The 242,734-nt window shown below is 47.8% G+C and overlaps 6 protein-coding genes, 2 long non-coding RNA genes and 1 pseudogene across 25 annotated transcripts; 3 read left to right on the top strand and 6 right to left on the bottom strand.

Annotated features, from left to right (window-relative positions):
- The first annotated feature begins 2,342 nt into the window (after nt 1–2,342).
- LOC121139797 lies at nt 2,343–4,651 on the top strand. Its single transcript, XR_005876679.1, has 2 exons — nt 2,343–2,554; nt 3,875–4,651. It is a non-coding gene; the product is annotated as an uncharacterized LOC121139797 (long non-coding RNA).
- Nucleotides 4,652–9,488: 4,837 nt separating this feature from the next.
- On the bottom strand, nt 9,489–17,922 carry Poll (DNA polymerase lambda). The gene is made up of 9 exons (XM_005063532.4): nt 17,849–17,922; nt 16,999–17,141; nt 15,381–15,675; nt 15,040–15,184; nt 14,454–14,771; nt 13,431–13,604; nt 12,672–12,800; nt 10,701–10,869; nt 9,489–10,354 (listed from the first exon to the last, which is right to left on the bottom strand). Exons 2-9 carry the CDS (start codon nt 17,108–17,110, stop codon nt 9,990–9,992), a joined length of 1,707 nt encoding a protein of 568 aa, XP_005063589.1. The 5' UTR covers nt 17,111–17,141; nt 17,849–17,922; the 3' UTR covers nt 9,489–9,989.
- Dpcd (deleted in primary ciliary dyskinesia homolog (mouse)) lies at nt 17,910–35,419 on the top strand. 3 transcript variants are annotated; one of them, XM_040743785.1, is made up of 8 exons: nt 17,934–18,058; nt 18,950–19,074; nt 22,051–22,131; nt 23,923–24,001; nt 28,959–29,083; nt 29,525–29,658; nt 34,328–34,430; nt 34,864–35,419. In XM_040743785.1, the coding sequence occupies exons 3-8, from the start codon at nt 22,105–22,107 to the stop codon at nt 34,966–34,968; spliced, it is 573 nt and encodes a 190-aa protein (XP_040599719.1). In that variant the 5' UTR covers nt 17,934–18,058; nt 18,950–19,074; nt 22,051–22,104; the 3' UTR covers nt 34,969–35,419. The 3 variants fall into 3 exon arrangements, with proteins under 3 accessions (XP_005063588.1, XP_040599722.1, XP_040599719.1); XM_005063531.4 differs by lacking the exons at nt 18,950–19,074; nt 23,923–24,001 and having other exon boundaries at nt 17,910–18,058; XM_040743788.1 differs by lacking the exons at nt 18,950–19,074; nt 22,051–22,131; nt 23,923–24,001 and having other exon boundaries at nt 17,925–18,058.
- Nucleotides 35,420–35,640: 221 nt separating this feature from the next.
- Fbxw4 (F-box and WD repeat domain containing 4) lies at nt 35,641–126,451 on the bottom strand. 10 transcript variants are annotated; one of them, XM_005063530.4, is made up of 9 exons: nt 125,414–126,130; nt 107,954–108,049; nt 101,342–101,527; nt 100,804–100,936; nt 95,393–95,487; nt 50,344–50,409; nt 37,087–37,227; nt 36,482–36,623; nt 35,641–36,329 (listed from the first exon to the last, which is right to left on the bottom strand). In XM_005063530.4, the coding sequence occupies exons 1-9, from the start codon at nt 126,127–126,129 to the stop codon at nt 36,210–36,212; spliced, it is 1,695 nt and encodes a 564-aa protein (XP_005063587.3). In that variant the 5' UTR covers nt 126,130; the 3' UTR covers nt 35,641–36,209. The 10 variants fall into 10 exon arrangements, 8 of the variants coding, with proteins under 8 accessions (XP_005063587.3, XP_021088653.1, XP_021088677.1 ...); XM_021232994.2 differs by lacking the exon at nt 125,414–126,130 and adding an exon at nt 114,146–116,121; XM_021233018.2 differs by lacking the exon at nt 125,414–126,130 and adding an exon at nt 109,597–109,842.
- LOC121139804 lies at nt 51,314–56,503 on the top strand. The gene is made up of 2 exons (XR_005876681.1): nt 51,314–52,329; nt 55,982–56,503. It is a non-coding gene; the product is annotated as an uncharacterized LOC121139804 (long non-coding RNA).
- On the bottom strand, nt 53,358–54,943 carry LOC101831262 (annotated as a pseudogene).
- A 64,330-nt stretch (nt 126,452–190,781) lies between the features above and the next one.
- Fgf8 (fibroblast growth factor 8) lies at nt 190,782–196,573 on the bottom strand. Of its 7 annotated transcripts, none has more exons than XM_040732218.1 (6): nt 196,542–196,573; nt 196,213–196,441; nt 195,784–195,870; nt 195,375–195,522; nt 192,048–192,154; nt 190,782–191,228 (listed from the first exon to the last, which is right to left on the bottom strand). In XM_040732218.1, the coding sequence occupies exons 1-6, from the start codon at nt 196,571–196,573 to the stop codon at nt 190,938–190,940; spliced, it is 894 nt and encodes a 297-aa protein (XP_040588152.1). In that variant the 3' UTR covers nt 190,782–190,937. The 7 variants fall into 7 exon arrangements, with proteins under 7 accessions (XP_040588152.1, XP_005063583.1, XP_005063584.1 ...); XM_005063526.3 differs by having other exon boundaries at nt 195,375–195,555; nt 196,405–196,441; XM_005063527.2 differs by having other exon boundaries at nt 196,405–196,441.
- A 4,952-nt stretch (nt 196,574–201,525) lies between these two features.
- Nucleotides 201,526–203,429, bottom strand: Npm3 (nucleophosmin/nucleoplasmin 3). Its single transcript, XM_005063524.4, has 6 exons — nt 203,274–203,429; nt 202,880–202,965; nt 202,589–202,708; nt 202,379–202,472; nt 201,990–202,108; nt 201,526–201,915 (listed from the first exon to the last, which is right to left on the bottom strand). The coding sequence occupies exons 1-5, from the start codon at nt 203,392–203,394 to the stop codon at nt 201,999–202,001; spliced, it is 531 nt and encodes a 176-aa protein (XP_005063581.1). The 5' UTR covers nt 203,395–203,429; the 3' UTR covers nt 201,526–201,915; nt 201,990–201,998.
- Nucleotides 203,430–204,200: 771 nt separating this feature from the next.
- Nucleotides 204,201–240,870, bottom strand: Oga (O-GlcNAcase). The gene is made up of 16 exons (XM_005063522.4): nt 240,251–240,870; nt 235,300–235,351; nt 234,729–234,826; nt 231,256–231,386; nt 229,232–229,403; nt 227,243–227,341; nt 225,266–225,550; nt 224,535–224,693; nt 222,540–223,153; nt 220,774–220,948; nt 217,563–217,648; nt 216,505–216,609; nt 213,646–213,731; nt 213,048–213,240; nt 209,623–209,782; nt 204,201–206,186 (listed from the first exon to the last, which is right to left on the bottom strand). The coding sequence occupies exons 1-16, from the start codon at nt 240,447–240,449 to the stop codon at nt 206,050–206,052; spliced, it is 2,751 nt and encodes a 916-aa protein (XP_005063579.1). The 5' UTR covers nt 240,450–240,870; the 3' UTR covers nt 204,201–206,049.
- Nucleotides 240,871–242,734: the final 1,864 nt, after the last annotated feature.

The following is a 242,734-nucleotide window of genomic DNA, read 5'->3' as shown; positions in this document are numbered from 1 at the left end:
ACCCTTCTAGGCTCTACAGCAAGAAGCAGGGAGCTGTAGGGGAGGTAGGGACAGTACAGGTGACAGACCCAGGGTGACAGAGATACACCATCAAGTCACTGGATGGGAAGAGAGCTTGCTGGTGGTGGCAGGGTAGGGCTGACTTCATTGATGTGTGACATGCGCTTTGCATTCCCAAGAACCCTGTGCTCGCTTTATTAGTTCCGCTGTTTCTGTCTCGAAACTCCTCATAACTTTTAAACGAAGAACCCCATGTTTTTATGGACCCTGAAAATTATGCAGCCAGACCCAGAGCTGGAACCCCTGGGGTTTTCAGGCTGAGGAGACAGGAGGGTTTGGAGGAGAAGTTGGTATCTGTGGCTTGGAACAGGGTATGCAAAAAGCTAGAGGCGGAGTAATCGGTGGGGGGAAATTTAGGGTCTGTACCCCCAAGCTTCTGACATTTCTACTCCACAAGAAGTCTCTCCCTTTACACACTTGTCCTATATGCTACCTAGTGTGGCTCCTCCCCCCGCCCCGCCCCAGCACATGGCATCCACATGGTCCTGGCCTACTGAATGCATCTGAGACTACACAGATAGGAGTCTACCTGTGTCACAGAGATTGTCTGGTACCCTCAGGCACCAGGCCACTCCCACTGCCCTATACTTCTTAGGCAGTTCTGTCCCTTGCGTTTAATCTAGAAGCAGAGTGTTCTTGCCTCTGTGGCCTTTATTGGGTGTCTTCTTTGGAGCTGACAATGGTTAAGGAGGAGCCAACAGAGGAAGGACCAGGACCCTGGGTGGTGGCTTGGAGAGACTAGTTTAAAGCATTAGATCAGGCTGCAGGTCTCAGAGCCTCCCTCTGCCGGACTGCTCAGCGAGGGCTCCATGAGCTTCAGCTTCCCCACACACAGAATGGGACAGAAGGTGGAAAAGCCCACACTGGTCCCCAGGTGCTGACCTGGCCTGCTGTCCAGGAGGCAGGAACTCAAGCCAGGTATCCTAGGCTGCTTACCTTTCCCGGGATTCTAACATAGCCCGGGAATCAGGATGTCTCAAACAGGAACCAGGAAGTTGGCAGACCCAAGAGGAGGAGGCAGCAGTGGGTTCTCAGGAGTCCCCAGATGACACAGGCAGGAGGGGGGATGTTCCCCACCCCAATTCGCATGCAAACGGGACACCTGGGTTAATGAAGTGTCTGGAAAACAGAAGCAAACATTGTCTTCCTGGTAGTTGGTTTTGAGACTCCGGAGAGGGAGGCCAAAGAAAAGAGACAGCCAGGGACGGCAGACTGGATTACTGCGCTAACCTTCCTCCCTATTGCTCTCTGAGGCTTCCTGCCTTGTGCCTGGTAGCAATTCCAAGCGCCAGCTTTACTTTCCCAGAGGCTTCCTCTTGCCTGTAGCATGGGACCCACAAAGACGGCCCACACTGCGGATGACCCACTTGGGGTCTCTGCAGTATGTTTAGGCCCTACACCAGCCCCATTTCAGCTGGTTTAACCACCAGATCTGTCGAGGAACCTTGGGGAGCCTCCCACCCGTGCAAGGAGACGTCAGTGATGTGCGCCAAGCCCTGTGTTGGTGGGAGGGGGACAGAAGCCGGGGATGGGCGGAAAGGGATGGGCCTCGGTCCTCACTTCACTTTTTCTGTAGCGTTATTGACCTGTCATTAGTTATCCGTCCAAGGTCGTCAGGCCTGGCCCAGCCATAAATCACCGCAGCTGGTAGAGAGCATCAGGGGAGTGAAGGAGTCAGTGCAGACCGCGGCCGGGGAAGGGTCGCAGCAGAGATCCGCCAGGCTCATGGGCACCGGCCCCAGCCCGTGTGACCACGTCCTTCTCGGCTCCTCCCCAGGCTTCCCTGCGTGCCTGTCCCGTGGCCACTCTCTCCAGTCTCCATCCATCTCTTTCACCTCCAAGCTGCGTCTAGACAGACTGGGCCAAGAAAAGGGTGACCAGGGCAGGCGATAGTCCTCGGTCATGTCACTCACAGCTCTTCCAGTTTATAACTTTCATCAACAGGAACAGAATTCCTGAAGGGGAAACTGAGGCACAGAGTCCTAGCCAGAGATGAGTCTGGGAAGGAGTCTCACTCGATTCACACCCCGGTAACCATCAGCATCAGATCTTCAGTTCCTCCCTACTCCGGGCGAGTGCTGCAACGCTCTCTCCTCCCTGAAAGAATGTGGGTCCGTATCCTCGTCACGTCGCGTGCCTCCTCTTGAGGAGCGGGGACCCTTTCTCCAGTGCCCAGGTCCTGGAAGGGGGTGGGGGGACGGCGGCGGCCCGCCTCTCCCGAGCTCGCCTGGCTTAGCAATCAACCTCTTTGCCGGTCCTCGCGCTCCCTCTGCCGGCGCCTCTCGGGAAGCACGCTCGCCGTCCCCGCCCTGCATGCACCTGCTGGTAGGACAGGCATGGAGCTCTGCATGACCCTGCTTTTGAAATACCCTCGCACCAAGATCCCAGAAAACTCGTTTGTTCACGAGTGGAGGGATTGAGGACAAGAAAACTGAACTTGAAGCAGGTCAGGTCATCCGTCGCCTGGCACCTCCCTGGAGGCGTTGGCAGGCAGGTAGGTCTTTGGGTGGGAAGGACCAGAGAGCTCCTAAGAAGGTAGGACCTTCATTTTCTTTCTGGAGCCAACCCCTGAGAGACCCAGCTTGAGAAGGGGAACAGGCCAGGGCTGATTCCTTCCCAGTTTGGTGTTTGACTGTCGGGCAGGGAGAGTGACCTGAGCATATTTAGATTTCCCAATCAAACTGAACTAAAAGTACAACCCACAGTGCTGAATCAAGGTCAAGGGACAGAATGCCTTAGAAGCCACAAGTTGCTGGGGGACAGAGTGTCTCAGGCTAGAACTCCGGGGGCCCTGTCACCGAGTCCAAGCCAGACAGAGCAGGCATGTATGGGACGGAGGGAGGAACTGGTACCTGCCAGATGAGCTATTCCCCGGCAGGGCCCAGAGCTGGTGCTGCCTCCTCCCTAACCCCTCGTGATGGTGGAGACAACTGGGCTTCCCCGCTCAGCCGAAAACCAATGACCCAAAAACCAGGTTTGAACCAGGCTTGTGGGTAGCCTGTACCCCACACTCAGGAGGCTGAGTCTGGAGACTCTTGAGTTCACACACTGCTGAACACTGTCTCAAAATGGAACTGAATCCTGGTCTCAGGGCTGTCGGCACCATGGACTCTCTCTGCAGAGGCTGAGGGAAGCAGGGAAGGGCTGAGACAGAGGGCCCACTTAGATCTGTGCAGAATGGAACCGAGAACTTAGTCACAGAGATCTGTGGGACGCCCATGTCTGACCCTCGTGTGCTGTGCGAGTTAGGACAAGGAAAGTTTCCTCTCTGAGAGTAGGGTTCTTTTTTTTCTTAATAGATTTATTTTATTTTTTGAATTCTCTGTGTGTGTGTGTGTGTGTATGTCTGTGTATGTGTGTTTGTGTGTGTATGTGTATGCACTTGAGAACTTGAGTGTCGGTGCCTGAGGAGGTCTGAGGCATTGGATCACTTGGACCCAGAATTCCAGACAATTGTGAGCTGCCCAGTGTGGGTGCTGGGAATTGAACTTAGGCCCAGGGACCTAAGGAGCAGAACATGCTCTTGACCCTTGAACTATCTTTCCATCCCATGACTCAGGTTTTTATCTATAAAATGGAGCTACGAATCCACCTGGAGACTACACAATCTCATGTAGGGTTGGGCTAAGTAGGGCTTGACAAAACTGCTCGATTAAACCACATGCATGATACAGGAGACTCAGGCCCTTCCCCAAGCCTCCTCCCATAATTTGCACAGTGGTAATTGGTCTTCCCAGCCTTCTAACACATCCTATGGGGCTCAAAGGTCTCTTTTCCCAGAATCTAACCACGTCTTGTGAATGAATGGTTTTAGAGCTGGATGCCCATGTGCTGGGAGCTTCTGCGGAGCTGACTGGATGCCCATGTGCTGGGAGCTTCTGCGGAGCTGACTGGATGCCCATGTGCTGGGAGCTTCTGCGGAGCTGACTGGATGCCCATGTGCTGGGAGCTTCTGCGGAGCTGACTGCCCAGCCCCATCTCTTGGCTAGTATCCACAATGAATCATAACCCAGGCTCCAGGCTCCACACGCACACAGGTCACACACTGAATACTTCAAGGATTCGGTCCCACGAAAAGCAACAGAGGAGGCGGAGGAGTCTGGAAACTGGGAGCAATTACTGCCTTGGGGAGTCTGGGAGAGGGGAGTGGTATAGCAGAGCCTCCAAACTCCCCCCAGTTCCGACTCTGGCCCACAGCAGAAGCGCCCTGAGACTCCTCTCCTTGGCTTTGTGCACCCCTCCACTGCTGCGGTACACTGTTACACACTTAGCACCCCCAAACAGCGGACATGGGTGCAGGGCCAGACCCGGGTCAGGTCAGCTGAGCTTGTTGCCTAGGGCCCCGCAGGCTGCATGAAGGCACTGGATAGCCTGGGGTCCCTGTGGGGCTCTAAAGAGAAGGTCCTTGTGTGCTCATTGTTACGGCTGGTGGTTACCTGCTTTCCAGCCGAGCATCAGTAGGCACTGCCCCTCCCCGGGTCTTCAGAACTCTTCCACCATCCTGCTACCACAGACGGCTCTGCTTTTAAAGGGATTGTGTGACGAGATAATGTCCCCTTTGTCACCTAATAAAACACATCCACAGAGCTCACACCCTACAGCAGACTGTTCTGCCCACTGTCAGCCTCTCAGGTGGGGGGGCGCCCCTCCTAGTTCCATCCCTCCTGATCTACGTGGGGCATCGGACCAATCATTGTTCGTGTGTGGTCTTCAGGTTCCGCCCTTGTAAAGGAGGCCAAAGGCTGGATGAAATGGAAAGACCCATGTGTCACAGAATCACGTGCAAGCAGACGAGGGAACTGTGACCCTTTAGACTGGAGCCCCGCCACAGAGGGAGGTGCAGGGCTGTGTACGGGGCCAGCAGCACTCCACCCAACCTCCACCCAAGCACTGACTGAAGTAGGAGCTGCCACAGCCAAGCAGAACAGCACAGGTGTCACACGCTGGGGCCAGCCACCTCTAGATGCGCTGAGAAAGGGTGGTCAGAAACCAATGGCGCCCAGGGAAACCCTCAGAGCACCATGCTTCATCCTGGCGAGGCGGCTCCTAACTAGCTGAGGGAGTGGAGTGAGACACTGCCGATCAGTGACCAACTCTTTGTTCCAGCCTCCCTTCCCAATCCTATCCCGCTTCCTTCCGGCCCCCTCCCCAGGGTTCCCTGTCAGGCTCAGCCTTCTTGGGTTCTCCTTGTCCTTCTAGCCCGGTCCTAGCTGGGCACGGTTGTTAACCGCAGCCGCCGAGCCCTCTGAGCTCAGAGTTTGCCTCCCAAAGAAACACAGCCCCTTCTTTCTCCCAGGCGCCCTCCTGCTCGCCCCAAGGACCAACCTCACCTCAGCACACAAGCTCCACTTTGGGGGTCATCTCCCACCAAGGCAGAGGGGCTGGAAGGAGACCTCCCGGCTCTATCCAAGCGCGGGAGCTGGGTAAGAGGTGGGGAAATGAATATTAATTTATCATGATTAGGCAAATCCGGCAGGGAGAGCCGATTCAGGCGGAGGAGGCTAAAAAGATGAATTTCAGCAATAAAATTAAATAAGGACGGACGGGCGGCCCCTCCTTCCTCCCGCTTTGCTGATCTCTCTCTTTCTTACAATTTATGAGGCCAATTATGAAGATGGGGTTGGAAGTTCCTGGAACTTCACTAAATGCAAACGGCGGTCCCTGCTGTTCCCATCAAATTAATTAAGCGCGCGCTATTGATGGCCGCTCAAGGCTGACGCAAGCGGTCCGCCCTGCGGCCTCCTCCATGGACACAAGGACCCAGAGCTCCACACCCAGCCAGGACTCTACTATCTTCCTGCTCCCTGACCAGCACCACCAGGGACCCCTTCCGGCCCACGCACCTACTTGAGCCCTTGGTGACATGGGGGCCTGTACCCAGAGGCTGGAGACGCTGGTATTCAAAGGTGTGAACACGCAGCCCTCAGGCACAGGGTCCAGAAACGTGTGGCAGACAAACAGGCAGCCACACACAGCTGACCCAACTCCAGCACATACGCAGGGTATGTATGAGCTGAAGCTCCCAGAAGAGGCAAGTACAGGCACAGCCAGGCCACAGGCTTGTTCAGTCGGAGCCAGGCCTGGGTCCAGCAGGTTCCACAGAGGATTCAGTTCATCTTCTGGTGGCTTTCTTAGGGTCCACCCAGCAGCCCATCAACCCCTCTTCTTGTCTTGAGGCCCAGGGCCTTCTTCAGGGATGCTCTCCCAAGTAGGCAGCCATGTCTTCCACAGGGGAGCAGGGCTGAGACCCCTGAGTCAGAAACCAGTTTTTCTTGGGGTCTCAGGTAGGAGAGCGCCCCCACCCCCCCAGTGACTCAGAGATTCTTGGAAACTGGCTGACTGAAGGGCAGACTGGAGCCCGCTCCACTGCAATCTCTCTGTAGACTGGAACCACAGCTCGCTCTCAGGGAACAGGAATGTGTCCCTCCCCTGCTGGGAGTGGAGAGGAGAAGAAGGCCCAGTGTTCAAGTTTGCCCCTTAGGTCTCATGTGTTAAAGGGGAAGGAATCCATGGCTCAGGCGAAGCAGGGCACAACCGTCTGCCTACCCTGCAGCGCCCATTGCAGACGTGATGCCTGCCTCTGCCTGTTCCTGTGCTACTTCGGCAGCCAGAACTGCAGATACAAGTTTGGTTCACAGCAAGGTCATGGCCATGACCCATGTTGTCACCCCAGGCCCCACGTAAACACAAGGTTACTGTCTGGCAGGGCTGGGTCATAGGCACCCTAAGAGGATTTGTGTCATGGGCACAAAGTGTCACAGGGCAGCTGAAATGAACAGAGGCCCATAATGGCTAAAAAGAGAACGGAGGCTTACAGTCAACTTGACCCTCCTCTTCCCATAGGGGCAAGTCACAGGTCTCCTGACATGTGGCAGCGTCCACTCACCCACTCAGGACAGTGAGAGGCCAAGACAGACACAGTACTGGCGCTCTGTTGTAGGAGGAAAATGGTAGACTTGGAGGCTTAAAAGAACACCAAGTCAAACTTGGCATAGTGGCGCACGCCTTTAATCCCAGCACTCGGGAGGCAGGGGCAGGTGGATCTCTGAGTTCAAAGCCAGTCTGGTCTACAAAGCAAGTTCCAGGACAGCTAGGGCTACACAGAGAAACCCTGTCTCAAAACAAAACAAACAAAAAAACCAACCCACAAAGTTGTCTGTCACCCTATGATTCAAAATCCAAGATGAACTTCCCTAGGCTGAGAACTGCTGGCAGGCCGCATCCCTTCTGGAGGCTCTGGAGTGGAATCCAGAAGCACTGTACCTGCCTGGCCTTTCTCCTACTGGCACCCTTCTCTCTGGGTACCGCCAGGAAAGGCTCTCTACTTCCTAGGCTCCTGGGCCACCCACTAGGAGTCACTGCACCACACATGCTCAGCCTTAGGTACATTTGCTGTCATGGAGGGACTGGGCAGGTTCTCCACCACTGAGGATGAGAGCCCCCATCCTCAGTCTCCAGCCAGGCACAGCGTCATAGTCATGGGACATGACATACTCTCTGGCCATTATGCCCCTACCTCACGTGGCCCTACCAGGGACAGCCCTGGTTCCCGAAGAGACTGAGCTGGAGCTGAAGGCAGGTTTGTAAAGCTCCTTCCCTCTTCCCGGGGATCAAGAGGGTTGTGGGGTGCTCAGCTACTAGACAGGACCCCAGTTTCCACCAGGGCTCTGAAATTCAGTCTCCCTTTATGGCAAGGTGAAGGCAGGGATGCCTGGAGGCGGATTTTGGCTCTCTGAAGTTGGGGAACCCTAACATCACGCTCCCTGATGAGCAGGACTCAAGCTGTACCCCGGCTCCTACTCAGAACACTGGCCTCAGCCTCTGTGGCCTCCTGCCTCAAGTCACACTGTAGTCAGGACACCAGTGTCCAGGGTCCCTGGAGGGTATGGGCATTTTCTCTCCAGCACAGGGCTTTCTGCTGCCCTGGTCAGGTGACACAAGAGCTTGTCTGAGGCATGGTGGATTCAGAGTCTACTGGGGCAAGAGCGTTAAGGCAGGTGAAGGGGCTGAGGTGAGGAACAGAGTGAACCCCTGAACTCCCAAGTGAAGGGGCTGAGGTGAGGAACAGAGTGAACCCCTGAACTCCCAAGTGAAGGGGCTGAGGTGAGGAACAGAGTGAACCCCTGAACTCCCAAGTGAAGGGGCTGAGGTGAGGAACAGAGTGAACCCCTGAACTCCCAAGTAGTCAGCTCTCTTCTCCCAATGTTTCTGGAAACGCCCTGTGTAGGACATGGGGCCCACGCTCCTGTAAGAGTCACTCTATGTGGAAAGGGAAGTCTGCAGAAAGACTGGGCCTCACAGGGGCTTTGGGTCCTTGGATGTGTCTACTTCACAGTTTGGTGGGGGCTGTGCAGTGGATTCCCTCTCTTCCCCAGAAGGACTCATGCAGGCCAAGCCCTCTGCTTTGGTGTCTGGGGTCTAGGCTTGAGCTAGAGGTCTGTTTTGTTCTCTTTGTGATGCCTTGAACTTCCCAGGTTGGCCTAGAACTTATGATTTTCCTGCCTCAGTCTTCTGAGTATCTGGAATTATAAAAATGTGCCACTGCCCAGATAGACACCAGGACTGAGACCAAGGAGGCAAAAGCCAACTCTGGGATTCTACAACAAACACACACACACACACACACACACATGCACACCACACACACATACCACACACATATACACCCTCACATACACACCACACAATACTCACACACCACACACACACACACACACACACACACCTCTCACACTTGACAGACTAAAGCTGGAACTTCTGGACTTAAGCTTGCCTCATGTTCCACCTCAAAAATCTCCCAATGGGGTCACAGGGTCTGTCCAGGAAGCCTTCTGACTTTTAAACCTCCTTCCAGACCCCTCCCCTTCCTTCCGTTTCCCTCCCCATTCTCCTGTCCTGCAAAGCCCAGCTGCAGACAGAGAGAGACAGAGAGAGGGGGGAGTCAGAATCCCCACTGTATCTGCAACTCACTCCCCTACCCCATCAAACTCTGTAGCTGGCTCTCCTGAATCCCAGCATCCTCTCCAAAGCTGGTCCATAACTGTCCTTACACAGAGTGCTGACCCCTCAGGCTGGCCATTTCCTTGCCATTCTGCCCTCTCCTCTTCCAGGTAACCCCAGATCTCCCCATTCCCATCCATGGTGTACAGATCATGTTCCTTATTGTTTCCTATAAGCACGGTCATATCCCACAATAGTCGCATCTGAGGGCCACAGGAGCTGCGAAGGGTGGACAGAGAGGGGCCCCTTGTGTCTAACTCTGATTCTCCACCTTACCATCTACCCTAGACCCCATTTGGGTTCAGGATGACTCAGCCAGGCCTGACTAGCAGGCAGTAATGTGGGTTTCTGATGTTAAGCTCCCATCTTTGTTCTGCTGGGGAGGAGGACAACAGGAGGGAACTGTAGCTCACAGACGCCAGGCAGGATGAATGTCAAAAGTCTTTAGTAGGCCCCAGGGCCTTCAGGAGCAGTCCTCACAGAGTGCAGGGCATCCCCAGCAGCTCCAGCTGCACAGGAAGTGCGTGGGTGAGGGAGTCCGCATGGCTTCCTCCTACTGTGAAGGGTCTAGAAAGATGCTAAACCCACAGCTGCTCCACCCCACCCCCCAGCCTCTCCCCAATTCCCAGCATCATGATCTGAAAGGGAAGCCTAGGCCCTCAGCACAGGAAACTGGCTTGAACCCAGCCACCCGTTCTGCTTAAGCGTTACTAGGAGCAGTGGTGAGGTAGAGGAGACTGCAGAGGAGGGGGCTTGCAGACTCTCACTGTCAGGCTGGCTCTTTCCCTCAGGCCCAAAGCCCCCAGCTCGGCTCACTAAAGACAGCGGGTGACTGAAGGAGCAGGGCTAAGCTAGGCGAAGCCGGAGCGGTGGTGGGTGTCTAGACGAGACGGCTCACCCAGCATGGCTTCCCTTGCCCAAGCCCTGGGTCACCAGTCCCGCTCAGCCGGCTCTCGGTAGGGCAGGCCTAAGAGCCTGAAGACGTCCTTCTCTGTGGGGGTGGGCAGCGCTCGGCCAGGCCCCACCTTGACACCGTGGCTGTTGCGGACCACCGCCTCGCTGAGGGCATGCTCCGACAGGCTCATGCCCTTGGTCTTGGCCAGAGCACGCATGGACCGGTTGAAGTGGGCAGAGCCGGTGAAGTACAGCAGGGCACAGGCAAACTCACTGTAGGGCACGACGATAATGTCCAGTCGCCGGTGCCGCTGCCCGGGCCCCGGAAGCCGGCACACACCCAAGTACTTCTGCTGCTGGCCATTCTCCTCGTGGCTCACCAAGTCATCCGTGAGGAACCCTGGCCCGATACAAGGGATGTCTAGTAGAGGCCAGGTCCTATCTGGACCCTCCCAAGATGCCCTAACTCCTGCATCCTCCATTCTCAGCTTACTCATTTCCATGTTGAGTGACCCTGCCCCTCTGGACCCAATTCCTCATCTATGGAACGTGGACATATCGCCGGGTGAGAACGTCCATCTGTAGGGTGTTGGGCGCTGTTTCTACAGTGTCTTTGGCCTCAAGAGAGGTGGGATTCTTGCAAAGCCCTTCCCACATAGCATGCCTCAAATTTAAGAATGTAGAGGTGACAATTCACACATGGCTGCCCCCTTCCAGCCTGCTCACCCAAAGACAAGAGTGGATACCTTGCTGCCGAAGGCTGTCAAGGAGGCGGCTGAAGATGCCTTGGTGGGACCGGCCGTCTGGGTGAGTGATGAGCACATCCACGTCCCCGCAGGTCGTCTTCCCCCTTCGGTAGGAGCCACAGGCCACACACAGCAGTCCAGGATTGAAGGCCTGGGCTGATTTCCGGACCTGGGGAAGAGTTGGGGGTGGGGATGAAGACCACTCCCATGACAGCGCAAGACCTTTGTACCATGTCCCAGGTCTATGCCAAGCTTTATGTTAAACTGAGGGGAGGCCCCTGGGGCCCCAGAGAGACAAGCCTGGAGAGGCTGAAGACTCTGGTTCTGCCTCGGCACAGGGGCTCTGTGTAAGACCAGAGAGTCACTCTTTGGGTTCTGGCCCCAACCCACACCCAGTGGCCAGGCCTGAGAAACTCCGCTGATAATAAAAGACCACGTCCTGCAGCTCATGCTGCCTATGGATTTGGACCTGATGGCAGTGGGGGGCGGGGACGGTTAGGGCTTAAGGCTTGAGCAGGTAGCTGGCATTCCAATCTGGCTGGGAAGCTGGAGCAAGAAATACTACTGCACCTTCTAGGAGGGGTGAGACTGGTCTGGCTGTGGAAGGTCTGAGGGGCCTAATTGAGGAGGAATAAACCCATTAGCCTCCAGCAAACACTGCGGAGGCCTTTTATATGTAGATGATCCCACCCCCACTGCAGGACTGAGCTTCCTGGATACCCACAGCCAGGACACCTCAATTCCCCTGACCTGGCAAGCAGCTCTGCTAATCCCTCCAATCCCTTCTTAGGCCTCCCTGGAGAGTGGGAAGAGGCGGCCTGGAAGAGTCATCCCATCAACCTTCCCTCCAGCTGGGGTCCTTCGGGTGGAAAGCCCGGCTCCCATGGGCTGCGGCTGGTGGCTGACCGGGGCGTTCTCTGCCTGGACACCGTAGCTGGGTGATGTGTCATCATTAGCGGCCCGCACAGCCCGGTGATGGGTGTACAATAGGGCCTGTCTATCCATCCAGCATCAGTGCAGTAGTGTCACCTATCACTCATCAGGACCCCAGGCCAAAGGGAAAGAACCGTCGCCCACACCAGCTGAACAAACAACTCAGGCAGCCGAGGATTCTCTGCCTCTCTTGACTCAATGCTATATACAAACTTACATAAACCAAACCTTTAACCTGGCCAAGTAAAACTCTTGTTTTCCTTCTGTGGTGCTGGGGATGGAAGCAGGGTCTTGGGCATACTCAGCAAACACTCTACCTCTGGACCACAGTCCAGCCTTGACAATTACAAATATTAACAGGAAAGAGAACAGACACCTGGGAGAAATCCCTAGCAGGACTTACCCTTACCTAAGTCCTGGCTGGCCATGCTCTCTTGAGCCCACCCCTAACCCTGAGTTTTCATTTGAACCCAACCAATCCTGAGCAAAGAGACACAGACCCCAGGGCCATTTGTGCAAGCCGAGGGGAGAAGTCCAGAGTTCCCTTTTTTTTGCCTTCTTTTTTTTTTTTTTTAAAGCAGGGTTTCTCTGTGTAGCCTTGGCGGTCCTGGGACTCAGTTTGTAGACTAGGCTGGCCTCGAACTCACAGATCCACCTGCCTCGGCCTCCAGGGTGCTGGGATTAAAGGTGTGAGCCACCACTCCTGGCCCCGTAGTTTCCATCAAGTTCTCAAAGACAATGAATCACCACCTCTGCCCTGACCCCTAATCTGGTCTGTTCAAACTGCACATCCCAGTCCTGGGACTGTCCGCTCCCCCCCCTCGCACAGGCCCAGTGCTCATTCTCTCTAGCCCTCACCACAGGGCTCATGTTGCAGTGACTTCCCGCTCCTGATGCCCTCTGGGCCTATGGTGCCAGTCACAATCTTCTCTTTGTCATCTCTGGCAACCCCTTGACTTCTTCTCCCTGTAGGGCTGCCCAGCTAGGAGTTCAGGAGCTCCTGACGTCAAGCCTTAGTGTTCTAGGAACCATGCTTACTGTCTGTTCGATGTCTGCGGCCTCCTCCCTGGGCATGCGCTCCAGGAAGTCATCATAGTGCTTCAAGCCAATGGCCTGCTGAGTGGTCAGTGAACCCAGGTTTCGGATGTCTTCTAGGTTCCGGAAACCCTGGAAAAAAACAGCCAGAGAGGAGACTATGAGGACCCAGGACTCATGAAGTGTTTGTATGGACCAGATGTCGGGTGGCTCTGTCACAGCAGCTACCATGGAAGACAGAAGGCAAGACGGACCATTTCCAGCCTCAGGGGGACACACCATAATCTGGGGATTCTGGTCCCTGATTCCTTGGTCTAAAATGACTCTGGGCTTCCCTGTTATCAGCTTCCAAGATCATTCTTGGCATGGCCAGATTTGGGAGTCACTGTTTTAGACATGGAGCCCAAAGCCTGGGCTCCTTAGGAAGTCCCTTGCCAGAGGCAGGTGTGTCTCTGGGAGCTCAAGGCCAGTCTGGTCTACATGGCAAGTTCTAGGCTAGCCAAGGCCATATAGTGAGACACTGTCTCAACAAAAAACTAACAAGCAGAAAGTCCCCTTGCTGGTCTGTGCAACAGAGTAATGTAGTTATTGCTCTGTCCACACTTCAAGGACAGGAGAGGGACCCATGCGAACGCTGGTGTCCTTGAAAAGTGGTCCCCCTGTAGTTGGATTCGTTCCCATGAGAACACAAGGTGGGAAAACCCAAGGACCCTGGCCCTGCAGGTGAAGAGGAAGGGTGTGGCCAAATGGGCAGGGTGAGACCTGATGATACCACATCTGGGCAGTCTTAGTCCCAGCTCCCCAGATGTTGGAGAAGAGCTCCAAGACAGGCACACTGTCACTGATGTAGTCTAGCTTCCGCAGATGCCCGCTCTCTAGGATCTCCACAATCTTCTCCGCCATCCGCTTGCCAATCCCTGGGATGCTGCAGGCCTCCTGGGAGGGAGTGGCACGGGGGGAGTAAGAAGTTAGAGGGGAAGAGCCAGTGGAAGGGGGTCTGGCTCCTTCAGCAGAATATCTGCCCAAAAGCCAGCCCAGCAACCATACAGGACTGTCCTTTGGTTTCCAGGGACCAGCAATAAGAAGTAGAGAAATGGCCAGCTGTGGTAGTGCATGCCTTCACCCCCAGAACTCCTGGAGGCAGAGGTGCACGCAGGCAGATCTCCGAGTTCCAGGCCAGTCGGGGCCGGAACACTGACTGGGGGGCTGCTGTAACACACAGACTGGGGGTTTACCGTACACCCTGCTGTGCTACAATGATCACCTTTCAACCTTACAAAAACATCATGAATGGGCTACTGTGTTTAATTTCTTCCAGGTGATTAGAGTAACTTGTCTATAGAGTCCATAACAAATGGACTTTAAACTTCTTTTTTTTTTATTTTTCCAGACAGGGTTTCACTTTGTAGCTCTGACTGTCTTGGAGCTTACTCTGTATTCAGAGATCCGCCTGCCTTAGCCTCCCGAATGGTGGGATTAAAGGTGTGCACCACCACCACCACCACCACCACCACCACCACCACCACCACCACCACCTGGCTAAACTTATTATATAAAAACACTTGGAAATAGAGGGAACAGTGTAATAAACCCCTAGGTACTCATTTCCCAGTCCTAACAATTTTGCTGGCCTGTTTTCAACTACCTCTTACTTTTTAAAAAATTTTATCAGTGTGTCTCTGTGCAAATCCCAGCTGTTATAAAATCTTAACCACTAGATTCAATGTCTATTGCCATTAACCACTAGCTAATAAAGAGGAGACCTCTTCCCCAACCTCCAAGTACCTGGTAGGAGCTGATAGGCTTGTGGAAGCTCTTGAGGGCATTGATGGCCTTGGCATAGCCCAGGGCCCTCCACTTGTCTCCCTGGACACTGTAGGCTTTAGCCAGTACTTCTAGCTTCTCTGTGATATGCTGGTTGTAATTAGTTGCCTTCTGGCTTGAGGGCTGTGCACAGACCCACTTCTCCAGGGCTTCTGGGGCTGGGTCAGGCCCACCATCTTCCTCAGGAGGAGTGGGGTAGTGCCCACTGACCAAGGCTTCCAGATCTGCTGAGCTAACCTGGGGCCCTTCCTCATCACTGGTTTCGTCATCGGAGCCGAGCTGGAAATAGGAGAAACAATGAGTCTGCGTCCTCTTCAAAAGTGAGGGCCGTGTTTGGTGGGCAGGCGTCTCCTACTTCCACTCAAGGATGAGGCTGCAACTAGTGTGCCGGCTTGTGCCGAACTTCAGTGTGGGGCCAGTGCCGCATGGCAGACACGGCTTGGCGGGTGCACCAGTGAGGGGCAGACGCACAGCCCGACCCTGAACTCCCCACAAGCACCAGCCTTTCCCCTTCTGCGGTCAGGGCCCTGAGCAGGGAACTTCTCACCTGGGCTGGACTTCTTGGTGCCTTTTCTGCCTTTGGGGGAGGAGATGCAGCTCTGGGGTGAGGCGGGGGATGAGAGAGGGTTGTCCTGGATACAGCCTCCTGGGTGCCTCCATCTGCCTTGCTGGGCTGTGGTTGGTCCAAGGAACTAGAGGGTAGGGGAGTTCACAGGCAGTTAGGGCACCAAAAGTTTCACCTGTCTCCGTTCCCAATCCTTTCCTCCACTGAAATCTCGGTTTCCAAGTGTGTGTGATTTTTAAAGTAGGAGTTGTTTTTTGAATAACTCAGGATGGACACTAAAGACAGTACCAGCAGGCCCGTGAGAAAGGCCAGGGCCAGCCCACCTCTTGGGGATGGAGAGACGGAATCCAGCTGTGTCCATGAGCCTTCCCTCCTGCAGGCACGAGCTCAGCCAGGCTGACTTCACCAGTTGAGCACTGGGAGGAAGCTGGGGCAGTCTGAGGAGCCGGAGAGCCCGCTCACAGTCCATATTTTCATCCACCACAATGTGCGTGACTCCTGGGGCCTGGGCAGAGCATATCTGGCCACCATGATGGATAATCTGCTTCTCAAAGAGCTCCGCCCGGGCTCGTCCAATGCCAGTGGGCATAATGTGAGCCCTCAGGGAACTCAGCCATTCTGTAGAGAGGATATCCAAATGCCTATTACCATAACACTTTTTATTATTATTTTATTACCATTACTACTATTTAAGACAGGGTCTCATGTAGCCCAGGCTGGCCTCAAACTCATTATGTACCAGAAGATAACCTTGAACTCCTGATTCTCCCGCCTCTACCTTCAAGCGCTGGGATTACAGATGTATGTATGTCACTGGGCTGGAAAACTTTTAGATATAGTCCCAATGAACTGTTTGAAATCACCTCCCTTCAAAGTAATAGTTTTCCTGCCACCCAGAGATTAAAATGCCTTCAAAGAATTCTACCACAAGCACAGCAAACCCTGTTCTTGGTGCAAACTAGAGCAGTGCCTGATATATCAGAGATCTTCTATTAGTATTTGTGGCTAAATAAATGTAGCCTTGCTTTTAACACATTTAAAAAAATCATTCACCTATTTTTTTCCAGCAAAGCACACATTTCTCTTTTTTTAATATTTTATTTATTATGTATACAGTCTTCTTCTGCCTGCAGGCCAGTGGAGGGCACCAGATGTCATTCAAGGTGGTTGTAAACCACCAAGTGGTTGCTGGGAATTGAACTCCGGATGTCTGGAAGAACAGTCAGTGCTCTTAACCACTGAGCCATCTCTCCAGGCCCATAAAACACACATTTCTTGCCATTACAAGTTCCTTGCCCTCAGTCTAGAGGACTTGACCCCAACCCCTTAAAATCTCTGCCATCTATTTAACAATTTTGGTGGCAAAACAATTTAGAACAAGCCTGGGGACTCAGGGGTTTTGTTTGCTCCTGGAACTGCCTATAGGACAACAAAGAATTCTAAGGGCCACTTCCTGAGGAATCAGGAAACATTTTTCACTGAGGTCTTGATAACACAGCAAATAGCCTAGAAAGACAAAGTACAGCTGTGGGGGCGCACGCCTTTAATCCCAGCACTCGGGAGGCAGAGGCAGGCGGATCTCCGAGTTCAAGGCCAGCCTGGTCTACAGAGTAAGTTCCAGGACAGCCAGGGCTACACAGAGACACCCTGTCTCGAAGAACAAACACACAAGGAGAAAGCACACTGTGTAGCTGTAAGCCCAGCACTGGGAGGTTGAGACAGGAGAATTGGGAGCTTAAGGTCATTCTCAGCTATAAGGCAAGATCAAAGTTACAATGAGACTCTCAACAAGAGAAAGGAACAGACACCAAAGCGACAGCAAGACAGGTAGAAAGAGCCCTGGCCCCTCCACAGGTAAGGACACTTCCCTTATCTGACTCCTGATGAAAACAACGGAGGCTGAGGGGTGATGTGCATAAGTTCTGAGGGTGGCCAGCTTACCTCCAGCTTCTCCCGCCTCCCGTTTGGGAATCTTTGCAAGTGCTTTTGATGGTGGATCTGCACGAATTTTCTTTCGCTTGGGAAATGCCTTCCAGATGCCCTGGGGGTCCATTGCCTAGATGCCTGGATGCCTGGGTCCTTGCCTTTGCGTTTAAGGATAGATGTCATGCAGAAATCCAAGACTGAGGACCACCCTAGACCCATTTGGCCCACAGAGGCAGGCTCTGGGAGCAAGAAGCCCCTTCTCCGAGGTCTCAGAAACCTCAGTAAAACACACCAGCTTTTCAGCGTTAAGAGTATTGGGGGGAAGTCAGGGAAAGGCTGGGACTATGGAAGTCAGGGGTGGTGGTGGCTTTTGACTCAAAGGAAACAACACTGCAGATCTAGCGCAGAGTTGGCCTCTGCTTCCGCTTCCAAGAGCCGTTTCCAAAATGATAACGGGCTAGGAAGCAGGACCTCATCTTTAGTAAAGTCTTCACCTCCCCAGAAAAGGAGTCTGAAGAACACGTACAGTGCGCACGAACCTCCCGTCATTTGCGGAGGAAAACGTCAGGGAAAGTTGCAGACACGCCGTGCACCTGCCCCTGTCGCAGCCTCATGGGGGGACGGGGGGGGGGGTGAGCCCCGTAGCTGAGCTGCAGGGAAGTGGGGTGCAGCTGCAGCAGGTGTAAGGCGCCCTCACAGCTGGGGTGCCACATGCACTGCAGCTGGCGCGAACCAGGGGCTCCCAGCTGGGGCAGAAGAGAGCTGGTGCTGGAACCCTAAAGGCCCTAGGAGCCTCCCCATCCGACCGAGCCCCGGGGCCGGTCCACGCCAGGCCAGAATCTCCCTCGAAGAGAAATACACTCACCATGGGAGCCAATGAAAACGAATGGGGGGGGGGAGGGGAGCTATTGAAAAGTAAGTTCCCAGAATACCTTCCGGGGCATCCGGAAGTGACCCTCGGCCCAGCAGTTGCCATGGAAGTGGCCGGGCGCGTTGCTGGGCGGAAGGAAGATGGCGGTGACTAGCTGGCTGGAGAGTTTGCGGGCTGCCGAGAAGACGGCGCTGCTGCAGGATGGTAACTCGAGCCCTCTCGTCCTCTCCCCCAGGGCGGGCTCTACGCGCCGGCTCCTCCAGGGCGGGCCTCAGCCTGGGTGGGCAGAGCTGGAATTGTCGCAGCCCTCAGCGACGCTAGCTTCCTGCTTTTGCAGAGGAGAAAACTGAGGCACAGGGAGAAGGCTGGAGTGGAACCCAAGTCTCTGGTCACCCACCTCTGTTTTCCTTACACCATCCCGCCCCGCTCAGAGTTTTGTTGGTGACTCCCAATAATTCATTTTACACTCATCATCGTTCCTCAAGGCTATACCAAGAGGCAAATTTCCCACCCCATTTTATTTATTTGTTTGTTTGCTTGTTTTACTGAAATCCAGGAAGGTTTTAGACCAGCGCAACGTTTTGCAGATAGTCAGATATAACTGCATCATGATGTGGGCTCCATGCACTTCAGTTTGGGAGTCCTGTTGATGATGGCAGCCTGGTGGCGTAGAATGGAGGGACACCAGGGTTTTAAGATCAACTCTGCCGTTGATACACCTATTAATTTGTTAGAACCCCATTTCCTTCAACTATAAATGAAGCGGGTGGGCTGCCAGTGTTATTTCAGAGGCCCTTTCCAACTGTGTTTTGTTTAGAGTGGATTTCTCAACGTTCTCTGATTGTTAGGGGAGACAGAAAAAGGACCAAAGTCTAAATGACAAGGAACAGGAATTTGAGATGTCAGCTTTCCCCATCCTACAATTGACCAAAGTCCCTCGACTTCAGAGGTCTTTCCTGCACTACTTAGCAGAGTTAGGTCTGAACTCCCTTTAAAGCTTAATAGCTGGGGACTTATATCCACAGGTAGCTACCAGTCAAAGAAGCCTGAAGTTTATGGAAATTAAAAACAGGTTTCATTTGTTCCTAACTGCAGCGCTTGGGGAGACCTTTACTGCGTGCCAAATTCTGTGTTAGAGCAGATAGAAAAACAAACACACAAACAAAGACCTATGGCCTGTGGTCTCCTAGGAGTTCACAAAATGAGGAAGAAAAAGGCATGTAAGTAAATAGTAGCTTGTGTTAAATAGAGGTTGGGATCTTAGCAGGAGCCAACAGGGGTCGGTCATCTCTGCACTGGGGTGGGGGTGGGGGGGCTAAGGCAGGAGACCCTGGGGGAGTGGGGGGAGGGCTGAGATACTGTGTGAAATGCTAAGAAAGCATGGAGGTGACAATAATTTTCTCTTTGGATAATCACCAAAGAGAAGAGGCCGTATTTCCAATCCCTGGAGCACCCTTAGCAGGGTTAGATAAGTACAATGAAGAGTGGCCATATGCAGAAGAGTGGGTCACACAGAGGCAAGGGAGTGTGGGAGTGTGCAGCTGGTTAGGTGTGAGGAAAACAGTCACCACTGAGCCATTCAGGCACTGCCTGCATTGCCAGGTGCCTGGAGACAGTAAATGAGTCACTTGTTGCAAAAGGCTGTGAGAGGTAGAAAATGAAGATAAGTTGGGGCATGCTGTGATCTCACAGTGTGCAGATTTTGGACATTACTTCACAGGACAGTGGTCTTCTTGTTTGTATTTTGAGACGGGGTCTCACTATGTAGTCCTGACTGGCCTAGAATGTGCTGTGTAGACCAGGCTGGTCTTGAAGGCATAGAGCTCCTCCTGCCTCTGTCCCCCTAGCTTTAGGATAAAGGGCGTGTACCGCTATGATTGACCTGGTTCTGATTGTGATTAAATCATAACCATTCTTAGGCGTCATTAATTTCACATTCACCTTGTTTTGCAACTGTCACCACCCTCCATCTCCAAACTTTTCATTCTCAAAACCAATACTCTCTTCTCTCCAGCCCCTAGCCGTCACCATTCTACTTTGGGTTTCAATTAATTTGACTAATCTAAGAGCCTCGTGTAAGTGGAATCAAATAACATTTGATTTAGTTATTTCACACAGCAGAAGGTTTTTCAGATTATCCATGTTATCACATGTGCAGAATTTCCTTTTTCTATTTTGTATGTGCTTGTGTGGAGGCCAAAGGTCAACCTTGGGTGTCGTTCTTCCTCACAATTGCCCACAATGATGGTGTGTGTGTGTGTGTGTGTGTGTGTGTGTGTGTGTGTGTGTGTACACTTGCCATAGCATGTATGTGAAGACCAGAGGACAAATTGTGGGAATTGGTTCTTTCCCTCCACCGTATGAGTACTGGGATCAGTCAGGTTGTCAGGGTCGGTGACAAGCACTTTCACCAGCTCAGCCGTCTTTCTGGTCTCCATCCCATTCTGAGAAAGGGTCTCTCACTGGGACCTAGGAGTTGCCGATTAGGCTGGGCTGGCTGTTCAGCGTGCCCCAGGATCCTTCTGTCTCCAACTCCCCAGTCACATCATGGGATTATATGCACATGTCACCGCCCCAGACTTTGTACGTGAATGATGGGGATCAAGTCCAGGTCCTCGTGCTTGAGACGTTAACTGACTGTACCTGCCCAATGCCAGCCTCCATTTTAAAGCTGTCCTACTGTGTGTGTGTACTCTCCACCAAGTGTTCATCTGTCTGCCGATGGGTACTTGGGTTGCTTCTGCCTTTTGATCGGTGTTAGCAAGACTGCCTTGAACATTCTAAAGTCTGCTTTTGTTGCTCTTGGTCATATTTGGGGGAGTATGGTATATTAGTGTGTGATATTTGCATGTAAGTGTGCAGGGGCATACACCCATGTGCATGTACACGGAGGCCATAGCAGGGTGTCAGGTGTGTGAAGGCCAGGTTTTCACTGCAATCCTGTTAGTCTCTGCCTCCCAGTGTTGGGGTTCAGGCATGCACAGCCACACCCAACTGTTTGTGTAGGGTACTAGGATTCAAACTCAGTCCCTTTCACCTGCAGCACAAGCAGTCTTACCTGTGAAGCATTCAGATTGTTAAGGGGGGTGATATTATTATTGTTGTTGATATTGTTGATTGATTGTTGAGGCCTTGTTGCAAGAGACCTTGCAAATTTTGGGGTAAGTTGCCCTGAAATCCAAATTAGGAATGACTCAAGAAACTGTCCTAGAGGAGTGAGTCAAACAGGAAAAAGCCACCTTAGGGCTCTTACTCTTGAAGTTGATGGAAGGTACATGTCCCCTGGGTATAAAGACCCTTTTATCAGGCTTCCTGAGCAGCTACTGGTATCTGCTTACCTGCCTGGAAGAAAAAGAAGACATTATACAGCCCTCCCCTTGAGCAAGTGCTTGTGGGCTTGGAGACTCCCAGGGCTCTTTATTCTTTTAAGGGATGGCACATCACAGTTTTTCATTCTTTCAGTCAGCATTTGAGTTCCTCTGCATACCAGGTACTGTGGCTGATCTCAGGGAATCCATGGACACCCCCTCCCCCATCCAATAGAAGAGGCAAGCAATAACCAAGACTCACATGAGAGATGTGAGAACCATATACCAAGCATGTGTCAGGAAGCCCCATGATGGCAGCATCCCTGGCTCTATGCTGGGCATGGCCTAGAGATGTGTAGATGAAGGCGGAGCGCCAGTGTGACTGGAAGGGCCCAGTCAGGAAACCCAGCTCACCTCAGCGCCTGTAGCCCTGGATGTAGGAAGCAGGGAGAGAAAGACTATGATGTCATTTATATCAGATGCTTTTAGCACTATCCTGGTATAGAGTAAATGCTGTGCTGTGGGGTAGACTCAAACACAGGTGACACAGGGAAGGAAGTGACTCATCTGCCACGGTAGCTGCCAGTGACAGGTAAGGGACACTTCCAGCAGAAGTGTCCTTTGAACTAGGTTTGAAGAGGGAGGGAAGTTCTGCAGTTGAGAAGAAACGTGGCTTTTTTAGTGGTGGAAGCGCATAGCAAACGTGTTCAGAGAAGGGAAGGGAGCCTGGGATGCATCTTATAAGCAATGGTGGCCTCTGGTTGGCAAGAAGCTGGGGAGGCTCTGGCCAGGTTCTCAGGCTGTTGTTTGGGGGATAGATGGGTCAGTCTGCAGGGGCAAGGCCCAGGGCAGCTCTGTAGTAAAGCGCTCTCTTTCCTTTGTGTGTAGGAAAGAGGATGGTGCACTATTTGTTCCCAGACGGGAAGGAAATGGCGGAAGAATATGATGAGAAGACCAGTGAGCTCCTGGGTAAGTGTGGGGCGCAGGAGGGTCCTCAGCAGCTCCTGGCTCTCATCGAGGCCCAGTTGAAAGCTCCTGGCCTTAGGCTTGAGCAGGGAGCTCAGCATGCAGTGTGCATGGTAGGGAGCTGGAGGTCCTTGTGGGCAAGACCATTCTGAGAACAGTGTCCATCCCCCGCCTCCAGATAAATGAGAGGGTGAGTGAGCCTCTCAGTCAGGAGTGGGGTTCTAGGAAGCAACTGGATAAACAGACCACAGAGGCGGCTGGGTAGGAGGGAGCGGTGGTAAAAGCAAGGCTTGCACTTGAAGGTGGTAAAAGCAAGGCTTGCACTTGAAGGTGGTAAAAGCAAGGCTTGCACTTGAAGGCTTTTGCTTGTTCTGTTGCTTCCTGAAGCCACACAAGGGCAAGCATCGGATGTGGCAGCTTCTGACCTTGCCTCCCAGACGGCACCATTAAAACGGCCCTCACCTCACCCTGAAGAATGGCGTGAACGGGGAGGATGGCGATTTCGCGGCACCGTTGCTTTTGTGCCCACAGGCTCCCCCTCCTCAAGAACAGGCTCATGAATAGGAGTTCCAGCTCGGATTTCTGGGGATTATTTGATTTGCCTGCTCTCTGTTCCCAGAATGCGCATTGGCATTAACTGACTTCCCAGAGTTGGGTGACTGGCCCTGTGACCCAGGGCTCAAAGCTGCCCGTCATGGGAGCTGGTCTCTTTATTAAGTTGCATCTGAAATGTTAAGACCAATGATGGAATCATGGGCTGAGTTATTTTCTTGTCTTTGTTCCTGACTTTCATTTCTTCCTGGGTCTGATCGACAGGTAGTATTGGTAAGGGAGTTTCTTTTCCCTTTTCCTGACAGCTCATAAATGTCTCGAACTGACAACATTGGTTATACTGGTTTGCATATCCTCTCAGTCTCCAGGCTTAAAATGTGTGTCCTGCGCATGCTCGGTTGCAGTGAAGTGTTGATCCCTTCTTATTATGAGCTGCTTGGGCTCCAGTCCCAATTGGTTTAGTCTGGCGCTATTAAAAATCTTGATGTGTTTAGCATATGACACTGATTCGCTGGAAACCAATACAGTAGTAATATCCTCACAATGCATTGTAATTTATAGTGCTCCCAGGGGGTGACAGCCTTGGAATGTCTAACAGGGGAGAACTTATAAAAGCAGAGGTCACGTGAGCTAACCACCACCATCACCCTGAGCCCAGCCACAGCTCCCGCCCAGACCCTGGTGTCACTTCTTTTCTCCACACAGCAAATAAAGCAGGTAGAGCTGTGGAGGCTATAAAAATAGACAGACAACCCAGTCCCTTTGCCATGCTTGCGTGTGATATTACAATTAAGAACAAGGCCAGGTTCCTTTCTGTAGTGCTCTGTGCTCTGCAATCCCATTCTGGTGGTAGCAGGTTGGGCTAGACCATGACCTCAAACTTCCTTTTGTTCAGCAGCAAGAATGGAGAAGTAACGTAGCTCACCATTTGGCTGCTTTACCTAATAATGACATTAACATACTAACTGGGCATGATTCCAGGACCTTTACTTGAATTACTTCATGTAAGCATCTTCATTAAAACCCCACGACATAGGCTCTGTTGTCCCCATTTTACAGTTGAAGGAGTAAGCTCAGAGACGTTAACACCATGTTGAAAATCACAAAGCCGTGAGGTATCTGAGCCAGACGGAAGCTTGGCTTCATCCCAGGAAGTGTTTGAACCTCGGTGTACAGTGGCATAGTGTTAGAGCTAAGAACATTTAAATCCTGTTCACCTTGTTTTGTTCTTGTTTTCTCAAGGCATGGTCCTCCTCCTACATAGCCTGGAACTCACTGTGTAGCCCAGGCTGGGTAAATCTCTGTAGAGCTGAGATTAAAGGTGTGTGCAACCAAGTTCTAAGATCCATTTCTTATTTTTATCTCCCCAACCTCCAAACCAACAGCCCTTGCAAAGTACTGTCCAAAAATTAGGCTTTTTTGTTTGTTTTTGAGATAGGATTCCCATACATTGCCTAGGCTGGCCTCAGACTTTTGAGGCTCATATAGTCCTCTGGCCTCAAGTTTCCTGAGTAGCTGGGACCGAGCACATGCCATCATGCCTGGTTATTAATGTAAATGTTGTAAAAATCATCTCAGGACCAGAACTGGCTTGTGCATACTATGAACTGGAATATGGATATGGTTTTTTGCAGCAGTAAGAGAAATGGTTTCCATTTTTTCCCTAGCTAATACACAAATTTGATAATTGGTCAAACAGGTTTTTTGCTAGAAAAAAAGCTCAGAAAGTAATTTACAGAGGAAGAATTGCCAGTAGGTGTGCATCTGTCTGGGACAAAGTTCCTCCAGTCGGTGTTAATAAGCATGTTAGTGTCATCTTTTTTTCCACCCTCTCGGGGCTATTCATTCCCACCCCCCACAACGAGCGCTGTATGTATTCATAGAGAAACGGCTGAAGGGCCTTGTAACAATGATCGGAACATCAAACCAACCCCCAGAAGAACACAGCGTGTCCAGGGGCCCGAGGCTGAAGGGCAGACCGTCCCCCAGCGATTACATTTGGATTACCTCTTAATCTGCTTTGGTATTTGACCGCCAGCCTAACCACCACAGGCCGCTTTGGAGGATATTGAGCACTTTCATCCCCAGGCCCTTCAGCGGCTTTATAAATGGTCCACTCGATTCCCTCAGCCTCCTCAGGGATGGGCCACGGCAGCTGTTTAATAGCCACATAGCAATGTTGCAGTGTTTTAGGGCAGAAAAGAAGAATCCTGCATCCAGTGTAAGCTGCAGGGAGTATTTAGGAAGGGGAATGTAATTATCCGTATTGGAAGTGGGCCAGGCCTTGGAGCTTTGGGGAAAGAGGCCTGTAGGACCTCTACTTTCCAGCCCACCTGAAAGATGGGGCTGCTTTCAGCCGTCTGGGGCATCAGCCTGCTTCCTGCTGACTTGGGAAAAGGCCCCCCAGGCACTGCCCCCTCCATACATCGGCCGTCAGACCCTTTCTAGGGTCACTGAAGGCTCCTTTCCAAAGACTGGCCCTGACTGCCGGGAAGAGTTGACGGGCGGCATCCCGGGGAGCTGCCTTGTGCACACCAGTTTGGGTTTAACACATAATCAAATCAGAGTGACAGCAGGTGGAAACTGTCCTCCAGTTGCTGCAGGAGCTGTCCTTGAGTACAGGAACAAAGGCGACACCAGAGAGCCATGCCTGCATTTCTGCATGTGCGTACTCACGGCCACACATGCATGGGGAGAGTAAGGACTCCAAATTCTTTCACAGACCTTGCCTCTTAAAGGCTGGAAAGGGAACTTCTGTGTTACACTCTAGAGTATACGTCCCCAAGGTGAGGCGGGAGGGAGGGAGGGAGAGAGTGGCAAGTTCTCGTGACCCTGAGTTGAGAAATAAGGAAACCAGAGTGTTGTGGCTTTTCCTTGTAGGACAGCTTTCTGTGGAAAACTGAGCTGGCATCTGGCAGTGCTCTTGCCCCAGGAACCATACTGGTGGTGTCCCTGGGTCAAGCAGTTTGACAGAGCCCATGATCACAGGGCCATCTTGCTTCGTCTGCCCAACTAGGCAGTATTTCATCATGTTTCCCCTTGAGATAACCAAACCCGGACTGTAAAGACTGCAGTGTGAAAACACAAGCTGGGCATGGTGGCGCACACTTTACTCCCAGCACGCAGAAGGCAGAGGCAGGCGGGTCTCTGTGAGCTTGCGGCCAGCCTGGTCTACAGAGTGTGACTGAATCAATTGGGACTACATAGAGAGACCTACCTCAAAACAAACGAAGGAAAAAAACAGCAAGGAAGTGCTGAAGAGAGCTTTTAGGCGATCCTGTCTGTCCACAACACCTGGAGACTAGAGTTCGCTTCTTTGTTGATGGTTGAATTCTGAGTTCTCGGTTGGGTTTTAGTATCTAGCCCAGGATAGCCTATCGCCTCCATCCTACCAGCCCTCTAAGTGTGTGGCACCTGAATTTTAACTGTCCCTTCTGCAAATGGATCCCATTGTTCCTCAGTAACTCTTTACACTCCGTCCCCCAGAAAATAAAGGCCAGGGTTAAAGGCGAGCAGATGAGGAAGAAATGCTTTCTCCTTGATAACCAGAGGGTAGACGAGATGTTTCCTAAGTGAACTCGCCCCTGACGCCTGTGATGATTGTGTTCTGCCATGGGAGCCCGGAAGTGCTGATTTGCTCCCAATACTAAGTGGTCTCAGCCAGGCACAGTGGCACACACCGTTAATCCCAGCACTTGCAGGGCAGAGACAGGCGGATCTCTGTGAGTTCACAGTCAGCCTGGTCTACAGAGCGAGTTCTAGGACTGTCAGAGCTGCACAGTAAGACCCTGTCTTGTCTCAGGGGCTTGTGTAGTTGTTACCCTGTTACTGTTGTTAGCATGCCTGGGGAAAAGTAATTTTCTGCCTTAACTTTCCTATAGATAGCTAGTGCTGGGTTTTCCCTCCCCCTTCTTCTCCCTAGTCCTGAGGAGCATACCCAGGGTCTTTTTTTTTTTTTTTTTTTTTTTTGGTTTTTTACGAGACAGGGTTTCTCTGTATTGTTTTGGAGGCTGTCGGTCCAGCCCAGCCTCGAACTCACAGAGATCCGCCTGCCTCTGCCTCCCGAGTGCTGGGATTAAAGGCGTGCGCCAGCACTGCCCGGCATACCCAGGGTCTTATACATGCTGGGCAAAGGCTCTACTACCAAGCTGCACGCCAGTCTGTGCATAGCATTTTGTACATTGTTTCAGGCCCCGGGGTGATCTTTGCTGTAGTAGGGAACAGGCTTTGTCATCTTGTCACAATAAGCTGCTGCTAGGAGGTATCTGTCACTTGTTTGCATCTGTGACAGAGGCCCCTGAGGCTGTCTTCCATGGTGTTCCAGTGGCTTGGTTGGCATATACTCCCATTCACAGTCCATTCACTTAAGGAGGTATTTGTGGGTGCAAGAAGTTGCCTAGAAAGCATATTTCCAAGTTTTACTCATCCTTATTAATTTTCATTATAAACTTGCAAATGTGTTTCTAGGGAGAATTTTGGGCTCTGAGATGTAATAAAACCACACTGCACAGTGCAGCAGACCTTATAAAAAGCCCATATTCCAGGGAAAGTTCTAATTCTACATCACGGATTTGTGTTTGGCTTTTGTGCTCACAGGAGTGTGCATGTGCAAGCCTGGCCCAGCTGCTCAGAAACTGCAGGCCTGATGCTGCCCCCCTTCCGCCCCACCCTGAAAAAGAGACCCGCCCCTGGCAGCAGCTGCGGTAGCCCACCAGGCCCTTTCCTGAAAAAGAGACCCGCCCCTGGCAGCAGCCGCGGTAGCCCACCAGGCCCTTTCCGAGGTGTTCAGCTCCTAGAGCAGCTGTAGGAGGCTGCAAGATTTTAGCAGTGACTGCTCAGCCCTTGCGGGAGGATGCCCCAACTCGGCAGCCCAGGCGTCTTACTACAGCAGGAAGGCAGGGATGGAGGGTGCGCCGCAGCCCAGCGTCTCTGGTGGACTGTACAGCAGCCCCCAGCACAGGACTGAGGCTGTTCAGCGAGATCCTGGCAGTTTTCCCAGTCCTGAACTCAGGTCTGGGTTTAGGGTTCCCATAATATATGTGCCTTACTTTAAAAGACAAAAACAAAACGAAAACCAGGCAGGGTGGCTCAGGTCTATAAGCCATGATGCTGAGCCAGAAAGCCACCCTGAGGTCAGTAGTAGCCTAGGCTACAGAATGAATTTTCATCTCAAAACAGACCTAAAGGAAGGAGGGGCGGGGCTTAAAACCCTTTCACCACCGTCTGAGTTGTAAAACATGGGAAAGTAACGATGGTTATCTGCATTGTCAAGTTATATATGTAAAGGTCCTTTTTACCAAAAACATCACATTTATAATTAGTGCATTTAAAATGTAGTGTATAACTGTAGGCCAAACACAGAAAACAGAAATAAGTCTTTTTTTTGTTTGTTTTTTGTTTTTTCCCCGAGACAGGGTTTTGTCTGTAGCTTTGGAACCTGTCCTAGAACTAGCTCTTTTTGTTTGTTTGTTTGTTTGTTTTTGTTTTTCAAGACAGGGTTTCTCTGTGGCTTTGGAGGCTGTCCTGGAACTAACTATTGTAGACCAGGCTGGCCTCGAACTCACAGAGACCGCCTGCCTCTGCCTCCCCAGTGCAGGGATTAAAGGCGTGCACCACCACTGCCCAGCTGAGGTTGATTCTTATACTTGGAAAAACTCTGAGTTACACCCTAGCTCAAGATTATTTAAAAACAACTTTTGGGCTGTGGGGTTTCTGTTTGTTGTTGTTAAACTAGGTGTTCCTGAAATAAATGAATGTCTTTGTGTGGACTTTCTGAACTGTGAGACAAACCTGGACAACAGCTTTCACTCAGTTCATTCTCCTTTGCATCGTTTTTTAGGGGGGCAGGGGATACATCAAAATTGGGCAAGCGGGCACACTCCTGCAATCCTTACACCTGACGCCAAGTCAGAAGGGATAGTGTGAAAACAGCCCAGGCTATCTAGTAAGACAGCAAACCACAGTTAAACTCCATTTAGAGACCCAGATTCCCATTCCCAAAAATGGCCTTTGTCGGCTCTCTGCGTCCTCCCTGGTGCCACAGACCATGGCGCCTCTCAGAGCTGTAGCCCAGTTCTGGCTGTCTGCCTGCCTCTGAAGTGGACTCTGCACCCCGCCGCTGAAGTGGCCTAGTTTGGTTTCACAGGTTGTGCGATTCCCGGTCAGATGCAAAGGCCCCGCATTGAGATGGGAGCGCCAGCTTGTCCTGTTCCAGTTATCCAATGTCCTGTCAGATATGGCGGGGAAAGCTTTCACCCTTTGTTTGTTTCTCTCCCCAGTGAGAAAATGGCGTGTGAAAAATGCCCTGGGAGCTTTGGGCCAGTGGCAGCTTGAAGTGGGAGAGCCAGTGCTCTCAGGAGCCGGGAGCCTGGGATCCGAGCTCATCAAGGAAAGTAATGCCAATGTATGTCTGTTTGTCCAGTGCCTCATGGGGACTGGGAGGAGACTTCCCTTCCGACCCCTCAGGGCAGGGACCATGATTTGTTCACCATCTTAGATCCACTATGCCCACCTAACCACACTAGGTGTGTGTGAACACCAAAAGGGTTTATCTTGGCCATTCCAGGGCAAGGCCTCCCTGCATGTCACAGCAACAGCAACAGCTTCAGGTGGGAGCCATGGAGCAGAGCAGAGGGCCTCCTGTCTGGCTCTGGCTAGCACCTGGGAAGGGTGAGGGGCCAACTCTTTGTACTTTTCCCCAAGAATGGTCCTTGATAACCTGGGCATCATAGACACGCCTGTAATGTCAGCGCTTGGGGAGATAGAGTCAGGAGAAGCAGAAATTCAAGGTCATTCTACTGTGTATCGACCCTGAGGCTGACCTGGGCTGATTGGCTTTTCACAGCCCATCTTCATGCGCAAGGACACCAAAACAAGTTTCCAGTGGCGCATTCGAAATCTCCCCTACCCAAAGGATGTCTATAGTGTCTCTGTGGCCCAGAAAGAGCGCTGTGTCATTGTTAGAACGACCAACAAAAAGTGAGTAGCGTGGTGGGCAGCTGTTACTTTACGTGAGCTGGGGTAGAGTGGCTGAAATCTCAGACTGAACTTAAACTTCAGGGGTGCTGAGAGTGGGCGGGGTAACTGCAGCAGCTCATCGAGCTAGAACTCGAGCCAGTGTCTAGTTTGGAACCCGGCATGTACTGAGGTTCATGTGACTGTCTGTTGAATGAATGAGTGCTTAAGGGAATCACATAACCTTTAACTCTGGCCTCTGTAGTTTTCCTCAAAGGTTGTTATGTCCTTGACCTGGTGAACTTGGCTTGATGACGTCACTGACTTAGCAGGTAGCCATGTCCTGGAAGACACAACCTGCCTGGGTGGCAGTTTGAGAGTAAAACATCAAACTGCAGTGACAGTCCTCGTCTCTCCCTGGGCTAAGGGGAAGTAGGCAGAAGTTTGGCTCTCGGAAACCTCTAGAATTCTGCTTCAGATTCCCTTTGTGATCTGCTGAGGGAGGCAGTGGGTGTTCAGGTTTAGAGTGGCCAGGGTATGCTCACATTTGGGTTTCTGGTGCTCTGACTGGTCACAGTTGAAGAGTTTGGAAGTAAATCAGTTTCAGCCTGAACTAGAGAGAATATGGGGCCAATTCTAAACTGGAACTTCATTTTGGGAGATTTTTTAAAATCTCCTTATCCACAAGCTGCCAAACTACCCAGCTTGCTGCTTGGGGTACAGAGCCTAACCCCATGGTGCCTGTATAGCATTTGCATTTCACGGGAGGCTCCCACCCGCTTCAGGTGGTGTGACCTAGTCTCCCTGAGCTAAGAGGCCTACCTACAGGGAGACAGGGGAACCCCAGTCACCCACAGTGCAGCCCTGGCCTCCTCTTAGCACCCCCACAGCCTGTCACTTTGGCAGGGTTAAGGGACAAGGGAAAGGGTAGAGATGAATGAATTAATTTCAGGGTTATTGCTGTACATGCAGCCAGCAGCCCCTGTAGTGGACCCTGTCTATAAATATAGAGTCATAATAATAAGGGTTTGCGTTTATAAAGCACGCTGAAGTCCTCAGATAAAAGGCAGTTTATTCCCGTTATTGTTCTCATCATTAACAGGAGTCAGTGCCTAAAGTGGAATTTAGCAATTTCAGACAACAGAGAAATTGCCTGTAGGAAAACAAACTCCGTGCTTCAGCAAGCATTCCCTGGCGTATGAAGCCTTGGGCCCAAACTGGGAACAAAAGTGCTTCTGATAGCATCTGAATCTGCAGCTTAGCACTTTGTGGACCTGGCTGCTGCCTCCTGTTTGTCCCCCAGAGGTCACTGTGGAATACAGATATCAGGCAGAAACGTGATTACAAGTGAGTGCTAGAAGAGAGACAGCTAACTCACCAAAAATTTCATCTGTGAGCCAGTCCTCTGGGTCCCATCGCCTGCAAAGCAAGCGGATACCATGTATGCCATAGGTGGCGCTGTTGGCCAGGGGCTCTGTAGCTAGTGGGGCATTCTAGCACCCAAGGGCAGGGGTTGGAGACATTTTTGAGATGCTATTAGAGGCAAGGTAGGATGGGAGTGGTACCCTAGGAGGAAGGCTTCCCACAAAGGGGAAAAATGACATTTTGGTGCCTACTCTGGAACTGAGTTTCTGAGTCCTAACTGGGCTCAGCCTGCCCCCTGCAGGTCCCTCTTGTAGGAAGGAGGCTGGAGAGGCCACCAGCCCTTTCCTGTGCCCAGTGGAATCCCTACCTTCTACCTGGAGAAATATAGTTGCTACCTGTACTTGCAGCCATCAAACAAAACACAACAAGGTTTTATATGAGCAGAATATAATTTCTTTTAGAATACTTTTTAAATCTCTCTCCTGATCATCACACCATCCAGAGGTGGGCATAAGCATATTTATTCTTACCTATATATGTGGTTATAGAAATACATATGAAAGTCATAAAGTGGCATATGCAGGATAGCGTGGCCTCCTCGCCTATCGCCTGGGCATTTGCAGTGTACCCCACCATGACACTTTTCTTAATATTCTGACCCGTGCTTCCTGACCAGAGCTACTCAGTTGCCGTGTTGGTGTCTCCCTGGTCCCTGCAGACCTGGGTTAGGCACTCTACTTGACGATGCCACTGTCTTGTGGTCCTTGGCCTCGGGTATTAATAGGATGGATTGGGAAGGTTGAAACCTTTCCTGTAGGAACCTGGTGTGGCACCGCCTGGTCCTGATAAGCATGTTTGTGTATAAAGAGGGTTCCACGACTCAGCCTGGAAGCTGGCAGCCGTAACTGGAAAGATGTGGTGTGCTGGACTAGGAAGACCCTAGCTTAGATCTAGCCCCTGCCAGGTGTCAGCAGTAGATTCCCTCCAAGTTCTCCTCACTTGTGAGAAACGTGCTTACAATACCTCACATTTGAGGAATCTGATGTTACGTACATGAACACACCCTGTATACCATGGCCAAGCTGCCAAAGCAAGGGATCTGAAGAGACCCTGGCTAACTTGGCATTGATGACACTGTAACTGCGGGTTTTACTAGTATTACTAGACGACCCAACCCCATGCTCGGATGACCTCGACAGTCAGACTCGGTGGAGCCTTGAGTCTGCTGGTTGTGACTCTACTACGGGCAGCAGGAAGTAGCGGTGTAGTTTGCCCAGTGCTCGAGGTGTAAGTTTCTTTAGCTGCTGCCACTCTCAGGGCAAGACTGGCTGGGGACTTCTGGATCCCTGCCACGCCAGTGTGCAGGCTAGAGGAGTGTAGGCCGGCGAGCAACTGTCCACAGCAGCCCTGCCCCTGCCTCTGCCTCAGCGCTCCTGCAGAGGCTTTCCCGAGCCTGATCTGTACCTCTTCTGTTCCGTGTGGGGGTGGCAGGGAACTGGGCAGGGGACCTAAGCAGAGTGGGACGAGAAGTTGCTCCGACTTTTCCAGAAGCACAGAGGGTGACATTCAGTTCAGTTTTGGTGGTGGCAAACCCTAGGAGGAGTAGGTGAGTGGGGGCGACTGTGCAGAGGGAAAGGCGAGTCTCCAGGGGGGTTGTTTGCCCTCACCCAGTAAACGAAATCCATCGTATTTCGGGCCTGTGCTTTCCCTGGACTGGAGGCAGGAACGGGGGAAGGGAAGGGGACAAGCCAGACCCCTTAAGTTCTCTGTGATTCTGACTTTGCCTTGGGGGGCGTGGGGGTGGGGACAAGCCCTGAGCTGCTGCTCCTCCATTGGCCCCGCCTGGGGTGGGAGGAGCTTCTCCTCAGGTTCTGCTTTCTGTGTGTATTTGCAGGGAAGATGTTAACACTTCCTAACAAGCCTTTGTGTTCACCTAATCTCTGCTGTTTAACCTTTGACCCCCTGCTATTATCAGTGTCTGCCACCTTTGCTAGCCAGACCAGGGCCCCAGGAAAAGCGCTCACTCAGCCTGTTGGCTAGGAAGAGGATGTAGCAAGCATTCCACCCATTGCGGCTGATGGATCGCCTTTCCCTGGGGCAGAGCTTTGGAAAAGAAAGCAGCGTGCAGAACCATTAGGATCCCAGCCCCCACTCCTTTTGAACTGTCAGTCTTTACACAAACATTCTTTTCCTTCCTTGGGTCCCAGCACCTTGGTGGGGAGAGGGGAACCTGGGAGAGAGGGGCCCAGAGCCTCTTCTGAACTGAGGGATTTGGGCAGGGAAGACAGGGCAGAGGCACTGCATTGATGTCAGCTCTCTGAGTCCCCAGGGCATCAGGGCTTTTGAAGTGGACTCAGTGTAGCTGTCACCACAAGGGCCAGGTCCCTCTGAAGTATTAAAAGCCCCTTCTCTCCAGGCCCTTCTCTTGAGTTTGTTTGTACCTGCCTGAGGCGTTTCCCTCCTCAGCCCACACAGCCGCTCTCTACAGAAAGGAACTTGTCCAGGTAGGGGCTCTAGGAGCCGCTGGCTAGTGCCCAGCCCACACGGCCACTAAGGGAGTTGAGAGGAAGGGCCTTTCTTTAGGCTCTGGCATGAGGAAATCTCTGACCCTGACTCCACTGCTGACAGCTGACCGGGAAAGCAGGCAGCCCCCACCTCCCTCAGCTGCATTCCCTCTTGGCAAAGCCTCAGAATCTGTGCTATCTGGTTGGTTTTGCGGTTACTGTACATGAAATGGAGAAAAAGGGTCCCGAGTCTGAGATCCAGTTCCACTAGTCTCTTGTCCTCCCAGGAAGATAGCCCCTTGAGGTGAACTTTACTTCCTGTCTGGTTTCAGTGGCCGGTCTAATAAGGCCTGGAAAGACACATCATTGTCATGGAAGGGACAAAAGTGGCCCAATCTTTCATCGAGGTCTCATGGAAGTAGTAACTGTACTACTTTAGGTAAACAGCCCTAGACATCCCGCTGATGCTTGCTGGGATAAATGCCCCATTTTCTGGAGTCCCCATGAGCCCTGGGATGCTCTTTGGATAGCTGGGCGTGCCAGCCCTCTTGGTGAGTCACTCCCTCCCCTGGGCTAATCTCAGAACTCCTTCTGGTTCTGCTCACCTTTGGTTGGCCTGGCCTACGGCTACCACCATCCTTTTGACTCCAGAACCACAAACTCAAACTAGGTTGTTCTTGTGGGTTCCCCCTTTCCTGTCTCGCCTATAGAAAGTCGGGGCGGGGGGGGGGAGAGCTGTATAGAAACCTGTGGCATAGGGCCTGGTACCTAACTGTGAGGGCTGCCATTGCTGGTTCCCCAGTAGCCTCTTGGTGTCCCCACAGGTACTACAAGAAGTTCTCCATTCCTGACCTAGACAGACACCAGCTTCCTCTGGATGATTCTGCACTGAGCTTTGCTCACGCCAACTGCACGCTGATCATCTCTGTAAGATTTGTCCAGACTTAGCATCAGGAAGAGGCTCCCCTTCCCCTACCCACTTCCCTGCCTCCAGGCATCCCAAGCCCTAAATGTGCTTATTGAAGAACAGGCATCTCCTACTCATCTGGAGGGCGGGGGGTGGAGACCAAGAAAGAGCCACACTACCAAGCTGAGAGTGGGGTGGGGCAGGGCGGGGTAGGGCAGGGAGGAGTGGGGTTGGGGGCATGACACGACAGGGTATGATGGAGAAGCAGTGAAAACTCACAGGACTTGGGTTCTTGTCGTGGGGCTGCTCCTCCCCAGCCCCAGAACCTGAGCAGGTCCTTCAGACCTGTACACCTACGTTTCCTCATGTATAAGAGGGCATGAAGAGCCAGGTGAGTGTGTGGATGGAGGGGCTAGTAACTGAGTTATGCTTTCTCCCTGGTCCCCTCCACAGTATCAGAAGCCAAAGGAGGTCATGGCAGCTGAGTCAGAGCTCCAGAAGGAGCTAAAGAAGGTAAAGACGGCCCACAGCAGTGATGGGGACTGTAAGACCCAGTAGCTCTCCTGAGCCTTGGACTTCCAGTGTGGAGCAAACTGTGAGACTTGTGGGCCTGGCTCTTCTGACATGGGCCACTTCTTCTTGTCTAAGAACTAGCTCTTGGGGCACAGCGTGCTTCTGCTCCTGAGTAAAGTCATTTGGAGGTGTTCTAAGAGGATTGCCCCTTTATCTACTTCTGTATGGTGCCTGTCTCCAGGCACCCTGGCCTTCCTAGGGAAGATGCTGGTGTGGTGACCCACCCCCCCTCCCATCCTGGAGACCTGCCACACAAGCCTTCCAGCTAAAGGAGGGAAGAGTAGAGATAAGGCTGTGTATCCTGTGAACTCCCCTGTGCTGGCTGGCCTTGCACAAGTGGCCTAGGAAAGACTCACCTGAGGCAGATGTGAGCACATCTGCGCTCTTGGAAAAAACAAATGTTAACACACCACGGTTATTAAAGCAAGCACAGTTACAGGTTGTCAAAGGTGTGTGTATGCTGGGTTAGAATGAGAGGTCACTTCAGGTGACAGCAGGTTGACAGCCTAGAGCCCTTCCAAGCCCCGTGTCCACACTCCTGTTCTTGGGGACAGAGAGCCATGGTTCTGTCCTTTCCCCTATACACATTTCTGAACTTAAATCTGATTTCTGCCTTCCCGGGGCCTCCTAGAATGACCTAACCACTAAAGAACCAGATTTGTGCACAACCAAATTTTATTTTTATAAAATTGAAAATCACAGCACATTTCCCAAGCTGGCCTGAGGAATGGCTAGCCCAGAACCCCAAAGTGACAGGTGTCCTTTTCCTTAGTTTCAAAGGAAACCTAGGCTAGTGCCTCAGAAGGGAGCCCCCAACTCCAAGAAGTTAACGCCTGCCTGAGGAGGTGGCGGCTGTACCAGCAGAAGTTCTAGCAACTGCGCCTCTCTAGCCGGGATGCTGGGAGTCCCTCCGCTCACTGTAGGCTGCTGTAGCTCTGTGCAGGATCTGGTGACAGGGTTGGCCTTGCCAGTCCAGGCCCTTCCTTTGGCCCGATTGTAAACATCTTGAGTTCAGGTCCATTCTCCTAAGACCACAGGTCCTGGCAGGGCCTGCATTAGTCAGCCCCAGCGTGTAAAAGGTAGCGTTTCAGGTGCTGGGGCATCGTGGCCACGGGTCTAGGAGCACAGCAGGGCTGGGAAGACAGTGAGGTATCAGTCACTTCACCTGCCAGGCAAGAGAGGTCCCTGAGTAGCGTACTCGCCCAGCTCAAAGGCAGGGTGGTTTGTCATGGGTTTTGAAAGTCTAGGATGTGGAGATTGTAAGAGAGCGCAGCGTAGAGATGCCTGGTGGTGAATCGCAGGCAGTACACAGGACTGCTGAGCGGGGTCGATGTCAGCGGGAAGGCCTGGAGGGAGGCACAGTGATGATTAGAGAGAGCGTCAACTCAGGAGCCCAGACCCAGGGAAACAGGGACATGTACCATAGGCACAACCTTGGCCATGTCAACCCACAATCATTCTCAACATCCCAGAGGCAGAGACTGGTTGAAACACTTACATGCAGGCAAGCCCTCTGGCGCCTGTCCCACAACCGCACAACACCATAGTAGGAGGAGCCTGTGGCCAGCAAGTGGTTGCCATCTGTCTGTAAGCAGTATAAGGTACTGTCATGGGGCTCCTCCCACTCCATGACACATTTCCTGTCCAGGAAGAGAAAGTGATACAAATGGGTTTGGGTGCCCGGCCTCCAGCCCAGCTTCCCCAGGGATGGGTCAAGTTAGGGAGTCTAATTGCTAGAGTAATGTGAAGCCTTCACATTACTTCTTCAACAACCGAAGCTAATGGAGAGGGGCTCTGCTGCAGAGGCCGCCTGTGACCCTTGGGCCACGGAGGCAACACATCCTCATCTACGCTCTCCTGGCAGACTACCTGACACAGGATCCATGACAGACGCACACGAGGATGCCAAGGAAGCATTTCCTGCTGACTTTTTGAGGCTCTGAGGAATGTCTGCCCTTCTCAGTCTCCCTGCCTAAGGGTAGGGAACCTGAACTTGATACGACCTTGCTGACAGTCTCTGTGTCCGCCTCAGGCCGACCCAGGACTACAAGTGCCTGCATTGGTACAGGGCTTCTGTGTGTTCTACCCACCCAGCAGACTCACCGGACACTTGTGCGGAGGTCCCAGTAGCGAACATATGTGTCATAACCACAGGACAGCAGTGTAGAGGGGGACTCATACATGACATCCAGGACTCCAGCTCCTGGGGGAAAATCACTGCCCAGATGTGTGATCAGCTGCCCACTGGGGGAGACAAGAAGGGCAGAAAGTGAAAGACTGTCCACCTTGGCCATGCAAATGACATCACCCTGCAAATGGCATCAGGTCTTGGGCACACATAGCTCTCCATCACCTGGGGGTGCTCCCCGAAAGAGGGTTGAGGGAGAAGACACCTAGCCACTGAACCTCCAAATAGGAAATTACCCAACCCCCTCCCCCCAGTACCCCAGCCCCTAGCTGAAGCCTCAGTAGGGCAAATGTAGCAGCCCTCCTCCATCACACCTGCATGCTGGCTGCCGGCTCCCTCTGTGGCAATGAATGGGTCTTGCTGAAGGAAGGGGTCGGCCCCCCTCCCAAGCACACACTTGGTTACTTTATACTCCTTGATCTGGCAGGTCAGGCAGCTCTGAGCTGCCAGAGTCCAGGGCCTTAATTCCTGCCTGTAATCTGGGGCTCAAACCTTATTGGGGATAAAGACCACACAAAGGGAGAAAGGGGAGTCCTAGGAGATGTTAAAACAAGTAAACACCTTTGTGTCCAGCGGCAGAAATAGCTGAGAAAGCAGCTTAGTGTGCTGGTCCCTGGTGTTCTCGGCCTCTGGCCCCCAGCCCAGGGCTAGCACGCCTCCGTGATCACAGCCCCCAGCCTGCTGGGCTCCAGCCTGCTCCCCCACCCGTACCCCACCCGGTGGCCGAGACCAGATTACTGAGAAGAACAATTTCTTTGTGACTGTGTAATTCCCTCCGTGACCGCGGCAGTGGGCAGACCTCTCGCCCCATGCCAGACCCCTAGCAACCACGTAGGGGGGCCCCTTGGCCCTAGCAACTGACCCTCAACATCAAGTGCACCAGCTAATCCTTGTGGCCAGGGAATGGTGGATGCATTGAACTTCTGCAGAATGTGGAGGGAATAAGGAGAAGACGCACCCTCTGGGCCCAATGCCTCAGCTTCCTTTCCACGGCCCTCACGGTCTGACAGGAAAGGACGAACCCCAGGGATGCTCAGGTCGGAGGCCTGGGCACAGGACAAGAGTGGATTTCATGGACTCAAGAGTACAACTTTGGCCTGATCAGTGTCCCGTCAGGGGCTTGGAGCAGGCTGGGCTGCCAGCCGTGTGTTTAAATGTAGACTTCAGGCCCAGGCTGTACCCATCACTCAGACTCTCACCCAGCCTGCTCCCCCAAAGGCATCCATCTTAAAAAGCACTGAAGGAGGAGGCTGGGGCTCTCTCTTTACCTACTTAGCTTTTCACCGTGAACACTGGGAAGGCCTCCAAGGAACACTATTGCTGTCCATTGAAGGGTTAAATCCCAAACTGGCACCTCTGTGCCAGCCACCTTCCCAGGGATAGCCCTGATATATACAATGGCCCAGTGTTGGCATCTTTCAGGGCTCCTGGGGGACCAGGAGACATCTCCCTGGGTCCGTGTCTGTAAGATCACTAGGCCTTGCTCCTAGAGAGGTCCTGCCTTTCTAGGGCAGCCACCAACCATGACAGCCATGGGGTGGGAGGTCCCATCTCAGAGGCCCACTTGCGTTTGTGAACACCAGGTGGGAGCTGTCTCACTCCACAGCCCTCCCTCCTTTCCGGATTTTGGGACCCTGCCCACTCCATTAGCGAGACTGTAAGGAGTGATTGAGGAGCCCTCTCTCCCCTTTAATCTATGGAAGTAATTTCATGTTTGTTTAAAATACAAGATGAAAGACTGGGTGTAGGGGTGGAGTCCAGGGAGCCCCATTTGCCTGCCCACCCTGTTGCTGGGATCCTGAGAGGCTCAGAGCTGGGTGCCCACTGCTGGTGGGTCGGAAGAGAGAGGCCACATCCACACCGAGCCACCAATCTGGGTCCTGTCCACTGCCCGAGTAGCCACGGATGCTGCACAGCCCGAGGAGTCTGGGGAGATGCAAAGGCCCAGCCCTTTATCTGCTAGCAGGCCTGAGCCGTTTCTGCTTTACTTTCTCTGGGACTCCCAAGTGGACACACACACTTTAAGCCACCAATAAAAGATGCGGTTTCTTTGGCCTGGAGCTCAGGTGCCTGGGCGCTGTCACGGCACTGCAAGGTAGAGCTGAGAGCATCAGCTGATGGGCCAGGCTCTGGGAAGTGGCTGTCTCTTCTCTTCTAACAGTGGCCGAGCAGTGCCACAGGAGCCCTGCTGGGGCTTTCATTTGGGAAAACAAACAGAAATGGCAACATGGGCCCTTTGGTCCCACCCCAGGCCCAATTGAAGCAGAAAACTGTAGCCTAACTTGTGATGGAGGGAGAGACTGTCCCAACAATAGCCCTACACACTCTGTCTGTTTCCTTGTCCCCTCCTGTGCTGTTTTTCTCACTGCAAGTGTGTTCTTGTAAAAACGATTAGATTGCAATTTGTATAACGTGGTGACCCCCAAATTCAGACATTTCACCCCTTTTCTCTGGAAAGAATGTTAAGAATGTTTCTCGGCCTCTCACTGTAGGGGGCAAGGAGGTGTGTGTGTGTGTGTGTGTGTGTGTGTGTGTGTGTGTGTGTGTGTGTGTGTGTGTGTGTGTGTGTGTGTAGCCTTGGCTGTCCCACAACTTGTGTGGGAACGGGGCTGTTGCTCAGAGCCCCAGGCCAAGACAGGAGCAACAACTGGGCTTGTCACTATGGAGAGCCACACAAAGAAGCCCCTTCCGTCCCAGCTCTTGTAGACAAAGCATGGCCTCCAGGAGCTGCCGAGGGCTGGAGACCTCCACACCCTAGGCTCCTGAGCCTGACTCCAGCAATTCTCTCTCCACCCAGGGAAAGATAAAGACAGATGGGGCAGCCTGCAGGGTGAGCCTGATGAATGAGACAGGCTAAGTAGGAATGCTGTTCCCATGGCACAGCCTCTGGTACCAGTGCAGGAGAAAGGGGAATGGGACCATTTCCTTGAAGAGTCTCTCCTGTTGACCAATAGGAAGAAAAAGTAAATAATGTACTGCCATCAGCCACAGTAACCCAGTTGGCACTGGCATTCCCCTGCCCCTCCATCCCGAACCCTGCCAAGTCTACACGCCAGGCCTGCCTCACTCTTAGCCCTGTCCTTGCCCTTCTCTGGCCAGCACCCAGCACAGGCCTCTTGCACTAGAGTATTCTGAGGCTCCCAGCCCACAGTGACACAAGCTGTGGCTCCCACACCAGTTACTTTTAGCACTGGTGTCTGGTGGTCCCTGGAGTCCTGTGCATGGACACGCTGCTTCCCTTCAGGTGTCAGGATGCCTCGTCTGGCATGTGCCACCCTGAACCTCAGAAGTAGTTTTTAAAGATTGAAGTATGGCAAGCAGTTTATCTCTTCTCTCCAAGGGCAAATGGCCTGTAAGTTAAATCAATCCCAGGGGTCACTAAAGAATGCGTAATTTTCCCTCTTTTCTCCTCCCTTAACCATTAATTGAGCAAGGTATTGTGCTTTCACAGAAACTGCAGGAGATGTGAGCTGCACCATGAAGGAGACACTGTGCAGTAAGGAGAGAAGTCTAAATTTATACCCCACCAACAATACAGAGAAAGATAGAACGTTCTATAAGGATGAATAGACGATATGGGGTGAGGGGAATGAGTGATTCTTTAGTTAATGACGGGATTGTGACAGACAACAGCAAAGGTGATGAGGCTGTGAGGGGTGCATGGCAGTCTCTGGCACCTGGTCCCCAGAGACCTGCAGGTACACACACATCCCTACCTGGCGAAAAGTGCTGTGTGGCTTTGGGGCAAAGTAGTAGTTCCAGTCAGACCTCTGATTGGTAATAAAAAGCCAAAGCTACAGTGGGAAATATCCTAAGTCTCATACCAAGAAGACAGAATCCAGGCTGAGCTGCAGACCCAGCCTGGAGGTACCCTGACAGGAATGGAGATGACTGTGTGGCAGAGAAAGGAGCTGCTACCTTGCGGCAGCTCAGGGTTGAGTCACTGACTGGCACTACACATGCTTCACACACACTGGCTCATGTGCTCCTGAGAATAGGCCCGAGGTCTCTCTCTCTGTTCTTTCCCACTTTGGTTTTTCAAGGCAGAGTTTCTCAGTGTAGCCTTTGCTGTCCTGAAACTCACTCTGTAGATCAGGCTAGCCCCAAACTCACAGAGATCCACCTGTCTCTGCCTCCTGAGTGCTGGGGCTAAAGCCATGCGCCACCAACACCTGGCTAACTTCGTGTTCTTTAAGCCTCCAAATCTACCACTTTTTCCTGCAACAATGGAGCACCAGTACCAGATGTGTCTTGGTCTCTCACTGTTCTGCCGTGGGTGAGTGGACCCTGCCACATGTCAGGAGTCCTGTGACTTGCCCCTATGGGAACAGGAGGGTCAAGTTGGCTGCAAGCCCCGGCCCTGCCCAGCAGATACAAGGTCCACCTTCAGGTCCTCACCTGTACTTCGCAGGCCTCTGTTACCTAAGGTGCCTAAGGGACTGATCCTCAATGGAAGTAAAAGAATCAAGGCAACATATCCCAAATTTTTAAAAAAAATTTTTTTTCGAACATTCCTTGGAAAGGTTGGGGTTGCCACAGTGTGCTTACGTAAGCTGGGGGACAATTTAAAGGAGTCCATTATCTCCTGCCATACATGGGGGTTTTGGGGATCAAACTCAAGTTGCCACATTGCCCCAGATCTGAATGTGGGGATGATGATGATGTAGGGAGGAGGGTGATGTGGGGAGGAGGCACACAGTGGCTGTCACATGCGTGTGTGTGAGCATGCATCCCCTCCAGCACCCACCAGAGCACACGTGTTCAGACACAATGGCTCAAAGGCCAGGCAGCCAGGCAGCCCACTTTGTACTGCTAACAAGGCGACGTAATTACAGGAAAGGGCAGCCGGGCAGATAAAAGGATACAAAATTTCAACATCTGTTGCCATAAAGGGATAAGGAGAAGTGAAACGCAAAGTATCAGTTTGGTGTCAGCAGGCAGAGAGCCAATTTCAAAGAGTTCAGGGGGACAGAGGGGACAAGAAAGCAAAAGCAGAGGGGGAGAAAGAATAAGAAATTACAGGGTTCCTTAAAGAAGTAAAGAAAAAAGAGAATGAAAAAGCTGTCAGTAATACTTTCAAAGGAGAAGGCAGGGACTTTCAAGAGGGGCAGTCCCCATAATCACCCTGACTGAGGGCCAGGCCCTGCACGGGGCGGGGAAGAGGAAGGCCAGGGGAGACAAAGCCACATTTGGGTGGAATGGGGCATACATGGTGTCCTCAGCACACCAGCCTGTGATGATCCCAATTTCCATCTCCATCCTTGTGCCCTGCCACTCTGTTGTTAGCAAATGCACTGTATCCATACCCTGTGCTAGTGCAAGACAAAGTTACAGTTCCACCATACCTGGAGCTGACCATGTAGCCCTTACAAGTGTGCTAACTCAGTACTCAATGGAAAAGGCCATGGGGACAGATCAGAGAGAGCTTTGTGAGGGGGCCCTGCTAGTGCTGACACAGGGGGTTTCCTTAGGCAGAGATTGGGTCCAGGCATGGGGTTGCCCCAAGCAAAGGCAAGCCTAAGCAGGTGGAAACACACTCTTCCCTTTCCCTGGTTAAGAAGAGATTCAGTAGCTTCAACATAGAGACGAAAGCATAACAGAAAGCAGGGATGACCCTGACCTCAGGGACATGTGAATGCATGCCTACAAGATGGCAGTACCCAAAAGGCTCAATGCCTTAGGAACAGTGAAGTCACCAAAAGCCCTCAACCTGCTTCCCCACTTCACAGCCCCGGGATGGCGGAGGGCCAATGGCTGGACCCCCTGTGACACCTTCAGGTCTGGAGTCGTGACAAGTTTCTCCACCCTGTAGTTTACCTGTCCCCAGCCACAGGGAGAGCCTGAGTATGCTGCTCTTAGTGACCAATGCTAGATCCAGCCAGCGCAATGCCCCTTGGTAGAAAAAGCAAATCCTACAGCAACAACAGGCTCATAGTGGTGGAAGGTGATGTTGGACCAGCTGGAAGGTGTGTGCCACACAGCCAACACCTGGCACTCCCTGGGCTCTAGCCAAGTCCCTTATTGAGATATAGATGTAAGACACGAAGTACACTTTGATTCCTCCAAGCTTCAAGCTAAGGAACAGGAGGGCTTTGGCAGAGTTCCTCAGAACCTGACAAGACTGCTTCCATGGTTGGCTGTCACTAGGGGGTTGTCGGCACTTGAGGACTGGGCACTGGGCCTGAAAGGCCATCAGCTATCAGGAACTGTCCTGTGCACCTTTCAGCTGAATGAGGGGTCCCAGCTTCCTCATCGGAAATCCCTCTCCTTGGGCTTAATCTACAGTGCTGTTCCAACAGAGGGAAAGGCTGAAAAGCAGATAGGACAGGCAAGCTCCAGCCAGCCCTTCCTCACCCTCTTCCCTGCTTAGCCTCTAGGTACCGTGAAGGGCCATGTGGGCAGTCTAAGCTTAGTACAGGCAGCTTGGGATGGGTCCCTGAGAAGTCAATGTGGCAATAGCTCCAAAGATGGCAGAACCTATGCCTAGTGGGGTAGCTGTACCTCCTGCGTGTCCCAGCCCCCACCGTCACCGAAGGGTAGCCCAGATACTGAGAGCCACCCCCAAGTCAGCACACACATAAAAGAAAATCCATTCCATGCTCAGGTTTCGGCAGTGACAGGTTAAAAGCAAAGCATCCAGCCAGTGCCGCATTCCACCCAGCCAGCGTCCTGCCGGAATACCACTCCACCTTGCAGACCGCCTGTCAGTCAGGCTTTGGTGTTATTGAAAGATCAAACTTGGTCCTGCCTGTTCATTACCTTAATCCTGTTTTCTACATGGCTTTATTATCTGCCGGGGCTTCTTTAGGAAAGACAGCTCCAGAATTGCCCTGGCCATCCATTTCCTCCCACCAGGGTACTGCCTCCCTCTGCCCTGCTAGGTTCTCCAAACTGTGCACAGCTATGGATACCGGGCAGATGTTTGCACAAGGTCTGGCTCTTCCCATGGCTGATGAGGACAGTCTAGGGCTAGAGAGGACACAATGCCACATAATATCTAGGGTGACCCTGTCACATGCAGAGCCCAGAAAGTGGCCAGAGAATACAGTGATAGTAACTCACTTGGTTCCAGTGCAACCCAAGGCCTTAGTTGTCTTGTGCCCATTTTTACTTGGGTTCATTTTGAGTTCAGTGAAGTGTCAGTGTTGGGCTGAGTTTCAAAGAGCCAGTCCTTTAGAACACCATCCTGATCCTTCCACGGCAACCACAGGCAGCTCAAAGATCATCCCTCCGCGTGTGAGTGCGTGCGTGCGTGCGTGCGTGCGTGCGTGCGTGCGTGTGTGTGTGTGTGTGTGTGTGTGTGTGTGTGTGTGTGTGTGTTTTGTTGACACAGGGACTCTGTATAGCTCTGGCTGTCTTGGAACTCACAATGGAGACCAGGCTGTCCTCAAACTCACGAGATCTACTTGCCTCAACCTCCCAAAAGCTGGGATTAAAAGGCATGCAGCCCAGACCCACAGATCATCCAGTCTTTGAGATTCTGCTAACCACCCTCCCTGAGCTGGGCCCAGGCAGAGGGGATGGCGCATGAGTCCCAACTGTATGACTAACTGAAACAGAAACTGCCGGCACAATGCTCATCCTTGGACCACAGCCGCACTAGCAAGACCCTTCTTTGCTGTGAGGTCAGCAGTCTCCTCTCCCTCTACTGGTGGCAGCACAGGTTTCAGATGTCAGGTCTCCACAAACTGTTCAGTACTGTGGGAGACAGCAAAGGATGTAGGTGCCAGCAGTGGGGGCATTTTTCATAGATATTAATATATAATATAGATTTAATCATAACTACTGGTAGTCGGGAACAACAGATTCCCATTTTTTAGTCCCCAATGTGGAAAGCAAAGTCTAGAGAGGCCCCGGATGAAGCTGATGTGATGCAATGTAGTTTTGGGGTGTGAACCTCTCAGGCCACACAGCCAGGGCTCCCTCAGCTCCCATGGCTTCCAACACATAGTCCCACAGTGAGGGCCCCTCCTGCCTCAGCCTCACTCTCAAGGGGGAAGGACTGGCGGCAGTTCTACAGAATAAACCCATGGGAACAAATTCCACAACATGCAAGATGCCAACAGCCTAAGGACATGAGACCACAGGAGCCCTAGAAGTTTTAGCTAAGCTGACAGTGGGTGATGTGACCACCAAATGCATTAATAAAAGCAAATATAGTTTATGTGTATTGGCATAGCTGGTGTCCTCAGAGGCCAGGATAAGCTGACAGATATACCTGGAACTGTAATAATATGGTTGGGAGCCACCACGTGGGTGCTGGGAATCAAACCTGGGTCCGCTGGGGAAACAGCCAGTGCTCTTAACCACTGAGTCATTGCTCCAGCCCCACAAAAGGAGATCTAAAGTGAGGAGGGCGAGAGCCATCTGACATGGGACCACACTTGGACTGGTCAGTGCTCAGAGGGATTGCTTCACACACTTGAAGGTAGAATGGTCCTGAGGTCAACTCTGTAGGGCACCGCTGACCCACTGCACATGTTCTTTCCTGTTAACCAGACCTGATTCTGCAGCACCTGCCTTTCTCTCTGCCAGGACCAATATGTCTGGAAGAGGCTGACTCTTCTCTCAAGACGTCTCCTTGTCCCTCGCCAGGTGTGGTTTAGGATCCTTGAACATAGTTTTGACAATTGGATGTGAGGAGAACTCTATTCAGCAGTTCTGAGGAAGCGGCCCTACACACAGACAAGCCTTCCTTCTTTTTGAATGCTGCCCTATGAGTGAGTGGCACTGTTCTAATTAAGCCTGAATGCAGGGCAAAAGACACCATGACTGAGATCCCAAAGAGAAAGCAGGTGAATGCGGCCCTTGTGGTATGGGCCACTAAACCCATCAACCCCACCCCCAACTTCTGGGCTCTTTGCCACCTCCGATCATAATTCCATTCTTAATAGAGTGGTTTGAATTAGATTTTCATTAACTGGAGCCCAAAGCTAGCTACTGTTAATTGATGACCTCTGTTTGTGAAGAACAACTAAGGAGCTAAAATGGTGGGCCTGGGAAAAAGAAGAGCGTAGAGGGACAGGCACCAGGTTTCCAGACACCCAGGGACCTGCTGTCCAGGAGAGGGATTCAGTTTGCTTCTTGTCCAGGCCTATGAATCCAAGAAGCAAATCCACCTCAAAGAGTGGGCATTCTGCCTCTCAGAACTGACCAGAAAGGCAATGTAACTTGAGGAGATCCTGAGCATCCTGTCCCTGTTCTCAGATAATCATGAGAATGTAGAAGAAAATCGTTCTACTAAGCACCTTGTGTTGGGAAATCACCTGGGGAGACTAGCTGTGGAGCATGTGATTCAGAAAATAGACATGCGGTGTCTCCCTTCTTCCCTAGAGAGGGGGAGGAGAGGAGACAGAGCTAGAGCAGCTGGGGAAGAGACAGCAAAAAGCAGACCCTCTTCCCATGCAGGCTGAAGAAGCAGCCCCCTCTTCCCATGCAGGCTGAAGAAGCAGACCCCTCATCCCATGCAGGCTGAAGAAGCAGCCCCCTCTTCCCATGCAGGCTGAAGAAGCAGACCCCTCTTCCCATGCAGGCTGAAGAAGCAGCCCCCTCTTCCAATGCAGGCTGAAGAAGCAGACCCCTCATCCCATGCAGGCTGAAGAAGCAGACCCCTCTTCCCATGCAGGCTGAAGAAGCAGACCCCTCTTCCCATGCAGGCTGAAGAAGCAGACCCCTCTTCCCATGCAGGATAGCTGAAGAGTTTCAGGTGTGGCACAGCTGATTAGAGGAAAAATCACAACTTAGAATGGATCAAAGTTTCAAGTTTGAGAGCTCAAGAGACAGCTCAATAATTAGGAACACTGGCTGCTCTTCCAAAGAACCCAGACTCTGTTCCTAGCATCCACATGGCCATTCACAACTGTCTGTAACTCCAGTTCCAGGAGATCCCACACCATCTTCTGGCCTCTCCAGCACCCAGCACACACATGGTGCCCAGACAGATATTTAGACAAAACATATACACATAAATATTTAAAATTTGTTCTGCAGAAGACAATTAAATTAAAAGGTCAAAAAGACAAGGTCCAGATTAGGGGAAGATACCTATATATTTGAAAATATTTTTAATATTTGACAAAGGGCGAATGTCTAGACTATATAAAGCTCAAAACTCAACAGTAGAAAAGCAATGTAATGGACATGGACATGAATTAGCATTTTGTAAACAGGACATTCAGATGGCAGATAAGCACATGAACGTATGTTCAACATCATTAGCTATCAGAGGAAACCAAGTTAAAATCATATTATAACATGTACTAAAACAGCTAAATAAAAAAACCGTGGCAATACAAAAACACTGGTCAAGACATAAGGAAACCCAGATACCTTGTGCCCTGCTGGTGGAAATGCAAAACGGCGAAGATGTGCTGAAAAAAGTTTGGTAAAAAATGAAAATGTAGGAGGGAGGGAGAACTGGGATTGGAATGTGAAAAATAAATTAATAAATTAAAAATCTTAAAAAAAAGAAATGAAAAAGTATGCCCACATATGCCGGGCGTTGGTGGCGCACGCCTTTAATCCCAGCACTCGGGAGGCAGAGGCAGGCGGATCTCTGTGAGTTCAAGGCCAGCCTGGTCTACAGAAAGAGTTCCAGGACAGCCTCCAAAGCCACAGAGAAACCCTGTCTCGAAAAACCAAAAAAAAAAAAAAAAAAAAAAAAAAAGTATGCCCACATAGACACTATGCATAAGTAGATATTTATTTGCAGTAGTCATACTTGAAAACAACTCACATGTCCCTAATGGGTAATGTTCTTCACCAGGGAAAGAAACTTTGGCGCCTCTGCACATGGACTACTATACTTCTCAGTAATAAAAAGGAATGAGATTCTGATATGTACAACATGTATGGCTGCTCTTCCCCTGGGGCTACCCCCACTCAGTCTTACCAGTGTAAGACCCGGTTACTACAGGGATGAGAAGCAGAAACTGGAAGGTTGACAGGCAGGGATCTCCTCCCGACCATCCAACTCATAACAGGCTTGGAGCCTCTAGCACCAACGGCTTGCTGCAGGTGAGGAGACGGCCCCAGGAGCCCTCTTCTCCCTCCCACTTGCATCTGATCTGTCTCCCAAAGACCAAAGGCGTGGCACCAAGGTTCTCTGTATAGGTGGTCAGACTCAAGGTTTTGGAAATTAGTGGATCACATCCAGATTGGAGACATAGAGCAACTGGTCCTGAAGTTGGAGTTCAGGGATGGTTTCCAGTTTAGCAGTCCCTCCTGCTCTCCCTGAACTTCAGATGACCAGCTTGTGTGAGCCTCGCCTGTCTGTGTCCTGAGCCTTCTCCCTTCCTAGGTACAGCTGGGGTTTCTTGCCCCCTTTGTGCCTTTGATGCTGACCTCACAGATGGTCCTTCTAAAGACCCCTCGTCCTTTCAAACCCCTTTCCTGGGCTCCCAGTGCAGCATGCTTCTCAGGTGACTCTGATCTGTAGGCACCTGTGGAACAGGTATGAATGCGGACTCCATGCCCTGTGGGTCTCTGAGCTACCAATGCTGGCTGGAAGTTGACCTGGTGCTGAGCAGAGGACTCTGTGCTCAGTGCTTGAAGGCACAATGGGATGTGCACAGGCACACAAACAGGCAAAACACCCTACACATAAGTAAAACTTAAAAACGGTAACATACAGCCGGGCGGTGGTGGCGCACACCTTTAATCCCAGCACTCGGGAGGCAGAGGCAAGTGGATCTCTGTGAGTTCGAGACCAACCTGGTCTACCAAAGTGAGTTCCAAGACAGCCTCCAAAGCCACAGAGAAACCCTGTCTCCAAAAACAAAACAAAAAAGGTCACATACTATACAATTCCATTTATATCCTATCTTCAAAATAACAAAATTAGAGGCAAGCATCTAAGTGGTTGTAGGGAGTTAGAACAGCAGGCATGAAGGGTGTATGAGGAGGAATGTATATCTTGACTATGGCTGGAGGCACTAATCAGAAGAAAGGCTTATGGGATGTACCAATGTCAATTTCCTGCTTTTGACACACTACATTTCATAAGATGTTATACAAGTTGGAAGGTTCAGGCATTACTCTGGCCTGCCCTGTTACCTGGCAGGATGCACTCAGGCAACACTCTGGCCAGCCCAGAGTTCTGTGAGAACCAGGCAGGTGCAAAGGACCCCTTTAAAGGACTGACCCCTGCCCGTTTACTCGCTCTTGCTCTTGCTCTTGCTCTTACTCTCTTTCCCTCTTACACTCTTACTCTCATCTTACTCTGTCTCTCTCTCTGCTCCACACGGGTTGGTTACCTCTCACCCCCCTTTTCCCTCCCCGTCCACCAATAAACTCCACGTGGGATTGTTGAGTCGAGGTTTGTGTCTCCTTACTGGATAAACCTAAACATTTTAACAACACAAGTACCCCTTGGTTCTAGTTTATAACTTGCTACGAATCTAGAATTAATTCAAAATAAAAGTTTTTGGCTAAGACAGGTGGTGGTGGTACACACTTTTAATCCCAGCACTCCGGAGTCAGAGGCAGGCAGATCTCTGTGAGTTTCAGGACAGCCTCCAAAGCCACAGAGAAACCCTGCCTCAAACTCCCCCCACCACCCCCAAAAAAGGTTTTTGGTTTAAAAAGTAACAAAACCAAGCTAGCAGTGGTGGCACACACCTTTAATCCCAGCACTTGGGAGGCAAAAGTAGGTGGATCTCTGTGAGTTGGGGCTAGCTTGGTCTACAGAGTAAGTTCCAGCACAGCCAGAGAAATCCTGTCTCAAAAAAACCAACCAAACAGACAAAAACAGAATGGCGGACAATCAGTAAGAGTGTGTTAATCTTGCCAATTGGAGAACTGTGAAGAGAACCTGGCTGTAGTTTAATTGCCCTACACAATTATTTTTATGAGTTCTGTAGGCCACCTTTGAAATATTTTATGTTATAAAAATCCCCTCTGAGGATAGATTACATTGCCAGGCACTCTTCAGAAGATATATTAAATCCAAGTGGCTACTATCAATCCTACATGAAATTACTCGCCTGTTACAGTGATCTCAACTGTCTCCCCAGAAAGGCAGTGCAGCTGCTGGTGGGAGGTGCTCTCTCCCCTGCCTCCTCTGGTGTGGGGGGGACAAACTGGCAGGGACTGGTAGCTAGCTCTTCCTTTGTCCCCCAGCTTTCCTAGCCCTGCCCCCACTGAATACCACTGTGGGTTTAGGAATCTCTTACCTGTTGAGGTCCCAGATTCTCAGAGGTGAGAAGTGCCCACAACAAGCTGTTCCTGTCACAAAAGAGCTGCCAAACAAAAGGAGAACAGAGTTGGAGCTGGCTGGCTTGTCAGAACTTGTGGCGGAAATGGCTAACATTAGAAATGCAGAGCTCTTTCCCCAGGGATCATGGGGTTAAGCCAGAAAAAGAAACATTGAGAGAATGAGGAAGTACCACAGAACCCTGGAAAAGACTGTAGCTTGGTGCCTTGGTGTATGGAGAGGGATTCAACCTCCCAAGATTGACTAGAGGCCTACAGGTTCAACCATAGATGACCCAGCTGTTTGGCTGGAACCACGTGACCTCCGACCAGTTCTGAGCCCAAGGAAGTGCAGTGAGTGAGCTTATTAAAGATATAGCTGTTAGAGACTTGAGGCTCAGTGCCATAGCCTTCTGGGGATATCCTCTGGGAACTGACAAGTGATACCCCAATCAGCTGGAAACATTCCTGAAGGAGTTTTCAGAGTTGGGAAACCAGGCATGGTGGCGCACACCTTTGATCCCAGCACACAGGGAGGCAGAAGCAGGTGGATCTCTGTGAATTTGAGGCCAGCCTGGTCTACAGGGCAAGTTCCAGGACAGCCAGGACTACACAGAGAAACCCTGTCTCAAAAAACAAAACAAAGAGAAAGAAAAGAAACCTCATCTCAGTCACTAAAGTTAAAAGCACTGGGGCAGGGATGGGCTGGGTCCCTAAATGTCCTGCACAAGGGAAAGAATTCTGGATACACTAATGACACGTAGTAAACCATGTAGGCAAGCAGGCCATTGGCCTGCACTGCCCAGCACCTGTGCTCTCTGTTCCCAACATGTCAGTGGGAGGCAGAGTTCTATGAGAAGGCTCTGAAAGGGACAGTGGCTTGGACAATACATCAGGTGAGCAGCCAGCTGCCAGTTGGTGATGAGGGATGTCTGCATTGGCACTGGCCAAGTGGCTGGTTTACTATCAAAACTGTAGACTAGTATCCACGTGTCATCCAAACAAGACATCCCGGGGCTCTCAAGCCTCAGGCTTGCAAGGCTTCCTCCAGGGAGATGATAGCATCCCAGTTTCCGCTTCTTGTACAGCACAGCCAGCAGCCATTCTACACGAAGTGGCAGTGACAAACAGCCTCTCTTGCCTGGCATGCCCCAAGTGATTCCTAGCCTGGGCAGCAGCCACTGGACACCAAGGAACCAAACTGCGGAGCCAGGAGGTGTTACCCTCGCCTTGCTCCTCCTGCATTTTCTCTTTAGAGCAACCCATTAATAACTGGTAAAGCCAATTACCGTGGCTTGGAAACATAATAGCTACTTGGAAATCATTGGAGCAGGCAATTGGGCTCTCCAGACTTGAGGAGTTAGGGCCAGGTGAAGGGCGCCAGCACAGACATAGACATCTCTTGAGGAAGCCTTTCTGGGCCCCTTGGCCACAGGCCTAAATTAGTCTCAAGGTAAATCAATAGAGAGAGGTGGGGGAGGAGCCTGGAAGTTAATCCCTGCCACTCCAGCAGTCCTGACCTCCCAGCCGTGGGGTAGGGATGGGGGATGCAAACCCTTCCCAAGGGACTCCTGTCCTCTGTTTGTCCCATTCACCCCTGGCCATCTGCTACCAAGAAGAGGGCCCCTCACCTCTTTTATAGCCTATAAAAGATACCTATAAATGTTTCCTTCTTTGCCTAGGTGTCCTTTCCCCTTTGTCTAGATGCTGTGAAGCCTAAGAGTTTAGTAACAGAAATGCCATGTGAGCTTCAGACCGAAGATAGATGGATCAGCTGGGGAGCATGACCAACTCAAGGGACTACCTGGTGTCCAGGAGTCGAGCTAGCTACAGACGCAGTCCCGTGCTCCTGGGACTTCTCCCACTGCTGCGGCTCTGCTTTCTGCCTGCTCTCTTCCCAATGCCTATGGTCATTAGGAAGAGTGTGGCAAAAGCAGGAGATGCCACATTTGAAGACATACTGAGAGGTGAGCATGGCCAGTCTGAAACAGGGCTCCCAGACAGGGCTGCCAACACTCAGCACCTTCCCAGTCCCATCTTGATAGAATGTTTGGAAGAGCAATTGGTGCTTGGAGGTGGTGGCACACACCTTTAATCCCAGCACTTGGGAGGCAGAGGCAGGAGATCTCTGTGAGTTCAAAGCCAGCCTGGTCTACAAGTTCCAGGACAGCCAGGGCTCTTACACAGAGAAACCCTGTCTTGAAAACCTAAAGGGGGGTGGGATGGGATGGGGGGGCTATGCCTACTGGCAAGTTTCACCTCCAGTTCTCTAAGCTCCACAGCCCTTGCTGTTGTTAAAATGTTTAGGTTTATCCAGTAATGAGACACAAACCGTAACTCAATGATCCCACGTGGAGTTTATTGGTAGACAGGGAGAGAAAGGGGGTGAGAGGTAACTAACCCGTACAGAGCAGAGAGAGAGATAAGATATGAGAGAGAGCGAGACAGAGACAGAGAGAGAGTAAGAGAGAGTAAAAGAGTAAGAGAGTGAGAGAGCGTAAGCCGGCAGGGGTCAGTCCTTTAAAGGGGTCCTTTGCACCTGCGTGGTTCTCACAGAACTCTGGGCTGGCCAGAGTGCTGCCTGAGTGCATCCTGCCAGGTAACAGGGCAGGCCAGCGTAATGCCTGAACCTTTCACTTGCTCCCTAATGTAAAACCTGTCCTGATCTTTTGCTTGCTAGAGGCCAGCCTGATGTCTGTGCTGGGTTTGTACCATACTTTTCACTATGCTGGGTGAAAGGATTCAGGCATTATGCTGGCTGCCCCTGTCACCTCGCAGAATGCACTCAGGCAGTACCCTGGTCAGCCCAGGGTTCCATGACTACTAGTCTGTACGCAGGTGCAAAGGACCCCTTTAAAAGAGAGACCCCACCCATTTACACTCTCCTCCATTGTTCCCCTGGGGCAGACTGGACTTTTCCTGTCTCCCCTTTCTCTTCTGTCTTCTCTCTGTGTCTCTTCACCTCCTTTCTCTTTCCTTCCCCCTCCCCCCCCCCCCTTTTTTTTCTTTTTTGGTGGCACATGACTTTAATCCCAGTCAGGGCTACACAGAGAAACCCTGTCTCAAAATAGCAACAACAAAAACCCCATTACACAGGTAAAATGCTCTTTACATGTACAGATCACAATCAAAGCATCACCTCTGGACACTGAGCAGCAAGCCCTGGCCTTTCTGAGCCCAAGAGAGCATAAGCCATGGCCTCTAAAGAGTTCCTTCTCCAGCTAGGTGTGGGGGCGCAACTTTCCCCTGAATCCCAGCACTCGGAGCAAAGGCAGGTGGATCTCTGGGTTTGAGGCCAGCCCAGCCTACAAAGCTGAGTTCCAGGTCATCTACTGCTATTAGAAAGACCCTCTTTCTCTAGAAAAAAAAAAAGTTTCTTCTCACGAGTGTGTGTGTGTAAGTGTGTAAAGTCTGATTCTATAGGACTTTACCAGCATCGTCTGAAACAATATACTCCTTGCTTTGGCTTCTTTGGTCCAGAGACCTAAGCATGGGGGTGCCCACCACTCAGTCAACCTCCATCTTCTTATTCTGCCAAGAACCGATGAAGGTTTGCCACTCTGTTGGGTAAAAGCTCTTATAGACATTGACCTTATTCCGAATCTGCTTTGGTGTATCTTGATAGTAATTCTTCTCATCCCGGGCCATAGCCTTATAGTCCTCCCCATGATTTGCCCCCATGTAATGAACATATTCAATGAGGTCCTGAGATAAGGTATTTCCTTTCTTCTCTGGGAGGCGGGCTTCTGGCTCCAGGTCATTCAGCACATAGGGCTTCAGTACAAGGTCCTTGGGTCTCCCCTCTGTGTCTACCTCCATGGCCTTTACCTTCCTCTTACGGAGGGGAACCACCTTGTTGGGGTCCACAGCCAACCCCATCTCGGCCAGGTTCTGCAACACGGATTTGGTGTGGTCCCAGGCATGTCGGATGTGGGAGCACTCGATCCGTGGCACAGCCTTCCAACGAGCATTCCGGTTCAGACTCTCTCGGTTGACATTGTAACCGAACTTCTGCCTCAAGTCTTTCCCTTGGCCTTGGGCATCGCATAGACAGCCGCATCAGCAGCTCAAACCCCGATCACACTCTCAGCACCACCTGTTAACAGGCTCGGCCCCCCCACCCTCAGTCACCCTCACCTGCCATGGAATCCACCATGGTCCCCACACGCTTTATCCTATGCCAAGCCTGTTAGAATTCTTATCAGTGAAATGAAACACATGCATTCCTTCCATGGCTCCTCCTAGGTTACTGCCCACATGTACTCCTGTGTCTAGTGCAGTGCCTAGCCCAAAGGGCACTCAATACAGAGCCATGAAACTGACCAGAAAGGGGCCTCCCAGAATTCAAAAACAACAGGGAGAAGCCAATCAAACAGCCAGTGAAACTGGTCCTTCTGCTTCTTAAAGGAGTACTCCCCAAATCATCAAAGACTCTCAAACCTGAGCAGTAACACACTGCAGTTACCCACGGATGAGGAGTGACAGTCCCTCAGACTCAATAAGCTATACTTTTTTTGTTTTTGTTTTTTTGTTTTTACGAGACAGGGTTTCTCTGTATTGTTTTGGAAGCTATTTGGAGGCTATCGGTCCAGCCGGGCCTCAAACTCACAGAGATCCGCCTGCCTCTGCTTCCCGAGTGCTGGGATTAAAGGCGTGCGCCACCACCGCCCGGCTTTTACTTTTTCTTTTTAATAACAAAGTTAGCCTAAAATTTCTCACCCGTTCTCAGCCCTTACCCAGACCCTCAACCTGCCACTTAGCCCTACCTCAGGCAGATGTGGCATCACATAAGCCATAAGGCCCTGAGTGGACGCAGAGTCCAATCAAGAAAGACACTAGGAAAATCGGGGGTCCTGTAGCAGGATGAAGAACAGAAGGTTAGGAAATTTCAGAAAATGGAGGGTAAGAAGGGACATCAACCCTGGAGCTGGGCTTACATGCAGTTGTGAGCTGCCCTTCATGGGGCTGAGAGTCAAACCCAGGGGCTATGCGAAGGCAGCAAGTGCTCTTAACCAATGAGCCATCTCTCCAGCCCCTTTACTTGGTTTGGCTGGTTTGGTTTGGTTTGGAGAGGAGAGCCCTGACTGACTGGGAACTCACTCTGAAGCTCAGGGTGGCATCAAACTTCAGTGGTCCTTCTGCTTCTCACTCCTAAGTGCTGGGATTACAGGAATACACCAGCTGCTGGCTGTGTGCATTTATTAAAGAAGAGACTTGCACATGTGAACGTTTTGTATTGACTAGGGGACAGTACTGGATCCAGTTCTCCAGACAGATGGTTGTCGTTTACTGTTTGTTTAGAGACGTGGCCCAGACTAACCTGGAACTCTCAGTCTTCCTCCCTCAGCCTCCAAGTATACTATTACAAGCATGCATCACCTTACCAAGCAACTGTAATTCATTGAGCCCCTACTCTGTGTAAGGTGTTAAGCAAGTATTTTACTAGCATTTCCCCACAGACTAGGAAGCTCGGGAGGTAGTAAAAGCCTCTTATTCACCTGAGCAGCAAGTAGTAGGGTTAGGGTTGGCCCTCTTAATTCCACACTCCATTATATCACCCCTCACCCCACCAACTTGCATGTGAGCTATTTATCAAGTTAATTTTGTTTGGGTTCCCAGAACATAGGACAATGTCTGCCTGAAGTCCCTGAAGTTCCTGAACGAGTGACTAAATGAATCAACAAGTTGAACAAATGATTCTACCTGGAGAAGAAGAAGAGCCTGGCCCTGAGACAGGCAGCAGAAGCGCTTTTTCTTAGCAGCTGTGCCCCGTGGACGGCCAGAGCCACCCAGCTGGCCTAGGCCCCTGCAGCCTGAGCCCAGGCTGACACACTTTGGCAAGGGAGGCCACCAGAGCTGTCACATCATTCACCAACATGCCCATCAAGTGTATTCAGTCCTCTTCAACCCGCATTGGCATTTTAATTACTGTTGGGTAAACTAATTTGTACAAATGAAGGCTGGGCTGCCTAATAGAATATGCAAGCTCCCTGACCTCTGGCGGGACTGACATAAGATACAAAGGAAGCGGGGAAGGCTTTTATCTGAGCCTTATTACTCTCTATTACTCCAATTAGTCAGGCTCCAGTGCTCCTAATTGGAGGAAAAATTGCAATTAAATCAATTTTTGATGGGCTGCAAGTGGGTTCCTGAACCGCCCTGCTTGTGAAACACTGATATTATAGCAGCAAAGGTCACAGGCTTCATCGGCACCTGGGCCCCACCCCTGATTCCCCTTGACCCCCTCCTTAAATACTTCAAGGAACCCCTGCCCTCCACTGGCTTGGCCAGTGAGAGTGGGAAGGAGGGAGTCATTAGAACATGTCAGGTCTCACTGTTTTGTTGCCATCTGCTAACCTCCACCCTGACATCACTATAGCATGTAAATCCCACAGCATGAATACAGTGCGAAGGTCACACAAACTCACTCAGCAAGGGGAAGCAGGAGCAGGAGCTGTGGTGACAGCAATGCATGGACAGCACCAGTGAAGGGGTCACAGGGGATCAGCAGAAGTCAAGAAGGGGAAAGATGGAGGCAGGCACTAGGTGACAGGGAGGAGCCTGGATGCACTCAACAGAGTACCCTGGGCAATAAAGAAAAGAACAGATGTGTGTGGGAAAGGCAGAGAGAGAAATTTTCTCTCCAGCGCACATGCCCGCCTTGCGGCTAGCGAAACACCCAGTGCTGGATATATGGCATGTCCACATGGGGGTTGGGAGCACAGTGACAGGGTTACTGTCCAAAGGAGCATCTCTAGGAGGAAGAGGAGGGCAGTGTTCAAAGAAGAAAATAAAACTTTGTTCATCAAACCAAAGGAAATAGAATGAACAGGCCTGTCTGAAGTTTCAGGAAAGTTTTAGGTAAATAAATGTAAGTTCAGATTCATATAGAAACTAGAATAACTACCTCAAAAAGAGGGTGAAGACAGAAAACATAAATTCACAAGTTCAGCCAATTTGAGCTAGCAAGATGATTGTGCACTCCTGACAACCTGAGTTCCATCCCTGGAACCTACTAAAAATCTGTGTGCAATGAATGGCACACATCTCTAATCCAGCACTCCAATGACAAAGTGGAGACAGCCAGGGTGTTGGTGACCAGCCATGTGAAGTCACAGAACACAAGAAATAGAGACCCGATTAACAAGGTGAGAGGAGAATCCTCAAAGGTGTCTCCCGTGTGTGTCATGACATTTACACACTTCTGCACGCACACACACGCGCACACCAATTTTTAAAAGGGGCTCTAAAGAAATCTATGGATTTCATTAAAGGAAATGTTTTGCCTTCAAGGGGTCAAGACCACAAATGTAAACTAAACATGATATTCCCAAAGAATACAGGTAGAAAAAAAAGGAAAAGCAGGGTACAGACAACATTATTATTAAAAAAATAATAATCTAAACATAAAGAAGGCAAGAGTAAAAGAAAACGCACTACAATGCTAACGGGACCGTGCTTGGGCAATACAGCAATAAGCAATTCTTCTTTCCTAAGTTTTCTTTATTTTTCAGATACTCCTTAACAAGTGTTACTTTTAAAAGGAGAAAACACTGTCGGTGGCCGCTCACACCTTTAATCCCAGCATTCAGGAGGCAGAGGCAAGAAGATCTCTGTGAGTTTGAGGTCAGCCTTGTCTAGGTAGTGAGTTCCAGGACAGCCAGGGCTACATGATGAGGCCCTGCCTCAAAAAATAACAAATGAATGAATGAATAAAATAAGGTAAGGGAAAAACTCATTAGCTTTTGTTAAGAAAACCTACATGCTCCTGTTCAAGCTTCATGGCAGAGAGTGGGTGGCCCTGGTATCGAGCTGCCTGCTAGAGCCAGTGTCTGCAACAGAAGCCTCCAGGCACCTCAGCTGAAGGGTCAGGCCTGGCCAATACCCAAGGTCAAGCAAGAAAGCCCTAGGGAGATGAGAGAATCCCAAGCCAGCCAGGGATACATAGCAAGACCCTGTCTCAAAACCAAAAGAAAAGAAGCCAGGTCTAGATAGAGTGGTTCCAGCAGCCTCTTCTCTCAACTTGCCCTGGCTAGCAGGAGGCAAGCCCGATGCCCACAGCTGCAGGGTCTGGAACAGCTGCCCAGCCATCCTTGCAGTGATACACACTTCTCTAGCCATGTGCATCAGGACAGGATGGTGTCCAGAACGCTAGGCCTTGATAAAGTCATCTTAGTTGTACCTATCCTCTTAGAAACCAATTCTAGAATGGTTTGACTGTCTCCACTGTGAAGTGTCAAGAGAGTAGAAACTTAACACAAATATAGCATTTAGAGGTGGAACCTTTGAAAAAAAGATTAGGATTAGGCCATTAATGTGGAACCCCCATGATGGAACTCTGAAGGATTCATATAGCAAGGAAAAAAAAAAAAAGAGGGAGAGAGAAGACAAGCAGGAAGGGGATGGGGGAAGAGAGGGAGGGACACAAACACATCTGGTCTCTTGCTGCCTGCTACATGCACCACCTCAGAACTCTGCCAACACCAAGGCCATCACCCTGGAGCTCCAGATCTGAATCAAAACGAACCTGTTTTCCTTATGGAGCATCACAGGTGACCCAGTCCATGACAAACATTGAAAAACAAACAAGCAAACCTAGTTTATTCATCCGTGAGATAGAGATAACAAGCAAACATGGGCTTGTTGGGATAAGCACCCACAGTGTTACTTACTGTTGTGCCCTAGCAGTGACCAATGGGAAATGTTACTAAATATGCGTTCACAGAAGAGTATGAAAAACTATGGGGTATCTAAGAACAAACCTAACAAAAAACCAACAGAAATAAACAGGAACAGAAACCCAGAAGAGGTACATACACAAACCAATGTGAAACTTTATTAAAGGATGCAGAAGAGTCAAGTAAGTAGAGAAATGGATCATGTTCCTGGACAGAAAATGTCAAATGTTTTAAAATGCCCACTAATGTATAAATGCAATATATATGTCTTCACCTGGAAGAGAAAATAAATGCCTAAGAGTAACAAAGCTATCTGAAAAAGGATAGGCTCAGAGCAAGGGCATGGAAACCTATGCACTGCAAAACTGATTTGCATGTGCACCAAATTATAGGATGCCTGCTGTTTGCTTCAATAGAACAAATACACACCAGGCTTATTTAGTACAAAAAAGGAGGAGGGGCCATAGTTGACTGACGGGACTTTTAAACAACCCACTTATTTTGAACTGTGTGTATGTACATATAGTTGTTTTTGTTTTCCTAGGCAAGGTTTCTCTATGCAGGCCTGGCTATCCTGGAACTCACAGAGATCCACCTGCCTCTGCCTCCGGAGTGCTGGGACTGAGGGTGTGCACCACTACTCTCAGTATATTTTTAAATTAAAACATATCCAAATATCACTTATATAAAAATTATAAATGTTGGAGGGTCTGGAGAGAAAGCTCTGTGGTTAAGAGAGCTCGCTGCTCTTCCCGAGGACCTGAGTTCAGTTCCCAGCACCTACTCCAGGCTCACAACCACCTATAACTCCATCTCTGGAGGGTGACATGTTATGGCTAGTTAAGCTAGGAGTTAAAAAACAGATTTCCAGCTCCCTTTATTCAGACCCACTTAGCATCATAGCAGTCCTCATCAAGTGTGCGTGTGAGGCTGCTAACATCCCTGGCACTGGTGGCCCACAGTTGCTGATATTTTGAGAACTGAGCACAGACAGGTTCTGGTATTTCCTCAGGCTTGTGGATAAACATACATGGCTGGCATTTAAAGGAAGCACGGGACGAGAGGGTCAGCTGTGGCTCTACAAACACGCAGAAAGGAAAGCAGAGCGTGACTGGAGAGTCACATAGATAAGACCAGATACACTCAAACAAGTTTACCTTAAAGTCGGATTCTTTCCAAACGAACATCCAACAAACCTTTGATTCTCAGGCCTGGGTTAGATTTGGTTAGGAGCACTAAGTGCCTACAAGGCCAAAAGTAAAAAGAAATGGGGACAAGTCAGGGCCAAGCCTAAGGTCCTCTATCTCTGACCTGTACCAGTTAGGCCCAGAGCCTATGAAGTCCCAAGAGATTTCTTATTTTGCATTTCATTAAATACCAACCTCAGGCAATAATTTTCACATACAACTATCAAAGCATAACAGAAAGAATTTCTTGGCAGGGACAAAGAATAAGACAGTCCATCAACACTGTACACTATATGACCATATACCTTCTTTATCCATGGCTTTTCAAAAACCTGTTTCAGGGCTTACGTAAGACAAGCCTCAACGGCCAGCCAGTGAAAGAGTCCCACAGTACCCTGAGCAAACTGAGGAAAGGCAGGCAGAGGGACTCATGGACTCACTACCATGGTCGGCACTCCTGAACCACTTTCTTTCCATCAAGCAGAGGATAGCTACAACTGATCCAGAAACTTCCTCCTTGATGGCTAGCTCTCATAGTGCTAAAAGTTCACTGGAGGAAAAAACAGTCATCTATGGACTTATCTAGTGATAGACCCTGCATGCTGTAATACTAACCTACTGAGCGAGCTGTCTCCAGGTGCAATAGAGGCATGACTGTTAAGGAATTAAAAACTGTTTTCTGATTGGATCTGAGGCCTGCTGTCCAGGCAAAAGCCCATGGCTGGGGAAGTCATAAGCCCTAGAAGGGAACCCATTGCTTACTATTGTTTGGCCAAACAGACATGTTGTCAATCTGCTTTCTAGATTTTTATGTTTATACTCATATTTAGTGCTGCTCTCAGTCAGTGAAACTCCTTTCTGAGGCAGGCAGTAGTTAACCGGTCAAAGAGCTAACAATAACTGACTGTTGAGTCAATTATTATTATTATTATTATTATTATTATTATTATTATTATTATTAGTGAGACCTCCACATGGCTCATGGAACACTAAAGAGGAGGGGCAAAAAGAATCTAAGAGCCAGAGGATTAGGAGGAATCGTATGAAGTGATGTCCTTTGGACATGACACAGCCAGTTGCACTCACAAACGCATAGCAGCTACAGTTACCTGAACAAAATCAAACTAGCATTAGTAGAGAGGGGCCCTGAGGTATTGCCCTTTGCTGAGGAACTGTTGGCAACTGATGGTGGTGGAGAAGGGGAGTCATTTTTCCTTGAAAGGTGTGTCCACAGGTAGGTTGCATGTGCATATTTGGATTTAGTGGGCTATCAGAAGAGCCAGGTGTGGTGGTGCACGCCTTTAGTCCCAGCACTCTGGAGGTAGAGGAATCTCTGTGAGCTCAAGACTAGCCTGGTCTATGTAGCAAGTTCCAGACCAGCCAGAGCTGTTTAGTGAGACCCTGTCTCCAGAAATGAGAAAGAAGAGACTTTGAAAGCAGGAGGAGCATGTTGGGGGATCTGGAGGGAAGTAGGATAGGAGATTAAGTGTGTATATGACAAGATATAATATATATATGTGTGTGTGTGTGTATATGTATGTGCATATGTGTATGACCAAAATAGTGTATACATGTATGTGTGTATGTGTATATAGCATATATGACCAAAATATATGTGTGTGTGTATATGTGTGTATATATGACCAAGATATAGTATATATGTGTGTGTATGAACAAGATATAGTGTATATATGTATGAAACTATAGAAGAATAAATTTAAATTTCTTTAAAAAGACAGAGTAGGCCGGGCATTGGTGGCGCATGCCTTTAATCCCAGCACTTGGGAGTCAGAGGCAGGCGGATCTCTGTGAGTTTGAGGCCAGCCTGGTCTACTAAGCGAGTTCCAGGACAGCCACCAAGACAATACAGAGAAACCAAAAAACCCAAAACAATAGCACTTGGGAGGCAGAGGCAGGCGGATCTCTGTGAGTTCGAGGCCAGCCTGGTCTACAAGAGCTAGTTCCAGGACAGCCTCCAAAGCCACAGAGAAACCCTGTCTCGAAAAACCAAAAAAAAAAAAAAAAAAAAAAAAAAAAAAAGATGGAGTAGAAGGGGAGGTCAAGCCCTACCCTTCCTTCCTTCCTTCCTTCCTTCCTTCCTTCCTTCCTTCCTTCCTTCCTTCCTTTTTGTTTTTTGAGACTGGGTCTCACTACGTAGCTCTAATTGGCCTGGAACATACTATGCAGAACAGGCTAGTCTCCCAAAAGTCTTCTGCTTTTTAACCTGGAGTGATCATGTACAACCCTTTCCCCCAGGCATGGAGGCAGATAGGCCTGGAGAGCCTGCCATGCATCATAAATTATATTCAGCAGATCTACAGAAATAGGATTCGTGAAAATACAACTATTATATATATGTACATGGTCAGTAAAGCCTATTCCTCAACAAAGAAGAACTCCACTTGTGGAGGAATGCTCCATTTGTAAGGAAATGCTCATTGGCAGACAGGAGTCTCCACTGGTAGGCAAGTGCTTTCTTGTTGGGGTGTTCACTTCTAGGACTGCCCATTTGTAGAGGCGTGCCCATTTGTAGAGGCATGCCCATTGGTGGGGAACTGTTCTTTTCCAGGAGTGTGCTCCTTTTGTAGAGAAGCACATGTTTGTAAAATGTCAAATGCAAAACCTGGTGTGCAAATCCAACCAGTATGCACATGTTACCTCCTCTGTGTTGAGTCCTTGCATTGTCCAAATCAACTGGGATTTGTATTTCAGAAAGCGGTAGGAGCTCATGAGGCTGAAGATAGAGAGGTCCTTTTCTATCAGACCCCGTTACATGAATTTTCAGGATAGTAAAGTTCCAAGGAACTTCCTTGTTTCCAGATCATACATGGTAATTTAGAACCAACGTCTTCCCCAAAATTCCCTCCTCTCTTGAATGCTGCTAAGGAGAGAAGCAGGAGTCCCTATCTTCTGCCTGTTCCAGAAGGTGAAGTGTATTCCTTGGCATCTAATTCCAAATCCTGCAGCTTTCTGGTCACCTTCTTTTGGTGCCTTGCCAGGATTTGGTTCTAGTCTCTGCCCCAAGTTGTGCTAGGTCACTAATTTTTCTGTCAACAATTATGTATCCGCAGCCAACTTCTTTCCCCTGTGCATGCAACATTAGGAAGATGGCAGGTTCTTTTGAGGGTCCATCAATGGCATACAGAGGAAGAAGTCTCTATTCACTATTTAAGTAGTAATGAAGAGGGAATGAGGGATTAAGAAATGTGACCATCCCTTCTAGTCTCTTAAGTTGTTTGAGAACTGGGAGCCACAGTCTGAGTTCAGGCATCCTTCACGGATACCATGGGACTAGATATCACAGGTTAATTTGATCTTACATAGCACATAGCTATTCTCCAAACGTGAGACTCCTGAATGATCTGCCATGCTTTGAGGTGACTCTCCCTCTTGACTGGGTAGCAAACTGGGTCAAGTTCTCGGGCCGGATTCTCTGCCTGTGAGTTTTGGAAGCCAGTTATTCTCTGCGACATCAGTTGTCAGACTCAAGAGTTCTTGGCAGCCTAATGGGATAAGCCAGTCAGCTTGGTAAAAGGGAGGAATCAAGATCCAAGAAGACACAAAGGCACTCAGAAGGACTAAGTGGCCGGGAGCGCTGTGGTCTCTGGGTCCGGTCGTTTCTGAGGTCTGCTGCCTTGGAGCACCTCTTAACTAAAACTCATGTCCGTTTGAATTTGCTTTGAATTCACCATTTACAATTCACCTTTCTGCTCAGTGGTTGCTGGACATTTGCCAAACTGAATGTCCCACCTGGAGATGAGCAATGCACTCTGACAGGCATCTACTGGGCACACCACAGGCCGCCCAATAGCAGAGACCTCAGCTATGAAATCTGTAGTTAGCAGTCTACTAGAAAAGCAGACAAAACTATCAACACAGACTAGCCTGCAACTTCAGAAAGGAGACAAAAGGTTCCCGCCCTCCCAGGCCCAAGAAGAGCTCTTCCCTTCCTGTGACTGGTTTTTTCTCTTCTCCTTAACTCAGGTACAAAACCAAGGGGAAAGTGAGCCTACATGAACAAATATAAATATTCTCATTAATATGAGAATATTCTCATTAATATAATCACTCTCTGTCTGTCTGTCTGTCTGTCTCTCTCTCTCTCACATGCACACACACACACAGAGTAAGAAGAATCAAAAGAGAATTCACATAACATACATAATTTTCTTTTTGTAAAATAACAAATAATCAAGTAGGGTATGACAGCTCCTACCCATAATTCCAGTATTTAAAAGGCCTGAGGCAGGGGGGGTTGCCATTTGGGGTCTGCTTTGTGCAGCATAGTGAATTGCAGGGCGGCTGGAGTACACAGTTCAATCCTGTCTCAAAGATCAAGGGGCAGAAAGGTAGAGGAGATGTCTCAGTGGTTAAGACTGCATACCACTCTTCCAGAGGACCCGAGTTCAGTTCCCAGCATCCATGCCAGGTGGCTCACAACCACCTATAATTCTAGCTTTAAGAGGGGGTCAAGTGCCTGTAGCCTCTACAGGTAGCTGTATGCATGTACAAATACATACATACATACATACAATTTAAAAACAGTAAATCTTGCCGGGCGTTGGTGGCGCACGCATTTGATCCCAGCACTCGGGAGGCAGAGGCAGGCGGATCTCTGTGAGTTCGAGACCAGCCTGGACTACCAAGCGAGTTCCAGGACAGCCTCCAAAGCCACAGAGAAACCCTGTCTCGAAAAACCAAAAAACAAAAACAAAAACAAAACAAAACAGTAAATCTTTTCAAAACCACACACACATCCATCCATACATCCATACATATGCCTACCTATAGTTGTTCTCTCAAATTTACTCTCTTTCAAGCTCAGGGTTTTGTCTAGAGCTTCTCTCCTACACTTCAAGGCTGTAGGTACCAAATTTCTACCACCCATGGCTCCCTTAATAGACAAATAGAATATCTGATTTCTGGGAAGCCTAACCCTTGACATTTAATTTGACCTCTTTGGAACACTGGAATGGAGGCTAAATATATCATGAGCCACAGGGAAGCGCTGGAGACAAGGCAGGGCCTGACTCAATGCCATGTCCACCGTCAGTTCCATCACCCTCAGTAAGAGTAGTAAGATATAAGGCCAGGTAGGGTGTGAGGCCTTCATCATTTGTGATCTGTGAAATAAACACACACATGCACTGGGAAATGAGTCTACTGACTTACAAGTCTACCTCACTCCCTGCGGTATTCCCTTCCCCAACCTGTACTTCTCAATTACTGGGGAGGGTAAGGCTCTGCAAACCAGTTTCCTATACATACCCTCTATCGGCAGATACTAGAAAGCATGCCCTAACCTCTCGTGTCTTCTCTGCTCAGTTATCTCTCACCTCATTTCTACCCAAGCAACAACGTAAGAACAATGCTAAGGACAGGAAGATGTCTATGCTTCAATCCCAGTAAACTGTTCCTAGCCCAGGGCCAGTAGGTGGTTGCTGGCATTCAGCCCTCTATTGCCAACTGCCTGAGGTGGATGGCTATGCTGTGGCTCAATTCCCAGGTGGATATTTGGCTCCTGGAAGGAGAGAAAACGTGAGCTCAGTCAGTCTTGGGAAGAGCTGTACAGCTATTTGGGTTGTCCTAGCCTCACCATCTTTCACTGAGGAGACACGTGCAAGTGCATAGCTTTACACACACACACACACACACACACACACACACACACACACACACACACACACACACACACACACAGAGTCCTGTTTGGTAAGGAGATGCCCTGGCTGCTGCGCACACACGCATGCAGTCCCTATCTTCTGTGGACACATGCATGTCCCCAACATGAGCAGACTCCACCCACACTGTGACCACAGGAGTCTCTATGGCCAAAGTCACCTCGCAGTTGTGACTTCTGCACTAGCCCAGGTGCTAGCCTGCTCCTCCTCCCCTTTGGTCTGTCTGTGTCCCTCCCTTTGCCCTCCCAGGGTTGGCGCTTTCAGGCCACACAATGAGCAGAAGGAGGAGAAACACTTCTATTGAGGAAGGCGTTTTGTTGTTTCATCCCTAAAGGGGACTGGAGTAGGAGGGGGGGCCACAAAATTTCTAATAAGCAGTTTCTGTCCTCAAAGCTAAAATGATTTTCTTTAATTGGTGGTGGGAACAGTTTATTGTGGGGGTCCCTGCCCTCCTCCCTCCCTGCCTAATTGACTTACTGAAGTTTAACAGGGGCTTTCACCTGGAGAGATTGCAATTATTCCCCCCTCCCACATTCGTACCTGGGCTCTCCCCACAGGAGGCCTTTGTTCCCCCTAAATGCAGCAGTGACACAAATGTCCTCAGCAGCAGGGGAACGCAGGGAAGTGGTAATTTTCAGCCCAGCGCAATTAGCTGAGGGCTTTTCAGCCTTGCCAGTGAATGGTGGGGAGACTGTGGCATGTGAGAACAGTGAGCGGGGCTGCTCTGAACAAGCCAAACAAAAGAGGTCTCTGAATTGGGCCCCGTGGTGAGCGGGCCAGGGCTGGAGGGGCCAGCTGGGCCTGGGGCCTGGACAAGGGGGAAAGGTGCTGTCCCACCCACTCTTCCATGGGTACCTGCACAGGCTGTCTGCAGTCAGGCTCAGAGCTCCAGGTGCTTTAAGAGGTTCTTACCTTAGCCACACACCTGCACAAGAAGCTAAGAGGACTGGCCCAGCCTGGGCAGAGGAGGAGGCAGTCGTAAAGCAGCAGTGTGGACAGTGAGCATCTGCTTAGCTCCCTCAGCCACCCAGGGCTGGGCTGAACATCGTGTTGGGGCTTTCAGTCAGGGAGATTTACAAAGAAACTGTGTGAGTTGAAAACCAGGGACACTGGGGTGGGGGTGGGGGCTCTGTGACCCTGAACTCTATCCTTGCCACCACAGTTGCTTCAAGCCAGGACTGAACATTGAAACAGCTGTCCGTTGGGCAGGGGTCTCAAGGCTCGGGAGACAAGGTAGAGCAGCACGGGGCTCAGATTCAGAGAGTGGAAAGACAGACAGACAGACAGGCTTCAGGAAGGGACACTGCTGCAGACTTGGTAGCATGCAGACTGCTGGCTCCTTACTCCAAGACCTCCTGAATGGGCCAGCCAGCACCAGTGCTGAGAGAGAGGAGTTCTTGGGAAAATGCAGAGTTTAAAGACAGAAGCAGATGAGCTGGGTGACAGAGTAACTAAGCATGGGGGGGGGGGGGAGAGACAGAGAGAGAGACAGAGACAGAGACAGAGACAGAGACAGAGAGAGACAGAGAGAGAGCCCAAGGCAAGCAGCACAGAAGAGAACCAGTATGAGTCCAAGCCACTGAGCAGCCAGCCGGCACACAGTGCCAGTTCAACAGTGTCCAAGCTGCCCAACTTTCAGCAAGCCTGTACCCTGCTGGGGCCTTAGGTTTCTTGTTTATAAAATAGAAACCAGCTGTACTAGAACAATGTTTTTTCAAGTTTAAAAGAAGTTAACAGGACACTTTTATGAGCAGCATCTACAACTGATTTTGTAAGACAGGAGCTCATTTCACAGAGCAGAAAGAAGTTGGGGGTGAGTGGGACAAGTGTCACTTGGGACCCCAATAGTGCTGCGTTGGATAGACTTTCCAAACCCCATCTGGAAACCCTAGAGACAGACTCCCTACGGTGTTCCACTAGTAACACTCTGATCTGGAACTAGTGCAGAGTATAGCTGAATTCCCATGGCACAGGTCACTGCTGCACAGCTGCCTCGAAGGCTGTCCTCTTGTCACTTCAACAAAATGGGATCAAGTTCCATTTGCCATGAAAATCTCAACATACACCATGCAGTTTCTGAGAGCCTAGGTGAGTGAATTCTGGTTAGGACAGCTACAGCCATGGGCAGCTGGCTTGATTAGGGACACAGTTCATTGTCAGTGGTCAGGTCTAATTGTTGTTGTTGCTGTGGGGTTTGTTTTTGTTTTGTCCTATGCTGTTCTATCCGGGTCATTCCCGAGCTCCTCCTCCAGCCTGGCCACTCGGAACTGCAGCTCTCCATTCACTCACCTCACGCACTGTGGATGACCTTCCCTGGAGGTGAACCCAGACTAGAGGGTGGCTAGCGCAGCATCCAGAGTCCAGACATGTGACAACAGCTCCTGCCTGCCTTCGTATAGCCGCCACTCCTTCACAGGGCAGCCCAGACTAACAACCTGCAGGGGACACGCAGCCTGGCCCATCCATGAAGCCTCATGACACAGGGCCCTCAGTCACATGTGACCTACCTCTCGCTCTTCCTGCTCAACCTGTAAAGGACACCCTCTCCTCCTCGGCTACACTGAACATCTGCCTGGGACAGCAGAAGACTGTTCTGGAACCCATTCTCCCATAGGCCTTGCCCACTTTCTAAGTAGGTACAGTCTCAGTTCACCAAGCCATGCTAGATATCCCAGAAAAATAAATTCCAATATGTTTACCTTCAAGCAGTGTATAGTACAGCCAAAGAAGCAAGCCAAGAATTCATTGCTTAAAATTAGAAATAATTTCAAGAAAACCCGCAAGTTCTATCCCAACTAAAAGTGTTCAGCATAGACAGGGCCATGACAATGGACAACAGCAGCTAACAACACAAGCTCTGGACTCAGTGTATCTGTGTACATGACTTTTGGAGCACGAACTGTTCTCAAGCCTCAGTTTCCTCCTTGTAAACTGAAAATGATGGCAGTATGATTCTGGAAGGGCTGAATAAGATACAGTGTTCAGGGCTGGAGAGACGGCTCAGAGGTTAAGAGCACTGGCTGCTCTTCCAGAGGTCCTGAGTTCAATTCCCAGCAACCATATGGTGGCTCACAACCATCCGTGATGAGATCTGGTGTCCTCTTCTGATGTGTAGACGTACCTGGAGGCAGGATGTTGTATTCATAATAAATAAATAAATCTTTAAAAAAAAATTCATTTAAAAAAAAAAAAAAGATACAGTGTTCAGCATGGTCCTTGTCATCTAGCTGGTCTCCATATGTGACAGTTACTCTCACCATCACCATGACTGAGTAGGCAACAAGTGTCACTTTGGATTTCTGATCTAGGGAGTGGCCTAGTAATGAGAACCTATATTGTTTACCTCTTGAAGCATCAAGAAATGGGATTAAAAAGTGAGAGCCTGGAACCAGGCAGTAGTTGCGCACACCTTTAATCCCAGCACTCGGGAGGCAGAGGTAGGTGGATCTCTGTGAGTTCAAGGCCAGCCTGGTCTACAGAGCTACACAGAGAAACCTGTCTGGAGTGGGGGAGGGGGGAGATGAGAGCCTATCCCTATTCTGAAGGTCACTTCAGAAAGCCACTGTCAATGCCAATGACAGATAGAACCAATTAAGCCTGGCCAGGGCCTCAGGAGATCTAAGCCAAGCAAAGGCCTTAAGGGACAAATTGAAATTTGAGTCCCCTCAAGCTGACCACAGCCCCCTTAACCGTCTCCCAGCCTACCTTCCCCACATAGCCTGCTGGCTAGAGGACAGGGCATTGGTGCCAGAGGGTGCCGTCAGGCAGGAGGCTGGGAGGCACAGGTGGCTCTGAGATGAGATCCCATCGCTCCAGAATACACTTCCCTTACACTCCAAACAAAGCTGGGCCTTGTTGCTGGTCAAGCAGCCTTTGCTTGCCTGGGCTGTAGCCCAGATGTGTGGTGGCTGCAGCAGCCAGCGGACAGGGATGCAAGGCTGGGAGGAGCCACAGGCAGCGCACTGGGGAGCAGCCTCCTTCTCCCCCGGCTTCTCACTACCCAGCATATAAAGTCACAGGGAAGGAGAGAAGGATGAAAGGTTTGGGGGTCTTAAGATTTGGCTTGGGGGTATTTTGTTGGTTTGAAAAAATAATAAAAGGAAGTTATTGCCAGGTGTGGTGGCACATGCCTTTAATCCCAGCACTCAAGGCAGTGGAATCGGAGAGAGTCCCAAGAAGTCCAGACACATGTTCTCTGACTTCTGGCAGGGGCAGACAAAGTGCTTCTTGGGACAGACTCCCTGTGGTTCCACCAGGACTACAGTTCTCCAGATACAGATACTAGGCATTAGAGTTGTGGGATCGACTTATGCTGTTTATGATCTGATACCAGGGTGTGGAGTTCACTGGATTGCAGAAACAACTTTGTTTTTTTTAGAGACAGGGTCTCTTTACATAGCCCTGGCTGTCCTGGAATTCACTGTGTAGACCAGGCTGGTTTGAACTCAAGAGATCTGCCTGCCTCTGCCTCCAAATGCTGGGACCCTACCACAAAACCCTGAGGCGAGCTCCCCAAGTCTACACATAACCCCCACATTGTTATGGATAGCTTTCCACACAGAATGCTTAACTCCCATTGGCCAGTGCTCACTTATTCCAAGTCCTATTCTCCTTTTGCCCCTCCACCCCAACCTGGGCAAAGACTCCTTCAGCATGAGGATATTCCAAGAGAGACCTTAATTCATCTGTTTCCCTGTTGTTTCTACCTCTGTTATCTCCTCTCCAGCATGCACCAGGGTACTCTTGCCATGCCCTCTTGAGTGACAACCCCTTAGAAGGGGAGGGAAGGCCTAGGGAAGGCCTCTCCTCCCTAGGTCCTGAATGACAACAAGCCCTCGAATGGTACCTTGAGGGTAGCTGAGCTTGGGAACCAAGCTGCTATGTGCCATCCCATCTGGTTCTAGTTCAGCCTACTCCACACCAACCCTTAAACTTAAGAACACATGGCCACTGCCCCCCCCCAGCATGCTTTTCATGCATTTCTAAAATTATAAACTCTCAAGCTATGGGTTTTGCTTGTTTGGTTTTGGTTTTGCAAAAGCAACAGGAAGTGTTCAAAAAGATCCACTGATTAGACACTTCCACTTTCCCACTAAGCCACTTGGGATGATGTCTCTACGGAAAAATGGCCCGACCGTCACAAACTAGCCAGCTGTCCGGGTGGGGCACGGACACCTGATTCACTAGCCTGTTGAGCCACCTCACTGATGCTTTCGTTTCTACTCAGCTGAAGAACAGGGCTGGCTGCCGGCTTGAAGAACTTCAAGTCTAAAGTTTCTAGAGAAAGCTAGCTTCCCATCACCTACCTCCTATCCTGACTCTTCCGTAGGAAAACTAAGGGGTTTAGATTCTATGTGGAATCCATGGGTCATCTGTGAGATAGAGATGGAGAAGTCCGCAGAACTGTGTCTGCAAATAAAGTGGCAGTGCTGACTGCCTAGCACTGGGCTAAGGTTCGTGAGGGGCCAGACGGTTACTCTGACCACCTCATCTCCTCGCTTTGGGGACGTAGGATTGGCAGAGGGCATACCTTTCCCTCTTTGTGGGAGAATGGGGAAAGAGGGAGGTGAAACGAGCTGACTCAGTTATGAAATGAGATATTTTAAAAATATTTAATCCCAGCACTCAGGAGGCAGAGGCAGGTGGATCTCTGTGGTTTGAGGCCAGCCTGGTCTACAGAGTGAGTTCAAGGACAGCCTCCAAAACAATACAGAGAAACCCTGTCTCGAAAAACAAAAAACAAACAAAAAAACAAAAAACAAACACTTATGAGTGTTTTGACTGTGTCTCTGATCTGAGTTCAGAAGAGGGCGTTGGATCCCTTGGAACTAGAGTTACAGGTGGTTGTGAGTCACCATGAGAGTCCTGGGAATTGAACCCAGGTCCTCCTGAGCCAGTTCCCCAGTCCCCTCAGTGAGCTCCTAAAGCCCACATTCACCCGATCAATGGAAGCTCCCTCAGGGATGAGGCCTTCTACCCACTGGTAGAGACTCTTGTATATTCCAACTGCTGAGAGGTCAGGGAAATTAAGTCTACTTGTGACAAAAATAAAGGCCATTGGGTAGGGAAATCTCTGAACCCTGAAGTCACAAGCAATGAGACGAACAACGAAATGTTGTGATGCTGCTCTTGAACACAAGTTCTCCATCAGCAACACCCTCGCTCATCTTTTCCTGAGAGCACTGAACACCAATAAGCAGAATAACTTGCAGAATTTCACCTCAGTGCACTTCGGACAGGAGTCTATGTGAGCTACAATGTAAAGCAAGTCGGTTATCTGCGTCAGATGCTCTCTGGATAAAGGAACTGTTCATTCCTGCAGGAACCCCTGGTCCTGCTCCTTCTCTAGCTCATGAGCAGAAGATCTTGTACATGCTGTGCAAGGACAGCTTTGTCAGACTGTCATGCTGCACCTGCTACCAATACTTGGTCCTGAATACGGAGTGAACACAGCTCAAAGTAGAGTGCCATGCCAAGCCATGGTGCAATGCTAACACTCCTCCCCTCAAAAGGACAAGTCTTGTGACGAACACTTCCTCTGACCTCAGATGTGAAGATGCCACCCACCAGAGCTCCCCCTCCTTTCTTTTGGGGGGGAGGGGAGGTTTCGAGACAGGTTTTCTCTGTGTAGCTCTGGCTGTCCTAGAACTCGTTCTGTAGACCTGGCTGGCCTCAGTCTGCCTGTCTCTGCTTCCCCAGTGCTTGGATTAAAGGAACATGCCACCACTGCCCAGCTCCTTCCTTTCTGTGGTCCTGAAGTAGAACTCTAAGCCCAAACCTTCTGAGAGAACCAACCCCCTCTCACCTGTACCTCACTCCAAACTATGTAACCCTAGAGTTACCAAGAGCAATCCCTGCCTCTTCCTTCACCCTGAATATAATTATATTTTTAAAAGGAAAAAAAATCAACCCAGGGAATTCCCAAAGAGACACACTGCACTCTTCTACTTGCAATGAAGCGTAATAATGAAATGTCCTGCACTCTGATTAGGGAGAAACGCTCGTTTTCTCCAGCTGAGCATGGCAATGGACCCATCTCATCTGCTTCCATGCTCGTCCCTCTCCTCCACCACTTTTGCATTTACAGGTCGGAATGTGTTAGTGACGTCTCAGCCAAACCCTGACGGGCACACACCGCTTGGAGAGTAACAGTCCAAGCCAACCATCTCTGACAATGTCACTCATCACACCATCTACAAATTAGCTCCATATCTTCTCTAGATGGGAGGAAAAGGGGGAAATTGCTCTTGGAAAGGCTAAGGAAAAAGAAGGGTAAGAGGGACTGAGCACTGCTGGGGGTACTTGTTTCCCAGAGAAAGACATATCCCCCAAAACAGTGACCCAAAGCAGGTGTGGCCTCTTCCTTTGGGACTTGGGCCTCCAAAAGCCTTGGAGGCCTACCTTCTTCTTTTTGGCAGGCCTGGCAGAGTGACTGGCACCAATGCCCAAGACAATCTACCGGCTGCCAGCGGCACCACAGAGGGACCACTGTGTTGGAGAACCCTGGCAGGGCACCTTCCCAGGGCTACCTCATCTCTGCCTTCTGATCCCTATGAAAAGGGAATCCATAACTCCAGCTGCAGAAAAAGGCCTCAGGTCCAGGGTCACAACCATGGCAGCCCGGCCATGTGAAAAGGGCAGGTCCCATCCCCTGACTCCCTGAGGCCCAGGTTCTCTTACAGGCAGAGCAGCCCATACCTGGGCCACAGGCCTTCCTGGAGTGCTGTCCTCCTCACCGCAGCAAACATTGCACCTTCTTTCCCAGCAAGCATCAGGGTTCACACAAGGTACAGACTGCTCCTGACAACCCCCAGTGCCTCCTACACAGTCCCTACCCCAGGGCTCTGTGGTCAAGGCAGGAGATAATCATTTGTGACTTCCAGAAGGGCTCCTGCCCCTTACCACAGTCCTTGCAGCTGACTAGAGCTCTCCCTGCATCCCTCCTGCCTGCTCCCACTCTCTGAGCCCTGCAAACAAGACCCTGCCCTCCCTCCCTGAGGCTCACAGTCTGCGCTCCTGCCAGACTCAGTCACCAGGAGAGTTTACTGCACTTGAAGCTGGCAGCCTACTCAACTGCCCCACCTCACGGGGTGTGTGGGAGGTGCTGGGCAAGCATGTTCTGGAGCATCCCAAGGTGCTCTTGTTTTCTAGGCACCCTGCAGTGGCCTGCGACAGACGCATAGCTGGGGGAATCCTTTGCCAGATAGAGTTGGCATCCCACCCTATTCCTCAAATCTGCTACTGGCCTCTAGGGCAGAAGACCCTCCAAGAAGAGGCCTACAAGACAAAGACCTGAGCACCCCCCCCCCAAGCCTGGCCTCCCAGCCTACACAGGCCCGCATTAAATCAACACTCCGTGAACACACCAAACCGACAGGGCAGAGGGGAGCACACACTGAATACAAACATCAGGAGACCAGGAGACCAGGCCTGTTGGTCTCCCATGGTAGCTCCAAGTGACTAAGCCCAGGGTGGAAAGCAATGCCACTGGCCACTGCGGTGGCCAGGGCTCCCACCTGGGCTTAGTTTGGCCACCTCTACCTGGGAAAAAAGCAAGCATTAATGCATGTGCCAGCGCACGTCCCTTGGAGAGGCACACCGCTCCTGAACCCTCACACTGTCCCCCGTCACTGCACATGCCTCCTGGTACTTCCCCAGACCCCTAGCTCTGTGAGCAGTGGGAAAGCCCCACAAACACCCCGGCTTCATTGTGCCCCAGAAAGAGGGGACTAATTATTTGCCTACACTCCAGAGTACTCAGGGGGAGAACAGAGGCCAGTGGGGTGGAGAGGGTGGGAAATGGGGGTCGGTAAAAGAAGGGAAAGAGAAAGCCACAGGATATATTTCAAAGTTTCTCTAGCAATTTGGAGGCGGAGCAAGAAAGCCCTGTCCTGACGTGAAATCATACAGGGGTCAGGACTGGGTCTCCCACCCTTGTGAGAGAGTGGTGAATCAGGACGGTTTATCAAACGATCATTTTTTTCTTTTGAAACTGGGAGGCAGCAGCTTGGACAATTCTGCAGATGTGCTTGATGAGTTAGGGACAAAAATGGCCCTTCTCTGCCCCCTCCCCTCCCTCTCTAAGGGCTCCCATCAGGGTTGCTTCTCCCTCCACTGCCTCTGGGGCCCTCCCCTCCCTTCTTCAGTGGTCAGCTGAGCCCCCCACCCACTGCTTGCTTTTGTACTCTTGGCCTTTGGACATACTGACAGGGGCCTTTATGAGACCCCAATCAAGACCCCCATGTCACAGGTACCTAGTAGAGACACCAGACCTTTTCAAACAAGGGACAACAAGGAAAATCGGCTGGCCCATTGTCTCTCTTCTGTGCTAAGTGAGATGAAAGGGGCCCGCGGCCCCTCCCCATAGCCCGCCTGCCAATCACCTCCAGTTATTAAGGTCACAATGTGTAAATTCTTTTGACCTGCACCTAATCAAAGATGCACCGGCCCTTTCAAATCCGAATGGGGAGGAGGGGAGAGATTCCCTCCCATAAACCCAGCAAATTCCCTCAATAAAATTTCTCTCTGATTCCCTCTTTGCTTCCCATCTCCACCCCTCACTTCTCTTCATCCCGCCCTCCTCACCACTAGCTTCAAACACAAATGACAAGCCCTGTGGAATTGCTACCCAAGGGAATCCAAAGAGGACTAGAATGTTTTTATTCAATTCTCTTTAAAGAAAAGGTTTCCAGACATAGTTGGCCAACAAGGCCAGAACCTAGGCAGCCCTGCGGTTCCCATGCCAAATCTTGCCAAATGCCAATGTGGTCCCTGGCTCTTTCCTAAGTCCTAAGCCAGCCTCTCTTTCTTGCACTGGATGCCAGGATAACCCCAACTCTGAGCCTCATGCATGCCCTCCCTCACCCTGTCACTGAGCATCTCCAGTCAGACCCTGACTCCAGACTCATGAGCGGCTTTGCAGGCTGGGGAAACTAAGCAACTGAGACTAGACTGGTAACGCACATTGCGTTAGTAAACTGCACTGTTTGAGCCCTTGGAGAAACCAACTCTGAAAGCGAGGTTGCTCCCTTGCTCCCGTATATTTTAGACAAAGCATGTTTGTCTCAAGATCCCTTGCCTGTGATAGGCTGACATCACTAACTCTGACAGGGAAGAAAGCCAACAGCAAAACAAGAGTAAAAATATTGTATCTTTGAGGAACATTTCCAAAGAGGTCACTATTGTCTATCCCATGACATAAAAATGCCTGCAGTGGGACTAGGAGCCACAAGTTCAGCCCTGAAAAGCTCATCCATGGAGCAAACTCTTACAGAAAACTCTAGCTGACTGCCTCAGAGGGGCTTATCCACTCCATTTCTGCTGGAGGTCTGGTCTGATGGTGTTAACGCACCTGGTCTGATGGTGTTAGCGCACCTGGTCTGATGGTGTTAACATTCTGCCTTTATTTGTTCCTTTACTTGAAAGCCCCCACCCAGCAATCAGGAGTTCCAGCTGCCTCAGGGGTTTGCTCCCCCAATAGGCTTCTTCTGGATTGATGATGCTCTGCTATCTGTCTGCTGCTTCTGTATATCTATGTTTATTTATAACTTATTCCTTCAATATTATACACACACACACTTATATATTGACCATGCAGAATAGCACTCATCAAGGGGGGGAAAAAAAAAAGAACCCCAGGGCAGACAGCAGAGATCAAAACAAGAGCCAGTGGGAACTTGGGAACAACCTTTCTACAGTTAGAAAAGAGAATGCAGCCAGGCAGAGGTGGTGTTAGACTTTAATCACAGCACTGGGGAAGCAGAGGCAGGTGGATCTCTTCGAGTGAGGCCAGTATGGTCTACAGAGCTGATTCCAGAGAAACCTGCCTCAGAGAGAGAGAGAAAGAGAGAGAGAAAGAGAGAGAGAGAGAGACAGAGAGAGAGACACAGAGAGAGAGACAGAGAGAGAGAGAGAGAATTCTGAAAGCAATGGCATTAAAAAAAGTGTGTGAAACTGCAGGCATCAGTCTGAAGGCCCGCATTCCACCATGACGGTGTGTGCTGCAGAGGGGGCAGGGCAGGGCGGCAGGCTTGTGAACGCTGCACAGAACGCACTCATTTCCGTACCCTCCACTCTGCCAGGTGCACCACTCTGCCCCAGCCTTCCTGTTGTGTCTCTTTGAAGTTCCTCGTCTTGCAGTCTTTATCTCTGTCCATTACCTTCTGTCAACTGTTTTCTTTAAGCCAAGGCCTTCCACATTTCAACCCCATCCTGAGTCCCAGGCCACCACTCCTGGCTAATTCTAGTCATTACCACCTGGAAAGCAGAACTGGGCCTGCTCAGATCAGAGCCCCATCCCTCCTCGGGCTCACAGGGGTCCCACTAGTCTCTCCTCCTTCACTCTTTGTGCAGTTGGGCCTGCACTCAGGGCTAGCAAAGTGTTCTCCTTGGAAAAGGGCCCAAACATCTCAGTCTCTCCGCTCTACCACTTCAATCTGCTGAAAATTATCTATAGTTCCTAAATTTCCTCATGCTAAAGTCAAACCAGCTCTTCAACTCACCCCCAAAACTTGGCCCTCAAATTCCCTTCCGGGGAGCCAAATTTGCCCAGCCTGAACCCCACACCTCCTTTGAGCATCTTCATCCCTTCTTATGTCTTTTCCCACACCAGCATCCTTGCCTGGAGTGCCCTTCTGCAGTACAAACCAGGTACCAGATTAGCCCCACATCATCCATGAGGCACCTCTTTAACAAGGCAACTGACTGCTCTCCTCCAGGATCTTGCAGATTACTCCAACTGCTGGTAACATTCACAGTGCACATATACCAGGCCATAGAGCTATGCAGTACACACAGTGTCCCCTCAACTCTGCTATAAAGTCTTGGAAGGTTAAAAACTGGCTCTTAAGTTTCATATACTCCATGTGACATGTGACCTCCAGAAAATTAACATTCAGTACTGTGGTGATATACTGTTTATGATCTAACAGATAAAACTTGCCTGAAGATCAGTGTGCAGAGCTAACCACACTAGTTAGCCATAGAGGCCAGGCAATGGTGGCACACACCTTTAATCCCAGCACTTGGGAGACAGAGGCAGATGGATATATGTGAGTTCAAGGTCACCCTGGGCTACACAAGATTGAATCTGTCTAAAAGAGAAACAGGACTCACACAAAGGTGATCATAAATGCTGGATTGCATGCCTTTAATCCCAGCACTGGGAGACAGGAGTGATATGGCTGAGTGGAGAGGGGAATATAAGGTGGGGGGAGATAAAAGCTCAGGAGCAGGCAGTCTGAGGATGCAGTCTGAGGACAGGATCGCCCCTTTGCTCTGAGCATTGGGAGAGGTGAGAACTCTAGTGGCTGGACGCTGCTTCTCTGATCCTTCAGCTTTCACCCCCTGATAGCTGACTCTGAGTTTTTATTATTAAGAACAATTAGAATCTGTGCTTCACAGTACTTCTATAAGATGGGCTCTCTCAGAGAGTCACATAACAGAGAAAAGTGTTCCAGAGTTTATACTTTTACCTTTTTAAAATTCAGTAATTTTACTTGCTTCTTTCTCCATAAAAAGTCCCAAGTGGAGGTTAAAGAAATAACTTGCTGTATAAAGTTTTGCTGGTCAAGCATGAGGGGCCTGTGTTCAGATCCCCAGTACCCATGTAAAATACAGGCACTGTATCACATATATACCCATGTAAAATACAGGCGGTGTATCACATATGTAACCCAACACTGAGAGGATGGAAACAGGTAGATCCTAAGGACTTGCATCAAAGCAGCAAGCTCTAGGTTCTCAGTAAGGTGAAAAGCAATAAAGGAAGACACCCAATATTGACCTTGATCCATGCATGCACAGGCATGTATGCATACACCTCTCTCTCTCTCTCTCTCTCTCTCTCTCTCTCTCTCTCTCTCTCTCTCTCTCTCTCTCTCTCTCTCTCTCTCTCTCTCTCTGTCACACACACACACACACACACACACACACACACACACACACAAAGAAGGAATCTTTGGGAAGAAATGAAAATGATCTGAAACTGAACTATGATGCACAACTCTAAAAAATGTGATAAAAAGCTGGGAACTGTACGTGGATAAATTTAGCCAGGCACAATGGCACATGCCCTTTTTTAGTCCCAGCTTTCAGGAGGCACAGGCTGGAGGATCTCTGTGAGTTTGAGCCAGCCTGGTCTACATAGCAAGTTCCAAGACAGCCAGGACTACATAGAAAGTCCCTGATCAACAAATTTATATATGTATATCATCCTTTTAAAGGCTACACAGTATTCAACTGAGTAAATGTACCGCAAAATATTTAATCAAAATTCTATTACTTGGTAGGCTGTACTCCTCATGTAAGTCTTTTACATGTCTCTTGTGTACTTGTCCAGTTACTACCTTAAGACAAAGTCCTAGAAGTAGAATTTGTAGCAAAAGGTTTTTAACTTTTTATTTTGATGCTTGCTGCCAACCTAATACAATTTTATGATTTGAAAATTCTGACTTTTTTTTTCTCATTACTCTTGAATCCAGCCTTAAACAGAAGGATTTTTCTGACACAGACTTCTACAAGTAGAAGAATTCTTTGGATAATCTATTTTTTTCCTATCATTATTGTTATTATTAGTTTTTAAGATTCTCTACCATAGCTTATTCTAGGCACTAAAAAGCACTAAACAAGCAGGAAAAGGAGAACATTTGTGATGCGTTAACTCCTAAGTCCTTCCCACTTTGCCAAATGTTACAGCTGACCTTCCTCTTGGAACCCAGTCACTGTTCTCCTTCCATTCAAGTGGAGGAAGAAGACCAGGCTAGACTAGGACAGCTAATGCTACAGCTCCAACAGGAGTAGCAGGAAGGAGAAACATCCTGTAAAAGCAGAGCCTCAGGGGGGCGAGTCCCATTAGTGGGACCAATAGCTGGGGGCAGGGTTGTAAAGCTTGCTACAAACGCCTGAGAACCCACACTGAAAAGTCAGAAAGAGACTGCTCAGTGGTTAAGAGCACTGGCTGCTCTTTCAGAAGACCTGGGGTCAATTCTCAGTACCTAAAAGGTGGCTCAAACTGTCTGCAACTCTAGTCCCATAGGATCCAACGCCCTCACCCAGAGATACATGCAAGTAAAACACCGATGTATATAAAAATAATAATAAAAATAAAGCAATTATTAAAGAAGAAAAAGGAAGGAAGGAAGGAGGAAAGGAAGGAAGGAGGGAAGGAAGGAAGGAGGGAAGGTCAGATGTGGTGGCACATCTGTAACCCAGCATTTCCATAGTAGTGGCAAGTGATATGGAAGGCAGAGCAGGTAGAATAATCTCCCAGACCAACTAAGTTGAAGGAAGCCACATAACAACACAAACAAGAGAGACTATGGCTCAACAAGGCGAAGTTGTCCTAGGACTTTGTACAAACATGCGCACTGGGTAGGGGGAGTTTCAGGGCCATGAACTCTGTGCTGGTTGCTTTGTGTGAACCTAACAAGTCTGGATAAACAGACTATGCCAGCAATGGACAATTAAATCCACAGCAGCCTATTAGAGGACTGTACTTCTGAGAGTCCAGAGTTTTGACTTGGCACTGAAAGCCTCACTCAAGGGCAAGACTTGAGCTAACCTCTTTTTTGAAATTTCTTACTGGAAAGAGCCATGTGTATTGTTCATTTGCTAAGCATGTATAAGGTCCTGGGTTTGATCTTCAGCACTGAAAACAACAAAACCATAGTCTCAAATGGTGGCTGTGGTGGTCTAAATGAAAATGGCCCTCACAGGCTCATAGGAAATGACATTATTTGGCAAGTGGCCTTGTTGAAGTAGGTGTGGTCTTGTTGGAGGAAGTATGTGTCACTGGGGGTGAACTCTTGAGGTTTCAAATGCTCAAGCCAGGCCCAGTGTCACTTTCTCTTCCTGCTGCCTGCTCATTCAGATGTAGACCTCTCAGCTCTGTCTCTAATACCATGTCTTCCTGCATGATACCATGATGATAATGGACTAAACCTCTGAACCTGTAAGCCAGCCCCTATTAAATGTTTTCCTTTATAAGAGTTCCCTTGGTCATGGTATCTCTTCATAGCAATAGAAACCCTAACTAAGACAGTGACACATGACTGCAATCCCAGCATTTAGAAGGCAGAGACAGGAGAACCAAGAGTTCAAGATCATCCTCAGCTACCCAGCAAGTTTAAGGACAGCCTGGAGTACATATCTTTAAAAAAATACTTTTTTTGAATTTGATATGTACGTCTGTGGTCAGGCACTGGTCTGGCATCTATCAGACCTGTATTTCATCCACAGCACTACAAAATGTATGTGTGTGTGTGTGTGTGTGTGTGTGTGTGTGTGTGTGTGTGTGTTTCAAGACAGGATTTCTCTGTGTAGTTTGGGCTGTCATGGAATTCACTCTGTAGACCAAGCTGGCCTCAAACTCGCAGAAATCTGCCTGCCTCTGCCTCCCCAGTGCTGGAATTAAAGGAGTGCACCACCACTACCTGGCCATAAAATTCTTAATCTATAAAGAAGGAAGGAAAGAAGGGAGGAAGGGAAGAAGAGAGGAAGGGAGGGAGGGGGAACACTTGTGATAACAACAGGTAGAAAGAGGTATAAATATCACTTGTAGTGGTTTGAGGCAGAAAGGGCCACATCTTAGCCTGTCCTTCAACTAATTTAATACAGATTTATACATGTAAATGCCCCACAAAGAAGGCAAAGAGAAGCCTATAGTTATGCAGTGTTTCTTCCACTGAGTACATGCATATTCATCACCTGCCCACCCCTCCCCCGCTCGGGGCTTCTCCCAGCTTTCATGTTTCTTGCCTGGCTCCCAGCTAGAAAAAGTAGGTTTCCACCTACTTTCCTACTGTCAGCATTCAGGTGGTGGCTACCACTGTCCACCCTGATGTCCAGCATCAACAAAGCATCGGAGGGCTGCACAGACTAATGTCACTAGCCTGAAAGCAGAATGCTGCAGGGCGCAAAAGCAATGACACAGAGGGGGGGGAGGGGGGGAAAGGCCTACTGGCATCGCTCACACTCAGGGTACCAAGCCTATGCACTCACCAGTGTCAGGAGGACTGCAGCACATGAGGCTCCTGCCCTCAGCTATTAGCCCCAGTTCCCAGGGGCTGCATGCACTTCAGAAAGTGTCCCGACTATAGACAATGCTACTGTTTCCATCCCACAGCCATATTCCAGAAGCTGGATCATGAGTTTGCCACAGTAAGGAACAAAGGAGAAAGCAAGACAAGCTAAACAGAGCCAGAGACAAGTCTGAATAAGAGAACATTGGAAACTATGATTTTAAATTAATTGTGTGTGCTCTTGAGTAGGGTGATGTAAGTATCTATATAATACCTTGGTTTTGCAATAGCCTAGATAGAGTTCACCAAGTGGTCCAGGCTAGCTAGCCCACTGGTGACACCTCAGTGCTGGTGTTACAAGAACGTGCTACGACACCCAATTCCCCCACCCCCTCTTCTAACATGGGTTCTGGATTTCAAACTCAGGTCCAAAACAACTGAGCTACGTCCCCAGCCCTGTGATTTTGTTTTTAACATTTTTATCCTGTGTGTATGTTTGTGTATAAGGGCATGATGTGTGTCCTGTGGAGGTCAGAGGACAACTTGTACTCTATGTGGGTTCTAGGAATTGGTCTCAGGTCACCTGGTTTGATGGCAAGCACCTTTACCGGTACCTTGTCATCTTGCTTGCCCCAGCCCCGAGATTTTTAACTCTTTCAGTCTCCTAAAAGATTCTCTCTTATTACTTGAGATCCCATGCTCGCATACTCCAACCGGCACCCGTGTATCTGCCCTAGATTTCTTGGTGCTCGTTCATGTTTTTTATTTGAACCAAAAATGATGAAAAAGGAAATCTGCAGAAAGCGATTTCCTGGGCCAGAAGCTCCTGGCCTTTACCTCCCCTCCTCCTTCCATTCCTCATCAGCACCTCCGGTGGCCTTCACTAAGTCTCTCTAACAGGGGACACAAATCGGGTTATACTGTAACCTATGGAAATGCCCTGGCTGAAAAGAGAAGCAAGAGCAAGCAGAGAAAAGTGCCAAGGATGGGCCAGTGGGATGTTCGGTGGGTACAGGGGCTTGCCATCACGCCTGATAATCTGAATTCCATCACCAGGACCCACATGTAGAAAGAGAGAACCAGCTTTCACAAGTTGTCCTATGACCCCTACACATGCACCACACACAAATTAATTGATTAATGAACTAATTCATTAAAAGGAAAGAAGAGAAGCAAGAATGTTGGATACTCTGTCTTAACAGGGTGCTCCAGAGGCAGCAGCAGGCATGCACTTCTTTTCTTTGTTTTGAGACACAGTTTCTCTATGTAGCCATCATTGTCCTGGAATTCACAGGGATCCACCTGCCTCTGCCTCCTGAGTGCTGGGATTAAAGGTGTATACCACCACACCCTCAGGCATGCATTTCTCACAGAAGACAGAAAGGAGAAGCCCTTTTTCCCAAAAGCTCAAAAATCTGAAATTTCTAGATAGAAATTTCTAGTAGTTCAAGAAAGTACAACAGAGGCACAGGTTAGCTGACATCCAATCAATCCATTTACAGACTGGATCTGAAAGAAGAGCCAACTAAATTGATCGGTTTGGTGTTACATAAATGCATTCTTTTTGTCATCTTGCATAGTAACTCTGGGTAGCACTGAAAAACTGAGGCTCAGCACAAATCTCTGTAATTCACAGAATCATTGCATGCAGCCAGCTCCCATCACCATGCCGGGACTAGGAAACACATGGATGCCATTTCTCCTTCATGGTATGAGAAGAATGTCCCAGGTCTTGGTCCTCAAACCACAACTGCCAAATATAACAACGTAATCATGAACCCCACTGATATTCACAGACACAGGGAAACTATGGTACCAGCTGAGTTCCTATTCTTGGACCCTAAGCTCATGACCAAGCAGAGCATATCTGTCTGTTCTGAACTTAGAGAAGGGAAGACAGACAACTGGCTCCATGACCCAGGGCCCAGCAAGATGGGAGGGCAAGGGTGATGGCGGTGGTAAGAAGAGGCCCTTAAAAAGAAACGTGAAGGCCGGGCGTTGGTGGCGCACGCCTTTAATCCCAGCAGAGGCAGGTGGATCTCTGTGAGTTCGAGACCAGCCTGGACTACCAAGCGAGTTCTAGGACAGCCTCCAAAGCCACAGAGAAACCCTGTCTCAAAAAACCAAAAAAAAAAAAAACAACAACAACAAAAAAGAAACCTGAAGTGAAATGGAGCACGAAGAACCTAAGACTTCTAAAGTGAAACACTAAATTTGCAGAATGGCCTGAGGACCACCTCATGCAGAAGGATGGGGTGGCCCCTCCACCCCACCATGACCCCCTCAAACAGACTCTGCCCCTGACCCAGCCATAGCCCCACTGTTGCCCCTTTGCTCATTCCCAGTCCCCACTCCGCTCAAAGCTCCATTGGCTCTGGAAATACCATTCGTGAGGATCCTATGTTGACGGGTCTGAGTGTTAGAGCTAACAGGTGGAGGAATCTTCTTAAATATATGAGTATTATCGTGACAAGGCCACTGGAACGGATCAGTGCCATAAGTCAGGCAGGGCTAGAAGCTTCCGCTCCACCATCAGGTTCCCCTTTAGCCTTGACAGATCAAACCCAAGCCGAAGCAAGTTACAGAGATCAATTCTGTCTCTAAGCCAAAGGTCTTCACAGTGAGGGACCAAAGCTGCCCTGCCCGAGCCTCTGCTGGCTGAGTCTCAGATTAATCACCACCAGGCAAGAGCTGAGCACCAGCCTGCAATCCGAGCCTGGGCAACACCTGCTCAGGGGTCATCTCAGCACCTCCCTCACTCCCTTCGGGCAGGACCCCAGGGCATGAGGGTGTCCACCTGTTGGCAAGGCTACCTACCTGGGACAGGAGTAGGTGACCTTCAGTTGTCTTCTGCCTAACAGAGAAGTCATGGTGGTTTCAGCTTAGTGAGGTAGGAAGAACTATTGAGTCTCACACAGTGAATCAATGCCCAAGAAAAAGAAAACCACAGCTTCTCAACAGGAAGTCCAGGTCTCTCATGCAGGAAGGGAAGGATGCCTTAGAAGTGTGAACTCACTGGATGCCTTGTGCAGGGGCACACACTCCTGCTGTTTACATCGAAAACAAGACTGACGGTAAAGAAAAAGACAGACGGGGATGTCTTCAAAACCCCTCTGCTGTCAGGTGTTCTGGTGAAGGAAGCGTCAACACAATGTACTCCCTTAAAGGTAAGGAGAACTTGCCCTGAGTACCAATATCTGTAAGAAGAGTTTCCTCAATGATCTTACAAAGCTTTTCCAGTACAGACGTATGGAGAACCAGTGACTGAGTGTGGCGGGCACACATCTGTCTGTCTATGCAGGCACGTGTTTTTTAGGGTCAAAAGACCCTATTACATTCTAACTCTTTTGCAGATGGTAACCCCTGAGTACAAGCATCACGATGCTATAGGGGCTAAAGAAGGGAAAAGACAGTCATGGAGAGTCACATCTTTACAAAGACTGCTTCCAGGCCCAAAGGAAAAAGGTGTACTTCCCACCTGCCCGTGGCCCAAGGGAACAAAGTGTGGCAGAGGTCAGACTCAGACAAAGTATGCACCTTCAAGGAAGGGCAAAGAAAAGTACAGGTCAGGAAAAGGAGCTGGAGCCCGTGAGCACCTTCATGTGACAATCACACCCCAGCCTGGCTGTCACAGCTTGTACTGCCACAGCTTCACCCCCAGAACTCCCTTTGAACCTCCGGCCACAACCCAGAGCTAGGATGGAGCCGTGGCTACAATTACACACTTGCTTGGGGAAGGGGGTGGGTGCTGCATGTGACAGGCCATGAAAGGTCCCAGCCTATAAAACAGCCTGGAAAACAAACCCTTAATTTAAATGTTAATGAAAGTGCTGTGGCAACTTCAGAGGCTTCCTGGCTGCTCAGAGAACAGCTACACCAGTCTCAGAATTTATGACTCCCCTTTACCCTCCCACCTCCCTCTCTCACCAACTGAAGTTTAAAGAGGAAAAGGAAAAAGAGAGAGAGAAAAAACACCCTAATTTTAACATTAACACCATGCTTCCACCTTGGGATGTGACTGCTAAATTATCTGTCAGCAGAACAATGATCAAAGAAAGGTAAGCACAGGCGCACTGCACACAGCAGCCAGGGCACAGATGAGCAGAGCGCAGAAGAGGTGGTCCAGGTGGGACTTGAGAGAGCAGGTGGTGCAGACAGCAGGAGGGAAGACACTAACGGCTCCACAGCTCTCTTTTCATGTTACTTTTTAACTGACACATCAGGGTTGCATAGATCTATAGGGGACAGTATAAAAATAATCTGATATGTTTATGCAAGTATAGTAATCAAACACATAGAAGATCATTTCTCTGTGTCAGAAACCCTCTAATGCCAAAGCATACTGGCGCACCCCTTTACTCCCAAGCAGGAGAGGCAGATCTCTGTGAGTTTGAAGCCTGTCTGGTCTACATAGGGAGTTCCAAGACAGCCAGTATATACTGTGAGATCCTATCTCAAAAAAAAAAAAAAAAAAAAGAAAACTTCTGATACTTTTTTTTTTGGTGTTTTTCGAGACAGGGTTTCTCTGTAGCTTTGGAGGCTGTCCTGGAACTCACTTTGTAGACCAGGCTGGCCTCCAACTCACAGAGATCCGCCTGCCTCTGCCTCCCGAGTGCTGGGATTAAAGGTGTGCGCCACCAACGCCCGGCCTGATACTTATTTTGATATGTATCATAAATCATTGTAGACTAATGCTGCTTCACTGTAACAATAGTAACAGCAGAACCCATTCTTCTTAGCCATTTGTTTCTCAGGTCTTCTTGAGCCTCCACAGAGAACTAATCACCACCCCATCTGATCCTCCCATCTAGTTCATGGTGTTTTCTCTAGTGACAGTAAGATAATAGCTTTTGTTTGTTTAGTTTTTGTGGGACAGGGTCTCCCTGAGCAGCTCTGGCTGTCCTATGCAGACCAGGCTGGCCTTAACTCTTAAGAGATCTGCCTGCCTCTGCACATAGAAAACAGCAACTCTTGAGCAGGAAAAAGAATGAAAGAGAAGGAGAAAGGAACTGAGGTTGGAGGGGAAGGAAGATATCAGAGACAGAGACCGACTACCAGGGGGCTGGAGAAGTTGCTTGGCAGATGAGAAGAGCACATACTCCCCTTCTGAGGCTCACTCCCAGCACCCACGGCAGGACTCCAGGGGATCCAGTGTGCCTGGCCTCCTCAGGCACCCTACCCACAGCAGGCTCTCTCTCTCTCTCTCTCTCTCTCTCTCTCTCTCTCTCTCTCTCTCTCTCTCTCTCTCTCTCTCTCTCTCTCTCTCACACACACACACACACACCTGATTAAAAATAAAAACAAATCTAAAAGAAAAAATGCCAGCAGACAGCCATCTCCATTCCCCAGGGACGCAGACTCAATACATCAACTCAGTGCACATATTATCTAACCTTCTGTAGTAGCCCATTGCTATTTGCAGTGTTTTTATTTAAGTCAGTTCTTGACAAGTGAGCCAACCACACTTACCAGGCAAGAAGCTGCTCCTAAATGGGGGTTCTGAGCCAGCCAGGCATGGGGGGAGGGTGCCTCCCTGTGCCATTCTGCCCTGAGTGATGGCTGAAATCCAGTCCCAAGGAACTGAAACCAACCCCAGTATCTGGTCCTTGCCCCTAATGAATGTGACCTCCCAGAAGGCTTGAATTTGCATGGGCAGTGAACACAGCGCAAAGAACGTAAGGACGCAATGCCTACCACACGTCATGATGCCTGACAGAATCAATGCATTTCAAGCTGAACCCGTGGTCACCTCATACAACGCCACACCAGCCCCTCCAGTGTCTCTGTGTAAACTCTGACTCTCACCTTCAAGTGATACTCCTTGTCCGTCAAGGGACACATTTGCCTAGCTCAGCAAGCCTTCTTTCCTCAGGCCCCAAAGAAGGCTTCCCCTCAAGTCTAGGATGGGAGAAGAAAGAAAGAGAGAAAGATCCTTAAGCCGCCATGGCCACCTGAGCCACCAGGAGGAGGTAGGAGATGAAATACCACAGCCACTTTGTTCCCCTTTCTCCAGCTTATCGAGGCTGGAAACCCCACGTATACAGCAGAGCATCACCAACCAGAAGGAAAGCTACAGACAAACTCTCATATTTGCCTCCTCCTCCTCCTCCCTCAAAGCACTGAGGGGGTGATGATGCCCAGGAACAGAAGACAGCAGCAGCAGAGGAGAGAACCAGCGGGACCCACACTGAAACTGGCTCTCCCCAACCCTCAGCCGTCAGAGCACTCGCCAATGCAATCACCCTCCAGTAAAGAAGAGGGACGTCAGCGGGCTAGTGGATGGCGTCCACCACTCACAGCACACAGTCAAGTCTGTAGCTGCTGGAACAAACACCCTGCTCTCCCAGTACCCTCACCCGCTGCCAAACAGTGCACAGTGCTGGCTTGCCTCCCAGACCCACCCTCACCTCGGGGAGAAGTGAAGCAAGAAGGAGCTGCTTCGCCATCAAAACCCCCCGAGGCCACAACTCACTTTACAAATTTGAATCGGTACATTTCATGCAGACTTGGACTAATACCCCCAAAACAAACAGGCCACCACAGCACACAAAATTACATTGTATATTTAATAACATGGCTAAGTCAAGTTTCTCCACCTATACCACTCATATATTTCCCTGATGACAGAAGCCGGAGAGAAGGGATTAAGGCCCAAGAGTGTGGGGAAGCCTTCCTGACCACACTCGCCCACATGACACCAGAGGTGCTCATGGAGACACAAGGGCTCCACCAAGTACTGTTTTTATTTTGCTCCTTTCAAGAAAATGGATATGATGTCTGCAGAGAGAGGGAGAGCTACATTTTCATCTCTCTTCTCTTTCCAGGCAAACATAGATTTATTTTACCACAGGCCCCAACTGTAGGATGGAGGGGTCCAGAAAACCAAAGCATGTGTGCTCCTGGAATGGCAGAAGCATTTGCCTGAGTAAGCCCCGGCCTCTCTCATATGTGGCCTTCCCCTACCATGCCCTATGTCAGGAGTGCTGAGTTCCCACAGAGGCTTTCAAGGGGCCTGGGGCTGGAGTTACAGATGGTGGTGAACTACCATGTAGGTGCTAGGATCAGATCTGGATCCTCTGGAAGAGCAGCCAGTGCTCTTATCACTAAGCTATCTTTCCACCCCATTTTTAATGAGGAATGAAGTCTTATAAATAGTCTTGTAGGGCTGGGTGTAGTGTACACTCCTTTAATCCCAGCACTTGGGAGACAAAAGCAGATGGATCTCTGTGAGTTTGAAGTTAGCTGGAACTACATAGTGAGACCCTGTTTTGAAAACACAAAAAAGGGGGGCTGGAGATGTAACGTGTAGTCTTCCCTGCCAGCCACCTGGGCCCTGTCACAGCTTCAGTCCCCAAATAACACACAAGACACTGTATTATTTATGAAGCTGTTGGCTGTTTGCTTGGTTTCTTACTGGCTAATTCTGACTTAAGTATTTAACCCATAATTGTAAATCTAAGTATTTCTCTTACTGGAGAAAAGGGTCCGGACCTCTTACTCCTCTGGTGGCTACATCATGACTGCCCGTGTCTCTCTTTCTCAGAATCCTCCTCAACTCCTAGTGCCACCTATTGTGCTTCCATATTGGCCAACAGTGCTTTATTCAACAACCAATAAGAGACAGATTTACAGAATGACATCTCCCATCATAGAGAGATGGCTCAGCAGTTAAGAGCACTGGCTGGTATTCCAGAGGACTCGGGTTCAATACCCAGCACCCACATGGCAGCTCACACCTGTCTGTAACTTAGTTCCAGGGAATGTGACATCATCATACCAATGCACACAAAATAAAATTAAATAAATGATTAAAGAGAAAACAAAAAAAATTAAGTGTTTTATATTGTTCTTGAGTATTTACTAACTTCATTCAGGTAGAAATAATTTTTAAGTAGCAATAAAATATATTAATCTGTATTAACTCATAGAAAAGTATTCAGGGAGGCAGGAGAAATGGCTCAGCGGTTAAGGGCATCAATTCTCTTCCAAAGGACCCGGGGTTCAATTCCTAGCAACCACATGGCAGCTCACAACTGTCTGTAACTCCAAGATCTGACAGCCTCACACAGACAAGCATGCAGGTCAAACACCAGTACACATGAAATTAAAAAAAAAATCAATAAATTACTAAAAAGAAACATTTAAAAAAAGTACTCAGAGCCTCTTGCCGACATCTTCCGCGCAGCCACCATGATGCACACGAATGTCCTGGCTGATGCTCTCGTGGGCATCAACAATGCTGAGAAGAGGGGCAAACACAAGGTCCTCATCAGGCCCTCCCCAAAGCCTAACCATGATGATGAAGCATGATTACATCGGTAAGTTTGAAATCACTGATGACCAGGGAACTGGGAAAGTCATCATGAACCTCACAGGTAGTGAACAAGTGTGGCGTGATCAGCCCGATAGTTGACGTGCAACTCAGAGACCTAGGAAAACAACACAACAATCTGCTCCCATTCCGTACGTTTTGCTTCGTTGTTCTGACAGCCTCAGCAGGCATCATGGACCACGAAGAGGCAAGATGAAAACACACAGGAGGGAAAATCCTGGGATTGTTTTTCTGGAGATATAAAATACATAAATAAAAGGCCTCTATGGTCTGTGAAAAAAAAATTAAAAACACTCAGAATTCACAGTGACCTTAGGAGCTATATCTGAGACTACGTATAATGCATTTCTGCCACCCAGCTATGGAAGACACAGAGCATTCTGTTCTAGAACAGTGTGTGCCTTCTTTACCTCCTCTTGTTCACCCAATGGATACAGGCAGGAACCTGCTCTATGGAGCAGAGCCTCAATCCATAAGACCTCAATCTTGACAACAGGAGAAGAAAGGTGGGTGGGACTCAAAGGAAAACATCCCTGCCTGCCGCCATCCTTTGAAGCCTACTATTTCTGTTAGTATTTTTCTTTTGAGTAAACATAGCTTTGAGCTGGGTGGTGGTAACCTATGCCTTTAATCCTAGCACTCCAGAGGCAGACGCAAGCAAATCTCTGAGTTCAAGGTCATCCTGGTCTACAGAGCAAGTTCCAGGACACCCAGGGCTACACAGAGAAACCGAGTCTCCAAAATAAATAAATAAATAAGCATAGATTTGAGTACACAACTGGTATTACATATCACTTTCTACCACTGTTTACAGATTAAAAATTCAAAGTCACAAAAAGAAGGAAAAGTGATACCTAGACACAGGTCAGAATTCCTGCTTTCTCTTGGTCAAAAGTACCTCATGCTAAGCCTCGAATTTGAGGTCCATGTTTCATGCTGAAAGTGCCTGAGTACAAACATGTGAAAAGAAGAGGGAAAGACAAATAACACCAACAATAAAGTGCACAGGACTAATTATTTTAGCAGGAAAAAGACAGTAATTGAGAAAAGACCAGTGCAAGATCTCTTCACTGTCCAGATTCCTTCCAACTTTGCAAGGAAGCAGCAGGGAAACTGGAATACTTGTCCTTAGAGGACAGTGGCTACTCAGCCCTTAATGCTGTTCCTAAGGGGTACAGGGCCAAGTCACTCGGTGATTGACAAACACATTCAACAGGAATAGTAGCAGGGAGGTGACAGAAGGCAGCCATTGAGGATCACTTCAAAGAAAAAGAAAAAAGAAGAGAGATTCCCATGGAGAATCTACCTCAGGAAGACTACAAAAGAGCAGTGTGACTCCTAGGAGGCAGAAGCCCAGAGAAGCCTAGGAAATAGGCTTGAAAACAACTAAGTACTAAGCAAACGCTACATTAGATAAGATGGTGAGGGAGCTGACATACTATTATAGGACTTCAGTCTTTATACATTCTTCTTTCTTTAAACAGAGTTTCTCTATGTAACATCTCTGGCTGTCCTAGAATTTGCTTTATAGATCAGGCTAGCCTTGATCTCACAAAGATCTGCCTGCCTCTGCCTCCCAAGTGCTGGGATTAAAGGTGTTCGCCACCACAGCCCAGATTATATATAGTCTTTCTGGTCATTTTCCCTATAATCTAGTCATGTCTGTAAAGAGAGTACAGAAAGGGGGAATGATTTGCCTACAGCACTCACTAGTATCTCTAAAGACCAGACCCTGAAGTCGGTGCTTTCCTGGGTTAAAAGGATAGATGAGTTGTTTGTTTTGTTTTGTTTTGAGACAGGGTATTACTATGTAGTGCTGGCTGGCCTAGAATTCACAGAAATCCACCTGCCTCTGCCTCCAGAGTGCTGGGAATAAAGGTGGTGGTGGCAGCACGCACCTTTAGTCCCTTCACTTGGGAGGCAGAGACAGGGGGATCTCACTGAGTTCGAGGTCAGTCTGGTCTACAAAGGGAGTTCCAGGACAGCCCAGTATATTCTTTGAATATAATAAAAAAGGGGCACAATAAAATACCAGCATGTGTTCTGGATGTCTAGTATAAAGTCAGAATATCCAACACAAGTTCTTAAGAGAGTCCAACCTGAGTTCTATCCCTAGGACCTACATGGTGGAAGGGCAGAAAAAATTGCTAAAGTTATCCTCTGACTTTCACACATGCACCATGGCACAAATACACTGGAACGCATACAAATGCGTACATACGCATACACTGATGCACTCACAAAAATAAATAAATGAAATATATATGCATATATATACACATATACATATATATTAAAACAAAAGTCTGCCAGACCTGGGGAGGCACATGTAGGCAGAGCTCTATGAGCTCCAGGCCAGACAGGGCTATATAGTAGGACCTTGTCATAAAAAACAAAACAAACATAAACAGAGCTCAAGATATCATCTGTGAAATTAAGAAAAAAGCCATATCAAATAACTTTACAGTCAACAGTAAACAGCAAGTCAATGATGGGCAAAAGAATCATCCAGAACTAAAAAAATTGAAGAAGACTATGAAAAAAAAAACCACAAAGGGACCCAAAAGAGACTTAGCAGAGGGTTTGTACAGGGAGAACATCCAGGTAGCAGTGACTACCTGGATGGTATTCATGGTCAATCTCCAAGTTATGTCCAAAATACTCAAACTCAGTTTACTATGATCTCAAATGCCTCTTCATGAGGAAGGTAAATTCCATTCTCGACTTCTTGTATCGACACCATCTGCAATAGGTGTTATGTGGTCTTTTTTGTTGTTTTTGATAAGTAGCCCAACATTCTCTAGATGATGTAGCTAGAGTAGATGACTATAAGGTTGAGGTGTAGGGGGATAGTCCATCCATACTCTTTGACCTCAACAAACATGTAGCAGGTACACGGACATCTCTAGTCAGAGTCCCTTCTACCAACAAGCCTACTCCAGCCTCCTGAAGCCAGCCAAAGACCACAAGCAGTCACTAAGACAAAGTCACCAGCACACCTGTCACCTCCCACTTGCCTTCCTTCAGTCCCCACACACATCCACCCCACAGACCCAGGATTCCGGCTGACAAGCTTCCAGAAGTGTGCATTAGGAGAGACCGTAGAGGAGACTAAGCTGGTCAGCTCCATTCTTCCACACTTAGCTTCCCCACTCCCCTTTCCTAAGATGCTGGAATGATTTGTTCTGAAAAGCGACAGGTTTATAGGTTAGCCGACACCTCTGCTCTGTGGAATTTTAATTAACTTCTCCCATCGTCAATATGTTAAGGAATGGGGTCTCCATTCTCTGGGGTCAGCAATGTGTTTCAGGTCCTGCTATATCAGCCGTCAAATTGAAGAATTAATGACGTGGCTAATCGGTTCTGATTCTTAGGAAGGAAAAAACTGAAAGGGAGTTGTGGAAGGGAGCAAGAGGAGGGGTACAGGCTTCATGAGATGAGGAGAACGAGGCCGAAGGGGGCTGGGCAAAAGGGCACAAACTTGCTTATAAAAACAAGTGATTGACTTAATCAGGTAGTGAAGGTGGGCAGCCCTACAGCTTTCCCAAGTCCGTTCAGGTAGGATGAGAGGCATCAAAGAAATACAGACAGATTCTACTAACTTCTATTATAGTTCAAGCACAGGAAAGTGTCTAAACCCCACTGGAGAGGAGAGAGGTCCAGCCTTGTTTCAAGATAGCCTAGAAAGTAGCTAGCACAATGGCTCATCAGCGAAGAGCCCCAGCTGCTCTTCCAGAGGACCTAGGTTTGATCCTCAGCACCCACATGGCAGCTCACAGTCATCTGTAACTGCAGTTCCGGGGATCCAACACCCTCTTCTCACTTCTGGGAGCACTGTACATATGTGATGCACAAAGATATGCACAAGCAAAACACACATAAAAAGTAATAAAATATTTTTAAAAAGCCTACATAAAAGCACATGATATATCTAAAAGAAATTGTCTACATGAAGCTCAGTATTATGTATAATGATCGTAAACCAATAAAATGTTTTTAATAATAATAGTCAAAAAACAGAAGTCAGGGTGTAAAGCTCACTTGCTTACATTTCTCCAGTTTTAGTTTTTTATTTTGCTTTCGGTTTTTTTTTTTTTGTGTTGTTTTTATTTTGTTTTTGAGACAGGGTCTCAGTCTGTGGCCTAGGCTGGTCTGAAACTCCCCTTATAGCCCAAGCTGGCCTCAAGCTCATGCGCGGTATTCCTGCCTCAGCTCCCTAAATGCTGGGATTACAGGCATGAGCCAACACTGGCGAGTTAAAGCTGAAGAAACAGCTGCATTTAGTGTCTGCACTTGTAATCCCAGCCATTGAGAAAGGCTGAAGCAGGAAGATCACTAACTAACTCTTGGCCAGTCTGAGCTACGTAGTGAGTTCTAAAACAGCCTCAGCTATACAGCAAGACTTAGTGTTTTTTGTTTTGGTTCGTTTGTTTGTTTGTTTTATGAGCTGCCGGATGGAGAGATGGCTCAGCAGTTAAGAGCTCTGGCTGCTTGTCCAGAGGTCCTGTGTTTGATTCCTAGCACCCACATGGGGGCTCACAGTCCCAGATGCAGCACCCTCTTCTCCATGGGCACCAGACAAACAAGTGGTACACAGGCCAAAACACCATACACATAAAGCAATAAAACAGCTGCCCTCCCACTACAATTGCCACGCCCCTGCTCCTCTACACACATAGATGAGGGCCCAGTTGACAGGCCCCCAACCTCTCCTCCTCTCCTGATACCCAGAGCCTGTAAGGGATACTCCAGAAGACACTGTCAGGGAACAAAGCAGAGAGGGGTCCCGACAGCAGGCTAGCTGCTGCCATTAGAGCTCAGGTATACTGAGAAGCCTTTGCTTTGGAGCAACTCCAAAGGACATCTGCTCCAGAAAGGGAACACTGACCCTCAGTTACATTCCAGGATGGTATCTTTGCCTTAACATTTCCCATCAGATGCTTAGGAAAGGTTATCTCAATTCCACAAGTATGTGAAAAGACCCAAAGCCCTCAAGTCTAGGTAATGTTTAAATCTCCAGGAAAGAGGTTCATAGCAACCTAGAGTATACGAGCGAAATTTCTCTAGCTTATCTGACCTAATAAAATGAAAACATTCTTCTGTGAGACAAAAACCCAAACACGTCTCCCTTACCTGAGTAGCGGGCTGATGGCAATGGACCAGACTCGGTCTTCAGTCTGGATGGTGTGTAAGCACTGCCCCAGCCGGCCCGAGGCCAAAGGCCACACCTGGAAAAAGGAGAGGAAATGCTCCTGTTGGCACTGCCTGCGACCAGGAGAAAGAGGTGCACGCCAGGCGGAGTGAGTGTGGTTTGGGAGGCGAGGGATGGGGAATCCACAGAGAAGCTGCTCCAGCTTCCAGTTCGCCTGCCATGGACAGCCCTAACCACCCACCTTTACTTCCACCTGGGAGCCCTGAATTGCTAGTCAACTTCCTACCAGACAAGGAGAAGCTTCACCTAGCCTGTGTGAGCTCTAACTACGGAAGGGTAGATGGGAGTAGCCTGTCTCGCTCAGAAACTTCCTTGTGTTTGCGGACCGTCCTTCCCCCTATCTTTCCCCAAAGCTTTACTTCAGGCAGAGAGGGAGAGACAGGAAGATCAAGGCACAATCCGGGGAGACATGTATACATACTATCAGCGAAGTAAAAAGAAAGTTGCAAAACAAGGAAAGAATGGAAAAAGACTTCAAAGTGAGATGGTGGTGTGTTGTTTGTTTGTTCATAATGCCCAGGACCCAAAGCTATTCATGTCAGCAGGGAATTTAGCACCTAGTGTCACCAAAAGTAGCAGAAAAGCTTAACTCCTTTAAGCTTCCATATCTCCACAGGTTAAAAATATTGCTTGGAGCACACTATCTGGTCCCTATCAGTCAGGAATGTACATTAGCAGCCACTCGGGGCTTAACTCTAATCAACACTCCCAGAGCCTCTCAGCAGTCTGTGCATTTAGAAATCTCCCATTAAGCACAAGGCTCCCCTCACCTCGCCCTACCCCAGATGACACATGCAGGGACATAAGCCGCTAACCAAACAGAAAGGAACCCTCAAATGTACAGGGCTCTCCCCAGAGCGGCCACAGAGGGATCCTAGGGCAGCTAGATGGATCAATGACCTCTCAAGGTCCCCGCAGAGCTATAAGGGGAACACACCAAACTCAGGCAAGACCTTAGATGGAAAAACTTAAGAAAACATTCCTTCAGTGTAAGGGGCAGGTGATGGGATGGGGGTTGTCTTGCTTTCTTAGGGTCACATGGTATCTCTTCCCTATAAAAGGAGAAAGTGTTTCTTAGAGTTTCTGGGTATGATGGGGTGGGGGATGGGATGATAGTAGGAGCAACTTTTCCCAGAACTAAGAAGAAAAGAAATTTAACAAGAATATTCTGGATGAGGAGGGGACACAAAACACAACAAAGGCAAACCCTCAATATTCCCTGTAAAGCTGGTATTCTGGCCTCTCCTTTGTACTTGACAGTCAAAGCCTTTGGTAATAACTAGATGCCCTTCTGGTCTCTTCCTTTAGACTGCCCAGCTTGGAAGAGACCTTCAGCTTTTCTTATCTGAACTCCCTTGGAGGCAGGTTCTTGCCTACAGGGTGAAGTGGGGACTCTTGATTTACAAAAATCTGTGGGGACAGACTAAACCTGAGTTTAGTACTACCTTCCACAGAGCCAGCTGGTAGACTCTGAGAGTCCCCAAACCAAGGGACAAGGCTACAGCTCTGTAGCAATGACCAGGGAAATGCATGGCCAATCCAAGCGTCATTCAGGAAAGTGGCCAGCCTGTCCCACAGCACAGCAGCCTCTGGCAACAAGAGTATCCTGGCACCTGAGAGACAGGAGTTGACACAATAAAGATCTGGTCAGATCTTTGCTATCAACACAAAACAGACCCACCCTGGAAAATACTCAGTGGAAGTATACATTTATACAGTCCTTTAAGAAGGCGGACTGGAGGCAGCAAAGTTCCTACAATGATCTCTGTTTGATTCAGGAACTCTAAAGCTGAGAATTCATCCTAAAAACAAAACAAAACAAAACAAAAAAACTCTAAAACAAAAAAAAACCTAAAATGGTAAATAAACTATTTCCTGTAGCCTATTATTACAGGATAAACATATAGTCTTTGGAGTCTGACCAGGTGTAAACCCTACCTGTGATTTATTATCTTAGCTCTTAGAGATGTTTCCTAACCTCTTGGTCTCATTTTCATCTCATCAAACGGGGGAAATGCCTATGCCTCAGGAGCATGCTGTAGAAAAGGGAAGTACATAGAGTACTAGAACGAACAACATGGTGTACAGAATTAGCAGGAATCAGGTCCTTTAGGAAGAGCTCTTATGTCCAGGTTCTTGTACCCAGGAAGAAAGCAGACAGAATCATCCACCTACTAGAGAAGATTTGAAGTAAATAATGGTCTACTCATTTGGAAGTCACTGAAGGTAATATGAGGGCTAGAGACATAGCTCAATTGATATAGTGTTTGCCTAGCATGCACAAAGCCTGGGTTTGATCTCTAGCACTACACAGACTGGATATGGTAGCGTACCTGGAATCCCAGCATTCAACAGGTGGAGGCAAGATCAGAAGTTTAAGGTCATACTTGGCTACATAGAAACTTCAAGGACACCTATCTCAAAAAAATTATATATATATGTTTATATACAATAGAAAGTTTATATGTAAACATATATATAGTATACACACACATATATATATTTGTATAGAGTAGATACCACGGGGTATACTGTATATCTAAAATACATTACAATTATGCAGGGGAAGATAAATTAATGAGGTGCTTAGCACAGTGCCTGGTACAGTCTTCATTGTTAGAAGTTAATTCCAGCAGGCATGCGGTAGCATATACCTATAACTTCAAGAGGCAGTAAAATTGCAAGTTCAAGGTTAGCCTGTGCCACATAGCCAGACACTATCTCAAAAGAGAAAGAAAGATGGATTTGAGGTTTTAGAGAAGAATCTAAGCTACAGCTTAGCTGAATCAACACAGCACAAAACCACCTTGAGAATACCGTCTTACACCCACAGACAAAGGCTACTCTCAGCTGTCAAAACAGAAGCCTCCCCTTGCAACGAACAGAAGTAAATACAAGGACCCAAGGCTTCACAGATGCTGATTACAGGACTGTTGGGGGGAACTCAGCCCTAACCAAGGCCTTAACTACCCTCCTCAGACTTGGGGAACAGTCTTCAAAATGCTATCTTCTAAGCACAACATGCCATGGCAGTCATGATCTCACAGTAACTATGGCTACTGACACTAAGACCCCCTCACAGTCAGCTATGAAGGAAAGGGGTTTATGGGCATTTAGTGCTACATCTATTGACAAGAGATTCTGGGAGAGGAAAAGGCATAGAACATGTTATATACCTGCTCATAAAGATAGCCCTAGTTAAACTCTGTAGAATGCGAATAAAATCAAAAGCTATTAAATATAGTTAAGATATTTGTAAGGGGGCTGGAAAGATGACTTAGTGGTTAAGAACACTGATTGCTCTTTCAGAGGTCCTGAGTTCAGTTCCCAGCACCCACATGGTGGCTCACAACAATTACATGGGATCTGATGCCCTCTTCTGTCATGCAGATGTATAGGAAGACAGAGCACTCATATACATAAATAAGTAAATCTATAAAAAACAAAAAAGAGCCTGGTCTACCGAGCGAGTTCCAGGACAGCCTCCAAAGCCACAGGGAAACCCTGTCTCAAAAAAAACAAAAACAAAAAAAGAAGGTATTTGTAAGGAAGACGGGGGGGGGGGGATGCATTACAAATGTATGAAATTAACAAAGAACAAATGTTATTTTTAAAGTTCTAGGGATTCACCTGTCTGTGCCTCCCCACTGTCCCCAGATGTAAGTATTGACTACCTAAACCCAGATCTTCATGTGTGACTAGTAAGCACTTGACTGAGCCACATCTCTAGCCCCAGATTTACTTCTGAGCAATTTGGCAAGTTAAAGTCAGAATCTTTGCAAGGAATGCTACAAAGTCATTGACTAAGCAAAACTTTGAAGTAAATATGAGGTGGGGAAGAGGAAGAAACAGATGATAGGAAATGTGGTTTCCATGAAGATTAAAAATATTCAATAAAACCTGGTGGTGTGGTGCATGCCATTAATCCCAGCACTTGGAAGGTAGAAGCAGATGGAACTCTGTGCCAACCTGGTCTACAAAGTGAGTTCCAGAACAGCCAGGGCTATGCAGAGAAAGTCTATCCCAACCCTCCTCCCCCCAAAAAAACTCCATTAAAGTCAAGTGTGGCAGCATATGCCTATAATCTCAGCACTCTCAAATGAGCCAGGCATTGGTGGTGCACGCCTTTAATCCCAGCACTCGGGAGGCAGAGGCAGGTGGATCTCTGTGAGTTCGAGACCAGCATGGTCTACAGGGCTAGTTCCAGGACAGTCTCCAAAGCCACAGAGAAATGCTGTCTCACAAAAACAAAAACAAAACAAAAAAAAAAAACAAAAAAGAAAAGAAAATGAAGGCACAAGGATCATCTCTGGCTACATGACACCCTGTCTCAAAAAAAAATAAAAGCAAAGACAAATTGCTGATCTTTCTCAGGGTTCTTACACTGGCATGCATTCTCTCTAAATACAAAATATAAGGCAGACAATTTCAAAAGGAAAAATGTTCACAAATAGGAGGTAACTATGTAACCCCTGTCTTTAAATGAAGCAGCAACGTGAAAAAGCAATCACTAGAGAGTGCACAGATTCAGAAGATGGATCAAAGCTGCAACTTCCCTCTCCATGTGGCTTAGAGGCCCTTTTGCTGATTTCAATAAGCATTTTGCCACAATGGAGCCTCTAGATTCTGGAAAACAGGTAATCAAGACCTCTGGGGTCTTCTGCATCACCAAGTAAACTGTCAGCAGAGCTCCCACTGTAGCCAAAGCCTGTATCCCAGCCAGGACTGCTGCACCCAAGACTCACAAAGCAAGGAGGACAACTCTATCAGTTCCATTGCTTCTGTGTCTTGGTGGATGTCTCTGAACCAAGCAATCTGTCAATGATGCAGCCATCAACAGCCTTCCTGTCGTCTCCACTGCCTACTGACCACATCACTCTCCACAGGATCAGTAAAAACACGTTTTAATTATCAACCTGATTGCTTGTAAACAAGGTGGTGAAAAATTAACTTCTCTAAATAGAGAGCAAGCAAAAGGAGGGAGATTTTAAAATAAAATACTGGGGTTAGAAGTCAACCCACAAACTTGAGGAAACTCGGCTCAGGGAGGAAAAGCTGACCAGGCCCTCTGTTTTTGCCTTCACACCACATTTCAAGTGATGGCAAGCATCCCAGCCACTGTCCACTCCTCTCCCAGTCCAGCTGGCAGGAACACAGCCTGGCAGAGCAAGCTGCATGCCAAAGGCACATAAGTAAGTTCTTTATTGTGCCACTTCTCCCCTGCCCTCACCCAACGCTCTCAGCTAATCCTGGGACTCAAGGCTCTATCCACCCTCCCCACCCCAGCCCTATAGACAGGAAGAAATAACAGTATGTAAGGGGAGAACCTCACCTTGGCTGTCCTGTCCCTGGAGCCACTCACAATGATGCCCCCTTTGCAGTCCACACAGTTCACCTCCTGCTCATGAGCTGAGTACTTGATAGTGAAGGTGCTGTGAAGCTTATGAACACCAATCTTCCCATCTCTACAAGAGAACGGAGCCCCCCCAGGAGTTAACTACTCTCTGTAGCAAGAGGACCAGTCCACTGAAGCGGCCCAAGTGTCCAGCAACACCCAGATGTACCAAGCATTCTGCAGTTTGGCCCACAAGGTGCTGAGTGTTATATACTTTTACTTCTTCAGCACACTTGGGGCTAAACATAGCTGAGAGAAGAACTAAACCTCCCCTAGGAGAGTATCAAACCTGATCCACTTTGCAGTGAAGGCTCTTCCTGATTTCCTCTCTGCCTAACCCTATTAGCAGCTTTTGGTAAATCTCTGCTTTAAGGGTTTTATTTTTTTAAGCTTACCTTTTAAAAAATCTCCTTCCTTATCCCTTTGTTGTTGAGCCAGAAAAGTTAGAGGCAGACACAGGAAGACCAGCACTTACCCTCCTGCACTGACGATATGTGAGTCCGCCAGCACAAAGTGACAAACGTCCTCATCATGCCCAGCGAAGACTCTGAAGGGCCGACGGTTCAAGCTGGCACCATCTGGACGGAACTGGTAGGCCAGGATGGAATTAGCCTGAGATATGTACAGGGAAGCATCCTTCAGCTGCATCCAGGGCATCTGACTACAGAGAGGTACCAAGGGGAAAAAAAAAAAGTAAAAGTGCTGCCTGTGATTCTTTAGATAAACAGGACCTTAAAAAATTAAGTTGAAGCCGGGCGGTGGTGCGCACGCCTTTAATCCCAGCACTCGGGAGGCAGAGGCAGGTGGATCTCTGTGAGTTCGAGACCAGCCTGGACTACCAAGCAAGTTCCAGGACAGCCTCCAAAGCCACAGAGAAACCCTGTCTCGAAAAACCAAAAAAAAAAAAAAAAAAAAAAAAATTAAGTTGAGGGAGGAGTAGGGGAAGTCAAAAGGACATTTCCAGCCAGGTAAAGTGACCTCTGAATTCTAAGTCCCACAGATAAGTTTCAGGGTTCCAAGACTCTGACATATATATACTCCTTGCTTAACAGATCAGTTAAGGTGTGAGAGAAAAAAGGTAAGTTTTTTTTTTTTTTTTTTTTTTTTGGTTTTTCGAGACAGGGTTTCTCTGTGGCTTTGGAGGCTGTCCTGGAACTCACTTTGTAGACCAGGCTGGCCTCGAACTCACAGAGATCCGCCTGCCTCTGCCTCCTGAGTGCTGGGATTAAAGGCGTGTGCCACCAACGCCCGGCGAAAAAAGGTAAGTTTTAAGAAACCTCATTCCCTGGTTATTGGAGCAAAGAGACATTTATAAGTAAGCAAACTTGCTCAAGAGATGCCTTGATCTTCCCAGGGATGTTGACTTTTCTTTAGTGGAGGGGATGTGTGGTGATATAATTCCAAAGCAGCGTGCTGAAGTTCAGGGGCTACAAAGAACTCAGCCCTCATAACAACTGATAAGAGACATCCAGAGAAGGTTCAAGAGTCTCTCTCCAATCTCCAAAAGAAAGAAAGCTTAAAAGCCACCTGCTAATCCCATATCATGGAACTAAAGCCTTAAGAAAAAAAACTTGGGGGCAAATAGTGGCATACAGCTGTAATTCCAGCACTCTCCTGAGCAGTAAAGCAGGAGGCCATCTTTAGATGCATATGGAGGTCAAGGCCATCAGAGGCTATCTCAATAAACAAGGGGGATGCGACAACAGTCGACAGGGGAGAAGAAGGAAGAGAGGAGGAAAGGGACGGGCACTCTACTAGACATCGAAGACCCTTCTCCAGACAGACATCACACCTGTACCTATCCTACGGAACAGTCCTGGAGCTACCCGGTCTCAAGAAATCAAAGGGAAAGCTGACTCATCCCCATGGACAGACACCATCTCCCACAGCCAAGTCTGTCTGAGCAAACTGGGCTGTTTCTTCCCCAGCCTCCTTAAAACAAGTGTCATGGGAATGTGGTAAAGTTCTGCAAATTGACTTGCTGGGCCATTAAATGCAGCTTGGACTGTGTAGTAACTGAGTTTCTGCTCATATAGTTTTTACAAGTGTTATGTATATGTTATATAGAACATGTGTAAAGCATGTGTATATATGTCTGTATTCTTCATCTTTTTCACAATTATGTAGGACATTCAAATGGGCAACAAACAGAGTGAGCTGGAATTCATGTACTTACAACCATGTGGTAAACAGACATTTAGCTAGGATAAGAAACCAGGTTCATGCCAGGTGAACAGTGACAAATCCTGGGGCAACCTGGTAATTGTTCTGTGTTTATTTGCCAGACTGCCTTAAATGAAAGCCCTAAAAGACAATACCAGAAGCAAAAACTTGATAGAGAAATTACTCTTTGATGTTAAAAGGCACAAATGACGGGGTATGATGGCACTGTAATCCTAGCACTAAGGAGTCTGAGTACAAGGTTGGCAAGTTTGAGGTCAACCTGGGCTACAAAGGAGATCCTGCTTTTTAAGAAAACCACAACCAGGTAAAAATGGAAATCGGAAGGTAAATCCATCTTTCTCTTTCATACCTTCTTTAATATACCACCATATAATTCACAGAAACCGACATCAGCCAAACCAGTAGAAACAGCACAAGCAAGATAAAGGGTCATTGTGGTGGTTTGAATGAGAATGGTCCCCCTAGGCTCATACATTAGAATGTTTAGTCATCAGGGAGTGGAACTGTTTGAGAAGGATAGAAAGATTAGGAGGTGTGGCATTTTGGAGTAGGTATGGCCTTGCTGAAAGAAGTGTGTCATTGAAAATGGGCTCTGAGGTTTCAAAAGCCTAGCCCTGGCCCAGTCTCTCTCTGTCTCTCTCTCTCTGCCTGTGGGTCAGGATGTAGAAGCTCTCAGCTACTGATCCAGCACCATGCCTATATGCTTCCTGCCATGATGATCATAGACTAACCCTCTGAAACCGTAAGTAACCCCTGTTTAAATGCTGGCTTCTATAAGAGTTGCCTTAGTCATGGTGTCTCTTCACAGCAGAAGAACAGCCACTATGACAGTCACCAAAGGCAGAAGTATGCCTTATCTATCAGCGGAGGGATGGTCAGCCAGAATGAAAAGTCACAAAGCTCACAATCCACTGAAATCAACCAACAAGAAACACTTTTTGGGTAAGGTGCCAAATAATAATCATGACAGGCTTTGATGCTGATAAGGCATAAGTGTGCTACAACAATCATCAAAAATGTACAGCACTTGACCAAGGCGATAGCTCAGTGGGGAAAGTGCTTGCTGTTCAAGAATGAAGGACGGATTTCGAATTCCCAGCACCTGTGTAGCGAGTGCCTATAACCACAGCACTGATGGGTGAAGAGTAGAGAGGCAGGAGGGTCACTGAGACCTGATGGGTGAAGAGTAGAGAGGCAGGAGGGTCACTGAGACCTGATGGGTGAAGAGTAGAGAGACAGGAGGGTCACTGAGACCTGATGGGTGAAGAGTAGAGAGACAGGAGGATCACTGAGACCTGATGGGTGATGAGTAGAGAGACAGGAGGGTCACTGAGACCTGATGGGTGAAGAGTAGAGAGACAGGAGGATCACTGAGACCTGATGGGTGATGAGTAGAGAGACAGGGGGATCACTGAGACCTGATGGGTGAAGAGTAGAGACAGGGGGATCACTGAGACCTGATGGGTGAAGAGTAGAGAGGCAGGAGGATCACTGAGACCTGACGGGTGAAGAGTAGAGAGGCAGGAGGATCACTGAGACCTGATGGGTGAAGAGTAGAGAGACAGGAGGATCACTGAGACCTGACGGGTGAAGAGTAGAGAGACAGGAGGGTCACTGAGACCTGATGGGTGAAGAGTAGAGAGACAGGGGGATCACTGAGACCTGATGGGTGAAGAGTAGAGAGGCAGGGGGATCACTGAGACCTGATGGGTGAAGAGTAGAGAGACAGGAGGATCACTGAGACCTGACGGGTGAAGAGTAGAGAGACAGGAGGGTCACTGAGACCTGACGGGTGAAGAGTAGAGAGAGCAGGAGGATCACTGAGACCTGACGGGTGATGAGTAGAGAGACAGGAGGGTCACTGAGACCTGATGGGTGAAGAGTAGAGAGACAGGGGGATCACTGAGACCTGATGGGTGAAGAGTAGAGAGGCAGGGGGATCACTGAGACCTCTGGTGAGGTAGGAGAAGAGCCCTAGGGGAAGACAGAGCAGGAGGATCACTGAGACCTGTGGGTGAAAGTAGAGAGACAGGAGGGTCACTGAGACCTGATGGGTGAAGAGTGAAGTAGAGGCAGGGGATCACTGAGACCTGACCAGCGGTGAAGAGTAGAGAGACAGGAGGGTCACTGAGACCTGACGGGTGAAGAGTAGAGAGACAGGAGGGTCACTGAGACCTGACGGGTGAAGAGTAGAGAGAGGCAGGAGGATCACTGAGACCTGACGGGTGAAGAGTAGAGAGACAGGAGGGTCACTGAGACCTGATGGGTGAAGAGTAGAGAGACAGGGGGATCACTGAGACCTGATGGGTGAAGAGTAGAGAGGCAGGGGGATCACTGAGACCTGATGGGTGAAGAGTAGAGAGACAGGAGGGTCACTGAGACCTGACGGGTGAAGAGTAGAGAGGCAGGAGGGTCACTGAGACCTGATGGGTGAAGAGTAGAGAGACAGGAGGATCACTGAGACCTGATGGGTGATGAGTAGAGAGACAGGAGGGTCACTGAGACCTGATGGGTGAAGAGTAGAGAGACAGGAGGATCACTGAGACCTGACGGGTGAAGAGTAGAGAGAGCAGGAGGATCACTGAGACCTGACGGGTGAAGAGCAGAGGCAGGAGGGATCACTGAGACCTGATGGGTGAAGAGTAGGGAGACAGGGGGATCACTGAGACCTGACGGGTGAAGAGTAGAGAGGGCAGGAGGATCACTGAGACCTGACGGTGAAGAGCAGAGAGGCAGGGGATCACTGAGACCTGATGGGTGAAGAGTAGAGAGACAGGGGATCACTGAGACCTGACGGGTGAAGAGTAGAGAGGCAGGAGGTCACTGAGACCTGACGGGTGAAGAGTAGAGAGACAGGGGGATCACTGAGACCTGACGGGTGAAGAGTAGAGAGACAGGGGGATCACTGAGACCTGACGGGTGAAGAGTAGAGAGGCAGGAGGGTCACTGAGACCTGATGGGTGAAGAGTAGAGAGACAGGGGGATCACTGAGACCTGATGGGTGAAGAGTAGAGAGGCAGGGGGATCACTGAGACCTGATGGGTGAAGAGTAGAGAGACAGGAGGATCACTGAGACCTGACGGGTGAAGAGTAGAGAGAGGCAGGAGGATCACTGAGACCTGACGGGTGAAGAGTAGAGAGAGGCAGGAGGATCACTGAGACCTGACGGGTGAAGAGTAGAGAGATAGGAGGGTCACTGAGACCTGATGGGTGAAGAGTAGAGAGACAGGGGGATCACTGAGACCTGATGGGTGAAGAGTAGAGAGACAGGGGGATCACTGAGACCTGATGGGTGAAGAGTAGAGAGGCAGGGGGATCACTGAGACCTGATGGGTGAAGAGTAGAGAGACAGGAGGGTCACTGAGACCTGACGGGTGAAGAGTAGAGAGGCAGGAGGGTCACTGAGACCTGACGGGTGATGAGTAGAGAGGCAGGAGGATCACTGAGACCTGATGGATGAACACTGGAGACCTGAGGATCACGGGATGAAGAGTGAGAGTAGAGGCAGGAGGGTCACTGAGACCTGACGGGTGAAGAGTAGAGAGACAGGAGGGTCACTGAGACCTGATAGCTGCTAGCCTAGCTCCAGATTCAGAGGCCCTATCTCAAGGGAATATGACGGAGAGTAATAGAGCAGGTCACTCAAAGTCCTCTCTTGGCCTCCAAGCACTGCTTTGAATACCCACACACGTGAACATACACCACACACACACTGGCACTCTAAGGCCTACTTCACATATCTCTAATATTCCATTTTGCCTTTAAAAAAATTATATTTTCACCTGGGTGGTGGTATTGCTTGCTTTTACTCCCAGCACTCAGGAGACAGAAGCAGGTGGATCTCTTGTGAGTTCAAGGCCAGACTGGTCTACAAAGAGTTCCAGGACAGCCAGAGCTACACAAAGAAATTCTGTCTCGGGCTGGAGAGATGGCTCAGGGGTTAAGAGCATTAACTGTTCCTTCAGAGGACCTGAGTTCAATTCCCAGTAACCACGTGGTGGCTCACAACCACCTGTAATGAGATCTGGTGCCCTTTTCTGGTATGCACTGTATACATGATACACAGAGAATACATGATACACAGAGAATACATGATACACAGAGAATACATGATACACAGAGAATACATGATACACAGAGAATACATGATACACAGAGGTCTTGATTTCAAAGCTTGTCTGGGCTAAAGAGTCAGCCTGAGTAACTTAGGTGGATCCTATCCCAATTTTCTTTTTCTTTTTTCCTTATTTTTCTTCTGGTTTTTCGAGACAGCGTTTCTCTGTATTGTTTTGGAGGCTGCTGCAGAACTTGCTCTGTAGACCAGGCTGGCCTCGAACTCACAGAGATCCTCCTGCCTCTGACTCCCAAGTGCTGAGATGAAAGGAGTTCACCCCACTGCCTGGCTTTAATTCATATTTTCTATTATGCTCTTCCATCTTGGAAAGCCTTAAAAACAATCAAGAAGGCTAGCAGGTGGCTTAGAAGTTAAGAGCACTGGCTGCTCTTTGAAAGGATCCAGGTTTGAATCTCAGCAGCCACATGATGGCTCACAACCATCTGTAGTTCCAGCTCCAGGGGATCTGAAGTCCTTTTGGAACTTCCTCAAATAGCAGACATACACAAGCAGACAAAATAATTATACACAAGTCAGGCGTAGTGGTGCATTGCTTTTAATCCCAGACTTTACGGAGGTAGAGGCAGACAGATCTCTGTAGGTTTGAGGATGGCCCGGTCTACACAATAAGTTCAAGACAGCCACAGCTACATAGATCCCATCTCAAAACAAAATAGAAAGCAAAAAGCATATGCACAAGTCAGTGGGGCAGGGACATGACAAACGAAATACTTACACACATAAAATAAAAACAAGCAAATATTTTTAAAAAATCAAGAAGCTACTTACCCACATCTCCACTTGAGCAGAGTCCCCTGTCGGCAGCGCCCCAGTCTCCAGTTCTGAGACACCCTCACTCGGTCCTTTACTGGGATGCTGGTCATCCTAGGTCCAAACACAACAAAGAACTCAGTCACTACAACTCACTGCCAATAAGAGAAGATTCTATGACTTACTGGGTCAGGACTTGGTAACATCCAGAATAGAACCAAATACAGCCTAAAGGGACTATGGGGTCAGAAGTAATAACTTCCATTTCCGTACTTGCTGGTCAAGAAACCCACAGCAGGAAAGTCAATCCTTTAAACTACTACAAGTGTCTATAGTGATGTCAAAACAATCTAGTGAAAAACACGCAAAAAAAAAACAAAAAACAAAAAAAAAACAGTGCTAGAGCCAGTGAGACTGACAGCTCCATGGGTAAAAACCACTTGCCACAAAAACCTTACAAAGGAGTTTGATCCCCGTGGTAGAGAAAGAGAACTAACTCCCAAAGTTGTCCTCTGATCTCCACACATCATGCATGCACCTGCCCACATTCACACTGTGAGCACGCACGCATGCACGCGTGGCGCGCGCACACACACACACACACACACACATGCGCGCGCGCACACACTAGTACATGAGTCTGATATACTGCCTACTGCGCTAAGAAGGTGACATAATAAGCGAGGCGTTGGTGGCGCACACCTTTAATCCCAGCACTCGGGAGGTAGAGGCAGGCGGATCTCTGTGAGTTCGAGACCAGCCTGGACTACCAACTGAGTTCCAGGACAGCCTCCAAAGCCACAGAGAAACCCTGTCTTGAAAAACCAAAAAAAAAAAAAAAAAAAAGTGACATAAAAAAAATATTTTTTTCGTTAAATTTCAAGTACTGAAACTCCTGGGTACCCATATTGAAAAAGATGAACCCTGACTGATGCCTACCTCACGACAGGAAAAATTTATATATTATAAATCAAAACATAAAATCTAAAATGTAAAGCTATTAGAAGAAAACTATATAAACCCATCTATGGGGGGGAAAAGGCGCATGTCTATCTGGTGGGGGTGGGGGGAGCGTGTTAGGCAGTTTTCTTAGGACACAGAAAACAAAAACATAAAAGAAAAATACTAATGAATTAGACTATCAAAATTAAAACTATGCCATCAAAATGAGCATAACAAGCAAGACTCTGGAAAAATATTCATAATACATATATATCTGGCAAAGGACGTGTACTCAAATGAAGAAATGGCCTGTCGTTGGTGGCCCACGCCTTTAATCCCAGCACTTGGGAGGCAGAGAAGCAGGTGGATCTCTGTGAGTTCGAGGCCAACCTGGTCTACAGAGCCAGTTCCAGGACAGCCTCCAAAACAATACAGAGAAACCCTGTCTCGAAAAACAAAAAAAAAAGAAGAAGAAATGTTTCTCCCTATGCTTAGGCTAGCCTTGATTCAGTCTGCCTCACACCCAAGTGATGTGATTAGGCACGGACTACCATTCTTAGCGTTTATGTTCACACATTCTAAAAGACCAATAAGGAAGTTTTCTATTTGATGATGGCAGAGAAAGAAATGGCACAGCCATTCTAGCAAAAGGTCCAGCAGGGGGTTATTTTATGTTTTTACGGGGATGAGTGGTTTTTCCTGAATGCATATATGTGTACCATGTTCATGTCTTGTGCCTGAAAAAGCCAAAGGGAACATGAGAGTCCCTGGAACTGGAGTTATGGATAGATGTAAGTCATCAAGTGGGTGCTGGGAACCAAACCCAGGTCCTCAAGTGCTGTAAACATCTGAACCATTTCTCTGCCTACTTAAGAAACAAACAAACAAACAAACAAAAATCAGATTATACTGAATGAAGGCAATATTACACAAACTGTAGCTCCTTTGCATGAACTTAAGAAAAGGGCTAATTAACCTAAAAATGAATAAAACTCATAATTATATAATGATGGCTAACCAACAAGGTGGCGATGGGAAGCATTGGGAAGGGAGCCTGTAGAAACTTCCTAAGGATTTTTGTCCTATATCTAAGACTGAAGGGCTTTGGGTCTATCTATCAAAAATGCATCATCTGGGCCGGGTGTGATGCTACAGGCCTGCATCTTAGTGCTCAGGAGCTCAGGGAGGAGGGTCCTGAGTTTGAGGCCACCTGGTCTATGTGGCAGCTTCCAGGCTAGCCTGAAGCAAGTCACTATCTTAAGAAAACAAAGGCCGGGCGGTGGTGGCCCACGCCTTTAATCCCAGCACTCGGGAGGCAGAGGCAGGCGGATCTCTGTGAGTTCAAGGCCAGCCTGGTCTACAGAAAGAGTTCCAGGACAGCCTCCAAGACAATACAGAGAAACCCTGTCTCGAAAAACCAAAAAAAAAAAAAAAAAAAAAAAAAAAGAAAAGAAAGAAAACAAAAGTGGGGCCATCAAGGAGGCTCACAAATAAAATAAAATATAGACACTTGGCGGCAGTGTGTGACGGAGGCAGGGGTGGCTCAGTAGTAAAATACATGTGCATTTGTAAGGCTCTAGGGTCAACCCTTTGCATAAATAAAAAATGAGAGTAAACGATGCTGTTGACAAAACTGAACATACACCGATAAAGGAAAAAACAGGTTGGACAGCTATCTCATACTACAATATAGCAAAATAAAAAAGGGGGAGGTGAGTTGAACATAACACAAGCCTATGATCTTAATACTCAAAAGGCTGAGGCAGAAGAGTTTATTGTGAGTTCAAAGCTAGCCTGGGTCAGTAGTGAGTTCCAGGACAATCTCACCTATATACAAGATCTTGTCTTATAACAATAAAAAAAGGCAAAAATAAAACAAAACAAACATCAATTTAAGATAGTTTAGGTAGAAGAAACTGAAATATATACACACACGCCAAAGAAAAGCAGAAACAAAATGCATGAATTGTAAAGTGTGTAAATTGTTTGGATTAAATTTGAAGTGTTCACAAAGGCGGGAAAAAAATTCAAAGGAAAGCAACAGAGTTAGGGAAATTAACATTGTAAATACAAGTTTCATCTCTACAACTTTTAGGGAGCTGATAAAAATCTATCAAAACAACACTAGTCTCTAGTATCCAGCCATACATGCCCAACAGAGCCTATGAACAGTATGAAACATACCTTAAAACAATTATTAAAATGCTGCCTTACATCTATTAAGTGGGAAACCCTGACAAGCCTTTGACTTTATAAGCACTTTGGTTTGGTTACATTGCTGGTTCTGTGTTCTGATCTCAAATTTCCATAATGAGCACTGTATTACAAATAAATAAGTCAAACGAAAAATACATTATATAATGTATGAACTGGAAACAGCCCAAATGTTTTCCTGTGGAGGGAAGAACACACTAACACACTGAATATACCATGTACAACCACTTGAATGAAAATATGAGGACTCAAAACATGGAAATAGCTGTTGTACAGTAAATAATAATTGTAAGACTAAGTAAAAATTACCATATAAAATTGTTTCTATAGCTAACAAATCAGAAGATGTATATTAATGGTGTTTGAGATGTGAACAATTTTATTTTGTTTGATTTAATTTGGTTTTTTGTTTTTGTTTTGTTTTTTTAATTTTTCAGGACAGGATTTCTCTGTATAGATTTGTAGACCAGGTTGGCCTCGAACTCACAGAGATCCACCTATTTCTATCTCCCAAGTGCTGGAATTAAAGGCATGTGCCACCACACCCAGCAATGAACAAGTTTTTAAATATACCACATAACTGATAATGTGTCTACTTTCCTTTAACTAAATAGATTAAATAAAGTTCTGAGAAGCATAGAAAGCAGACTCAGGACACTGGAGTCACCTCCAGTGTGTATTATATAACTGCGGGCACCTTATATCTATTCCTACACCTACAAAATGAGGGTAATATTTCACACAGGGTCAGAGATGGCTCAAGTAAAAGTGCCTGCCACACAAGCCTGATGCCTGAATTTGATCCTCAGAATCCACAATGGAGGGAGAGCACCAGCCCCCAAAAGCTATCCCCTGACCTTTGCAAGAACACAGTGGCACATACTTCAGTACTTACACACGTATCAAACATACACATCCACAAACAATTTTACAATAGTAAAATGCCTTTAAATATAATTCACACAAGTGTAGTATTTTAAAGATAACACCTAGGCCGGGCTTTGGTGGCACACGCCTTTAATCCCAGCACTCGGGAGGCAGAGGCAGGCGGATCTCTGTGAGTTCGAGACCAGCCTGGACTACCAAGCGAGTTCCAGGACAGCCTCCAAAGCCACAGAGAAACCCTGTCTCGAAAAACCAAAAAATAAAAATAAAAATAAAAATAAAACCAATTTTATAATTTGTAAAGTGATCATTTATCATCACAGATCATTATTTTCTTGTAAACACAAATACATCTACTAGGCTGGTACTAAGTATCAGGGACATCACTGCTAAATCTAAATTCATATTTTTCTCCTAATCAATTTAGTTATAACTTTTAAAAGTTATTCCTCTGGTAGCAAATATTCCATCTTTTAGGCTGCAGGCTGTTAGACAGGCATGGGTATTTTAACCCTGAAGTCCTTTCCTGGATTCTCCTACCAGGTGGATGTGGTCCCTGGTTTCACCTTACAGGGAGAGAGCCAAGGGCTGGAGAAGAGCTGCCTGACTGAAAAAGCAGACACTGTTGTGCCAACACTCCCCGCAAGTGTCTTTCCCCACGCCAGGACAGAGACAGTCTGCAGTTCACCTCTCCTCCTTAAATGAGGTCCAAATTAACAGACACAGGTAAGCCAAAAATGGCACATTCTGGGTCACAGAAGGCAGACATGGAGAGGAAGGGGCCCACAGAGTTTAGGATAAGGATGTCTCTCCCATCTCCCTGGTCACTTAGCAACTTGGTGACTGACACTTCCTATGGAGTCTGAGACTTCCCTGAGGGGTCTCAGGGAGAGAAACTTTCGAAGTTGAACTTTAGAAACCGTGACCAGACAGTAGAAGATGCAGGCGTCTTCTCCTCAGGTGAACGCCATAACCAAGTACTTGGCTGTGGTCCCTCAAATCAACTTCAGCTTTTTAGAGCATCCCATGTGGCTCAACTTTGTTAAAAACAACTTAATGGCTTTTTCATCACCTTCATCAATCCTCTGAGAGTTCCCTAGCTGGTAGCCAAACTGTATCTAAGTTTTATGAGCCTCTACCTGAAAAATCAGTCCCCGCCCTCCCCCCCCAAAAAAATCTACTTCCCCTGAGTCTCCATCCACTCAATGGAAAAGGGTAGAACCAGGCAGAAGAAAAGAGCCTGGGAGGATAGAGGCTGATGGGCCTTGGAAATCAATAAAGGCCTTACCCTCAGCCTTGAAATGGCCACTGGCTAACCAGTTACTGATATAAGTGAGGGTGCTCCCCTCAACATGATCAGTGCACTATAAAGAATTCTCCCCATGGCTGTTAATGCAAGGAAAAACCTCTACGTTGGCCCACAGCCTGGCTGGACTGCCATTTTCCCAGCCATCCTCTTGCCCCGGGCTCATTTTTCCACCTAGGCTTTCAGGCACTTAGTCACCACTAGAGTTTCACTGCACTCCCCGTGCTCGAACTATTCTAAACAAAAGCATACAATAAGCACCCACCGTAGCTACCTGGCCCCTTAAAGTCTTAGCAAGTGAGTCCAGAGGAGCAGAAATGATCTAGGACATTATCCGGAATGACCTTTCATTTCCCGTCTCCAATCTCACACCCCCAAAACAAAAAGCAAATACAAAAACCTGGTCAAAAGAATAATGCCTGGAGGGAGGGATGTGTGTGAGTATGTATGTGTATGTGTACCTGTGTGTGTGTACCTGTGTGTGTATGTACCTATGTGGGGGGGGATGTGTGGGTGCATGTGCATGAATGTGTGTGTATGTGTAAGACTGTAAGTCTACAGAATCTCCAGGATCAGAAAACTTCCAGAACACACTATCTTTCCTCCCCATCCCATCTTCTTTTTTTTTTTTTTTTTTCGACAGGGTTTCTCTGTATTGTTATGGAGGCTATCCTGGAACTCGCTCTGTAGACCAGGCTGGCCTCGAACTCACAGAGATCCGCCTGCCTCTGCCTCCAGAGTGCTGGGATTAAAGGCGTGCGCCACCAACGCCCGGCCCCATCCCATCTTCAGGCAAGACTTCTCTTTTGGAACAAGGCCACCCGTGGGCTCTCAGACAATGACGTTTAGGGCTGGGGTTTTACCTTAGCACCACCTCTTCTTTTCTTTGCTTTTCTTCCTCTCCAGAAAGCAGGTCTTCCCTCTAGTGCCCGTGCCCACCAGTTAGTTCTAACCCATTCTAAGAGTGCAAGCAGCTCAGTGAGACTTGCAATCTTCCTCTGTACTTGCATCCGACCAGATGGCTATAAGTATGCTCTGTGAAATAAGCTCAATGAAATACCATTAAATCATATTATGTTTACTTCACCCAAAATCTAGGGTGAGGTAAATGGCAGGAGACATGTCACCATGAGGACAAGACCACGCACAGGACAGAGTGGGGATGACAGGAATGCTCGATATCTTCCTCAGAGGCCCCTAACATCAACCCCCTTAACCCATCTCACACCCACGATCTACACTATGCCACTACAGCAAGCTGCCCTTCCACACTTAACCCTGTGCCCACGCCTGGCACCACAGCTTCTTAAATTGTGTGCTGAAACCCAGTGTGCAAATACATGAAAAGTTCATAATGGCAAAAGGTTTCTAAATGCGAAACAAAAATTAATCCAAAATCAAATGCATCATGAGTCAGAAGTAGTTCTGACAGTTCGTCCATGTTGCATTGTGTGACTTCCCTGCAGCCTGGTCTGAAACACAACATGTGCTGTCTGTACTGCGCATGCTTTCATGCCCCAACAGCAACAGCAACATGGCTGCCTGAAGTATGTGAGTACATCTTTGGATTGCATTGTGTTAGAATGCTTGACTTCAAAATAAATCTGCTGTTTGATTTGCCAACTTGAGTTTTTTTCAAGGTTTCTGTGTAGCCCTGGCTGTCCTGAAACTCATTATACAGACCAGACTGGCCTTGAACTCAGAGATCCACCTGCTTCTACCTCCTGAGTGATGGGATTAAAGGCGTGTGCCACAACTGCCTGGCAGGTTTCATTAATTGGGCTAGGGAGATGATGGCTTAGTTGGCAAAATTCTTGACACACAAGCATGAGGACCTGAGTTCAGATCTCCAGACCTATGTAAAAGCCAGGCATAGCATTAAATATCCAGAATGCCAGCACAAAGTGGGGGATGCCTCAGCAAATAAATTACTTGCTGTGCAAGCTCTGGAATCTATGTTCAGGCTCCCTAGAACCCACATAAAACCCTGGCACTGGTTATGTAGAGACAGGTGGATTCCAGGGGCTTAAGTTCAGCTCCAACACTAGGTTCAGTGAAAGACCCTCTGTCAACAACAAGGTGAAGAGAAATAACAGAAGGTATCCAATGTCAACCTCTGGCCTCCATATGCACACCTGAGTTTACCCACATACTCACATACATATCCACATATCCACAAAAATGCCCTCACACATGCATGTATATACATCCACACAAATACATACACACAATCATTAAGTGAATTTTAACTTGGGATTATGGCAGACTATCCAACAATTCCTAAAATAGTCCTGAACATTCTTTTCCATTTTGTATTACAAACTTATGCAAAGCAGGGTCTCAGCATGACACTCAGCTCAGAAAACACTAAAGATGTTCTCTACATGCCGTAGCATCAGATAGTCAGCCACCACGTGATTCCTTCTGCAAAAGTTCACTCATTATTATGTATTTCATCTTCAAAAGATTGTTTAGCGTCCATTTCACTATGACTTAACATCAGTGAACTTTTTATTTATATACCTATTTGATATAATTTTATACCCAGGGTTATATTTTATCAGACAAAAGGGGATCATGAGTAGAAAAGAACGTAAGAAGCCCCACCCTATCTATATCATCAGCACCAGCAGTACTAGCCTACCTCTGTCCTTGCTTCTCTTCAAGAGACTAGTCAAATTCACCACTACCTTCTGCACCAGGCTGGTAGGTAGACCAAGCTAGCCTCACTTCCAACAATATGTGTAAGTCCAAAAGCTCTTCCTGGGACTAAGAAGACAGCAGCAATTAAGAGCACTTGTTCTTGCAGAGGACACAAGTTCAGTTCCCAACACCCACATAGTTACTCACAACTGTCCATAACTCGAATTCCAGGGGATATGACGCCCTCTTCTGCTCTCTGCAGGCACCAGGCATGCATACATGCACATTCTTAGACATAAAGAATAAATCTAAAAAAATTTAAAGCTCTTCCTAGCAATACATATGTAATATACCACATCTTTAAGAAGTCAATATAGCCAGGCATCAGTGGCGCACGCCTTAAATCCCAGCACTTGGGAGGCAGAGGCAGGCAGTCTCTGTGTATTCGAGGCCAGCCTGGTCTACAGAGTAAGTTCCAGGACAGCCTCCAAAACAATACAGAGAAACCCTGTCTTGAAAAACCAAAAAAAAAAAAAAAGAAAAAGAATTCAATATAAGGCCTGGCAGTGGTGGCACACACCTTTAATCCCAGAACTCAGGAGTTAGAGGCAGGCAATCTCTGTGAGTTTGAGGCCAAAATGGTCTACAGAGTGAGTTCTAGGGCAGCCAGGGCTCCACAGAGAAACCCTATCTAAAAAAAAAAAAAAAAAGAAAGAAAAAGAAAAACAAATTCAACGTAAGTATCCAAATTCTATGCTAAAGTCAAGACCATCAGCAACAGTTTCAGGAGCACTGGGTCTGACCTCTGACCTTCATTGTGTGAGCTTAGGATGGGAGCCATGCTCCTAGCTGTCTCTCCTGTCACTCACCAGGCTCTGTAACTTGCAAAGCACCTGTCCAGAGTGTGCTCAACAAAATGTGAACTGACATTAAGCAGGAAAAAGGTTTTATGTTCAAATATTTTGGGCAATGAAGGATAAAACAAAATTAAACAGGTTCCTCTGTTATAGGAGTTCTCGGTGCCTTTAATTTACCAATGGGCATTGTGATCCCCAAGAGGGAACGTGGTGCACACCGTTTCCCACACTCATTTGATCACAGAATTAGTTTTCCATGGCTCCTACAATGCAACTTTCAAAAAAGCTGATCTCGCACTTTCTAAGAATAAACAACAGTAAAAAAAAGAAACCACCATTTGTGTGCAATTGTGAATGGACAGACCTCCCCTCTGAGTCATGAATTAGGCACAGGCTGACGTAGAGTTATACTTTGTTCTCGTGCCTTCTTTTCCCTGGACTCCCCATCTGAAATGTGAGGGATAATCACACCATTCTGCTTCCCAGGGTTACTTTTTTATTGTTTTTAATCTTAAAACTGTGTTCCATATTAATCATTCAAAGTACCCAGACTTTAAAATCCCTAGTGTCGCACTAGCCTGGACAAAGGGATGGAGAGAGTGTGAACCACACACCACAGCTAGTCTTCACATCTCCAGTTTCTGGGCTGCTATGGCGACAGTCATACTGCAGGCAAGACCAGGGATGGGTGAAAGGCTCTCTCTACAGCACGGGCGAAAGGCTCTCCCTACAGCACGGGCGAAAGGCTCTCCCTACAGCAACCTGGGCAGGGTGTCCCGTCTTGAGCACATATCACTCACGTATGAATCTTGATGCATCTTTTCAGTATGGACTTTCTAAAGGAAATCCACAGAAAAAGGAGGTCAAAGCTAGAACTATGAGAAAGAAAAGTACTAAAACTATTTCCTTTTTTCTAAAGAAAGGAACTCATTAAGTTTGTGAACAGGGGAAATATACTGTTCCTTTCAGTAAAACGCTCTCCAGGAAAAGTATCTCCACATATTTACTATAAAACAATTTAATTTCCCTGTCCCATCACCTGCCACCCTATCCCCACCCCACCCCCCAAACCCCACAGATTGTGGATTTCCTCTCATTCTTGGCAGAGTTACCAGAAGAAACATAATACCCCCTTCGGACTGCTCCCAACAGCTGCTGGAACAAGAAGGGGGAGTTAGGGATAGCCCTCCAACGCGCCTCTAAAAATGACTCTTCCCTTCCCAAGCCCTGGAGCCAATGAGCATATGACTTCTCTTTCTCTGATCCCTTAAAGCAAAGGGAAGGGCTGGCAAAGTGGCTCAGCAAATAAGGGCGCTTGCCACCAAACCTGACAACCTTAGTGCAATCCTTCAACACTCCAGGCAGAGGGAGAAACCCAATTCCCACAGGTTGTCTTCTGAACTCCACACGTGCCCATGGCATGCACACCCACACACATACACAACTAAGTAAATGCTAAAACCTGTTCAAGTAAAGGAACCAAAGGCAACAGGGTTTCCTTCCCAAGATGTCTACCCTCAATTCATCTGCTCTCCATTTAGCTGAACGCTGAAGCTTTGCTTCAGCAAGGCAACGTTCCTTCTTCCCTAGCCTGCACGTCCCCAAACAGTGACTGACTACTTGGCAGGTCCAGTACTCTTTTATGTTCATTCAACCTCCCCCAAAAATTGTAATTGCATTTAGTAGGGGGAGGGAGGGCGCACGGGGAAGAGAGGGGAGAGAGAAGGTGTGTGGCTGCACATGTGTCCTGGTATACATGTAAAGGTCAGAAAACAACTCGTGTAAGTGAGTTGGCTCTCCTTCATCTACGCGAGTTCCAGAGAAGCAAACTCAGGTCCTCTGGTTTGGCAGCAAGCTCCCTTACCCACAGAGTCATCTCACTGGCCCCAACCCACCAGGTTTTTTTTTGTTGTTGTTTTGTTTTTTTGTTTTTTTTGCTTTTTGAGACAAGATCTCTGTCCTGGAATTCACTATGTAAACCAGGTTGGCCTCAAACTCACCAAGATACACCTGTCTCTGTCTCCCAACTGCTGGGATTAAAGGCATGAAACACAGTGCCTGGCAAATCCACCAATTTCTATGTTGAATTTCTTTTCAAACTCCATTTAATATACTTCCATTATTATTGGCCATCTGTCCCCAGTCCATATATCTAATTCCCTTCAGGTCAAGAGATTTAAAAAGCAAAAATCTCAGACTTAATTCGGCAGTGACCCCTCTTTGCTGGTGGCATCACACACTGATGCTCTTCAGACTCTATCAGGAGAAGCCCCATTACCAAGCAACAGAGAGCCATCCAGTGAGCCTTCAGCCTTTCAGCCCAGACCACCAACAAAGTTCACGAGTGTCAACTGAGGGCAGAAGCGATGTCTCTTTTCACCAAGGAGAAGCTGAACAGAACCTCCCACATGACTCCCCGAAGGTGATGGCTGGGGCTGAGTGAAGACCGTGGAAACTGTACAAGGGCTGTGGGAGGAAATATAATGTACAGAATGATTTCAAGTAAGGGGTAGGAGAAGGCGGAGGAATGAACTAGCTGACCCCAAATGTCTTTTCCATCTCTAACTCCTATGATTCTTTGACCTCCAATTTTGTGCTGTGAACAAGGAATGGAAAGTCAACAGACATGGTAATGTTTTGAAAGAGCCTAGCAGTCTGCTCTTGTCATTTAATGGCCTTTACATGTATTTTTTAAGGTGTCTCCAAGCCCTGTCTTCATTTCACAGTTGTCACCTTTCTCAGCAATTTGAGCTCATGTCAAATACCAAAAAAGAAAGAATGTGCTGGCAATTAATTGTAGGCTAAAGAGGGCGGCAGAGGGCCCATTGGGTGGCCCATTCTTCCAGGGAGGGCAGTGTGAGCAGTGTGAAGAAAATGAAGAACTGACCCAGAGTGAGGCGAGGCGGCCAACCCTCTAACAAGGGGTCAAGTCTTTTTCCAGACAGCCTCACTCTCGGTTTAGACGAGTTCCCAGGAGCCAGGATTCATATATACATTCTTAACTAGTATAACCATCTCGCTTCAATGGCGGTCCACTAACAGCCACTGCAGAACAAAAGTCTGACTCAAAAGTGAACCAAGTCTTCCCTTGCTCCGCCTCACCTGACAGGATACACCAGAGAGATTTCCTGAACAATCGGTTTCTATAGAGAAGGGTAGGGAGTCAATTTTTCCCTGAAACTCATAATCCATTTTTCCCTTTATTCCTTCTCACGTTAATTTTCAAAATTTACCAGAACCTGACCTCAAAGAAAGTCAACTTGAAGCCGGGCGTTGGTGGCGCATGCCTTTAATCCCAGCACTCCAGAGGCAGAGTTAGGTGGATCTCTGTGAGTTTGAGGCCAGCCTGGTCTACAGAGCAAGTTCCAGGACAGCCTCCAAAGCAATACAGAGAAACCCTGTCTTGAAAAACCAAAGAAAAAAACAAGCAAACAAAAAAACAAAGTCAACTTGAATTTCTCCCTGTTCATGGTTAGGAGTCAGGACCAGAGATTAATCCAATGCCAAGGTCAACCCAGAGTTAAGGGTAGAGTCATACAAAGGAGATTCTTTTCTGTCAAGAACTCAAAGATAATTATTTAAAAGCCTGTATTTCAGAAGCTCAACCCAAATTTTACTTGGAGGAAGGATCTAGATTTCCAAATGAATTCCAATTGCAGTCTGTGGAGTCTAGTTTTTCTCTGTGATTCTGACTTGAAAGCGAGAGAAGCCACCCCTGTGGTGCAAAAGGCTAGGTGACCAGGAGAGGCAAGGACTACTTCATCCCAGCAGCCTTAGAGCAGGCTCTCCTTTCTTCCAATCTGCATCTGAAGGTATGGCCTCCACCAGACCATTTCCTGCTTCTGCAGGTGTATTTACTGTGAACATGTAAACTGAACCCTCCTTTTATTAACTCAGAAACCATTTAAAAAAAAAATAGGCCTGGGACTGGAGAGATGGCTCAGTGGTTAAGAGCACATATAGCTCTTGCAGAGGACCTGACTTTAGTCTCAGCACCCTCTGGCACCAGGGATCCAATGTCTCTGACCTCCCCAGGCACCTACATTCATGGGCACACACCCCTATACACAATATTTTAAAATAAAAGCAATATTTTTTTTAAAAAAGGCCTTTCAAAAGCAACTAAGATATCCCTACAGGAAACCTCTGAACATGAAAGAGCAAGAAAAAGCCTAGGATACTTTAGAGTTGCTATTTCCTAAAAAAAAAAAAAAAAAAAAAAATCACAGTTTAGACCTTAAAGAAACCAGTCAGCAATGCCCTCTCCATTCAGTTATGAAGGAAACGCCATGCTTTTTCCCTGGGGGTGGGCACTCTTAGGTGCAATCATTTTAAAACAAACAAGCACACTGTTATCTGCATCTATCTCACCACTCTGGATGTTAATCATCACTGAAATGGATACCCTCATCCTCCAGCCTCAAAGAGCTGCAGGGCTGCAGGACCTGCACAGGAATGAGTCTGCATGCCAGGGCAAACACCTCACTCAGCTCTACTCCTGGAACCCTACTGTTAACACCAGGGAAGTCGATCTCAGGCTGATGTGAGAGTACCCAAGTACTGTCCATAGGACATTTAAAGGAAATTCCCACTTGAAAATCATTATGTAGCGCTGAAATAAAGAAGGGGAAAAGGAAGCTTTCCTCAACACAGAAATTGCAAGTGTTATTTAAACAGGTTTCTATGCAGATTTCCCCTCCTTCGCTCTCACTAATTATCTGCATCAGAGTTTACAGACTGTACCTCTGTTCTCCTCCATCAGGCATCCTATGTGGACAGCGGAGTCTACTGCTTTGTTCTTACACACTGAACTGGGTTAGTGCCCACCCATTCTTTCCTCAAAAGATTTCTGTATCAAACACTGCCTTGATGTTTACTATTGTAACCAATATAGTTCCATTTCCCTAGGATTCATAAAGCTTTCAAATAAAACTAATTTGAAATCAGATGACTAATTCAAACTACTCTTTGTTATCCAAAAAAAAAAAAAAAAAAAAAAAGGCAGGGAGAGGGAAAAAAAAAACCACTTAGGATACTTCTTAGTGTTCACTGGGCAAGAGGCCTAAAGGGAAGCAAATTATTTGTTTGTGGTTTTTAAGTGGCTCAAATGCCTTCAAGCACAAGAATAAGACCATTAACAAATGACAAGGGACCCAAGCAGTCCATCTTACTCAACAAAGCTATGATCAGTTAGGAACAGCTAAACTGAACAGGGCCTGCCCCAGGCCGGAAGGTCAGCAAACCTTAGCAGTTAGTGTTTTTGGAAATCAGAGGGCCCTTAAGCAGCAAGTGCAGTCCCCGAGCCCACAGGTTCTGCTGTTGTGTTTGTGAAAACATTCAGGACAGGTGAGAGAAGCTGGATGTTATGTGTGTGTTTGTGTGTGTTCCTTATCATTAGGCAGCATTTCCAAGTCAAACCATGTCCACTTCTGACATATGCAGAATGAAGAGGAAGACAAGCAATTGAAAAAGTTCTTTTAAAACAACATAGGGAAGACTTTCCAGTATTGAACACAGTCACGGCTGGTTAGGCCCCATTTTACTAAGCAGGATTATTTCTAGTCTTTAAGGAGATAAAACTCAAAGGCAGTGAGGTCATGTGCCTTCTGAGAAAGTCAAGTTTTGTACTGTGCTCACAAAAACACACTTGCTTATCCAGTCTGCAGTGAATTAGTTCCAGGCATGAGTAGCAACAGCCCACGTTATGCAAGGAGCTATGTTCTGCACTTCCGGAGTAGGAACCCTGATGCTCTGAGTGAATCGGGGTACATGCCTTATCTCTTCAGTGACTACAACTACCTCTCTTGGTGGCTTATTAAGTGTCTGCAGCTGTCCAGAAACAGGTCACACTGGTAAATGCTCTCCACCTCTATAACAGGCATCACTTCTCCTCTCAACCCAAAGCACAGAGCAGCAACCCTGCTCTTTATCAAGAGCCACAGTAAAACAACCTCTCTGGAAGGACACACACACACAAAATTAAAATGCACATGTGATAATAGTAAAGTCATAATAAATACCATTTGGCAGACCCCAAGCACTTTTATAAAAAGACATTTTTATAAATGTCCTTTTAGAACATCAGAAAGGAAAACAAAAACAAACACTGACTCGTTCATTGTCCACAGTAAGCAAACACCAAACTTTGCTTGGGTCAGCTTGAATGCTAGTCACTCTGGACAACTTCTATTACAGGTCAATTTTCCTTCAGCAAGTTACTCTGTCAGAGTACAAGATATACCCGAAAGAAAATGTCTCTCTGAAATCCAGAACTATATACAATGAATATATGCCAATAAGAAAAGAGAGAAAGGGAAAAGGAGAAACACATAAAATGTTTACAAGTAAACTTTACTACAGATTACTGGAGATTGAAATATATGTAATTCTGATTCTTTTCCCTTTAGCTTAAACAGTTATTAAGATTAAAAAAAAGGAGGGGGAAATACTCATGTTCACAGGTGATAAGACTATACACATCATCAGCAACAAATTGTACTGGAATAGAATGGGTTAAACAAGACAATCGGGTGAAAACTTAAACTCTAATACTACATTAGAAGCATGGAGAAAAAGAGTGCTTTTGCAATAAACACAAAACACATGAACTACAAATACACAGGAACAAATCAGTACTAAATGATAAATAAAAACTATATGTCAGAGCTTCAGAGTGAGAAGCACAAGAATTTTGAAAAGGCATAGAATGTTTTTAGTCATGACATTTCAACACAGCAAGTATAATATATTACACTCTGCCATGGAGCAATGTATTTAAAATGTTATGGAAATGGAAAGATATACAAGTAGAAAAAAGTGAGAGTTCAGATGTAAATTGAATATACAGACTTGTGTGTGTATGTATGCACACTTAATATACAGCAGTGTAAGCTTCCCAAACAAAGTGAAAGAGAAGCTTAACAAAAGGTGTAACAATAACTGAGCAGCTATTTAAAGAAAAATACAATAGAACTCCTCTCCTTGAACCAAAACAAGTGAATGACAAAAATGTCATTTTAAAAAATCAAGTTATTGGGGAGGGCAGGGGAGGAGAGGAGGGAGAGGGAGCTGGGATTGACATGTGAAACAAGATTGTTTCTAACCTAAATTTAAAAAATGAAGTTTTCAGAAAAATCAGTTGGCAATCAAATTTGGCAGGTCTGTGGAAGTATTAGGAATTTCTCAGGTTAAGAGGAAGGAGAAAAAAAACTACAAGACTGGCAGATTCTAATAAAAACAATAGAATAAAAAATTGACTGGAAAATATATCTCTATCAGGATGATAGACGAGAGTCAAACATTTATGACCCAGAAAATTCCAAATTTATAACAAAAACACCAAGACCCCAGTAACAAAGAGTAGAAAGAGGCAATCTCACAGGTGAAGCAGACACATGGCAAAATATTTATCCTGGCCAGGGATGAGAGATACAAACTAACACAACTTTGGCATACTCTCACTCACCCACTAAGGTAGCAAAGGTTTTTTTGTTTTTAATTCTCATATCAAATTGGTTCACTCCTTTGCTGGTATTCTGTGACTTGGTCGCATACCTTTGCATATCAAAACCTTTGTCCAATAAAACCTACCCTGAGATTTTTATTCTGAGGAACTAATTCAACAGGAAGGTAAGGCGCGGCACGTGACATACCTCGAAATCCATGATATTACTCACTAAGCACTCTTCTGGTGGGATGGCTAAGGGATCAAGGGCAGGTTGGGAAATTAAGGGGATGTGCAACTGAAAAACTTTTCAAATGGAAATTGTGTAGAAACGATTTTTTTTCTATGTTAAAAAAAAAACTTTTGTTATTCTCCTGTATCACATACAGTTGAGCAAGGGCAGGCTGCAATCCGAAAGCCTTTATCGTCAACAGGTGTGCACACGTTCTCGCTCCCCTTCCGGTCTAACAACCTAAGTGTTTCGGGAATGTTTTGCATACGCAGGTCTCAGGCCACTAGGTCAAACTGCAGTATCTTGGATACAGCCTACACCAAGTCCAACGTGTTGCCTCAAGCGGGCATCTTTTGTGGGTCCTACTGCCTGAATCAAGTCCTAAAATATGTTGACAAAGGGACTAAAAGCTTTTTTTTTTAAGGATCTGAACCCTTCTCCGCACTTTATCTGAGCCCTGGAGCCTAACAACCCCTGAGAGAGTGGGCAGGGTGAAAGGCCACAAAACCACACTGAAAGACCACCTAGTGGGCCTGGGTCCTAGAACCAGCAGGCGTCGTCCTTCAAGGCCTGACGCGGGACACAGACCAACCTAGTTGTTCTGGGCTGAGGAACCCAGAGGCTCAAAAATTTAGGAAAATTGAGAGCCACAACTCACAAGAGCTGAAGAGTATTTTAGGATGGCTAATTGTGAGTAGCCGCCCACGGGGGAGGGCGCTGACTGAGGGATGCTCTCCAGAAGCTTCCTCGGGGGCGGAGGGGGGGTAATCCTGAAGAGGGGACACCGGGACTCCCCGAGGGTGCTGGGGAGGGAGCCGGGGGTGTGGGGAGTGAATCTGGGCTTCGGTATTCCGGGTGCCACTCGGCCCCGAGCCGACCAGGCCTCGGCGCCCCGCCCTTTCCCAGGGCGCTGGCCGGCCCGGAGCGGGGAGCAGGTGGGCGAGCGGGCGCTTACAGGTCGGTGCCGAGCCGCGTGAAGCCGGAGTTGAGCGAGGCCCGGGCTATCCGGCGCCAGAGCAGGTCGCAGCTGGTGAAGCGCCGCAGCCAGCGGCACACCTGGGCCAGGCGGCCGAGGGCCCGTATGTCGAGGTAGGAGCAGATGAGCAGCAGCAGCTCCTCCGGCAGGCTCCAGAGCGCCGGGCCCGCGGCCGGACGGGTGGCCGGCTCCGCGGCCGCCGCCGCCGCCTCCTCGGCGGCCGCCGCCATGGCCGTCCGGGTCCCCGGGACGCCGCCCCACGCCTGCCACCCACGCTCCCGAGCTCTCTCCAGGCTGCCGTCCTCCCGCCGCCCGGCCCCGGGCCCTGCGCTCCCCTCATCCCGCTGCCCGGAGCTTCTCGGCCCTTCCTCCACGCCTCCTCCTTCCTCTCCTTCCCGCCCCGGGCCCGCCTCGGCCGCCGGCCCCGCTGCCTTCCTGGCCGGCCGCAGGCCCGGCTTCCCTTCCGCCCCGCTTCCTCTTCCGCCGCGCCCGGTGCCCGCTTTCCCCTTCCCTCGCTTTCCCCGCGCGACCCTCGCCTCCTGCAGCTGCCTCGCCTCCCCGCCCTCGCCTTCCCTGGGCCCGCGGTTCCCGGGGGAACCCGAGCGGCCCTGGCTGCCCATGAGCGGCCGCGGGGCCGGCTCGACGCGCAGCGGAGCCGCAGACGCCGCCGCCTCCTCGAGAGGAGGCGACACCATGTCGGACCGGGTCACATGGGGCGGCGCGGGACCAGGCCGGGACCCGCCCCTCGCGCCTGCATTTCGGGGTGCGAACCCCAACTTGGCTGCTGACTCTCCCATCGTCTGGAGCACCGGGAACATCTGGTTGAAGCCCATGCCGTCAAGACTCGAACTGTAATCCCGGTGTGAAACCGAGGCAGGAGGATGGCCATGAGTTCAAGGCCCACAAGAAAAATCCGGTCCAAATTTTTTAAAAAAAAGAAAAAAGTTGTTGAAAAGTTCGCAGAAAGTCCCACCCTAGACCACAGGAGGAGCCTGTGGCTTCGGGAACCATCAGGGAAGGATGGAAGGTCCCTCTGCCCTCAAGAGAGGCCTGCTTGCTTGGCCTCTGGTTCTGGGAGTGTTCCTCTTCCCAGGTGATGCCTTCTTCCCACAAGCCACAAACCAGATTCTTACAAAACTGCAACCCAAAAGTTGGAGAGCCCCGTTGTACTTGGTCTCACAAAGTATATGAACCAAGATCCTGTCAGTGTCCCCGTGTAGTCAGACAATATCTGGGGAGGTAAAAACATACTAGATCCTGAGTCCATAGCTCCCAAACCAAGCAGCACATCAGAGCACGGCTGATCTGGGGCTCTTTAGTAGTCATTGATGCGGCAAGTAGATTCTCCATTTCCCGTACCACTACAGGATTCACCTGAACCAGTCTTAAAAGTATGGACCGAAGCTGTCCAGCATGGTCTGGGCTGGCCCACTGTAATCTCAGGTGGCATCTGCCTGTGAAAGGCACTTTCTCCAGATTCAAGTATGCTATAAACACATGTCAAATACACAGCTGGTTTTGAAAAGCTAGACAAGAAAAGGAATGAAATACCTCACATAGAATTGTTACTAATATGGACATGAATTCAGTATATTTAGTGTAACTGTTAGAAAACTCAAAATTATATGCGTGACTTATATTTGTGATTCATGTTATTTCTCTGCTAGGCAGAACTGGGCTACATAGTGAGAGTCGGAAGAACCAGGCTTGGTGGAGTACACTTACAATCACAGCACTGGGGAGCCAGAGGCAGGCCGATCTCTGTGAGCTCAGGCCAGCCAGGACTACATTGAGACAAAAAAAAAAAAAAAAAAAAAACGATGAGCAAAGGAAGATGAGTGTCTCTTCCTGAAATCTGTGTAAGAGACAAGGTGTGATGACATACACCTGTAATGCCAGCACTTTGGGCGACAGTGAGATTACCACACTGTTAAGGCCAGCCTGGTCTACACAGTAAATTCCACAACAGCCAAGGGTCCACAGTAAGACTCAGTCTTGAAAACAACCCAAACATCCATAAAAGAATGATTGGAGAATTTTCTTTTGTGCTGACATCTTAACAGCCTTTCTTAAGGAGCAGGAATGGATGAGACGTTAATTCTGAAAATCATTCAAAGCCTAGCATAGCCAAGGGGAAAACAAGGAAAGCCCTGCAGGAGCTCCAAGGCTGCAGCAGCATCATGTAACAAGGTCAGACCCCGAATCTGGCTTTGCCCTAGAATTACTTTTTGATCTTAACAAAACAACAACAAAAGCCCCACCTATCCTGGCCTTTTAGTGTTCTCGGTCTGTAGCAGAGATAAATGCCTCTGCTTTCCTTTCGAAGGATAAATGAGATGATCCCTGTAAAATGCTTTGAACTCCTCTAAGAAAATTCTCAGTGATAGTTACAGGTCAAATCCTGTTACAAAAAAAACACACATGCACACATCCCCTTAAAAATACAACAAAGGCTTTGTGCAGAAGACAGTTTCCAAACTTGAGGCCACAGTTAAAAAGGAGATTTGGGCATGTTAATATCTGGTATGTAAATGAAATGGTAAAGGACACATTTCAATGCAACCAAAGAATTTAGACTGTCTCTTTAGAGATCATTTTACTCAATTGGTTTAGTCTCAGGTATGACACTGTTGGAAGACCGTTGAGGTAGAGGGATTGCAAATAGAAGTGATGGTATCATTAGGTCAACATTTGCCGCATTTGTGTGCTGTGAGCCACTCTGGCAAGAAGAGAGATGAATGTAATGTATGGTTTCAGGACCCTATTTAAATTTAAGTAAATTTAACCTGTTATTCACAGGTAGAGTTCATCCATGTTGATTGTCCCTAGTATTTAGTGGAAGACTTAGAGGGATTTTTTTTTTTATCTAACCCAGGAAAACAGCAGGATTAAGATACAGTTAAATGAGTACATCTTACCCATAATGCCTTCATTTTTGAACAAACTAAACTATCATTTAAAAAATATCAAGTTTCAGAGGCTGGGGAGATGGCTCAGTCACTAAAGTGTAGACCTGAGTTTGACTCTCCAACCCCTATAATCCCAACACTAGTCGGCAGAAACGTGGGGATATCTGGGACTCTGTGACCAGCCAAATCTGCAAGAGTTAGATTCAGTAAGAGAGCCTGTCTCAAAAGTGAAGTAGAGGGCAGTTGAGGAAGCCATGTAACATTGACCTCTAACCTCCACACCTGTGTGCGCACACACACACACACACACACACACATAAATCAAGTTGCCAGCCAGGTGTACTACACACCTATAATCACAGGACTCTAGGGGTGGAGGCAGAAGAGTTGGAGAGTTTGAATCCAGCGTGGGCTACCTTTTCAGTACATAAATAAAAGGGCTTAGCTTTGTTTTAGTACTGGGCATTGAGCCCAGGGCCTCACACACAATAAGTAGGTATTCTGCTACTGTGCTATATCCTAAGCCTTTAATTAGCTAATTAACCAAAATACTATATGCAAATCAGACGAACTGCTTCACTTAGGATTGATGTCTAGTACTGACAAGGTAGCTCTGTGGGTAGAGGTGCTTGCCTCTAAGCCTGTCAACCTGAGTTCCACCCCAAGGACCCACATGGAGAAAACCGACTCCCCCGGGGTGTTCTCTGACCTCCACACATGTACTTATTCCTCTATAGTAATAATAACTTACATGTACTGAACACTTGGTCAGCCACCGTCACAATAACTTTCTATATATTGATATATTGTCCTGCATAGCCCTCTCCCCTCCCTGCCCTAGTTTTTTGAACAGAGTTTCTCTGTGTAACCCTAGCTGTCCTGGATTTCACAGAAATCTGCCTGCCTCTGCCTATGTGCTGGGATTAAGGGTTTCTGTCGTCACTACCGGCTATATTCCTCTCAATGACTTTTTTTTTCAGAAGAGAAACTGGGGGCTTAATTGAGTATTCCTAGGCATTCTAGGAATAAGGTTTCAGATCCAGGCAATCTGTTCTCAAAGTTTTTATTCTAATGAGAACCTTCCCATACCCAGCAGGAAAAAAATCCAGGGTCCTTTGAAACCTCTTGCAATTAATAAAGTAACACAAATATTGTAGTTTGCTTCTGACTATGAAGCTGTTCTAGTATTTAAATAAAAGCTGCTTGCAGGCAGTGAAAGCTGCCTCTATTCTTGTCTTGATTACTATGCAGGGTTGCTTATTGTACAGGACTACACACGGCCATTTTCTGGGAAATACATATTCTCCCCACCCCACACTTTTTCCACTTTTCTTTCCTTCCCTCCGCTTTTTGTTCCCCCACATGTCTCTGTAGCCCTGGTTGGCCTGGAACTCACAATGTAGACCTATCTGGCTTCAAACTCAAACAACTGCCTGCCTTTGCTTCCCAAGTGCTAGGATTAAGGGCAGGTGCTATCTTGACTTTTAAAGAGCTAATTGTGAAGGCAGACCCTTACCCTAATGCTTTTTCATAATCTCTGTGCAACACTTTAAAGGAGTCTATAGGAACTAATATGTTCTTGCCAAAGAACGTTTAACTCAAGCTTGGCAACTCCTTCATTGTGTGTCCACTTCATTGTCTTCCTTAAAATTAGTAACAATATAGGCTTAGTGGATAAAGAAGCCTACCTCCTACCTCCAACCCCGATGACCTGACTTGGATCCCAGAGACCCACATAGTAGCAAGAGATAATTGATCCTGTAGGTTGTCCTCTGATCTCCACACACAAGCCATGTCACATGTACCCACACACAGACACAAATGACCTTAAACATTAATAAAATTAGTATGTATTACATAAACTTTTTACTTACTTGACATGTCAGGAGTCACGAATGGCATAGTACATATGTGAAGGTCAGAGGACAATTTGCAGGAGTCCGCTCTTCCTACCGTGGGTCCAGGGATTGAACTTGGGTTCATGCTTGGAGGTAGGCACCTTTACCCACTGAGTCACAGCAAGGCTCTATATGAACTTTTAAGATAAATGCATCCCTCTGTATATATGCAAAAGGGGGTATTTGAGAAAAATGCTAATTATGGTTATTTCCTGGTGATAGGAATTTTGAATTTTCTTTTAGAGTTTTCTATATTACTTGAGGTTGTTTTTTTTTCCTGTAAGCATGTATCAACTTTAAGAAAATCAATAAACCCTTTTAAAGAGAAAAACATGAGCACCTTGTCGGAGTTTGAAAAGTTGAAAGCTGGGTCGGTGCCAGAATGGTTTCTTTGCTTACTTGGGTTTGTTTGTCATCGTCGTTGTTTTTATTTGTTTTGTTCTGAGGCAGCGTGTCATGGTGCTTCACTGGCTGGCCAGGAATTTGCTGTATACAGCTGTCCACCTCTACATCCTTAGCGCTCAGTTTAAAGGTTATGCCACCATAGCCAGCCTGCTCCTTGGTTTTGTTTTAGTGTTCTCGTGTGTGTGTGTGTGTGTGTGTGTGTGTGTGTGTGTGTGTGTGTGTGTGTCTAAGTGTTTCTTTGTGTGCACGGTCATGTGTGTGTGTGTGTAGACAGAGATAGACAGCAGGTATTTTCGCAGTGTCTCTCCACTTTGCTTTTTTGAGACAAAATCTCGGAGTAAACCTGGAGTTCACCAATTGGCAAGATTTGCTGGTCAGTGAACTCCAGGGATCCACCTGTCTCTGCTTACAAATGCACACCATCACACCCAACTTTTATATGGGTGCTGGGCACTAAACTCAGGTCCTCATGCTAACCTGGCAAACATTTTACACGAAGAGATATCTTCCAGGCTTCTAGGATTTTTGTTTTTGAGACAGGACTTCATCATATAACTCAGACTTGAAGTCCTCTGGCTCAGTCTCCCTGCTCAACTATTGACAGAATTTTTAACTAGCCACCCAAATTTCCTCAAACCTTATTTATGTTGTATAATTCCAGCACCAGGAAGGTAGAAACAGGAGGATCAGAAGTTCAAGGTCATCCTTGACTACAGGGTCAATTTGAGACCAGCCTGGGATACACGAGAGACTTCATTTCAGATACATAAGTAAATAAATATATCATGCAAAAATTAAATAACACATTTGAAGACTGGAAAGGAAAGGGACTGGAATGGTGGTTTAGTGGTTCTTGTTGCTCTGGCAAAGGACCCAGGTTAAGTCCACAGCACCCACACGGCGATCTACAACTGTCTGTAACTCCGTTTCCAGAAAACGCATCGCCCTCATCTGACCTCCATGGCACCAGGCACACGTGTGCTACACAAACGTACATGCAGGAAAACACTCGTACACATAAAGTTAAAAGTTCAAATAAAAACAAGGAAGAAGGAAGAGAAACGAGGCCTCACAGTGAATGTTTCTGTAAACAAGCTTCTCGTAAATAGAGGAAATGTTTACAACGTGTTTTCAGAAATCATGAGTGGTAGCCTATATTCAGAACTCTACTTAGGAAAGACATTGCTATCTATATGAATCCACCATCTTTGCCATATTCAAAGAAAAGATATTTTTCTTTCATATGAAGCAATTTCAAGCAAGTGTTGATTTGGTTTGTTTTTTGTTTGTTTGGCTGGCTGGTTGGTTTGTTTTCTTTTTTTTTTTTTTTTTTTTTTTTTGGTTTTTCGAGACAGGGTTTCTCTGTGGCTTTGGAGGCTGTCCTGGAACTCGCTCTGTAGACCAGGCTGGCCTCGAACTCACAAAGATCCTCCTACCTCTGCCTCCCGAGTGCTGGGATTAAAGGCGTGCGCCACCAACGCCCGGCTGGTTTGTTTTCTTAAGAACAACCCTGGCTGTCCTGGAACTCCATTTGTAGATCAGATAGGACTTGAATTTACAGAGATCTGCCTGGGTCCACTTCCTAAGTGCAGGGACTAAAGGCGTGCACCACCACACCCAGCTCACAAGTGCTGACTTGAAACTGTTAGCTCCATCCAACAAGGACTGCAGGAGACTGTAACAAATGCTAGCAACGGCCGGGCAGAGGTGGCGCATGCCTTTAAGCCAGCACTTGGGAGGCAGAGGCAGGTGGGTCTCTGTGAGTTCGAAGCTGGGCTAGACCGACAGCCTCCAAAACAATACAGAGAAACCCTGTCTCGAAAAACAAAAAAAAAAAAAAAAAAATGCTAGAAATGACTGCCTGCGAGATGTGGACTTGTGTCTCGTTCTGCTCATCTCTGCTTTGCACTGCGCTGTGTTTTCTGAGCTTTCTGCAGTGAGCATGTGCTACATTGATAGTCATGTCTTAAGGGAAAAGGCTCAAGAGGTACTTACACCTAAATGTAAAATAATAATTACATTTATTTTTGTTTGTCCGTACTGGAGATTGAATTCTGAGCTCATTGTAATGTTTAGAAGTTTATTTTACTGCTCTCCCATGCAGAGGAATTCTAAATGACTTTACAGATCCTCAGCCCTCTAAGAAATCGAGCACACCTCTCCACTCCTGTGCTAATCTACATGCTGGCTTCCCTCCAGGGAATACCGTATGGGAAGGACAGGAGCAGCTGTACTGTGGAGAAGCCCAACAAGCGCTGCTTCAGCCAGGAGGTGAAGGTCAAGTCAACAAGTCAGATTACCAGTGGGCAGTGTCAGGCAGGCAGCGGTGCCGTGTAGCTCAATGGTAGAGTGTTTGCCTAAACATCAGGCCCGGACTCAATTGTCAGTGCTGCAGAAATAAAGGGAAAACAGACCGTAAGTGCCTCTGTAGCCTTCCTCTCTAACATTCATATCTAATAAAGATGAAACATCGTACAGCTACAAAATACCTAAGCAGTATCCCCTCAGAATGTTAAGATTATAAAAAGATAAGGCAAGTCTCAGAGACTGTCCCAGGCAACAGGGACCAAAAGACATGTGCTACAATAAATAAATACAGTATGATATTCCAGATAGAATTCTGACGGAGGAAAGAACAAAGACATGTGGCTAAAAACTAAAGAAATTTGGCCAGCCATGGTGGGGCATGCCAATAATCCCAGCACTCAGGAAACTGAAGCAAGAGAACCACAGGTGTAAGTAAACCTCTATTTAAGATTTCTAGTCAGTTAGAACTGAGTGTGTCACACAGTGTGAGAACACTTGTTTAACATGTAAGAGGCCCTGGGTTCAGTCGGTAGCATTGATGGGAAAATGAAGGGATAAAAAAAGAAATCTCATGGTCTGGATTAACAGTTGGATTACAGGCATGGCTGTTACTCAGAGAAACCCTGTGTCAGAAAACAAACAAAAACCAGTTGGATTACAACAAACATTTGCTTTCCAAGGATCTGAAAACACCATTCCAAGGTTAGGAATGTACATCAGTTGGTAGACTACTTGCCCAGTATACTCAAAGCCTGGTGTTCCATCCCCAAGCTCACATAAACCAAACATCTTGATGTAACACCTGTAATTGCATGCAGCACTGGGAAAGTAGAGGCAGGTAGATCGGGAGCTCAAGGTCATCCCCAGATACATAGTGAGTTTGAAGCCAACCTGAACTGAGAGCTCGTCTGGAGAAGTCAAGCAAGAGTCCTCAGTGGTGACGCACCCCTTTAAACCCAGCACTCTGAAGGCAGAGGCAGGAAGATCTCTTTGAGTTTGAGAACAGCCTGGTCTACTGATTGAGTTCCAGGACACATAGGCTATACAGAGAGACCCTGTCTCAAAAAACAACCCCCCCCAAAAAAAAAAACGAGTGGAGGGAGGAAGGAAAGAAAGGTAGGCACTATTTCAAGATATATTTCTGACTTTGCAGCTGTGAGAAAACATTTTCAATCACTAATTTTTATATAAGTTGCATATATATCTATTTAAATGTGTATGTAAATGCACAGTATCTGTAAATGGCAGAAGAGGGACAACAGGGAAAATGCAATTTTATGAGGAAGGAAAGAAAGCTTCAGCATTTTCAGGAAATTTGCCAGCTAAGTAACCCTGATGAATCAGTTTGTGGTGGCCTCTTTTTTTGTCACCAGGTAATGCCAGCATAGTACAGGGTCATGTTTAAGGGGAGAAAACTTACAGAAATAAATATGGAACCATCAAAATGAGACTGTAAGTAAATTCCTACACTACCATGTAGCATTGGATTTTGTGGATTTTCTAATCTTTACCAGTCAGAATGCCAATTTACTTGACAACAATGGGAGACATAAACCCTGGAGAGACAGAAGGCTGTACAGCCTTGTGGAAGGGCCATGGCTTCTGGGGATTTCTTACCACGCTTCTAGATTTCGTTGTATTTGAAAAGACCTCATGAGCTCTTTCCCAAGAAATGAGTAGGAATTAAGGTCCAGGAAAAGTTTTCTCTTTAAGTATCTTGAACTGTTCTAGAAGAAAAAGCTAGGTCAAATAGAAAATTCTTAACTGGGCATGGTGGCTGAGTTCTGTTATCCCAGCACTTGGGAAGCCAAGGCAAGAAGAATGCTGCAAGCTTCAGGCCAGCCTGGGCCATAGTGTGAGGCTCTGTCTCAATAAATACATAATCCAGGCATGTGGAGCATACCTTTCATCCTAGCACTCGGGAGGCAGAGGCAGATGTATGTCTTGGATTACATGCTAGCCTGGTCTATATAAAGAGTTCCATACCAGCCAGGGTTACATAGTGAGACCCCCATATCAAAATAAAACAAATTTTTAAAAAACATAAAGATACAATTCTTATTCTAGTTCTACAATTATTATGAATACCATTTAATAATGCCTAATTTAAGACATTCATAACACTGAACTAAGCCTCCGGTTGTCATTTATTTGTCATCTGTTAGTTTCAGTTCCTGTTTAAAATATGGGAAAAATGCAACAGGCTGTTTTGTTTTCTTTATTTTTATTTATTCACCTTTGGGGGGAGGTGTCACAGATGCCATGGCACATATATGGAGGTCAAGGACAACTTACAGATGTTGATTCTCCTCCAAGTGGATTCCAGGAATAGCACTCAAGACATCAGGTCTGGCAGTCGGCCCCGTCACCCACTGAGACATCTCACTAGCCCCCGGTGTTATCTTACTAAAACATGCTCACATGCACACACACACTAAATAAAGAGCAACTACGGCCTTGGAACCAAAATGTAATGTTATGTTTTTGAGTAGCTGGAGGGAAAATAGTCAAGGAATCCAAGGTAGCCCAGGGTGTGTTCCCAGCGATAGTAGACTGACCTGGCCAGGAAGAGCCCCCTTAAGCACCTTTTCCTTTAGTCACCTGAGCAGTTTCCAGGCACAGGAAGCCTAGCAGGGCCACTGGCTCCCCCGCGAAGTGCAACAGCCATTGACAATCAACTCTTGCTTCCTGCAGCCTGGGCTCTCCTGCCCAGCCAAGAACATGCTTTCTGCTAGAAGAGCCTTGCAGCTGGAGTGACCCAAGAATGTTGGACTCCTCGCCTGCAAAAGGAGCCCATACACACAAGCAGAATGGACCAGCGAAAGGCTGATCGGAATCTGCTAATAAAATCAAACCGTGACCACACAGCGCTGGCTCAGGGAGGAATGAGCCACCACATGCTCAGAATCTCTAGGAGAGGCAGGGAACACTGACCCTGGTGTTCATGTACTCAGGTAAACATGGTGGATGTATGGCACCACTCAGGAGATTTCTTTTACCCATATCTGTCAAAATCTCCCCCCAGCTCACTTGTCATCCAGCAGTAGGAAAACAACCAGGAAAATACAGCCTCACACTTGCCTAACTCATTGAAAACAATAGGCAGTCAGGCAGTGGTAGCCTTTGATCCCAGCATTGGAGAGGCAGAGACAGGTGAATCTCTGTGAGTTCGAAGCCCACCTGATCTACAGAGTGAGTTCCAGGACAGTCAGGATTATTACAGAGAAACCTGATTAGGTAGAAGTCCTACCCCCACTCTCCCCAGACTATGCTCCCCTCAGAAATCCTGCCAAAAGTTAAGTTCCTCCCCAGGGCTTCTCAAGATCACGTCTATAGGTTACTTAAGATCCGGCCACCATATTTGCCACGTGACTAGCACCCAGGAGTGTTTTGCTCTGTTCATTAAACCTGGATTTGTTAATTCAGTTTGATTGGTTTATTACATCAGCATTGGTGGATATTCAGTAACAGGGAGTTCAAAACTTATCAGAAGTAGCTTGGAATCATAGAACTTCCATAAAACTTATTTAAAGTCAGACAGTGGTGATGCATGCCTTTAATCCCGCTTGGGAGGCAGAAGCAGAGGCAGGTGGATCTCTGTGAGTTCGAGGCCAGCCTGGTCTACAGAGTGAATTCCAGGACATCTTTGTGTGTGTGTGTGTGTGTGTGTGTGTGTGTGTGTGTGTGTGTGTGTGTGTGTGTAATGCTCATACTATGGTACATACATACAGGTTAGAGGACAACTTGGAGGACTTCGTTCTCTCCTTCCGCTATATGGGTCTTAGGGATTGAACTCAGGAAATCAGGTTTGGTGACAAGCACCTTAGCTCAAAGAGCCATCTCACTGTCCCATTTGATAGCTTTTGAATTTTTACCTATTAACCATTTATATTTATTAGTCAGTCATCAAAACTAATTTTTAACACCACACATCCTGGCTCAAGTCTTTACTCTCAACACGGAGGAAGCAGAGGCAGACAGATCTCCGTAAGTTCAAGGCCATGGTCTTGAACTATGGAGAGTTTGAGTCTATTGAGACCCTGTCTCAAAACAAAACAACAAAATTCTCTAGGGGAGAATTCTAAATTGTGAAGGGGCAATTTCTGAGCACATTTGAGTAAGTGGAAGAAGCCATAATGAGGGAAATTGTTACTTTGCAGCAGTAAGCAAAGGGGCGTGCAGTGCTTTAACTGAACTATCTGAAGGTAGATCAAAACCATAGATGGTGAAGATAGCATACCTGGATAGAAGAGGAGCGAATAGAATCTCCCCACTGGGTTTAAATGAGCAATAATGCATGAGTGCATGAGGAAAAACCAATAAGGGGAAACTACTGACCTCAACTGAAAGTTATAGAGGAGAGTTGTTTTGCTGCAAAGCTTCAGAACACTAGAGCATCCCAGTGAAGCACCATCTCATGTTCAAATAAAATGCATCCCGAGGAGAAGCCAATCTCAATGTTTTTCAAGTGTTGGCACAGACTAACCCTTCCAAACACACAGCCGCACCCATCCCATTAGAAGTCTAGAGACCGATAGCTGGGAACCCTAGGCTTCCTTTTTCAGGGGCCAACCTTCACGTTTTTACTGCTCTAAATTTACCTCCTTACGTCACAGCAATGCCAGCTGAGTTTCTTTTTCTTTTTTAGCTTTCTTTACAACTAAATCTTTTGTACATTTCTGGAATTTAAGCCACCTCAGTTACTGCTGCTTCTCTGTAACAGCCCAGCTTTGAGGGATTAAGACTGGGGTTTTGTTTTGTTTTTTGTAGTAGATCAAGAGCTATCTGAGTTGAGAAGAATATCCTGTTTGAGTTGGGGTTGGGGCATCTCTCTCTCTCTCTCTCTCTCTCTCTCTCTCTCTCTCTTTTTCCTTGGGCTATCTCGAGCAATAATCTTCACAAGTGTTTTTGTTTTTGTTTTGTTTTGTTTTTTGTTTTTTAAGAAGCCCCAAACACACCACCAAACATTTCAAGTGATTTTAACTCCTGAATGACGAACAGCCGTTGGACTACCTGAGTGATTCTCTTCTTTGGCAGAGAGGATTAGGAACCTCCAGAGAACTTGCTCTCTATTAAAGTCGAGTGCTGTGCATTCATTGGCAAGAGGTGAATTGTTTTCAGATTACATGCGAAAGAGTGTGTGTGTGTGTTTCTTTCCCACATCAAAGACTTGGATCTAGAGGCAGTTCTGAGTATTGCCAGGGATGCAAGAATTGGTGCTAAAGTGATTAACAAAATTGCTTTTCTGCAAAAGAAGCACAAAACATTACCTAAGGATTAGAGGAGGAGAGGGCAAGATTAAAGGTGATGTTGAATTTTGGGTAGAATATCTTATCCATCTTTTTCAAATCATGCTTCAAGGATTCTGTGGCCCCTCCCTGAGGAAACCTGAACAAATCAAAGCCCTGCATTCAAAAGTTTTGTTCACAGGAGCCCTGACATGGTAACATTGAAACTGTTGCAAGCAGCATTTGTTAAGTGACCACCACAGTTTTACCTTGCCCTGCAGATCCATGCTGGGAATATTTGATTCTGCACACATCAACAACTCCTCCAAACAAAGCCTCTTTCATTTGCTTTGCACATCTGTCTGTCGGGTTTAAATGGTAAGGTACTTAATAGATTCCAGGGAAATTATGTTTTAGTAAATCTTGCCTCAATTAGTATAGCATCCCTTTTTTGTTTTTGTTTTTTGTTGTTGTTGTTTTTTGTTTTATTTTGATTTTGAGACAAGGTTTCTCTGTGTAACAGCTCTGACCGTCTCTGGCTTTGTAGACCAGGCTAACCCGGAACTCACAGAGATCCGACTGCCTCTGCCTCGCAAGTGCTGGAATTGAAGGAGTGCACCACCTTCACCCTGCTAGACCAAATATTAAAAGCCATGGGGAGAGGACTGAGCATACAGCACAGCAGTCGACAGCTTGCCTATGAAGCGCAAGGTCTCAGGTGCAATGCCCAGCTTACCCTTGCAATTCCCAGTTATTTTAAGGGTTATCCCTGTGCCATTCTTTGTCACTCCAAGAGTGTTTTGTCAATCTTTTTGAGAATCGAAATCAGCTGCTTGCTTCTCCAATGAAGAGTTCCCAATCGGACATGCAGAAACATGAAAATAAGTATACATATGCCTTTTCCTGTGAATAAACACTGTCCAGAAAACAAATAAATAATACATACATTCACATATATGGAGTGAAAGAATAGGTTTGGAGCAGTGTATGCATGATGCCATTTATGAGAGCCACCACAAAGCTATCATAGTTCTTAAAGGACCATACATGCAAATAAAAGTAGAAAAAATATAGACTAGGGCTATAAGTACACCACACTCATGGTAGCAGCTAGTCCTGGGAAAGAGATGTGATCCCCGGCAGGGATAAAAGGGACTTTTAGTCCTTCCTCTAATGTTTCTTTTCTCTTAAGGAGGGGGAGCCATTAAGCTAAGATGGTTCACTTAAGGAAGTTAGAGGACATGAAGTGTCATTGAAATTCTTGTCTAAAATACAGACAGAGGTTCAAGAGCTCATCTTTGTTCTCCTAAATTGTCCTCTATTGTTCTTTCACTTAGCTATAGACTTTTGTTTTTGCTCAAACTCTAGCCTGTCTCGTTTTCTCTCAACATCAGGAAAAGCTGTTTCAAACTGATAAAATATTTCAGAATAGTTGTTACCTCCTTTTTCTTCCCCCACAATAAACTTTTCCTCCCAAGTTCCCAGACTGTTGGGATGGAACTTGATCTCTGTGTGCATTAGATAAAGAAGGGGCCACACGGCCAGCCCTGTGCAGAGCAGGTGAATGGATGGATGAAATAAACAAACAAACAAACAAACAAATAAGCGGGCGAGTGAGTGTGCAAGCAGGTTCTGACTGCCCTGGGCATGGCGCGCAATAACAACAGTTTTATGAGCGTTTTTTGTTTTTTTGTTTTCATTCGGCAGACGTCGTTTCTGAAGGTTTGCCTATTTGACTTCTTCGCTTTGAGGAACTTGTTGAGAACAATCATTTTCGATCTGTCTTTCCCTCGGGGTCCCGTAAGGTCACTGGACATAAGATAGCTGTGAAATTTGACATTGTTCCCATTTAAATGCTTTCCCCAGCAAGTGCAAGAGAGCGGCCGCTCGGCTGTGGGGCTCGCGGCCGGGCGGGCGCTCTGAGCCTCGCCGGCCCTCCAGGCTTCAAAGCCTGCCATCCTTGATCTCCCCAAAGAATGTTTTTGAATTCTACGTCCATCTAGTGGTCGCCGGCAAAGATCTACTTGGCTTTTTCTTTCTTCCTTTTCTTTCACACTTGAGCAGTGAGATTCTGTTTGTGATGGGGGTTTTGCCCCCCTCGGTCTTTAATTCGTTCACAGGTGGTTTCAAAGTGTCTGTCCTCGGCCACTGCCTTCTATAAACAAGCAGGAATTCGCAGGCTGCCGTGGGCCCAGGGCGCCCCTCTCCTCCCAGCGCCCTCCTGCTCTCACTTTGAAAACAGACTGTTTTGTGGACAGTAAAGTACAGTTCCTTTTCAGAGATGAGATTAGAGACTTGAGCGGAGTCTGGAGGGAGGGGAGTGTTTTTCTTTCTCTTCTGCTTTTTGCTTTTCTTCTCACCGGAGAGCCTTTGTGCGGGGAGACGTTTTAGCGAGCGCAAGACCTTTACTTATTTTACACTCAGTTGCGCCTTTGGTTGAGGATGACACGGCCTGAGCGCAAGGTGCTGGGAATTTGCTGATTTACCCCCTTCCCTAGATTCCGTCTCTGGCATCCTAAGCTCGTGGGTAAAAGCTGAAGATCGGGTGGTGACAGGAGCTAACAGCGGCCACAGGTCCAAAGGATCAAATTCTCTACGTTTTAGGGAAGGGATGAAGGACTTGGATGTATTAGGTCTCATCACTCAGGGTGAGGGTCTCCCCAGGTCCCATATCCTTTATGTGAGGTTTAAGAGGGAGTGCCCTGCAGCAGCTGTTGGTCCTGGGCGCTGAGGAGTTCATATGTACACACTGTTCTGAATTCTGTTAGGGAAAGCAAACAAACAGAAAAGTATGTGGAGCCCGGCTGTCTCTCTGTTCCCACTGCCTCAGTAGCTCTGAGACAGCCTGTTCTGGACCGCCTTAGGCTGGAGGAATATAGACAGGCACGGAGTTTAATGTCTACAAGTCTGCTATTGTTCTAACTCAGTTAAAACAAATCCTTTCTCTCCCGGACCTGGAAAGGAGGCTCAGCGGTGAAAGACACTTTAAGAGAACCAGAGTTCAGATTCAAACCCCCATCCATCTACCCAGCCGCCACCCACCTATCACACCCATGTAGGGCTGCTCACAACCACCTGTAAGCCCAGCACCAAGGGAACCAGGTGCCTTTGGCTCCCTGGGGCACCTGCATTCATGTACACAGACCCATGATTTTTTTTAAATAAAAATAAGAAAAATCTGAAACATTTTATACATACACACACACATATATATATTTGGTTTTTCGAGGCAGGGTTTCTCTATATTGTTTTGGAGGCTGTCCTGGAACTCTCTCTGTAGACCAGGCTGGCCTTGAACTCATAGAGATCCGCCTGCCTCCGCCTCCCGAATACTGGGATCAAAGGCGAGCCCCACCAACGCCGGGCTAACATTATATATTTTTAATTAATCTATTTGTTTTATGTACATTGGTGTTTTTCCTGCATGTGTGTCTGTGTAAGGGTGTCAGATTTCCTGGAACTGGTGTTACAGACAGTTATGAGCTGTTATGTGCGTGCTGGAAATTGAATCCTGTCCCCTGGAAGAGCAGCCAGTGCTCTTAACCACTGAGCCACCTCTCCATCCCTCTATATTATATACTATATATTATATCTTATATATTATATAAAAACATAGATCACAGGTGTGAATGTGGCAGTACACCATTACCTATAAAATAAAACAAACAAATAAGCAAACAAAAAACTGTACACAACCAACCATCAGTGGGGATTTAGCTAGATAAATAGTGAGCTATATCTGTGTAATAATATGTAATGATTTCAAAAGTAATAAAAACAGGACTTCAATCAAGAACAATGTAACTCGAATTAATAAAAGACCCAGAGACTGACATTGGGGTTCAAGCTTCAAGCTGAAGATCAGAAAATCAAAGCAGCTCAGGCTGAAAGGGCTGATCCATGCATAAACTCTTCAAGTCTCAAACTGCTGCCTCTCCTCAGTGTGGCTGGAGAACCAATGCCTCTCTGAGACCTTGCTTCTGTCTTACATACTTCGTTAGTGTTAGGATTAAAGAGCTATAATTCTCTTTTAGATTTATCCATTCTTACGTAGATCTGGGTGGCCTTGGACTCACAGAGATCTGCCTACCTCTTAATCCTGAGTCCTAGGATGAAACGTGAGTACCACCACCTCCTAGCTTCTGGCTGCTGGGATTAAAGGTGTGTGCCTGGCTTTGCCTTCTGAATCCTCAGTCAAGCGGTAATAAATCATAAATAATATATCACTACCAATAGGGTGACATGAGAACATGTTTAAGAAATAATGTTGAGCCAAACAGGAAGTTGAAAATAGAGCACACACACACACATACACACACACACACACACACACACACACACACACAAATTGTTCTGTATAAAACAATCCTGGCTGGGGATGAAATCTAGTGGACTTCAGTAACATAATGCTATGTAATTTTAGTAGCTTTAGATCTAAACAAATAATGTACAGGGACATACAGGCTTATAGGAGACCATGTCAGGGACTTACACTTTATCTATAATATCTTACTTTTACAAGGAGAACATGCATAAAGGTCCTATGCTCTACCCAATGGGCTGCCAGGCTGGCTAAGACAGCTCATTGTATAGCCGAAAACTGTAATGAGTCTTTCTTTGTCCTGACAGCCAGATCCCAAATATTTACACGGAGACTTCTTACTAATTATGAAAGCTTGACCTTAGTTTAGGCTTGTTCCTAGCTATCCCCTATAACTTAAGTTAACGCAGTTCTATTAATCTACACTCTATCACACGGCTTTACCTCTCCTCCATCTCATGCCTGTGTCCTCTTCATGTCTCCAGGCTCCTCCCTTGAGCTAGACTCCTCCTCTTCCTCTCTCCTCCCAGAAATCCTGCCTAGTTATTGGTTGTTCGTCTTCTTATTAAACCAATCACAACAAATACACCCTCACACAGTGTACAAATATCCCACAACTGAAAACACCAGATTGTTTAGGGTTAGGATTTTTCTAAGTGCCCCCAACTGGTTTCAAACTTAAAATTCTGACTGAGTTGCTGAAGTCCTGGGATCATAGGCATGTACCACCACACCTGGGTGCTAATAACTTTTTTTTTTTTTTTTTCCGAGACAGGGTTTCTCTGTGGCTTTGGAGGCTGTCCTGGAACTCGCTTGGTAGTCCAGGCTGGTCTCGAACTTACAGAGACCCGCCTGCCTCTGCCTCCCGAGTGCTGGGATTAAAGGCGTGCGCCACCAACGCCCAGCTAACTTTTCAGTGATGTTTTTAAAAAGCAAACAAATGGGTTAGGGGTGTCATTAGGTAGTGCAATGCTTGCTTAGTATGCTCAAAGTTCTGGGGTCAGTCCCCAGCTGGGTTCAATCCTCAGGACCACAAGACAGTGCATGCCTATGATCCCAACACTAAGGAGGCAGAAGCAGATGTTAAAAGTCCTCCTTAAGCCGAAACCCTGTCTCGAAAAACCAAAAAAAAAAAAAAAAAAAAAAAAAAAAAGTCCTCCTTAGTTACATAAAGTTTGAGGCCAGCCTGAACCACATGAGTCTGTGTCTCAGATACACACCACAGACTATGGGGTTTCTAATTTTTTCCTCTTTGGTCTTTTTTGAGACAGGGTTTCTCTGTGTAGCCCTAACTGTCATAGAACTTTTTCTATAGACCAGGTTGACCTTGAACTCAGAGATCTGCCAGAGTGTTGGGATTAAAGGTGTGCATTACCACTGCCTGGTCCCAATTTTTTCTTTTAATGGATGAATAGTGTTTCAGTGTGTGTGTGTGTGTGTGTGTGTGTGTGTGTGTGTGTGTTAGTATATATGCACGGGTGTTTCATATTTTCTTTATCTAGTCATCCTCTGATGGGCATTTATGTTGACTCCACATCTGAGTTATTGGGAATGAGTGATAAAACGACTGTGGGGGGCAGATATCTCTTAACATACTGATTTCATATCTTTTGAATACAGGCCCAGCAGTTGGCTTTCTAAATCACATGGCAGTTCTATTTTTAAGTTTTTGCAAGTTTACAAGCCTTATCCAAGTCTTGTCTGTTTGATAATGGTCAGTCTGATAAGTATGAATTTGCATCTCCTTGTGGTTTAGTTTGTATTTCTTTGGTCCTCAGTGTCTAGATGCTGCTGGCTGATTTGAGAAATGTATACCCCGTTTCTTCTGCCTACGTTTTAACCAGACTATCTGTTTCCTGGATGTCTGTGTAAATGAATGTGTATGTGAGTATATGTGTGTGTATGTGAAATTATGTATGTGTGTGGGACACAATGAGTTTAATTATAGCTACTTTTTTATTTGATTGACTTTGTTTGCTAATTATGGTTACCTACAGGAACATGGGTGAGGGATTATTTATAGGCTACACCAATGAAGAAACTGTCCTTCCCATGTTTACCTTTTTGTTTTTAAGTTGGTCCAAGTTAGACGCATACTCATTATATAGCTGGGGATGACCTTGAACTCCTGGTCCTCTTGCTTCCATCTTCAAATTCTGAGATTACAGATAAACACCACCACGCTTTTTTAAGTTTTAGTTTTGTTTCTAGGGGTTCTGGTTTTGGTCAGCTTACAAAGGAATGTATTTTACTGTGACTTTTTCATACACAATACCTTACACTCTGTTGCTCCCCCACCTTCTCTCGCTGTCCCTCTTCCCCTGGCTATCCCTTTGCTTCTGTGACACCCCACCCCTTTTTGCTTTCGTGCTGTATCTTCCATACTCTGAAGCCCTTTATTTTGATGTAAGCCATCTGTCTATTTCACTGTCGGGCCTATGATTTTCAAATTATATAAAAGCCATCGTTGCCCAGACCAGTGTCCTGGAGTTTCTGGCCTGCCATCACTAACAGCACTTCCAGAGTTCCGAGTCTTAAGTCTTGAATGGATTTTGGTTTGATTTTTGTATATAGTGTAAGATGAGGGTCTAACTTCATTCTTCTGCGTGTGTATCCAGTCGCCTCAGTGTCGTTTATTGAAGAGACCGTCTTTTCTCCATCGTGTGTTCTAACTATCGTTGTCAAAAGTTAACTCTCTGCAGATTTACTTTTGGGCTCCTCCCCTGTTCCATCGATCTGTTTGTATGCGGTTAGATGCTGTTTGATTGCTATGACTCTGTGGTAGACTTTTGAAACCTTGTAGAACAAGGCGCCCACTTTTGTTCTTTTTGTCCAATGCTTGCCTTGAACATGCACAGCCCCGGAGTGGAACTCCCAGCACCAAAAAATAAAAATGAAATAGAAAATTAAAAAAGAACAGGAAAAATACTTATACTAGTTCTTCATGATCTTTATAGTCTTTGTAGTTTCACTTAATATTTAGGGCATTTTTTTCCTATTTTAATGAAGTTTTATGAAGATTGCTTTGTAAAATACAGTACCAGTACAAACTCTTCTTCTTTTTTTTTTTCCGAGACAGGGTTTCTTCTCTGTGGCTTTGGAGGCTGTCCTGGAACTCGCTTGGTAGTCCAGGCTGGTCTCGAACTTACAGAGACCCACCTGCCTCTGCCTCCCGAGTGCTGGGATCAAAGGCGTGCGCCACCAATGCCCGGCTCAGTACAAACTCTTCTAAACCAGACCCTGAATCTCTTTATCCATTATGTCTTTTCTTCCTTCCTTTCCTTTTTGCTTATATGTCTGTTTCTGAGTCAGGTAGCCAGTCTGCAGCCTGCTTTGGCTTTGAACTCACTCTACAGCTCTGGTCTCAAGCTCATGGTGACCCTCCTGCTGTAGCCTCCAAAGGGCTAGGGTCAAAGGCCTGAGCCTCCTGTATCTTCTACAATTTTTTTCATCATGTTGTCAATGCTTTATAGTTCTCAATGTTCTACTCATGCTTAAATTATCTTTATTATGGCAAAGTATTATTATATAAAATGTATCATTCTAACAGCTTTAAGGACAATTCAGCAGAACTGAGTGCACATTGTTACACAGCTGGGATTACTAACCATCTCCAGGACTTTTCCATTTTTATACACCCCTGAAACAGTAGCTCATTGCTCCTCCTGACTCCTCAGGCCCTGTGAGGAGTGTTCCTCTCTGTATCCACGTACTTCATTTGAGGGGAGTCACTCAATACTTCTTCTGTCATCCCCAGTTTGTTTCACACAGCAGCATGTCTTCAAGGTTTATCCATGTCGTAGCCGTGTCTAAATTTCATTCTTTTAAGTATGACTCCTACTCCGCTGTGCATATAGAATATTTTGCTCACCCATTGTCTCTCAGTGGACTTTTGGGGAGCCCCTCCCCCTCGGCTTTTGTGAAGGACGCCAGAGAGCGACGCAAGTGTCTACGTTCTGTCCTGTGTGAGTACAAAGAGGAGGAGCTGGGCCCCCTGATATGTTTAACGTTCTAAGGAGCTGCCAGGCCGTCTCCACCATTTGATGTCACCTCAACAACTGCCTGAGTGCTAGACTTGTGCTGAGTGTGCACCTAGGATCCCAGTACTCCAGAGGCAGAGGCAGACAGTCTAAGGGTTCAAGGGCATCCTCAGTTATATAAAGGTTGAAAAAAGCCTGGGCTACTTGAGACCCTGTTTTAAAAAAAAAGGTGGTGGGGGTGGGGACAAGATTTCTGATTTCTCTATACCCAAGCCAATATTTACTTTCTAGAAATATATGTGTGCATATGCAGGCAGAGTTTTTCATCAGGTCCACTAGCCAGCTCACAAATAACCACACAGAGAGTTAATATTAATTGTAAATGATCTGCTGGTAACTTAGGCTTGTTACTAGCTAGCTCTTACATTTTAAATTAACCCATATTTCTTATCTACACTTTACCATGTCAAGTTCATTTTGCTTCTCTGAGTCTAACTGGTGACTCCACCCTCTTCTACCCGCACTTTTTGTCCACAAGGCCCACCCAGCCTTTTCCTGTCTAGCTATTGGCCAGTCAGCTTTTTATTAACCAATGAGAGTAATACATATTCACAGTGTACAAAAAGATTATTCCACAGCATGCATATGCACACATGTATGTGGATAGATAGATATAGATAGATAGATAGATAGATAGATAGATAGATAGATAGAAAGAAAGAATAACCATCCTGAAGGATATGAAATGATTAGGGTGTTTTGTTTTGATTTCCTGCAGTGCTGGAACTCTACCACTGAGACATATTTCCAGCCTAATTAGGTAGGTTTTGTTTTATTTGCTTGTTTAATAATTTGTTTAACTTTATTTTATGTGCATTGCTGTGAGGGTACGAGATCCCCTGGAACTGCAGTTACAGACAGTTGAGAGCTGTCATGTGGGTGCTAGGGATTGAACCTGGGTCCTTTGGAAGAATATCCGTCCCACCCCCAACAAGCTGCTGTCTAATCTGCCAAGAAATCCCTGCTCCTAGTGGTTGTCTGTTAGTCCTCTATCGTTTTGTCTTTTACCATTGATTACCTGTGCCCACCACAAAGCCTTAGACCTGAGAATTCAGGACAGACTGGAGTATTTCTTCATTCTCAGAGACTTTTAATCTCCTGGTCAGTCTAGACTCTTTGCCTCAAAATTCCAATGTCCCTTCACTCCATCCCTATTGCTCTGGCGGGAAAGTCACCATTCCATTCAAACTATATTCTCCTGTTTCCTAAACAAGCAAGGCATTGTGGAAAGACCTCAGAACTTAGAGCTAGACAGCATGCATTTGTGATCACTTTATTAGGTGTCTGTGGATGAATGGTTAACCTTTCTGAGTGTGGGTTTTCTCTTCTGTAAAATAGGACAAGCATAGTCTTTACAGAGAGAGAGGGGGGGGGAGGGAGACAGAGAGAGACAGAGACAGAGAGAGAGAGACAGAGAGAGGGAGAGGGAGAGAGAGAGAGAGAGAGAGAGAGAGAGAGAGAGGGAGAGAGAGAGGGAGAGAGAGAGAGAGAGACAGAGAGGGAGAGAGAGAGAGAGGGAGGGAGAGAGAGGGAGAGAGAGACTGAGAGAGGGAAAGAGAGAGAGAGAGAGAGAGGGAGAGACAGAGAGAGAGAGGGAGAGGGGGGGAGGAGATTTTATTGAACTGAAGAGAAATATACACAGTATGTCACTTTTCCAAGTGAGAATAATGTCCAGGTGAGAAACTGGGGCCCAGACAGAAACCTAACCTTTGGTGGAATGGTGTCATTTCCTTTTTTTTTTCTCTCCTGAGACAGGGTTTCTCTGTGTATCTTTGGAGGCTGTCCTGGAACTCACGTTGTAGACCAGACTGGCCTTGAATTCACAGAGGTCTCAAGTGCCAGGACTAACGGTGCACGCCACCACACTCCGCGTTTCCTTTATCCATTAGCCGATTGCCCCTCCTGCTACTGTGTCCTCACTTCTGTATTTGTCACCTGTGGGTAGCTTCTGTCGTTTTTCAAGGCTCAGAGACTTTTGCCCCATCTAAGGCCCTGGCTCTGGCTTCCCAGGGTACTCCCCGCAGCCACCCTCCAGTGCTTCCAGCAAAGGACACAACTCTCACCGTAGCTCATGGGCATCTTGGAGTGCATAGTGCAAAAGAAGGCAGTAGGACCAGATCCCAGGCCGAATCCTGCCACTGCTCAGGTCCCCAGCACACCCACCAGCTCAGCAGCAGGAGTGAGCCCACATCCAAGCTGATCCGCGTCTTCCAGACATCTCGGCCACTGAACCTATGTGTCCAAAGTGTAGGCTTCCCTGCCCTCCCGGGGAGTTCTCCGGCACTTGGGCACTGAGAACGGACCTTGTGAAATAGCTTGCGGAGCACTGTTTCCCAGGAAACCTGCCAGGCACTGTGGAGTCAAGGGTTGAGCACAGAATCTGCCCCTTTCCCTTCCAAATCAGCAAGCACGAGCAGCCAAGCCCGTGTTTCACAAACACGTTTACAGCCCCGTTGTTCTTATGTTAGAATGACCGTGGGACAGCAGGGATTGAATTCTGGGCTCAAAAGGAAGTTGATGTTGATTTTAGTTATTCTGGCAGATGGCTATGTGTAACCCCACAGAATATGCCATGCTCTTCTCAGGAATTCTTACTTAACCACCTGCCTGAAGCTTCTCCTCCCGTGTTGCTAACTTCTGCACGCACCGCATCTCAAACAAGTGTCCACCCTCCAAAGATCTTAGCCTTGGGATTTCAACATCCCCTTATCTCGCCATAGCTCCCTCTCTCCTGCAACTCTTCTTCAGCATAACACCAGTCAGTCCTGTCAAATGAAACAAACATTTACAGAGGGAGGAAGAAAATGGGGGAGGAGACATGGGGGGATGGGGAGGAGACATGGGGGGATGGGGAGGAGACAGTGAGGGGATGGGGAGGAGACATGGGGGGATGGGGAGGAGACATGGGGGGACGGGGAGGAGACATTGAGGGGATGGGGAGGAGACATGGGGGGACGGGGAGGAGACAGTGAGGGGATGGGGAGGAGACATGGGGAGATGGGGAGGAGACAGTGAGGGATGGGGAGGAGACATGGGGGGACGGGGAGGAGACAGTGAGGGGATGGGGAGGAGACATGGGGAGATGGGGAGGAGACAGTGAGGGGACGGGGAGGAGACATGGGGGGGATGGGGAGGAGACATGGGGGGACGGGGAGGAGACATGGGGGGATGGGGAGGAGACAGTGAGGGATGGGGAGGAGACAGCTGTGACCACTGACTCATCCTGCCCTAGGTTGCAGTTTGACTAGGATAAGCTCATAGTGTGCATCTAAGAAAATTCCTTTCTTTCTCTTATTCTTTCCTAAAACTGAAACGAGCAAGTGGAATTTCATTTTTTTATTACAATTTTCAACAGCACCAAAAAAGAAAAGAAAATTTCTTAGGCATAAATCTAACAAAGTACACACACAGTATTTTTTAAATGTATAACAAATGTGAAAGAAAGAAAAAGAAATGGAAACAAGGCCTAGTGTGGAGATGAAATCCTGTAATCTTTTTATTTATTTATTTATTTATTTATTTATTTATTTATTGACACAGGATTTCTCTGTGTATCCTTGACTGTCCTGGAACTCGCTCTGTAGACCAGGCTGGGCTTGAGCTCACAGAAATTCATCAGCTTCTGCCTCCCAAGTGCTGGGATTAATGGTGTGCACCACTAATGCCTGGCTAATCCTGTAATCTTAAATAGTGGATGGTAGAGGCAGGAAGATTGTAACTTCAAGGCCTGCCTGGTCTACATAGTCATATCCCAGCCAGGGATATGAGACACAATGAGCCTCTGTCTCAAAAAGCAACAACAGAAACAAACAAATGAAAGAAAGAGGAAAAGAAACTCAATGGAGAGGGATTCCATTCCACAAGGTCAGTACTCAAGGGTCAATCAGTCGCTTTCCTGCGCTGCAGTAATGAACAATAGGAACTTGAGGTGGATGGACCTTGTAGACTCTTCCACTCCCCACCCCACCACCCCTACCCCATCCCCCCACCCTCATTCCCCCACCCTACCCCACCCCCCACCCCCATGCAAGCCACATCCCAGCACTCTGCCTCAGATCCCAGAGTAGAACTCCTCAGCTTGCTGGTTAGCAACTTCAACTCAACTCTGTCCCTTAGTCAGAAGCCCTTCCCAGACCGTAGCTCGGATCTGAGCCACAACTTTGGGTCAAAACCATGCTTTGTGTGATGGCTCAACGGGTAAGCCTGGCAACCTGAATTCCTGCCTGGTGCCATCGGAGAGAAGAGCTCCCACAAGTAGGCTTCTGATTGCCACATGTGTGCCATGGTATGTGCAGGCATGAGTTTGTGTGTGAATGTGCCATGCATACACAAATAATTGCAACGAAAATAAAAGCGCTACAGGAGGCTCTTGTCCCTCGATTCTTCTTCGTGCTTTTTGCTCCTGGTGTCTTCTGTTTGGCAGGGGTGTTTCTCTCGGGGTCTTTGTTATCTTATTTTATTTTATTTTGGTTTGGTTTGGTTTGGTTTTTTAAGACAGGGTAGCCCTGCATGTCCTGAAACTCAGAGATCTACCTGGCTCTGCCTCCCCAGTCCTAGGATTAAAGGCTGGTCACAAGGCTTTTGCATCTCAATTCCAAAGCACCTCCATCTTCCAGCAGCTTCTGAGGCCTCTGCCACCTGGCGGGGTCCATTTGGCCTGTTTCCAGCTGCTCTACTCCCTTTTCCCTTCTCAGTTCCTTGCTCTTCCCAGCCCACAGGCCGGCCTTCTAAGCTATGCTTTCCACGGGCGACTCGTGTTCAGAGCGTTTTCTCGGATGCAAATATTCGTGAGCCCCACATTCGCCATATGGCTTCCCCTCCATCCCAGTCAGAGGAACTCTCAAATTCATATGTGTTTTGAGAAATGAAGTTTTTCCCAAAAGTCTCTCCAGAGCACGGGAGTAAGGTCAAGGTCACGCTTTCCTTCAGAGGCTCCGGTCAGACGTTGGACTTCCTCGAGTTTTCTTGTTCCCATCATCATTTCACCTGGTGAAGGGACACAGCCCGCCTTAGCTAAAAACACTCCAGAGGGGGAGGGAGATGTTGGGCCATAAACCAGCATCCCTAGGGAAGAGAGAGAAACCTGCCCCAGCGCTCAAATAATGCAAGCCAAAGCCACTAAGAAGGCTTCCAGAGGGAGAGAAGGAGGAGGGATGTTAGAGAAAGGATGAGGCAGGTGTGCCAGAATGTCTCCTTAGCCGTCCTGAGCTCTGGAAGGGGATGGAGGCAGCCCCCCATCTCTACTGGGAACCGTATTTCCCTTTTTAAATCAGGAAAGAAAAGAAAGAAGAAGAAGAAAAAAAACCACGGTCCCAAATAGAGACTGTTTTCCTTTGTAACTGGAAGCAAACATCACTGATGGCTTTAGCAGCTGCCTGCCAACAGGGCCAGAGAAGGCAAGCGCAACATTTTCTGAGATCAACACATGTACAGACATGCAGCATATTAGGTCAGATTATAAACCCAGGAATAAAAGAACAAATAAACAAGCTTCAACTTTTTCTAGGCTTCTGTGTCCAACACCAGCTAAATTAGAGTCTGAAGCAGAGAAATATGGATTCCAAGAAGGCGGGCCTCCTGGGAGTTCAAGTCAAAACCTCCCTCTGGTAGGAAAAGAAGGTGTCATTGTAGATTAACTGGCTGATGCTGACCAGGCACAGGCTGCTGGGCCCAGTTTAGCCAAAGCTACCTGCATCTTGGCTGTGTAGACTCTGAGGACCAGTGTTGGACTCAGAGAAGGTCTGCCATTGATCTTTGACCCCAGTAAATCATTTAATATGCCATGTGCTTTTGTCCATATGTTAAATTTGATGCCACACGGATGAGGATTCCAGCAGGCCTAATTGTGCCACCCGTTAGGGCTCAGCCCTTCCCTTTGGAGCCTCTAGGAAGAACCTTCTGGACTGCTGTATTACAGAGCTGATGTGTGCTGGTGAACGGGAAGAAATTCCTGCAAATGATAATGGCATCCTCGCCCTGGACTGTGGCACTTAAGGCTACAGATACATTTATTTCCAGTTACCAAAATTGCCAGCAAACTCTGGCAATAGTTTTGCCTTTGGGCTTCTTAAGAAGTTCTCTGTGGGGCTAGAGAGATGGCTCAGGGATTAAGAGCACTGGCTGCTCTTCCAGAGGTCCTGAGTTCAATTCCCAGCAACCACATGGTGGCTCACAACCATCTGTAATGATATCCAGTGCCCTCTTCTGACCTGCAGGGATACATGCAGACAGAACACTGTATACATAATAAATAAATCTTTAAAAAAAGAGTTAAAAAAAAAGAAGTTCTCTGTGGGAGTAACCAACCTTTTGACATCATTGCCATTTATAAGTGTTATGGGCTATATTCACAGCTATCCTGGGATGCATGTGGTCTGTAGCCCATGTGGCAGATTGGGCACACTCGGTCGACAGAAGGCCAAGACTTCCATAAACTGAGTGGAACAGAAAATATCAGTGCTTAATCCAAAACTAGAGCAAGTCTGCACATATGCGTCTGTATAGATCATGCTGACATAGCAGAGGCACAGACAGGTGGACACAAACAAGAGCAGGACTCCTTCCACACCTAAGGACAAGTGTGAGAAGATCCCAGGGAAAGAGGAAGCCATGCCAGACCTCCCTCATGAGGACCAAACGACATGCCAGGGCAAACAGTGACATGTGTGCTTAAACATGAGCACGCCTGAACGACGAATCCAGTGTCCTTTCAGTGACTGTGGTCACTAAACACTGACACCGTTCTAGGTTCTGGGGACACAAGTGTCAACAGGACAGGGCTGCAATGACAATGTGCAGCTTCAGGGACCGGGAGGCCACCAGAGAAACATGCAAGAGAGAGGAGGCAGAGCTGACCGTGGTGGCGCACACCTTTGATCCCAGTGCTCAGGAGGCAGAGGGAAGCAGATCTCTGTGAGTTTAAGGTCTCCTAAGTCAGAATTTCTTTTTATATTGGATGTGATGGACACAAGTCTGTAATTGCAGTACTTGGGAGGCAGAAGCCGGCCCAAGGCTGGCTTTGGATTAGCATTGCTGTGAGCGGAAGTCAGAGGTCCGTTCTCTCCCACCACCACATGGCCCCTGGGGATTGAAGTCCGGCCATCGGGTTTGGTGGCCAGCACCTTTACCCACTGGGCTATCTTGCCAGCCCCTTATCCATGACTTTGGTAAATGTGGGAAGCTCAGGCTATGGAGCGTGGCTTTAAACCCTAGCCCACTTGCTAATCTAGAGCAAAAAAATGGTCAATCATACAAAATTTGGGATCTGCCATCCAAAAAGACTAGAGCCATGTAGGCGCCCAGCGTGACTTTAGCTGTGGGAGTTAAGCAAGCACTCAACACACCTGTAACACAGTCCTAAACATCAAGTGGAGGGGAGGAGGGCCCTGATGGAGCTTCTCGAAGCTTTCCAGTCAAGATCATCAATGTCAAGTCACAGGAGAGACAGCATTTCATCCGGCACTGTCTGTGCCAAGGCTACACCAAGCCCTTTACATGTGTCTCATCCCATTCATTTAGTCCCAAGTATCTCCTAAAAATCCAAACTAGACAACTAAGCTAAAAGACAACACAAAGAAAGGGCTGGTGAGACGGCTCCATTGTGGAGTGCCCGTCATACAAGCATGGGGACCTGAGTTCGAATCCATAGCACCCAGGCAAAAGCCAGGCATGGCGTGCCTGTGTGTGTAACTCCAACACTTTAGATGGTAGAGACAGCCGGACCTCTGGGTCCTAGCTCCAGGTTAGTGAGAGAGTCTCAAGGACTAAGATAGTTCTAGAGCAGGACATCTGATGTCCTCCTCCAATCTCACCTTGCACACCCTGTCCCACACACATGCACATACAAAACACACATCACACACAAACACACACACACACACACACAGAGACAGAGAGACAGAGAGAGAGGCAGGCAGCAGGCAGAGTGTAAAACAAAGCACTGATGTTGGGTTTGGTTTTTTTTTGTTGTTTTTTTTTTGGGGGGGGGCGGTTTCAAGACAGGGTTTCTCGGTGGCTTTGGAGGCTGTCCTAGAACTAGCTCTTGTAGACCAGGCTGGTCTTGAACTCACAGAGATGTGCCTGCTTGTGCCTCCCATGCGCTGGGATTAAAGGTGTGCGCCACCACTGGCCGGCAGCAAAGCACTAATGTTGAATGCACACTCAAGAAGTCTATAATAGACTTGGTCAAAGATTCAATACCTGATGACACACACCCTAGGGAAACTGGCAGAGAGGCTCCTGTGAGGAAATGGAGCTCACCCTGAGGCAAGAAAGGTCAGGAGTGAGAGATAATGTTCCAATCACATCAGCCCGTGATTAGGTGAGCGGAGAGACCCTGTCTGCTTGTTTAGCGACAGATCAGTATCTCCTGAAGCAATGCTGGGCAGGAGCAGTTCTCCATAAATGTCAGTTTGGTGGGTAACTCTCACCTAGGAGATCAGGCCTCAGAGAGGCTGAGGAAGTCGGGCTCCATTTCAGGACCATCGCTGTGCTTTCCTCCATCCTCCAGACCTCTAAAAACAACCGTCTCTTCTTCCGACTTGATCGCTCTCAAGCATTTGTTTCTATCTTTGGGCTCTTTATTTCATCATTCTTCTTTAGACAGAATCTTGGCAATAGCCCTGGCTGGCCTCCAATGTGCAATCCTCCTGCATCAGCTTCTTGATATTAGGACCAAGGTGTCCACATCATGCTCAATTACTTAAACTTCCTAAACCTTAACCTTTCTTTTTTTTTTTTTTTTTTTTGGTTTTTCGACACAGGGTTTCTCTGTGGCTTTGGAGGCTGTCCTGGAACTCGCTCTGTAAACCAGGCTGGTCTCGAACTCACAGAGATCCGCCTGCCTCTGCCTCCCAAGTGCTGGGATTAAAGGCATGCGCCACCAACCCCCCGGCCGCAACCTTAACCTTTCTTAACCTTTTTTTTTTTTTTAGGTTCTTGAGGCAGGGTTTCTCTGTGTAACAAACAGTCCTGGCTGTCCTGGAACTCTCTCTGTAGACCAGGCTGGCCTCAAACTCAGAAATCCACCTGCCTCTGCCTTCCACGTGCTGGGATTAAAGGAATGCACCACCACTGCCTGGCTGGCTGTTTTCCCTTAGATTTACTTTATTTTTATTCATAAGTGTGCTGTGTGCATGTGTGTCTTCAGAAACCAAGAGAGGATGTCAGATATCTTGGAGTGGAATTACAGATACTGTAAGTTAAAGACATGGGTGCTGGGAACTGAACTCTAGTCCCCTGGAAGGGAAGTAAGAGCTCTTAGCTGCTAAGTCCTCTTTCCAGCCCCAAGTCTTGACTTGTTTATCTGTAAAATGGGAAAATAATAGAACTTATACCTCACAGAGTCTTTGGGGTTAAATCAAGTGATAGAGCATGTAAACCTTGGACAATATCTGACATCAAGAAATGTTTTTTAAAAGCTGACAAATACTTTGCAGTGGGAAAAATAAAGTCAATGTAAACTGTCACCCAGTCCAATGAGTTAAAAAAAAAAAACTATATGGTGCTTTTTCTCCTAGTGTAGGCATGGGCAGGCTCCAGTGACTATCTTTGTACTGCTGTAGCCGATGCCTGTCAACCCTTCTACTCTGAAAGCTAAGGGGGAGACTAGCAGCATCACCCCTTTCGGAAGGAGGGCACTGCCTAGTAAGAGGGTGACCGAGAAGCTCTCAGAACTGTCAAGCAACTCTCCCCTCCCCAAACCCATAGGCTCTGACCATGCTGCTTCTGCCCAGGCCATGCCCGTTGTCTTCTTCCTGTTTCCTCCCCAGCCCTCCCTCCCCACTTCAAACCCTGGGGAGAGAAATGAAGAGCAGCACTCCGACCAAGAAGGCTTTTCACTCCATTGTGTTTTCCAGCTAGACCTGAACAGACGGCCAGCCCTCTCTCACCCCGCCCCCTCTCTTTTCCTTTTCAGTCCTCTTTGTGGTTTCCTTGTGGCTTTTTTCTTTTCTTTTTCTTCTTTCTTTTCTTTTTCTTGCTCTCTGACTACTGTGTCAAGGCAGTTACTTGTCAGCAGCCTGAAGACATGAGAAGTTGCAGCCCTGTGTTTGGAAGCCAACATGACTACAGTAGGCCCTTGCCGGTCTGTGGTGGCGTGGCTGTTGACCCTGGGAAGGGCTGGGCAGCCTGGTTCCTTCTCCACTTCTCTGAGAAACTTCTCAGCTTGACTGCCAGCATCCCAACACAGGCCGCTCTGGGACAAGTTGCACAGAAACGTCACCTCTGGGTTTTTACGGCTAGGAAATTTCTGGAGTCCTCTTCATCCCCAGACCAGGGACTTTCTTTCCAAGTTTGTGTGAATCCAGCCAGTCGGGCTGGAAGTCAGTGAGGGTGACGGAGGAGTACACTTTCTATCTTCAAAGCAGCCGAGTGGGATTTTGGGTTTTTCCACAAATTGGCAGGGCTTTCACGGCTACAAACTTCCATGTCCCCGGTGCTCACTGAAGAAAAATTTCCTGGTGAGGTTGGCATGTGTGGGATTTGAGGTGCACAAGTAAGATGTTTAACAAGTAGCTAAATTGAGCCAGGAGGAATCAGACTCATCTAAACAAGTCCTCCCCCATTGCATGCCTGGCAAGCCGGCCTCCTCCGTTCTCACCCCAAACATAGATTCAAAAATAACTCCTATTTATCGAGTGCCCAGTGAGTACCAGGAACTGAACTGTGCTTCTTGTTTTCTCTCATAGGCTCTTTTTTTTTATCTTCTTAACTGTGAATTATGCAAGGTAGAAATCATTTGTTTTATCTCTCTGAGAAAGGAAGGTGAGTTTTCCAAAGTCACCCAGTTAATATGAGGCTGAATGTGACTTCCAGTGTTACCCTCAACACAGTAACACATATGAATATCAAAATTATTATGGAGACCCGGCAGACAGAGAAAACCCACCATGCCTTACCCCATGTATATAAAATTATAGACAGTGCCAATTAGTGTCTCGGTGGTTGCAGGGGATGAAGTAGTGGGTAGGTTTATGAAGAGATTTATAACTGATCAAATTGAATGCTTGAAACTATGTACAAGGTAGTGCACTTCAAATAAATGCCAATAAAGTTGAGAATAAAGAGAGTTAAAAATCACGCCAGCAAGCCGGGCGTTGGTGGCACACTCGGGAGGCAGAGGCAGGCAGATCTCTGTGAGTTTGAGGCCAGCCTGGTCTACAAGAGCTAGTTCCAGGACAGCCTCCAAAGCCTCGGAGAAACCCTGCCTCGAAAAAAAAATCACGCCAGCACAGCTCATCAGGCATTACCACTAAAACCCGATGATCTGAGATGGGCTCCTAGAGCCCACATGGTAGAAGGAGAGACCCTATCCCCTGCCTAGTTGCCCATGTGGCATGAGGGAACACACAGACACATGCGTGTAACTGAGAAACAAAACTCCAGCAGGTGGTGACGGCACACGCCTTTAATCTCAGCATTTGTTTGGCAGAGGCAGGTTTCTCTCTGTGAGTTCAAGAGCAGCCTGGTCTACAGAGAAAGTTCCAGACCAGCCATGGATGCATAAATAACCATTGCCTAAAATAAATAAATGAACAAGAAGAAAGAAAACCCTCTATTTAGGGCTGGCAAGATGGATCATCACATAAGGGCACTTGTTGCCAAATTTGATGACCTGAGTTTGAGCCCCAAACTCACATGGTGGAAGGACAGACTCCCACGGTTGTCCTCTGACCGCCACATTCATGCCGTGACACTCATGTGCGCATGCACAGACACAAAACAAATACACGCTTAAAGAAAGAAGGAAAAAGAACAAAATTTTAAAGGAAGGCTGAGATTCCCACCCCCAACGATTTCCCGAAGGCAGTTCCTCTGCTCTGTTGGTACTCTGGGGCCATCAGGACTCAGCTTTCAGGCTGTTGCCTCTGGGTCCTGGGGAAGAGCTAGTGCTACTGTGTCTTCTCACTGGAAACTCCGTTAGTCAGGCCTGTGGTTCTAGACATTCTTTTGTACAGCTGGAAGGCTTGCTACAGTGTCAACGCGGTATGAGTCATGATACAAAGCAGTAGTTCTCTGTGGGGCTTTGTGGGGTGCTGCGGATTAAACCCAGGACCTCACAAATGCTAAACATGTGCTCTACGGCTGAACTCCATCCCCCGGCCCCAGGTCTCAACTCTTAGGTCTCAGGGCCTCTTTCATCCTTTTGAAAAGCCTGTTTGGGTAATATCCATCGATATTCACAAAATTAGGAAGGAAAACTGAGAACTTTTACAGACAGTCAATTTGTTTTCAAAATAGCAACCTGCTACACGACATCAATAACCTGACTGATTTTTGTTGTTTGTTTTGAGCCTGGGTCCTACTGTGTCCAGACTAGCCTGGAACTTGCTGTGGTAGCCCAGCCTGGCACTGAAGTTAAAAATCTCCCTGTCTCAGCCTCCTGAACGCTGTGATAACAAGCATGTCCAGCATATCTGGATACATAACATTTTTATTAAGCGTGAACTTTCTCCCAAAAAGTGAGAAGAGTACCATTGGTGTGCACTCACTTCTGCATCTGTGAAATTTATGACTCGCTATACACAATTCTCATATTTGATGTTTTGTCCCATCTGCTGCAAGATCACTCATTCTATAGTTTCTGAAAAATTGCACCATGTGCTTTTGAGAGAACAGGTGAGAGCAAGCAGGGCAAGTAATGCCTTAGTTTTCTTTGGCAGCTGTTCGTTTGGCTTGGTTTGCTTTGAGACAGGGTCTCACCTCTTGCCTAGCCTGGTCTGAAATTCACTATGTAGCCCAGGCTTGTTTGGTAGTCACAATGACCCCTCTGCCACTGCCTTCCAAGAAGAAGGTTTAAAGGCATGGAGTACCGTGTCCAGCTTATGTTAGTACTATTATGAAGATTTTTATTTTATGTATGTAGGTGTTTTGTCTGCATGTATGTCTGGGCACCACATCAGTACCTATAATCTGAAGAGGCCAGAAGGAGTAGGATCCCTTGGAACTGGAGTTACAGATGTTTGTGCGCCACTGTGTGAGTGTTGGGACTTGAACCTGGATCCTTTGGAAGAGCAGCCAGTGCTCTAAACCCTGGAGCCATCTCTCCAGCCCACATTATGAAGATATTTTTAACTTTGTAGACTCTAGACTACAGGGGTTCATGGACCACACTTTAGAAATAACAAAACAGGGTAGTGGTGGTGGCGGCAGAGGTACTTGCCTTTAATTTGGAAGGCAGAGACAGGCAGATGTCCCTGAGCCGGAGGCCAGCCCTGTCTACAGAGTGAGTTCCAGGACAGCCAAGGCTACACAGAGAAACCCTGTGTGGCGCACAAAACCAGTGAGATAGAGTGTGTTTGTGGAGCCCAGCAGCATGCCAGGCCCACAGCAACAGTCTCACTCTCCGTAATATTACATTTTTACAGAAAAGCCAAGGGCAAAATGGAAACACTAACACCTACGGCATCACACAGGGTGAACTTGACCTGTTCTGGCTTTGGGCATATCCCATCACCCGTCTTGTACAGTTATTGTGAGAACTGATTGAAGTAAGAGCTCCCCATTGCCTGGCGTCTAGCCTACGCCCTATGGATGGTCAGTCTCAGCATTGGTGGCTGCAGAGGCAGGATTGCCAGTTCCCAGGGAAGCTCTTCTCTCCAGGGACACTTTCTAGACGGTCTGGCCCTTGGTGTCCCTGGAGACAAGATTATAATGAGTCTTTTTCTGTCCCACCAGCCAGCTCCCTAATAATGCCATGGAGACTTATTAATTATGAAAGCCGGGCCTATAGCTTAGGCTTGATCCTAACTTAACCCACTTATATTAATCTGTGGAGGAAACTCTCTTCCATTTTGCACCTCCTGTTTCCGCTTCCTTGTGGTTGTCGACTCCATCCTTCTTCCCAGAGTCCTCTCCCCAGAGCCCCCACCTATGTCTCCTGCCTAGCTACTGGCCATTCAGCCTTTTATTACGCCAATCACAGCAACGAGTCCTCACACAGTGTGCAATTCTCCCACAACACGGCACAGGGTAGCTAGCTCCCAGGTAGGCTCCTTCCTCTCTCGCTGGAGTCCCAAGTCTTCCAAACATCCACCAGGAGAGGAGGCGGCACAGGGGCTGTAAATGACAGGAGAGTTGAAGTCGGGAGGGGCGTGGGAGTCTCCTACCAAGGGTAGCTACATGTGAGAACCACTCCATGCAATGAGGGGGCTGTACCCCAGCTCTGAGGTCATTGGAAGTCATGTTCAAATCCTGACTCATAGCCAAGCACACTAGCTCACAGCTATAATTCCAGCAGTTGGGAGGCAGGAGAAACATCACAAGTTCAAGGCCAGCCGGGTCTGCATACCAGGTTCCAGGCCAGCTGGAGCTACCTGGTCTTAAAATCAAAAGCAAATCCTTGCACACCCAGTAACTGTAAGACTTGGGACAGATAACTATTGCAGACTCACTAAGGACACTTGCCACATGGAAAATGCCAATACTTCTACCTGTTCCTGCCACTACTTCCTACCCCAGTATCTTGTTCATATGTGAGAGCTCACTGTCCTACCGAGCACAGAGGCACAGTGTTGCTCTTGAAAAGATAGGCTGTGTCTGAGTCTGTACTTCTTCGCTTCTTCAGAAAGGACTAGTGAACCTATGGGAAGCTTGGGAGTGTTTCGTGAGACGACTAAGAGCATCAAAGTGCTTGCCACGAAAGCCAGACAACCCGAATTTAATCCCTGAAACCCATGTTTAAAAAAGAAGAAAAGATGCGGCTGGCAAGATGGCTCAGTGGTCGAGAGCACTGGCTGCAAGCTTGACGGCTGAGCCTGTACCCTGAGAGCGTGGCAGCAGGACGTGAGAACTCACTCCTAGAATTCTTCTGACCTTCACTCCACACACACACACCATGACACTCACACCATCTTATGCACGTGTGAGCACACGCACACACACACACACACCATGACAATCACACCATCTTATGCACGTGAGAACTCACTCCTAGAATTCTTCTGACCTTCACTCCACACACACACACCATGACACTCACACCATCTTATGTACATGTGAGCACACGCACACACACACACACCATGACACTCACACCATCTTATGCACGTGTGAGCACACGCACATACACACACACCATGACACTCACACCATCTTATGCACGTGAGAACTCATTCCTAGAATTCTTCTGACCTTCACTCCACACACACACACCATGACACTCACACCATCTTATGCACGTGTGAGCACACGCACACGCACGCACACACACGCGCGCGCGCGCACGCGCGTACACACACGCGTGCACACACACCATGACACTCACACCATCTTATACATGTGTGAGCACACACACACACACACACACGCACGCACACACACACACAGGCAAAGGAGGAAGAGGAAGGTAGAGACAGATCTCTGAGAGTTCAAGGCCAGCCTGGTCTACAAAGTGAGTTCCCTGTCTCGAAAAAAAACTACAAGAAAAACCTCTACAAAAGAGACAGAGGTGAAGTGGCATGGAAGGATAGGGGAGAAATAAAAAGCTAGCAAAGAAACAAAAAAGGAGGGATTTCTAACCAAAGTTTTTTTTATTTATTTTTTACATTCCAATTCCAGTTCCCCCTCCCTCCTCTCCTCCTGCTCCCCCCAACCCCCCACCATCACCTCCCATCTGTTCCTGGGAGAGGGTAAGGCCTCCTCTAGGAAGTCTACTAAGTCTGTCCCATCATCTTGTTGAGGCAGGACCAAGGCACCTCTCTACCCCCACACCCCTGTGTCTAGGCTGGACAAGGTATCTCCATATAGAATGGGCTCCACTAAGTCAGTTTGAGCATTAGAGTTAGATGTTGGACCCACTGCCAGTGACCTCATATATTGTCCCAGTCACACCACTGTCACCTGTATTAAGGAAGTCTAGTTCAGTCTTATGCAGGATCCCCATTTGTCAGACCTGAGTCAGTGATCTCTCACTAGCTCAGGTCAGCTCATCTGTGGGTTTCCCCATCAAGGTCTTGACTCCTTTATTCACGTTATCGCTCCTCCCTCACTTTGATTGTACTCCAGGAGCTTGGTCCATTGGTTAGTTGAGGATTTCTGCATCTGCTTCCACCTGTTTCTGGAAGAGTCTAACCCAAACTTTCAAGTCCAGGTCCCAGGTTCTTGCACCATGTGACAGTGTGCTCGCACCCTAGGAAACAGCAAGCACACAGAACTCTTACATGAGGGAACCAGCTGACTGGAAAGCGCTTGGGTGTGTTACTCTGTTGCTGGCAAGGCCCTATGAGACTTGAAAGACTTTGGTGCTGAATGCCACTAGTGGTGGCCCAGTAAGGCTCTAGGTTGGGGAGAGGCCCTTAAAAGATGGGGAACAGGAAGCAGAGCAGAGCTGTGGAAAGCAGAGGAGAACAAAGATGGGAATGGCGTTTCAGATGCTTGGTCACATTGCCTTGGGAGAGTAAGTATAAGGCATGTAAGGCGGCCTCCAGAAGCCGGAAGAATGCCGGTGGGCAGGAGACAGTGCCCAGAAGAGAAGTGGTCCAGGAAGGAGCATGGGCATGACTGGCAGCTCCAGGGCCAGTGGAAGCTGCTCCAAACCTCTGCTGTGTGTGCTTACGTGTTCAGGCACACCAGTACTCGTGTGCACATGAATGGCGCGCTCTTGGTCAACACCAACTGCCTTCCAAAACTGGCCTTCATCTTATTTTCTGAGACAGGGTCTGTCACGAACCTGGAGCTCACTGATTCAGCTTGACTGGTCACTCAGGGAGCCTCCTGTCTCCACCTCCTCAGAGTTGGGATTACAAGCCAGCCGCTCTAGAAGATCAAACCCTGGTCTTCAAGCATGCATTGCAAGCTCTTCACCAATGAGCCAGCTCCCCGGCCTTCCCAACCCTGTTCTTGACAAGTGCCACCTTGAGAAAGACAAGGGATGGCGTGGGGGGGGGGTGTTCCCAGCCTTGGTTGTCTCCCACGAGGCAGGGCTCCCTGGCTCCCTCACGCACGTATGGAAACGTACATGGGGCCTCCTGAGATGGAAGATGGCAGCAGCGGTGGCGGAGGGAACGAGTGAGGGAAGGAGAGAGAAGGGAACAAAGCCCAGGGAGGGGAGGAGTTTGACGATGGGGAGAGAGAAGGGAAATCAAGACTGAGGAAGGATGGAGAGTGAGGAGGGAGAGGACAAGCCGAGGAGGAGTGGAGGAATCGGTTAGCAGAAAAGATGGAACCGGGGCAAGGCATGCCGGCGCAGGTACAAAATCACGCACGAAAGTAAACACAATGAAATACAACGAAGTCACATTGCAGCTGGGAGTATAGCTTCCCTTCAGAGTACTTGCCTGGCTTCAGTCCCCAACATGACAAATAAATGAAGAAAGTGTCCAACGGTAAATACTTCAGGGTCAAGAGCCAAATTATCTCTGTTGGGAGGATACGACTCTGCTGTTGTGTCAAATAAGCAGAAATAGAGAACACACAGTGAGCACTACTTCATGACGGCACTAGAATTTGAAACACGTGCACACATACACACAAGGCCCTCTGGGACAGGGTCTCATGCAGCCAGACGAGCCTCTCACTTATTATGTAGCTGAAGATGATCTTGAACACTCTGCTCGCCTGCCTCTAGTGCTGGGATCGCGGGCTTGTGTATCCACGCTTGTTCATGGGGTAGTAGGAATCAAACCTAGGCCCTGGTGCACGCCATGTGAGCACTCTCCTGACCGAGCTACATCCTCAACCCACGCACATTTCTTTTTATACCATGAAGCATTCTTCTTAATCATCTAAGATGGCTGTGCCCTTCCTAGCTGTGGTCTGCACAAAAAGCAAGTGGCAGGTAGAATTGGGCTCTCTGGCCACAGTCTGCCAAACTCCAAGGGAAATAAGTGGGGGTCTCTGAAGGCACCTTTCAATGCCAGCACCACTGATGTGGTCTCCAACAGAAGCACAAAGTGCCTGGAAAATTCCTTCACCTTTGCAGACAGCGCGAGTTCATGTATCATTTGATCTAGAAGGGATCGGGTGCTCCTGTGCTCTCACGTTACGCTGGAGGAGACTGAGTCTCATCACAGAGCTCCCAAATAATGGAGCAATTACAAGACTACCAAGCAGCAGCTGGCGAAAAAGGAAGGCCACGAGGTTAGGCAGAGTAGGAGGCCCGCTCAGGGGCTCCGGATTCTAGCTCGTCCATCTATTATTTGACACCCCCCCAACTCCTTTCTGACACAGGGTCTCAGATATACAGGCTGGTCTCTTGTCCCCACCCCCAGTCGCCAGGCACACTTGGGAGGTGTGGTGCATAAGCCACACCCAATTTGTCAGGTTCTGAAGATGGAAGCCAGCACTTCACCCATGCTGGACGGTCAGCAGGATCCAGAGCACGGAGACCTTCTGTTTGAAGTTAAGAAACTCTGCCTTGCTCACATTAGATGATGAGGAAACACAGAGAGATGTAAACCGCAAAGCCACAGTCAGGTTGAGTTTGAGGGAAATTACATTGGCAGCTTGCCAGGAGAGAGAAAGGTGTGTGCGTTGGGGGGGAGCTCCCATAGGGAGAGAGTAACTTACACAAGGCCTGAAGGATGAGAGGACCAGTGACAGGGAGAGACATGCTGTGACTCAGACCTGGGGAGGAGCAGGAGAGGAGTAACTTGGGGAGACACCCTGGACAGAGGGCACGGTGCCTTCGAGTCTAGGCTGAGGACTTTGGATCCATCACTTCGGACAGTTACTCATCGGGGTTCCTCCGATGAGTAGGAGTGCAGGGAGAGCCCAGGCCTCGGATCTAGATTACCTGCTTACTATTTAGTCATTTCTGTGTTTGTTTATTGGTTTTTTTGTTTGTCTGTTTGTTTGTTTTTTGAGACAGAATTTCTCTGTGTAGCCCTGGATGTCCTGGAACTCTTGCTATAGACCAGGTTGGCCTTGAACTCACAAAGATCTGCCTGCCTTTGCCTCCTGAGTGCTGGGATTAAGAACATGGGTCACCACAGCCTGGTTTACCTGGTTATTTAAGGCTCAGTCTCCTCAGAGACCCAGGGAAGGTACCAGCCATGAGGATCTGGGGAAGTCATACAGAAAAGCAGTCAGCATGATTTGAGATATACAACACAACAAGCATTGAAATGACAACTTTGAAGCCCACACCGGGGTGCCCACCTGAACAGATATCCAAAGGCTCTTAGGTCTCACAGGCCATCATCCTCAAGAGACAGACTCTGGTCTGAGATATCCAGCTTCTCCTTCAGTGTGTGTGTGTGTTTGGCTTTTATGAGACAGGGTCTGATATAGCATAGGCTAGCCTCAAACTCAATTTGATCAACGATGGCCTTGAATTCCTGATCCTCCTGTCTCTACCTCCTGAATGCTAGAATTACAGACATGTGCCATCACACTCAGTAATCTCTGTATTTTTTCTTGTTAATGTTTTTGTTTTGTTTTGCTTTTCAAGATAGAATTTCTCCATGTAACAGCCCTGACTGACCTGGACTCCTTTTGTAGACCAGGCTGACCTTGAACTCACAGAGACCCTCTCCTGGAGTGCTGGGATTAAAGGCATGGTCCAATCTCTTTGAATTTTGACAGAAATTCTTGCTCTGTGGTCCAGGCTAGCATGAAACTTGCTATGCAATGCAGGTTGGCCTCAAACTCCTCATATTCCCACCAATGCCTCGTGAGTTCTGGGATCACAGGCCTACACCATGCACTCAACCTCCTACATTTATTAAGTTGACAATGACTGTAAGGGGGCTGGAAAGTTGCCTCAGCATTTAAGAGTGAATACTGATTTCATGCCGGGCGGTGGTGGCGCAAGCCTTTAATCCCAGCACTCGGGAGGCAGAGGCAGGCGGATCTCTGTGAGTTCGAGGTGGGCTGGACCAACAGCCTCCAAAACAATACAGAGAAACCCTGTCTTGTAAAAACCAAAAAAAAAAAAAAAATAGTGAATACTGATTTTGTAATTCAGTTCCAAACACCCACATTGGGTGTCATACTATTGCCCATAACTCCAGCTCCTGGGTGTCTGATACCCATTTCTGATTTCCACAGGCACCTGTTTGTATGTGCACATACCCACATGCAAATAACTAAATCTTTTTAGAAAGAAAAGTAGCTGTCAGTCCACAAGCCCCTTCATTTGGAGGTGGTTCTCTGTGGAAGTTTCCACACCATGTCCCAGGTGTCAAGCACACTTTTCTCCACAGCTCCACATAGAAAGCCAACAGTTGAGGCTAGATACTGCGGGACAGGACTGTAATCCTAACACTTGGAAACAGTCACAAGTCAGAAAACAACCTGGGCTGAAGAGTGAAACACTGCCTCTAAACGAGCAAACACAAAAGTTAGAAGCTCACTTGGGCCAGGGGTCTTGGCTCATTCCCCAGTACCGGTGGCTCCGGAGGGCTGTCCCAACCCTGAGTTCTCATTCACTACGTATTCATCTTTTTAAATCGTCTGTATGTGCAGAAAATACAGAACATGTGTCTGTATCTTATATGTAAGCAGCAGGAATATTACATGCTTGTGTTTGTAAATATACAGGCAAGCTTTTAAGATCTGATTACCGGTTTTCTCTGGGGTATGGAATGGTATGTGTAGGGACAGGTGTTGAGAGAAAACTTGTCCTGTGTCCTTCCAGTTTGTTTGTTTATCTGTTTGTTTGACAAGGTCTCTCTGTGTAATCCTGGCAGTTTGGAACTGCTATGTAGACCAGACCAGGCTGGCCTGGAATTCACAGAAATTCACCTACCTCTGCCTCCCAAGTGCTGAGACTAAAGGTGTATGCCACCACACCCGCAGTTCTTTCTGTCTTTTGAAAAGCATTTTGAAGGTACTTTATTTTCAGTATGTCATATTTAATGAGCACATGGTGCTTTTACTTGGCATGGTTTTGAAACAATTCCTTAACTATGATACCAGCTGGCATGACCATCAGACTCTGGCTTCCTCTGGAGTGGTTCTGCCAACAGGGTCCAGGTTCTGTTCTATCGCAGCTTGTGTTACCGTGTGTGTCCATACAGCAATACGGAAAATTCTTCCACTTTCTAACGCCATACTTGTCCTGGAAATTGAGTATCCGTTTCTAGTGGTTCTGCCTTACCATCGCTTACTGAATGTGTCAACCTTGGGGCTGGCTCCATGCATCTTGGTCAAGGAAAACACGGCAGAACTGAGAACTGAAGTGCCACACGGCTGCTGCTGCTTTGTACAGATGTGCTCCAGCTGCCCTTGCGACAGGCCTTAAAGAAAAGCACCAACCAGGCTTTTCTCTTTGAGACAGGGCTTATGGAGCCCAGACTGGATTCAAACTCATGACTCTACTGCCTCGGTCTTCTGGGTGCTGTGATTACTGTCATGTACCACCATGCCCGACTCTTTTATTGAGTGTGTGTGTGTGTGTGTGTGTCCATGTGTACTGGTGTACGTGTGTGTGTCAAGGCCAGAAATCAATATCAAGTGTCCTCCTCAGTCTCTCTCCACCTCTTGTTTTGAGGCGGTCCCTTGGTGAATAGGAACTGAGCAGTTTGGCTGACCAGAAAGCCTCAGGCATCCTCCTAGCTGTCCCTCCCCAGCACTGGGACTACAGAGCACACTATTGCACTTAGCACTCATCTGTGAGCTTGTGGTTTTCTGTATCTGTTTTTTTAATGTTTTTTATTTCATGTGCATTGGTGTTTTTTTGCCTGTGTATATGTCTGTATGGGGTTGTCAGATCCCCTAATGCTAGAGCTATAGACAGTTATGGGCTGCCATGTGGGTACTGGGAATTGAACCCTGGTCCTCTAGAAGAGCAGCCAGTGCTCTTAACCACTGAGCCATCTCCCTAGCCCTCATATTTTTTTGTTTTTTTGTTTTTTTTTTTTTGAGACAGGGTTTCTCTGTATTATTTTGGAGGCTGTCCTGTAGACCAGGCTGACCTCAAACTCACAGAGATCCACCTGCCTCTGCTTCCTGAGTGCTGGGATTAAAGGCGTGCGCCATCAATGCCCAGCCATATTTATCTTTATAGTGTGTGTGTGTGTGTATGTGTGTGTGTGTGTGTGTGTGTGTGTGTGTGTGTTACTCATGGAGGCCAGAAGAGGGCATTAGAGACCCTAGCACTGGAACTACAGACTGATATTAGCTGCCGTGTGAGTGCTAGAAAGCAATTTTGGTCCTAGTCTGTGCCCTTCACTGCTGAGCCATCACTCCAGGCTCCTAAGGGATAGGGTTTATTACTCAGTGACAGAGCACATGCTTAGCATACATGAGGCCCTGTGGGTTCCATTCCCAGAACAAAGGAGGTGTGGGGGGAGGGGTGCCACATACATTATCTATTAAGACAGGTGAGATGGCACAGTAGAGGAATTTGCTGTCAAACCTGATGACCCAAGTTTGATCCCTGTGGTCCCCGTGGTCCCCGTGGCCCCTGTGGCCCCCGTGGCAGAAGGGGAGAACTGGGACTGGAGAGAAGGCTCAGCAGTTAGACCACTTGTTTTTGCAGAGGACCTGGGTTCAGTTCCCAGAACCCTCAAGGTAGCTCACAACTGTCTGCCACCGCACCTCCCTCCAGGGGATCTGATGCCTTCTCATCTATACAGATACCAGGCACACACATGGCACACATAATACATGCAGGCAAAACACTCATACATATAAAATAAAAGGAAATAAATATGTAAAGAAAAAAACCGGGCATGGTGGCATACACCTTTAATCCCAGCACTCAGGAGGCAGAGGCAGGCGGACCTGGTCTACATAGTAACTTCCGGGACAACCAGAGCTACATAAAGACACCCTGTCCCAGAGAGTGACAGAGACAGGGACAGGGAGAGGGAGAGAACTGACTCCACACTGTGTCCTGGCCCTCACATGTCCATGCACATAAACAAACAAATAAACAAACAAGCAAATGTAACAAAGTAGTAAAATATGAGATGCTAGGGACTCACTCTGTGTTCGGATACTGTAGTAAGCCAGGGCGACCATAGGGGTCGATTCTCCAATGGTGCCTTCCAGAATGTTGTTCTTTAGTTTCAAGGCCAGAATAGTAAAGAGCAAGGTGACAGTCTTGATCTCCACCCCCACTGCAGGGTTTAGGACCCTTCTGTGGTTCAGGCCTCCCAGCTGGGGCAGGGTAGGGGCAGAGGCACTTGTCATGTCCCCCACAGGAGCAGCACTGAGAGCTGCCTGTCCCCTGGTAAAGGATTTCAGGGTCTGAGGATGAAAGAGAATATATTAACACAAAATACCCCCACTTTTTAACCCCACATAGTTCTAGGGAAATGCAATACAAAGACCTCAGATCCACTTACAGTGGCGGCACTGAAGGTGAATGTCAATTAGTGACTAACGATTGTCATTTTCTTTGTAACCCTGCTTGATGGCTGGGGGCTGCAGGAATCTGGCTATATGAGCTTGCTTTCTTTGAACAGTGGAGTCTCCATCTGACTTGCCTGAAACAGAAAAAGAATCCTCCCACCTGGATGAAGGGACTCAGCTATGAGGGGGCCCGGGGTCACGTGGCCTGGCTGGACATTGTTTCCCTATCTGGGTCCAGTGACTGTGTCTCTTAGAGCAGCTGTGCTCCGCTCTGACAGTCATTCCCCAGGGAGGGACCCACTGAAGGTATTTTAAAGCTTGTGGCTGGCTGGCTGTCCTAAGGATGGTGCTTCCCAACCCACTTTAGGGGAGGGGAAAGAACAGCTCATAGAAGGAGTCCCCGAGTCAGGCAGGTGCCAGCTGCAGCTCTAAAGATCTTTTCTCTTCTGAACAGGCTGCTTGCGGAGTACCACAGCTCCAGCTTTAAAGGGAGAGAAGCAGTCGTTAACACGACTTGAGTCAATAAAACCAGCAGACCATCAAACCACTGTTCTGCACCAGCCTTCAGCATCTCCATCCATTAAAAACAATGGCTTGGGTGGGCCTAGTGGTACCTACCACTTGCAAAATCTCAGTGCTTGGGAACCACAGAGGGGAGGGTTACCACAAATTCCAGGCCAGCCTGGTTTTCATAGTAAGTTCCCTGACCACCAAGACCCTGTCTCAGAAGAAAAGAAACAGGAGGGGAAGGAAAGGGAGGAGGAGGAGGACAAGGAGGAGGAGGAGGACCAGCACTGCAGCTTGGGGAGCACGATCTCTCAGATCCCTTCTTTCCCTCAGGGCAGTGTAGACAACCGGCAGCCCACTCAGGCCATCGTTGCCTGCAATTTGCCTTTCTTTAAAGCCAAGCTTCCAAGGGGGCGCTGTGCAGCCACGGGCTCTCCTCCATGCGCAGCCCGGTGGCTGGGCCTCTCTGCGGTAACCAGGCCCCGGCAGCCTTTCCAGCATCCAGCATTGTTGCTGTTTCCATTTGCTCCTTTTATTCTCCAGGTTTTCCTTGACTCTGATGTTTTTTCCCCCTGCTGCACAACAAGCCCTTCTGATCTCTGTGAAAGGCAAACCCATGTCATTCTTCCAAATCATCATTGTATGACATGTTTTTATATGGGCCGGACAAAGGAGCTATTTGATCAGGGGGTATGGTGTGTGATTGTAAGAAATTCAGCTAGTCGGTGGTAACCATTGTTCCCCAAGCGGCTCCCTGACCCCATTCTGTTCCTGGAAAAACTCCCTGAGAGTGGCCTCTATTCATGGAGTAACCCCAGTCCCCAGCCGCTGCTGGAGCATGCTCAGTGTGGGGCCGTGTCACTGATAGCTGCCACCCTTTAACTCCTTCATCAGGGTTAGGTTTCCAACCCCACAGCTGTTATCACGGCCCCGAGCTCAGGGGGTTAGAGATAGAGGCTGCTCTCTGCTCTCCCGCTTATCTTGGAGAAATTGAACCTTCCTTTGAAATGGTCATCTGGAAATTACCCGTCTGCGGCTTCCAGCCAGCCCATGGCCTGTCCTCCTCACTTTCCCCTTGAGGCTCCCCGGTTCTGCCAACCCACACGCCCCGCTGCTGGCACTATTCTGGTCCAACCGCTTAGCACACTAACTACCCAGTTCACTGAGTGCTTAAACCACACACAGTGGTGAACCATTTTCCTTTCACGAGGTCCAACCTGCCCTGAGTGGAAGCATTAAGATTCTTCAGTAGAACAATCCAGAGGATACTGGGAGACTCTTTGAAGTGTGTTAAAATCAAATAGCTTTGGGATTCCTCATTGTCACTGTGCTTATTTTGTAGACACGGGAGAAAAATTCAAGACCTCTCAGAGCCAGGGGCTGGGCAGAGCTCACATTTAGAGCATTCAGGTCACATTTCCCCTGGTCCATTCCAGAATTAAGTACTCTGTTTCTAAGACGCCAGCGTTAGATAGACTATTGGCATCCATCTATAAATATTATCCAGAAGCCAAGGCCTCAAAGCCAACAAAAGTGACAACTAGAAAGCCCAGAGTCAAACACAGAACCTTCTCTGCCTCAGTCCCCAGCCTCCTTTTTCCCCTGAAGCACAGAATGACCTTTCCAGTTAGAGCAGTTGTTTGTGGTCTTCCTCTTACTGTGTCCTTGGCCCCATGATACAACAGCTAAGATACAAAGGTTAGATGGAGGGGGACCAAAAACATTAGCATCTGAAGTACTGACGCCTACAGCAGTGCAGGTAACCCTCAGAAACCTGCTAATGGTGGTTCCACGCACAGATCTGGGGTGGGTAGGTGCGTGCTGGCGGTAGATTGGCAGTTTCTGGGGACTAAGGAAGGGAGATTGGGGAAGGGACTGCTCATGGGTAGGGAGAGCTTTTAAGGGGGATGAAAAATGTTACAGGATCAGGTAGTGATGATGGTTTTAGGGCTCTGTCAATAGACTAAAAAGCACATATATACTTACTTGAAAGGGATAAAATTTAGTGGTGTTTGAATTCTGTGTCAACAGCAAAAACAGAAATTCAGAAGTGAGACAGTTTTGAGGCACTAGTAATCAGCCTGGGGAAGATGTCATCACAAAAGCAGACTGTGCTGGATGGTGGTGGCGCACTCGTTTAATCCCAGCACTGGGGAGGCAGAGATAGGCGGATCTCTGTGAGTTCGAGGCCGGGCTGGACTGACAGCTTCCAAAACAATACAGAGAAACCCTGTCTCGTACAACCAAGAAAAAAAAAAAAGCAGACTGTGTGGCTACTGCAGCTAAAGATGGTGAACTTGTACAGGTGCATGTGTGTTCACATGTTCTTAGGGCATGGGATAACCTTGGGTGTCATCCTCATCAACACCACCTACCTCCTTTGAGACAGGGTCTCTTTTTTTGTTTATTTGTTTTATTTTTCGAGACAGGGTTTCTCTATAGCTTTGGAGTCTGTCCTGGAACTCCCTCAGTAGACCGGGCTGGCCTTGAACTCACAGAGCTTTGCCTGCCTCTGCCTCCTGAGTGCTGGGACTAAAGGCGAGCGCCACCACCAAATTTTTATGTAGGATCTTGAGACTAGACTCAGGTCCTTGTGCTTGCAGAACAAGTGCTCGGCCACCTGCACAACCCTTTCCCACATCCCCACACCTCAGCCTGGGGCTCTGCTTGTTAACGTACCTCTTCTTTTGTGATGAGTTTCTGAAGTTGCCTAATCACCCTGGAGTCCCCTACACACCCCTTATTGTTTTGCTGTGTTTCGTTTTTTGAGACAGGAACTCAAGCAACCTTGAGCATCTGGTGTTCTCGCCTCTACCTCTTGAGCTGGGATTTTATGTGCTTGCTGTCATACCGGTTTTGTGCTGTGCTGGGAATTGGACCCAAGGCTTCATGCATGTTGGGCAAGAACTTTACCAGCTAAGCTGCACCCCTGGACCTTACTATAGCTTTACTTATCTGTCCGTTCTTTCATTCATTTACCAGAGACAAGGTCTCCCCTGGTGCTCAGTAGGCAGGAGAACAGCAGTGTGCACCAAGAGGTTAAGTTGATGATACTGTCTTTCTTCCCATTTCTCAAGAAGACAATTTTCAGCCAGGTCTGATGGCTCCCACCTATAATCCTAGCCCCTGGAAGGCTGAAGCAAGGCAATTGCTGTGAGTTCAAGGCCAAGCTACTTACTAAGTTCCAGAACTGCCTGAGATACAGTATGAGACCTCATCTCAAGTGGAAGAGGATACGCTGATTTTTGACTAATAAGTTTGCATTTAAGCATGAGGTAGCGAAGCCACGCCTAATACAGAAGTGTGCACTGGACCCAAGGAGGCCTGTACTCACCAAAAAATAATAATTTTCCAGGCTTTTCCAGACAGGGTTTTTCTGTGTAACCATCCTGACTGTCCTGGAACTCTCTCTGTAGACCAGGCTAGCCTCAAACTCACAGAGATCCACCTGCCTCTGCCTCCCAAGTGCTGGGATTAAAGGTGTATGCTACCACCTCCTATCACATGAAAAATAAAAGACCCACAGACAGATATTGGGGTTCAAGCTTCAGGCTGAAGATCAGAAAAGCAAAGAAGCCAAGCCAGGAGATTTTACCTCTTCCCAGCTGAAATGGCAATCCTGTCCCCACAAACCCTCAGAGGTAACAGGCTCTGAATTCCTGTCGCCTCCTCCTTATATTCCTTTCTCTGCCCAGCCATATTCTCCTCTCTCCACCTCCCTAGTGCTGGGATCAAAGGCATGAGCTCTTTTACTCTTCACTCTTGTATAGGCCAGAGTGGCCTCGAACTCAGAGAGATCCATCTTGCTGTGTCCCGAGTCCTGGGCTTAAAGGTGTGTACCACCACTGCCTGAGTAGCCAGTATGGCTGCTTGTATTAAAGGTGTGTATCACTGCTGACCTGGCTTTCTGAATCCTTAGACAAGCTTTAACAAATCATAAATGATATGTCACTGCCCAGCCTACACTTTGTATTTTAAAGAGGGAAATGGCAGCTCTTGTTGCCATCCTCTCTAAAACTGCCTGGAAATCCAAGACCGAAGACTGCAAGCAAGTCTCTGCAGATCGCGCTTGCCACCCTCTTATGGGCCCACAATGCTGAGACCAAGCACTGAGATCCCCAGACTGGACTGTATTCATTCATGAAAATGTAGGAGCAGCTACTAAACTCCAAGGCTGCCTGAAGAATTGTGGTCTAGGTGAAGAATTACACGTGGATGTTAGGAGGGAATGTCCCAGAGCACACAAGACCGTCCCAGAGCACCCAGAGTGCACGCTGAGGCCCTGCAGTGTGCGCAGGAATTCTCAAGAAGAGGCAAGCACATGGGAAAAGCATGGAGAGTTTGGAAGACGGGGAGAAATATCTGAAGTGCTAGAAGCTTCCACAGAAATGGAAGGAGGTCAGAGCAGTGAAGCAGGTAAAGACATCACTGCTGACCCCGACAAGCTGTGGTCAATCCTGGATCCCACTTGGTAGGAGATAAGCAACTCTGCAAGTTGGCCTGCATGTACACACACACAGACACACATGCACACAGACACACAGACACACAAACACACACTAAATAAAGGTTTTTAAAAATATTCTTATTTATTCACATGTACATGTGTATGTATCTGTGCTTGTACCTGAGGTTAAGGCCATCCCTGGGAGCAGTTGAGAGCTGCCTGATGTGAGTGCTGGGAACTGAACTCAGGTCCTCTGCATAGACAATACGTGTTCTTAACCAGTGAGCCATCTCTCCAGACCCTTCTCTTTTTTCTTCTTCAAGTGGAAGGAGGTCAGTCTGGAAGATTGTTACAGTGCCTGCTGAGGGATTTGACATTTATCTGGGGGCCAGAGTGACCAGTGCAGAGCATTGAGCTGCAGGTGGCTCCAAGGTGTTTGGTTTTGTTTGGAAGTTTTGGTTCCAGCAGTTTGGAGGAGGAGGATTACAGCATGAGCCCAACTTTTGGGACAGAGAACACTGTCCTGGCCACCGGAGACCCAGCCCAAAAAGAAATCAGTTTCCTGTCCTCTTTTTTTTTTTTTTTTTTTTTTTTTTTTTTGATTTTTCGAGACAGGGTTTCTCTGTGGCTTTGGAGGCTGTCCTGGAACTAGCTCTTGTAGACCAGGCTGGCCTCGAACTCACAGAGATCCGCCTGCCTCTGCCTTCCAAGTGCTGGGATTAAAGGCGTGTGCCACCAACACCCGGCCTCCTGTCCTCTTTTTGAGAAAGCTTTAAAAATTTTTTTTTACTTTTATTTCATATGTATGGGTACTTTGCCTGCATGTGTGCTGAGTCACCACCTTCAAGCCTAGACTTCTAAGAGGCCAGAAGAGGGTGTCAGATCCAAGGAACCAGAGTTGCAGGCAATTGTGAGCTGCCATGTTACTCTGGGAATTGAACCCAGCTCTTCCGGCAGAGTGGGCAGGGCTCTTAACTGCTGAGTGATCTCTCCAGCCCCAGCATATGCTTTTAATTTCCCCAATTTTCACAGAGGTTCCAGGGGGGACTCCCCAAAACATTTGAATTTCTGCTTTAACAAAACAGCTGAGGTGAGGTCTGCTGGGGTCGTTTCAGTCATTCTCGGAACTCATGTTGATCTTAGAGTAAAAACCTGAGCGTCACCTCGAATTCCCGATTAACACTCTGCAGGACTTTGAACAGAGAAGGTGCTGTTCATTCGGGTTTCTTTTCTCTGACCAGGTGGAATACTCTCATGGTGGCCCTGTCACAGGTCACTTTCCTGTTAGGTTTTGCTCGGCATTATTAGCTACTGTGAGCTTTGCAGAGTGGAATGAGATTGAAGTCAATGGATTTGGCTTCAGATTCTGATGTGACCACTTAATTAATCCTGCTGAGCTCTGATTTCCTCTTCTGTAAATGGAATGTCCATATGTCTGAGTCACAGACAGGCAGACAGGCAAGTGACTTTTTCGAATGCAATGTTTATTGTTCACAACTCACAGCAAACAAGTCTCAATGGCCTGACACCCTGTCTGTGATGCTATCGATGTCCACCATGTGGGTGGGTCCCAAGGACGGAGCTCAGGTTGGCAAGCTTGAGGAAGCTTAGGTTTTCCTTCCTTCATAATTTCATGCATAGACAATTGCTCTTTCCCTAGGTCTTAGCAACCATAGCATAAAATTTCCTCCTGCGTTTATTAAGCCATGGACTTCTATCCTTTGCACGCACAGAGTTTCTTCAACCTAAAGAAACTTCCAGCATCATCCTCTTTGTGTGATAGCCCATTAGTGTGCAAAACGAGAGCCACTTGGACACAGACATTGTGATACCACAACAGTAGATATGGTAACTGAGACAGCTAGATAACTAACGGGCAGGTAGTCTATACAGTGTGGATACTCTGGACAAAGACATGATTCATGTTCTGTGCGGGACTGAGTAGGATGGCATGAGGCTTTGTTATGCGACTCAGAACAGTATATAATTTAAATTTAGGAACTGGAGGGGTGGCTCAGTGTTTAAGACCCAGGTTTGATTCCCAGCATCTACATGGAGGCTCACAGCCATCCGTAACTCCAGTTCTAGGAGATCTGATACACTTTGGCCTCCACAGGCACTCCATGTATGTAGTACACAGACATACATGCAGGCAAACACATGCACACGTAGAATAATAAAAGAATTTAACAATAAATATAACCTGGGAATTGTCTGTTTCTGAAATGTCCCCACTGGCACTTCTGGACTGCAGGGCAGAATGTGGAACTGTGGCTGAGGAGAGACGGTACCCAGTGTCTCGTCCTCGCCAACAAGATCCCTGGGTTCAAGAACAAACCATTGGCTTCCACATGGTGAAAAGCTGAGTGGAACCTAGGGTGTGACGCCTGTGGTGGCATCAGTCCTCACAAGCCCCACACTCTGTCAGCTATGTCCAATCTGTGGCTTGTGGGCCACACGAGCCAGGGAGAGCTAGCTGTGAATGCTGCCCAACACAAAACCCCAAACTTACTTCAATGAGTATGTGTGTAGTATGTGTTCCTCAAAACATAGTCAGTGTAGATGACAATGTCTTATTGGGACATTAAAAGTTTGACCACCTGTCGAGCCGGTACCCAAACTGGCAGTTATCCTGCTGCTCTGTCCTCTATTCTGTCACTTGACATCTTCAACTGACGACACCAGTCAATATGTTGTGGTAAACGTTTCCTGCAGGTATCTCTCTCTCTCTCTCTCTCTCTCTCTCTCTCTCTCTCTCTCTCTCTCTCTCTCTCTCTCTCTCTCTCTCTCTCTCTCTCTCTCCTCTCTGTCTGTCTCTCTCTCTAAGCCAGGCTGGCCTCAAACTCACAGAGATCCACCTGCTTCTGCCTCCCAAGTGCTGAGATTAAAGACGTGTGCCGCCCACCACCACCGCTACACCTGGCTTATCTTGCGCTCTTTAACCCAAGCCCCAAGTCACTGATGGCAGCAGCCACACTACTGTCCTTAAGAAAAGGAGGAAATGGTACTGGGTGTGGTGGCACATACCTTTAATTCCGGCACTCAGGAGGCAAAGGCAAATGTGTCTCTGAGTGATGATCATCCTGTACTATAGTGAGTTCAAGACCAGCTGTAAGACCCTGTTTAAAAAAAAAAAAAGGAGCGGGAAGAGGCTGGAGAAGAACTTTGAGATATTGGGGAAACAAGCAAAGACCAACAGCATTTTTCCTCTTGCTGGGCAGAGGTAGGCTTCTGTCATCCCAGGCTTCCTGAGCTTGGATAGGTGCTGGAGAGAGGCTAGAGAGCCCACAGCATCAGAAGTTCCTGGCCAACTCCTTGTTAAGAGTCCAAAGTTGCTGGGTGGTGGTGGCACACGCCTTTAGTCCCAGCACTCGAGAGGCAGAGGTAGGCAGATCTCTGAGTTGAAGACCATTCTGGTCTACAGAGCAAGTTCCAGGACAGCAAGGGCTATAGAGAGAAATCAAACCAAAGCAAGAAACAAAAGGCATCCAAAGTTATCAGCCACTCTGCAAGAGCCTGAATCTCCTTTGTCCCATCCATACTTGGCTTAATTCTAAGGATCCTCCCACAGGGACTGGGAAGCCCATTCAGCCTTTGGAGACAAGCCAGGGCAACCCAATGCCCAGCTCAGCACATTATTTATATGGCAAGATTCAGTGGCTCAACCATGGGAAGTGTCGCTGCTGGCCTCCAGACCCACCTCTGCTGTCTTTGCAGGCAACGTGGAGGGGGCTGAGCCTGATCCACTCAGCCCACTGAAGGACTCCCCTAGGAAAAGGGCAAGAGGAATTCTTCACACCTCACATAGGCATCTGCAGAGTATGGACTCTGCTGAGCCCTGTTCTACACATTTCAACATGATATGTTCTCCTTCCGGCACCCCACCTGTGGGTAGATGGTGAACCCCGCTTTACACATGGAAAGACTGAGCCCCAGCAGGTAAAACAAAGCCATTGGATCCAAGGAAGGGGTCCCATTGTCTGTCACCACAGTTTCAAAGGAAAGAAGGCCCTTACTTTGCTGTTAACCAGGGCTCTAGAGCAGGAGGGCAGCGTGACTGAGGAGACATTACACCTCCATGCTGAAAAAGCCCTGTGCTAAGCCGCCAGGTCAGCGCCCGGCCAGCAGTTCCCCAGCTAGCTCTACCACTTGAGGCCAACTGTCTCACGCCTCTGAGACTTAGTTTCCCCATCAGAAAATGAGGTGGGACTGTTGTAAGGACCACAGACACAAGGCTTGGGCCCAGCATTTGCTGGGCGCCTGGAAAACAGAGGCCTGGATACTGCTCTTCCCTCCCTTCCCTGCTACCCTACCACAGGACCCTGAGTTCCCGGCAGGCCCTTCCCTGCTGGCTACAGCAGCCCATTATAGTAAGTGGAAGCAGCTGGGAAGGAGAGGGGTGAGGATGGGGAGGGGAGGGGACAGCTTGAGTGACTGCAGGCCAACCCTGAAGGCCTCCTGGGGGATATTGGCCATGGCCACAGGTGCACCAATTACTCTCCCCTAGAAGCCAGTCTTATTCCCCACTGCCTCAGCCCCAGCCTTGGTTCTGCAGGAGGCAGGGGCGGCACGGCTGTCTGGTCGTTTGTCTTCAGGGTTTCATGGCCTCCCTGGGGGCTTCCAGGGTTTTTGCAAGATTTCTCTCCCTTTCCAGCCACTTCCCAGTTAAGGAGCCTCTTCTTGGCAGCTCAGGTTTCATTCCTGAGAGCTTTGTTCCAAGTGGAAGTTTCTGGTTGGGATAATACCTAGGTGTGAGCGGTCAGTGCAGGAGGCAGAGGCTGCTCTGAAACTGTGGGAACATTTCCACTGCCCCAGGTGCTCTGAGGAAAGCTGGGGGCTTGGCTTCTCATCTTGGAGGCACCTTCTCCTTTGGGAGCTAAGAAAGCCCCTGGATGGCAAGCCCAGAGCCCACCCACCTCCATCTCGCTGGAAGGTCCTCACCATCATTTTGAGGATGTCCAGGAGAACACTACAGGTCTGTCAGGTCTTCTTTTGCCACAGCTATAACCAAGAGTTCACCATCAAGGCAGCCATTCAGGACTAGTTTACAAGATACTTTTCCCATTTAGGTTTGCCTCAGGGAAAAGTTTCTATTGCTGGGGAAAAAAAAGAAATCTAATTTAATATTTTCAATTACAGTTATTTATTTTGTGTGTGTACAGGTGCAAATGGCACATGTGCAGAACTCCGAGGACAACTTGAAGGAGTTGGTCCTCGCTTCCACCACTTGGGGCCTGGAAGTGAACCCTGGTTCCCAGGCTTGGTGACAAGCACCTTTACCTGCTGAGCCATCTCACCCGGCCCTTCTCTTCCTAAGTCTGGCTTGCTGGCAGAGGGTGGTCTCGGAGTCACTAGCTAGCCTAGGATAGTCTTGCAGTTATGAGCCTCCCTCCCCCATCTCCCAGTTGCTGGGATTAATAGCTTTATGCCAGCCGGGCATAAAGGAGGCAGCATTTGGGAGGCAGAGGCAGGCGGATCTCCGTGAGTTTGAGGCCAGCCTGCTCTACAGAGCAAGCGCCCGGGCTCCAAAGCTACACAAAGAAACCCTGTCTCAGCCCCTCCCCCCATGCTGAGTGCCACCATGCTTCGTTGTATGCGATGCTGGGAATCAGTCCCCGGGCTTCACGTACGCTAGGCAGGCATGCTACTGACTTGGCATCCATCCTGTCCAAACCATTCTCTTTCTAGACTAGAAAACTAAGGTGTGGAGAAGATGAGAGCCGTCAGGCGTGATAAGGCACACTCACAACTCCAGGGTCTGGGTGGCTGAGTCAGTAGGATCTCAAGTTGGAGGCCATTCCCAAGTAAGACCCTGACTTGACAAAACAAAACAGAAATGGGAAAAGGAAATAAGAAAAGATGAGTGTCTCTGAGACTCCCATAGCTCTTCATTCTGAGCTCCGGTGTCCTCTGTGACCCCTTTGGTGATTCAGACACACAGACACACAGACACACAGACGGAGTAAGCGCCTGGTGCTGACGCAGAGCTGACCAGACCATGCTACACGACAACCACAGGTCACTAGTTTGGGAGCTCGGTGTGTGGCAACAGAAGGCAGAGACCTCGCCTCACCCACCCTTTCCTCTCTGGCAGTTTGACACTCATTGAGTTTGGAACTGAATTTGAGCTGAGCTGCACTGCCTCAGGCACAGCCAACCCTGGGGGGCTCCGTTCTTCCTCTGGGTTCTGCTGAGTACCATTCTCCCTAAGGCGTCCTTCCTCATCCAGCACTCCCACCCCCGACTCCACCCCCACCCCTACCCGCATCCCAACCTGTACGGCAGCAGCCAGAAGATGGCCTACCTGCCTGGCCACGGGCAGGGCAGGCATCAAGGTCTCTCCTCCCTGTTCTCCAGGGCCCCCTGACACTCCGCCCTTCGGTGCCTCAGTATTCTTCCACCGATGCAAGGCACTGGGGAAAGGAGCAGGTGAGCATTGTCTTTAGGGAAGATAAGAAACCCTGGGTGCCAATCCCTGTCCTTGCTGTTCCCAGTCTTTCCAACTCCAGGCAACTCAGACTTGACCTCTCCCTCTGGCCTGGGCTTATTTGAGAGTCGGAGGGAGTGACTGTAAGGTTGGCTTAGAGGACCACAGTGTAAGGACTTGTTCATCGGTCCCTAAGACAAGCAGGTAGAGCGACTCCCATGCAGAACCACGGAGTAAGGACTTGTTCATTGGTCCCTAAGACAAGCAGGTAGAGCGACTCCCATGCAGAACACCACACCTGCCCCTTTCAGTCCTGCTGGGTCCTTAGAGTCCAGGCCTTAGGCAGCCACATACCTGCTTGAGCAAATGAGGCTGAGCGAGAGGCTAGGCATCATAGGCACACAGAAACTTGTCCTTGATCTTTGTCAGCTTCTGGGTGACCTCAGGCCCTCGGCTACTGACTCTTTTGCAAGAAAGCAGCCTCTTCGGATACTCCGATGCATGTTCTTTTTTTTTTTTTTTTTTGGTTTTTCGAGACAGGGTTTCTCTGTATTGTTTTGGAGGCTGTCGGTCCAGCCCGGCCTCGAACTCACAGAGATCGGCCTGCCTCTGCCTCCCGAGTGCTGGGATTAAAGGCGTTCGCCACCACCGCCCGGCCCGATGCATGTTCTTACGCACCATTGAGTAGTGTCTATTTGCAAACCTGAACTCACAGAGTTCTAACTTAAGTGGCCTAACTCCTCCCCCAGGACCCCTCCCCTAAGAAACCACTGTTCCAAGGGCTAGAGTACCCTCTGGTCTTTCCCTATGCATGCAAATGTTGATCCAAACAACTCTATAAGGCAGGGTATGGCCCCCAATTCACAGATACGAATGTTGGGGCTTAGAGAAGTACAGCGACCTTACCTTCCAGGTGACCCAGGTAGGAAGTGGCTGGGCTAACCCTAACCTGACATCACCCTAAGCCTCTTGATTTAGTTCTGGGCTGTATTCTTCTGAATCCCCAGCTGTGACAGGGGGTCTGTGAGTTGCAGCAGACCCTGCCCACTCACTGCCTTGATGAAAGGCCCCGGTCACTGACCTCTTCCCCAGGTCATTGTCCTGCTTTGAGCAGTAGGCCTGTCTCCAACCCCATTTCCTCCCACCCGGGCTGCCTGCTCACACACCTTTCTCTCAGCCGAAGTTAACCAGAAATCTCAGATACCACAAACTTAGACTCTGCCCCTCCTCACACTCAGCACAAACCCCGGGGTCTTCAGTCACTTGGGTCATTTTGTCTCCTGCCTTTTAGGTAAACCCTCAACTACCAATCACTTCTCCCCCACTGCGGGCTGCCTTCTCAGGAACCTCCTCTTTGGAGCTGAACCTCCAGTGCCCCCCCCCAGTGCCACCTTCCCCCCCCCGCCCGCCCCCCCTCCCCAGGAGGATGAGGACTGGCTTCGGGGAGGGGAAGTGGCTGGAACCTGAGCTCAAGACCAGCCTGCACTGACCTGCCCCTTCTAACAGAACAACCATCGCAGGTCCTACACTGGATTACCCGCCACGAATGCTTCACAGGCTGGTTCTTCAGCCTGTGCAGGGGGCGAGGACTCCGGGGAAGGCTGTAGAAGAGACCCAAGAAGGCAGATGGGAGGGCGCAGGGCTGCTTAGGCATTTGTCAGGATGGGACACAGGATCCCCCTGTGAAGAAAGGTTTTTTAGGATTTGATGGTGTTCGACCGATGGGAATTGTTGAAGCTGGTGATGAGAACCTTCAGCTAGCACACTCAAGACCAAGGGATCCATTCCAGAATTGGGAGAGGGAGAGGAAAGGGAGAGGGAGGAGAGGGAGGGGGAGGGGGAGGTTGGATGCGGTGGTACACGCCTTTAAACCCAGCACTCAGGAAGCAAAGGCAGGTGGATCTCTCTGAGTTTGAAGCCAGTGTGGTATACACAGAGAGAATTCTAGACCAGCTGGGGCTGCATAGTGAGACCCTTTCTAAAAAATAAAATTGTAGTAATTACATTCAAGACTGGACACAGGTAGGATCCATGATAGTGGAGGTATTTGAGGGCCATGGGTACTCAGGGAACTACTCCATCTTGGGTTCAGGTTCTAGCCACTTCCCTGAAGTGTACATGTGGGCCGAGGGACACATGTAATTTGGTGGTGACCCACCCCTCACCTTGAAAGTTGCTGCCTGTTCTCTAAGAGTGGCCCTGGGTCTCAGGATAAGGTGTCAAGCTGTTGACAGCCCGAGCTGCCCAGGCTCCTTGTAGGCTGCCTGCCCCGCCACTCTCCGGCCTCAGGCTGCAGTTAATTCCCAGTCCCTGGACTCCAGGGAGGGGTAGGCTGCCTCTCCAGGACAGCCTCCTTCAGCTTCTCCCCTCTCAGAGCAGAACCCGGGCCTCCTCTTTTGAGCATTCCCAGTCAGGTCCCTCACTTGACCTGTCTGATCTTTAAATGCTGGGAGCCTGGCCATGATCCCCACAAGTTAGTGCAAAGGACCATGCTCATCGGGGAGAGTGCCCTGGCTGTCCTTCAGCTGGAAGGGGAAACAAGTGTTTCCTGAGTCAGCTCAGGGTTCCCTCTTGCTTCTTGCCAGGGATGGAGCCCAGGCCCTGTCAGAATCTGCTGCCCAGATGGACAGTAACTTCTTAGGGTTCAGCAAGGGATCCAGATGGGGGGAGAATAACCGAAAGGCCTTCTTGGCACAACCTCCCAGAATAACGCGGGACTTGGGGTCCCCCTGGAGCTCCTGCCAGCTCCCCATCTGCCTCACTACTCCTCCTCTCTCCTCTGCTCTCTCTGGCTTCTAATTCCCCACCCACCATCTTCATTGAAGCCCCTTGGTTGCTATGGAAACCCAAAGCAGCCAAGGAAGTAGAATTTGAAGGGGTTCTGAGATTTCCAGGCCAGCAGGTCCTGCTTTTGACCTCCATTTGTCCAGGTCTGGCTAGCATTTATCAAAGCTTCAGAAAATGGGTTTGGGGTCTCCTTCAGCTAAACAGTACAGGGGTGAGCTGGCTGTGGTGAGCTGGCTGTGGTGGCTTCCACCTAGAATATCAACCCTCTGCAAACCGATAGATAGTCAAGAGTTCAGCTGGCCTGGGCTACATTGCGAAGTACGGTTCAGCCCAATCTGGTCTAGCAGAAGTGACCTAGGCGAGGGCATCCTACGTCTGCTTGGATACAAAGCCCTCTCTGCTCAGCAGTCTCAGAGGCTGTACCTGCTTTATCTAGTGAAAGCAGGGGCCAGTATTCACCGTCAGCCATGCGGCACCTTAGGCGATGAGCAAGTTAGACCAAAGTTCTTTCTCTTTTGGAGGTTATAGATAGACAGACCAGAATCTAACAAACAAGCAGAAACCAAGAGGATACCAGTACACAGACAGACCTTGGCAGTGCCAGGCCTGTTGCTGGTTAGTTTTCATCAACTTGACAGAAACTAGAGTCACCTGAGAAGAACAGTTGAGGGACTGTCTCCATCAGACTGCCCATGGCTGCTGGTCTGGTGGACGCTTTCCTGATTGCAGTGCAAGCTCTCTGAGGGCAGTGCTGCCCTTAGGCAGGTGGTATAAGAAGCAGTTTGAGCAAGCCATTGTGAGCAAGCCAGGAAGCAGCATTCTTCCGTGGTCTCTGCTTCCCTTCCTGCCTCTAGGTTACCGACTTAAGCCTTTGCCTTGACTTCCCTTAATGATTGATTGTAAACTGTAAGCCAAATAAACACTCTGGCCCCCGAGTTACTTTTAATTGGTGTTTTTTCAGAGCAATGGAGGAGCAAACTCAGACAATTGTAAACCTCACTGCTTGAGAGGTGGAGGCAGGAAGATTGCAAACTCAAGGCCTTTCTAGGCTACAGAGTGAGTTCAAGACCAGCCCAGGCATCTTAGCAAGCCCTTTTCTCCCAAATAAAAAACAAGGCTGGTGATATAACTTAGTTGATAGCATGTTTATTGAGCATGCTCGAAGCCCTGGGTTCGATCTCCAGTACCATATAGGCCAGGCATGGTGCCAAATGCATGCCATTGCAGCACGAGGGAGGTAGAAGCAGGAGGATCAGGAGTTCAAGACCAGCCTGGGCGATATGAGACTGTCTGAAACATAAAATAAGGGGCCAATGAGATGGCTCAGTGGGTAGAGGCACTTGCCACCAAGACTGATGACCTGAGTTCAGTCCCTAAAAGAAAGTCACATGGTAGAAAGAGAAAATCGAGTCCAATATCTGTCCTCTGACCTCATAGGCCTGCCACAGTATGTTAACTCCCCTTCTCAAAAAAAGTGTAAAAATCAAAATCAAAAGGAGGCTTTGCCCAGCATATGTGTGACCCTAGGCTCTATCTTCAGTACTGCACAAGAGAAGAAATAAAGCAGAAGGTTCTCTACCACAGGCCAGCCATCCACTCTGTGAGCCCAGGGGAAAAGCCCAGGGAGGGTGGGGGCAAGTACGGAGGCCCTGAGGCACACACCGGCAGACAGCTACTGGAGGCAGGATGGGAATGCAGCAGGCGATGGGAAGGTGGACTGCCAGCAGGGATTAGAGAGGCAGACCAGGGACAAGTGCCTAGGAGAGTATGCAGGCTGGAATTCCAGGGTAGGTAGGGTGGGAGTACCACAGTCAGATCCAGTTTTGAAAGCTCCAGTGCCTGAGTGCAGAGGAGATGGTAGGGGGCGAGGGGGAGACAAGGGGAACCAGAGAGCCCAGAGAGAGCGGCTGTGTGCAGAGGATGTGTCCGCGAGGATGGAGGCCCCAGGGGCGGTTCAGGGAGTAAAGTACTTGCTGTTCAGATCCCCAGCACCCATGTGAAAGCCAGGCACAGTGGTGCAAGCCTGGCACCCAGGACCGAGAGTGGTGGCAGGGACACGTAGATCCTGGGAGCTAGGTGGCGAACTAGTCTATTTAAAACAGCAAGCCCAGGTTCAGTCAGAGGCCCTGTCTCAAAACAAATAAATAAGGTGGCCGTCAGATATGGTGGCATTTGCCATTAATCCCAGCACTTGGGAGGCAGAGACAGTGACAGGAGCGTCTCCGTGAGTTCAAGGTCAACTTGGTCTATGTGGTGAGTCACCACCTTACATGGTGAGACAAAAAGAAAGGTAGAGAGTGGCGGTTTGGAGCCGGGTCGCAGCAACCGATCAGTAGGGCGTTGTTTGGACTGTCTCAGAAGATGTTCTGGAAGTGAAGCCCGAAGGACTCAAGTGAGGCAGAACTCAGTTTGTTGAAAGAATCCAGATGAAGTAGTTCCTGTTTCGGGCCTCACATCCTGGCTCTGGGTTTGGTAAGGGTAGAGGAGGCAGACAGACAATAGAACTCCTAACCTCACTAACAGCTGCAGACTCCGATGCTGCTCTTTCTCCTGCTTCATCTGGAGATGCAGTCTTCTGGGGTTCCTACCAGCCCTCGGGCCACGCCCTTCCTCCATCTTTGTCCATGTCCCCTCTCCCCTGAAGAAGCACTGCGGCTTGAGACTCCTTACTCCTTCAGCGCCCACTCCCTCAGATTCCATTCTGTCTACCAGCTTTGCACATCGTCCGTGTCGTCTGTTACGTCCCGAGAACGAGACCTCATCCAGGAATTCCAGTCTCAAGCAGCTGCCCACTCACTGCTTCTTCTGGAAAACTGAATCAGCTCAAACTTCCCGTGCTGAAACTCAGACTCCCAATCCTTCCGTTAAAGTGGCCCCACGTGGAATCCTCCATCTCTCAGTTGCTCAAGCCTTCAGGCGCACTCAGCCAGCCACCTTGCCTTCCTACCCTAACCATATCCAAATCCACCTGCACATCCTGCCATCTCTACCTGCCCCTCTCCAAACAAAAAAACAACAAAAAACCCCACCAAATTCCAATGGCTTCTCGCCTCTCCCAATCCACGATTATCAATCACTTGGCTTCTCCCTGCCGCTTTGTAGCTCTGTCTCCCTTGCCCCCCACTGTCTACTCTTAACACAGCAGCCGAAGCAATCTTGTTAAAACCTGCCCTCACATCCCGTCACTCCACTGCTCTAACCTCACCACGGGGTACCTTCCTATCAAACCCTGCGTGACCCCCCGCCCTCCACCGATGCCTCGCCGGCTCTCTGGTCTCAACTCAGCGTTCTAGCCTCCTCCAACGCCCTCACCCGCACACCCCTCTGTCTTCCCTAGCCCGTGTTCTAGACACACTGCTGTCTTTCCTGGGTCCTCTATTTTTTCAGCTAGCTCTTCTCCTACCTGGGTGCCCCTCCCCCACCCGACAGCCTCGCCCCAACAGGTGTCTGTTCAAACACGAAGTCATCAGCCAGAGCCCTTTGATCATGCTGTTTATGCCAGTCACCCTCCTCACACTCATTCCCTGCCCTGAAATTGTGTCTGATACTCTGTCCTGTTAGTGGAGCCCCTCCTGCCTCCCTCTAGAAGTTGAGCACTAAACAATGGGGATTTTTCAGGTTTTTTTTTTATTTGTTTTTTTTTGGTTTTTTTTTATTTCCTGCTCTATCCCCTTTGCCCAGAATAGAGTTGGGCATATAATAGGCATGCAGTAAATATTTAGTGACTGAATATATGGCATTAGGGTGAGATCTACAAGTCCTCAAGAGGCAGGCTGTCCCTGGAAATGTTCTAGCACACTCTGTGTGTCCTGCCGAGCCTCAGGTTGTCCATCTGGAGAGAGTGGAGAAGCCCTGAGGTCCTTTGCCAGAGCAGCATTCTAGAATGTGTGGTGTTCATGTTGCTGTGGGAGGAGAGAGAGCCCATTCATTCCTTCCAGCCAAGACCTGGGTTGGGTCTTCGGTGACTTTGACTGAAAGGCAAGTATCTGAGTTAGACTTGGCATGGCTCTGGGAACCCCAGGTGAGGGGTCCAGCCCTACCTGCTGGTCACTAAGCTGGGCTTCTCCCCGTGAGGGCCTCATGGGAGCACACGGTGCTTGAGAGGCACATCAGGAGCTGCTCCATGAGGCCCATGCCAGCCCGGGTTACATGAAACCCCATTAAAAAAGTGGACCTGTGAAAAAAGGAAGAATCGAGGCAGGACCTGGAATGGAGCAGCCATAGACAATCCTCAGGCAGCGATGGTGGTTAGCCTCCACACAGACCTCAGGCAGCGATGGTGGTTAGCCTCCACACAGACCTCAGGCAGCGATGGTGGTTAGCCTCCACACAGACCTCAGGCAGCGATGGTGGTTAGCCTCCACACAGACCTCAGGCAGCGATGGTGGTTAGCCTCCACACAGACCTCAGGCAGCGATGGTGGTTAGCCTCCACACAGACCTCAGGCAGCGATGGTGGTTAGCCTCCACACAGACCTCAGGCCTTGCTAGCGCTGACCCAGGGACACAGTGATCTGTCTTCTCCCTTTTCTGGGCCTTGCTGTGGTGTCCTGCTTGTTTTCCCCAAAATAAATGGCTGAGCATATTGGGCCGGCAATAACCCCTTGAAACCAGTTGCTATCACAGTTAACAACCAGTTTGGCTTCAGTTCAGGCTGTTAACTATCAAACCACTAAGTGTGGTAATGATTGATTCTTGGCCAGTTGTAGCTTGAGTGGGCTGTAAAACCCCATTAGCGAGGGCTCTGTGGCGGCAGCGACTCAAAGATAAACAAATTGGTGGGTGCTCCAGCCCGGCTTCATCCTACTGCTCTGTGCTCAGCTCCCATGGGTCCCTGGCCTGGGGGAAAGTGGCAGGCAGGCAGCCTCAGCAGATTCCCACCCTCCTGCCCACCCCTCTGCAGAAGGCAGGTCTCACCCTCTGCGTGTTCACCTCTTCTACCTAGATGCAAACACAGTTCATTTCCAGCGGTGCGGCTGAAGACTCAGGTGCTCCCCAGCCCAGAGGCTTGAGGCTTAGCTTTGGCCTAGCCACCGACCACCCTTGGCCCAGCCAGGCCTCACTTTGTAGCTGGGATCACAGGCGGAGAGCCTGACATTCCATCACCCTCTAGACTCCCTCCCACTCCGTGGTTTTCCCCAGGAATTGCTCTCAAACAAATGAAATGTGGGTAATTACTGGGCTGGGGGCTGGACAGGCGACCGTGCAGATGAAAGCGTTTCCTGGACGGTCTCTTCATTTGCATGGCATCAGAAGCTGCTCAGAAGGTGTGACTTTTCCCACAGTGAGACCCCAGCTCCTCGCACAATAAAGCCAGGCTGCTCACCCAGAATTAATTAAAGGGGGAGGGGAGCAAAGGACCGGGCACTAGGAGCTGGGGGAGCTGGAAGAGAACTAGCTGGAGCCCCTTCCCCACACCCCGAGTGTCTATGCACATTCTACCCAGAGGCCCTCACTCTTTCCTGAGGCCCTGGATAAGATACACAGGAACCAAGACCCCCAACCTCTGTTTCAGGCAACCCTGATCCACCTGGAAAAGCTGCGCTTGGGACTTGGGCTATAACTCTGGAATGTCCCAACCCATGCCAAGTAAGGTGCCAAAATGAGACCCACAGGGAAGTTTCCAGACTGTCCTAGTAGCTGGGCTATAGGAACAGCCAGGATGGAAGGCCTGAGTTGTGAAGAGTGGGCCACCTGTGGGCACAGGCGTCCTGCTTGGCATGCCATGATGTACATCCCAGAGACCCCTCCTACTCTTGCCCATGCCAGGCTCGTCTTCCCGAAGACCCATAAGCCCAGATTGGCCTCTTCCTGAACAACTGTGCCCTAGGCTTTCCAGCACCTGAACCTGGCACTTTCTGTGCACAGCTCTGGACTGGATCTCCCAAGTTAACTTCATTCCATATTACAATAGTCAACACCAGCCTTGGCAGCCCCCAGACACACCAGGACATTGGGTGTCCCCCCCACTTCAGACATTGGGCAGTCCCCCAACACACCTCAGACATTGGACAACCCCCAACACACCTCAGACATTGGACAGCCCCCCAACACAGTCAGACATTGGACAGCCCGCCAATACACCTCGGACATTGGATAATCCCCCAATACACCTTGGACACTGGGAAGCCCCCCAACACATCTTGGACATTGGGCAGCTGGTATTTCAGTTTGGGGAGTCAGATTCTATAAACTATGGCCAGTTCTATGGTCTGACTAGATCTACAGTCAAAGGGGTTTTCAACTACAGAGGGCTTCAGCTTGTTCTTTTTGGCCCTGGGCTTGGAGAGTGTTAGTAGAGCAAGGTGGTCCCCATCTGAGAGCTCCAAGGCCCCCTAAGAATCTTTCCATTTTTCCTCCCTGTTCTGTTTTCCCCACGAAAGCAGTGGAGTTAAGGAGAAGCTGGCTCACAGGAAGTCCTTAGACGGCGGGTGGCCTTGGACCCGCCCTTGGGACAGCACCATGGGAAGGGGCTATCCCTGGCAGGACTCACTGTCCACACCCATTTCTAATGTGCAAGTGAAATAAACACCTCAGTCATTTAATAGTGACTAGTACACGGCCACCCCCTTGACACCCATCCCTAAGGGACTGACCTAGGCCCAATCCTTTGCTCCCTGAACCTGCCCGGGGCTCAGAGTGGCCCTGGCTGACCTGGCCAGGTGCCCTGTCATTGCTGAGACCTCAGGACAACGTCTGCCAGACTAGAGAGCCCTCCACCCACCCTAGGGAGCCCCACGGGAACCCTGTCTCAGGTCACCAAGGGGCTTTCCTGAGAGTTAAGAAAACAGACACCACAGCAAGTGGAATACAAAAATAGAACCTCTCTTTTGTTAAAAAACAAAAACAAAAAACAAAACCCAACAGCAAACAATATCCACAACTAGAAGACAGCTCCCCAGCTCCTCCCCTTCGCAGAGCCCATTGGCCCATTGATCTCTCTCTGGAGTCCGCAGCCGGCGGTGCAGGGAGGGGCCGGGAGGGCGCCTATCGGGGCTCCGGGGCCCAAGTCCTCTGGCTGCCCCGCAGGCTGCGCGTGAAGGGCGGGTAGTTGAGGAACTCGAAGCGCAGACTCTGCTCGGTGGTGTGGTGGCCCCGGGGAAGCCGCTTCATGAAGTGCACCTCGCGCTGGTGCTGGCGCGTCTTGGAGCCCTTGCGGGGCCGGCCCTTGCGGGTAAAGGCCATGTACCAGCCCTCGTACTTGGCGTTCTGCAGGGCCGTGTAGTTGTTCTCCAGCACGATCTCGGTGAACACGCAGTCCTTGCCTTTGCCGTTGCTCTGCAGGTAGTTGTGGGGGACAGACGTGGTGTTATGGAGCCTCCCTCCGTGTGAGACAGAGGGGCAGCGGCCCCAGACAGCAGGTGGGCACCCCAGCAGATGGCGAGGGGAGCCCGAGCCGGCCCCACCCCCTACCCGGGCACCCGCTCTCTAATCCCTCACAACCCGCAGCCCACCCGGCAACTTCCTGTCCTCCTGGGCAGCAGTGACACATGGTTGTCCACGGAGGGGCTGGGCCCGAGGCAGAGGGGCCCAAAGCCTGCCCGTTCTGGCCTACTGCCCACCAGTCTGGCCTGGCCTGCTCGCGTTTCTCCACCTGCCCCCCTCAGCATCTCGGGACTCAGGATCAGCCTCCAGGACAGCCACCCTATGCGGGGGAGGGGAGGCCTGGGAGGGACTTGGAGGCCCAGGCCATGAAGCCTAGGAGAGGGGAGCTTGAGGCTGGAGAGGAGCCGTGACTAATGGGGCCATTTCAGAGCTAGGCCGAGGGGCTGGGCCTGCGGCTTACTGAACATTCCAAATGCTGGTACCATGTAATTGGACATAATAGCAAAGCAATTTGGCGATTTGTTAAAAAGATATATGGAATTTGCCATCACCACCCCCAACACTTTTCCTAGCCTTCCTCCTTCACGTTCATAGCTTTTCCTCTCTCTGGCTTTTTACTTCTCTCTTACTCCTCCATCTAATCGTTAGACAAACCCTAAGGTAACCAAGGTACCATGCCTCTCCACCCACCTTGTAGAGATTAAAGTGCACTACAGAGGCTCAGTCAGTCCAGTCCCGCTCCTGAGCCTCACTTCCCTTCTGGAACCTCACCTTGGCAATTAGCTTCCCCTTCTTGTTCATGCAGATGTAGAGCCCTGTCTCTGCTCCACGGACTCGAACTCTGCTTCCGAAAGTGTCCGTCTCCACAATGAGCTTTGCTGTCGGGGAAGTTATGAGATGGTCACTAAATCTGTAACCCCTGTGTTCCAAAGCTTCACCCCAGACGGCTGGCCCAGGGCTGTGTCCTATCCCTGGAACAACGGCTCCAAGGGCCAGGAACAGAAAACACAGGCTCTGGCCCCAGTCCACAGATGCCCTGGGCAGCCCCCAAGGAAGATGAAGTCTCTTTTCAGGACCTTAGACTTCACCTCTGGACTCACGAAAGACCTAGGACAGATCACAGCTTGCAAGCACCTGTTCGGATGCGGCAAATTGAGAAGCCCAAATCTCCGTTCCTTTAGCTCTCTTTCATGCTAGAAGTCATATTATTAGGTTGAGGTACCAAGTAAAACTTCATTTGTGTAGATCCATAGCTAACTTAAGAGATCTCTGAGTATCTTTCCAACTTAGACCATCATGAGCTCAAGCCCCACAGATCATTAAGAACATCTGGGGACAGTGGTGACCTCCCACCATGAGGCCAAAGGTAAGAAGCCATCTTGTTCTGTTCCTGCCCCTTCAGTTCTAGTGGCCCTGGCCATCCGTCCACCCCTTGGGCAGCCGTGCTCTTCAAGCTGTAACAGAGCAGTTGGGGAACCGGTTCAGTCTTCTGCTTTTGTAGAGGACAGGAGTTCACTTCTGAAGACTCACAACTCACAACTGCCTGCAACTCCAGCTCCAGGGATCCACCACCCTCTTCTGACCTCTGCGGACACTTGCATGCGTGTGCACACACACACACACACACACACACACACACACACACACACACACACACGGTTTAGAATGAGTGTTAGAAGAGGAGGAGGTGTTTCTTCCAGCACTGTTTTAGAAAACAGCTTTCTGGAGCCAGACACCAGCCAGGAGAATCCTGCCCCTTTCCCGGAGCTTCCCGGTCCTCAGAGCCCAGCTCCAACATGTAGGCACCACCAACTCTTTTCTCTCCAACACAGCCGGGCTTCTTAGGCACTGGCCAAATGCCTTCAGAGGTGACAGAAGCCTGGGGCCAAATTCTGTGCCCTTCCCTACTTCCCACTCATGGAGTCGGCCAACTTGCCTGAGAGGCTGGTCCTGACCATCCCTTTATGTAATTGTTCTCTTAGAGACTGTTCCCAAGAAGAGAGGAAGGACTGAATGAGAAGATAGGGCAGAGGACTGGAACGCCCTGCTACAGAGCCCAGCCCTTTTCCTCCCTGAGAAAGCAATTCCGTCTTGACATGTCTCTCTCTCTCCCCAAAACCAATACCAGGGATGGGAGCATCGAGATTATCAATGAAGTCCTCATACAGCCTAGCCTCTAACTCCCCCTCTCTTCACATAGGCACGAGAGTGGGACCAGGAAGTCCCCAGTCTGCCCCCAAGTCAGCTGGGAAATGCAACCTTTCACCTCTCCTCAGACCCAGGCAATCTGTTCGTTATATCGTGCCTACTTGGTAGAGCAAGAAGCAGTTGCTTCATGACCAGGGAAGGATGCGCTCGGGCTAGGGAAGGGGTGAGAGGACCCTGCTCTGAAGATTCCAGCCCAGCATCATATGACAGAGTGGGGTACCTCCCTCCCTTTCTTAGGGCTCTCCAGCGCTCTCTCCAGTCTGTATACCTAATGCCTGTTTTTGGAGCCCCAGACCCAAACTACTGCCCTGCAGGCAGAGACCAAGGAACCCTGGGAGCCTCCTCTGGGTCTTGAGGGAAGAGAGTGGGCATCAACCCTCTTCTGATGCCTGAAGACCAATTCCATCACTGCCAGCAAGGTTCCCCCTTCCCACCCCAAAAACCCAAGGATGCTGGGCCATTTGCTCCAGTAGAGTAAACTCAGGGCAACCATTCTTTCCTTTTTCTTGTTGGGAAGCTGAGAAGGGCAGCAAGCAGCCAATTTGGAGGGACAAAGGGCCTGAAGGCTGGCTCTGCCAGCCCAGCGGGGGAGCTCGGCCACCAGGCAGGCTGCCCCCCCCCCCCGCCGCCCAAAGAGCCCCCACTCTCCTCGGACAGATCTGGGGAGTCTAGCCACGCAGCTTACAGCGGGTCTCCCAACCAGGCTTTTGGAAAGCTGAACATTTTCAAACCCATTCTCCCACCCCAGTGACAGATTTATCCCAGGAAAATTATGTCTCCTCCTCCAGCTTTGAAGGCAAGTCAGCTACGTCGAAGCTGAAAAAATGCAGCAAGACATGCTCGATCCCCCAAACTGGCTCGAGAAGAGGAGAAAGTATTCAGGAAATGTTAAAAAAGGTGAAAGCAAGAAGAGTTTTAATCGCTCTGCCAGACGCAGGGGTCTCTCTCGAGATTCCTAGAGAACAATCTTTAGCCTTTTTTTTTTTTTTAACATTTACAGACTTGCAACTCCTTTTAAACTCTACGTCTAAAAAAAAGGAGGGGGCCTGGCTCTTTTTCTGTTTTATATCATTCTTCATTTTTCTTAGCTCTTAAAATGCCTCACCTTTTTATTACACATTAATAGTGTCTTCCTTTCTCCTTTCAAGCTTGTTTAAGTTGGTCATTATTTAAAGGTTTTTAAACTCACAATAACCACTCTCTAAAAACAACACGAGCCACCCAGAGGGTTTGCCTTCCTCGTGGTCCATCCAGGACTCTGGAAACTGGCCCCATCTCAAGACAGGAATATTGAATGTTCTGGAAATCAGTCAGTCCTCAGTCCCTGCCCCAGTAGCTCCCTGTACTCAGCAACCCTACAGGGAGCTGCCAGCCAACTCAGGCCCCCGGGGTATCCACAGGCGGAGCTGGGAGTCTAACTTCCAGGCCTCGCCTCCCGTGTAACTGACCCCACTGATCAGTGTGCAGCAGCCCCCTTTCCAAGCTGGGCAAACCCGGGCTTTCTGGACCTTCCTTCTCCCACTCTCCTTTTGTGGGCCCTGGCGACATATCCTCTTTCAAGAACTTCCCTTAAATCTGGGCCCCCTCCCCTGACCCTCTGCCTCCACCTGCAGCTGGAAAGAGGTGTATGGGAGGGGGGCGGTTGTAAGGGAGACTCCTGGGTTCGTTCATTTGCGGAGTAGGGAAGAGAGGGTACCTGTGGGCCACATCCTCCCCAGGGTCCCTTCCCTACAATTCCCTCCAGCTGACCCTCAAGGCACCTTTTAGCCTTAACTCCTTCCCTTCGCAGCTGGGGAGCTCGCAGGCCTCCCTGGCCACGGCAGCCGGGGCTGGCGGGGAGCAGCGAGGTCCACTACCTTTCCTCCCCAGGCTCCGGGGAATGCGCCTTACCGAAGGGGTCTCCGTCTTCTGCCATGGCGTTGATGCGCTTGTTGGCCAGGACCTGCACGTGCTTCCCGCTGGTGCGGCTGTAGAGCTGGTAGGTCCGGATGAGGCGGCGGCTGAGCTGATCGGTCACCAGGCTCTGCTCCCTCACATGCTGTGTAAAATTAGGTGAGGACTGAACAGTTACCTTTAGGAAATTGAAAAATACACAGCACGCCATTATAATGCTACTCCGCCCAGGGGTCCCGAGTGGTCCCCACTGCCCTTGTGCCCACCTCCCGCCGCGCCAGGCAGCCAGCAGGGATTGGGGGCATTCCCCCCAACATGCTGGCTCAGGCCACCAACCCCCGCGGGGAAGTCGCGCAGACCCAGCCCAGGATGGATGAACCCGGGATGAGGGAGAATCTGGACCCACCTGTTGGGAAACACCCTGGGGCTCCCGGCCAGCTCGGAGCAGGGAAGCGGGCTCCCTGCCCAGCGCAGGCCCCCCGCCCGGGCCTTCCTAGAGGAGCAGGGTGCTTTTAAGTAGCGAGGCAACGCTACCCGACCCGTGACATTTATAAAGACAAATTTACGGAGCAAATGTTGAGAGTGCAAAGCTCCTAGACTGACACGATCGCTGGCCGAAACCGGCCACCAGTCTCCCCAGGGAGCAGCGGAGAAGATCTTTGCTGCAACTTCGTCCCAACTTCCCCTGACAAGGAACACCCGCTGGCTCCAGCTCCCGCCTTCCTAGGAGGCCAGGTGTGGCTACAGGTAAAGTTCCCATCCACCCGACCTGGCTGGCACGCGTTTGAGACTCGCTGGGCTCAAGACCCTGGGGTTCTAAAGTCTCTCCACTCACTCGCTGTGTGACTTTAGGCAGGACACTGTCTCTCTGTTCCTTAGATCCCTCCTCGGGGTAGTTTGGGGCTGGATTTGTAAGGTTCTTTCCAGCCCTGCTGCGCTGGCCGAAGGGTCGGTCCTCGTGTCCCTGCCCGACAGTGTCAGCTGGGTCCCCCGCGCCCGGCCCCCGCCTCTGCGCAGCGCTCCTTACCTGGGCTTGGAGGCAGAGAACCAGCAAGTGCAACAGCCTGTGGGAGACAAAAGCGGGCAGGAGAGAGGCGCGGGGTGAGCGGAGAGGGCGCGGCGGGCGCCGGCCGACGGGGACGCGGGGACGACCGCGGTACTCACAGGCAGCTCAGCGCGGAGCGGGGGCTGCCCATGGCGCGCGGCCCCGGGAGCACCGAGAGCCCGGGCGGGGTCACGCCGTCCCACAGGAGGCCGCGGGGGGACGAGCCGAAGGGGCGGAGGCCGAGGAAGGTCGGGGTGCTGGAGCCCGGCGAAGATGCCGACGCGACTCGGCGGGTCCCGTGGAATGTCGTGCTCGCCGCGCGCGCTGATCCGCTCTGCGCCGCTGCCGGAGCCGGTGGCCGCTGGCTGCTCAGGAGCCGGAGCAGGCGGGAGGGTAACGGGCCTGCGGGGTGGGTGGGGAGGTGGGGAGGGAGGGGGAGGGCAGGGGCGGGGGGCGCCGCACCGGCCGCGAGGGGGGAGTGCGGGGCGGGCGGCCGGAGCCCGCACCCCCGGCTGGGCGCTGGGGCCGGGTCGCCGCCCGGGGCGGGGGCGGGGCGGCCCGGGGCGGGGCGGCGGGCAGGGCTGGGATTGGGGGTCTGGCCCAGGGGAGGGGTCTGGGGACCCGCGGGAGGGGCGGGGGCGGCCGGTGTGGGCGCCTCCCACTACCCTTGCCTGTCTCCTCCAGCGTTCCTGGGGCGGGGTGGCCCAGGAATGGGGGGCGCCTGGGACAGCATTTTTGGTGGGGGTCCGGTGCGCTTGAGGCCGACAAGGTTATTTCTCCGCGTGGGGCCGGGTCTACTTATGTATCTGGCCTCCTCGCCGGTTTTTGAGTCGCCTACTGTGTGCTTCGGCCGCACTTGCCCCCTTATGGAAGCGGCAGCTAACAGTGGAATGAATAGTTGTGCAGAGCGTCACAGGAACCCGCTCCTCCACCTTTCTAAGAACTAGCCTGCTGACTTAGTGTCTCACAGTCTCCAAGGAGGCCCTGGGAGGGAGAAATGCCTCCTGTCACCCCATTATCACCATCAACCTTGCCCCCGTCCATCCCGACCCCACCCCCACTAGCCTGAAGGGTGAAAGGAACCTCCAGGCATCTATGTGGTAGGAGCCCAGAGGTCCCGGCAGCACCCGCAGTCACTGTCCCCCTTCTAAAACTGAGCAATTAACAAGGGCCAAAATAGCTACATTCGGCGACTCTACTTGAGGAACGAGGACTTGGACCCAAGCTCCCTAGCCTTTCCCCTCTGAGTTCCATGACGTTTTCCTTGAGCAGGTATCTGGGGTCTTGTGCCGGCTGCGGGAAGGCAGAGGGGTGCTGGGGAGAAGGTAGACTCTTGTAAGCCTTTCCCAGCCCCTCACCTCACTGCTTTCTTCATGGGGTTTCTGGGAACCCCGAGTCACTGCCTAGTTTCTGTAGGCACAACCTGGAGAGGCAGAGGAACCACCCGTTCCATTGATGGCCACCCAGCTGCTGCCTTCACCCACAGCCTACTCTCTTCTGATCCTGTGTCTCTCTAGGGTAGAGCTAGAGGTTCTGGTGGCCCTAGGAAGCCTCCAGAGGCCAGAGGGAAGCAAGCAGGTCCTTGTCAATCAACACACTCCAGTTCTGCCCGCCTCTCCCTTTTCTGTATCCCATCTTTCCCCATAGAAGGGCGACTCCCCGGGAGTCTGGCTAGCCCTGCAAGCACTCAGCGATATATAGTATGGGGTGCCGGGGGTCCCTCTCAGCCTCCTCAGAAAAGTAGACTTCCCGAGCTCATTTGTGATTGCCTTCAGGAATTCTGATCCCCACAGACCTGAAGGCAAGGGACTCCCTAGGACTTGCAGCTCATGGCAGAGCTGTCTGAGTCACTCTGCAGGTAGTGAGCATTTGTTGGGTGGATGGATGGGGAAACCTTGCTGAGCATTTAGACTGCATTTCATCCATGGTGACTTTCCCAAGGAGACTTGGCTTCACTTGCCAACAGATGATAGCCGAGCGGACTAGTTATTGCACACTGGTGTCTAGTAATAATTTGGTAGGCGATAGCTCCTTTCAACCCCGCTGGGATGTTAAGTCCACAAAGGGGAAAATAGGTCTGAGGGACTCCAGTGACCGCAATAAAGGCCAGACCTTTCCTTTCGCTGTGTGCTTTGCCAAGGGGCCTTGGGGCGACTTGTCTGCCCCATTTTGTGGTGCTCCAAGCTGGCAAAGGTGATGTCCGTTTGCCCACCGACTTTACTTCATGTGCTTGGGATAAGAGGCCCTCAAGAGTGTTTATTTTTTAATGTGCTAATGAGTGACTGCCTAAACAAATGGATAGATTCCTGAGAAGGAAGGGCCCTCTCCCCACTATGAACACAGCACTCCGAAAACACGAGTGAGGGACAGGTAGGAATCAGGGGAACCAGGCTGCCAGCAGAGCCTGGGTCCCAGCTCCCAGTGTGTATGTACAGGTGGAGCGTCTGACTGGCACCATGTTTGCGTAGCCTCCACAGCTGAACCTTAGTGATCCACCATCACCAGTGTCACTTCCCCCGCCCTCAGCAGACACCAGAACCCCTCCCCCAGACAAGGGTCCCAGAGAAGGGTTTTACTCCTACTTTCTATCTCTGTCTCCCACCTCTGAGAAGACCAAATTCTTTTACATGTGGAAAGTCCTAGGAACTGGATGGAGCATCGCCCAGATCGTCAGGCTTCTTTTAGTGTCCCCAAATTTCCGTGTCTTTGGGGGGCAAGGATAGATGGGTCCCCCCCACAGTCAGCACCCAGAGCAGGCAGTGACTGACAGATGCAAATGTTTCACAGGGCTCCCGCAGGCCATTCTCCCCCCCCTCCCTTGCTAGCCTGCCTCCCGGCCAGCTCCCTCCTTCCTTTATCTTATCAAAGCCCCGTAATTACAATTGCTATTTTGTTTCCTTGAATCTGCAATCAGAGCTCCCGCGCCTAGATGAGGGAGCGCCTGTCATCCTGATCTCTGAGTGACAGCCTGGCCACCTTTCCCGGCCGCCCCCACACTCCACAAACACAAACACACACATGCACACACTCCCTCCTGCAAACACAAACACACACTCTTTGCCAACACAAACGGCCCTCTCTGCAAACATGCGCTCGCCAGGACCCAGCCTCAACCCTGGCCTGGCCACAGGCTCCTCAAATCCACACCCAGGCCACCACGCCTGCAGGTTGAAGCGACTCCTGTGCTCAGCCTTCAAATCTATTCGGGTGGTTCAGATGCAAATCCCCGCTACTGCGTTAGCCACTTTGCTCCAAGACCGAGAGCCACCGTTCTTCATACCCTCTCCCAATACCGTGTAGCCCCTTTCACGTTTTCTTCATCCTATGCCTACATCCTGCAAGCTGTCTGAGGCCAGAGAATTGGCAAGCACTCCTGTTGTGTGCTTAGAGTGCAGAAAAGGGATACCCTGAAAAGGTGTGATCTGGAAGGAGGGAAAAACAATTCCCAAGTCTGTCTGCGCCGCGCCACAAGGGGCCGGGAGACTCCTGAACTAGAAGGCAAATGTGGATTGGGCTCCCACTGCGGGCAGAACCCTGCTCGTAGTTCACCCACCGGGAGATCCACTGGGAAAACAGGCGAGAAATACAATGGGCGATCAGCGGAGTCACAGGGGGTAGACACTGATGGGGGGGGTATGAGTAAGGCGTAGCTGAGTGGAGGCTAGTGTCTGCACTTATGCACGTACCCACGGGTTGGAAGGAGCCGAAAGGAAGCAGAAGAGAATACCACCAACTAACTCCTCTCTTCTAGTATTTCGTGTAAATGAAAGCGTATACGCATTCAAAATTTAGTGACTTACTCCCGCCTAGTCTGCCTTAAACTTATCGGGCGTTAGCCCCTAGGGAGCGTGCCACAAGCAATTTTAAGCAAGCCCACCAGAGGGCGCTAGTTCTGCCTTCCGCTCCAGTTCGAGACTCTCCACGAATGACTCCTAGCAGGGTCGGTGGTGGAAACACCTGGAGGTTAGGTCCTGGGCTGGAGACCCTGATCCTGGAAGCACAGAAGAGCGTCTTTTGTCTTCCACTTGAGAAAGGGAGGTTGAAAACTTACACCTAACTCTTCACATAGCCAAGGAAAAAGTTGTAGGACCAGGAGGTACCTCTTCCCTCTCCTCCTAATGCCTACACCCCTGGAGCCCAGGCTGGCCTGTTTTACTGTTTGGTCTTCCCAAGTTTTGCATGTGCTACCACACCTGGGTTAGGCACTGCTTTCTATACTGTGGGGACACTCTTGAAGTGGACCACCTGGCCCCAGCCAGCCTCTCGGTATTATCGGGAGGCCTCCTACTTGTTGGACAGCTGGTGTGAATTGGCCTGATTCTCTCGTGTCCTGTTCTCTGTCCATCTTCAGCCTGTCTGGGGAAGTAACCTTTTTGTTTGTTTGTAGGGCATTGACCCCCCCCCCCAACATAGCTGAACTGCTGACCCCAGAGCTGGGTGCACACAGTCCTCACGCAAGCAACCCCTTTTCTCTTCCTGGCATACAAACACTCGACTCTAGGGGCGAGACAGTGTGGAGCGCTGGGAGGTAATAACCCCTCAGCCCAGGGGTCTGATTCCCAGGAGCTCCCTTCTGCCCCCATATGCCAGGCCACCCGGATTCTGGTTTCCCTGTCACCCAATCTGGCTAGTTCCCTCCATCTGGCCCTGGGAATCAGGTTTCTAAGGACCCTGCTCTACTCAACCTGCCTCAAAGACCAAAGAGCCAAGACGGGTCCCAACCCCACCCCTCACAGGCCCTCTCCCTGGGCCGAGTCCCTCATGGGGCTAGGGATGCACATTCCTCAGGTTTCTTAAGCCCACTTATCTGTCCCTCTCTGCCCATCAGCCTGAGTGCTGACAGAGGCCCAGACCCCTTGTTTGGAAGCTGATAACCTCCTGCGATGGCCCTCCCCCACCTGCAGGGACACCGAGTAGGCTGGAACGGGAGGTCCCTCTGCTGCAAGGACAAGGGACTTTGGGCCCACTTTTGGCCCAAGGCCCTGGGGACTAGGAGGTCACGTTTTCTCACCAGCCCTAGAACAGGGACCACGCTTCGTGCTGCCACAGTGCCACCTTGTGGTCCCTTGGGAAACCTCATGGTCGGAAAAAGCCACACAAGAATTGCAAAACAACCACACACCACTTTATTTAGATCTTTATCTAAAAATGTAAAAAGTGTTAAAAACGTGTTATTCTGAACTTCATTTTTTTTTTTTTGCAGTGCTGAGAACTGAACCTGGGGGTTCACAAAACTTTCAATCTGGGCAGGTGGGGGGGTCAGGAGAGATGTTCAAAGGTCATCCCACCCCAATAGAAAAGGCTAAGCTTCGGGCAACCTGCAGGAGCAAACACAGGGCCTATGGAGAATGCCAGTTCTCTTGGCACCAGTCCAAGTCCCTCCCACCGGCCCCTTCCCAACTCTCCTCTTCAACAAGAACGTTTACAAGTCTTGAAACTCGTCCAGGAACACACAGTGCGGTGCGTGTCGCCTCTAGCAAGCAGCAGCCTAACCTGGGGAAAGAAGTAAGAAGTCAGTGCCTGAGCCTCCGCTGGCTGCCCCCTTAACTCCAGTTCCCCTGACTCACCAAGGCGGGCTAGGGCCTGCCCCTGTGCTTCTTGGCAGGAAGGATGCCACACAGCTTAACTTCCCCCTCCTCGCTCTCATCGTCCTCGCTTTCTTCGGAAAGATCATTGTTTACACAAACTGGTGGGGAGACACAGCACGGGCGGGAGGTCAGGGCCAACCGTCCCCACGCCACTTATTCAATTCCCTGCAGTGCTAGGCTGACAGCGACTCCTTCTTCCAGAGTCCGTCAGCCTAGAAGGGAAGAACGCCAGATACTAAGCCGGAGACGAAGAAAACAAACAACAAACAAACAAGGAGCCTGCCCACATCGCTGGGACAGTGAAAGGCTCTGAGTCCTGGAACCACCATCTGGGATGCAGGATGGGAGGGCCCGCTCGCTCTTCTCACCAATCCGATGCCGGCCAGTGATGCGCACAGGCCCAGAGCCCGACTTCAGGCGGAAGGTTACAGGTGGTTGGAGCTGGAAATCATCCAGACTGAGCTGGAAGACAAGGATGAAAGCCTGATCCACTCTGACCCACTCACCCATCTTGGATTCACACTGAAGTTCTCAATTGTGTCCCACCGTACTCCAATGCATGGACGGCTGCAACTCACCATGGGCTGGCAAGATAACCTGAGATTGGCCACAGGGACTGCAATCTCCTGGTTGTCGTGATCCCGGGCCACAACTTCCACCACATTACACTCGTCCTTGGCCCCCTCGGTAAGGCACAGCTGGAAGTGCGTACAGAACCTCAGAGTCTCAAATGACATGCTACCCTAAAACCTACCCAGACTCGGAGGCACGCAGAGAGAGGGGGAACCATAGGTGACTCCCAACCCAGGGGTGGGGGGGCGGGGAGACAGGTAGATGTCCCCTAGCTCCCTGCATCTCCAGCCCCTTACCATGTTCAATGCCAGCATGTGTTCCGTATCCTCCTCTTCCTCAACCTTGAAAGTGAAGGAGCGGGTGTGGCCGGAGAGCTCACAACCTGCAAGAGCCAGGGCGTTGGCGTGAGCCGTTCGCGCGTGGAGGACAGCGCGTGAGAGAGCGTTTCTCCAACCCCGCCGAACCCGCCCACCCGGCCACGTGCCGCCGCGGGCTGACCGGCCTTTCATTCGCTGAACATTTCTTCCTTAAAACACCTGGGTGGGCGTCCTCCTTGGGCCGTGCAGGCCGCGGAGGGCAGGGTTAGGGAAGCGAGGAACCCTCGGCCCACACCCACGTCGCCCAGCCGCGATCCTCAGCCCAGCATCTCACTCGCCCCGTACCACCCTCTGCCACTCCAGTCTTCAGTACCGAAGAAGAAACTATCCATCGTGACCGGAGCCGGGACTCGCAGGCCTCCCACACCCCCCGCCCGGGCTCGGCTCTCTTGATTCAAGAACGCTAGAGCAGCAGCGGCAGCGCCGGCGGCCATGCTGAAACGGCCTGAGAAGCCCCGCCCCCACACGCACCGAACGCGGCACCTCGGCCAGTTCCGGCCCCGCCCATTAAAGGAGCTGCGCGCAGCGAGGCGTCGGGCACCCGAACTGCCGCACGGGAGAGAGCAGCCGTCACCGCAGCCGCAGCAGGTAGCAAGGCCTCAGAACTCTTCGGGAAGCACAGAATGCGTCCACTCGTTCCCACAGTCCTGAGGACTCTCGTTTCCTCTAGCTCATCACGTGCGGAGACCCTCCCTATCACCCCGGAGTTGCTATGTAGCGACGTCAGTGTAATACACCTTTCGTGGCAAGTCTTCCAGAAAAGTTGTTCAGAGCAGCCATGGTTCCCTTCTCAGGAATTCCCACCCACACCTTTGCCGTCTTTGCGGCCCTCAGGTGAGCTTCCTGCTGGAGATGGAGGCTGTTCCTATCACAGCCGCCCTGGAGCCCCATTTCCCATTAGCTGAGGCACATCCTTAGGACTGTCCTCACATAACTTAGGCTACCCACCCCCACACCCGTATCCCCCATTCTAAGGACAACTCCTGCACTCCCTACACAGAAACTCAGAAGAGACCCCTCTACTTCACAGATTTTAACTGTAGTAAGAGGGCAACTTAAAGACAAATGAATCTTTCTGAGAAAAATTGCAAGTTAGTTCTTTGCTGGGGAAGGCAGGAGGGGAGCGCTGTCTTCAAAATCCAGACTACACAGAAATCGCTTTGGGAAGGGAGACTTGCCTGCCTTGGCTGAGGCATCAAGAGACGGGAGAGCAGAGAAAAGTCATACACTAGCACACAAATTCACTTCAAGTTTTATTTTGCCTCTTGCATGGTCTTCAGATAGTTTTACAGTTCGTTTTCTACAGAAACTGAGCTGTGATTCACACAATCAATGAAATGGTATTCCAACCTTAATATTCATAACCATGGAAGCTGGCACAGCACTTTATCCTAGAGCGATGATGGTAAAAACCTGGACACGTTTCAGGTATGTTCAGATCATTCAAAGTGATTATTGAAAGCCAACATGAAACAAAAAGCAACTGGTTTAATATTCCTGATTCTGTATGAAACTGATTCTGAAACCCTCCAAATAAAAGGTTGTAATTCCCACTGGGGCATAGGTGAGGAACATTAAATAAATGGTCTTAGTATCTAGTAACAATTTTGCCCTTCACCTCAGCCTTCAAAACCAAACTTGATTTCAGTTTTCCAACATAGCCTATCACAATTAGGTTTTTACCCTAAGAGGCTTCTAAGTAAGCACTCTCTCCTGGGCCTCAGTTGGAAGTCACTAGGTACACTAGATATAGTGCTAAATTTAAGACTATCTCAAAAGCTCACACTGGAGTTCTATAAAAGTAAATGTTCAAGTTTCCTTTTCTCTCTCTCCCCACCCCTCAGCTCAAAGATCAAAAGCTGATGAAAAACTAGAGGGAAGATAACAAAATACTGTTGAAATCTATAAAGACACTAGCTAGCCATGATTTCAAAACAAACAAAAAAAAAACAAAACAAACCCTGCAGAGACCATCTGCCAGCTTCATGCTTAAACCCTTAAATTCACCAAATCTAAATTAAAATACATGAAGTTTTCTGAACTTCTGATTAAAAGAAAAAGTATACCTATGGTTAACATATACTTATTCTTTCTTTTAAAAATTAGATACAAACATGCAGGAATTAAAGACTGATTCAATTAAACCAGTAGTTAACAGGTCTTGAGAGAACATGACAACTGTTCTAAGGGCAAAAGAGACCACTTTTGAGTCAGTCCCTTTACTTACCCTTACTTTGACAACAGTGTCAGAACATTTCACATGCGGATCTGCTATGAAGGTTAACCTTCAGAAGTAATGCACTTCCCAATAGATTTGAGTCCTATAAAGCTGACAATCTCCACGAACAGCCGTGGCCTATCTCTATGTGGGAGGCATTCTGAAGACAAACATGAAATCTACCATCCACTGGTTTACATTATTCAAAGTGCCATCTAAAACCAACACCTTTCATTTTCAAAGGAAAAAAAAAACAGTAAACAAAAAGAACAGTCAGATTACAGCTATAGTCTATATACAAAGAAATTTACATGTTTGTCAATTTAGGCCTTTGCCACAAACAAATGCACATTTGTCCCTACAAAGTACAACTGCCTGAACCAACATCACAGAGATAGTTAGCCAGAGCTTTACAAAAAGCAGAAAAATTGCCTCAAATTGGAACCCCACTAATTCTTTGTCATTCCTGCCATGTCTCCAAAGAACAGAGACAGTTCATTCAGCACCAAGGAGAACAAAGAGTGGCCTTCATTACTCTTAGGTGAGAAATGCAACCACACTGGATGCAGAAAATAGTGCTGACTACATTTATTTAAGATCCTATCCCTACAGAGCCCCATAAGAGGTCCTGACTCCTAACCCAAGACCCAAAGGAGGGACACACCACATCTGTTTCCCACAGGATATGCAGCAGTACTATCTTCCAACCAGTGAGCAGTCTGAACATGGCATGGTGAGTTCTACAGTCATCTTTGTTTCCAATTCAACTGGCTGATCTGTTACGGCTTCAGCGACTGAACTGTGCGAAGACCTCAACCACCAACCACAAGGTGGGGTTAAGAGACTGAACAGTTCACAGTGCCAACCAATGTCACAGGCTCCGACCAAGTATAACCACATCCTTTGGAAATCCTTCCATCTTTGCAATTTCAAAACAGCCTAACTTGCTGTAAAATTCCAGAATTCTTTTATCATCTGGTCTTACTTCACAGAAAGCCCCCCGGGATCCTAGAAATAAAACAAAATGTTTTAAATGTAAGTAAATATATAATATAACCATGAATCATATTTAATATAGATGAAAGCTTTATCTATCCCTAAATTTCTTATCACTACATTCATTTATTTGTATAGCTATACTTATAACTTGGAGCTATAGTCCAAACCTCACAATGTTCATTAAAATTTTTTGGAAACAGGATTTTTCTGTGTAGGCCATGGCTGTCCTGGAACTCACTCTGTGGGCCAGTCTGGCCTCAAGTTCACAGAGATCCACCTGCCTCTGCCTCCCAGTGCTGGGATTTAACAGTGTGCCACCACTTCATCGATTACTGTGTTTGTTGTTTTTGTTTTTGAGATAAGGGCTAACTGTGTGGCCCCGGCTGCTCACTCTGAACTCAGGAGATCCACCTGCCTCTGGGCTGGTATTAAAGCATGTGCAGTTAGTAAAACTCTTTCCACAAAAGAAAATTCTTTGAGAAATGGGCATTGAAAGTAAATATAAGCACCCAATACACTTTTAGAACCTACTCTAGCCTGTCACAAGCCTGTGTATCATAATGTTGGACATTGCTTTAAACAATTACTTATGCTCTGTGTATATGTTTAGGGGCAGAGGTTAGGTGTGCAAGTTAGAAGACAACTGCAGTGGAATCTTTTTCTACACTACGAGTAAGTATTACTCTACTCTCATTGGCTAATAAAAAGCTGACTGGCCAGTAGCTGGGCAGGAAGTTAGGTGGGAAAACCAAACTGAGAATCATAGGAAGGAGGAGGGCAAGTGAGGAGCCAGCCAGCCCAGGAAGCAAGATGTGCTAGAGGGCAGATAAAGCTACAAACCCCGTGGCAAAGCACAGATTAATAGAAATAGGTTAATTTAAATGTAAGAGCTAGTTAGTAATAAGCCTGAGTTATCAGTGGAGCATTTAAAATTCATGCTCGGCCTGAGTCAACTGTGTGGGAACTGGCAAGCAGGAGGAAAGTGTCCATTTACAGACAACTTGCACGAGTGGGCTCTCTCCGCCACATGGGTCCCAGAGACGGAACTCGGGTCTTTCCGTTTGTCAGCAATTGCCTTTACTCAGCAGGCCCATGCATATTCTTCAGACATAGTTAATGTCTGTAACATTTCATCCTAAGTAAACACTGAGAATTATCCTCTTTCAAAGTTGAATTAGTCTACAAAGTGAATGTAACTAATTCAAATAATATATAAATGCAATAATAAACAAGGTGCGTTCTGTTTAATTTTTCCTTTCTACAGGGTCTCACAATGTAGCCTTGGCTAGACTAGAACTCAACTATGTAAACCAGGATAGCCTCAAACTCACAGCCCCACTTGCTTCTGCCTCCTGAGTGTTGGGACTAACAGTATGTGCCTCCATGAGTGGTTTACAAGGTGAATTTTTTATTATCAGCAGCTATCTGGGAGGCTAAGGCAGGAGGATCACTAGTTCAAGAACTACCTAGACTACCATGAGTTCAGACATATCTCAAAAACTGAGAGACACTGTCTCAAAGTGAAAAAAAGAAGGGGGGAACCTAGAAAAGTTGGCTCTGTGGTTAAGAGCACTTGCTCTCTTTTTTTTTTTTTTTTTTGGTTTTTCGAGACAGGGTTTCTCTGTGGCTTTGGAGGCTGTAGACCAGGCTGGCCTCGAACTCACAGAGATCCACCTGCCTCTGCCTCCCGAGTGCTGGGATTAAAGGCGTGCGCCACCAACGCCCGGCGAGCACTTGCTCTTGTAGAGAACCTGGGTTCAATTCCCACGACCTACATGGTGGCTCACAACTTTGTCTTGCCAGTACAAGAGGATTACCTTCTCACCTGGGGGTACTAGGCACTCACATACATAGAACAGAGACACATGTAGACAAAACACTAATTCACATAAAATAATTTTAAAAAAAATTTTAAGGCTGGGAGGTAAAGGTCAATGGTGTCTACCTACTGATGCCCTAGATTCAATCTCCCATGGTGCAAAATGCAAACACAACCATTTGGGGGTTGGGTGGACGGTGCTAGGGGAACAATTTGGGGGTTGGGTGGACAGTGCTAGGGGAGCAAGCCATGGCTTTGTGCATACTAGGTGTTTTCCACATCACCAGACTCTACAACTCTGAAAACGGCTTGACTAGTCACCTTCCTACCAGTCAAGGGCTAACTTTTGTTGAGACAGGTTATTACCATGTAGCTTGGGCTAGCCCTGAACTTGTAATCCCCCTTACTTCAGTTTCTCAAATTCTGGGATTGTGTGTACCCACAATGTTCTGCCTTAAAACTTATTCTTCCATTTTAAAAGGCTGCTTAAAAAATGCTCAAGAACTACTATCTTGGGCCCTAAGAGTCTAAAACATGTTGCTCTATTCCATTACTTTTTTCATAGCACTGATGGTAAAGCAAGGAATTTGCGAAGGTTCCATTTAGGTAATATATTCTAACAAAAAATTGTACCAAGTTTCTTCATTTGGTAAATTTAATTTTCACCCATTTATGAGCCTCTGAGCAAAATGAATGTCATGTGTTCCTTTTTCACAAGGGTCAAAATTAGTATTCATGCTATAAAAGAACAAAAGCATTTTTCAAATGCACACTACTGAACTCTTATACCAGTAATACCTCAAAATAAGCAGTAAGCCAGACAGAGCAGGTGCAGACCCAGGTACTTAAGAGGCAGGAAGGCAGTTTGAGTCCAAGAATTTGGGGCAACCTGGGCAATGTAATAGTAAGACCACACAGCACCCCCAAAAGGCACACACAAACACTGGGGAGGAGAGCAATGCAACTGTAAAGAAACTATCACTGTGAGTGCATGTGCCACGGCACACGTGACCCCAGAGGACTCTGGAAACTCAACTCAGGTCAGCAGGCTTTTTTAAAAGACCCGTGTGCCATGGCATGTATGTGTAAGTCAAGGAAAGCAGGCTATCAGTCTGGCATCTTTGAACAAGGGCCTTCATCTGATGGGCCCTCTCCTCTTCCCATCTGTGTCACTGTCATCCTTCCCAACCCCGCTTTTGTGGAGAGGGCTTCACTATGCAGCCCAACCTGGCCTGGACCTTGCAGCAATCCTAGCTTCTTGAGTGCTAAGGGTTCCAAGAGTGACCAGACCTAGCTTTCTTTTTCTGTGAGAAATGTCAGCACTCAGGAAGCTGAAAGAGAAGAGTGCATAGGGCTCTAGGACAGGCTGTGACAAAAAGGGCAAAATAAAATACTTTAAAATAATACAGACTTGGTGAGATGGTTCAGTGAGTAAAGGCACCAGTCACCAAGCCTGCTCACCTGAGTTTGATCCCTAGGAACCACATCACATGTAAAAGTAAAGAATCAATTCCTACAAATCTTCCTCTGGCTTCTGCTCACATACCCATACACAATCATACCCACAAGATGAGTAAAAGTATTTTTAAAGACTCTCTCGCTCAAATGACACAACCTTGTACTCACCATTCGCCTTCAGTGAAGACAGGAGACAAGCCATCATGCTTTTAGCAACACTTGGGTCTGTAACTTTTTTGTGAATATCCATCTTTATCAGAGAAGGGAAGTTGGCAAGGAAAGTTTCTGGCAAAACCTCCTGCTCTTCATGGAAACTCAACATTATTTTCTACAAAATACAAAAAAAAACTTTTTTATTTCAAGTTACTTTTATCTGTCTCCCAGAACTCAGGAAAGGAAAGCAGCGTTAACTTTGCCAGCACAGCAAGAACCAATTAGCTTACAATTCTAAATGTGTATCTATGGCCAAGGATACAAGGGACCAACAGTCTGGAGGGTTTGATAGATTGGGAGTTAAGAACACTTGCTGAAGTTATAAGGGCTGGAGTTCAGGATCCCAGCACCCATGTAAGATGCAAGGCAGCTAGTACATGACTATAACCCTGCTTTCAAGAAGCTGGAATTAGAGTTGAATCTTGTTGGCTTCTTTTTCTTTTTTTTTTAAGGTTTATTTATTATGTATACGGTATTCAGCCTACATGTATGCCTGCAGGCCATAAGAGGGCGGTAGATCTCATTACAGATGATTGTGAGCCACCATGTGGTTGCTGGGAATTGAACTCAGGACCTCTGGAAAAGCAGTGCTCTTAACCACTGAACCGTCTCTCCAGCCCTCTTGCTGGCTTCCTGACCATCTGAGAAAATAAATGTGAACCCTAGGTTCAACTTGCCTTAAAGTGGAAGAGGACACAATCATTCAGTGTTGAGTTCTGGCTTCCATACATGCACAGAGGTACATATATATTTATACTTCATACAAACACAAAAGTTAAATCTTTAAAAACTAAAATGGTTTGTTTAGACCAAGTAACAACAGCTGTTCATGCCTATACTCCAGTCAGCCTAGTCTACAAGAGTAAGTTCCAGGAGGGAGATTATGTCTCAAGCTTAGCATGTGTGAAGCTGGAGACTCAATCCTCAGCAACACATAGACTTTAAAAATCTGCCAAGTGGTGGTGGCACACGCCTTTAATCTCAGCACTTGGGAGGCAGAACCAGGTGGATCTCTATGTTTTCAAGGCCAGCCCAGTCTTCAGAGCAAGTTCGGGCTACACAGAGAAACTCTGTCTCAAAAAACCCAAAACAAATAAAAATCTAGGGCCTAACATGATGGCACACACTTTTAATCCCAGCAATTGGGAGTTGGAGGCAGGAAGATAAAGGCTAGTCTGGTCTACATAAGACCCTGTCTTGAAAAAACAAAACAAAACAAACAAACAAACAAAAACCCGAAAATCTAAGTCAGTTATTCATGAGGACAGGAATATCCTGAGTCCAAAAGGTTCAAGGTTAGCCAGGGCAGTAACACATAATAAAACTTCATTTTAAGCCGGGTGTTGGTGGCGCACGCCTTTAATCCCAGCACTCGGGAGGCAGAGGCAGGAGGGTCACTGTGAGTTAGAGGCCAGCATCCAGGATAGCCTCCAAAAAACAAAAAAACAAAAAACAAAAAAAAAAAAAACGGAGAAAACCCTGTCTCGAAAAACCAAATAAATAAATAAATAAAATAAAACTTCATTAAAAAAAACCAGACAAATATTCAATGTGGAAATCTGAATTAGACACTGGAACAAATGAAAGATGTTAGTAGGAAAACTGGTGCATAGTGTGAAATTTAGTTCATAATGACATGACAGCAGAGGCTTCTTAGGGTTGAGAAATGTCTAAAATGAACAAGGAACAGACGAACTCCTTACTAATTTAAAAAATTTCTGGAAATCTACAAATTACTTAAAATAACATTTAAAAACTTTGTGTACTATATGCACAAAATGTGAATATACTTAGAATAAAAGAACCAGGGTAAGCTAAGAAAAAAGGAGTTGCAGATAGATGCAGGTCAGGGACAGAGCTGAGGTCTTACTGAAAGCGGCAGGGCTGCAGCAGCATCACTCAAGCAAAGGAAATCCTCATCACCAAATGGGCTGCCTGGTCAAGGACATGCAGATCATACCTGGAGGAAATCAACCTATTCTCCCAGCCCATCAAGGAAGCTGAGATTACTGGTTTTTTCCTGGAAGCATCCCTTTAAGGATGAGGGGTTTTGCTTATTTCTGCCAATGCGAACACAGATCTGGGCCAACCAGACCAGGCTTAGGGTTTGTGTCACTAATGGGAACTCACTCTGGTCCTGTTAGTCTTAGATGTTGAGTGCTCCAGGAGGTATTGCTATCCAAAGGGCTATTTACCTTGGTCAAGCTTTCCACTGTCCTTGTGTGGAGAGGCTACCGGGGCTTTAAGACTAGCATGCCCCACACTGTCCCATGCAAGGTGACAAGGTTCTGTGGCCCCACAGGCAATGGCATAATCTAATCTCTCCTGTTAAGCCACTACTGATGACTATTGCACATCAACCAGGGACCGTGCTGCTGCCCAGGGCAACTCTGCCAAGACTTACTGCTGTCTGATGCCCCAAACCAAGTCTCCCTAACAAGAATTCTCCCATCATCTTATATAAACTCATACTAGAATCTCTACTCAAAAGATCCAGGCTCCAGCCGGGCGTTGGCGCACGCCTTTAATCCCAGCACTTGGGAGGCAGAGACAGGCGGATCACTGTGAGTTCGAGACCAGCCTGGTCTACCGAGTGAGTTCCAGGACAGGCTCCAAAACAATACAGAGAAACCCTGTCTCGAAAAACAAAAACAAAAACAAAAACAAAAGATCCAGGCTCCAGTTGTGGCCAACACACAGGATCACTATGCAGAAAAAGTAAATCGAATTAAGACTGTTTAAAAAAGACCATCAGCTACCAAGTGGTGGGTCTTACCTGTAACCTTAACATTTGGGAGGTGGAGGGAGGAGGATCAGGAGTTCAAGGCCGACCTTGAATTTGAAACAGCCTTGACTACACATGACCCTGTCTCAAATAACCAAAATCCAGAAGTAAGCACATGAAAGATAGCTAAGCAGCTAAAGGCTCTCGCTGACTTCCAAAGGATCCCAAGGATCACATCACATAGCCACACCTAACTCCAGGTGCATAGACAAACAAGCAAACAAAACACCCCCATACACAAACTCTGGAAAAATTAAAATAGCGGTCTGCTAGGGCTGTTACACAGAGAAACCCTGTCTTGGGGAGAAAAAACAAAAAACCATCAAGATTATAACTGTGAGTACATCACACAGGAGGCATAGGCCAGCGTAGTCTACATGAATTTACCAAAACAAACAAAAAAGCACGTACATTTTTTTTATGTTTTTAAAGCAATAATTTCCCTTGTCTTTCTGGCTACATAGACCAGGCTGGCCTCAAACTATCTGTGTCTGCCTCCTGAATGCTGAGAAAAAAAAGATATATAACCACTATACTTGGTGATTTTTACATTTTAATTTCTTAAAATTACCATAATATAAAATCACTGTATTACCTCAGCCTCTGAGAGCTCTTTGTCACCATTTGGCTTGGTGTACTTTTCCTGCATGAAGGGAATCCAGGAAATTTTACATTTTTTAATGAAGGGTGTCACATCTACAGTGCCTAAGGCATAACCACAAATGCCATCTTCATCTTCTAGGACAAAACAGTAATCCAGGCTGAGGGAAAGCAGTCCTCCTACTAACCTGCTCAGAAGGAAGGAAGCCAGAGTGAGCTTGTAAGTTATTAACATAGAATTCACAATTTATTGATTATTATTATTATTATTGAGACAGGGTTTCTCTGTGTAGCCTTGGCTATCCTGGAACTCACTGTGTAGACCAGGCTGGCCTCGACTCACAGGGAACGGCTGCCTCTGCCTTCTGAGCGCAGGGATTAAAGACGCTCACCACCACTGCCCAGCCGGTCCAACAAACTTAAGTCTATGAAAACTAATTTTTGGATAAAAGAAACAGACATACACATTCATTTATACTCATTTCCAGATTTAACTAAGACTAAACTGGAACTTAAATAACCTTTAGTCAACACCTCCCCTTAACCTGCTACATGAAGTTATCTATTCTCCAATCCCAACAGGCATCACATACTTGTCTCCAATAAGGTCCGGCTGACTCTGAAAAGGTAAGCCCACTCCATCATCATACATTTCTCTGCAAATCTTGTACACAGAAGCCTGAAAATATAATCTAGTTAGTGAGCACACCAAGACAAATGTCAAAAATGAGTATCAACAGCCATGTGTGGCAGTGTACATGGGAAGCTGAGGCAGGAGGATTGCAGGCTATAAATCAGGTTACAACTATGGATTACAAACCAACTGTCTCAGAAAAGGAATTACAAAACTGGGGGTTGGGGGGATGTGTGGCTTATCAGAAACGTCACCTGGGTGGTGGTGGTGGGAAATCACCACTTATTTATTTGTTTGTTTATTTATTTATGTCTTGTTTTGGGTTTTTTGGGGGGCAAGGTTTCTGGCCCTGGTTGTACTGTAAACCAGTCTGACCTCAAACTCAGAGATCCGCCTGCCTCTGCCTCCCAAGTGATGGGATTAAAAATATGAACCACTCCTACCCAGCTAGAAAAATCACCTTTGTTTTATTAAGTATTATTGAAATGGGCTTATAGCTCAGTGGTACAACGCTCACCTAGCATATACACTAGATACCTAGCACTAAAACTTTAGGTCACACCTGTAAACTGCTCAGAAGCAGCAGGGCATTAATAAAGACTGAAAATTGTTAGAAACCTTTACTTTCTATTGTCTTCAAAACTGTGTCCATGTGTGGGGTAGGTGCACTTGAGGGCAGGTACTCTGAGGAGCTGCGAACTTTGGGAAGCGAATGGCTGCGCTCTTAACCACTGAGCCATCTCTCCAGCCTGGAGATGGGTTTCCAAAATAAAGTGAGGATTCAAAACCAGTCAACTTTTTTTTTTGGTTTCTCTGTATTGTTTTGGAGGCTGTCGGTCCAGCCCAGCCTCGAACTCACAGAGATCCGCCTCCCTCTGCCTCCCGAGTGCTGGGATTAAAGGTGTGCACCACCACCGCCTGGCCTCAAAACCAGTCAACTTTTTTTTTTTTTTTGGTTTTTCGAGACAGGGTTTCTCTGTGGCTTTGGAGGCTGTCCTGGAACCAGTCAACTTTTTAAGAGACTCTCATTCGTTTTTTGAAGACAGGGTCTCACTACACAGTCCAAGTTCGCCTTAGACTCAAGTTCTGAAACTAAATGCAAGGGCCACAAGGGCCTGCTAGTTTTTCACTTTTTTTTTGGGGGGGGGGCACACTGGTGTTTTGCCTGCACTTATATCTGCGTGAGGGTGTTGGATTCCTTGGAACTGGTGTTATAGACAGTTGTGAGCTGCCATGTGGGTGCTGAAAATTGAACCTAGGTCCTCTGGAAGAACAGGCAATGCTCTTAACTGTTGAGCCCCTAGACTTTCACTTTTTGTAATAGTTCCACAATGCTTTAAACATGTTACTGTCTTTGAACAGACTTGCTTACTTTCTCTAAATGACTGATTGCCAACAGCCAGTAAGCAATTTACTACAGAAAATTAAAGGACATACGAGAAAAATCAGTCAAGGATAACATAATTAAGACACACTGTTTTGCAATCCCTACTGTGAATTAGACATTTGATTTATTTATTGGGCTTTTTTAGATAGGTCTCACACCACAGTTCATTGTCCTAGAATGTACCATGCATGGCCCAAGCTGGCCTTGAACTTGCACCAATTCTTCTGCCTCAATATCGTGAGTGCTAGGATTATAATCATGAGCCACCAAAACCCACTCAACCTCCCAAATAATGGGATTAAAGGTGCACACCAACACACTCAGTCTTCATTTTCAGTTTTTAAAGGGAAGAATTAAAGGACTCAACTTGAGTTATTAAAGTTTTTTTTTTGTTTTTTGTTTTTTGTTTTTTTTTGGTTTTTCGAGACAGGGTTTCTCTGTGGCTTTGGAGGCTGCCCTGGAACTAGCTCTTATAGGCCAAGCTGGCCTCGAACTCATAGAGATCCGCCTGCCTCTGCCTCCCAAGTGCTGGGATTAAAGGCGTGCGCCACCAACGCCCGGCTTGAGTTATTAAAGTTCTAAAGGAGGGGCTGGAGAGACAGCTCAGAGGTTAAAAGCACTTGTTTGGTCTTCCAGAGGTTTTGAGTTCAATTCCCAGCAACCACATAGTGGCTTACAACCATCTGTAATGGTGCCCTCTTTAGGAGTGCAGGCAGAAGGACATATGCTGCATACATAAAAAATAACTAAATCTTAAAAAAATAATAAACCACGAAGGAAGTAAATGCCTTAGGCTCTTCCCTCAAATTTTTACTAAATTTACCCCTCCAGGGCTCAATATTTTAATCAACTTCCTAATCTCAGGTTGGTATTTAAGAGCTGGGGAGTTTAGTCACAATTCTGATCTGAAATCTTGTCCCCTGCCAATGGCTATATGATTAGCCAAATGTCTAAAGCTTGATATGCAGCTGACAGGCTTCTGGACAAAAGTGAGGTGAGGCCTGCTGGACAAAGCAGGGATTCTGAAGGGTACAATTTAACTGGCCGGCTTTACTTTCTAGCAGTCATGGGGTAAGCAGCTTTGCTCTATTCTGCCATTGGACCATGATGTAATGACATGCAATAATAGAGCTGGCTGCCCACAAACTGAATCCATGAACAAAACAAAATCATCCTTTGTCTTTGTTTTTAAGACAGGTTCTCGCCATGCAGCCTTAGATGACCTGAAACACACTATGTAGACTAAGTAGGCCTCAAAAACAGAGGGCTGGTGTGTCAGTGATGACTGAGAGTCAGACCCCTAACCCCGTAAGTACACAGAGAAGTGAGCAGTAGTTTAAGACACAGAAGCAATTCTTGTAACCATCTAGTTCAAAGGAAGGCTGTAAATGAGCACTTAACTATACACCAAGTTGATAGGTAGAAAATTACCTCGTCTTTAGGAAAATAAGGTCTGATAGTATAAACTTTGGAGGTAGGCGTCAGTGGAGGTGGTTGAAAAAAGAGATCATTTGCCCCATCAATTGGCAATAAACGCTGTAGGAAGGAAAAAAGGGGAGACCGATTAGTGTTGAGAATACACCATTTCTTTCAATGAGTGTGCACTGCAGAGTACCAACTTAACATTAACTGGCTACTGCAGGCATACCTAAAGAAGAGGGGTGCACTACACTTTACTAATATAATACCTCTTTCCTGGGGGAGGGGTGTTTCAGAATAGAAATTACCCAAACTGCCTTACACAGCTTTAATGGCATAATAGAAATCTAATTTTATAATCAAAACAAAACAAAAAACAAAACTACTCCAATGATGACATAAATTGTTTTAAAAACCAATCTTAAATGAACCATCTTCTACTACAAGATGGCAGAGCAGACTGTGAGGAGGAGAGGTTTGGTCTGAAGAGGGTTATCTGTCCAGGAGACGCTTTATCCCCAAAGCAATGCGCTTCAGTTTGCTGTGCGCAGCAGAGCACCTGTTGGGGGAGAAAAGTAGAGCGCCTGAAAGTCCATGAACAAATGCCAAGAGCAAGAACACTGTCTGTTTTGTTCAGACCGTCAGTAGCAGAGTGTCTTATTTTTAAAGTGTATTTGTTAAGTAACCAAGGAACCACCCTTTAAGCCTCTATTGTCCACTTGCATTAATAAGCCATCATTTTGTTCATGGAGTTTCCACTGGCAGACAAGCATGCGCGCATTGTGCATTGCGGGCGCAGATTTAAATGCTGTGCGACCTGCAAAGAAACAATGTGAAGTGTACACCTAGAGCCGCAGCGCTTCGCAGGCGCGGGGGGATTGACAGCATCTCCTTCAGAAATTACTGTGAAAGAGGAGGAAAATTTGATTTAAAATCCAGCTATGTAACTAAATCGAATTTGGGACTAGAAAGCCTTCGGCAGACCAATCCTTCCAGCCATCTGATGCGCAACATAAGGTTTCTCATAAAACAAAGAAAATGTCAATTCAGTTGTGAATTCATATTGATACCTGGAACTCTCCTGCTAGACCACCTCTAAAGGCCCAGGGCTCTTGGTCTCCAATTAAGAACTGTGCTGAAGAATGACTACGACACCCTGTTGAGATCAGATCCAAGCGGAGAACGTTACAGAAAAGGGATTTCCTGGGGTCTCAAATGTCCAACAAACCAACACACACTGGAAATAGCTTCTCTATAAGTACTAATTCCGGGGTTTCAAGGCAAGGCTGTGATAATAATTATCTTTAAATTTATAATAGCATTTCAATACTTTTATTCTTTCCTCTGATTAATGGAAACCATTATTATCAGTTCTATGCTTTAATTACTGGAAGGAATAATTAGGTTATCTAAGTAAAGTTTCTGTATTCCTCATGCACAGCAATAAATCAAACAGCTGCTTATCTATCATGAAATTCTGTGACTATAAACCGAAATGAATGAGATAGACATTTTATTATCACAGCCCGTGAAGGAACTTCAATTAAACCTGTCTGAAGTCACATTTTACATTTTGGGAAGGATACAGGAAAAGAAAAGGGGAGTTAATCTTGTCAGAAAACTTAAGGTCAGCAGAATACTGTAGTCAAAAATGAAACAATGAAGCATTTAGTCTTTATGGAAAATGACAATCTAAATTCAGACATGACCAGTTAAAATACCAGTCTGCCAAGATCTGAGAACAAGGGCTAGCCAATTACTTTTCCCCATTTGTGCAAAGCTAAAAGCACACTTTCTTAAGTGTGACAGCACAGGAGTGTTTGGGTGTGATGGGCACACGCATCAGGAGCAGGCTTTGAGGGCCGGTTGTCAGTCATCACTAACCAACCTCAGACGCAATACAGTCAACAACCAAATGTTGGAAACTAGAAATGGCCTGCCTGGTTTTCTGACAAGACATAGCAGCGCAATATAGTTCTTTTCCATTGGAAGACAGCATCTACCTCCTGTTTAAGTTAACAGTCTCATCAGTATAAGACACAGTGTGCTAGTCAGACAGTCCCAAAGCAAACCAAATTTTTGTTGACAATTCAGCCCATTAAGAGATTATATTTAGGTTTGTTATGTTTTAAGGGTAGGGTTATGTATTTAAACAAAAAATACCAAAAACAAAACAAAAAAAAAACCACCAAAACAACAACAAACAAAAAACAAGGGGTGGAAAAAAGAAGCAAAAACAAACACAAACCTATAAAATGTAGTATTTGTAAAATAAGCATGAAATGGGTCAAAATTTAGACTACAAGAGCTTGCCCCATTCCATAATTCTGATTTACACTAAAAAAAAAAAGACAAAAACAAAAACAAAAAAATCCAAAACACTACACTTCTCAAACTTTAAGTTCAGCCAATTTTTCCCTACCCTCCACTTTGAGACTCCAACATAACTAGCACTTCCAACTAGTACAGTAAAAAGCTGCATGTACGAAGAGCTGTGTAAATGAAAACACGGTTAATGCCTCAGACGCTGCGCAAACGTGACTTCAGTTCATATCTACTGCCCTAGTTTATTCTACCTGAGCTACCTCACAGATACAGCCTTTCAACTTAAACTAATTAATCATGACGCGCTGTGAACATCTGCCGCTGTCCATCCAATAGTAGTAGACACTTGTGCTGAGGGTTCTCCCATCTGTACACAATGGGGAAGAAGACAATAGAAGTCGTTAGTAATCAAAAGTACTGCAGAGCCACATTCTTTAAAGGACTGAATGCCAGCTGGACTGGAGAAAGGAAGAAAACAAGGGATTCTAATCATGAGCCCCTGAAGCTGGTCATGAAGATGCTCTCCCTGTCATGGGCACTTGTACAACTACATGGTGTTGGTGTAGTTTAAAACCGTAATGTTCTGGCCTTGAAACTGTACCAACTGATGAAAATCACTCTCAGGCAAAGATAGCTTGAGAAGAGAAAGAAACAAGACTGGATATAATAAAATTTAACTTTCAGTAATTCTTGGATGGGTAGAATGATACTGAGGATTAAACCCTCAAATGTAGTATTTTAAGTGTTACATTCTCAAGCTCAATAATCTACATTTCAGGTTCAAAATTCCCAGGGGCCTTGGAGACTTAAAATGTAAATGCCTATAAGGCCAAACAACTCCCTGGCTAAAAGCCTGGAAGGCAAGTTCTGTCTGTCATCCAAAGGTCAATACAGAGAGGTTTCTGCTCCATGAGCCTACAGAGATGTCTCCCACCCAGATAGAGTCTTCTATTAAGGCTGCTGTGCTAATACACAGGAACACAAAGGGAGTTCTCACAGTTTCTAAGTCAATAATCAGAGATTCTTCCTTTTTAATAGTTAGGAGCCCAAAAGCACATGGGTGGAGAATTAGAAATCTTACTACTCAGGAGCTGACCATGTTTCAGACCACCTATTTCACAACTAACATCATGAAACCCCCGTCACAGTATTTATAACTACTATGAAAACTGACACATCAGTTAGCTTTGCTGCCTGCTGTGTGCTGTAAGTCCATTGCACTGAAAACCTGGAAATGAAATGAGGTTCCTAGATAACTTGGCCATGCTGGTGCTTTTTTTTTTTTAAACCAAGTTTGGAAATTTCCAAAAACTAAACAAAAAAAGGAAAAAAGGGGGGGGTGGGAAGCATCTAAGTCCACTGGGCGAAGCAGAGTTGATAGGTGGATAGGGAACTGTAATTTCCATTCCATACTAAATCAATTACTTGGTAGAGGGATAAAGAAACAGCCACATGAAGTAACACCAAGTAGCACCAGAATAGCCTTCCACTAAAGCTCGCATGCGCACAGGGCTGGGAGGACAGCTTCCTCTTGCCAGGCCCTAGGGTAATTGCAGCAGTTACTCTATCAAACACAGCACTAACGTTATCAAGACACAGCAAGCAGCAGAAAGCTTACAGAGTCACATCTCATAGAGTCTCATCTCCAAATCAGGTCAATGGAGGACTCAGGGTTCCATCCAGGAAGCATTCAGTCAGAGCATGTTAAAGTCAGTACTTTCTAACAGATTTTCAAGGTATTTATGAAATTAGCCCAAGGGAGAAAAATTAACATGCTCAACAAAATTACTAAAACCTGCAAAATTTTCAACTATGTTCACCTTTAATAAAAATGTAGGCAAAGAACTGAAAAACATGGAAATTTGCCAATTCTCTAAATGGTTTTCTCCCTGTGGGATAATTTTTTAAGTACAATATATATGAATGAGGAGGTAAGATTATTGCTGTTGCACCTACCTAACCACTGTACAAAAGACTTCACCATAGACATTATACTCTTGATGTCCCAAACGTAGGAGTACATGTCATAAAGGATCGTCCTGTTGGCACAATTGGAGAGCCGAGTGAACATCCCCATCACTAGTGCACACATCTCTTCAAACTTGGCCGCTCGAGACCGCCATTCCTCAATCTACACAGGTTAAAAAGAAAAAGGACAAAGAAACAATTTTAACTAACAAAATCAGAGTTCCAAACTGAGCTCTTTAGCAGTCACATACAATTTATCTTTTCTTTTTTTCTTTTTTTTTTTTTTTTTTTGGTTTTTCGAGACAGGGTTTCTCTGTATTGTCTTGGAGGCTGTCCTGGAACTCGCTTTGTAGACCAGGCTGGCCTTGAACTCACAGAGATCCACCTGCCTCTGCCTCCCGAGTGCTGGGATTAAAGGCGTGCCCCACCAACGCCCGGCGCAATTTATCTTAAACATTAGAAAATCACTGGTTTAAACTCTAGATGAGCATTTAGTTTATCTCCAGAAACTCACAGAAAATACCTAAAATGCACTGTTCTCTCACACTGAAAAAGTCAAGGTACCAGACACAGAAAACTTCCCATTTATTTTAGAGAACACAGTCTAAAATATGGCCAAATTTACACCCGTACTAGTATATCCACTTAAGAATCTCAAGGGTGGAGAGATGGTTCAGCAGCTTAGTGCAATTGTTACTTTTGCAGGGGACTAAGATTTGTTTCCCAGAACCCACATGGTGGCCTCACAAACACTCCCAGGAGATGTGACACCTTCTTGTGGCCTCAGGCACCAGGCACAATTGTGGCACACAGACATGTATTCAAGCAAAACATTCATACACATGAAATAAAAGTAATTTCCTCACAGTAATGTGGCTGAGGAGAGAAAAGGAAGAAATCAAACTTGGTCATCTTTTTTTTAGGGGGGGTTGTCACTGTTTTGAGGTAGGGTCTCTAATAACTCAGGCCAATCAAACTCAGGTAGTGGAAAACGACTCTAAACTCCAGAATCCTCCTGCTTCATCACTAAAGTGCTAGAACTGCAGGTAAGGACCACTCACATCAGGCATATGTGGAGGTTTGTTACAGGTGAGGAGCTTCCACAATCTTAACACTTGGGGAGCTGAGCCAGGACTACTGTGAGCTGGAAGCCAGCTGGCACTATATTGACAATCAGCTTTGAATCAAGCAACCCACATCAGGCGGCTCACAAAATGCTTCTAACTCTAGCTCCAAGGGATCAAATGCCTCTGGCCTCTGTGGAAACTTGAATTTATGTTCCTATATGCAGACGCACACATAGACACACACAGATACATACAGATTCCTACACTCAATTACAAATAAACCTTAAAGCCTTGCAGTGGTGGCACATCCCTTTAATGCCAGCACATGGGAGGCAGAGGAAGGTAGATATCTGTATGCTCCAGGCCTACAAAGAGAGTCCCACGGTAGCCAAGGCTACACAGAGAAACCCTGTCTTCAAAAACCAAAACCAAACACTTTAAAAAATTTTAAGGCAGCCAGGCGGCGGTGGCGCACGCCTTTAATCCCAGCACTCGGGAGGCAGAGGCAGGTGGATCTCTGAGTTCGAGGCCGGGCTGGACCGACAGCCTCCAAAATAATACAGAGAAACCCTGTCTCGTAAAAACCAAAAACAAAACCAAAAAAAAAATTTAAGGCATTATAAACAGATCTCTGCACATTACCAGTATTAGTGTGAGGAACCAGTAAGGGGCAATGAACATACTCACTTTTTCAGAGTCTTTCCCTTTGCAATTGACACTGACAACACTACTGTTTGCTCGAAGCCACTGAAATTCCCGTAACATCTGTGCTCCTTTGGGTCCATGCTCATATGGAAGATAGAAGAGATCAGCAAGTAACTGCAAGTCCTCTAGAGTCACAGGCTCTGCAGCGTACAAAGGTTTTTCATTTGGACCTGGCACAAACTGTTCCTTGTTTGTTTGTTCATCAGTCTGCATAGGAGCAATATCATTAATGCAATCTTCTTGCATAGACATCTCTGGCGATTTTGATTCAGCTATGCTCTCCTTATCTGTGTCCATTGGTTTCAATTCCTCTGCCATTTTAGCTTCAGCAATTTCAGTTAGTATTTGATTGTCATTCTTGTGCTCTGATTCTTCTTGTTTTTCTACCACCATATCCATGGGTTCTTCATCTGGCTGTTTCTTCTCTTCCTCCTTGGTCATAGATGATGGTTCACCACTCAAAGCTGCTCCCTGGCTCATAATGGGCTCCTGGTAAACTGTTGTAACTACAGTCGTGGCATTTAAAGAAGGTGCTGCAACTAAAGGAGTCCCGTCAACTACACTTGCCTTAGCTCCACTATGTGCAACTTGCCTGCCTACCAAGGGGGAAAAGGAAGAAGCAAAGGTAATCAAAATCAGAAACAGAACAAATGAGACTTACTAGACTTTAAGAAATGTTTTTTTTTCTCCCCCGAGGGTTGGGAAATTGCTCAATAGGTTAAGAAACTTGTCATTAAGCCCAATGACATGAGTTTGATCCCTGGAACTGACTCGGAAAGAATTGACTATTCAAAGTTGTGGCATGGTATGTACATGCCTCTATGTGCATACAATAAATCAGTGAATTTAATTAGAACATTTCTTGAAAACTGGCATGATGGCATACCCTTCTGAATACTGTAGACTGAAGTGGTGGGACACACCTTTAATCCTAGCACTCAGAGAAAACAGGAGGACCAGAAAGGAGTTCAAAGACATCCCTGGCTAAACAGCAAGTTCTAAGACAGCCTGGGTTACGTGCCAGCTTAAAAACCAACAACAAAACTCAATTACACTTTGCTTAGTGGACCTAAGTTAAGGGGCATGACTGCACTTTGTGACTCAACTATAATCCAACCTCCTTATGGAAGTTGGTTAAGCCTTGTGGGGGTGGCACAAATCTGTACTTCAAGAATTCAGGGGCTAGAGAGATGGCTCAGAGGTTAAGAGCACTGACTTCTCTTCCAGAGGACCTGAGTTCAATTCCCAGCAACCACATGGTGGTTCACAACCATCTATAATGAGATCTGGTGCCCTCTTCTGGCCTGTGGACATACATGCAGACAGAACACTGTATGCATAATAAATAAATAAATCTTAAAAAAAAAAAGAATTCAGAGCTGGGTGGTAGTGGCGCACACCTTTAATTCCAGCACTGGTGAGGCAGAGACAGGCAGATCTCTGTGAGTTTGAGACCAGCCTGGTCTATAAGAGCTAGCTCTAGGACAGCCTCCAAAGCCACAGAGAAACCCTGTCTCGAAAATACAAAAAGAATTCAGGAGGTGGGGCGTTGGTGGTGCACACCTTTAATTCTAGCACTCAGGAAGCAGAGGCAAGTATATCTCTGTGAGTTCGAGGCCAGTCTGGTCTACAGAGCTAGTTCCAGAACAGCCTCCAAAACAATACAGAGAAACCCTGTCTTGGAAAACAAAAACAAAAGAATCCAGGAAGTGGAGGCAGCAGGAGGATCAGAAGTTCATCTTTGGCTACATGTCAAATTAGAGGCCCATCTGAGCTACATGAAACCAGATAAAAAAGAAAAGTCCTAAGGTGGATGGTTGGCATCTACATGCACAGGCAAATGTGCACCCACACAATCATTCATACACACAAATAATATAAAACCCCCAAAATAAGGTAAAAATTGATGGGCTACGATTGATAGGCTGTTTGCCTAGCATGCAGTACCATGACCCCATCCACCCCAGACCAACTCACTGCTGTACTGATGAGGTACGCCAAAATCTTGCAACCATTCCGTTAAAGCCAGCTTTAAAGCCATCTGTGGACTATACAGTATATCAGTTTCAATGTCTTCATCACTGCCTTCATTTTCTAACTTTATCTGTATTGATACAGTACTGTCTTCACTGTCAGCTGAGAGAGAAAAAACACAAAAATAATTTTGATTATAAAAGCCTCCTCCCAAGAGAGAACATATAAATTTCATTTGTAGTACAAGCAAAGCAGTAAAAACTAAAACAAACCAACATAAAACAAAATAGAAGATCCTAATAACCATCTAGAAAGTTACCTACTTGTTCAAGGTCCCAACTGAGGTAAGCATGTTAGAATCATTGGGAATGTTGGTCATAAATGTCCACAAAATACCAATAATGAGATGGCAATGTCAACTAAAAGCACTGCACCATCCTTTGCACAAAGAAAACACACCTGAGTCTTCAGGCACAATGAATTAAAGTATAAACTTACATCCAAACCAACAAACAGGCAACATTCTTACTTGAAACTTGATTAGGGACTTTGCAAAACAGTGACTTGAGCAAGGCCACTCATGCTTTTCTTGTTCTATTATCTATGACTAACTTGAGAGAAATAAAAACACATTTTAATAGAAGCTGTGATAATAAAGGAAGACACACTTACCAATGGCTCCAGCTGAATGTACCTCTCCCCCAAAAGTCCATCATCAAATACAGGATACTTACTCATCACTACATCCTTTCTAACTCCATTCATGTTTGACTTGTACCAAGTGGCAAGGGTGTGGATAGCAACAAAGTTAGCTTCAAATTCACAATTTGGATTAGTCAGCACTCCCTTTAACCGTGGGATGAGTTCTGTGGATCTTCCTTTGTAGGGACCCAGAAATAGCCTCTTCTGATCATAGTCATTAGCATGAATATTATCCCAGATCACTGGCGCTCTCTTGATGATCTTAGAAACTTCTTCAATAGACTCTACTGGAATTTCTTTTGAAACAACTTTTGGACCTAGAAATAATTTGTTAAAAGAACTTCCTTACTTGCAGAACTTTCTACATGCTTCTTTAAAATATACTTTAGCAAGGCTGGAGAGACAGCTCAGTGGTTAGGAGCATTTGTTGCTCTTGCAGATGACGCGGGTTGGGTTTCCAGAACCCACATGGTGATTTACAAGCAACCTTAACTCCAGTTCCAGAATCAGATTATCCCTTCACGGGCACTACGCACGTACTAGGTACAAATACACATCAGGCAAAATATACATAAGAAATACAATAAATCTGGAAAGGCGTTGGTGGGACACGTCTTTAATCCAGCACTCGGGAGGAAGAGGCAGGTGGATCTGCGTTCAGAGGCCAGCCTGGTCTACAGAGCAAGTTCGAGGACAGGCTCCAAAACAATACAGAAAAACCCTGTCTCAAAAAGCCAACACAACAACAAAAATCCAAACAAACAAAAAAACAATAAATTTAAAAGGCAAGTTTGACAACCAGAGTTCAATCCTACAACCTACCCTTAGAAGGAGAAAACCAGATCCTACAAACTGCCGGACCTCTACATGCACACACACATACACAATAAATAAATGTAATGAAAAAATATAAAAAGGTAAGATAAGGGCTGTGAAGGCCAGTGACATGACTCAGTGTATAAAAATGCTTGCCCACCAAGCCTGATGACCTGAATTCAATTGCCAGAACCCTCGTGATAAAAGGTTTCAGCTCCCATAAATTGTCCTGTGACCTACACACACATGCTATGGGGAGCAGGGGCATAAACACATAGAGTCTCTCTCATAAATAAGTGCAATTTTAAAAAAACAAGAGGGCTGGAGAGATGCTCAGCAGTTAAGAGCACTGGCTGCTCTTTCAGAGGACCCGAGTTCATTTCTCAGCACCTACGTGGCATCTCACAACTGTCTGTAATTCCTGTTCCAGGGCATATGACACCTCCACACCAATGAACATAAAATAAAGTTAAATAAATTATTAAATAAAACGGGGGGGGGATGGACGGACACCTCATCTCATAAAAAGCACCTGCCACCAAACTTGATGACCCATGACCACCTGGTAGAAGGAGAGAAATGCTATCAGAAAGCTGTTCTCTGTCTGACTTCCACACATGTACTGTGACACATGCAATTACACACCTATACTACATACACAAAACAGCAAAAATGTGGAAAATTTTCAAATATATAAGCAGCTCTTACATGTCTGCCTTGTATACACTATCCTGTAAACTCCTCAGCTGCTCAACCTTTTAGTTTTTGTTTTGTCCTTTTTTTTTTCCTGGAACTCACTATGTAGACCAGAACGGCCTAGAACTCATAGAGTTCCTATACCTCCCAAGTACTGAGATTAAAGGTGTGTGCCACTCACTATGCCCAGCTTCAATTTTCCTTTCTAAACTAGCATAGCAACATACCAGTCCACTCATTTATAAAACAGGCATCTCCTACTAGTTTAGTATACAGCTATACTGGCAGTCATTAGCTGTTTGATCCTCAGCACCACATAAACTGGGTATATTGGATATGGCTGTATTCCCAGCAGAACCATTAATTCAAGGTCATCCTTGGCTACACAGCAAATTTCAGGCTTGAAATATAGGAGATCCTGTCTCAAAAGACAAAAGTATTCAGCTAATAAGAAGTCCTAGTAATACAAGTTTACTATACAATTCTTGAGGACTCACCTGTCCAAAGCACCTCAATTCCAGGCAAAAGCTTTTCACCCACGGTTCTTAAGTAAGGAGACTGAGCCACATTTGGGTAACAGAAAGTGCCACAATATTCTGAATGCAGAGGGGGAGAAGATTAAGTCAGGATTGAAATGGCCATGGATTGGAACTGGGAAAATGCTTAAAAACTCTGTACTATTTCTATTCAAACGGTAAAGGGCTTTTTATCATACATAAAAGGAATAAACTTTGGCAGATGTTAATATAATAGTTCATACAATCAGATATGCACGCTGGGTGGAGGGCCTGCTCACTAACTCAACTCCAGTGCACACGGCAAAATTCCACAGAAGGCTACTCTAGGCTGGACACAAAATGTCACATGGAGATTATCTCTCGTTTTCTTGGAGAACAGGGTCTTTCAGTAGGCTAGCTAGCCTCAACCTGGCAGAGGTTCTCCCTACTACTTACATTGCTGGCACGCATCTCAATGTTTGTGTTTAAAAACACAACAAACAAAAAAGCCAGGGTCTCCGTACGTACCAGACTGACTTGGCCCACTAAAAATTTCAGGATTTTGTTTATTTTTGAGATCTAGACTCAGTAGTAGTAACAAGCAATCTTTATAATCCTAGTCATTAGAAATGATTTTACATAAATTTAAGTTTCTTAAACAGTTAAGCCTGCCATGCTGATGTAGGCACATCTATAATCCCCAACTTGCTACAGGAGACAAAACCAACACCCTCACCAGAAAAGAATTCTGAAAAGGCTATTTTTACAACTATCATACTATCATCTCTTCCTGAACAAGAAACAAAAGTGAGCCAGGCAGTAGGGGTGCACACCTTTAATCCAGGCAGAAGCAGGTGGACCTCTGAGTTCAAGGCCAGCCTGGTCTACAAAGTGAGTTCTAGCACAACCAGGGCTACACAGAGAAACCCTGTCTCAAAACCTCCACCCTACCACCCAAAAAAAGAGAAACAAAACTGTGAGCAAAGTTTATGGAGATGAACTGTGAGGTGACTAAGATAAATACTTTTTTTTTTTTCTGAGACAGGGTTTCTCTATATTGTTTTGGAGGCTGTCCTGGAACTGGCTCTGTAGACCAGGCTGGCCTAGAACTCAGAGAGATCTGCCTACCTGTGCCTCCCGAGTGCTGGGCTTAAAGGCATGCGCCACCAACGCCCAGCTAGATGAAAACATTTTCAATGGAAGAAAATTAAGTGCATTGCCATTACACTTTCTATGCTGACTACTAAAAACAGATCAGACAAGAATAGAGGAGTGAAAACGGGGTAGACAGAATTCACAGGGAGAAACAGGGAACAAGAAGGAGGGAGTGAGACGTGATTAAGTTAAAAATCATGTAAATTTGACTCTTTTCCAGGTTCCATTTCTATAATACTATTTTCTCCTTTAACCTTGACAATGTAATATTTACACACTTCTAATACTAAAAAGTACATAACGTCTCCAGCCTACTTCTTTGGTATTATAGGGTCTTAAATTATTCCTATGTAAGTAAGACTTTGAGAAATGTTTTCTAATGTGTTTTTTTTTGTTTGTTTGTTTTTTTGGTTTTTCCAGACAGGGTTTCTCTGTAGCTTTGGAGGCTGTCCTGGAACTCACTTTGTAGACCAGGCTGGCTTCAAACTCACAGAGATCCGCCTGCCTCTGCCTCCCGAGTGCTGGGATTAAAGGCGTGCGCCACCAACGCCCGGCCTAATGTTTTATACATGATGGGAGGGATACAATAGGTACAGAACATGGATCCTTTTTTGTTTTGTTTTTGCTTTTTTAAACACAGGGTTTCTCTGTGTAACAGTGCTGGCTGTCTTGGAATTCCCTTTGTAGACCAGGTTGGCCTTGAACTCACAGAGATCCACTTGCCTCTACTGCCCTAGTGCTGGGACTAAAGGTGTGGACTTTCATGCCTGGCTTACATGAATCCTTTTTATGTATTCCAAGACTAGTTAAATACTGAGTTATTATATACAATACCAGTAGGACAGAAGAGGAACGTTTCCGGTTCTCCTAGGTACTGATAAATTTCATTTGTGATAGAGACTTGTGCATGTGCAAAAGAACTGAACACTTCTTTGTCTGCTGCACACATATTATGGTCAATATCATCAAAAAGCAAAGCAAATGACCTGCACCCGAACTGAGAGACCTTAGGAAAAAAAAAAAAAACACAATTATTAGTTCATCTCAGAGAAGGGAATAATATTTTCAATATATACTAATGGTTAACTCATAAGTTAAATATTGTCCTTGCAATATCAAAGCATATCTAATCTCTTCACATTTTCAGTGGCAGCAAGTCTAATTTAATATAGTTAGTGTTTTGAGACCCAATTCCCATTTTGGACTGAAGGGAGTATATATTCAAACGATGTTTATATAAGACAACCTACCCTAGAAGATCCAATAAATTCATAAAAACTACAAAAGTATGAACAAATATACTTAAGTCTATGAAAATATTTATTTAGGCTTTGCTTTGGCGAAATCACAGCGATCCTAAGTAATCCCCTATAGAAATGCCTAGGTAGGCATCAGAATGAACACAATTTGATTAAAAGTTCATTCATGAAAGACTTATCTTAAAATTTTGGGGCAATGGGCTGGAGAGATGGCTCAGAGAGATGGCTGCTATTCTAGAGGTCCTGAGTTCAATTCCCAGCAACCACATGATGGCTCACAACCATCCATAATGAAATCTGGTGCCCTGTTCTGACCTGCAGGTATACATGCAGACAGAACTCTGTATACATAATAAATAAATATTTTAAACAAAAAATATGGGGGGGGGGAGCAATGTGGTTATTGAAGCCAGAGCCTGACGCATGGTAAATACCTACTACAAAGAGTCACACTAAATCCAATCTTAAAATTTTTATTCTTTAATTACTGTATGTACAGTCATTGCACACTGCACATGTGGCGGTCACAAAAACCTTTCATGAGTTGAATTCTCTTCTTGTCATTGAGGCAGGGTCTCTACTGTTGCCATCATGCTATGTACTACAAACTAGCTGTCGCACTGAGCTTTTGAGTAATTCTGTATCCACCTCCAATTTCTGAATTGGAATGCTGAGATTACCGATTTAAGTCACTGGATCCAGGTTTATAAATGTGAGTTTCAAGAAGCAATCTCAGATCTCTAGGCTCCTGCAGCAAGAGCTTATACTTACCGAGCCATCTTGCACTGCCTCTTAATTTGTTGTTGGTTTTTTTTTTTTAAGATCTATTTTATGTGCATGATTTTGTCTGTATGTATGTCTGTGCACCACGTGCATGCTACGCCTATAGACACCAGCAGAGAGCATGAGATCCCCTGGTACTGGAGTTATAGATAATTGTGAGCTGTCTTGAGGATGCTGGGAATTGAATCTGGGATTTCTGGAAGAGCAGCCAGTGCTCCTAACTGATGAACCATCTCTCCAGCTTCCTCTTTTTAAGCGAGAGTCCTAACTGTAAGCCAGGGTGACCTCAAATTCTTAGCAATTCTCTTACTTCAGCCTCTCAAATGCTGGAATATTATAATGAGTCATCACACCAAGCTACCACCTTAAAAGTTTCACTACCCATGTGATGCCACCAGTATGAATGTTTGCTTAAAGAATAAAACAGGGGCCGGGCGTTGGTGGCGCACGCCTTTAATCCCAGCACTCGGGAGGCAGAGGCAGGCGGATCTCTGTGAGTTCGAGACCAGCCTGGACTACCAAGCGAGTTCCAGGACAGCCTCCAAAGCCACAGAGAAACCCTGTCTCGGAAAAACCAAAAAAAAAAAAAAAAAAAAAAAAAAAAAGAATAAAACAGGCAGCCTGGTGGTGGCCCACACCTTTAACCCCTGTACTCAGGAGGCAGAGGCAAGTGGATCTCATTGGTATTTTAGTTAAGTTTTTTGACTGACAAATATTTCTCTACCCAGAATTATGAAGTAATAGCTATAGAATAAAGTATTAATTTTATTTCCTTTTAACATCATAAAGCAATTAAGAAAATGCCATAAAAATTACCTGATCTAGTTTGCGTTTCAATGTTGATACTTCCTTGGGGTTAGAAAAGGTGATATCCAATCCTGGTGAAATAGCATAGATGAATTCTATCTCATATTCTCGTGCAGCAGAGATGAGAGTCATAAGTTGCTCTAAAGAACAGAGTCTTAGTTTTAGAAAGCAACTCAGAATGCTAAAATAAACTATACTTTCTAAGTGAAAACATCATTCCTTCAGATTTACAGTAGGATCTTTAAAATTTAGAAAGTATCATATTCATGTAAGGTATTTTGGTACAATATTAGGCAGAACTGAAGCAGGAAGATCAGGAGTTCAAGACCAGACTCAGCTACATGGGTCAGTTTGGACTATATATATATAAAAAAAAGCTATCCCAAAACAATAAAAAGAAAAAAATTCTCATATTCACTGTGATAGCAGGCTACATAAAATGGCACAAGCCTACAATAACCATTCATACAAAGAGAAAAGAGCAAGTTTCAGACGCCCCCTGTACTGGCTCACACCTATAATCCCAGCACTCATGAGGCTAAGGCAAGAGCACAGCTATGAGTTTAAGGCCAGCCTGGGCTACATACTGAAAGTGAATTCTGGGCCAGCTTGAGTTAAGAAATAGGACCTGCATCAAACAAACAAAAAATTCACTTTTATTTGCACCAATATTTTAAAAAGACCTTACTTCTCTCATTTTCAAATAGTTCTTAGCCTTTTGGGGAAAATAAGTTAGTATCAGTAAAACATGTTCTTTTTATTGTTTTTGCATTTTTATTTGTGTGTGCACTAATTGCAATGTGTACACAGAGGACAACTGAAGGAATCAATTCTCTCCTTCCACCATATGTCCTGAGAATCAAACTCAAGTTGCCAAGCTCAATGGCAGGCACCCTTATACAACAAACCATCTCACCTGCCTCTTCTCAAACAAACACCCCCCACCCGAATTGTCAATTCTCTTACTGAATACAAACCATTTCTACTTCTCATTAACATTTGACTAGTATAACCACTTTGTGTTTTTAGAGGGGGTTATCTGAGTAAATAAAATTCCTAAGTCAAGCTTACCTAACTCCATTTATCTATCACCTCTCAAAGCTATCACACGGTCTACACAATCCCTCCATCACAGCCCTGGTCTTAAACAACTCCCCCAGAATTGTCAATTCTCTGACCAAACACAAACCATTTTTACTTCTTGTAACATCTGAAAGGTATCATTACTTTTGGGAGGGTGAAGGAGTGTATCTGAGAAACTGAAATTCCTATGGTAAATAAATTTACACAATTCCATTCATCTATCAATTTATCACAACTATCACTCAACTGTAACACTAGCCATCCCTCCATCACTAATCTACCTGAAGCCAGACTATGTAGAACAGGCTGGCCTTGAACTTATGATGCTCCCGCCTCAGTCTCCAAAACTCTGGGATAGAGGACTGGACTTACAGATATGTGCTGGCACACAGGCCTCTACTGCTTTAATTTAAAAGAAAGAAGACACTTTTGTAAAAAATAAGGTTTAAGTAATGTCCTTAGAGGGCTGGAGAGATGTCTGTTCAGTGATTACTAGCACTGGCTGCTCTTCCAGAAGTTCTAAATTTGATTCCCAGTACCCACATGGCAGCTCACAACTGTCTGTAACTCTCAAGATCTAATACCCTCACAAAGATATACATGTAAGCAAAATACCAATGCAAATGAAATAAAAATTAAACAAGTGATGCCCTTAATAATTCTAATACTTCAAAAATGTGACTATACAACAAAAATGTGACTATAAAGAGGAAAAAAAATTCTAATACTTCATCTTATAATATCCATAAAAGTCACAGATTTTTAGCCTTTAAGATGGTAGTCAATTGCCAGGCGTTGGTGGCGCACGCCTTTAATCCCAGCACTCGGGAGGCAGAGACTGGTGGATCTCTGTGAGTTCGAGACCAGCCTGGTCTACAGAGTGAGTTCCAGGACAGCCTCCAAAGCCACAGAGAAACCCTGTCTGGAAAAACCAAAAAAAAAAAAAAAAAAAAAAAAGATAGTCAATTTTTAAAATATCTAAGAACATAACTATAAATAAAATTTAATAGTATAACAGACACTTAACTGTATTTTGAATAGTGATCACACAAAATTGTATTACCAATACCATCAGATAATAAGTTAAAGGCACATTTACTTACAGAGAACAGAAAACAGCACCACACAGAGGTCATTTAACTTTTAATGGCTTCACCATTTAAGAAAAGTTTCTGCAGCCACTGTCTTGGTTCCATACACGATCATCTATCATATTAGCTAAACATGTATAGTATTTAATTTTAAGTACAAGATGTTTATTTGTCCACTAGGTTGCTCTACAGTGTCACTTGTCTGATTTACAAAGAAACCCACCTCTACCCCCAAAACACTGGAATAAAAGGTGTGCGTCACCACCCCTATAGTAGCTTGAATAAGTAATGGCTCCCACAGGTGCATGTTTGAATACTTGGCACTGTTTGGGAAGGTCTGGGAGGTGCGGCTTTATTGGGCGTGTGTTACTGGTGGCCAGCAGTGAGATTTCACAAGCCTATCATTCCCAGTTGCTCCCTCTGACTCATGCTTAGGAATCAAGATATAATCCCTCAGCTGCTGCTCCAGCCTGCCCACCTGCTGCCATGTTCCCCACAATAATGGTCATGTACTCTAACTCTCTAGAACTGTGAGCCTCTAAACACTTCCTTTGGTGCCGGGCAGTGGTGGCGCATACCTTTAGTCCCAGCACTTGGGTGGCAGAGGCAGGCAGATTCCTCTGAGGCTGGTCTCGAACTCACAGAGATCCGCCTGCCTCTGCCTCCTGAGTGCTGGGATTAAACGCGTGAGCCACCAACACCCGGCTAATAAATAAAATCTTAAAAAAATAGGATTTATCTTGGTTAAATCTGAAGAGTACCTCAAATTTGTACTCAAGGCAGGTGGCCTTTTCTTTCTTTCTCCAAATCCTGTCTCTGGGTTTGGTACTTTGCCTAGTAGTTTATGATTTAAAGATCACTAGCAGAAATAAAGAATATCATCTCTGACCACAGAACAAGTGAAGTCAGTCTGGCATATCTATGAACCACTCACAACCATGACCTTGTTATGTCACTTTAAATCTTCTCTAGATCACAAAGACTAGCTACCAGACAAAAGGAAACTACTCATAAAGTAAAATACAATTTTTAGTAAAAGTTTAGTATAACTACCTTAAGAGAGTCCTCTCACTCACACGTATATTCTGAACTCAACTGATCAAAATAAAAACATTACCACAAGGCCTGCAAAATGGCTAAGGAAAAAGTACTTGCGACACAGTCTGTCAGACAGAATTCAATCCCTGAGACCTTCAGCTGGAAAGAGAAAATAAACTCCATACTCAAGCATCTGTCTGCACATGTGTGCAAGTTCAGGGGCATACACATATATGTACACAGACACACACACACACACACAAAGATTACCAGCTTCTTCCACTGAATACATCTCTCGCCAAAACATCCTGTGTTTGTAGTCATCTTTTGGAGCATACAAGTATGTATTTAATTCCCATTTCTGAAGCCTTAAGAGAAAGAAAATTACATATGCATAAGTAGGCAACATTAATTTGGCTATAAATAAATTTCTACTGTTAAACTTAACTATCAATGGAATTTTATTTATTTACATTGGTGTGAGGGTGTCAGATCCCCTGGAACTAGAGTTACAGAGAGTTGTGAGCTGTGATGTGGGTGCTGGGAATATGGGAATTGATCCCAGGTGCTCTGAAAGAGCAGCCAGTGCTCTTAAATCGTTGAGCCATCTCTCTAGCCCTTAACAAATTAAGTATCACAAAGCACGCCATTATATTAATTCTTGAACAAAAACACAACTCTGAATAAAGTAGACAAAGCCCCAAACCCTGTCAACTTCCCCAGGAAAAGTTTGAAAACCACTAGCCTAGGCAAAGATCTAAAGGATTAAAGGAGAACAACCCCTGCTTTATAATATCAGGGTTATCCTACGTAAGGATCTCCTCTGTCACATAAAACTTACCTTCTAAAGAGTTCTTTTCTCTGTTCCATTACCCAAGGTCTTCCATAAAACCCTAGAGTTAAAAGAAAATAAGATTAAAAATGAGGTACAGTTTAAGAAAAAGTTACAAAACCTTTTCTTTTTTTTTTGAGACAGGGTTTCTCTGTGGCTTTGGAGGCTGTCCTGGAACGCTTGGTAGTCCAGGCTGGTCTCGAACTCACAGAGATCCGCCTGCCTCTGCCTCCCGAGTGCTGGGATTAAAGGCGTGCCCCACCAACGCCCGGCCGTTACAAAACCTTTTTAAAGTAAGAAATGTGCAGAGGTGCTAACAGCTTAGTTTACTGGGTGAACAGCCTCATCTACCAAAGGTCCTGAATCAGGGAGGGAAGGAAACAGAAGGGGAGGAAGAAGGGAGGGAGGGATACAGACAGAGACAGAGACTGAGGCTGGGGGAGTGGCAAGGATAGAACACATCAGAATCTGAAAGCTATTCAATGACACATTTACCTGTAAGTGTTGATAAGAGGTCACTTATTCTCACTGCTCATAAATTTTCATATTTCCCACTATGACACTTATTACATATAAGATAGGGTTTTATTTTTAGTGAGACAAGATGTCTAGCTAGGTAGCCCTGGTTGGTCCAGAACTTATACAGGCTGTCCTCAAACTTGTAGCAACACTCTTGCTTCTGCCTTCCAAGCACATGAATTACAAGGAGTACCACCATCTTTTTACTGCCAGCAAGGACTCTTCATGCTTGCTGAGGATACAATTCAGTGAGAGCACTGGTTTAGTATTCATGAGACTACACATTCTCAGTACCCACATAACAAAACACACTTTTCCCCCCAAATCCTGGCAATGACCTCAGAACCTTGACCATACTAGGCAAGCACTCTACCACTGTGGAAGTTTAAAGAGTAACTATCTTACAGAGGGGCCGGGACAGCACACACGACACGAGCAAACCCAAGTGTTAACACTAGCAGGGAAGATTAAGATGGCCAGTGGTCCCAGCACATTAACAGGCCAAGGAAGAGTCATCTTAAGTTTGAAGCCAGTCTGAACTACATAGTTCCAGGCTAACCCCACTTGGCTATGATCACCATTTTTAAAAGTTCCCAACAAAAAAGGGACTAAATAAATAACAGGCATATAGTCACAAACTCAACAGAGGTGCTGACCTGAACAACAAACTTTCAAGCCCTCTTAATTCCAGAGTCAAGTTGTGAAATGAAAAATTAGGAGTGAGAGTGTGTGGTGACAAGCATGGCAGAGACAGGCAGAGGACCTCGGAGTTCGAGGACAGCCTGGTCTACAAAGCAAGTTCAAGGACAGCCAGGGCTAAACAGAGAAACCCTGTCTCAAAAAACAAACAGAAACAAACAAATAAATGTTAAGGGGTGTTAACTGACATTCTAGTCTCTGTCTCAAAAAACAAAACACAACAAAAACTTCCTAGTGTCCACTCTAGGAAACAAACTTCTACACTGTTTTTCTAGTTACAGCTATTTTGCATTTAAGAAAAACTAAGTATATGAAATAATGTCTAAAAATTGACTGACAGACAGCAAAGCTGGCATTTGGAGCTCTCCAGCACACTAGGAACACCACTATAGACCTCACAGAGCCAATCTATCCTTTCCCTCAACCTAATCATCATTAGCAAGAAATAAGGAAGATGGTCAAAATAAGCACTCTGGGGACAGCTAGACGGTTCTGCAGATAAAGGCGGCTGCCAAGCCTGACAACCTCTGGGACCCACAAGGACTCCTGCAAATTGTCCTCTGACCTCCACAGACATGCTGTATTTTCCATGTTGTGCCTTGTTTACGGCCAAACACTTTTTTTAAAGCATTTTGAACATAAGCACCCTCCCAAAGGAACTCTAATCCTAGGCAGATATTCTGTATCCCCAAAAGAATGACACAACAATCATCATTAAACCCTAGCAGCACCTTCTATTTCTAAACTTTATGCTTCACCTGCATGTGTCTGTGCACATGTATGTGTTGTTCTCAGAGGAAAAGGGAGTGGGATTCCTGGAGTTACACACTGTACTTGGCATCTCTCGAACCCCTAGTTCTTTTTTTTTATTTGTTTTTTTGTTGTTGTTTTTTTGGGTTTTTTGAGACAGGGTTTCTCTGGCTTTGGAGGCTGTCCTGGAACTAGCTCTTGTAGACCAGGCTGGTCTCGAACTCACAGAGATCCACCTGCCTCTGCTTCCAGAGTGCTGGGATTAAAGGTGTGTGCCACCACCGCCCAGCTTGAACCCCTAATTCTAACAATTTAATCTTCAGAAACTCTTTTAGAGTCAGGTTTATGGTTTGGATTAATTGGACCACAAAGAGGGAAGTGTACTATTAGCAAGAGTTAAAACCAACCAAGGTTTGTAGGGAAAAAAAGAAAACCATCCTGGAAATAACTACAGTATTTCCTATCCTCATAGGATGCTCTCAAACAAGAAATACTGAATACACAGGGGCTGGTTCAGTGCTCATTTAAGAAAAATATATGGGGGCCGGAGAGATGGCTCAGAGCACTGGCTGCTCTTCCAGGGGTCCTGAGTTCAATTCCCAGCAACCACAGGGTGACTCACAACCATCTATAATGAGACCTGGTGCCTTCTTCTGGCCTGCAGAGATACACATAGGCAGAATACTGCATAAATAATAAATAAATATATAAACTAAAGAAAAATATACATATGGGAATGAGAGGAGGAAAAACACAACTGAAAACAGAGCTATTTTAACATACTTTAAAAGGAAGACTCACTTCCCACCTCCCTTGCCCCAGACAGGGTTTCTCTGTGTAGCCCTAGCTGTCCTGGAACTCTGTAGACCAGGCTGGCCTTGATCTTACAGACATCAACGTACCTCTGCCTCCAGATGGGATTAAAGATGTGTGCCACAAGCCGGCCACATTTCTCAACATTCACTCCAGCATAACTCATTTCAGACTTCTACTTCTTGTTGCTGAAAAAAGGCCTTACTCTGTAACCCAGGCTGCTGGCCTCAAACCCTGAACCCTTCTCTCTGCCTACTAATGCTAGATTACCAAGAGTATCAACTCAACATGCATGGTTAGCTCTACATTTTCTGCACCCCTGAAATCTGCCCCCACTACTCATCATCCTAGGACCTTTGACAATACAATACACCTTGTGTGGCAACGTGGCTCAAACCTTCAACAGTCTGGAACACAAAGTGAATTCCGGGCCATTCTGGAAGGGGGACGAAACAACAACAAAGCATAAAAACAAAACAAAAAAAGTTACACCTAGCTGGGCAGAGGAGGCAGAGGCAGGCGGAGCTCTGTGAGTTCGAGGTCAGCCTGGCCTACAGAGCAAGGGCCAGGATAGAAACCCTGTCTGGGGGGAAAAATTGCATCTAAACTGGGGTGGTGGCCTGTGATCCCAGCCACTCCAGACGGCAGGAGGATCAGAAGGTCAAAGTCATTCTGTGCTTTAGTCAGCGTCTGGCCCACCCTAGGCCATAGGAGGCCCTGTCTGCAAACAACATGATGGACCTCAGAGACTAACTCAACAAGAGTTCACACAGATTTTTTTTTTTTTTTTGGTATTTTGAGACAGGGTTTCTCTGTATTGTTTTGGAGGCTGTCGGACGAGCCCAGCCTCGAACTCACAGAGATCCACCTGCCTCTGCCTCCCGAGTGCTGGGATTAAAGGCGTATGCCACCACCGCCCGGCTTCACACAGATCTTAACCATTTGTATAACTTGTTTTATACCCACAGTTTTTGTCAGAAATAAAATTGCCATGCCTTCTTTGTCTTAAAAAAATCCCATCACAGTTTCTCTGAAAGCTCTCTGCATTCTAGCAAACACAGTGTGGACAATACACAGAGCCCCCATGTTTCAGAAATACTAACAGTCTGCCCCCAATTTCTCTAATTTTGCTGAGCTGTTTCACATCTTATTTTAGCTGCCAAGAATGTTCTCTCCCTGCAATTAATCTTCATCTAGAATACCATAACGGCTACCTTTCGTCTTTCAAAACGGACATACATTGTGACAAGACTGGAACGCTGATGCTCCCAGCCACCAGGGGAATCCTACTTTTAGCCTTTGTGATTTGAGGATAAGTTTCCATATTCTCCAGTAATGAGAATTTTTAAAAAAAGCTAGGAAACATTGGGTTTGCCAAAAACGTAAGAAAATTCAAACTACGATGTAGTTAGGGAAGACCTAAGGTAAAGTGCTTCCCTGAGTTCAGCTATCTGCCCATTCTTATGCAGCAATTGCAATAAGATCTTCTGGCATCTTCCCTCACTACCAGAACGCTCCTCTGAGAAGGAAGACAGTAACTATAAAAATTAAACCTTTCACTGAATTTTAACTTCACATCACAAATGCTCTCAGAATGTTATACAGAAATTTTCACACACACACAAGCCAAAGAACAGCAACTGGTAAACATGACACTTTGCTCGACTGCAAATGAGTCTTCACGAGGAAAAGGGGCTTGCAGGCCAGCAACAAAATATCCTAAGCCCGGAGTAATTTGAAATATTATAGGCCGACTGCTCTCCCCTTCACAAGCAGCATATCTGTGTGGGCTGAATTTTACATCCCTACAAGGGCGGGGGCGGGAGCGCTGCACAAATTTCTTCATTTGAAAGCACACAACCCTGGGGACCGAGATCCCAAGGTCCAAAGCAGTGAAACACAAGAGCCTAACAACAGGCTCCTTGCCACCGCCGCCTCCTCCACGGTCGGCCTGGCTCCAAGCCCAAGGAGGGTGGGGTCAGGCTACTGAATAGCCAGGAGAATCGGACGCTAAAAACCAGAGGAAAAGAAGTGTGTCCGCCGTCTCCTCTCGCCTCCGCCACACCCGTGTTAGCAAGGGCAAGCTTACGACCCGGGGGAGCCCCCTGCAGAAGCAACAGCACGCCCCTCCCGGGGGACAGGTGCTGAGCACCGGGGCGGGGCTGGAAGGCGAACTCACCTTCCACCACGCCGCACAGGAACCTGCGGGTCCCTCCGGCCGCCCCGGCCCCGGCCGCCGCCCCGGCTCCGGATGGGTTGTCTTCTCCGGGCGCCTGAGCTGCTGGCGGCTCCAGCGAGGCCCCCGAGGCTGCGGCAGGATTGGCGTTGCGCTCGCTCTCCCGCTCCTCCAGCGCCGCCTGGCTCTCCTTCTGCACCATCCTCCTGCCGCCGGCCGCCGCCACCGCCGCAGCTCCTCCTCGGTCCGTTGGGCCACAGGCCGGAGCCCTGCGAAGGGCCGCGGCTCCGAACGCGCGTCTCCCGGGCTCCTTCCCCTCCCCCTCCGCCCTTCCCCCTTCCTCTCGGCGGGGGCCCGAGTGCCCGGATGAGAAGGGCGGCGGCACCGGCTAGAGCCCTTTGTCAGCCGCTGCCTCCGCCTGGGCTGGGAGCCGGGAGCCTAAGCGGAAGGCGAGACCGCCACCGCGTCTTCACGGAAGGAGGGCCGAGGAGCCTTCTTTCGTCCTCAGCGTCCGTCGCCCTCCAAACGGCCTTAATTCCTCGACTATTTGCCCCTGGAGTCCCTGAGCTGCCTCTGCCGCTGCCTCTGCCGCCCGCTTCCTGTTTATCCGCACTGCGCCTGCGCCACAGACCGGCTCAGACCGGTCCCTAGCCCGGCTCCCCCTCCTTCTTTGGGATCAGCCCACTACGCTTTATTTGCTAGGGGGAAACAGAAGAAAGGGCTCCGTGAAGACCGGGGAGGTACGCGGCAGTGGAACGTACCATTTGGCCTGCCACCCTCCAGGATGAGCGCCACCCTCTGGGACGGACCATTACGCCACCCGAAGGAGGGGAGCATGGGAGAATGCGCCGGCTGGGGAGTTTGGGAGGAAGAGGGGGAGGGGGAAAAGAGGCGTTTGCCCTCTCAGTACGCAGGCGCGCAGACGATGCCTCTGGTCTTAAAGTGGTAGGGAACACTGACCTACTTAGGACATTCTTGTAATAGTTTGGCTCATCACATCTGCCTGACCCACGTTCGGTTTTGTGAAGACACCATGCCAAGAAGCTCAGCTCACCCCTCTGTTTTGAGTCATTTTCTTCTACTCCCCCCTCGGAGCTAACCCGTTTTAAATTGTGCAGGCAACTATTTATTGAGTGTGCCTCATCCTGGGCTGTGGGACCATTATGACCTCATAATATGGTTAAAACAAGCTAGTACGCCGTTTCTGCTAGTTATACCACCTCATTTGCTTCGGGAAGTCAGAGCAGATAACTCCTTGTTTGGGGAGAGGCCGTGGCGTGAAATTCGCCGGACTATGAATGGCGAAAGGAAGGACTATTCCAAGAAGATGGGTAGGGTGGGGAGCCTAATGGTAGGAGAGGGGTGGAAAGCGGTTTGTTAGGGCGATGGGGAGTGTGCAGTGTGTGTGAGGGGCGCGATCCTTCTAGCCCCAGCATCAGCCTGGGGAAAGCCTGCCTCTCTGGGCTTGGACCCTGCTGTGTTTCAGTTTCCTGTAGTCCTCTCAGAGTGCTCTTGTAGAGAATGCACTCGGCATTTATATTCCCTAAGAGGTCTGCCGAAGTTTGGGAACAAACCTCTCGTTTTAAATATTAGGACAGTTTATTTTATACTTGAACGCTGTAGTTCAACTTGTAGCTTCTGGGATGTTGGTGTGCATTGCAGGTGAACTGTCATGTCAGGTTTATGTGAGAGATCCCAACTTTTTAGTGCTGGGTTTCCAACCCAGGGCCCTGTACAAGTTAAAGACGCATTCCAGGGACTTTGTATTTTTATTTATTCTGAGTGGGTTCACATGCGTGGTCCTGGTGCAGTCAGAGGACAACTTTGGGAAGTCGGTTCTCTCCTTCCCTTTGCAGATCTGGGGGCATCAAACTCAGGTTTTCAGCTCCGACTGGGCAAGACACCTTTACCCACCAAGATATTGTCAGCCCTATCCAGGACTTTTCAATGATCGTTTATTTATTTTTTGTGTGTGTGTGTGTGTGTGTGTGTGTGTGTGTGTGTGTGTGTGCGCGCGCGTGCCACATTTGTATGGGTGGGAGGCCGCAGAAGAGACAGTTGTGAGCCCTTGGACCTGGGGCTGGGAACTGAACTCGTGTCTAAGTCATCTCTCCAGCACCGCTCCCCTTATGGGTTTTTTTTTAACAGTTCTTCTCAGTCCTAGATTGTTGAGATGGGAGTTAGCAGTCAAAACTAAGCCATTTCTTCCTCTATTCTCCCTCCCTGTTATAGGCATGTCCCACCTATTGGGCACTTGTTGTTTCTTCTGTTTCCCTTTTTGAAAGGGACTGAAAATCATTTATGTTAGTATTCACCACCATTGCCAGCTGAAGAGAATTCGTGTTTCTTTATGGGTGGTTATCAAGTCCAAGGCCTCGTATATGCTTTGCACGTGTTGTACCCCTTAGCTACATCCCCAGGCCTGATCCTTTTTTTTTATTACATACACAGTATTTTGTTTGCATGTATGTCTGCATGCCAGAAGAG

This window comes from Mesocricetus auratus, unplaced genomic scaffold (assembly GCF_017639785.1).
Source record: "Mesocricetus auratus isolate SY011 unplaced genomic scaffold, BCM_Maur_2.0 Super-Scaffold_4256, whole genome shotgun sequence".
Lineage (NCBI taxonomy): Eukaryota > Metazoa > Chordata > Mammalia > Rodentia > Cricetidae > Mesocricetus > Mesocricetus auratus.
Note: the sequence above shows the minus strand (reverse complement) of the source record. Positions and strands in the feature narration are given on the sequence as shown.

What these genes read in the sequence shown, in the direction of transcription:
- Poll (XM_005063532.4), bottom strand. Translation starts at nt 17,110, where the DNA reads ATGGACCCCCAGGGCATCTGGAAGGCATTTCCCAAGCGAAAGAAAATT. An exon ending in CACCAAGAAGTCCAGCCCAG is followed by an intron (nt 14,772 to 15,039) that starts GTGAGAAGTTCC and finishes TCCTATTTCCAG; the next exon opens with CTCGGCTCCGATGACGAAAC. An exon ending in AGCCTATCAGCTCCTACCAG is followed by an intron (nt 13,605 to 14,453) that starts GTACTTGGAGGT and finishes ACTCCCTCCCAG; the next exon opens with GAGGCCTGCAGCATCCCAGG.
- Dpcd (XM_005063531.4), top strand. Translation starts at nt 17,995, where the DNA reads ATGGCGGTGACTAGCTGGCTGGAGAGTTTGCGGGCTGCCGAGAAGACG. An exon ending in GACGGCGCTGCTGCAGGATG is followed by an intron (nt 18,059 to 22,050) that starts GTAACTCGAGCC and finishes CTTTGTGTGTAG; the next exon opens with GAAAGAGGATGGTGCACTAT. An exon ending in GTTAGAACGACCAACAAAAA is followed by an intron (nt 29,659 to 34,327) that starts GTGAGTAGCGTG and finishes GTGTCCCCACAG; the next exon opens with GTACTACAAGAAGTTCTCCA.
- Fbxw4 (XM_005063530.4), bottom strand. Translation starts at nt 126,129, where the DNA reads ATGGTGTCGCCTCCTCTCGAGGAGGCGGCGGCGTCTGCGGCTCCGCTG. An exon ending in CTGCTCAAGTGGAGATGTGG is followed by an intron (nt 101,528 to 107,953) that starts GTAAGTAGCTTC and finishes ACCTCTCTGTAG; the next exon opens with TCAGATGCCCTGGATGCAGC. An exon ending in GACCTCCGCACAAGTGTCCG is followed by an intron (nt 36,624 to 37,086) that starts GTGAGTCTGCTG and finishes CTTCCTGGACAG; the next exon opens with GAAATGTGTCATGGAGTGGG.
- Fgf8 (XM_040732218.1), bottom strand. Translation starts at nt 196,573, where the DNA reads ATGGGCAGCCCCCGCTCCGCGCTGAGCTGCCT. An exon ending in CGCTCCGCGCTGAGCTGCCT is followed by an intron (nt 196,442 to 196,541) that starts GTGAGTACCGCG and finishes TGTCTCCCACAG; the next exon opens with GCTGTTGCACTTGCTGGTTC. An exon ending in AGGGGAAGCTAATTGCCAAG is followed by an intron (nt 191,229 to 192,047) that starts GTGAGGTTCCAG and finishes AACTACCTGCAG; the next exon opens with AGCAACGGCAAAGGCAAGGA.
- Npm3 (XM_005063524.4), bottom strand. Translation starts at nt 203,394, where the DNA reads ATGGCCGCCGGCGCTGCCGCTGCTGCTCTAGCGTTCTTGAATCAAGAG. An exon ending in ACATGCTGGCATTGAACATG is followed by an intron (nt 202,709 to 202,879) that starts GTAAGGGGCTGG and finishes ACGCACTTCCAG; the next exon opens with CTGTGCCTTACCGAGGGGGC. An exon ending in GGTTATCTTGCCAGCCCATG is followed by an intron (nt 202,473 to 202,588) that starts GTGAGTTGCAGC and finishes CTTGTCTTCCAG; the next exon opens with CTCAGTCTGGATGATTTCCA.
- Oga (XM_005063522.4), bottom strand. Translation starts at nt 240,449, where the DNA reads ATGGTGCAGAAGGAGAGCCAGGCGGCGCTGGAGGAGCGGGAGAGCGAG. An exon ending in CGTACCTCATCAGTACAGCA is followed by an intron (nt 223,154 to 224,534) that starts GTGAGTTGGTCT and finishes CCCCCTTGGTAG; the next exon opens with GCAGGCAAGTTGCACATAGT. An exon ending in GTCTTCACTGAAGGCGAATG is followed by an intron (nt 206,187 to 209,622) that starts GTGAGTACAAGG and finishes TTTTATTTCTAG; the next exon opens with GATCCCGGGGGGCTTTCTGT.